Source organism: Melospiza melodia, chromosome 2 (genome assembly GCF_035770615.1).
Source record: "Melospiza melodia melodia isolate bMelMel2 chromosome 2, bMelMel2.pri, whole genome shotgun sequence".
NCBI classification, from domain to species: domain Eukaryota; kingdom Metazoa; phylum Chordata; class Aves; order Passeriformes; family Passerellidae; genus Melospiza; species Melospiza melodia.
Window position 1 is genome coordinate 122,044,158 of NC_086195.1, and position 288,358 is coordinate 122,332,515.

The 288,358-nt window shown below is 42.6% G+C and overlaps 3 protein-coding genes across 14 annotated transcripts in view; all 3 read left to right on the forward strand.

Moving 5' to 3' along the window:
- The first annotated feature begins 35,654 nt into the window (after window positions 1-35,654).
- Window positions 35,655-201,038, forward strand: MAP4K4 (mitogen-activated protein kinase kinase kinase kinase 4). Of its 9 annotated transcripts, none has more exons than XM_063149806.1 (32): window positions 35,655-36,146; window positions 36,504-36,569; window positions 114,465-114,521; window positions 142,202-142,327; window positions 143,123-143,233; window positions 146,023-146,113; window positions 147,643-147,773; window positions 150,035-150,089; window positions 152,412-152,490; window positions 154,604-154,779; window positions 155,446-155,518; window positions 155,966-156,176; window positions 163,509-163,670; window positions 165,761-165,847; window positions 166,506-166,724; window positions 169,983-170,144; window positions 172,153-172,383; window positions 173,310-173,416; window positions 174,324-174,475; window positions 175,159-175,256; window positions 176,065-176,240; window positions 176,633-176,753; window positions 177,916-178,107; window positions 180,486-180,603; window positions 180,876-181,043; window positions 185,205-185,348; window positions 190,469-190,603; window positions 192,948-193,048; window positions 193,773-193,922; window positions 194,814-194,973; window positions 196,968-197,107; window positions 197,809-201,038. In XM_063149806.1, the coding sequence occupies exons 1-32, from the start codon at window positions 36,090-36,092 to the stop codon at window positions 197,890-197,892; spliced, it is 4,140 nt and encodes a 1,379-aa protein (XP_063005876.1). In that variant the 5' UTR covers window positions 35,655-36,089; the 3' UTR covers window positions 197,893-201,038. The 9 variants fall into 9 exon arrangements, with proteins under 9 accessions (XP_063005876.1, XP_063005875.1, XP_063005877.1 ...); XM_063149805.1 differs by having other exon boundaries at window positions 35,656-36,146; window positions 180,873-181,043; XM_063149807.1 differs by having other exon boundaries at window positions 35,656-36,146; window positions 172,159-172,383; window positions 180,873-181,043.
- Window positions 201,039-220,554: 19,516 nt separating this feature from the next.
- On the forward strand, window positions 220,555-233,463 carry IL1R2 (interleukin 1 receptor type 2). The gene is made up of 9 exons (XM_063149819.1): window positions 220,555-220,745; window positions 222,290-222,420; window positions 222,517-222,775; window positions 224,902-225,076; window positions 226,442-226,616; window positions 227,906-227,971; window positions 228,691-228,826; window positions 230,787-230,932; window positions 232,219-233,463. Exons 1-9 carry the CDS (start codon window positions 220,714-220,716, stop codon window positions 232,344-232,346), a joined length of 1,248 nt encoding a protein of 415 aa, XP_063005889.1. The 5' UTR covers window positions 220,555-220,713; the 3' UTR covers window positions 232,347-233,463.
- Window positions 233,464-274,917: 41,454 nt separating this feature from the next.
- LOC134414761 (interleukin-1 receptor type 1-like) overlaps window positions 274,918-288,358 on the forward strand; it is a 21,633-nt gene continuing 8,192 nt past the window's right edge. For 2 of the 4 annotated variants that reach the window (XM_063149815.1, XM_063149814.1), the window contains exons 1-8: window positions 275,137-275,221; window positions 276,593-276,674; window positions 277,330-277,593; window positions 278,647-278,789; window positions 280,508-280,739; window positions 282,272-282,461; window positions 283,394-283,568; window positions 284,735-284,800. In XM_063149815.1, coding sequence (XP_063005885.1) covers window positions 278,699-278,789; window positions 280,508-280,739; window positions 282,272-282,461; window positions 283,394-283,568; window positions 284,735-284,800 — 754 coding nt within the window. In that variant the 5' untranslated portion in view covers window positions 275,137-275,221; window positions 276,593-276,674; window positions 277,330-277,593; window positions 278,647-278,698. Of the gene's footprint in view, window positions 274,955-275,136; window positions 275,222-276,592; window positions 276,675-277,329; window positions 277,594-278,646; window positions 278,790-280,507; window positions 280,740-282,271; window positions 282,462-283,393; window positions 283,569-284,734; window positions 284,801-288,358 lie in introns of those variants that run through there. The other 2 variants (XM_063149817.1, XM_063149818.1) reach the window with 2 other exon arrangements.

The window sequence follows — 288,358 nt, forward strand, 5'->3', positions numbered from 1 at the left end:
TTGATGTCGTTTTATCTTCTCAGCTTTTGAATATCTCAGGCCAAATAGTACATCAGAGAAACATTATATGCATGTAGTGTCAGGGGTGATATGATTAAAACTGCATACAGTTCTGTATTCCTATTATTCTTTTACAAATCTTGTTTTATCCTTCAGACTAGAAAACATAGTAGGAGATCGTGTGATTTATGCCTTGCTTATAGTTACATAACCGACATTTTCATATAATATTTTATCTCAGATTACCAATAGATTCAAGAGAGAGAAAAAACACCCTAACACACTTAATAAGCCTGACCACTGTGGGAACAGTGTCACCTGAAGTACCAAGACCCATCTGAACAGTTCAGATCCACCAGGACCCCTCTTTGATCAAGGAGGTGAATTACATGACCTCCAGACATCCTTGACCACCTCATTGATTCCATGATGGCTGCATGGTCTTTTTCTTAATTGCATCTGAAGCATTTGTGACTTGTCTATGCTTGGCTTTTGTTCAAATAAGTAGAAGGTTCATTTATGTTGCTGGCAGTAGTGTTGCTCTGGCTGCAGCAGACTCAGCCAAGGCAAACTTTATAAAGAGAAATCTTTCACTTGGGCCAGTTCATACAGCTAGTCTAGATACAGATACTGAATGCCCACACAGATTGTGCTGGATCTGAAGCTAGCAGCAAACACATGGCTGATAAACGTTGGAAACAATTGCTCTGGTAGAATGAGAGAGTGTTTCTTTTCCTCAATTTAGTTAATTAGATTAGACTGATATGGTTTAGGACGACAAGATGTCTGCTATACCAATTGATATTCTCTGTTTTCATTTGAATAAATTACAAAATCAACCTTTGTGAAAAACTGGATTTGAAATTCCCCTTTGAGGAACTTGTGAGCTCTGGCCCCACAGCTTTGCACTGACATGGAGGAGCTCTGGGATGATTGGATTGTGACCAGCCTTAGAGGGGCTCTGGACCCATCAACATCCTTCATTCATGGTCCTAATTTGTGATCCTCATCTTGAACTACTCCATCATTTCTCACCCTTACAAATACTTTCCTTACTGCTAAGGGCTTCTTAGACGGCTTACATAAAACATTTCCACCTCTGCAAGCTTCTTATTTCTACTGTGTGCTATTTGTAACAGGGCCCTCTGGTTGATAATGTTGGAGTTTTGCATGAGCAAAGACTAGAGCAGACTGAGCACATATCCTAAATATCCATTTGCATTCGAAAGGGAACTTCCATTGAACTGTGGCTGTAATCCTTTTATGTTTGTTTTCTATGAATATGCCATCATGTGAGCGTTACTAGCAGAATACTTCTCTGTGAGAATGCCCATGTGACTTACTCATGGGAGGCAGACATTTCATTCATATGTTGCACTTCCAAAAGGAGGTTCAGAATTTTCTATTGGCTCTGTTTTGATTACTTATTCAAACTAAATGTTACGATCCTTGAGGATAAAGCAAAGCACACCTAGGCAATATTATAGTCAGTGGGACAATAAGCATTCACACTCAACTTGTTAATTTTAAAAAATGGTATCAATATAGGCCAAAAGATATATGGGGCTTAAATTCACTTTTATTGATTTATTGTAGAATATACATTCCCAAATGAAAATATCAATGTGGATTACAGTATTCATAAATTGGATGATCTGCAGATCTCCAATTATTCTCTGAAGTATTTAATTCATGATTTTATAACAAGCACATTTCAGTCTTGAACTGCAGATCTACAATTGATTCAATGTAAACTTTGCCAAAGCAAATCCTCTGGTAAGATCAAAATGTGTGAGTTAGAGATGGAGGATGTGGTTGCTTAGTTACTAAGCAGGAGTCTACCTGAAAAGCACAGAGAGTATGGAGAGCACTTCAGAGTATGGAGAAGGGTTTTGCCCTTTACTTTTGACTGACATTTCTGCTGAATGTTAAACGTGGAACCAATTTTAATAAACAGTGACTCCAGTCTGGCAACCTCATTGCTACTGCAGCCAGTGGTAGTGCAAACATTAGGGAAGATAGAATCACTGGGGAAAATTTAGACCAAAATTTAGTTTCAAGAGGCATTTAAGAGGCATTTTAGAGAATGTACCTTGGATATTTTTCTCTCATATGCCATCCTAGTTGCTCTCAGAAATCACAAAGGTTTCTTATCTGTTTTAATATTTTCAATATATCCTTGGATTATTTTTAATAACATTTTTATAACTGTTTAAAATTAAAAAACCTAAAAATATCATTAACCTATAGTACTTTAAATTAGTTTTCCCTTTAATCTGATTCTTGACAGAAACAGTATTTAACAAGATTCTGTGATGTTTCTGCAATTTGCCAATTTTTTTTCAGATATTTATAATGTATTTTCACCATTGTCTTTAAAATAATCAAGAAGACAATGGATTATTCCCCTTTCAACTGTGCAACAATAAGTTAGAATCAGAAATGTTTTCCATAATTTGAAGCCTTAATGGCCACAGGGAAAAATATCTTTGAATCAAATCTTTAGTAGTTTTCATAATTGAAAGAAATGCTAACATATTGTTAGGAATGCACAAAGCTTTTGTTTAAGAAGATATACAGTTTTGACTATGAGTGAATCTTGGAAAACAGCATGATTTAATTTGCCATCACAGTCAAGTGATCTATATGAATATCAGACAATTTTATGACATACTTTTTTATGCTTCTGCAGCTGTCATCTTGTCTTTTTCCAATTTTCTTAGCTACAAAACAGATGTCAAACATTTTGTTTGTAGAAGTTACCCTGGAATTATTTTATCACTCACATCATTTATAGGCATTAGTGTACCTAAGGATGCAATTAGTTAAGAAATCTCTGCATAAATTGCAAAAATACAATAAGTATTGTGCAAAGCTGTGCACAATCATTTCTTTACAAGTTTTGGAAAGTACAGAACATTTTTCTAGAGCTTGCATCTTAATGGCAGGTTACTGTCACAGCTATAGCTACAGTCAGTGTAGAAATGTAGTGAGCAAGAAAAAAACCATAAATAGTATATAATGCCTCCCTTCCTGTGGCATTACTTGCCTGTGCAATATCTGTTTCTCATAACTAAGTGCTAAATGCTGTTTTCCATACAGTTACTCTTTACCCATGTGGAAATGCTCAATGGAAGGAGCTCCAGCCATGACCTGTCTCTCTGCTGGCATGAGAGCTGGAAGGGATGCATCTGCACCTCTTGTTTTTCCCTCTTTGGGTGGGGAGGCACAGAGGGCCAGGAGCCAGGAGCTGAACATCTCAGGGACCACTGAGGACCTTGCAGGTGAGCCCCTGCTTCTCTACTGGGGTCAATATTCACAAGTCTTTCTTCTCTGATCTTTGGCTCACTTTCATAGGTTCTTTCATTTCAATTTTAATTGGAGGCCTTGGTAAAGGGGCATATTCACCCTGCTTTTTCTGAAAGAATCTTCCTTCTCTGAAACCCTCAACACACCTTGCCATCCAAATTACTTCTTCCCCCTCTCTCTCCTATTTTATCTTGTGGCTTCCTTCAGCTGCTCTCCCTCATTAACAGTTCCTGGTTAGCTAAGCAGGTGAATGCAAGCAAATCATATCAAGATGAAACCTCCTTTCACGCTAGCTGCTGAAGACTGGCTGGGAATTAACAAGAACCTCCAGTAAGGGTTCTCCTGAGCAAATCCTATTAACAGCAGGCTACCCATGGTCAGTCAAAACATTGAAACACTGCATTTAAACACACCAGATGCCTTTGACAAAGTTTTATAGTGTTATTCCCTGTATATCACCTCCTTAAGTGGGTTAAAAGAGTACAAGCAATGGCCAGAGCAATGTCATATTTTAACAGGCAAAGCACAAAGCAGCATCTACAGTTCTTACTTCAGGTGAGCAATGAGTTTTAGAACTATACAAAAAAAAAAGTGGTTTCTTTTAAATGTTGTGATTAATTATTATTGAAATGCTAACTTTCTTTGGGCCAAATTCTACTTCAAAAATGAGGTTTATAAAGAGTTACAGTGCTTAATGTTACTCTGTGCAGGTTTGATTGATTCAGTTTTCTTCTTGCTGCTGCAAAAATGAATGCAATAAGACATGACTCTTAAATTAAAGAGTGGATTATCACCTTCAGGGAGGAGTCAAAGGATTTAGGAAGAACCTCAAATAAGGGATGGATGAACATATTAATGACAGTTAGCATTCACTGTCTGCTAGGTTGAAATAAATTAAGACAATTTGAGCGTGTGTATGGCAAAGTGTTTTCAGTTTCCTGAAACCAAGTGTGTTAACTATTAACACATGCTAAAAACCCTTAACCCTTTGATAAAAGGTTGGGAAGTAAGATGTGCATGTTAAACCCAAAGTAATTTTCATTATTAGTATTATTATTTAATGTGGTATTTTGTCCTGTTTGTTTTTGTTGGCTAGGTGGTTGCTCATGTTCTGCCAGTTAATCCTGTTCTTTTGCCTGTTTTAATTATAAAGCACCTAATAATGTAGTGACTGCTTCTAATAAATTAAAAATACCTGGGTAAATAGAGAGGTGATGTTGTCTATTAGGCACAATATCCAGGTTTGGTTAAAACCAGGAAAATCTGCTTGAGCTCTTAAAGTATCTTCTGCAGCTTGACACTGATCTAGAGGACTTGCCCTCAGCTCTAGCAGAAATGCCTGAAGCATAAGGACCTGGGAACTTCTGTTCAAGGACAGAAATAATCAGCACACACAACATCCTATTTTTTCTGTTCAGCCCTCATAAATATTGTTCCTAATTCTACATGTGACAGTGAAGCAGTGCATTTTGCAGCCTTGAGAGGTTTTTACATTTTCAGCTTAGTGTGGTTTAACCTCAAGCTGTGTAGCTTGGAGAAGAACAACCTACTTGTGCATTTCTCCAGAAGCAATGGCTCCAATGCCTGTGAAGCAGGGGGACACAGTGCCCAGGCTGTGCCAGTTTCAGTGTTTGCCACATTGGTGGTGCTGCCAGTCGCCCTGCAGAGCCAATGCAATGCAGCTTTTAGTCACAGGGCTTGCACTACCTTCTGATATTCTGAATCTACTGGGACTTGCCATGGGCTTTTCATCAGGCCCTTGTAGTTCTCCTTTCCTTGGTATACAGCAACTCTTAGAGGCTGGGTTTAGCCAGTGTTTCTGAGTAAGGTCTCAGCAAAATTTGGATTGTTCCATGTATGAGCCCATACAGAATCTGAGTTCTTTGAAAACCCTAGTCATCATTATCTAAGTGCAACTTTATTCATTCCACAGCAGTAACCTTTCTGGGGACCTCACCATGGGTGAAAATACTGAGCTGAGGAGAAAAAAGGGATCATGAGAAAATGTACCACAGTAACCCCTTATTAGTGAATGAATGCACACTCATGCATACTTCAGCTATCTGCTTTGATATCCAAATACAATAGAGCTATAGACTAGGCTCAGAATTTGACCTTCAGTATCTTTCTGCCAGGGCATTTATTCCTCAACTGGTTTCTTTAGTCTTAGGCTGTTTTTGTGTTAAGTAGAGGAGAAGTCTGGTAACCCCTGCTGTGCCAGAGGAGATTGGCCCTGTACAGCAATCATGGTGTAAGACTGACAGACTTGAGCCTGACATGTAATGACATCTCCTGCCAATCCTTCTTCATCCACAGAACCCAAGCTTTACTAAGCTGCTTAATGATGGCACAATGTTTACTTCCTTTTCAATGTAGGTGTGGAAGGGATCTGAATAAAATTTATCCCCTTTTGGTCATGAAACATTACATGTTGTGAAACACAGGTTGTACAGCTGAGAGCATAACAATTTGAGGACAGAACTACCTCTGGAAAAAAAACATTTCTGTTGCTCTTCTGCACATTCCTATCTGCCTTTTATATCACTGTTTATCTTTGTAATTATGAAGTTCATCTTTCTGCATGGTGGTCGTAGCTCAAATATTATTTGAAGGGAATGTCTCTTGACTGTCATTTTGCTTGCTCAAAGCAAAATGAAGTTCTTGAAATGTAAAGATTTATGGCTTTTTTTTGCTCTGCTTGTCCCTTACCTATGCATATATATATGCATATCTCTAGCTCAAACTGGCTGATTAAAGTAACTGGTGCAGAGGAATCCCCATCCTAGGAACAGTGTCTTCTGCTATATCTGTGACTCCAGTCAATGCTTGTCTTCTGAGACCTGGAGGAAAAATATACAGTACAAACACACAATCAAGGAGCAGGACATATTTCTTTTTTTTTTTTTAATAAAAAACTTTTTTGACCTACATTCCTTTGCTACAGTAATGAAAGCCCATCCACCTATAGAACATGATTCTACAGCTTTGAGCAGGGGAAATTAATTCAACAAACACAAGGCCCTGACGATTCTATGATCAATTATCAGAACTGCTCATTCCCCTTTAGTAATAGGTTTAATATGAAGATGTATTTTGTGAGTCTCCGTAGGACTGGGCCAGATGCCCAGAGCTTTAAAATAGAGATAAGAACACTTCCCTTTTAGGTAACAATCTAAAACTCTTTTAACATTCCTGAAAGGTTTATCCTTCCTGTGCTAAACAATTTTTAGAGTGTAAGTGGCAACCTTTGCTGGTGTCTTTTGGTTTTATGCATTGACATATGCAGGAACACATGGAAAAGGCTTTGTCACCACACCTTAGCGTTACAGGTAGTGTGTTTTATTGAGAGCCATGAAAAAAAAAAAAGTAGAAAAAAGTGAGGCTTAAAGCAGAGGTCTTGCATTTGGCACAAAAGAAGGAGGCTTGTAATGCTCATAGTTTCTAGGGGAGCTCATTGCCCCTAAGATGGGATATGCCATTATGGGAAGTTCTCTGCCAAGTGAAGAGCAAAGCTGGGCATCACACAGGAACTTCAGATGAGTTTGGGACCCAGGCTACTGAGTGCTTTGGAGACAACAGGCTTGGCTGGAGTCAGCACTGTAGGAAAACACTCAAAGGGTACTAGTCCTAGTCTGTGCAGGAGAGAAGAAATATTGCAGCCTTCTGCACTTGCTGGAATTTCCTGAGAGCTCATGACTTCTCACTCATGTGCCTGACGTTGCTTTGGTATAGACAAGAGCTGGCAAAAGCTTGTAAAATGGGGAACAGGCTGACTCCCACAACCATTAAATGGCATTGTTTTTCCAGGCAGTTATCATAAATAACATTTTCTGTTAGAACACATGACAAGAACTCTATTACATTTGCTCTGCTTTGAAAGAAATCCCCTTTTACAATTCCTGGTCAAATCTGGCTAAAAGATTCTGGAATGGGACTTTTGTGATCAGAATTTTCTGCTGTGAACTGAAAAAAAAAAAAAGTATATTCTTTGTCTTCTTTGTCAAGGGGGTTTAAAGTTGACACAATCCAAAGTAAAAACATCCACATAATCTAAAATGACCAAGAATATTTGTACAATGTAAAATTTGACAACAAAAAACCTTCAGAAAAGTCATATTACCAGACAAGAGTAATTCAAAAGTGACCACAGAATTTTTTTCTTTTATTCTAGATGTCAGCATCTCTCATAAATAAACAAATATGTAACTTGCCAGATAAATGATCCAAATCCTTCATGTTCTGATAACTGACAGTAACTAAATAAAGATTATTTTAGAGAAAAGTACAATATTTGACTGACCCTGTGAAATTTACCCCTCTGCTTCAGCCCTCACCTGCACCATCACACTTCAGGTCACTGCCCTTTTGGGTATGCTATCACATGTGCTCATTGTGATCAGTGCTCTCAGAGAAATGATCCAGTTTAGTCCTCAAATGGTGCAAGCAATTGAGCTGGTGCAGAGGAGAAGGCACTCACCTCTAAGGAAGGGATGAGTACAGGCCCTGAGCCCTGTATAACATGCTAGCCCCGTGCACAATTGAGACCAGTATTTAGTGGAATTTCCCCTCCTCCTGTATTAATTAATTAGTGACAGGGACTCTCCCAGCTGCTGGCCCCTGGTGATCAGCACACCTCATTTGCTGAGAAGTGCTGGCCCGAGGGTTTGGCCCATAGTGACTAATGCTATTCCAAGGGATTTAGCAGCTAGCACAATCAAGGCCCTCTTCCCAGTGCTTAAGAAGTTAAGATGGTTGAATACAACAGGCATGGACTAAAGTCCATCTCCTCTAGCCCAACAGGCTGAGAATGGTCCTGGATGGTGCTCCTTTGTGAGGATGTCTGCCTACAGACTTATTCATCATCTTGCCCATACCACATGATCTGTAAAGACAAAATTATTACCCACTGACCTCTGCAAACTGTCTTTGATCACTCTGGAGGGAACACAAAGGCCTCCAGGAATTGCAGAATCACAGAATAGTTTAAGATGGAAGAGACCTTTAAGGGTCTTCTAGTGTAACCCCCTGCAATGAGACAGGGCATCTTCAACTAGATCAGGTTGCCCAAAGCCCCATCCAACTTGACCTTGAATAATTCCAATGACAGGGCTTCTGCTTCCTTTCTGAATGACCTGTTCCAATTGAAGGTATTTCAGCACCTTAATTGTAAAAATTTTCTTCCTTAAATCTAGTCTTAATATATCCCATTTTAGTTTAAAGTCTTGACCTCTTGTCCTGTGCAACAAGCCTAAAAGGTTTGTCCCCATCTTTCTTGTAGCCCTCTTTAAGTACTGAAAGGCTGTAATAAGGTCTCACTGAAGCTTTCTCTTCTCCAGGCAGCAGAACCCCAACTCTCTCATAATTTCTTCATAACAGAGGTGCTCCAGCCCTCTGATCATCTTGGTGGCCCTCCTTTGGACCTATTCCTACAGGTCCACGTCCTCCCTGTGCTGGGCACCCCTGAGCTGGATGCAGCATTCCTGGTGGGGTCTCACCAGAGCAGGGCAGAGGGGCAGAATCCCCTCCCTGACCCTGCTGCCCACGCTGCTCTGGATGCAGCCCAGGACACGTTTGGCTCTCTGGGCTGTGGGTGCTCACTGGCAAATCAATTCCAGCCTCTCACCCAGCAGCACCCAGAGTCCTGCTCCGCAGGGTTGCTCTCAAGCCCCTCTCCCCCCAGGCTGTACTGATCCCAGGGGTTGCCATGGCCCAGGTGTGGGACTCTCTCAGAGCAGTGGGCTGAGCGCCCTTGCTAGCACTCTGTCCCTCTAACCTTGGTGTGTCATCCCACAGCTTGTCACAGGCAAGCCTGGCATAATCCCACTCTCCCTTCAAGTCTGGTTTAAAGCTCTGCCAACAAGCCCTGCTAACCTGTGAGCAGACCCCCCTCCTTAATTATGGGGGGAAAAAATTAAGGTTTAAATTTGGCCACTCCTCAACATCTCACTGAATTTGACCTACAGCCACCGAACACCATTGAAAGGAAAGCTGCAAAATAATCAGTTCTGGGGCTGGAAGAAAATTTCTGGGCAATGTTTCTGAATGCTTTTGCTGTAGTACTGTCATCTTTGTAAGCTAATACTTCTTTTAGCAATGAAACCACTTTGATTTGGGTAGAACTCAGAACTTCTCTGCTTTCTTAGAAAAACAAAATTATGCTGATTTGTATCTTTTCCTTGTACAGGCTGCATTTGTTTGCACACAAGATGTGAATAATGAAGGAGTCTACAAAATTCAGCTGGCGAAATTCTATCAGAGTTTGCAAGAAACAAAACAAACACAAAAACAGCCCATCAAGTAAAAATGGCTGATAGATGCAAAAGGCAACACAGATGGAGGTAATGGAGTTTCAAAAGAGGAATTAGAGAAGATCTGAATAGAAGCTCGTAAATCTGCAGCAATTCAGCTTTGCCAAGAATTGCAGTGGGAAATCCTCATTATGGGAGATATTTCCATTCTGTACTCACTGATGAGAACTTTGCTAGGGCAACCACAGGGAAAGCAGGAGAGCCAGCCATCAGCATTCCTGAGCCCTGCCAGCCTGCAGTGCTGACTCACAAGGCAGCCTTGAGTGAGTCACTCATTGCCAGATGCTTCCACCTGACCTTGTCAAGGTGCTGCAAACAAGGAAGCAAAACAGACTCACCTTTGGCAACTCTGGCAAACAAGTTTTATCATGTTGTATTCCAGCTTCCCCCACACCACCAGTAAGCAGTGTGCCCAAAGAAGAAGCTGTAGGCCAGCCCCAGCCATTTCTGGGACTGGGAGCCATTTTCCTGGTGTGGCAGACACATAAAGGAAGACTTGAGTGTTGCAAAGGAAACATGACTACTGGTAGAATGTTCTTTCTACACAGAAAGTGGAGAACCTGGCAGCAGAGAAGCCAGCGGCTCAGCAGATCCTGTGGGAAAGATCAGTGAACAAGGAGATGCAGAGTCCCAGGGAGGGAGCCACATAAACATCTGAAATAGCCTCCTAGCATGCAAGCTCAGCTGAAGGGCTTAGATAGAGCCTGGCCTTCAATCTTCCACCAAATGGGAAAAATATCACTGCTTCTAACAGTGGGCTGGTGAATCCTGGAAGGCTACAAAATCTGGAGATTTTTCTGTTTTATTCCACCAGTTTCTCACCAGAGGGCATGCCACATTGCTAGTCTGGGAAGGACAGTCCTTGGTGTGACACTGTCTCAAGGCAATTGCTGTGACATGATCTTTCTCTTCTATGGGATCAGATGTGGGCAGCCTGATCTATGTTAGAAAAACGTCATCAAAAGTTTCTGAAACAATTCCCTTGGGACTGAGATTTCCTGGGGGTTTTTCTCTGTAGTGCCTCTCTGTAATATCTCTTGTACCACCACGTCTGACCACAAACACTGGGCTGGACTAACATGACTTGCAAAGCCTAAAAAAAGACCTGGGACCTGAGTGGTGCGTGGTGAGATCTGCAAGCTCAGGGGAAAAGGAGCCATAATCACCCTTATCCTTGCCTAATCTTCATCTCCCCTTGCCTCCCAGCACTGGCTCTGGATCAAACTTCCCTGTTTCATGACAGGAGACAATGCCATTAATCACAGTGCTGCATCCAGTATTTATACGTAGAAAAATCAAGCTGTGTTCCAGGTTATTGAAAATCCCTCCTGAGTGCCAGCAGAGGGTTAGGTTTAGGCTGCAGCTGCCCAGATACCATTACTGGTAAGAAGCCTTACTATCAGCTATACGGGGAGATTGTTGGGGGGGGATGGGGTGGGAGGGGGAGATATGAGAGGCTGCCCTGCAGAGCTGTAATCTAGGGTTTACAGTTAGCCCACACCTCCTACAGAGTGATGTAAAAGTGCCATTAAAGTCAGTGCAGGAGCTCTCACTGCAGTGGGCAGCTTAGACACAAACACAGGCAACAAGCTGTGTCCTGAGTGCTCCTCTCCACTTTGCCCATCTTGCCCCAGGCTCTGTGAGGACTGTGCAATGCAGGAGGATTTGGAATGGCTCTCAGCTCTGTTGGGCTGGTGAATGTAAAGTGATGTGAGTTATATGGTTCCTGTTTTCTTTTACTATGACCCTTCTGTGACACCTGAAAGCTTCAGGAAGTGATTCATAAAAACTCATTTGCAGCAGGTTGGGTGCACTAAGGGAGCTGTAGGAAGAAAGCTGTGTCACGAAACCATCACAGGTATGGGTAAACCCAGCTGTGTACCACCAACAGCACAGAAAGGTGTCCTGAGCTGTTGGTACTGACCCAACAAGCCAGGCTGTGTTGTAGTAGCTGCACCAGGCTTAGATCCTGCCAGCACTCACCCAGGTAAGGGATGGATGTCCCTCTGTGTGAGGTCTCACCCTGACACCACAAAATACTCCTCAGAGAGCAAGCCTTTACTCAGAGAGGCAGGACCTCTATGCAATAAGTGCCTCTCTTATTTGTGCTCTGTGACTGTTAGAAAACGAGGCTAGTGAAATACTCTTACCAGTTTTAATCCCTGGATAGCACAGTGAAGCCTTATGTCCTTTGTGCTGCTTCCAGCTACAGCATATTAAGTGTTAGAATTTTTGTACTCTTTTGGAAGAAATAGAGAGAAATAATACTTATGCTGGACCTAACCCATTTGAACTAGTGAAATACTGAAAACTCCTAGTTTTCTTTGAATAGAAACATTTCAAAGTATTATCCAAATATTTTGAAACAATATTCAAAGTATGTTTTCTTTGTGAGATATTTTATTTGATGTTTGCAAAATATTTGATGTCTGCAAGCTATTGGATTTGACTCTCAGCTCATGTTGAGCAGTAAGCAACATGCTTTTTGGCTGCAGGACTAAAGCTTTCCTCCTGACAACTGGTGACTTGCACACCATTGTCTTTCTTTCTTTGCATTTCTGCAGGTAATTTGTGCTAAATTAATGAAGCATTTGCAGAATTGCTTCTAATCACCAATAGAAAAACCATTATGCTATCTAAGAAGTTGCAGTTAAAGAAATTATGTGGTTTTACTCGCAGTGCACCTAAATGTTTTATTTGCTCCTTGAAAAGAGCTACAAGCTCCTTTTCTGAAATTCCCTCTTTCTGAAATAAGCTCTTTTTCAAATTTTCTCTTTCTGAAATGATTAATGAACATATTTTCTGTCACAGCCAGGGCTGTGCATGTGACCAGCTGTCCTGTTAAATTCCTTTGAGCAAATCATCATTTAGTAGTGCAGGTGCAAATTCTTCTGCAGCCAGTGGGTGTAGCAAGTACCTATCTGAGATCTGCATTTTCCCTGCTGAATCAAACTGCCCAGATCTCAGAGAACCAAATGGGACAAGGGGAAAAATGGGAGCCATGAATTGTGGTACCACTAAAAGGCTGGGGTGCTGGAAGGATATAGACACACGTGCTTTTTGGACACATAACCACTTTCCAGTGATGAGAAAATCTGGGGAAAGTGGAGACATTTGAGAGGCTGGGAAAGAGATGTAGCAACTGGAGTGGGAGAGCATGACTGTACCCACTGTCAGAGTTTCAGTGCACCAAAGCCAGGGTGCCTCACCCCATAATGACACAGCTAAATGGAAAGATTTTGTTTCTTTTGTGTCTCCACCCAGTTAGATAAAGATATGGCTAATGAAAGCCAGGTCACACCTGTCTACTGGCACCTTTTCCACTCTCATTACGTGTGTTACCTTCACAGATAGATTTATCTCGGCGTAGAGATAAAGGGGGTTCTTTTTGTTTGTTTCCTGTTTTCTCTTTAATTTTAGAGGAAGTTTTTCATACCTGAAAAGTACAGATTACAGTTGCTTTTGCTTTCTCTAAACTTAACTTTGGTGGGAAAATGGGAGCTGCTGAATCTGTTGTGTTTGATCCACTAGAGAATAAATATGTAAATAAAAAGCTGGGGCTGCACAGATTATAGCCCTCTGACAATAGCTGATTAAAAGCCATGAAGTAAAACTGAGGATATCTTAAGCAATTTCATTAAATGAAAAATACTTATGTTTCTGGCTTTAATATTTTCACATATCTTTTTATCTTTTTGCTTATTATGATTTAAAGCAATTTTAATTTACCTCAAAATACGTGTTATTCAATAATAATAATTCAATAATACTTGTAATTCAATAAACACTTCACTGTCTAGTATAGCTGGTTCTAGACCTGCATCTTTTATCAATACCTTCTCTGAGGAATTCCTATTTATTTCTAACAGACAACCCAAATCAGGATTACAGAGTTTAACCTACAATGAATCAGGAATGCAGACATGGCTGAGCTGAGAAAGCACAGGTTTCAGTTAATCGTGGAATTATCTGTCCTGAAGCAAAAACCCTCCTTGAATGTACTGTTCAGATGAGAGAATATTTTTTTAACTTCAAGCCCACAGCAGAATAATAAAAGTCCCGGTGTTGAAACTGCAGGTGCTTCATGCAACACTGAGTAAATGACTCCAGAGTGAGTTTGGCTGGGGAGAAGTGACAGTCTTTTATTCATTGCACAAGCACCTCAGTCAGTCTGTCTGCTCAGGTTTCTGGGAACCTCTGTGGTCTGATTCACTATTTCCTTACTGTTTGTTTTGGGACTGGGAGTAACTATGCAAACATGACGTTGATGCAATGTTGTAGGGAGTATCTAGGCTAATCCCTGCATTCAACTTCTCAACATGTTTGTTGGGAGCAAGGGCTTGGATTCCTTACTGTCTTCTCTCCCATGCTGAACCTATGGAGATATAGGCACCCACAGTTTTTACACTTATTTTCTAACTAAATATGGTGATATGCAAGCCAGTGAAAGAGAGAACTTCTAGTGTACAGTGAAATGTTCTGACAGTTGGCATAAGCACATAGCTAGCACAAAAAAACGTATTTTCACACAAAACCTTTTTGCAAATTTGCAGCTTCTAAGAAATCAGCATTGTCTTCAAAATCATCTGAGGTAGTCAGGCTAACATCTTGGTTTTAGCACTGATGGCTTGGTGCTTTCAGGAAAGAATTAGAATTTGCTTCCCTCCAGATTGGTTTAACGATGTCCAAAGATATAATATTTCTAGCAGGGCCTGTCTGGTGATTCAGAGTTTAGTTGGAGGGCTGGTCTAGGGGCCAGAAACACTTCTGGAGACCTGTGCCACTTTTTAACATGCATTCCAGGCAGCATCCATCTCAACTAACAGCACCTGTGAGAAACATCTGACCTGTTTTAGAAGGCTGCCTTCTGAAGAAAGGTAGGAAAGCTGCTTCCACAGGTCAGCTCTGAAGGGATCCATTCAGCACCCTGCAGCCACTTTGGCCAGCAAACATCCTACCCTGTGCTGCTGAGGAAGAAGCAGGATTCAGTACAACAAGTATGTTATTTACAGTAGCAGAAAGTGTGAAGGAAGAAAAGAACAGCAAAGCTTTCAGACCTGCTTTCCAGTTCCTGATTCTCCAGGGAGTGTTGTGTTGGTTTTGGAGACATTTATGAGGAAGGATTTAAAGTTTCCTTTAAGGACTTCCTTTAAGAGTTTCTAAAGGTGGGGTGGATGGTGTTTGCAAGTCTTTTAGGAAAGAAAAGCTTGATTTGTATCTCTCTGCAGACAGTGCCACTTTCAGTTGAGAGGCAGCGGTATGGAGACCAGAAAGGTTTCCTGTTTAATCTCCCAGCCAAAACTACAAACACATGAATAGTTCTGTAGAAAAACACAGCTAAAAGATTGCACTTCCTGGCACTGGCTATGGAACATCAAATTATAGGTGGCTGTGCTTTGATACTGTAAAATGTACGTGGCCTACAGAAGTCCGTGGGACTCAGGATGCATCCGAGGGTGCTGAGAGAGACAGCAGTGGCTCCCTGCCATCTTTGGAAAGCTGTGGTCATTGGGAAAGGCCTCCAAGGAGGCCTTGCAAATGTCACCTCTGAAGTGTGAGAAAGGATCCAAGGAACTGCAGGCTGGTAGGCCTAACCATTACAAACACATCTCCTGGAAGCTGAGATTGGCCACACGAGGAACAGACAGGTAACTGGGAACAGCCAGCATGGGCTTAGCAAGGACAAGTCCTGCCTGCCCACCCTGCCTGCCCTCTGTGCTGCAGTGGCAGACTGCGAACAAGGGGAGAGCAATGCTCAGTAAAAAGATGTTAAGCAGTGCTGCCCCCAGCACTGACCTCTGAGGGAGGCCACTAGCAACCAGCTGCCCGTGGAACTTTGTGCCTCTGACCACAAGTGTTTAGGCTCAGCAATGCAGCCAGCTTTAATGCAGCCAGCTTTCCACCCACCATGCACTCTGCTCATTTGTTTCAGCAGTTTGGCTCCAAGGATACTGTGAGAAGCTACAATGAAGGTCAAGATCAAATCAAGAGGCCGCTAGCAGAGGTTGCAACAAAAGCAATCCCAATCAGATAAAAAGAAAACCAAACCTCATTGGGGGGTGGGGGGGTTGATTCTTGTTTGGGAACCCCTGTCCTTAGAGATGCTGATAACACAGCCATCCAAGGCCCTGAGCAACATGTTCTGAGAGAGCCATATTCCAGTGAAGGGGTGGCCCAGATGGATGGAAGGCATCCAGACAGGTCCTTTCCAAACTGAGTTATTCTATGATCTACACTGTATTATAGTATGTGTTTTTACGTAGGTGTGCAGAGACTTCCAGCACCATCTCCCTGGCCTTGTGTGGGAGGCTGTATTGTACCTTAATTCAAAACAGTTGTGTCTGGCTTTCTCCAAGAGAAGAGACAACCTTCTGGAAGCTCGTGTTTTTGTTTCCACTTCTGTTAGGGAGATGTCAGAATCATGAAAGTTACCACTGTGTGCAAAACTAATTACTGCCTATTTGAGCAAAGGAATATGGGGCTGTATTGCCTTCTTACAAGGTCAGGTGTGGAAGCTGTCTGGGCAATGGGAGGAGGTCTGTGCTCTCCTGCAGAGGAAGAGCTGAAGAACAAAGCTGCCAGCCTACTGCTTATCATCCCTAATACACATCTCGGTTTTGTGTGTGAATTGGTATTTGCTCCATGCCTGACCCTGCTCTAAAATTAAAGATAATAATATTTCAACATGTTATTGCCATGCAGAAATGGCTAAAGAGAATCAACAGCAAGGACAGACCCATGGGGAACAGCTGTGAGGAGTAGTATGTACTTCCTCTGTCCTCCAGACAGGAATCAGAATAACCTTTAAGGGCTCAGCCAACAAATATTTTTGTGACATCATCAGTGTTTAATCTAAACAACTAATGTTGATATTACCTCCAATATCATGATAGAGATAATGCCTGTGAATGGATAGGAAGGCTCCACATTGTGGGGCTACATCCGTGTACATTTTATCTCATCTCTGATGACATAAGCACTCCAATCTGTGCTCATTCTGAATCTTGGAGGTACATCTAGTAGGGTGCTTCTGACCCATTTTACAGCAGTCTCATCTGCACTGAGATTCCCCCTGTGGTCAGAGGAGAGATAGGTGTTTTCAGGGAGTTAGTTATAGGTGTTTTCTTTCTTTTGATAGCAGATCATCAGAATAGATTTTACAACTTCCTGTTTCTTCTCAGCTACTGAAAAGGAAGTGTGGGTGACAGGCTCAAATGCAGATATCTTCATTGTGACCATCCAAAGTGCAGATTCATCTCACCCTGATTTTAGGGTGTTAGAGTAATTGCCCTGGCTGGCCTCCCACAGGACCCCCAGAGAGGTACCCTGTGCCCCTGTGGCAGGGGCTCTGTGTGAGCTCAGGCCCTGGTGCCCAGCCCTTGTCCCAGCTATGCTGTGGTTGTCCCTGTGCCCTCTGCCCCATCCCTGCTGTTCCAGACTCGCTCTCTGGACTCCCCACATTGACTTCACACCCGACTCCTTGCCTGCTGCTACCTCTGAAGGGCTTGATCCAGTCACCTCAGCTCTAATGCCATTTGGTGCTGCTTATCTCGCTCGGTGGGGAGCTGATGCTCCACTAGTCTCACACAGGTCTGGCACCAGCCCCCAGGGATTTCACAAAAGCCCAGGGGAGTCTGAAAAGGTGTCAGACATCAATGGGCAGGCAGCTGGACTGCACCCCGGGTGTCCAAAGCCCAAGTGTCTGCCTGAGAGCAAGGTGTCTAAGCTCTTGGTACAGGCAGGAAGGATCATAAGACCATATAGTTAAGACCATATAGTTAGTGGGGTCTGGAGACCAATTTGGCAGACCAAATGTTGGGACCAACCTCAGGAAGAAAGTAGCTTGCTAGGCTCAACCAGCTGTATGGGCTTGGTCTTCCTTGTCTACCACTGGAGTTTAAGCTGTATCTCACATTCAGGCACTATAATTTAGGCAAGCTAAATCCCACCCATGGTGACTAAAAGGAGAAGAAATAAATACATTTATGAGAAAAATATCAAAATGATCACTCTTTGTGTTAAAAATTCTGATTTTCATCTGAAAGGTATAGAAAGGCAAATGCTCTGTGGATATTTAAAATTCAGTCACTGTGTCTTACATGCAGTCACACACTCCAATAGTATTACATGCACTCTCACAAAACACATTCTTTGTTTATAGTCATATGGATTTACAAACACTCCCTGGAAGAACAGGGACACACTCATTGTATACAATATATTTTTTACTTCTGTAAACTGTTAATGTAGAATTATAAATAATAATTTGGGATAGTTCCCATATGATTTTCTGCATTCTGTGATTCTATCTCTCTAAGTAAATGAAAATATTGGTAGTGTAAAATAATTATCTCTTTTTGCCCAGTCTCCTCTGCTCAGTTCTACAGCATTGTTATATCCTCCTCTGTTGCCATAGAAATGATTGATATGTCCAACCATTGCATTCTTGCCATACCCTTGCCTCTACATATTATTTATTTTGCCCTCTAAACCAGATTCTTAGTTGGCTTTTTGATATTTTGGGTTATGTTCTGCAGAGACAATAACAATGAAACACACAAAGGAAAGAAAAGAAAAAAGAAAACTTTGGCTTTGAGAAGACTGAAATTAATTCAAAAGACTGAAACTAATTCAAAAGTTACCTGTATTCACACTGTGAATATCCATGATTTTACTGTAAACCTCTGACATTTGTTGTTCTTATTAACTCTAGCTCTGGCAAACAATGACTCTGTGAAATTCTTAGCATCTTCTCGTGCAAAACAAGTATTTGCAGTGTTTAAAGCTTCCTAGCTATAGAACGTTAAACACAAAAGAAATTTAAAAATCTGCCTTTTGGGGGGCCAGCTGATTTTAGGGGGAATGAATTATGATTTTTGCAGGTTTGGGTTTCCCTCTCAAGAACGCAGGAGAAAAAAAGAACTAGCCTAGCATGATGACATGATGCAAAGAATAGCAGTCAGAATGATTAATTTAATTTTGCTTCACACGTTTCAGAACTTACTAATGCAAGCTGGCTACTTCCAGGCTCAGATGTCCATTCCGCAGCACTTCAGGAAATACCCTGAGGCTGCCTGGACTTCCTTTTCACTGACTTCCACTTCCCCCCCAGCAGTGCCCGCAGGGATATGGCACCAGACATGCTCCCCCTTCCCTAAAACCTTTCCTCCCGCCCCAGTCCTTGGCTCAGAGCCCCACGAAAGTCCCCACACATTTCCTGTACATCCTCTACACAGGAGAGATGTTCTGTTCATCCAAGGCACGGTTCTGTTCATCCTGCAGCAGGAGCGCTTTCCGCCCGGAGCAGAGGACCCACGGCAGGCCAGGGTTTGGGAGAGGGGCCTGCCTGGCTTTGCACCCCTGCTCCTCCCGCTGAGATTCCCAGCGCTTGCTCCGCGCCCCAAAGGATGGCACCGCCAGCCCCAAAAAGCGCTTTCGGGGCAACCGAAACAACTTCTCCATCTCCTGCCTTTTTCGGGGATTTCACATCCCGAAGCTGCCTGTAGCACCGATTTCTGTGAAGTGCCACTAGGTGGCCCGGGATTGAACCTCCGCAGGCAACAGCTTTCAGTGGGATGTGCGTGTGTGGGGGCAGGAATTTGGGAATTATCCTTGGGCGGTGCGCACCACCCTCAGCGCTTCTGGGATGTTTAGATCTTGGTTGCAGATGCTGGAGGAGGGAAAGGGGCATCCCAGCAAACCCTCTGAAATGGGAACCAGCTCATTCTTATTTCTCACGTGAAATGAAACACAAAGTTTTTCTCTTGAGAATTGGGACTGGGGATAGCCTGGAGCCTAGTAGTACTCCCCGGAATACCAGTCCTGCCGCCGCCCCAAATAAAAATTTGTATTGTTCTTCTCTTTTAAACTTTTTCAAAGGCAATTGTTACCAACATCAGGGGCTTATTTTGACACAGGTTAGCTTTGAGAACTCACCATGGATGAGACATACTGGAGGAGAAAAGGGCTTTCACATGCCCAGCAGATGACAAGGGTGATCCAGAGGCATCAGTTTTATGCCTGTCACCTTCCTAACCTCCTTCTCAGAGGTGTCCTGAAGTCATGGATTACTCCCCATTTCTCACTTCCCTCCATACCACACCTCTGTGTTTTCTGCCCATTCTTGCTCACTCTCATTCCGGGGTGCTCCGTGTCCCCCTGCCTCACTGATACCTGCCAAATGTTGAATCACAGTTTGGCAGACACCCCCTGAGGCGGTGGAGGGACATCTCCCACCCGGAGCTGCCCCAGACCCCTGGGGCCGTGTGAGAGGATGCTGCGGGCAGGAGCCGGGAGGAGCAGGGAAGGCGGGATGCACGGCCCAGAGCTGCCTGGAAAACCTCGCCCTGCTCCCTGGAGAGGCCAGGGCTGAGTTTGTCGCGGTGTCAACACCTCAAAGGCGAGGAGGAGGGGGAAAGAGGAGGTAGAGACATCGTTGAGCAAGAAGGGGCAAGTGGGTGCCATCAGCCGGTTGTTTGAGTTATAAACAACTGCAGAGATGCTGGGAGCTGTAGCTATGCCAAACAGTTGGCCCATCCACCTCCTGTGTTGTTCCCATTCCACCTTCTCTCATCCACAGTCAGCAGGGCTCTGGCCAGCAGTGCTTTCCCTGACATTTTGGATTTGACTGGAAAGCAACGCTAAACTATGACATGCAGGCAGGTGAGCAAGCAACACTGGCAAGTCAAGCATGTGGTCTCACAGACCCTGACAGCAAGTCAAATGTATCCCCCCACACCCTTATGGGCTGTAAAAATTCCTTTTAGCGCCAGAGACGGCAAAGGTGAGCAACACCAAAGTGTTCACCCAGCTCTTTGAGGGTACAGAGTGGGGAAGTTTCATCTGGTTTCTGCACAGCAGCTACCAGAGCTCCTGCCAGCCATTGACAAATTAGAGGCTTGTTTTAAAGTGTAAAAATACACTTATTCTCAAGTTTGCTTTTATTAAGAGAAAAGGGATAAAAACCTAATTCATAAGCCCCACCTAAAGCCTCTTCCCCAGTGTTGGCTCTGCCTCAGCCAGCCTCCCTCCCCACAAACATTACCCGCCTTCCCCCCAGAGGGCTCCTCCTGTCTTCCTCGTTTTTAGGGTGGAGGCTAATAAGCTCCCCAACCCTGGTAAGTCAGTATTAATTAACCTGCAGATCCCTGCAGGCTTCCAACACCTGCTAACAGAGAATGCAGCCAGGCTCTCATGGTGGTTTTTTGGTTTTTTTTTTTTTGGTTTTTTTTTTTTTCCACACAGCAGGCTTTAGCACCTGGAATAAGGGAGGGTTATAAGTTCTCACTTTGCCTGGGTGGCTTACAGTGAGGGAAAAAAAAAGGGGGGGGGGAATAATATTTTGTAGGGTCTGTTTTCTTCCCTTTTTTCTCTCTTCTTCTTTTTTTTTTTTTTTTTTTTTTTTTCCTTTTAATTTAGACCAGCAACCTCTTTTGCATGGGAGGGGCATCGGCAAGGAAGCAGCTCTGCTGCATGCCATTACCACCTTTCTGAGGCTGGGGGAGGCACTTTTAGCTGAGTTCTGCCTCTCTGGTGGCTGCCATCTGTGGCAAACGCTGCAGAGCACAGCACGTAGTCAGTCACTGCGGGATGCAGTTCTGCGGTGCAACAGCTCTCTAGGGACTGATTTAGGGCCACTACACTAAGGCCAGTTGGAGCTAATTGGATTTTTTCCCCCCCAGCCTGGGTCTCCAGATGTGACAGGGCAGCATAGCTTTATTAACCTAACTGTGATCATCCATGCTCCTTGTTACAGAGAAAGAGATTTCGGGGGTTTTTTTGCCTTGGTGTTGAATCACAGCATAGTGGGGGTTGTTTCCTGCCAGCTCCTGAACAAGAGCCAAGTGGCATTCCTTGCCTGCTGGAATTTTACAGCATGCACTGAGCCCGGGTGCCACCCTGCTGAATGCTAGCAATTTTTATTTCAGTGAGTACTTCTTGTTATCTCCACCAATACATGAGTAATTTTTCAGTGGACTAGGAAAACCAGGAAAAAGAAAAATCCCTGGCAACATTCTTCCATGACCCATTCAGGTGGCTAAAGCTTTTACAAATGTCCCCCCACAGCTAAGAGGACACACTGGCAAATAGCCAGTGTGCAGAAGAATGGAGATGGTGTTTTGCTGGTCGCTTCTGCAAGGGTGTGCAGGCCCCTGCCCTAGAACTGCCACCACCCAGCTCTTCCCTGCCCAGGCTCCATCTTGGTGCCAGCTTTGGTGCTCTCTGGGTCCTCCCCACAGCCACATCACCATTCCAACTGGATGGAAACACAGAGCTGTGTCCTGTTAGTGTTTTGCCCCATGACCAGCTGGGCTGTGAGGGAGGAGAAATGGGCCTATCTGGTTGGGAAGATGTTTGATCACTGCAGAGCAGCAGCCCCGTCCATCGGCCAGCACCACTCACCAGCCACATGTTCTGTATCACAGTGCCTTGCTGGAAGGGATGAGAAACAAAGGCCCAAGGAGAGCTTAGATAACCTGCTGGAAGTCATAATGTAACAAATCCAGCTTTTCTGACAAGTTTTGCTTGTGACTGTTGCATCAAACTATCAAAAAAATTACTTGTGTGCTATATTTGTTTGGATAATCCTGTGCTTTAGATAAGGGAAGCTTGGTCCCCTATGCACTGTGACCCACTTCTAGGGCAAAGGAACGTGTTTCAGAAAACAGAAATAATGTTCTGCTATGGCTGTTGATCCTTTACCTTCTGCACTTGTTCCCTGAGGAACTCCACAAGAATAGGAGTTCCATTTTTATCTGTCTTACAGATCTCTAAGAGAGGCTGAAGGTTCCCTAGTACTGTGTACAATGCAATACAACTCCAGAGCCAGAGTGGAGAACATCCTTCAGATCTGCATGGTAAATCTGCATTTTTCACAGTCCAGGCAAGGGTAGTAGTGGCTCCTTCCAATACAAGTAGCTCCAACAGGAGCTTTAAAAGAATGTTTAAAAGGACACTCCACTCACCTTCATGCATGGCAAAGACTTTAGGAAATGTGGCTCTGGAGAAAGAAAGACCACATGCAATTTCATCTGCATAAATGTCAGAGGCTTCACTCTCTTGGAGATCCTGGATATACTTGCTCATGTCTGGTCACTCCTTTCTCCTCACTTCACACTTAACCTCTCTCTTTTTTTTTTATTTTTTTTTTTTTTTTATTTTTACCCCATCTGCCAGCAACAGGGCAAAAATTCTTTTGTATGGAGAGCAGCTGCTGCTTTCCTACCACCAACCCATCACCCACAGTGATGGATCTTTTCCGTCCTAAACGATTCCATGATATTATACAGCTCTTCTTTCACTAGCAACAGAAGGAATAGTACTGGAATAGCAGCTCTCCCCACAAACTTCCACAAACATCCTACCTGCCCTCCCAGACAGTTTCCCTGTGAAGCATCATCCCTAGCATCCTGCACTTGGCTTGCCTAAAGGCTGCTGCTCTTTAACTGGAAGACAGGCTTCTGACATTCCTGGGCAGTGAATTACAGTCATGTTGGCAGCTGCCCTCTGCCCCTGTCTATTGCAATACCTCAAGATGATGCCAGCAGGCCCTGGGCTGCATTAGGAGGAGGGTCACCAGCAGATCGAGGAAGGTGATTATTCCCATTCAGTTCAGCACTGGTAGACAGACATGTGAGAGGTTCTGGGCCCAGTTCTTAGCTCCCCAGTACAACACAGACAGGAACTTACTGCAGCAAGTCAGTGAAGGAACATGAAGATGATGAAAGGATGAGATGTTGAGAGAGCTGGGATTGTTCAGCCTGGAAAAGAAAAAGCTCAGGGGGATCTTGTAGGGGGATAGAATATAAGGAAATAAAGGTGGTATAGCAAGTAATCTTACCCCAAGGAGTTGCAGCTGAGCCAATTACTAGTGATTAGGAACAGGCCTGACTTTAACAGGCCACAGCTGTAAGCAATGAGAAGAAGAGTGCTATAAAAGAGTGGGGTGGCTGGTTGAGAGGGGAACTGGAGTTAGCTGGCTGCTGTGAGAAGAAGGAAGAGTCAGTGCTCTGGGGAGATGCCTGTGAGAACCATCAAGGAGGTAGGGAACTCTTGCACTAAGGAGACAACAATATGGAACCTTTGCAATAGAATGACGACAGGATCTGACCCTTGTGCGTGAATACTCAGTGGGGTGACTAAAGAAGATGAAGCCAGACTCTAAGTGGTATCCAGTTAAAGGACAAGAGGCAATTGGCAGAAATGGAAATATAAGAAATACAATTTCAACATTAACTGCCCCTTGCCCCTCCTCCACTTCTCTACTAAAAGGGTGAGCACCCAGACAGGCTGTGGATCTCCATCCTTGGAAACAGTCAAAATCTGGCTGTACCCACTCCTGAGCAACCTGCACTAGCTGAGTCTGCTCTGACCAGGTGTCAGAGCAGACTAGACTAGGTGTCAGACTAGACAATCCTCTGAGGCACCCTCCTCCCAGCCTTAACTGTTCTGTGATCCTATTTGCTGATTCTCATGTCTTGCAGTCAATCCCACTATCCTTATCCTTAACCATCTTGATGAAGTGTTGTTTGGCATTCCTGGATGAAGGAGCAAATTAGCTCCTGTGCAGCAGATACTCAGAGACACCTGACCAGCAGTCAAAGGCATAGCTGATATGGGGAGTAGATGAGAAAAAAGGTCTTTCCAAAAAAGGTATGAACCCCAGACAATGGGGTTCATCCTATCTAACTCTGGACATTTGCAGTGTCACCATTTATGTCTGACTAGTGTAGCTAGACTCCCTTTGGAGTCAACACAGAGAAATAGGCATTTCTAGAGAGTGACTCATGTGACCTATTTCACATGAGATAAAACATGGCCAAGAGCTGCCCTTCTTTCTTTGCTGATTACTATGAGTACAGTGAGGAGTGAAGAGGTCAAGTTTGGACTTCTATACTGTAGATATCTTACAACATTTAGGATGATTCTCACCTCCGATACTTGTGCAGAAGTCTGTTGTTGCCTAGAGTAAATTTTTAGACACCATAAAATGCAGTCAAATTTGATGAATGTCTCTTTGCCTACAAACAACTGATAAAGACAGGCAAACCCCAGAGCACTGCAGATTAAAGGTTCATCCAGGTGATCCAGAGGCTGGATGGAATTCTATTGTTTTATTCCAAAACTGGGTATTTTAGGGATGCAGGTCAAGGGCACTTTGAGTAATGGGACTTCAACTAATACACTGGACCAAAGTCAAGGGCCCTAAACCCAACCCTACAGATTCCTTGTGTAGCTGGGCTCCTTCAAGTCCAGGGCAATCTAGAGAACTGTTTACTTGATCAGTCCATGCTATTGTTTCTGGGATGGACGGAAGAAGGCTGTGGACAAGGTGGCTTGGTAATATCTTAGATAATTCTTTGCAATTTTTGCAGATTTCTTTTTATACATCCATCAACAGGATCTTCCAGGGTAGATCTTCACCTCATCACACTGTTGGTTGAACTTTTGTAGTCATAAACTATCCTTGGCCTGCAATGACAAGCATCAAGGAGGTAATGTGTGTCCTTGGCAGTGACAGGCCCTAGGCTGGGTCAAAGGCTCGAAGGGCATGGCAAGAAGACACAACCTGTCTTTTCTTTTGAAATATGATGAGGCAACACAGCATAAAACTGTTTTCCCTTTTTGCACTGTCTGGCACACATCTGGAGAGCATCTAGACAGAAGACTGATCAGACTTGGCAGAGGTGGTTTGGCTGTGCAGCATGATGCCTCCATGCACTATAGGAAGCCAGATTGCATTAATGTGCTGGGGTGTAGTGTGGTCCTCAGTGCCTCACACAGCCAGTCTGGGAGCTTGACCCTAATGCTGCACCAAGGGCTCTGGGAAAAGGCAGTATAGCTCCAGATTTCATCAGGCAAGTGATCTTTGGGCAAGATGCTTAGCCCCAGGATTTTCCAAGGGAAGCCACAACTTCTAGAGAGCTGCATCATTTTGGAACGTTAACACTGTAGAAAAGTAACAGACAAAGTGTGAATGAAAATAGTTCATCTCAAATTAGGTACTTCAAATCCCAAATTAAATTCCTGGTATAAAAGAACTTGGGACCTTAAATTTCTCAGAACTTTGATAAAGACAATAATATGTTTTTGGTTTTTTTTCTCAAGTGCTTAGAGATGACAGACAACTATATAAGATTTAAGTGTTATTAAGTGTAGATATTAGCTGCTGTCCTGTAAAAGGCAGTATGCAAATGTGCTGGAAGCTGCTGTAGGATGCAGGGAAAAGCTTGATATTTAAATATAATTTTACACCTTGATAGTGTAAAATTTCATCATCAAAAAAGTCATAAAATGTTTCTGTCTTATGTTATTTTGGTGGTGAGAGGAAAGTGACTAACTATAACAAAATGCTTGAAATACCTGGTGCTAAGGTTAGTGGCCCTTATTTAAAACTCATTAATTTCCCTCATTTTGTTTTGCCTTTTCAATAGTATGAAAATACATTTTTTTTCTTCCAGCTGAGCCCAGTGAACAGCAAGACAGGATCTTTTTTTCTCTGCTGCACAGGTGTCCATCTCAGTGGAGATGCACGATCTCCACCTCTTCTTGCAGTGCTGCGATTCCATGTAGGTCAAGAACGGTCCAGCTCCAGAGGTTTTCACCCTCAGACTTGTCAAAATTCATGTGCAAGAGAAAACTATTTTGGTGAACTTACATTCATCCTCAGTGAGCTGACCTTCAGATCCCAACATCAGTGTACAGACAGCTTTTATTTCCTAGAGGAAATCAAGGACTTGATCAGGCAGGGTTTGAGTACATCTGGCCGTGTTCTGGGGAACTCTGCAAAGCCTCTTGCCAAGTAGTCAGGATCTGATCTGGGGGAATGCCCTTATTCAGAAGTGCACATTTGCATGCCACCCTACTACCTATAGTACTTGAGCTGTCTCCTGCATGGGAACTTCCTCCTGTGGAGTATGCCTTCATCTCATCATTTCTCATATGTATTTACACCTAGTTCAAATAACAGCTCCAGGATGGACTTGTGAGAGGAGGGAACAAAATGATCAAAGCAGCAGAAAAAGTTTTCAAAGTACTGTTGAGAAATCATGTAGTGTTTTTCTTTTCTTGATATAAATTTCCCTGCTTTTCCATTTCTTGGCTAATTGAGCCAAATCACCTATTCACCACAGCCTAACAACACCCTTGTTTCTGATGATGACTGTGTAAAAACAGCAGTCTTAAATGGGAGAAGTTGGTCATCAGAGCTTCCAGGAAGTTTCAGAAGAGCTACCCTAATTCACAGCAGTTAAATATCTGTCCCCCTGACTTCACTTTGCTACTTAAATGGGTAAATAGTTTCCAAAGCATGCATGACTGCATTGCAAATCTTAAAAACTGGCATTGCATGAAAAAGCATTGCCTAGCTACAAGGGATTCATCACACCAGCCTGAGATGTCTCCAGCACAGGCTTCATCCTCCAAACAAACCATGACTGCTAAGACCCCATTCCTCTGTGCCACTTCAATCTTTGTTTCATGATGAGAGGAACCTGAAGGTTCACCCTGGAGGTGCTCACTTCTTCAAATGGACAGGTGAAGCCCATGTGTTTTATCTGGAGATAGCACCTCTCTGTAGACCTTCTATATTCAGTGTTTCTGTTATGACCAAAAGACTCCTAAAATGTTCGCATTTCACATTGATTAGGAGTTCTTTACTAAGAGTTACACCAAGGAACTTTACCAAACTGCTGTGCCACAGAAGCCCTGATATTTGGCTTACTTAAAACTGGATCACAGAGGGTAAATGTATCATACAGAAGAGCCCCCTGTTAAATTAGCAAGATCTAGAAATAGACAGAAAATGCCTCTGAAAGCCAAACTGTATCTAAAATACTTTGCCATCTATCAACACCCAGCAATGCCCCATAACATTCAACATTTTATGTATTTTGATGACAACATTTTGTTTAAGAAACAACATCTGGAGGATTACCTTGTGTCAATCAGCAGCCCTCTCCATTTCAGCCATTGGTTATGACCAGTGGGTGTCTTTTTTCCCCAAATTATACCCTCTAAGGTGATATCAGCCTAGAGGCTTTGTCCCTTCCCTTGGACCTTTCTTTGGTATTTTTATTGACCTGTCAGCAGCAGCCTCATGAGATCTTGGCTTTGTTGTTGGAGGTAACCTGGGAAGTTGCCAATGCCATTTCACTTGTGCCTCTTTGCTGTCATTGCCTTCTTGGTGGTGTCACTGCCAGGCATCAGAACTGATTCACTCTTTCTGGGGAATGTTATTTTTCAGATGATATAGGCTTAGCCTGGAAAATCCTTGTTCTGGCAATAGTAATTGCCTATAGAGAGGTGTGAAACCAGGTACAGGGCACTAGGGAAGGGAGCAGAGGGAACATTTTAAGTTAGCTTCACTGACAAAGCCAGAGTTTCCTGAAATTATGGCCTCTGTGGACCTCATGCTGTATAAAATGAAAGGGAAACTTAAACCAATTAAGCCTGTGTATTAATTGTGGAAATTCTTACGTGGTTATAAATTTCCTTTAACAGCACTGGGGTTTTAATTTTTCATTTGAAAGGATAGTTAATTCTCACCTCAGCTTTTTTCTCCCTTTCTTTTGCATTTTCGTGCTAATTCACTCTTCATTTTAAAGTTACTTTCCAAACACAACTCTACTCATTGTAAAATATAACACAAAATGAAAATCCCTTCAAGATTCAAATAAAAGTGACTTGGAAACTGAAGAAGAAAGCTTTCAAAGGGCAGACTTCAGTAGCTTTAATGTTTGTTTAAAATACATGTGCTACACTTTAATTTCAACTTGTATAATTTACCTCACTAAGTCACAATTCTCAAAGGTGTATGAATTCACAGGGAGCTTGCACAAGGCATGAAGTTCAGCATGGGGATACATTTTCAGAATTAAAGATGGCTGTACTCAGACCAGGGGCACTGCAGGAATTTATGCTGTCACAGACTTCTTGCAGAAGCCCACTGTTTGTGGAAGTGCATTAGCTTCATTCTGGGGACACAGTGACTTCTGTACCAGCTCAGGCCATGTTAAAGGTTGGTTATTACCAGATATGTAAGCTTTTTTGGATCAGCTTGCTCTGCTGATCCAAAAAAGATCAGCATGCAGACACGTAACATCATCTTTCCACTCAGTTAGCCCAAGTATAGAGAAATATTTCTGTGCTAGCTTTACGCCTTTTTTATCAAGTTTAAGCTGACTTCAGTATCTTCTCTGTTAGATGTTCTGTGACAAAATGACTCCCTCAGAATTTTTTGAACACATTTGAATTGACAGAATAAGTTCATAAACGTTCAGTGATTTGTATCACGTCGTCATGGCATTTCTGACTCATTATATGGCACATCAAGACTATGTTCAGGGTGATGCCAAAACAAGGCCCAAGTTCTTGAAAAGTGATCCCCACTGATCTGCTCACGAGCCTGGCAGGCTTGCAGACTCAACCTGAACTCTGTTTATATAAGCAGAAGGGCTCTCAAAGAACAACACAACTACCTCCACACTCACTGCCTTTCTGCTTTCACCACACTGTGGACACAACAGAGCTGGATAAAAAACAAAATAAAATCTGAAAACAGGTGTTATTTCCAATAATTATCTGTTTGATGGCATGGCTCTTGTAAGGATGACGCAGTGACAGGAGCCAAAGAGCAGGAGGAAAAGCATAGGATACATGCCCATGTGCTTTGTGGGGAAGGCCTGGGAGATCCTTGCACAAGCACTGCCTGTAAATGCCTGCATAGCCACAGCCACCATCATGTTGGCAAAGTAGCTTTTCTTATTCCAGAACACAAATGTGGCATAAACAGGTTGTCTCACTCCTCAAGACAGATCCCAGAAACTCTGGGTGAGCATCCCCAGGTGCCCTTTTGTGAGATAAAGCGCATTGAAACAAATGTGAGGAGAGACAATACTCCCTGAGGAGTTCTGACTCAGATGTGGAGGAAAAGAGTTTGCTCACAGCTGCTACAGATATGGCTCAGGGCCTGTATAAGAGGTGAAATAAGTGTCACACTTGGGTCATGGGAAGATAGCTACAAGCCAGCTTAGCTACAAGCAGAGATAGCCTGTGACAGCCAGTCACACTCAGTAATTGCATGCTTTGTGTGACAGATAGCAGATCCAGAAAGAGAGGGCTTGTTAAAACCCCAGAGCATGGGCAGTGTACAAAAATATACATGGGATCTTCTCAATTAGCCCAAGCATGTAACAGTGTTTTTTATGGCAGGTTTTTGCATCATTGCCTGGTTTAAGTCTAGCTGCAGGACTGACAACTGTCTGATATGAAGTATAAGACTCTGGACTGTACTGTGAGTTCAGCCTGGGTAGATCAGTTAGGGATGTGGAGTCTGTGAAAGACTGTGGCAACATGAAATCACCCTTTCTTCTGTGCAGAAGCAGTTTCCTCGCAGAGGCTATGGCTCTATGGATGCAAATCCTGTGTGGGCATGTTCAGAGTCAGATTCAAAATGCTAGGTGATGCAAATTTCTGAAGTTCACTCTGCTGGTTTAGATTTGTTCACAGATTTCTCTGGAAGTATGTTGTCCTGGCAAACTTCATACCATTTCAGCCATCACCTTCTCATGTCCTGTGACTCTAGATGGACCAGGTACCATCTTTCTTCATCACAACCAGCATAAACAAATGACATAAAAATTGTATTGTGTTATTTTCATATGTTCATTTGTGATCTGGATTATTAGAACTTCTGGGTGCTCCAGTACTGCACAAGTGTGATATTAATTATTATAGCACTAAGGTTAACTTTTCCCCTTAGGCTGTACTGCAGTGCCATTTGAGGTAACTCTTCCCCCAAAATTACTTTCAGGACATGGTTTCATGGTACCTAGATCTCTGTGCAATAACTTGAGAAATTCCCATTCTCACATAACTGCCCACCACTCATTTAAAGCAGGGTGTTAATGGGAGGTAAAGCTGAACTTGCAAAAAAACAAAGATGGTGTATTCTTTTTTGCTAAGATCAGCCTAGCTACCAAACCACAATACAGGGAAGCCAAACCAGCACAGCTGAAAAAACAGCACAGATGTGGAGCCTGGCAGGGGATGGAGAAAGGTGGGCACCTCCAAAGTGCTGACTGTACTGTGCCTTCCCGCATGGTACCATGGAGCAGCTGTGGAGAGGGCTCTGACTCACTTTGCCACTCTTCCTGCACTAGCAGGACTGCTATATTTAGACAGTCCCCGTGTTTCAGGATCCTTTCAATCCAGTCCCCAAAATGCTAACAGACAAAGCCAGCCAGAGTGTGGGCAGCGATGGCCTCAAAGAGTACAGCTGGTGGAAAGCTGCTCCTTTTTGGCCCTTATGTCACCTACATCATCATCTACATGTGCGACCCCAAGCTTGGGTCCAGCTACGTTCCTGAGCCTTGGCTGCGTGCTGGAATGAGGGAAACCCATCATGTGGGAGGCAGTGCAGTATCCTGAGGAGCAGGAAGCAGCAGGAAGTCACCAGCAGCACTGTGTGCAACTGGGCAAGCAGAGCTGCAGGAACATGTCCAGCCCATATGACAGTATTAAGATGCAGCATGAGAAAACCTGGGTGTGCCGGCAGTGATCACACAGAGCAGCTCTCACATGGAGCTGAGAGATACGGCTGGTGGAAACAGCAGAGGAGGAGAGGAGCCTAAGCTGGAGGGAGGCTGATTGTGTGGCATCCTTTTGTAACTGATCTACTCCCAGTATGTGTTGTAATAAATAGCGTGAGGAGAACTGTCTCCAGCCTCCTTCTGCTCCGTTTGCAGCAGGAACGCTGGACAATGCAAAGCCTCACTCAGCCCCACTCACTAGCCTGTCCTCTGTTACTTATCACCCTAGCTTGAGCCTCCCTCAGGGATTTGATTTTTTCAGCCAAGGAGAGAACCATTTCCCCAGAGTATGATGGGGCACATGTCTAACACTTCACACTATAAAGGAGGTCAAAATCACTCCCATTTTCCACACAGAGAAGAGTGGAAGCAGGAAATGAGATGCCCCAAGGCTATGGGATGAATCAGGAGTAGAACAAAATGAAAATTCAGAACTTCCTGTCTCTTTACTCATCTCTTTGAATACTGTTGATGATTAAGCTCATAAAAAGTTAATGCAGTTGATGACCTCTGCATCTCTGGTCAGTGATTAGGGCCCTGGCATATTAAAAGTGGAAAATTATAGAACAAAGACAATTTCAAAGAAGTTAAAAAAACAGAAGGCAAGGAATTTCTTTTGTGGCTACAACATAAATGTTGGGTTCCCATCATTCCCACAGTGTCTCTTCCAGTAAGGAAGGAAGTTTCTGTAGTTTTACCCCTATGGGTCCACTGAGAGTTGAAATTGGCTTAAACCACAGCCACAACCAAGAGGCAATGCTATGGTTACACTTCCTGCCCTCCACTTAGTTTCTGACCCCTCTGTTTCCCTTTTGTTAACACAACAGCTCAAGGAGAACACATGATGAACCAGCCCAGGGAACTGATCAATAGTAACATTAGAAGTTATTTTCCTTTTGTGGGCTAGCTTTGCTATGAGTCCTGGCTCACTACACAGCTGTTGGAATGCTCATACCCACACAAGAGATGAGGTGCCATTCAATAGGAAAAAACGGCGAGAGAAAGGGAGGCTCAGCACCCCTCTTCCAGGGATGCTGAAACTGCTGGGGGAGCTACAACTCCTGTGTTCCCTTCACTACGAGCTATGAGCACTTTGAGCAGGAATAGGTGCAACTGTGTCTGAGGATGATGGAAAGAATCACATAGGCCCCAGCCTTCTCCTGCTTTGCTCCCCAATGGATGGAGTGGAGTCAGATTTTTTGATGCTTCTACTGAAGTTTGTCATTAGAAACACTGTGTGTGCTCTGTGGGGTGACAATCGACAGGGGTGAAAATGCCTTTCCTTGCATTTAGTGTTCATTATGATTGTTGATGGCTGTCTCACTCCGTCTCACTTCAGGATTGCTGGTTTCACGATGAGGAAGAGTTAAAACAGACTGCTCATCTTACCAGTGATTTTAGGTTTGGTCTTTCAACCTTTGGACTTTCAAACTGGGTAAGAACACTGAGGTGGTGAAGAGCATGATGAACATGTGAACCGAGTGGTTTTGGCCGCAGCTGAAGAGGCTTCTTGCTCAAAAAAGCAAGCCTTTAATCCCTCCACTTGAGTAGGAAAGAAAAGGAAAGTGAGGCGTCGTGGTGCTTCGCTCTGGGAACTAGCAGGAAGCTCTCTTGTGGCATTTACTGCTTTATGAAAACTATTTTTTCCCTAAAGTTAGTGGATGCCTTACTTTTCAAGAATTCACAATCTTGTTGCTAGCACTTTAGCAGTCTTTAGTATAATACTAAAATACACCAAAGAACTGAACTCACTGTAATAAAACAAAAACTTAAAGCGGAGAGGAGACACTGTGGTGGAGCCACATCAGAGGTCTGGTGAAATTATGTGTGTTGGTGAAAATATGAATGGTGAAAAGGTGTACATAGGCTCAGATCCTCATCTCTAAAATCCTAGGCTGTACTTTTCAGAGGCACAAGGAAGTTGTTTCATCCTGGGCTTGGAAAACTCACAGTTCAGAGTTTGGGCTTGAAAAATCTTTCAGCATTCAGAAATACACAGCAACAGTTTCTGAGGTAGTATTAACATTACAGAAGGGGATTCTGGAGTTATAATAGACATATGGCACAGGAATATCAAATTCATACTCAACAACAGTGAAGAAAGGAAGGATCGGGAGCAGATTAGAAATGAGGACATCACTATGATGCTGCATGGGGAACCCAGCATGAACATTAGATGGAAAGCAGAAATGGTTCAATGAAGGGTAAATATGGAATGAGTTCCATTCACAGTATCACTAAAAAGACGAAAACTTGCTAGCTGGCAAAAATCAAGGGGAAAAAACACCAGAAGTCTAAAAAATGAACATAATGAAGAAAATGAATAGAAAACGATTGGTGTCTCTTCCAAAACAAGAACCAGCAGGATTTTCTTTGTTCAGTCTAGCAAAAAGTGGTCTTCACACAACATGCTAGCTCAGCTTTGGAACTCCCTGCCAGAGGACACTGTAAAAGTCACAAGCATGTATGAATCCACAAAGTAAATAGCCAATCTAATGGAAGGAAAACATAATCAAAAAATATGAAATGCAGTGACACCAAATGCTGCTAAAGAACTCCCTGAGCTGTTGAGAGTTGGTTAGATAAGCCAGGGAAGTACTACTGGATGGTTAAAGTATCCCATTGATCTTCTCTCAGCGTTTACTGCTGGCTGCATCTGGAGAGGGATGCTGGGACAGACGGGCAATGGATCTGACCTACCAAGGCTTCCCTTACACATAAAAAGGCTGAATTAAATAAGCCATGTAATGCAAACCAGGCCAATGATAATAAATCTTTGTGGAAATTCACTTTTCAAAATCTACTGTGCCTCTAGACTTGACCTTATTCCTGTGCATGCACTCAGGCAGACACAGCACCAAATCCATTTGAAATTATTTGCCTTTTCCTGACTATAGGTTCCTGCACAGAGAACAAAGTTTCCTGGTCTAGGCTGGAGTTTCCTTTCTTTGTATCTACACTTAAAGTGAAAATGAAGCATGCCATTAAACTGTTATGGTAATTTATCCTTACACTTTCTGCTCAACAGGTTTGCTTTGTTTCAAAAGTATGTTTCTGTGATACTTATAGCTATGTATATGTAATTTTGTGGTTAAATTAGAAGAGAAAGGAAAACCCTGGTTCCCACAGGAAACATAACCCGACCTCTTGCAAGCAGGTAACATTTTTGCCGTATCAGTGTGATAAAGAACTTCAATGAGAAACAAATCCTGCCAAGGTTTACACCTGTGTGCAACTGCCTGATGTGTCTTGCTCAAGTGAGGTTAATGAGATTTTTCCACAATTCAAATTCTGCTAGAGGAGTATTCTGGGCGGGAATGGGGCCTGAGACAGCTCTGTCAGTAAACGATGTGTTAAAATAGGGGAGATGGGTCTGGTTCTGTGGCCCAGGATTTGGGTCTCTTTCTCCAGAAATCTCTTCATGAGACACAAATGTTTTTCCTATGGGCCTGGGGTCTCGGGGCAGTGGGAAACTGTGACATTTTGCTGGTCATCTCACCGGGGATGGGAAGAGAAAATATCTCCACCGCACGGTGAATACCGGCCGTGACAGACCCACAGTGACCGCGCTGCCCCGCAGAGGCGCGCCGGGGCTGCGGGCCCGTCCTTGCTCTGGGCGCGGGCAGCGGCAGCGTGGGCCGGTCACGGCAGCCGGCCGTGGGGCAGCGGCAGCGAGGGCCGGTCACGGCAGCCGGCCGTGGGGCAGCGGCAGCGTGGGCCGGTCACGGCAGCCGGCCGTGGGGCAGCGGCAGCGAGGGCCGGTCGCGGCAGCCTGCGGTGGGGCGGCCGCCCGACCCTGCCACGGACACGCGTGGGGCTCCGGCCGGCAGGGCCCAGCGCCGGGGGCGCCGGGGAAGGGCCGCCCTGGGCCGCCCCCGCCCCGCGGGGCTATTGTTGGGCGGCGGGGCGGGCAGGCTGCGCGGCCGGTTCTCTCCCCGCCCGCGCTCGCTGGCCCCCTCCCTCTCTCTTTCTCTCTCCCCGCGAGTTTACCCAGCAGTGCTCTGGTGCGGGCGCGTTTCCGCCGGTTTTTCCTGTTGGAGAAGGGAAGGGGGAGCTGTTCTCTCTCTCTCTCTCCTCTCGCAGTATATTTTTTCTCCTCCTCCTTCTCCTCCTCCTCCTCCTCCCCGGCTATCTTTGTCTGGCTCGCAGCAGCCCGCTCCAGCCCCGCGCCCCTGCCCCGCCACCGCCGGGACGCGCAGCCCCTGCCCGCCGGTGCCCGGCGCCGTTTGATGCGAGGGCAGCGCCGCGGGAAGGGCTCGGAGGCGGCGGGGGCTCCGCCGCGGCGCTGGGCGTGAGCCGCCCCCCCATGCGAGAGCGGGGCCGCGGCTGCCACTGCCGGCTCCCGGCGTGAGCGCCGCCGGCCGGGCCGAGCCGTGCCGTGCCATGCCCGGGTGCGGGGCGCATCGTGAGGCTGCCAGAGGCTGCCGGCACCGGCGCCGCTCCTGCCGCCGCCGCGGCGACATGGTGTGAGCCCGCTGCCGCCGGGGACGCGCGGGCAGCCACCGACTCACCCGCTCACCCACCGACCGGCCGGCCGGGATCCTCAGGGGGATCCAGCCCCGCACTGCAGCGCGGGGAGACGGACGGACGGACAAACTGCAGCACCCCTTCTCCTTCTTCCTTCCCTTCCTTCACCTCCCTTTCTCTCCTCCTCTTCCCACCATCCATCTATCTATCCATCATCCCCCCCCGCCAACCCCTCCCAATGCTGAAGAGTTTCAACCCGGCGGGGCTGGAGTGAAGAAGGGAAGGGCGGAAGGGAGGAGAGGAGCGGAGCTCCGCGCAATTCACAGCTGCTCCAGGGAGGGGGGAGCGGCCTCGCTATTATTTAACAGAGAAGAAAAAAATATTTAAAGGAAAAAAAAAAAGAAGATACGGGAAAATGGCGAACGATTCTCCTGCAAAAAGTCTGGTGGATATCGACCTTTCCTCCCTGCGGGTGAGTGCCGGGGGCCGGGGCGGGGGCCCCCCGGGGCCGGCGCGCCCCTTGCCGGGGCTGCGGGGCCGGTGGGGTGGGAGCGGCCGGGCCCGGGCCCGGTGCCGGGGCGCGGGGGGCCGCGGCCGCATGGGGGGAGCCCTCCCGGGGGCGGGCGGGGGGACCGCGGCCCTGGGCTGCTTTTCCTTTGTTTGCATGTATTGGCATGTGCGTGGAAAAACAGGGCGCAACAGCTGCACGCCGCCAGCAGCCGGGTTCGCTGGTTGGGCTCTGCCAGCAGCCATCGCCTGAACAAAAATGTAACCCCGCTTCTCTTCTCCCTTTTCCTCCCCCGCCCTTTCTGCCCCTTCCTCCCCCTAGGACCCCGCTGGGATTTTTGAACTGGTGGAAGTGGTTGGCAATGGCACGTACGGGCAAGTCTACAAGGTTTGTGTCAGAATTTCTTCTCCTTTTGTTGTTGCCGATTTTCCAGAGGGTGCCCGGTGCCTGCGCCGGGCTGAGCACACGGCTGAAGGCGAGCCACCCGCGCTGGCCACCGGAACAGTGAGGGGTGGTAGAAGTGTTGCCCTTGTCCTTGTTGCTGGCCTTGTCAAGTTTGTCAGCCCCTTGGCTTCTGCTTTTTCGGAATGGGTACAAATTACTTTCCCAAGTACCCATCCTGTAATGATGAAATACGCCTTTATTGTCCTTATTCCTCTCTGTGCTCCTTCCAGAGAAATGACCAAACCAAGTGGACGCTGTCAGAGTCTGGCTCGGTTATACAAACACGTCCACAGGCTTACTCAGCTTTGCTGCTGGAAATCCTTATGGAAGTTGCTGCTGCTGCAGTGACTTTAGACAAAGACATTGGCCTTAATTAAAATTGTCACCCGGTTTCCTTGTGAGTGTTGAAGCTGTGGAGTTGGGGGCGAGTGCATCTGGTGGGCTGTGCAGAGATGAGGGGTGCAGAGTGACAATAATAAGTGACCAAAGCAGAGAAACTTATTTTGTGGAAATCAGAATTCCCAGAATAACCTGTTTGACAAGTGTATGACTTTAAAAAATAGAAATCAGAGAGTGCTCATATGGGTGTGAAACTAGCCTACTTTTTCCTTTTTTTCTTCTTTTTACCCTTTTGTGTGCAGTCAGTGTAACAAACAAATCTTGAGCTTGCATGACTTTGTAGTGAGTGCTAGCTACCAGGATGACTAATTATTTGCACAGACAATACTTGGCTAAAGATTGAAAGCTCTAGCCTTAAACTATAGAAATGCAAGATGCATTTGGAGAGAGAAGGAGAGAGGTGAAGATGCTTAGCTGCTTGTTTGGGTTTTTGGTTGCTTTTTTGTTGTTTTGTTTTTCTTTTTGCTTATAAACAAGGGAGTATAATTGGTCTAAGTTTCCCTGATGGCAAGATACTGCTGCTTGCAGCTCCAGTAACTAAATAAAGCGCTTTGCTGCCTCTTCTGCAAATGAAACACATGTCAGTTTGTTTTGAGGGCGTGAACCTCAGCCTTCCTGATGGAGAATTAGTCTGCCTGCGCAGTGTATTCGTTGCTTTTTAAGACTTGAGCTGGAATAGCCAGGCTGCTGCTGTTGCTATAAAGCTGGAAAAAATAATGTGGCTCAGAGGGTCACAGGAGAGGGGGAAGATGAGTAAAAAGCTGCACGTTGACACAACCTCAGCTATTTAATTTTTTTCTGCCATTTCAAAGGACGCAGTTTTTTTCTGTAATCATTTGTTCCCAGAGCTTGCATCATCTTATGAAAAAAAATTAATAGGGTGTGAATGTGGGACTTGAAACTCTCCTGTTAATTATTGCAATTTAGTGCATTGTTTCTCAGTGTACTTGTTAATGCTTTTGAGTTAATGAGCAAAGTTCTCCTTAGTTTAACAGTCTTGACAACAGAAATGTTAAATTTAATTTTCTTTAAATAAGGTAGAGCTCTCCCAGAATAGTTAGCATTAGAAATGAAATATAAATGCATGGGCACATGTATTTATTGGCTTGGAAGAGTTGAACAAACACCTGATGTCTAAGGGCATTGGTGTCACTGTGATAGCAGGGAGCAACAGGCAGCCTCTTTTATTACTATTGGGCCTGCTAGACAGTAATGAATTGACAGGTGTTTCAGTTTGGGTTGGCGCTGCTTCTTCCTAGGTATTTGCCCACATTTGTGTACATGCACTGATAATGTGGACACCTAACAGGGCTGTATATAAACAAATAATACCAAACCAAAAAACTTCCTTGCTGCGATGAACATCTTTCTTTTTAAAGGAATGAAGTTATGTTAAAAAAAAAAAACACAAAAACAGCTGTTGCAAAAGTTGTTGCAAAAAAACCCCAACATTTCTTGGCCATTGTTTTTGGTAGGAGAAATGTTCCAGGGACACCCAAAGATGAGACTGTATGTGTGTGTTTTGAGGGCTTTCATAGGAACTACATAACCGAGGGAAAAACGTGTTTATGCCGTGTTTGCTCGTTGCCTTCCGCTTTCCTTCTACCCAGCAACCACTTCTTGAAATCCCTCTTCCTGGATGGTTTTATTTCCCTTGTAAGCGGTCTGTCATCCCGAGGGGCTGGGGGTGGCGTGCCGCTGCTTTTGAGGAGCCGAGCTGCGAGGTGCGGTTTGATGCACTTCCCCGTTCGTGTGCCGGCATCAGCGATGATGTCACCCGGGAGCGGGATTGGCTGGCTACCTGCCACTGCGGGAGGACACGGAGCGAGCCGAGGGGCCATGACGTTATCTCTTTGTCTAGCTCACGCCGCCGCCGATGATGCCGAAGGTCGTTTGCCCGGCTGGGCAGTCCGCTTTCCAGCGGCGCTGCGAAGGGGACGGCGCCAACCTGTTGAAAAGCAGAAAATAGCCCTGTTGTTTCTCCTCTTTGCCTTAGCTGAGCGAGCTGGAAATAGCTCATCTATCTGGCTGGAGATGTTTCTGTAGTTAGTTCTACCTTAGCGATTTATTTAGCTACATGTAGGTGTGTAGATGTTTGTACATGTATGAAATGTGAGGGCAGCCCTTAGGTGTTTGGCACCTAAATGCTGTGGAGTTAGTCCCGCATTTTATGCATTGAATGGGTTGGCTGAGGTGGAGTGTTACTGTGGGCCTGGGACCTCAGTGGTGAGGGTAAAAATACGAAGTTTTCTGTTGCTGTGCTTGAACTGGGGTAATGGCTTTAAACTGAAAGTAGATTTAGATTAGGTATTGGTAAGAAATCTTTTGCTGTGAGGGTAGCGGGGCACAGGAACAAGTTGCCCAGAGAACTTGCGAATACCCCATCCCTGCAAGTGTTCAAGGCTGGGTTGGATGGAGCTTTGTGCAGCCTTGTCTAGTGGAAGGTGTTTCTGCCTATGACAAAGGGGTTGGAGCTAGATCATCTTTGAGATCACTTCCAACCCAAACAGTTCTGTGATTTTGAAATCTATAGAGTTTTTATTATTTTCAGCTTCATAACCTTGCTTACACGTCTCCTGTGTGTAAGAAGAAGCCTTGTGTGTCAAGAGCAGCTTGTTATGCAGTGGTGAAGTAAGAAAGGAAGGGGTGTTTGGGGAAGCCTTTGCCCAGTACAGGGGAAGGGGCAGAGGGGCAGCGGGCCTTGGCTCATTCGTCCAGGGGCTAAGCAGAGCTCTACTGCTGCTTGGACATCCTGGGGAATGAGAGTTGTTTTCCCTTTTGTAGTTGGTTCTAAACCCGACAACCATGGCGTGGAAGTTGCACCACTTAGATTAGAGAGAAGGCAAAGGGTTAAACGCTGCCAAGTACGGTCAGCAGCGTTCCCTTGGAGCCGAGGCAGAGAGGACCCGCCGCCGCAGAACCCCCTGGCTCGCTCCTTCTCACACTTTTAAGGAGTCCCAGGCCGGTGCTGGAGTTGGGAGGGGGAGTTTTCCCTTGGGTAGGTCGGTATCAGCTGGCGGGAGCCGAGCGGCGTGTGCGGGCCGGCCCGGGCCGCGCCTGTGCCCGCGGCGGGCGGGGAGCCCCGGGCCGCCCTCCCGCTGCCCGCGCCGCTGGGCCCGCGGCGGGCAGGGCGGCGTCCCGGGCTCGGCACGGCCTGGCCCGGCCTGGCCCGTGGGGGTTCGGCCCGGCCGGACCCGCCGTGCTGCCGCTGGCGTGTGGTGCCCCTGGGATGGCGCACGGATGTGCTGCCCTCTCCTTCCCTCTTGAGTCAGCCCGGTCCCGCTGCCGTGTAACTGGGACTCGCAGCCAGCTCACCGAGGGATCGGCTGCCTTAAGGGCTTTTTTTGATCTTTTGCAAGTAGTGGGAGAAGCATTTTTAGCATTGCTGCGGTTAAATTTTAGTCCAGCAGTAAGCTTAATATGAAGTTTGGCTTGCACCAAATGAGAACACTCCTGAAATTTGTCTCAATATAAGGTCTGAACTGGGTGTTTGCTTCCATTCTGGTTTTTCGTATTTTGGGTTTTTAATGCTAAAATTACCTGTGACCTAAAGGCAATGGGTTAATACTTTTGAAATTTTAAAATCTCTATCATCTGATCATTCATAGAGGCATAAAACATTGTAATTTGCTATTGACACTGAACTATGTTAACTTGCTTAGTCACTTTCTCTTTTGTTGTGTATATGTCTGTTTTTAAAGACACCTAATGCTTTAACCATTGTGAGTGTGCTGTTACATCTCACAGACATCGTAATTCTCTTGTAGCAGCAATGACTGGGGTGGAAGGATGTATTTGTGGGAGTTCTGAGGCATAGCAGGAGTGCACCAGAAGGATGAGAATTAGGGGATGATACTCCTAATTGCCCTCAACGCAGGCTGGAGTGACTTTTTCCAAGAGTCTTGTAATAGTTAATTCATAGTGAAGGCTTCTTTTGTTGATCTATGTTGCAGCCTTCCAAAACTGCATGTAAATGATGTGTATTGTCTAACTGCTGGCTCGTAAAAGGAAGTGATGTAAGATGTGATCGTTTAAATGCTGATTTGAAAGTAAATTAAAACTTTGCTAAATGTTTTCCCATGCTAAGGATACCCTGTTTTTGTCTTAATGGACTTTCTGTCTTACAAGGTGACTGTGTTGGGGGGTTAGGAAGATAGGACAGTTCTTGGTATTCTCTAGAAACTCAGTTAAGGGTGTTTTTTCCGCTCTCTCTCCCCTTTGTTTCTCTCACTGCTAAAGGGACGTCATTGTGGATTCAAATGATTTTGTTAAACATGAATACAATTCCAGTCTTATCACTATAAAGACAAACTGTACTGGGGATCAGTGAGGTCACTGGCTTTCAGGAACTGGTCCAGACCAGCTCTCTTAAGTATGAATTGCACTTCTTCCCTTACTCCTCTGATTTTTTGTGGATTGTGTTGCAAAGTGAGACCTTGTTGTTTTAGAAGGACCAGGCAGCAGCTGGAATGTTGGCATTTTTTTGGATCCTTCAGCTAGATGTTTACTCTCCTGTCCTCCCCTAAACTGGCTGAACTTTTGACCAGTTCTCCATCACCCAAATCCTTCTTAATTAAATACACAAAAGCTAGGCAGGTGGCCAGTGGGGATTACTGATATTTATTTTTATTAAAAAAAAAAAAAAAAAAAGAAAAAGAGAAAAGAAAGCAATGTGCCAGTTGTGGGTAACCACATGTCCCTCTTGTTCTTCCTCCCCCAGTCCCATCTGTCTGTTTGCAAAATGTGGGGCTTTTGCAAACTCCTGGGGCAGGGACTCCTTACTCTTCTAATTAGAGGAGGACTCAGCGGTCTGAGACTTGGGTGTGTGCCGGCCTTCGAGGTGATGGATGTAACAAGATCCGGCCCAGAGTTTTGTGCTGACTCCTAGAAATATTTTTCGGCTTTCTATCAGAAGATATTTCAACTGGCATGGATAAAATTTCAGTTGAAATCATCTGGTACTCTCTCCTTGCTTTTTGCATGTGTGGGCTCTCTCCACGCCCTTGGTGGGGGTTTTGGCTTGTATGGGTGGATGGTTTTCCCTATCAAGGTCTCCTTGCACCAGGCATGAGGAAGGTGAGCTTTATCTGTATGGCCTGGGGCAGGGGCTTTTAGTCATTTTGGGATAGTGAAGAAAGGAGGACTGTACAGCTTCCATTCCTTACTTAATTTTTATTCTCTCCTAGCAGTGTCATGTAGTTTGGTGATGTGTTGTTGTCAACTTCCAAGCACCAGAGTCTTGGCTTGATAGTGTGCAGAAATCCTTCTTTTGGTCTCTGTGATGATGGCAGGTCTGCACCTCCCACCCAAGGGAATGATGTAGAGGAGCATCCCCAAAGGCAGTGCAGCATTATGAGAGGTGCTCACCCTTTGCATTTCCTTGCCTTCAGCATATACATTTTTTAGTATAAATTTTTTGGATGAGAATGCTAGCTGACTTTTCTCATGTGGTCTAGTATGTGTTTGTATGTACACATTATGTTCTAGTCATCTTTTCAAGTGGTACTTACCTTTGAAAGAGTGATTTTAGCCTGGTACGTTGTATGCCTACCCTCCTGAGACCTGTTTTCTGTGGAGGAAAGTGGTATTTTTGTTTTTTTCCATTTTACATTTTTGACTGTACACTCTGGCTCCACCAGGATTTGGGGAGGTTGATATTTAAGCTCAATAGCATTGAGTTGCACAATGTGAGCTTGACTGTAGTCAAAGTTACAGTAAGATCCTTATCTGCATCGTTATTTTAGGTCTCAGCCCACAGAAAGTGGTGGAAAGAATTCTGCTTGCTTGAATGAGAGGTGGATTTGGGAGGGGATCTCATAGCTTTGCACAAGAGTTCTCTTATCAAATACTTTATGTTTGTAATATTGTGGGTCCCTTATTATTTCTCAGGTTAGCACAGGCTCTAGAAAAGATGCTGTTGGCTCTAAAATCAGACAGCTGTGTGAAGGAGGAGGAAAAAGCCCACATTGGTGTATACCTCTTGGGAAACCTTGAGGCAGCTTTGATTGTAGAGGGCTAGGGGATTTTGACATTGCATATCAATATTATTTTTAAAGTGTGTTTTCTGCTTTGGATGTGTTGTTAAACACTTTCACAGAGGCACAAAAAATATGACACTAATTAGAAGCTGTGGAGTACTACTGAATAGCCAATATGATGCTGTGAAGCTCATGATACCTCCACCTAAGCCTCATTCCTGGTCCTTGACATATCTGAGCAAGGCTTGATGTGTCTCCTCCAAGGTGGCCATGGGGCCCTGTAGACCTAACTCATGTGGTATCTATTTCAGTATTAGAAAAAGGACAGGGCAGCTTTGTGAAAGAGGAGCAAATACTGACTAGAGACTTGATAGTATTGCTGGCAAAGCACTACCCTGCTCTCTCAGGCTTTGCTGTCCTGCAGCAGGGTGAAATCTGCTGTTCTGAGTGTAATTAATAATTACAATTTGACCTCAGTGGTGTTGGTTTTAATTTGCTGCTGATTGGGAAATCTGTGAAAAGTACCACTAAAGAAAGATGAAATCACAGACACTGGGGAGTGGAGATGCTCGCCCTTTCAGAGAATTTGCACTTTTGAGGCACATAAGGATCAGGTAGAGGTATGGATGGAGTAGGCTTCTCTCCACTTTACTTAGAAATCGGTGCAACTAAGTCCTTCTCTAATGTCCTGTGCAGCTCAACTGGGCATAAAGGTTGTTCACAATCTTCCAAAGGTTCTTCTATAGCCTCCTGCTTGATCTCGCATCATAGTTGCAAGTGAAAGGTCAAATCTATGGGAAGATTTGGAGTTAGGAAGAGATAGTAGGACAATTCAGAGAGAAGCAGGCTGCTGAAGGTGAATTTACAGAGGAAATCAGAAGATGAAGGAGAATATGGCTTAAATGTAGAGAATGAATTAAGGGACTGTTCATAGCTGTGGGCAAGAAAAAGTAGGGTGGAGTCAGGAAAGTGCTAAATATAAGAAAAAGTAAGGGACACTTTAGTTGTTAGTAGAAACATATTAGCTCATGTAATTTATATTAAAATACATATATTATGAAAGAGATTAGCTTTTAGCCATGGCAGCTGGCTAGTCAGCCAGGCTTTGGGCTTATGCACTCCAAGGGAATGTTCATGGATACTGGTTTTTGTGCTGATTTCAGCATGGCCCAGGCTGAGGAGACCTCCTTTGGCCCACCTAGCTGTGTTGTGTCCATGTGCCAGAATAAGGGATGTCTTTTGGGGGAGATTGTTTCACACTCCTGGCAGAATGCTTCTTTCCCACTGGAGCCGCACCTCCCCGGTTGCTCTGGCACTGTGGCTGTCGTTTTCACTGCACAAATAGGACACTGCAAGTGCCAACAGGTCTTGATCGGCCTGTCTAGCAATAAAACAGCTAAGGTGGTAAAACTCCCAACATGGATGCAGTTATACTGGTATTGTAGGGCTTATCTAGTAATGTCTCTGTCACCTCCCTTTGGAGCTGTCCCGTGGCGCACTGATAACAGCTGCACTCCGCGCAGGGATTGCAGTGACTCAAGGCTTTGTACCTGTGGCTGAAGGAGCCACATGAACTTAGCCACTCTCTTCTTGGAGCAAGGTAGTGCTACCCCTGGAGAAGGTCTGCTGTGGGCTGCAGTCAGGATGTGGCTGCTGGGGCTGTTGGTGGTGTACCACGCACGTTTGTGTGCTTCCTCCCCTGCCCCTCTGTTCCTTGAGCACCCCAGTAGCTCCCTGCTCTGGGGCTGCTGGTCAGGTCCACTTGCTTAGTGCTCTTCTCACCACCCTGGTTGAGAAGGTCCTAAAAAATCCCTCTGGGCACCGTAGGTTTGCAGCTTTGGAGGTGTGGTGCTGCTCCACTCTGTACCTGGCTTTCCTTCTAGTGTCACTCTGCACATGAAAATGCAGATCTACACATCGTCTGTGGCATCCCTCTCCTTCTTCTTTGATTACTTACTCTGTGATGTCTTATCCCCCAAAATGCCTTTTCCTTTGGTTTGTCTAATCATGGAGTTCCCCTTACTTCACTGGATATTTTAGGGCTCTGAAAGTTGTGCTGGTTTTATGTGTGAATATTTGGGTTACCATCTTCTGATGTTGTACCAGTCCATGGTATGGACTTGTTTGCTGTAGTTCCTGCACTTGGAAACTTCACCAGAGGATAGAGGTGAAATGGGAAAGTGTTGCTTAGATAGGTAAAAGAATGGCAGCCGCTCAAAAGAATCGGTTGAATTAAATCTGTTTTATTGACTCCCTGTGGACTACCAAGGCAATAGTTTATTCTTGCTGGTTTACCTCATAGCAGGCTCTGTTAAAAATTACTTGAAGTCCTAAAACTATGACAATTTCAGCTAAGTTCTGGCAGTTTCAAGAGTTTCTTCCCAGGATTGAGAGAGGGTAGCTGTAGAGAATGACAGTGGGCAAGAGTTCATTATTCTGATTTAAACTCTAAGCTCAAAACAAAATAAACCTGTCTTAAAACTTGCTCCCTAAACTTTGAGCAATCTAATGGTATTGAGTTGTTTTGTTTTCAAACGCGAAAAAGCTTAAGGTCTGTGAGTCTTAATGTGTTACCATAAAGTATTCTATGCCCTGCTTGGGTTTATGTATCTTAGAGTCAGGGACCCCCAATATTGTTTTGGTTCCTTAGTTTTGCAATTCCCAAAGAAAAATCAGTAGAAAACTTTAAAGGAAGTGCAGCTGTACCCATCTTACAAGGCTGTTTCCAAGAGGGAACACTTTTAACTGAGTTAAAAACCCTTACAGATAGGGGTGCAGAAGGAAAGCATGCTTTAATCCTTGCTATAATCCACACCATGAGCTACTGCAATAATCAAAATAATTCTTGGGGGAACTGGTGCAGCAGAAATAATGATGAGGTATTTGCTGACTGGAAGTCCTAATTAAGTTTGTTTTGTGCTTCCCAAAAAACTGATAGTGCTGTGTATCTCCAGTTATGTTACGGTGGCCTGATAGGTGAAAAATGCATTTTTCAGTGAGAGCTGCTTTTACACACAGATGCTCAGTAATTTATAGTTTGTTTCTGTGGAGTGGGCCTGGATGGTGCTTCTGAAGATGCTTAAGTAGGTGGGCTGCTTACTGTCCTTTTGCTGTCTGATGTGAGCTGTGCTCTTGGGCTCAGTGGAGAGAAATAGAACATGGAGTGGCCTCTGGAGATAACTACCCTAGGATGAGATAAATTGCTCTTTACCTGAGTTTTTGTCTATTCGTTAAAATGGGAACTTTTGATGAGTGTCTGTCTCAGTTTTATGTTGTTTGAATATCTAAGATTGGACAGGTTGACCCCACTCTGTACCATGCACGTAGCAGCTCTTGCAGTCCATGTTCTTTGTGGGGTATCTAGTAAGAATGAAGATGTCTTTGTAAGTGAATGTATGGAAGTGAGTGACATGTAAAACCCCACTTGCCCATCATGGAAGGGAAATGTTCTCAAAAAGCTTGTAAGTGACCTGTTTTTGCCTGTACCAAGAGGTGAATGTGCTAGCTCTCAGTTAGGATTCTCTGCACTCTTATATGAAGTATGGTAACTTATATGAGACAATTTTTCTCAATCAGATCCCTCAGAAGTTTTGCAGAAATAAATCTATCAATGTGAAAAGCAGTCAGTGCCTTGTGTCTCCTCTCTGTGCTTCAGCAGTAAGCATAGGGTCATTCCTGTACAGGTAGATTATACATCTACAGAGAACACATTTAATCTGGGTTACTGTTTGTCAGGTGAGAACTATACAGGTACTTTAGTTTTTTGATGATCTTGATAAGGGTTGTAATTAAGTGCCTGACGTTCAAACTGTTTTTTTCAAATGTGTGCTTCTCTGTAAGGTATCCTTTCCCATCAAACCTATTTATTTATTTATTTATTTATTTATTTATTTATTTATTTATTTATTTATTTATTTATTTATTTATTTATTTATTTTTCCCACCTGTGTTGTTGTAATTCTTCTTCCTGTCTGTAGGGTCAGCTAGTAGAGTTTAGTCTGGTTGGGAACCTTGTGTTTAAATCTCTCAACCTGTTGTAAATCCAAGTATCTTTTCTCTGATTAACACTTGAGTTTTCTAGAGACAATATCCTGGATATTCCTTCAGCAGCTACAGCAGACATTCCTGAAGTATTTGAAGTTTCAGATTCCACACCAGTTGTTAAACTGAACTTTCAGTTGCATGGTAATCTCCTGTATAAACACAGAAGGAAGTAGAACTCTCATGTGGTTCCCTGATACTCAAGTTATCCACTGTGCTTTACTACAGGGTGAGGAGGTGGGAAGGAAGTATGGTGGGGAACTGATGTAGTTTATTCCCAGCCATCCAGGAAATACGTGACAGAGGTACAATCTAAACCTCTGAACACAGAGTAGTTATGTGCTTTAATCAAAAGAGACCCCTTCTTTTGCCTTAGTACGGGCTGGGGTCAGTTTTTGTGCTTACCCATGCCAAAGAGAGGGAAGACTTTGCATGCTGACCCTATGGTGTCTTAAAAACTGCCCAGAGAAAGGGTCTGAATGTCCTGGGGTGCCTGAGTGGGTGGATCTCATAGAGCAAGTCTCATTGAACCCCTGCTTGTTTTACTTGTATTTGTGGTGTAATGATGTGCTGGCATGCAGTTGGTGAGGTTTGTGCTTAAGTGTCTTTTGCAGAAGGGCCTGAACTGTATTGCTCATGTGTAACTGTATTGCTGTCTGTAACGGAGGTGAGGAAGGTATTAGGTTATTTTACCATGACTAAACAGCAGCTTTAAGACCTTTAAAATTGGTATATTGACATTTATGAGCAGATATCCCATTACAGTGATAGCTTCAGGGGCCTTCTGCTGCATATGAGAGCTCTTGGTTGCTTTAGAAAGCAAATAAATAAGATTTTAAAGGTACCCTAACACAGCTAAGCATGTTAAATGGAAAATGCAAGGTGATGCTGTATCCTTAAGATTATCCTGTCAACCGCTGCCATTTCAGCAGATGAAGTTAATGATGTACTGTTGCAGGAGAAGGAACAAAAGGTGCATCATTGAGAACTATGGGGAGTCTGGGATGTGAGGGCTTGTCCTGGGGTCTCCTTGGAGTAGTCCCTGTGCTGCAGAGCTGGGATTTGGCAGAGCTGGCATCACTCCAGGCTCCCTTAACTTCTCGCCTTCGCCTGTGTTTCTGGTGTGGTCTTGTGGGGGAAGAAAGAATGTCAGCCTATTAATAGTGACAGCACAGGCTTTCTCATCTTCATCTCTTAAAAATCACTGGAATGCTTTGAATAACAAATAAATGAAAAATCTTTTTTTCTTTTTTTTCTTTTTGCTTTTGTTTTTAATCTGAGTGTTGTGAAAGGTGTACTTTGCTCTTCTTTGCTTTCCCCCATGTGGAACACTCTGAAATTCTCTGACCTGTCTTGTCCTTGAGGACTATGGAGAACACTCTGTACAGCTCCCCCTGTGCATTTTCACCAAGAGTTAAGTTCTGGGGTGATGACAAGTGAATATGGAGAAAATGTTTCAAGTCATGTGAAAGAAATGTTACTTGCTAAATAACTTGAGTGTTAAAAGAAGAAATGGGAAAAGCTTTTCTTAGCCTTTTTGCAATCTTATATGGCAAGGAATGAAAATCTTTAATATTGACCTAATTTTATTTGTATTTAAGATCAAAGAGCCTTTGTGAATGAGTTGCTTGTCTTGTCTGTCGGTGGCTTTATGGTCTTCTGAATGGCTTGAGGCACTAAATCAGTTCTGAGTAATGTTACCTCTCCTTAGGTTTCCTCTGAGGTAATGGAAGAGTGCTCTAGTTTCTTCTTCAGGAATAAAGATGTATTTGTTATTAAGACTTCCTTTGATTTTGGAGGTGCCTCCTCATGGACCAAGTGTTGTGGCAGTGCTTGTGCTGGGCTTTGGGAAAGGATGAGGGAAATGGGCAGTGAAACCACTGTTATTGACACTGCTGCTTTGTTCACAGATCAGGTCCTTGGCTTTGGGGTGTCCTCATCTGCTGCTGCTCTGCACCTCTGAGCTCTTTGCTAGCAGAGTGTGTAGTGAGCGCATGCTGGTGTTGTAAGAAAGCGTGTTTTGTATACATATGCTATGGCTGCACTGGGCTGTGTGGGAAAGGGGAAGGTTATATATATTTTGTACTCACCATCAGAAGGATTTCCTGTTGCAGAAAGGAGAAGGGAAGGTTAGGCAGACAGATGGAACACCTTGGGTGGTATCTGGTTGCTTTATTCCTGCAGGGAGAGGGACCCTGCTGGCTTACATGATTCAGAGCTGTGCTGAAAGCACTGGGTCTTAAGAGATACCTGGGGTTGCTGGAGAATCTCTTGACCCAGTAGCACCATGATGTGGATTTCAGTCTTTCTATGTAACTCAGGAGAAGATGGGAAAAAGAAATATAAGCAGCATTTCAAATCTATAAAGATGGTATCAAAGTTTATAGATCCTTGTGAGTTTGGAAACAAAGCCATTGGACTTGAGTATTAAAGTGTTTTGTTACTGCTAAAATCTGTTCACCCTCTAGGATTCCTATGCTTAGGAAAAGAGGAGATTGTTCTTAAGGGAAGAATCCCAAATCCTCTTCTTCTTTAAGAATTCTTTTTGTGGGTGCCATTGTCTCAGCTGTTGGCTGTTGTGAGATGGCTCCTGTGGCTGAAAACCCACTGAAGAGGGTGTGGGTGGTGCAGTACCTCTGGGGTGGTGGCTGTGTCTGCTGAGCCTTGACTGCTTGTGGGTCTTTGTCAGGGGTGGTGGATGCTGCTGACTTGGCAGTGCCTCTTCTCACCTCCTCTGCTCCGAGATGCTGCTCATTTGTGGGAGTGAGAGGTGCCCAAGAAACAGGGAATATCACAAAGCCACCTGTGTTGCTGAAATTTACCAAAATCTGTCTTTTTGTCAAGGTTAGCTGAAAAGTTCGGGTTGTGTTTTTCCTGCAAGAGCTCTTGGTTTAAAGCTCCATTAATTGTGTGTCAGTTTCTCTATGTGTTATGATAATAATCAAGAGTGCAAAAGACTAGATTTATTTCAGTAAACGTTTCACCTAGTAAAATTTTATAGCTTTGTCTTTAAAGGCCATTCCTTTTTCTGCTGTGCAGACTGTGCACCCAGCAGCAGTACAGAGTGTTTCCCTGAGAGATGTGTTTATAACCTGACCTTGAGATGCTGCTCTTTCCAAGATAAGGACAGGGTTGTTCCCAAGGTGCTCAGTCCTGAGTGTCTTTGCTAGGCAGAGATTGAGTTTGCCTCTGCTGTGCTGGATTTTGTGGGTTTCTTTTAATAGTGACTATGGACAGCTTTGAAAGATGATAAAAACAACATGCTGAAATGACTGGAGACTGAATCACAGCCGTCAGCAAAACCACCTCGTTTCGGGTGACGGCAGAAAGTCTTGTGAGCACTGAGCCAAACTTCTCTTCAACAAATCTGAGATTTCATGGTTTGGATGTTTTGAGAGAAATGTTCCGAACATCTTTGCTGTCTTATGCCAGCAGGAATGCACACCTTAACAGATTGACACCACCTGTATGCTCATGATTTAAGAGATGTAAATGTCATTTGAAAGATAAAGAAGTGTGGGGGAATAAGAGCATGATAGAAGCAAATCCCTGTGCAGAGTTGAGGTGTGTATTGGTTTAGCTTAGATTACTTTTGTAAAGCTAGAAGTGCTTTGACTCTCCAGGAACAGACCCTGTCTGCTGAAGTCAGAGGAACTAAAATGAGAGTCAGCCTGGCTCTGGAGCTTGTGGTTAGAGCTGTGTGGGCAAAGGCTGGCGCATTTTTGGTTTGAGACAATATTCACTTGTCAGACTTGTGAGAAAGAAGTATTCTTTCTAGAAATAACACTTTTCAAAAGTGTCTCAGGTCCTTAACTTCTGTGATTTATTCTTTAATATTTTCTAGTATAATAAATTTTGTAATTTTGCCCTTTTTCTTAGTGATGGCAGGCTTCTCTCTCTTTGTGTCGTTTGTTTTGTCCTTGCTGTCTTCCTTCATACTCATCTGATGTGGGTGAATTCCTCCTGCTAGTCTCCCTTCCTCTAAACTCTACACTCATCATCTTTTTCATTTCTTCCTCTAGGCTTGTCTGAGGCTTTTTATTTTTGTCTAAAAGTAATTAACAAATAGAAAGGGTATGGTTAAATCCACATAACCTCTGGTATATTTGCTGTAGTTCTGTCAAGATGAATGAAATATATTTGTTTTTACATTATTGTGTTGCTCCACATGCATTCTGTACCTTCTTTAATTTTTTTTTGTGGTCTCTTTTTACCCTGGGTTTCGGAAGGAATGAAGATTTGTCCACATCATTTTGTCCTCAACACTTTTTCAGCCTCAGGGTGGACTTCAGCTGAGTTTTGATTTGGGTTACGGGTCTGAAATCCTTACGAGTTTCATTAAAAAAATAGATGAGTAGGTAGATAGATGGGAGTGAGAGAGCCTGTTTGCTCTTCTCCTCCCCCCTGCTTCTCAGTTAAATCCCCTCATTTTTGGTCATTGGGTGGTGTGTACCCAAACGTCAGGTGACCCCTGCTTGCAGATCTGTCTTCTGCTCAAGTGGGTATTTTTTTTTACCCTGGTCTTTCAGAGGAAAAGGCTGGTGCCATTTTCTGAAGTTCGGTGTTCCATCCCCCATCAGTCAGAGGAGCTCTGATAGGGGGGGATGCTCTCTGCTCTCTCTCAGGGCTTCTGTCTCCACTGGGATTGAAGATGTGAGATCTGGATATGCTCACTAAAGTGCATTGAAAGTCTTTGTCTAGACAAGGCATGCTGCCCTTGACACATGCTGAGTTGGTGTGGTTTAAAGCCTCGGTACTTAGTGTGTGCTAACCTCGGGAGGTAAATCCTGGGCTAGACAAGCCCCCTAAGGAGGTGGTGGACAAGGTGGGGATTTCTCTGCATTTATTGTGACTTCAGCTGGTGCCTGAATGCACAGCTAGTAGTAAACAGTCATTAACCCTGGATGCTTTTTCTCTTGTCAGCTCCTGTCTGAATAGGGGCTTTTTCATGACACATGCTTGTTTGCTCATGTTTCTCTTTTAAGGAAAGCAGTTAAACTAGGCAATAACCACCAGTAATTCAGTGCTCTGTTAAGCATGTAATAAAGCAAGCCCCAGATCTCTCTCTGGAGCCATTAGAGACTGCCACCCTTTGTTTCTCTCTTGGTGGGGAGGAGGGAAGAAATGGGGCACGACCGGCTTTGGTGTGGGAAGGACAAAAGGGCGCCGAGCTGGGGAGAGCTGTGATGGGGCAGTGCCCCCAGGACAGGCACCACCTCCTGCCCCGAGAGTGCCGGGTCAGAGCCCAGCCCCTGCTCTCTGCCTCTGGTGGCAAAACGTTGTGAGTCTGCTTCAAATTTGTTCAAAGAGGAGTTGCAGCCCCTTGTGATTGGTGCCAGTTCGATGGGTTTCAGCTCATCCTTCTGATGCAGGCACCTCTCCTTGACTACAAGGCTTGCTATCAAATTGTGACCTTTGTTTAATCCAAGAGCAGCCCACCTGTGGGCTAGGCAGTAGCTGATTCTAGTCTGCTCTGCTTGCAGTCATTGCTAAAATACAGCCTTCTACAAAGTTATCAAGTGGACTTTCCTAGAATTTTTTTTTTTTTTTTTAATAAAACGAGTCCATGCCAGTGTTGGCACAGAGTAGAAACAAAGCAAAGGCTTTAACCAATATGTGGATACATACTTAGGACACGTGTATTACAGAGTTCTGGGAAACTCTTACTGTAAAAAACAAAATTGAAGTGCCATCTTATTTCTGAACTGCCCCTTTAAGCCTAAAACACAGCCTCTGAAAATCAGTTTGCTCTTTAACAAAGAGAATGGCTTCATACTCTTTCTCTCTATGATCCTGCAAAAAGCATTTCCAGAGGGTACCTTTCTTATACTTATGCAGAACAAATTTTAGCAAAGCATTTAACTTTCTTCTCTCTTCAGATTTATGAAAATGAGCTCCATCATGACTTTTCAAAGTGTGGGTTTAAGCAGAAAATCTCAAGGCATTTCAGTGCTGGTTCTGATGCAGCTGTTAGTTTAAGAAATCTCTTTTTAAACTGGGGGTGGCTGTTAATTTTATTCAGGAGAGGAAAATGCAGTGTTGAGCTGGATAAACCTTAGTTTAGCTGATACTTATTTTGAGATTGGGTGTGGCAGGTAAAAAGACGTTCTGTCAGAAACACAAAAGAAGAAAGACTGGTTTCAATTTTGTTACACCTTTTCTAAAATTTTCTAAAATTTTAACCACCTTTTCTAAAATTTTAACCACCTTTTAACCACCTTTTCTAAAATTTTCTAAAATTTTTAACCACCTTTTCTAAAATTTTCTCCTGCAAGATAAATTACCAGCACTGCCATTTGGAGAGCACTGTCACCCCCTGATATCCTGCTTTGACTTCTTTGTTGCAGCACTTCTGCCTTTTCAAAATGTATTGCACCATTCGCTGTAGGATGTTTGATATATATGAACTTTTGTTTCTTGCTCCTCCAGGTGTGAGGAGGTGCCAGGTGGCTCTGTAAATGCTGAATGGCAGTGTAAAAGACAATAGGTGCTAGGCAACTGTTAAAGAGGAAGTGGGGGAACCGAGGGAGGAAAGCAGGTTGTCTCTGTGGGTCTGCCTTCTTTAGCTTGGCTTGAAGCTTCCACGTGGACCATCACCACATCCTGGCTGGCTCTGTGGGTTAGCCCATGTGATTGTCCCCCTGGGACTGTGTGGGCATCATGGCCTTAAGAAATGGTCCATTTAATTTGTCTAGATGATAATAGCATTTGATGGGGGAAGCTTTGAGTGTGGAGTTACTGCCTTTGGAGCCTGGAGCTTAGTCACAGTATTCCTTGCTGATTGTTCTTCTCTTCCCCAGATGTGTTTGGGTGATCTGTTCCATGCACAGGAGTGATGCTCTCCCCTTGGGAGCCATTCACCCCTTTGCTTTGATTCAGACCCTGCTCCCCAGGAGCTGCTTTTCCTGTCCTTCCTGGGTGTGGAGTGGATGGGAGAGCAGGGACACACAGCAGGCTTATTATACTCAGTTTCCCAGCCTGCCAGGTTTACCAGATGAAGTGAAATTAGTTATCTATTCAGAGTTTTTTCACCTCATGGATGAATTGAGAAGGGTGTCAGGGTGTCTATGGCCTTGTGCCATACAGTGAGCAGTGGAGGATGAAGAAACTGCTGTAGGTCTTGTCTCCAGCCTTCCACATACTGATTGCTCCTGTATCCCCAATTCAGTCTTTCAGGTGCTGGATAGTAATGCAGTGGTCTCCCTGGTAGCAGCAGACAACAAATTATAAAGATCAAAACTCTGTCACTTGGATATCTGCAGTTTTGAATGTACTTACATAGCCTCTTTTCCCCAGGAAAAGCATAATTGCATCTATTTTTTAAGATTCCCTCCACTCTGCTTCCCCCCTCCCCATTCCCCCTTGATCTCCAAGGAGGTGACAATTGTGGAAGGATTGAGCCAAGTCTGGTTTTTTAGGTATTAGGAGGTACTTAGAGCAGTTTCTGCTGAGACTGCCATCTGGACAAAGATTGATTTACTGAGGAGCTGCAGTGGTTCCAGGGGAGGACTGGTTACATGGGGTGTGTGTGGTGCCAGCAGGCTGAAAAGGCAGAAAGGGAAGATACAGGCTGCTCTATGGTTACTTTAGGACACTGTGTTTCTTGAAGTTTTTACTGGATGAAAAAAGCAAGTAGTCGTTGCATTTGGGCTTGGTGCTGACCGAGTAATATACTGAGTAGGCAAAGGGCTCTAATCATTGTTAATTGCTCCTATATGGCAAATTCACTAATAATATTGGTGGTCAAGTACTTAAGAATCACTTTTTCCTTCCAGCGATCTGGTCCTGTACCTGTACCTGTCCTGTAGAGGAATTGCTGAAAACAGCTTAGGCTCTTGGGAGGAGTTTAAAATGCAGTGTATTTCCAACTTTACCCCTTGAAGTGTTTGGCTCTTGCCCTCGGACATGGATCTTGTTAGTCCTGCTCTGCTGAATTTAACTGGCTGTGTTTCATGCTCTCTGTGCTGGAATTGATGAAGATTAGAGCTGTGTGGACACACCACACATGTCCCACTCTGAGGGCATTGGACCAGTGGGGCTTCACATTAGGCACCAGAAGGATTAAAGGGCATGCTTTGGAAAGATACAACTTCATCGTGCTGATAAGAGGCGCTGAGCACACAGGAGGGAGAGGGGGTTAATGCCCTTTTTACCCAGAGTCTGTTTAAAGAAAGGCAGTAATTTAACTAAAATATACATCCACAGTTCCTTTCTGTTTAAACTGAAATTACTGAGTAAAGAAATGCATCCTGGGAGCAGATTAAGCTGTATGCTGGGAAAGGAGCACATTTCTCTCAAGCTCAGTTGACAGCAATACGCTTCAGGGTTTTCTGTATTAAATATTTGATAAATCTCTAGTAGACTTGAATTGTGTATGGTTTTAATTAAAAGTCTGCAGAATTCTGACATCTTTTTTTTCATTGTGATCCTTCATCATGAAATGACTACTTGGGTATAATTGTTCATAGCCACATCCTGGTGATGGACAAGAGTGATCCCTGTGGAGCTGGCCATAAGGCTACATTTTCAACTCTGGGAGGTTGAGAAAGCTCTGATATTGAAATTTGTTGCCTCAGAAATGTTAAGTTAAATTTGTTCTATTATCATAAGGTTGGTTTTATTGTATTTCCTATACTTTATTAAAAATCTATTATTAAAAGTGCAAACATATGTATTTCCTTGTAATGAACCCTTTCATTTTTCTGCTGTTATTTTTCTGCAGCAGTTTGCTATAGGATTGTTAGCAGCCAGTGCTTCCAGGCATGGTGGGATGGGGAGTGAGGAGTGGTGCTCCTCCTATCTATTTAAAAATATTTTATTTTACCAGAAAATATTTAGGTTTGTTTGGTTGGTTTTGGTTGCTTGTATTTTTTTTTTTTTTTTTTTTTTTTGAGCTGGAGAGAGGTCATTTCTCCCTGTGTATTCTAGAGCAGGAGTCTGGATTTTCCTCTCTTGTTGAATTATATTTTGGGCATATTTGCTCATCTGTGTGCTGTAAGTATGTAGGTGCCACTGGCCTCTGTGCCTGTTTGCCTTCTTCCCCCCACTCCCAGCTGGACACAGCCCAGCCCAGACTTTTCTCCTGCCCCTGCATTGCATTCCCAGCCTTTGGATGAACTTGTCTTGTCAGGGAGCCATGGGCACAGGTGATTTCTGCTGAGTAGGTGCACGTGCATTATGTCCCTGTGTAATTTCTATCAGCCAGTGCAGTGGTGTTCTCAAAACACTGAATGGAGAGGAGGGAGGTCAGGGGGAAAAGAACCGAACCAAACCAGCCTTGAGCAGTAGCTTGTAGCTGTTTCAGGCAGCCTTGCTGCTGCTTTATCACTCATGTGCTTGGGGCCTGCAGACTCTGGACTGCAGAGGATAAGGAAAAAAAAATAAATCCACTCCAGAAAGAACTTGATTTGCTTATTCACAGTACAGATATCTTTCCTAGTAAGAGCACAGATTTTTTTTTAAGGGAAAAGTGCTGATTCTGTGTGAGCAATTGGGATATTTTGTTATGAGTAATGATGAATACATTCCTTTGCAAAGCAGGACTGTTGAAAAACTCTTTTACACAGCTAGGGGTACAGGCTGGTGTTTGGTGGTCTTTCCCCATTTCTCCTTATTTTAACCAGGTCTGCAGCTATTTGTCTTTGAGAGACACTTTCTGGAGATGTTTTCTGTGACTTAATTTTCCCCCCTTCCCAATGGTATTTTCTTGGTTTCTCAGCTTGCATTTTCCATTCTTCAGAATATATAATACTTGAGACATTAGTCTTTCTTCAGTCTGTTTTCCATAAGGTTATAGGTATGTAAGAATTGCTGGAGACAGCTAAAACAAAAGACATTCCCAGACAAGAAATATAATACAAGCCACCTGAGTAGCCTGGTCTTGTCTAGCAACCCTCCTTTTTTCCCCTCACTCTCAGGGCCTCCATGAAGTCTCTCCCCATCCGATTTGCCAAGTGCTTGGTTGCCTGTTAATCACTGTAATAAAAAGCATGTTTAAGATCAGGTGGATGTCTCGGGATTCTTGTCAAGACTCTATGGCTCCTCAGTCTCTGCAGCTTTTTCCAGCAATGAGTGTGGATGGAGTGACTCAGACCCCCACAGTGCAGCTGAGCCAGCAGCTTGCCTGTGGGTACAGGCTCGGCCATTTCCCTCTTACCCCCTGCGTTGCACAGAGACAGGCATCAGGCAGATCCTCATTTTTCAGGAGACATCAGGGAGGTTGTGTTGTGTGTGGCTGGGTGGAGGATGTTTGGTGTGTGCACACAGCACTAGTGAAACTTCTGCTGAAGGGCTGCAGCTCACCCTGCTCCTTACTCTGAGACCAGATGTGTTTTAAGGGGTTCTACTACTATGGATGGACAGCCATGGAGAGCTGCTCTCAGCATGGATGTGGGTCATAGGGTCACGGGCACGTAGCTGATGAGGGTTGGTCTGCCAGGGCTGGTGTGAGCCAGGGATGACCCTCTGGCTGCCTGCAGGTTTCAAAGCTGAGCTCAGGTGGGAGTGCCTGTTGGTGGTGTCTGTGTCCACCACCTGCCTCAGCCAATGCCCGTCAGCACCTTGGTGTTGCCCAAGCTGGTTCAACTCCTTGTCAATTCATCTCTGTTATACAAGTCATTTGCTGACAAAACAAAGATCTGGGTCACTGCTCTTAAAATAGATTCAGCATTAGGCAAATTGCTCAAGCAAGCTCTCCTTTCCTCTGAGAAAGCAATGTCAACTCAACCTCATAAGGATACCCCTAAGAAGCACAGCATCCTGCCACAGAGGCCCTGTCAATTTAGCACACTTGCCTAATACACTTTCAAAATAGCCCAGCTATTTGCTCAACATTTGACTTGTGCCTTAGGGAGTAATGTTTTTTTTTGTTACATTAATGCAACTATATGCATCAATATGAATTGTTTTGGGATTTTTTGTTTGGTTCGGGTTTTTTTGGTTTTGCGTTTTTTGTGGTGGTCCTTGCAAATAATTTCTTTCTTTGTGCTTTCATGCTTGGAAGTGTGATCAGCACGTTTAACTTTCATCTGTAACAGCCATAATAAATGATAGCTGTATAAGGTGATTGTTGCCTTTGCTTACAGGCAGAGTCTGGTGGTGCCACTTTCATCTTGATAACAGCCATCCTGTAACTGCTTTGAGCATGCTGTGCCAAGTTCACGTGTGGGTGCACACCGGTCAAGGTTGAATTACTCATGAAATAAACTTTTAAGGTCACAGCCAGGCTTCTGTGGACTGTGATCCTGAGTTTATAGCACAATTTGCTGTACCACGTGCCCTGCTCCCCGAGTTCTGTGGGCTTCCTGGGCCTGGCTGCAGAACGTGCTGCCTGGCAGTCTCTTCTGCTTGTGCAGGGGATTTCTTCCACTTTGAAGAGGCCTGCTGTTCCTGGGAGTGGGACTGGAAAACACAGATCAGAAAAGGGGAACTGGAAAGCAGGATATTGGTTCTTCTTGCTAATCAGAGTTCACCTCTCTGCATCTATTGACGTTAATAGGAGCATGGAAATCGTAGTAGCCATTGGTTTGAGGAACTGTGAAGTCTAGATTGGAGTTTCCCAACTGAAGAGCAGTGGTGTGAGTGCTCACCACATACAGGGAATGCTAACAATTCTGTGGTTTCTTAGCAAGAGCATTTGGCAAGTAGGGAGTTGGGATGCAAGCTCTTCCTTAGGGATGTGATCTCTTGTCTTCTTTCCCCTACTCCAGCTGCTGTGATGTAGGAAAGTCTTGATAGATTTCATCCTGCTCTCTTTTTGAAGTTCTAATACTTGTGTGAATAAAGTCTGACTGGTTTGGGAAGGAGGTGATACAATGCATATGGCTTTGTGTGATACATCATCATGTGGCGTGTCTCCTAAAAAGTTCTGTGCCTGCGCACCCAACAAGACTGAAGTATTGTTCAGGTGAAGAGAGGATGGTGGGTTGGCTGTTACTGACACTTCTTCCACTTGGAAGAGGAGAGGTGGGGATGCTGTTATCTACTTCAGCCCCCTCCCAGCAGTGTGCTTTCAGGAAAAGCAGAGTGCCTCAGTGCTGCTGAGGGGTAGCAGGGGAGGGCAGGCTGACACGAGGAGTGGCTGTTGGTGGGTACCAGTTTTACCCTCAGTGATGGACTGAGGAACAGAGGGAGTCAAACACTTCTGTAGAAACTGTCCTTGATGGGAGCAGAAAGCTCCCTCCCTTATCAGGCCTGTGGGGCCCAGTGGTTTGTAAATCCAAACTGTCTTTGTTGTGTCAGCTAAGAGACAACATTTCTTCTCACAGACTGGGGGAAGAATCAGGGATCACCATGGTGACTATTAATTAAGTTTATCTACTTTCCTTGTGTTGAAATGTTACTTTTTTTCTTTTTTCCTTAATGAGGAAGCTGAAATACTAGTCAGTGATTTTAAACAGCCTGCTCCAAAGGACATTGCTACTTTAGAAACTAACTCCTTTATTTTGCAGTGTTGCATTGAGGTTAATCCTGACCTGGAGCCTAGCATTTGCTTTTTCATTTTGGATTCTTTCCACTCCCAAATCACAGATCTAATCAACTTAAACAGAAATGAAAGATGGCAAACTGGGAGAAGGCTTTGTAGCTTTGTTTTCAGGGAGAGGCTGGTGCTTGTCCTGGTGGAGCCTTTTTCAGTGATGCTTTGGGAGCAGAAAATACTTGTTTGCTCCAAATCATTAAGTCATGAAGATGGACTGAAGAAGGGTCAAAAATTGTTTCAGGGGTTGTCACTCTTTTTGTTTCGTCTGCTCTGAAGTTTTGCTGTACTCACCCCAGCCCTGAAGCTGACTGGCATTCAGCTACTGTTACATCTTCATTTGGGAGTTGAGATCTGGTCTTGGTTTTTTGCTTAAATGTTTTATTCAGAAAGGTGAGGACTGGGACAGAGAACTGTTTGCTGGCACATGGGTGTGCTTATGAGATTAGACCCAGAATCATTCATGTGGTAGTGCTAAAGTAGTGTGATGCACAGAGTGGAATTTTTCAGCAGAGTGATGCTGTGCTGCTGTACACATCAGATTCTTGCTGTATCTTTAAAAATAGTTACCTATCTCTCTATGTCTGTTCAGCATGTTTTTTTTTTACAAAATTACAGAAATGACCCCAGGAATGGTTGCGTTGTTTTTCATTTTCTTTTTTTTTTTTTTTTTTTCCTAGGGGTGGCAAATTCACATGGGCTAGAAAAATAGCAAAAAGCTGGAATGGTCTTGGGGCTTGTGTTCTGTTTTTAGGTATTATTCTCTTTGCTGAAAACGTTGAGCTAAATGTTAACCAGGATTTCAATGTTGAAATCACATGAGGTGCTAATTTTGGCTCGAGAGGTAAGACGACAAAAGGAAGATGAAGAGAAGCGTGGACGTAATGCAGAGATGTTGAATAAGTGTGTTAAAGCCACATGCAGAATATTCCTATTCAGGCATTTCAGGCAGCTTCTAAGAGCTCTCACTACCATGTTGTTGCTTGGTCTCCTCTGTGTCATTACCATGAATTTTTCAGTGTATGAGAGAGCTGTGTGTGTACTGCACATCAGAATAATATAAATCATGCATGTTAACATACAAAAGGGATAACACTAACTGCTCTGTCAGGCTGATAGTGTCTTTATAATCAGGACTTCTAAATCAATGTCCTCCCCTCAAAGTATGGAGCTATGACAGCTGTCCCTTGGACATTCTTCTCTGCGTGTTCATTTTTAGTTCCTGTATCAATCACTAGCTTTATGCAAGGCTTGATCAGGTTGATAAAAGACAAAAAAAGGACACATCTAACACAGCTTACAGTGAAATTGGCACAGTAAGTTCCTCCTGCATGAACAGCAGTCGCCTGATATATCAAGGAGACCTGATTATACAACAGGACTAATCAGCTCTGGATGCTGCCATGAATTATGGGTTGGCTTAAGTGCTGTGATACACATTTCTGCCTTAAATTATGTCAGAATCAAAACAGAAAACCAGAGTAGAAAGCCTAAATGTTGACAAGGCTTATCTTCTTTAGGTCTCTATCAGGGTTAAGGAAGAGGTTTCTTAATGTAATTATAACCTGTCTCTTCTATCCAGGCTAGCAAAAATAAACCAGGTTATACTGGAGCTTCACTACATAATGTTACACAACCATGCTTATTTAAACATAGCTGTTTTTGTAATATGCATTGTCCCTTCATGGGAGTCATGGATAAAGTGCATTGACCCACTGAAACAGCTTAATATAGAGGTACATTTTGGAAGCTATAGTGAGCCCAGTATATTTGTACTTAGGGCAGAAAAAAGGTGGAAAATAATGAATGTGTTTAAAAAAAAAATCTGCCTGGTGTAGCTATATGCTTTTTCATTCTGTGGAGAGCAAATGAGTTGTTCCTTTCCCCCCTTTTTTTGTCTGTTTTCCATTTTTATTTTGCTATTTACAGTGGTGTAATTTTGGCACCTTATGCACACAGCCTCCTCAGTTTTTCATTTCATACACCTCCAATTAATGTCTAAGGCTTACCTATTTACTCAGACTTAGTTGCATCTGTGGTTGAGAGATGAATAAGTGCTTGCAGGTGATTCATCTGACCTGTCTTAGACCCTGATGAAAAGGTGACTAGCTGAAACTAGAAGTTAGGTGCCCTGGATTGGGACAGATGTGTTCCCTCTCTCCACCTGCATGATATCTCCAGCTCAGGTCACACTGTGAAGAGGATGAGGAGAGTGGTGTTGGTCTATTCCTGGTAATTTCCAAACCAGGTCCACAGCTGTTAGGTGAGTTTTGGGGGTAAGTGTGCTTGGGAGGTGGTGATTCAGACCAAGGGGCTTTCAGAGATAGAGCATGATGCTGGCTGTGGAGCTCAGCTGTTTCTTAGTTATGCAAATCCACCCTCTGTGATTTGGCTGGGAGAACTGGGTGTCTGTGTCTCCTCATGATGAGATTGTTTGTTTATTTATCTGTATGGGATTTTCAACATTATAAATTCTGAGTATAATTATAATAATAGATGGCATGGTTATTTCACAAACATGTGCCCTCTTCTGTGATCAGCTACTGCATTCAGGAGGCTATGTGCCCATTTACAGCTTTGTACCCTCTTGCCATGTCTGTATTCTGGTTGTTCCAGGTTTCCCGTCCTTGAGAGCGGCAGCAGTTTCCAAGCTTTACGAAAAAAAAAAAAAAAATAAAGGAATGCTGTGAACATTTTTGGGGTTGTCCTGTCCAGAGACAGGAGTTGGACTCAGTGGTTCTTGTGGGTCTTTTCCAGCTCAGGATATTCTGTTTCTGTGATTTTTAACATGATTTAGGGAGGAGGAAATTACTAATGGTTAGGTAAGGAGCAGCACTCTGTTGCCTTATTTTTGTGCAGGCTGGGAGTAGCGAGGGACGCAGCCCCTGTGACGTGCAAGGTGTGTCTGTGGAAGAAAGCTGGCACCTACCTTGCAAATAATTACAGTCTAAGCAAGCTTGGAAAGGGGTGGAGCACAGGGCATAATTCAGTCTGTGAGAGATTTGTTGCACAATGGGGTCGGCTTCTCTTGGTTCTCATTCAGTTTTTCTTCTAGGGTTTTACTCCCTTGGAGGGTTCAAGGCACAGAGTGAGGGGATACTGTTAGTCACATGCTTCTCTTTGGAGGGGACTCTCAAAATTGGATTCCCTAAATTTAAACCTGGGTGTTTCTCCAGCATTTCTTTCAGCAGACTTGTCAGCTGGGAGAGCTCAGCCCTCCCCATCACCATCTCTTTGGCTGGGCTGGTACAGCCCTGGCAGCAGCTGAATTTCAGTCCCTGTCCAGCTGCCCAAAGTGGCTCCAGGTGCCGGAGCAGTGGGGAGGGAGGAGGAGGAGGAGGGATGCTGGGCTTGGCTGTGCTGTCGAAACAAGAGCTTGTGGTTGAAGGCTGTCAGTTTGTGTAAGCTGGTTTTAGGGCTTTTTAGTACTGGATCAGAAGCATTCTCACCAGATCTGAATCTTTGCTGCGCAAACTCAGCTGGTTCAAATCTGTTAGCATTTATTTTTTTATTCAGTTTAGACAGGTTAACTTCCCGCTGATGGGTCTTTGTGCTGGTTTGGGTGTCCTTCTCCTGCAGCCAGTGGAAAGCTGGCAGGGTGTCCAGGCTTTGGCTAGTGCAAGAGTCATGTGGCTGGCTGGCTGCTGGCATCTTGCTGGCATGTTGGGGTGGGGCTGCAGCCTTGCTTGCCCCACGGGTGCCTGCTGGCTGGCGCTGGCAGCTGCTGGGGACAGTCCGGACGGTCCCCAGCTGGCACTGGTGTGCTGGCAAAGCCGTGGCGCTTCATGCTCGGCTTGCCTGGCCCAGGGACAGCCACCATGGCATGTACCCAGCCAAAAGAGGTTCCACCTGCCTCTGTGGGTGTGTTGGGGGCACAGTGTGCTGGGCTGGATACCCTGGCAAGGTGTTCACTCTGCAGATGATGTCCCCACCACCCTTGCTGGGGTGCTGAGTCAGCTGGAAACTGTTAGCTTGGGAGCCAGAGCTCATGCAAAAACATAAAACAGATTGAAAATCTTGGGCTGGAGTGTTGACAGGAGATCCCTCAAGTTTCACCTGTGCTGTGAAGATAACCATCCAGGCTTCTTTCCCCAGAGTGCAGCACAGCCTGAGTAAATGGTTCTTAACAGTGCTGAGGAGGAACACCCCACAGCCTATCTCCATCAAAGGGGCCACAGGGCTTGCAGATGCTTTCAGCTTTGTCTTGAACAGTTTCCCCTGTATGCTGCTGAATTTGAGTGAGCAGCACATGGGGCCTGTTGAAATGAGGCAAAATCCTATTTAGTTGCTAGCTTCTCCTGCCCCAAAGAGAGGTAAGAAAACCTGTGCCTCTTCTCGTCCCTCCTCCTCCCAGTCCCTGTGGGGCAGAGGATGTACTGGCCAGTGCAATACCCAATCCATTCTTTTGGTTTGTTGTTGTTTCTTGGTGGGAGATTAAATCAAGATGGAAACACAACATCAGAAAATAGATTGTTAGAACACGTAGTTTTACCCAGAAATTGTAGTAAGAGTGTGCAACTTTCTTGCTAAATTTTTCCTTGAAATTGTATTTTGGCTGTGCGGCCCTTACATTTGTTTGAACCAAGGGTGCACCCTCCTTATGTTTACTGCTTTTTCCTTTTGCAAGTCAAACATCCCTCAGGTGTGCAGCTGAGCCAGATTGGGTGGGTGGGACTGAAGGCAAGAGGAGGACAAGCATATGCAGGAAGAGACATATTCTGGATTCCTGCTGTGGAGATGAGTAATCACTGGTGGTTAAGGCAAAACAGGCAAGTTACAAATAGAGTTTTGTCTATTCCTCGCATCTCTTTTTCCCACTGGAGAGCCTTTTTTCGTGATTAAGGTCTAAACATCTGAGCCTCAGGGTTGCACAAAAAGATAAGGCTATGTTTTTTGTTAGTATTGGAGAAAACTTGTGAATTACCTTACTATTTTTCTCTTCTTACTGTGAACTTTAAAAAGATGATCTATAGCCACATGCCAAATACTGGATAATCTGTGAAAGGGATTGTTACACAGGAGGTGCTTGTGTACTGTCTGGGTATGAGGATACAAACAAATCCTTGTTTGTGTTTTTAGGACTAAGTTTGACTATATAGTACATTGGGGAAGACAAGACAGAGCTGGAGCCTACTGCCATAGTTGCCCAGCCTGGCAGCTGTAAAGGTTTTGCGTATGAGGCCAGGAACAATGGCTTGGAATGTGATGCTATTGATTTTTTTTCCCTGCAGTGTTTCATAAACGCTGTGCAGTTTAACTCAGCTTTTAACCTTGTATGCAGTTTGGAGTGTGAGGCTTCTCACCCGGTGTCAGATGGCTCACTCAGTGGAAAAAAGGCAGCCGCCCTAGAGCTCAAATCCCATCAGAACGTGGAAACGTGCCCGTTCTGCTGTCCGATTGCAGCAAACACGCCTGGGTGGTGGCAGCCCTCCGGGGTGGTCCCTGGGAGGTCTTGCACAGCTCAGAGAAGCATGAGCACTGTAGGCTCCATACTGCCCAGAGCCTGGAGCCTCAGGCTTCAGTCTTAGATGCCTTTGTTTCCTGCCTGGATTACTATAGCATCTGTTTGGGCCTAACAGGTCTGTGTAGTACAGAGTAACTCTGCTTGCTGAGTTTTATACTGCATGTGGTACTGAGCACTCTCAAAAGAAATCGTACAGCTAACTGGGACTTGTTTATAACCAGTTACCATTTCACTGAATATTGCATTGCATATTCATTAAAAAATCCCCAAAACATAAAACACTCCAGTGGGGGAGGGAGCTTTATACTTTCTCCATGTTTTTATAACGTTCCCATTTTTCTGCATGTGCAGGTGTCTCATTTACATTCCTAGAAACACAGCCTTCATGTTTCCTTTAAAGTCAAGGTTTCTGATCTGTTGTACTTAGTTAGCTTAAGGCATCCTTGGCATCGCTCAGGAACACCTTTGAGAGGGGATTGTTTCACAACACAGTACCTGCAGGTGGTGATGTCATGGCAACACGAGCAAAAGAAAAACTATTAGAAGCATTGCAGTGTGAGTTGGGTTCCTCCTGTGCTGTGTCACCCAAGGATGTGTCTTCTTGTGTGCTGAGTTTCTGTCACAGCACTTGTGCCTGTGCATTGTGGTATGCCTCTCATACAGCCAACCCTTTGTACAGGTTAGTGTGCAGTTTCAGCTCCAAATTGCATAGATCTGGATTTAGGTAGCGTTACACTTGCCTATCTGACTTATTTATTGCTGTTTCACATGGTGGATCAGTAAATACTGCTGAAAGCCATGCTTGATATAGCAGTATTAGGAGAAAAGCCAAAGCTGATCTTGTCTGTAGGTGGAGTGACTGACTACCCCTCATAACTAAGATGATTAACACACATGCACACACCAGAAAAAACCCCAACCAACCAACTAACCAAAAAGAAAAAGGCCTTGAAATATTCACTTTTTCCTTTAGACATCACTCTTGACTTGCTCAGGGCGATGACCCTGTGTCGCGAGTCTCAGGCGGGTGATTCAGAGGGAGTGCTGCTGACAAAACATCTGCTTGGGGTTTCTGGTTATGAGAGGAGATCCCATTTCTGCTGCTCTGTGCCTTGCTTGCTTAGCCATGTGCCAGCTGGAGACATTGTGTGTGTCAATGCTCTGAAAATGAATTATATGCTGGACAAACACTGGAAATGCCAACATAGTTTTTATTTCCTGCAGTAGCCCTCTTCAAACATAGGTGAAACAGAAAAGGGACAGGAGGCTCTGACAGGCTTTGTACAGGGAAGGCTTTGCTGGTAGGATCAACTAAAGGTGAAAAGGTCTGACCTATAGCTGGTTGAAATAAATGTGTTGGCTAAAGTTAATGGCTGGAGGTTTCCTTTGCTGTTTTTGTTAACAAGTTCCCCCAGTGCAGCATTGGAAGTGTTCACACATTTCTTTGAAGAAAAGTTTTGGGTTGCTGAATCCTCAACAAATCTTCACTAGAGGTATCTCAGGATAGTACGAATCCAAGTGCTGTTTGTGCATGGAAAGTTGAGACATGGGATGTGTGTGCTCTGCCACTGGACCCCACATAAAACAAAACTAAAAAAAAACCTCACAATGTGCAATTTTGTATTTTTGTGTTTTACACCTTTAAGTTTATACCTCTGCTTAAACTCAAGTTGTCACTGAAAGTGTATAATTGCAAGTTTTGCTAAAAGATTTTGATAATGAATGCAGCTTTTAATATTGAACACCTTTGGAAACCAAATTCTGTTATTTTATCATGGAATAATTTTAAACAAGGGCAAATGCTAGGTATCTCTGTGTCACTTTTTTTTTTGGTGGAGGGGGTACTGTTGAAAAAAGAAATTGTACTGTGTTTAGTTGATTGCAGCTGTCAGGATCCTGGTATGTCGCTCCTGTGCTTCCAGACAGTGTAGCCATGATGTAGCCATTGCACTTGAATTCTTTTCATTCTGACAGCACTTGCAGTTTAGCTGTTGGGATCTGTTGGAGAGCAGAAATCCCCACGGTGGGAAGGCATGCACATGGGCTCTCTGCTGAGAAATCATTCGATTGACGCCCCCCTCCCCCCATGGAAAAGTACAAGCATGTGCATGTACTTTTGAAAGCTATTTATTTGCCTTGCAGAGGGTCAACTGTAAAACCCTTTCTGAAAATATGCTCCTTGAAAGCCTCCTAAAGAATGGTGGGCTCGAGCCAGAAAGGTCTTGTTTTACAGCCCCGCTGTCATGAAAGAAATCTAAGTGTAGAAAAAAATACAGCTTAAATACCTCAGATATTTATTTTGTCCTTCTCTCCCTCCCTGGGCTGGGAGGTCAGGGCATGTGTGTGTATGGCTGTGCTTTCAGGGGGAACCCTGCTGCACAGGCACTTGTGGGTGTGCTCTAGCCCCCTTATTGTTTTAACAACTAATCTTTCACCCATTTATAATTCAAAACACTAATAAATTCACCCTTCTCTCCCCAAATTCTCAGGAATTTCTGCAGTCTCCTGATTGATTGTGTATCTCCAAGCTTGCACAAATAAGTCCTTCAGTGTTATTCTGCCAAATGAAACCTTGAAGGGTTGTTTGACCTTGGTTTGTGCAGTGACTGTACCTTACTCACTTGTCCTGAAGACAGAAAAGAATGTTGACATTCACAGTGTGAAAGTAAATGTCTGAAGATAGGTTTTGGTCTCTCACCATGAAGAAAAATCCTTCTCTTGTTTGTGTGTTAAGGATCTGTATTGTAATCTTCACCATACTATGCTGTATAATCCAAAATCTCTTCATAGGAGGCATTTTTAATTGGAAGTTAAAACCAGAAAACAAACGAGAAGTGAAACTCCTGCACTCCTATGATTGCTTGTGTTCCTTTCTTCTTCTTAAATTCAGTATGGATTTTTTTCTTTTATGTTTTTGCATATTCTCACAGCAAATGGTATGTTTGCTACCCCACTAGGAAGCTCAAACTGCTGCCTAGCCCTTGCTTTCATAGGAGGCTTTAATTTGAAAGAAAATTTGAGCATTTCTATGGGCTGCCAAGAAAAATTGGAAGAACTCGTTTCACATTAGAGCTCCCACCTTGGTTCTTAGCTGTGGAAATAAATGAAAAACTTGTTTTGATGACCTGGCATATTCGCCTGAATGCCTTCCTTGTCACTGATGGATGGAGGGACAGGCTTGTAGTTCAGGGTGACAATGGGCCAGGGAACACTGCTTCCCAGAACAGGACATCTAATGAAGGATGGGAATGAAGGCCTAAATACCTGCTTTCAATTCTGCGTGTGTGCATCTGCTCCAGGAAACTTTGAGATGGAAACAGTGTAAGATTCAAGGATACCTGGTTGGAAGCTTGGTTCGTACATGATCCTATGTGTGGATCCTCTCCTTTCATCCCCTCTATTGTTGAAAAAGTGTAAGCCCTTATTTTAGGCTATTCCCTTTCCATTGGGACCTCCTAAAAAAGTAAGGAGTGACATGTTGAATTTGGAGTGGACCAGATTTGTTTGCCTGAGGCCAAACAGGAAACGGTGCAGTGGGCTCTAGACAAGTTATCTCTTGCAAAGAGAACGATTCTTCAAAGGGTGGTGGTGCTCATTTCCTAAAGTGGAGCTTGCATGCGACAAGGGTATCTGTACCACTGAGGTGGTGAGGTGGCTCTTTGGTGTCCTGAGAGAGATGTGCCTGTGGGAATGGGCTCCTACTGATGGAGATGTGACCGTGTGTCACAAAATTCTTCACCTACTACTGCAAAATTTCTCCTCGAGTTTTGCTGTGAAGGCTGATGGAAATCAGAAGCATTTGGCGTTGGGTCAAAATGCTGGGATTATTACTCTCCTACTTGCTGTGCTCTTATGTTTTTAAAGCCAAGGTGAGATTGGTAGCTGTCTCTAGTATGTGTTCACTTGATTTTGAGATACTTCCAGTGGTAGTGTGCTTGCTAAGACTGTTTCAGAGCATCAGGATTTTGTTAGTTCCCGAGAAATCTATAGAAGAACAATTGTTGACATCAATTTCTGCACTGAGAGTTCACTGACAGTCTGTGGTGCATGCAAGGACTAGATCTGGTTTTGATCTGATTAGCTTGTTTATAGCTTGAGGTAGAAGAGCTGAAAGTCACTTTGCCATCCTTTGTTTTCCCTGACTGTTGCTTTTTCTTGGAGTTTTTCTCCTCCTTGGGTAGTCTTTCCCACCCAATTTAAAAGGGACTGCTGTATTGAGTACAGTATTTGTAGAAAATCTAATGTTGACAGGCAGTAATATATTTAAACAACTTTCCTTGAAACCTTTTTGTCATGGTTGGGCTGTCTGGCAGGCTGATTGTATTGTGCAGAGCAAGGGCATGGAGTCAGGTTTCATGTTTTGGTTAATTTGCAGGTCATTTAGAGCTCAGGGTATTGCAGGGAGAAGGCAGCAGAGCTGTGTGAAAAACATGGGGTTTATCACTTACCTCTGTCTGTGTTGTTTTTTTTTTTTTTTTTAAATCTTGTTCAGAGGAATTAGTTTTCCTGCCTTTCCAGTTCATGCCCTAAGAATCTCTGAACTTTCAATGAAGAAGTAAGCTTGAAGTCAGCCTGTTGGCCTCCTTGTTTATGTTGATTTGAAGGAAAGTTTTTTAAAGCTTAGGAGGGGAAGTCTGACTAACCCTTGGTGGCAGTGGTGCTTGAGCTCTTCACTGGTGGCCTCTGCTTGGTGGTGTCCTCGTGGGACTGAGGCCTTGGCAGTGATTCTTGAGATGATGAAAACTTTGTGTAGGGCTACATCTGTCCTATACTTTCTGTAGTCTCTGCTTGAGCTCTGTTCTGCCAACAGTAAATGAGAAATAGGATTCTTGATGGTGTGGGAGGTCAAAGATGGCACCAGCTACTTTCTGTTGAGAATACAGATCACCCAGCTCTTGAGGCATGTACACCTTCAGTCACACCTTATGGTTTTGCTTCTTCTTCTTCTCACTGTGGAGAGGAAAGTAAGGCACAAAATGTAAAAACCATTTAAAATTAGAATCGTGAGGTAGGAGAGGTTCTGTATCCTTTCCCATGCAATATTAACCTTGTAATTGTTGTAGGGATAAACAAGTGCTGGTAACAGTTCATGAGTCTGAAGTCTGGTCACTTTGCTTTGGCCACTGTCTGGTGACAGATAAGAGGACAGAGCTGGGGCTTGCTAAGCTGCTTTGCTTTCCTAGACACCCGGTTAATCTGTCACTGCTGTGGGGTGCCTGGCTGTCCCCCAGTGGGACTGCAAGCAAGGTGCAATGAGTTGGGACCCAAAAGCAGGAAGGGACTGAGGCAAGAGAAGTCTCTGCTTGGTGCAGGCAGCTTCTGGGACAGTGACATCAGGGTGTCAGGGCCTGCTCAGAGCCATGTTGGCACCTTACTGTGCTACAGGCAGCTGTTAAGGAAAGGCTGACAAGTTTGATACAAATCTCCCAATATGGGAAAAAACCCCCTCTTTAACTAACAGAGAGAAGCAACTGCTTCTGAACTGTGTCCATGGTGTCGACCTTTTCTCAGGCACCATTCGCTTAGGCTGCTGGCACTGGGAGATTGCATCTTGCTTCCACACTGATGGGGTGCATCCTGTTTCCCTACTGCCCTCAGGGGTTTTCTCTATTGGTGTGACAGGCAGAACCTGGGAGAAGTTGAAGACCAGTTGTTGGCTGTGGTGGTTTGACCTTGGCTGGATGCCAGGTGCCCATCAAAGTCACTTTATCATTCCCCTCCCCAACTGGACAGGGCTGAGAAAATGTAACAAAAGGTTCGAGGGTCAAGGTGAGGACAGAAAGAGATAACTCACCAGCTACCATCACAGGCAAAACAGACTCAGCTTAGGGAAATTAATTGAATTTATTAACAATCAAATCAGAGTAGGATAATGGGTAGTAAAACAAATTCTAAGAACACCTTCCTGCCAGTGCTCTCTCCTTTCTAGGCTTAACTTTATTAGTTATTTTCTACCTCCTCAGCATGACAGTGTAGGGAGATGGACAATGGGAGCTGTGGTCAGTTCATCATTGGTTGGTTCTGCCACTGCTTCCTCCTCAGGGTGAGGAGGCAGTCCTCCACAAACTCCTCCAATGTGAGTTCTTCCCATGGAGCAATTACTCATGAACTGCTTCAGCATGAGTCCCTTCCATGGGCCCCAGTCCTTCAAGCTGGGTCCACCACGGGGTCACAGGTTCTGCCCTCAAACCCACTCCACCATGGGCTCCTCACTCCACAGGTCCTCCATGTTAGGAGCCTTCTCCAGTGTGGGCTTCCCCACAGGGTCACAGCCTCTTCTGGGCATCCATCTGCTCCAGTGTGGGGTCTGCAGGGGCTGCAGGTGGCTGTCTACTCCATCATGGACCTCCAAGGACTGCAGGGGCTCAGCTGCCTCACTGTGGTCTTCACCATGGTCTGCAGGGCCACACCTGGAGCACTTTCTCCCTTTCCTTCACTGACCTGTTGGTGTCTGGAGAGTTGCAATAATTTTTTCCCCGTAAATGCGTTATCCTGGAGTCATTACTAACATTTCTGCTGGCCTGAGCCCTGGCCAGCAGCAGTTCTGTTTTGGAGCTGACTGGTGTTGGCTCTGTCAGACAGGGGAAGCTTATGGCAGCTTCTGAGAGAAGAAACCCCTATAACCCCTGGCTATCAGCACCTTGCCACCCAAAGTTTGGCCTGTGAGTTCTTACTGGTGCCATTTGTGCTGGGAACTTTCATCTGCATGGGTTCTGGGTCTTGGGTTGGGCCTGGGAAAAACAAATTAGCCTGTGGATCATTTCAGGCACTTTTGTGTGTGCTTCTAATTTGCTTTACTGGAAGAATAAGCATTTGACTTTTTTTCCCCTGCTTTAAAATAGTGATGGCCTAAGTTTTCCAGAACTAGTCCACTGAGAGGAGGGGAAAAAAAAGTGTTTAGGCAAATGAAGGCTTCAGCAGCTTAGTGCTTGTCTACATGGGGAAGTTAGTGCGCAGTAAGCTAGGGTGTGAATTTACAGCACGCTAGCTGCTCTGCACTAACTCCCCCTGTGGATGCTGAGTGTGCACTAAGAGCGCCTGTTGGGCAGGTTAATTTAGTCTTCTGAAAGAAAGTGCGCTGAAAATTCACATTGCCACTTCCTTTGCCCTGACTTTCCCATGTAGACAAGCCCTTAGTAAGGCTAGAGTAAGTAAGTAAGTCCTTGTTCAGAGGTCTGGCTTAAATTCTTCCTGCTTTGTTATTTCTTCATTGTTCTTTCCTCTTTCTCTTCTCTCCAAATTCTCCCTCTGTTTTTTCTCCCTTGTCTCTCCTCTTCATTTTCTCTCCTTCTTTTCTCTTTTCAGTGAAGATTAAATGTAACTGGAGCTTTGTCATCCTGGTGAAGACTTCTGTACACATAAATTTGGGGACAATGAAAGGGACAATGACTTCAGAGGGAGGCCTGAAGGTGTATCATGTGCAAGTGTAAAATGCTGTTTTACCAGATGCACAAGGGGCCATGTCCTCCAAAGCATAGGTGTGCTTGTCTCAGCTTAAGCAGTATAACCAAAAAGCTAGGAGAGCAAAGTCATTTGGAGAAAAGTACTTCCCCTTGCTTAGAAGATGAGAAGCTATTTATGCTTGAAACTGTATGTTTTGTAGAAACAACATTAGGTTTGTTTAATTTGCAACAATTAGGGGTCCCATAAAAAGCCCCTCTTCTAACAAGTACAGACAGTAATTCTCTTACTGATTCCTGAGGTATCAGGGCAGATTAGTGTTGTGGAAATTATAGAAACAAATTAATTTTTTAATAAGTTATACTCACTGATGGTTATTACTCTCAGCACATTTCGCTGCCTATTATCTCCATTTATTTCCTCTTGGGAGGTAGGAAATGTGAGAAGGAATATTGTATATTCTGGTACAGAATGCAGAGCCATCAGTCCTTTTTGTTTTTGAGATGACTTAGCATACGAAATTTTGGCTATCTCATACTGATATTTTCTATCTAGATTTCTGAGAAATAGGTTGTTTTGGGGACTTCAATAACGGAAGGAAAATTTGTGTTTCTTCTTCTTAATTGGGAGGGTGAGAAGGTGTGGTTACATACATGTGTGAAAACAAACTCTTCTGCAGCTCATCTCGCTGTGCTAAAATAAGCCCAGTCAAATGGGTGAAATAGGTCAGGTACAATGTTGCCTCATTCTGGCTTTTCACTTATCCTGGTTTGTGGTGGAGTTTCTCAGAGAGCTTTTCCAACGTGCCTGCCCCAGCCCTGATGAGGAGGGAGATACAGGCTCTGCCCTCCTCCCTCTGTGCAGTGTGCATGTGTGTGTGGTTATGCTGGATGCAGTCCATTTCATCCAGTGTTTCCAAATGCAAAGGAGGGTGAGTGATTAGGAGGCAAAAGTGAAGTTCTAGGGCTGTCTTTGATACAGAGATCGTGTTTTAAGGATTTGCACTCAATGAAGTATGGAAAACAGGCTGTGTTCAGAGCTTCCTTTGGTTTTATAGATCCTCCCCATCTATACTGTCTTAATGGTCACACTTTTAATGACTTAAAGGTACTGCCACAGAGGTTGGAAGCAGTTTTATCATCCTCCTCTTTTCAACAGAATGTGTATTATGTTATGTATTTTGTGTATAAAGTACAGAGATGGTGGTGGCTTCTGCTTGGTGTCCTGGCTCATGTGGCAGTGAGTTAGTGAAGTGGACTTGGGCCTCCTGTACAAGAGATCGTGAGCAGTAAACACGGATACAGCAATGTGTTGGGATGTTTTGACTTAATTCTTCCTTACCACTGTTTCTTGTCTGCTGCAGTGTATCAGCTGGTACTTTGTCAGCCTGTAAACATATATTTATTTTATAGAGAGTTTATAAAACACAGGAATAAGTTCCTGTAGGGTTTGAGAAGAATAAATAAACCCCCAATGTATATCTATAAAGGAGCAGGAGTTGTTCCTTGTATTATAATTGTAACATATTGTTGATGGATGTCTTTTATATAAACAAGCCTGGAAAAAAAAAAAGTTATGTGGTTGGTGCTCTTGCTGCAGTTTCCCTTCCAAATGAAACTGATCTATGCCCTTTTTTTCTTGCCTCGTGTAACCTCGCATAAATTGCTTTGAGCAATTTTTTTTTTTTTTTTTTTTGTTTTAAATCTGTCTGGTCATTTCCTTTATTTTCTGGCATCCATGGTGGGAATATGTCTCTGTTTAGCTGCTCCTCCCCTCCTTTCCATTTTTGGGAGACCCTTCTCCTATAAATGCTCCCAGTGCCAGCTTCCCTGGGCCGCTGCTGTGGACCATGCCAAGCAGTGAACAAAGCTGAACTTTAGCAGTCTCTTGGCTTTCCAGGCGCCTGCCTGCTCTGAATAGCAGCTGGGGAGACTGATGAGGCACTGTTCCCCTCCTGCTTCACTGGGCTTAGGCAGGCGAGCCTGGCTGCTGGGACTGCGCCCTTGCAGGCTTATGAAGACATTACTCACCTTCTCTTTGCCCAAGTTCGGGTTTGAGTGACTCCCTTCATAGCTAGCAAGGCACAGAGGTGGGATTGTGCCTGAAAGCCTGGGCTCTGCTGAGGCTGGGGAGCTTGCACTGGAGTTCTTCATGGGTTCTATGGGAGTAATTCAGAGCATTACTTTTGCTGTTTGAGCGTCAGACTCCTGAACACAATTAAGCAGGGCAAGAAAGAGAAGGGAGAAGGGGCTCTCTACTTTCCCAGTTTTCCTCCCTGGAGCTGGGAGGTGCAGGGGACGCTGTGCTGCAGCAGGAGCCATGGCACAGCCTCATTGTGTGTGGGGCAGCTGGAGCTGCACACCGGCTGGCAGCCTGGGAGGGACTTGAAGGTGACAGAGATAAGGCTTGGATCCTAGTAACCCGACTAATAAAAGACTTATTCCAGCCTTAATAAGCTCCTTGGACAGATGGATTCTGTTGGACAGGTGGATTTAATCTGGGAAAATGATTACACGGCTTTTGTACTCATTAGTATTTTTGGTCTTGGCATTTATGCGTTAATATTCTTGTGGTAGGCTGGTGAAAATATGTCTGTGTAAACCTGCACTGCTCCTGCTCACAGCAGTGGGGCAAGATGCCTTCGTGCTTCCCTTCCCAGCCAGGTATGTGGTGTACATGTGTGCCTCTCTGTATTTTATAGACATTTGTCTACATGTGTACATACAGGTATGTAGATATATATATATATAAAGACATATGCCCATGTGTCTGTAACACACATGTAGACTATGTATTCCCACAATTCTTGCATGACTGAGTTGAAGACTTCCATTTTGATAGGCCTGTGCAGCCCTGTGTTCCCTGAAGGTGCAGCTCAAAGTGATTTTCTAAGCTGAAAGATTCTTTTCCCAGCTCGTGTGCAGCCACATTTTTGAAGGAGACTTGGCAGATCTTCAAGATAATGAGGGAGATCAAAGTTGAGACTTTATGTTGTGCTCATGTCCCCAATAACATATTAGACAGCAGGGTAACTAAGCAGATTGACAGTCTTCATATAACAGAGGAGAGCTCTTGCAGTGGAGTGGGTGCATACTTAGGTGATGGTTTGGGAATAATTAATGCTAGAGCAGAGGATGGTAATAAGCACCATCTCTCCCCAAGGTTCATTCAAAGCAAGAAGCTACAGAAACATAAGAAAATGTCAAACATTTTGTGATTGGACTTTATATTTTCATTGCCTTAAGTGAGAGGTACTTAATTTTAAGCACTTAATTTTCCCATTATGGATGGGTGTCATTTGCAGCTCTGGACTGGCTGGGGATTTTTGAAATAGCTGGAGCATGATGAAGTTTAAATGAAGTCAGAAACCGAAACTTACAGTGGAAACTTTCTTAATATTTAATTTACTACCTCCAGAGCTAGTGGAAAAGGGCTGGGGGCAGAGGGAAAGGGAAGAATGATATTCATGAATTGTTCCGTGAATATTTGAGTAGGTGTTTTAACGTAACAAAAAAAAAAACCCGACAAAGTTAATTTCATAAGATTTATGAACTTACTTTGCTATAAACAGCAGAGTTGTTTGCCAAATATTTTTCTTCCTTGGCACTTCATTTTCCTATAGGTGCTTTACCAGTGCTACCTGTCATGGAGGATTAGCTGGGTAGTTTCACAGGCTTTGGAGGAATGGCCGTTTGCTGTGGGGGCTGACAGGTTTTGCAGCCTGCCCTGGAAGCCTGGGCTACCTTGGTGGCACTGTGAGGGTGCAGGGTCAGGTGGCTCCCACCATGTCACCTCTCTTATGCTGGGTTACCCTGCAGGAAAGGCAGATCTCCATTCCTGGGACTGCCCACATGGAATCCTCTTTGAAACACCTTTTACTCTGTAGATGCCTGCACTTTGGGTTTTCATAGGGAGAGTACTAAGGTGAAAGTATTAGTGTTCAAAATGCTTCAGTGTTTTTCTCAGATACAGTGTGTGCATTATCTTCCCCCACAGGTAGGCATGAATAGGTTAGCTGTTTTCTGCTTCTTAGGGGTGTCAGAGATCCCTCATCGAGTGCTTTCCTTGTGCTCCCTGTAAGCCACAGGGTGCACGGATGGGGCCCTGGTAGTAGCAGGTGTGTGACCCAGCAGAGCCAGGTGCTCTGGAACTGAAGCACACAGTGCAGGTTGTGCTGTTGTTGTGACGCTTCTCTGCCCCTCTAATTGCCATACTAATGTGGATTAGTATTGAAATATTTGGGTGGAAAGTGTTCCACTTTTTTTTTTTTTTTAATTTTTTTCCATGTATGTGCGTCTGTAGTGACTTATTCAGTCCTTATGTGTCTAGAGTTCCTTGATTCCGGAAAGAAAGAACCCGAGTAAAAGACCCCAAAAATGGTGTGCTTGTGTTTCAGGGAGCTCAGTGCTGTTATGGTGAGGTGCTCAAGACCTGATGGCAGTGAAAGAGGGGTGAGGTTGTCAAGCAAAGAGCAATAAAAGAATTCTTCAGGGAACAGATTATCCTAGCTGTGTAATTAAAAATAGTGGTCTGCTGCTGTCATTGCTGTTTGGGTTTGCAGTTAGAAGCAGAGCCACGCAGGGCAGCAGGCAGCTGCCCCTCCCACAGTGTGGCTGCAGGATGCAAAGGCCTGTCTGCTCAATCATTCTTCCTCCTGGTACCTGCTTTCCCCCTGCTTTTCAAGCACACCCGCAGGAAGCCCCACCCCAGTGAAGGGAGAGAAGCCTGTGCATGCTCTGGGGTGGTTGTTACTGTGCAGCCTGCTTCAAAGCACCAGGCATCCCTGTACACAGAACAGCCTCTGTGTGCTCAACTAGATGTGCTTTCGTGGGTTTCTCTGAAAAAAGTGCTAGCACAAGTCTTTAGTTACAAACAAAAAACAAGAGTCTGAAGCAGCATCATTTATACTGGCTGGCAGTGATTCACAGAAATTGATTTTCCCCCAAGTTACAAAGTTTGCTGTTCTTTTTTGCCTTTTTTTTTGTTTTCCAGTTAGTTGTATCTGCACTATTTATTGTATGATAAAGCACCTTCTAGATGGATCCCTTTATTTAGGGGAATATCCCCTCAGCTTCTCTCCTTTATCTTTCTTAATGATGGCTTTGCTCTGCTTTCTGACTGGTGCCATGAATCATATGTGTGTTAATAGATCTCTGTTGAGGTCTGCTTGCTCACAGAATTCAGAAGGGGAGCAAATTATGGGGTGTCTTGTAGATGTAGAACTGCTGTAGCCATATTACAGATTAAAAAACAAAGAAACCTCAAACCTGCTAGTATGAGGTAGTTTTCTGTGAGGAAAGGTGATTGAAAAAACAGTGGAAAAGCAAGTCTGGCATAACTGTCACCCTCCAATTCTTTCAAGTCCTGTCCAGCTGTATAAAGGAGTGCAGATGGCACTGGATTTTTGGCCAACCTTTTCTTTGCTTGCTTGTTATGGTTCTTCAAAGATATTTGCCTGCTTTGCCTGCAGCAAACCAGAATTTGCTTTTATGGTGAGATTTGAGTGACTCAAGGGAATTTCTGCTGTAGTTTTATTTAAATTCAAAACATGCTTTGATTAATCACATGAAGAAGGGGTCATGTGGTCGGTATCCTCTGTTTTGCTTGGAAAATTATTATGCTTCCCATATTCAGCTTGCAAAGAGTACTTGCTAGTGTGTTCAGTTGCTAGTACTCAGCTGTGATGGATGATTCAGGGTTCTAGGATAAAGACCTTTGGACTTCTAACTAAATTCCTGCGCTCAGCTTTTTGGCAAAGCAGCTAACTGAGCTAGAATTTGTGGTTGCCTTTTCAATTCATTTATGGTACACGAGGAAACTGAACTATGGGGGGACAGCCAGGCACCTCCTTGAGTGCTTGCAGGTGAGCCATGGGGTGGGTGGTGTGCTGCTGGAAGTGTGTCCTTGGTGGCAGCCAGAAAGAGAGGAAGGAGTGCCTGCCCCAGAGTTTTCGTGTCGCACAGCCATGGACACAGGTAGCTGGAGCTCTGATTTAGAGCAGGCAAAAAGCATGTAGGTGGATTTCAGAAAGCATGTAGGTGGATTTCAGTGGGTGAATTTGGCTGCAGAGGCAGGGATTGGTGGTGGACACCTGGAACAAGGAGGACCTTCAGCAAGCAGTGTCTCGCCAGCCAGAGCTCTTCTGCCTTGAGTCTGTGAGTAAGTGTGCTTTGGTAACATTGATGGAAATGAGAAGTTATCTTCCACCCCACAAAAATACCCAAAACCCAAGTTAATATGTTGGATTTCTTTGCTCAGAAGTTGGGAATTAGTAGGTGTGCAGTTATTCTTGCAGCAGTTCTCATTTTGCATAGTAGCGTAAAACATGGGCAGGTGGAGTGTGGTGGCACTTTATTGTAATGTCAGCTTGTAGGAAAACTGAATGGAAGCTTGTGTGGATAAAAGAATAGTCCCAGCTGGTACAAAATTTGGATATGAGAATAGGATAACTTCAGCACAAAGAAAAAAGTTTTTGCTATAGGCTTAAGAATGGTGGCGGCTTTTCATTTTTCAGTGGTTGAAAAGTACTGTTTTTTGACAGCATAGCTGTCACACACTTTTTTTTTTTAATTTTTTTTTAATTTTTAATTTTTTTTTTTGGTCTTTTAGAAATAATGATTCCTTAGGCTAATCTTGCTCTGAAGGGTCATTATGCATTTGCTGTTCAACTCTGCTCAGGACCATGCTGGCCAAATCCCAAATAATCCCCAACATTTAGTGAGATGAGAATTCCAGCTCTGGCGTTGGGCAGAGTGTTACAGGTCGTGTGTCAATGTATATTTTAGGAGTGGGAAGCTGTTCTTTTGGAGATGCCTGTTCCTACATGGGTAGTCTTTGTCCCCTGAACCCTGTTCACAGTTCTTGGGATGGCTGTATGTTATCACTCTCCTTGGAGATTATTTACTCTGCTTTAAGATATGCTGATTGCCACGAGGTTGAGGCTGTCAGTATTACTTGGGTTGCCTTTGTAGTCTAAAAGTAAATATTTTTATTGCAGCCTGTATTCTTGGAAATTGCATGCACATGTTAACCGCTCCTTGGAAACACCTTACTGTGGAAACCACTACTGAGAAAATGCTGTAATTTTGTTAAAGTGGGAATTTTGGTCTCTTATTCCTTCTCACTTAAATTTCTCCTCCTGATGCTTGTTCACCTTGATTTCTTGGGAACATGCCTTTTTCTGGTGTATGTAGGAGGCTGCTGTATGAAGAATTATCTTTAGTTTTGGATGGATGTTCTAGGGCATGGATACTGAAGAAAATAGCGATGTACTCTCAGATTTACATTCACAAATAATTCCATTGATTAGGGGCCTAAAGGGCAAATTATTTAAATTTATTAATTACATTTTTGTAACCCTAGATTTGAAGACCTTCCTGTTTTAATTAGATGCATGGTAGAAGCCTGTATCTAGTTTATTCTGTGTACTGAAGAACGAGAAACAGTTGGGTTTGGATTAATTAGATCTAACAGTAATAAATTGTTTTACCCATAGCTCTCAGACTTTGTCTTGAAGAGCAAATTTGTCACTGCGATTGAAGGTGACATGAGGACTGAGTCATATACTCAGCCCCATCCAACACTTGCATTTAATAAGTTTTAATTTATTTTAAATTTGGAATGAAACCCCATCTCATGATGATCTTTATTTTTATGTGAAGAGCATGATTTGTGTTTTTATAGTAAGACTGCATTTTGAGTGATTGCTGCATGACATTTTAAGATAGCTTTTAGTGGGGATTTTTTTTCTGTAGAAGCTTTGCTTTGTGTTTTTATTTAAAAAATACTATGTTTAATGGAGGCATTAAGGAATATTGAGCGGAGAGATAATTTACTTTGTCTTTTTTATGCAATATTCTTGTGCCCTATCGTGATTTTGAACAATGATACCTTTGGGTACACGATGAAGGTGATGACAAGGTGGTGAAGTATGACAACAAAGTGAGGCTTAATTTTAGTATATTTTGTACTTGGAAAGTTCATTAAGTTCTTTTACAGTCTGATTTAAGTGCATCTGTTAGTTGTTTAACCCATGATTGAAGTGGAAGGACAAACTCCTGAGCGGGCAGAACGTGTAATCATGAAAACTGAATAACAGCTTGTGATTATGGAATTGAAACTACTGGTGAGAATTTTTATAGTGGCATGTAGTTTATATAACTAACCAAATTAAAATTTAACCATATGTGAATATCTTTCCTCTTACAGAATACGTTTACTGAAAAAAAAAAAGAAAACAAACCCCAAAGGAATTCAGCAATTACAGGGAGTGCATTGCATTTGATCTCTTAGCAGTCTTTTGCTAATAGTATTTTAAAGCATGAATTTAATTTTAATGCATACATAATTCTCTCCTATTTCCACTTGTTTGATTTGGACTGCGAGAACTGAGCAACATCTAATATCTGTGTTTATCAATATCTGCTTCCACATCACCACCTCCTTGGGGAAGTTCAGAGCAGTGTTTCAACAGCACTTTTCTAAGCTCAGAGTTGAGCTCTTCTCCCAGAATCTGGCAGGACAGCTGGTTCTGAGGGGCGTGGAGGGCTGTTTCAATTTACCTGCTGCTTCTTCATAAGGAAGAAAACGTCTGAAAAGAGGAGGGGAGGAGGGGGATAAAAAACCTTGCTTTTTCCATAGAGCTGTGCAACTCCTCCTCTTAGCCACTTAATATTAAATCCTGATAGAGAAAACAGGAACTTGCTCCTTTGCTTAGTTGCTTTATGTCAGTGTTACACCTTCTCAACTGCACTTAGGGCTGAGTCCTACTTTTAAAGATGCCAGTGATCTGCCATTCTTGATGTAAAAGCTTGTTTTCAAGAACTTAAGCTTTTTCTACACAAAAATCCAAGTGTACTTGGGAAAACCTGAGAGCTTCCATGTGGAATCAGCCTGCCTGCAGATCTGTACTGCCTAGGCTGCTGTCTTTAGTACCTGTCAGTGATTGAGAAAAGGATTAAAATTACATATACAGACAAAAAGAGAGATTTCCCATATTACCAGCCCTTGGCAGCTGATGCTGGGGGTTTGCTCTGGGTGCTTGGTTTTTTGTTGCCTTTTTTTTTTTTTTTTTTTTTTTTTTTTAACTGGGGTTGCATCCAGTTCATCCATACTTAATAATCCTTATGATGTAAAGCATGTTTCCACCTTTGGCTTCAGTGGCATCCAGTGGGAGGGAGTCTGGCTGTGTGAAAAAGGACTGGTTGAACTTGCTGCTCAGCAAACAGTGGTAGGAGCACCATGGTGTGACTCTTCAGGGCGGAGGAGCCCTCGAGAGCCGTCTGCAGCTGGCACAGCCTCATCTTTCCTGCCATTCTTCTCCCCTCACTTCGAGATAGCAAAGTTGCAGCTCAGCAGCTTGATGACCTGTGGGTTGTGTTGCATGGATTCGCAGCCCACTTCCATCTGCCGGACATAATTAATGGTCCGTGTGTGTCCATCTATTACAGTAACGGGCTAGTGTAAACAGTCATTTTTCCTTTGGAAGCATGGCTGCTCAAAAGCATGCTATCACCAAATTGGTATTTGTTTTAATCTACAAGTTGGAAAAATACGTTTTTCTGATTTATTAGGCTGTCATGAGGGCTCCCTAAGTCAGGCCTGAATCTTGCTGTCTCCTGCAATCCCGATTGGGACTGCCCTCTAAAGCTGATATGAATCCCATTTTTGCTGAAACAGTTTCATATGTTCTGCTGTTAGAAAAAGAACACTTGGGATGAAAATTAGTTTGTTAGCAGTAAATTTTGGTCTTAAGCCTAAAATTCCTTTTAGCCATGAAAGAGCTCTTATTCCTGAATTTCTGCAGTTCCTTTCATGTTTCTCAACAAAGTACAGGATGAGTTTTATAAAGAATCAAAGCAAGTCTTAGGTGTTGCTTGCCACATGGTGTTTGTTTGGTATAGTTTCTCAGCTGTAGGGTTATCTGATGTAATTTTCTATTTTGGCTCTCCATCCTGTATTCTAAGTGTATGGATTTCCTTGGTGCTTCAAACTGTTTTTACTTTTTGTGGAAGGAGGGAAGAAAAAAAGCAAAAAAGGCAGTTACAAATGTTTCATGATAAATTCTCGTGTATGCATGGTATATTCTCATGTGTGCATGGTATACTGTCATGTATGTTTGATATATTCCTGTGAACTCAGGTGTTCATCAGATCAGTAGGGAGGAGAGGTTTTTTCTAGAATTGGTGTCCACCAGGAAGTAGAAAATTTGAATATCCCAGGAAGACAGGAACAAAAGGATGTGATTCCTGCTGCTTATGTCTGTCAGAAAGACCAATGAAACTGAAGAAAGACTGAATTTTTGTATATGTTGTTTTTGGCATCTGGTTGGTGTGCAAAAGACTTCAATTTTTATTAGGAAGAATGCTTTTGGCTATTTGCTTCTATCTTCTGAACATTTTCAGCAGCTTCAGAAAACCAACATTTTGCAGAAATAAGGTTTGGATTATTACTTCTTTGCTCTTTGTTAGTAAAGAGTGAGAATTAAGATTTTCTCTAATAAATATTTCCAGGATATAGTTATCTGCAATGAAATACGGCATGCACTGAAGGTTTCCCAAGATATGGAATACATTTTTTGTATTTTTCAGAGACTGTGTAATCTTATTTTTTTCCAGGATGGAGTTGATTAAAAAAAGGTTTTGGTTTTTTTTTTTTTTCCACACCAGCAGTTGGTGACATAGTTTGCCGAGCATGCAGTATATAAACAGATGAAAGCTATTTTTGATGTGTCATTGTCTCAGCAAGATGGGAATTGGCAGCACCGATGAAATGACAAGTACTTGGCGCTGTCGACTTCACCACATGGCTGTCAGTCTAGCGATTAAAAAGAACTGGCAGGCGAGGATTGCTGTGGTTTTCAGCAGAGGAGCTGATTTTCTGCTGTGCAGCCTGATTCTGCACATTTTGACTCATTTTGAGGTGCTGAAATCAGGTGACTTGGCTCAAGTGAGGTAGGGGTTGCTGGAATATCAGGCAGGACTGAGTGCTCAGGAGCAGGTCTGGTGCTCTGCAGGCCCCCCTGTTGTGGCACAGGGCTTGCTAGCACACGGGCACACAGGGATGCCTGGACACACGGACACGCAGGGATGCAGGACACACGGACAGACATGCACACATGCACACTCAGGTTGCTGCCTTTTGAGCCAGAAGGATTTGAGCCTTGAACTGGTCCTTGGGCACAAATCCTCTGAGTCTCTGAAGTCTGGGCTGGAGTGGCATTTTTTTTATAGCATTGCTTCTAGTTGGAAATGAGGATAAGTTGTTTTATATGGCTTTCTCTGGAACCAGGGTCTAAAATAACTGTCCTCTTTAAGGTACTGTGCAGGAGTGATTTAATCTTTTAAATTAGAAAGTTGGATGAACATTAATGAAGAGCTTGATGGATACAAGGAGGGCAGAAAACATGCCTAAATTTAGGAATTTTCTCTCCCTGTGGATGGGGGATGTATATGCCCCAGCGAGTCCACTTTCTGTGGTGAAGGGGTAACATTGTTGCATAAAAGGGTTTTCTTTATTATTTTAGTGGCACAGTTTAAAGGCTAATTGGAAGGGTACTCTTGGGCTGTGTTGAAGTGCTTAAAGGGCTCCTTGTGGCCGGGTGAGCAAAGGGCCTTTGTTCCTTGTGCAGGCTCACGTGATGGCAGCGAGGGGATAAATAGCGACGAGACATGTGCACAGCCAAGCCTGACTTATCTCTGCAGCCCCTCTCCCTGCCAGCCCCACCCTCCCACCCTGCTGCAGGCCCTCGGAGGATTTTTCTTTTTTTTTTTTTGTTAAGTATGATCCATTTTTTTCTCCTGTAGTTAAATTGGGGGTGAGCGGAGGAAGGGGGGAGTGCAGAGGATAATCTCCATCCCGGTTACGAGGAACTTGCCAACGACTTTCTAATGCTGTAGGAAGGGCAATTCTCCAGGCGGCTTTAGGATTTTAATGAGTGTAGCTGATGGCTCGGTTAGGGCTTTTCTTTCCTTTTATGACAGATTGCTGACGCCCGTCCAGGAAACCTAAATGCAAAAATCATTTGTGGCTGCACCGTAGTTCTCCTTGTGGTCCGTCTCCCCAGGTCCATCCGTGGGTGGGGACGCTGCGAGCTGGATGTTGTGTCGTGGCAAGGCACTGCACATGGTCCTGGTCACAGCCCCTCTGGGTTGGCTGTGGGCATCTTCCTCTGCCTGCAGATGTGTAGCTGATGGGTGCTGGTGCCCAGGTTTGAGGAGCATGCTCCTACCAACCCTCCTAATGAACCATCTGTCTTTAGTGACCTTTCTGTCAGGAGTTGGGCAGTTTTGGGGGTTTTTAAAATATTTTTTTCCTCCTTCCCTCTCAGTCAGGAAATTTTTCAGTATTGTGCCTGACGGTTTCATGTTACAAATCCTCCCAGCTGGCTTCTCATTTTTTTGGCCATTTTTCTGACCACCTTGCACTGGCTGTAGGGAAAGGAGGGGAAGGCTACCCTTGGGATCTGAGGCTTGACTGCTGCCCCTGTATTTTTACTTTTTCCTGCTACTTTGGTTTTTCAGAAGGCTCAGTTTTAAGTCTCAGTTGCCAAATGTTTGAAATGAGATGACTAGGCCTATTCAACCCTGAACTCACTTCAACATTTTAAACTTACCATAAGTGTGTTAAGGGATTTAAAGTTGCATGGCCATTTCAGAAGTGCAGCAGGTATTATTTCCCTGAGCTCTGTCATTAATCTATATGGAGAGAGCTCGACCTTTGCACATTTTTTGCCTACATTTTTCTGATGAGAGGAAGAGGGCATGAAATACAAACCCTCAGTTGTTTAGTTCTGGTCTTTTTTTTTTTTTTTCCCTTTGTTTTGTGAGGACATCAAGAAAGAAATGTGGGGGGTGGGTGTCTCAGAGTTACCTGAAGCTTTTGAACTCTTGGAGGCCAGGAACAATACAAATACGAAGGGAGGGCGATTTCTTGCCATCACTGGTCTCAGGCTGGTGATCTGCAGAGCTTACAGCAGCTTCAAAAAGTAGTGAAAATACTTTCTTTAGGTTATGCATGGGCTTTTGGGTTTTGTTTTAAAGTCTTTTTGTAGGAGTTTAGGACACAACGTTTCTTTATTTTAAGGGAGAAGTGAGTAGCCATCAGTGATTAGCCTTTCCCCTGTTGCATACTTAACCAGATACTATGTAAAGCTCGTAGCTACTGTTTTTTTATTCAAACACAAGATCCAGCTCTGGCCCAGGAGTTTTCCACACCTTTGAAATGTAGCACTATTTCAGGTACAAATGACTGATGGCTCTGCTCCCTCGTGGAGTATTGGTGTTGTTTTGCTCAGCGCATCCATTTTCTCTGGTTGCCTGGGCTTCAGGGAGGTCCTGACTTTGCAGCACTGCACATTTGCACAACAGGTTAGGCCTGCCACGAGTTATGAAGATAACAGGCTCTTTTCACAGCTTTTAATACTAAGGTTTAGTCAGAACTTCTTGCAGCTTAGTCTTGCAGTGCTCTTGGTTCTTATGGGAACGTTTATGTTTGGGGGAAAAAGCCAGGCTATTGACCCTTGATATTTTCTAGAAGAGAAGAGAAAATTATCTGTTCATTAGCATTGGCATTGCCAGTTGTTACATATATAATATTACATGTCATTGTCCCTTGGTGACCTGTAGCTGTTACTGGAAGTGTCGCTGTACGGTTCATGGGAGGCTTGAAGTAGCTCCTGGTGATCATTTCTTCCCCCCACCCTCCATCTCTTGCCCTTGTGGAGCTGTTGGCATTTTCCCTGTGTCCAGAGCAGCCCTGGAGAGGGGTCTGTTTGGGGCTGCACCCTGATGGATAGGAGTAACCTGTGGCTTCTCTTGCATTCAGGAAGCCTTAGCCTTCATTATGAGTAAATGGCATTAAATGTGCTTGTTTGATTGCTGCCCTCGTGTTGTTAGAGTGTATTTATGCCAGATAAAATATACCTGGGTTTGGAGGGGTGTTGAGGACGCAGGCAGAGGGAATGGTTTTTATTTTGTGTAAGTGGCTTGGACAAGAAGTCTTTGAATCTCTCCTGCAGTTTCTAAATTAATTCACAGGGAGTGTGGGGCCTGCAGCTCAAACTCTTAGATGTGACAAGTGTGACTACTCATGTGCCTTCAGTTTTTGAGAAGGCTTAAAGAAACTTGTCTTTTTGGAATGCCTTCTGAAAATCACGGACTGCTTCTTTTTCCCCTTTTTTTTTTTTAATTACCTTTGAAGTAACATTGAGTGTTACCATTTAATCTGTCTTATGCTGCTGATGAAAAAATGCCATTGCTAGTGTGATAGCATTTCAGAGGCAGTGAGGTTTTGGGGACTGCCTGACTAAAGGCAGCAGGTGGTTTTTTTGGTTTGCCTCCCTTCCCGCTGTGCTCTTGCTGGGGAGCATGACTTGTTCCCTCCTGCCATAGAGAAGGCTCTTTGATCCAGGCCCTTGGGGATGAAGCTGGTGGAGATTTTGGGGGCAGGGCAGCAGAAGCCCAGGAGGGTGGTTAGCTCAAAGGAGGCAGGCGCAGTTTGTGTCTGGTTACCAACCTGGTAGTCCCTAGGCTCTTGTGTCCTGTGATGCACTGGTGTCACTGCTGACAAGGTTGCTGATGGTCCTGTCGTATCAACACATCTCCCATTGCTCTCCCAGTCACTGCTCTGGAAAATACCAGACTTCCTCTCCTGACTTGAGCAAATGTCAGGTCTTGTTATTAATCAGTTTTTTCCTTCTTCTCCCCACTCTTCTTCCTGTGAGAAGTCCCTGTGCTAGCCTTAAGAAATGAATCAGTGCTTGAATTTTCATCCCTGTAAACACAGTTCTCCCGTGTGCTGACTTACAAATCCCATTGAAACGTCTTATGCTGCTCTTTGGTTTTTGAAGTATTTCAGATAGGCTATCATTGTCTGTGTTTGCATGCTTGTTTATTTACTTTCTCATCCGAGTGCCCTTTGGTCGGCTGGAGGGCTTCAGTCCTTTTTGGCTGCACTTCGGTAGATCTTTTAAGTGTGGTTAGCAAGCATGCTTAAGCATGGTTTAAAATTCTTATGGCTGAGCAAAATTACAATACCCTTCTGCCAGCACTGTGGTGGGAGCAAATGGTGTTAGAACTGTCTGAAAAAACTCCCTTTGAAATGAGTTGCAGCAGTCAGGGACACTTGTCCAGGCTGACCTGTGTTACAGCCTGAGCTGGCCACAGCCACATCTGAGCGCTGCCTGCTCCAGCCTGCCCACCTTCTGTGCCATGGATAGCTGCCCTGCCTCCCTCTAGGGACAAGGAGGCTTTGGAGATGAGACAGGACTTGGGCAGGCTGATGGAGCAGAGGGGCTTTGGCATCGAAGATTGATTCACTAGCATTGGGTGTTAGTTGGGACAATCGTCTGTATTCATCTGTGTCATCGTGGGCTTTCAGTAGGCACTTTCCATAATTGTTTTTGTAATAGTAGGCTAACCTTTCTGAGGGGAAAAATTGCCAACAGGTTTAAGAATAAAAGTCTGGCTATTGTAAAGGAAAACATGTTCTTAGCAGAAATGGGTAATTATCTCCCAGAGCTTGTCTTCTCTATTCCCAAAGGGTCTGATGATACCATCTCGGTGGCATTTCCTCAGGAAAGTTTGTAGCTTAGATCCCCTACACCACCCTGGCCCTTCCTGAGCCACTGGGAAGTGGGGGTGTGAGGGGGGGAAGACCATATGGATGTGTTTTCTGAGGGAGACAGGAAGCAAAACAGGATTCATTGCCCCGTTCACCTCCACTTTTCTCCATTGAGTGCCCATTGAGAGCACGTTGGGCATGACAGGGTGTCAGCAGAGGTTTGCACACAGTCCCCCTTGACGCCTTTGCCTGGGCCATTGTGTTCATGTCTGCGGTGTGCTAATCTCCTGCATGTGATCGCTCTCCTTCCCGTGGCTGGCCTAAGTTACTTAACAACCAGCAGATTAACCTTAGGAAGATTTCCTCTGGTTTGAGGGGGAAGCCTGTTCTTTTCTTACTGAACGTGGGATTCGAACCTTATGTAAGGGACCAAAGATGTTGACTGCAGTCCCTGGATAGGAGATGCATGGAAATGTCTTGTGTTCCTGGGACTTCTTTGTAGTGTAGGTCATTTGAAGGGGGTTTGGACTTCTGTTCTCTTCGAAGCCCAGATTGGTGAACTGGAAACTGTATTAAGGAAATTATGTATGCCGTCTTTTCTTGCCCTGGAATAGATAATTTGTGTGAGTACGTGTTTGTGTATGTGTATATATGTGTGTGTGTGTGTGTACATGTATGCATTTACAGATAAACAGTCCATTCATGGAAGAGAATCTCAGGAGGTCATCCAGTTCCATGCCCTGAGACTGGAGAGCTTTGGTCTATTAGGCTGTTCCTCAGGGCTAATTTGTGTAGCCTCTGCTCTCATGGTACTGCATCCTCAGGCAGTCTGTTTCTGCAGGTAACCATCATTGATAAAGAGGACCCTGTAGTATGTAGTAGCATGCCCCCTGATTTCCAGCTGTTAAGTGAAAATAATCAGGAGTTTGTGTCTTATCCTCAAGAGGCATGCAGGTTTTAGTAGGAATGCTGCAACCTTCACCGCTCCTCCTATTCAGGAATCTTTGACCCTGTCTATTGTTTGCTGGCTGCAGGTGCTTAGTCTCCTAACTCAGCAGCACTGGTTTTGTGTCTGAGCTCTGGATGTTCGTTTTCCTTTTCTTCGCCCTCTCCTCGACAAAGTGATGGGAGTTTTCTGCCAGTCTGGCTCTGGCAGTGGCCGCTGCTGCTGTGCCTGAGGCCGGGGGCTGGAGGTGCAGGGAGGGGGCGAGAGCTGTCACAGGCCTGCTCCTGGTGGCAGTAGCTCACCCTTAGATGGGCTTTCAGCTGAATCCCCAAGTCACACCCACAGACATCTGCTCAGGTCTGGTCTGAGTGTGGCTGAACTGCTGGTGCCCTGGCGATGGGGCCAAATGTGGCTCTGAGCTGTGACTCACTGCACTACGGCCTGCTCAGGATAGACAGGCCTAATTTGACAGTGAGGGACTCAGGAGGAGTAGTTGCATATACATGGGCTTCCCATCCTGCTGCTTCAACACCCTGCTTTCTGCTTATGTTCTCAGATGCTTTCTTACCCTTGGCTTTTGCCCATTTTTTGCCTGTTTTGTCTTGCACATAGCAACTTTCCTGCTTTGCCTCCTTACCTGCAGAGAAGGACAGGAACTAACTTCTTGCAGTTTGGCTGAAGCTGAAAACAAAACAACTTTCTCTTAAACACCCACTTGATTTTGGTGAGCAAGGTGATAAATCTCTGTGAACAAACATTTGCACCACTCTTGCTTTCCTCTTTTGGGATCAATACTTCTTTTTTCAAATATCGTAAATAGTGAAAGTGATCAAATCACCCATGAACACAAGTGATCCTGTACTTTAAGAGAAGTAACTTTTGGCAAACCAAACCTTTTCATTTCCTCTGGCATCAAAAAAAAGGTGACTTACTCTACCCATAAACGCCACCAACCTTTCTGTTTCCCTGGCATTAGCTGAAAGAACGTCCTGAATAGTCCTGCATTCATCTGGCTGCTGTGAGAGAGCCTGCTTTCGTGGAGGCATGTTTTGAAAAGGCTTAAGTTACAGTTATGTTGTCCTCAAAAAACCAGAATTTATTTTCATAGCTGAGGACAGAATAAATGGATTTCTTTAAATTACAGTATTTGTAGTAAAATTGTGGGTAGTAGAGTAGTAATAAAATTGTCTACAGCTGAGATAACATTTTATTTTATTTACTTATCTGTTTTTTTTTTTCCCCTGGTTGAGAGCTAGCACAAGGCATTGTCATCGCATGAGCACAGCAGAAAGGTCCAGTGCTAATTTCTGTTCTTCAAGAAAGGGACAAGAGCTGGAGGAACTCCACTCAGCTGTTGAGCTCCTGGTCTTTATTAGCAGCCCGTGATCTAATCTGCTTGTTCTTCTTAATGTGGTTTTCTTCCTCTTCACTATGTTCCAAGTCAGCTGAGTGCACATCCATCCATCCATCCATCCATCCATCCATCCATCCATCCATCCATCCATCCATCCATCCATCCATCCATCCATCCCATACTTTCGGTAATAGCAGCTAAATACATGAGAGCAGGAGTCTGTCTTAGCCTTTCCAAATTACTTCTCAGTTCCTTGGCACCTCACTGAATGCCTGCCTGAAAAGGGGAGAAGTAGATATTTTTGTCTCCTGACAGGGTTCATCAGAGTTCCAGTCACACAGCACAGTGGTAGTTAATTGTGGAGACATGCTGAAAGTGATGTCCTTGGCAGCAGTAAGTTTTTCTTGTTGGAAATTTGGCATGGAAGTGGCTTTTAGCAACCCAGTACTCATGAACCTACTTCCTTAATTTATAAATACTAAATTAGTAGAATTAATTGTCTTCTGATTTTAGTCTTTAAGCCAATGAAAGTGAAGTAAATAATGGTTATGGATGAACTGCTATGTAAACTTGCTGCTGTAAAATACTCTGCCAAGTAGAATACTATAACAAAGTAAATCCTGTAAGCCTAAAGCTTAATTATTGATTTGATTTAGGCATATATACAAATGTGAAGAAAATACTATAACTTTGGGTTCTAGTGTGAGTTGTAATTCAAGCTGTAAAACAGTTTCCATTATGAGTCTCAGATTGGAGGCCCTTTTTTTATTATTCTGTTTATTTTTTCTTTCCTGTTTTGGCTGACAGTTTGCATCTGGCTTGTTCTCTCTAAAGGTTGCTTTGAGTGTTTGTGCTCTGTGGTTTTGTTCTGGCCTTGGATATCAGAAGGGTGATAGGAATTAGTTCCCTTCATCTGACTGAATTCTATCCTTTCTTTTATAGTGGGTTATAGGAAACATTCTGAACTAGATGAGAAATTTGCATTAGAGAGAACTTCATAGCTCTTTAGAGCTGGAAATATTTTGGTATTGATAAAGAAGTGGAAGAGAGCCCTGAGAAACCGTCTCCGTCAGAACTTGACATTATTTTCTTAGAACAAGGACTTTAAATAGTATCACAAACACTACAGGTTAGAGCTGTGGCAATTGTAACAAAATCATGTTTATGGGGAGACACAGTGTGTTTGATAAACATTGCCAAAATTTGGTGATGGAATACCTCCTCTGAGCCCTGCAACAGTAGGAGCAAGCTTCAAGAAGTGATGTTTTTTGTGTTTGCTGTATTTTTGGTGGTATATGTGGGTTTTTAAAATGGATTTTAATACTTTTCTTGTCTACATGGCATTCTTTCTGAATGCCACAGCTGTATTTTGATCACTTTAGAGAACATTTTACTAATCACCTAAGCATCCTAAGGTTTTTCCTTCCAAGCTACCAAGTGGCTGGGAACTTGCAGGACCTGAGTGTTGGACATAAGGCAGCCAGAGGAAAGAGCTGAATTTGCAGCAATGTTTGTTCAGGGCAGGCATTTCCAGCCGGGTATTTCTGCCCTAGCTGGGACAGGATTAAACTCTTGGAGTCTTTGCTGTCTGGGATAGCTGGAGTGCATGTGCTTTCCTGAGTGAGGGCACCAGGCCATGAGTGCTTTGGCCTGAGCAGTTTGCCTGTGTGGGTGGCTGCACAGTACCTAGCACAGAGCTGATTTGGGCATTTGGTGCCTAACACAGTGCTGATTTGGGCATTTGGTGCCTAACACAGTGCTGATTTGGGCATGATTTGGGGCCCCTTATTTACTGCCGTGTAAATAAGAAATAAATTGACGCTGAGCCGCACTGTCACGCTAAGCCTGTGTAAATCCATTCAGTCCCAACAGCCTGTTGTTCCAGCTTTAATTACTGTTCAGTGTGAGCTCTCCCCAGTACCCAGACCACATTGGTAGCTGGTGGAGAGGCTGCAGCCTTATCTTTTCCCTTCCTTTGCAGAGTTAGCTGTCCTGTTCCCTTGGGCTCCTAATTGAAGAATTCATGTTGAGTTCCCATTGGCCGCACACCAATTTGTGCCTCTCTGAGCTCTGGGGATGCCCCAAACTCCTCTAATCTGCCTGGAGTGCAATTCCATAGGGAAGGGCTGCTTTGGCTTCCTGTGCTTCATGCTGGGCTGGATCCTCAGGACGTGGCTGGTGGGGAAGTTGTGTGAGCTGCAGGCTTCCTGCTCACCCCGTGGGAGGCGTGTCTGCCTCACACTGTCCCTCTGTGGTTTCTTCAACTGTTTCCCCTTGGGAGCTGGTGACATCATTTATATTTTCAGTGATGCAGAAAAACTGCCTGGCAAATCCAGCCTTGTTCATTTGTTCCTATGGACATCTTGTACCTTGAAAAATAACCTGCAGAACATCTGCGTGCAGGGGTGTGTTTACTCATGCTATAGATATCCGCTATGAAGTTTCTCCCATCTGTGCTTCTGCCTAGATGGATTAATTTAATTTATAGCTTGCTGCAGCTGCAGAAGTGGGAGTCTGTCTGTTTTACCCACAGACCCAAGGCAGGCTCTTGCTCCACCTCTGCTCCTTTCTCTAGCATTTTTCTGAGGTTTAGGATCCTCTTTGATCCTTGGCTTGCATAGGAAGGAGTGAACTGTGTAAACCTGAAAGTAATTGGTTGTTCTACTCAATAAAACAGGCTCTCTGTCTTCTTTTTCCCACAGTAGCTTAATTTTTGCCATGATTTCCCCCCTTGCTTTGCTTTAACTGTCGGTGTTTGGGCATAGTAATATAAAACGGGTAACATTGGGGGTATAAAATAGTTCTTTATAAATACTGCACATGTAACTTCCACATCCTCCACGTCTTCTTGCCATAAGCCTGGTCTTCTTTTAAAATGCAGGAAACCTGATAGCTTAAGATAAATGAGATAAAGCAGATTGCTTGTATCAAACCCAACCCTGGAAGGAGACAGAGAAGGGGCTCAGGGAGGAACTGCACTTCACATCTGCATGTGATGTGAGGTCAGATATGGCATTTTTGCTGAGTGGTGCTTTGGTGACCTCTGTCATTCTGTTGAATGACTAATCAAATAGATAGTTAAATGCCTTCCAGTCCAAATTGTTAGTCCTCCTTTCTCAACAAAGAGAAGAATAACACAATTTTAGCCCACTGTGCTGTTCCCTACTGTGCTATAGTGTGGCCCTCACAGAGGGCTTTATGTGAAACTCAGCATAGGGAGAAGATAATTAGACTGTTGCTCTTTTTTCTTACTGTTCTGTTAAATTCATGATGCACTTTCCTCTAACCAATGCTCATTATAGGTAATCTTATAAACTGCCCTGCTAAGGTACCTTAGTAATATTCTAATGATTCAGAGACACAAAAGCACCAGGCAGAGGGTGATCTTAGGACCTGATTAATGATGTCTGCTGCTCCTAGGGGAGGAGGGTGACAAGTCCTTCCTGCTGGATGCGTGGTGCAGTTTCTTTAAATAGCTGTAACTCCTGCAGCTGAGCGAGGAAGGAGGATGAGGCTGTGTGCCCACTGAAGTGTCACGGGAGGAGTGGGCTACACCTAAGCTCTTGGTGGTCCTCTGTCACAGTGTTGAATGAATCATGACCTGGGAAGCTGAGGATCTTTTGCTTCAGTGCAGCTCCTCAGGGGTCCCAGCTTGCTCTGCAAAAATTGTCATTTGAGAGTCGGATGTAAACCTGCAGCAAATGCTAGGTGGGTTTTGGGGTGCAGAAGAGGGTCCCTGTGGGTGGAGGGTGCTGCACAACCCCAGGCTGCTCCTTTTTTCTGGAAACTTCTTTCTTGGATTTGCAGAATTTTAAAATAATTTGGCATAGAGTGAGCCATCAGTTGCGAAGTGTGGGAGGAGTTGGCCTGCATTAAAGGCAGTCTTTTCTCACCACCCCTAAAATACAGAGCCTTCAGAGGATCTAGTGACTTTTAATTTTAGAAACAAGAACACCTTAGATCTGAAAGTACACCAGCAGCTCCAGCTCCGAGCCAGGCAAGGTGTAGAAGTGACAGTGCTGAAGCAGTGGAGTTTTGTCTTGAAGGACAAAATGTCTCTGCAGAGAGGGAATTCAGAAATTCATTTCGTTTTGCTTTGCTTTCAGTCTTATGGATAAAGATCTGAATTTCCTCAACATCAGCAAATCTTGGATTTACAGCCTCTTGAAGATATCCACATGATGCTGTCAATATTTGTTAAACAGACCTTCCATTACTAAAAAAGCTACTTTTTTTTGAGACTGTCTTAACCTGCTCATTGCCTTTTTGCTGTGCTGATGGGAAATGCAAGAAGTAAGAATAATCCTTCCTGTAACCCCTTTCTTCCTTTCCGTATTTAATGTGGAAAATCAGAAGCTCAAAGTCAGAGTGCAAATACTCTTTGAAAAACCATACCACCTTTTCAAGAATAGGAGGGTTTTTTGTGTGTGTGTGTTTTTTTGGATTTTTGTTTTGCTTTGATTGGAGTTTTTTTGGTGTTTTTTTTTTTTAATATATGCGATCAAGAGTGATAAATTAAAAAGTGGCAAGATCACATCTCAGGTGAAGTAGCAGTAATCAGTAGTGCCTTTTTGAATAGGCACTCCTCTTCCTTTTCATCCTGTGTGCCAAACTGCAGCGCTGTTTGCAGCATGCCTTTCTATGAAGGCTGGGAAGCCACACCTGCTGTTAAGCTGCCCTTGGGTCCTTTGTTCCTGCCATGTTGAGGCACTTCCACCAAGTCAGAGGGATTGAGCCCACTTTCAGGGGTCACTGCAGCCCAGTTGCCTTCAAAACCAAGGTGCCCCCAGCTGGGACACTGCCTTTGAGCTGTTGTACCAGGGGTATTGCTGGTGATGCCATCGTACCTCAGGGGCAGTGGGATGGGACCATGTCCAACTCTCTTCCCCCCCACCCTCTCCCCTCTGCTTCTGTCCAGCAAGGAGAGGTATGCTGGAGCATCCCGTCCTGCCTGGCCCCCAGCATCTGCTCCAAAAGGACACAGACCTCTAACAGGACTTATGTTCTTTTCTGCTTGCCCTGGGATGTCCCAAAAGGCATCAATCACCTGTATTTAGGCTACAGAAATTGAACTGCAGGATGCTGGCAGTCTGGTCTCAGCCTCATGCTGGAGGAAGAGGAAATCTGACTCAGCTTCCTTGGTTTTCCCTCAGCACCCATGATTTTGTCTCTTTGCTTCTGTGGTGTCATCTGCTGTCCTCTGGATCTGGCATGGCATTGAATGTGCCTGATGCTTCTGATGGATGTGTCCGATGCTGTTTCCTGGTCTCAAAGGGCCACTCAGTACAGAGAAATTGCAAATACTCTTGTAAGGCCTTAGTCCTGGTAATATTCAGCTGTTCTTTAATATGTGATCTATTTGGAGCAGTTTTCACTCAAGAACATCAAAGCACTTTTAAACTAAACATTAATGAATTAAGTCTGACAGCATAACTATGGAGGTAGTATTTTTATGGATTAAAGGAAAACAACTGAAACAAAACAGAAATTTGAGTTGCATTTTCAAAACTGCACAGGAAACCTACAGCTGAAGTGGAAATGTGTCATCTCCTTCCAGACCTCTCTTCTTGACATGCATTGTCCCATCTCCCACTGTCTTGTGGTGACAGATACCCCAGATTTGTATGTGTGTTCATGTGTCTCTTTCAATGTGCCTCAAATTGCTCAAGACAGTAATCCCCTTCTGAATTTATGTTTTGAATGAAGTTTCTGCTAGTTTTCATGGCAAAGCTGGAAAACTAGAAATGGAGGAGGGGGGGTAGGGTGGGAGGATCAAGGTCTGGAGTTAATCCTGGGAACTCACTCTACTGGATCCTGGCAATGTGCACATCTCCATGTTGTCTTCCAACCCCAGGCCCATTGTTCACGGGAGGACCTTTCTGATGCTTCTGTGTTCTCCTGTAAGCCATGCTAGAGCTACCTGCTGGGTTTAACAGGAAAAAGAGATGGTTGGCATGTTTTTCTCTTTCAATGCAAAGGCAAGGTGCACATGTGTGCTCTTTATCTGCTGCATGCTTCACATCTGAGGTAGTGAAAGGTGATATAAGAAAATGATTTTTTAAGGTAGCAGATTTAGTAGGATAAGGCTTGAAAAGAGTAGAAATCAACATTTGCAAACTGAGAATTAGAGGAGTGGTCAGAAGGGTAGAAATGCAGATGCTGTGTGGGTCAGACTGTCACTGCATGCATGAACTGGATGAAAAATGGTAGCAATGCTAAGATCTTAATGTGTATAGAAGTTTCTCCTCAAAGTAATTTTATATGTGCAGAAGCCCTCTGGTACAGCTGTTGGTTTCAGAAGTAATTTGGCAGAGAGCTTATGGTCTGCTAGAGAGTTTTGTGAAAACATTTAATAGATATTTGTTACTTAAGTTTTAAAATTTTTGTTACTTGTGCTTTTTCACAGGCCTTAACTATCTCATTTTGTAGGCTTGAGAAGCAAGTTTTGGATATTGCAGCAGATAAACAACACAGAAATTTTTTGTCTTCCCATCTTTGATCATCAGGCCCTATTTTTTGCCTCACTGAATTTGAGGTACCTGTATTTTCATGAAGACCTTCCATCACAGCCAAAGTGATGGGAAGGACAAGTACAGTCCAGTCCTGGCAGTGTCTGTGTCTAGCTGTGGTATTGAGAATCATCGTTAACTCTCATTAATGGCATCATTAAATGGATAAGCCTTCTTTAAATCTAGCTTTGAGGAACCAAATTATCTTAACCTTATACTGGCAATAAGTCACCAACACTCTGGAGGCACTGTTTTGGTTTTTTTTCCTCCATTAGGAATGAAATTTGGCGTTCTAAAGGGAGACTCCCCCGTGCAAAAGGTACATAGGCAGGTTGTGATGGTAGATGGGATTACTAAATGCTGGCCTTTGCTCATCCTTATAATCTCTTGTGTGCACACTTTTTTCCTGGATATAAGGGCCTGCTGTCCTGTGTTGACTTCCTAGCAGTGACTAGGCAGGGACCTTTTGTGAGGATTAATGGTGTTGGAAGCAGTCCTCTTTTTCTTCCTCCCTCCTTGCATTTTCTTTGACCGTTCCTTCTACCATTATGGAAGGGATGCCGCCTCCTTTGTCACGGTATATCCATGAGAAAGATTGTTGTCCAAGTTTGGATGTTCAGAGAGAGCAGAGATGTGAAGAAAAAAGCTCCATTGGCTTGGAGAGTTTTGCCACCCTCCCCTCCCTCAGATAATTTTTAGATTGCTTGGAGTGAGTGTCACATGGGATCCAGTATCAGGTAATCTTGATTGAAGAAAGGAAGGCTTTGCTCATCATTCACGAGGTGATTCTAACTGGGGGAAATGAAATCCTAACAATACTTTATTTATTAGGTGTTCTCTCTTGAGATTCTGTTTTCTGAGATGAAGGGAGTCATCATGACTGGGAGTACTGAAGATCTGATGTGGAGGAAGAGATGGAAGATAAGGCTGTACTTGCACCTACATGCTATAAATTCAGCTCCCTTGCCATTGACCCATCCAGCAGTGAAAACAGAGTCTCTTTTTGTTTACAGCTGTTACCTCCTATCTCCCAGAGTTCTGCCAAAGCTGTAGCTGGCGTGGCTCCCTAGGGTAGCTGTGCCAAGCCAGACTTGCAGGCCTCCATCTTGGTTCCTCCCTGGGGCTCATCTGCCCTCTCTGCTGGTTTTGACCCACTCTTTCTCTCAGGTCTCCTCCATAGTGCAGCCTGGAGAAATGTAGCCCCAAGGCCTTCTTTTTAAGTGAATTTCCTTGAAGGAATCAGACTTCATGTAAGCGTATCATGTATCTCTCTAGTTTGTTTGCTTGGAAGATATTGGCGCAGGCTTGCCTATAATTTCTGTCCTGAGACAGCTAAAATTTGTCATTAGTAAGGGTGTGCATTTTGCTAAGTGTGTGACACATTCACAGGAATCATAAAAGTAAAACAAATGAATTTCTGTCTGCAATGAACATGAAAATGAAGACTGGAAAGCTGGAGTGATGTACTTCAAATACCCACTAGTTGGTTTTTTTGTTTTCAATTGCTTCTACTATAGATAAGGATGGTTCTTGAAGAGTTTAATGCAGCAGTCAACTAGACTTTGCTTTTTTTGCTCACCACCTCTTGTTGAATTTCACCCACTGATTCCAATGCTAGCTATAAATGCAAGTGGCAAACAGTAGAACTAGGTAGATTAAACCTCCCTTAGCTACAGACTTTTTCACATAGTGGAGAAGTGTTGGGTTTCTTCTATTTATTTCCTTTTGCTCTGGAATAGTGTCTCCTGAAATTCTTGGAACTAATGAGCAGTCTAAATGGAAGCCAAGCATTATCATTTTTAAGTTTGTGTAGAAGATAGTTTGTAAGCTACTGAAGTGATAGTAAAAATGAAAATAAAAAGCAGTCATCAAAATCCATTAAAGTAAAACCAAACACTGGCTGTTTTTTTTTTCTTAAATTGAGTGCTGATGTTTGCCAGTAACTTGTATCTGCTTATTTTCTTTGTCCCAGTCATTAGGTTTCACACTGAGGAACCCTTGCTCTGTGCTTCTTGCAGATATTTGGATGTTACAGCTCCTCAGTTTTAATTCTTTGCACCTTGGATGATTCTATCTCTGATCTCTTAGCTTTGCCTCTTTCTTGGCTGCACTTAGTGTTTGTGGCAAAAGTCAGAAAAGGAAGTCCTTTTACCTTTCTGCTGGTGGAAGGTACAAGCTCATTCCCTTCTTTCTGCCATATGGGCATCTTAAATGCTTCCAGCTTTGAATTCTCATGTTTATTTGAACTCAAGCCCAGCATAACATCCAGTTAAGCTTTGGGGGGTTTTCTTGATGTTTCAGACGGAAATTCATTGGCAGCTTTGAGCTTTGTTTTGTTTATTTTCTTTCCAGGCATCTCAGTTTGGGATGTGCTGTAGCTAGAAGATGAGAAAGTGCATAAAATTCCTGAGTTTTTTACTTGCCTCTTTTTTTTTTTTTTCCCCACTAAAACAGCATCTCAGGGCCTGATCTAGGTAAGAATAAGACCTTTGGGACAGACCTGTGTACCTATGGGGACCTGACTGTCCTTCAGATTGTACTATCCTTGGGAGGGTAAGAAAGCCCCTGGCTTTCCCTTGGAAAGAGCTGGCTGTGGGAACCTGCCTCCCTGCCACAGTCAGGCAGAGGTGAATGATGATGGAAAATGTGTTTTGGCATGTACATGTATGACTCTTTGTGTGCTTTTCACCTTCAGCATTCCAGCCAGAGTTTTACAGCTTTGCCAGCGACGGGTCTCCCAGGGCTGCGCTTTGCTGGCTGCGTCCAGTTCTCCTTTCCTTTGTGCCCTGTCGTTCCTGGGTGTCAGTAGTTTCCCTGTGTGGTGAAGCTGTCATTTAGCTCACCTACTGGCTGGTGGGTGGGGTGGGATTCTTTTATTGGGCTCTTCTCAGTCAGAGTAGGTGATGTGGATGGTGAAGTGGTCATTGATGCTCAGGGTCAGGTAATGGTACCATAGTCAGCCCTTGGCTTGTCTGTGTGTTTGGGGCTGCCCCACACTTGCATCAATATACATCATCCATGTGTGTGCCCATAACTGACAGCACTTTTTGTCTAAATTTTGTCTTGCATGTGCTTTGCCTGGTGATCCATGGTTCAGTGAAATTGCTTTAAGTGTTAACTATTGCTTGTGCTTGTGTTTTGCAAAACAAGTGCTTGGACTTGTTCTAAATTCTACTTTGACAGCAGTTGCAATAGCTGTGCATTGTATAATTGAGCAATCTATTCCAGCATTCCATCTTCATGTTTTCAGTGCAGACACATGATTATAATAAACTGTAACGCTTTTTCAGTAATTAGACAAGTGGCTGTAAACTTATAAGGCGACCTTTAAATACATTGGAACTTTTGTAAATCCAGTTTTATTACAAATTTAAAAATAGTTACTTTGTTTTAGCTGTCCTCATAGTGGTGTAATTTGGCGCAGGCACATCTGGGGTGTGTAGACCCCTCCCCAGCATCTTGGAAATCCAGTCCTGCTGGTGATACAACATTCAGAGTGGAGGAAAGGACTTTGTTTTCTTTCCCTGATGGGAGAAGGGAGTAGAAGTAGTAGGGCAGCATCACAGCTGATTTAATTTTGTTTTCAGTGCATGACACTTAATTGGAAGATTGCTTAATTCTAGGAACTGCTGTTCTGCACCGCCATACCACATAATGTAATTAGGTCATGGCTGCAGTGTTTGGTCAGAGTACCTGATTAACACAACTGTTTTCCAGATTCAAATGGTGATTTGTTTAAATGATGGGTAGCTTTTCAGGCAGTGTTGCTCAGACGTTGTAGGTAGGTTTCCATATGTCCTAGGAAAGTGACTGAGCAGAAACCTTAAAACAAATGGAAAGCTACTGCTCTTAAAAAAATATATTTATTTCCAGTCACCCCTCTTCAATCCTTTTTGTAAGGTTGGAAGTGGTGGAACAAATGGTAAAAGATTGTTTGGCTACAGCTTTGGCATTATGTATATCTGCGTTTTAAGGATTAAAATTTTTTAAGATTTAAATTCTGAGCGGGATTAAACAGTATTTGCACTTGTGACTTCTAACTGAAAACTTGCAGGAGGTTTCCAGGCTGTTCCCGTAGTCTCTGAGCTGCAGTAGCTGAGATGACTGGTTATTTTGCCAAGAGCCATGCAGCAGGAGGCAGTGTGCTGGCTCCAGCTGTGCTGCACTCCAGATGTGTCTGGGTGCATCCTTCACAGTCACCTGCATCTGCTCCTGGAGATACCAGTGTATCAGCAGAGCCATGGGATCTTTCATGGCTGCCTCTTTGGAAACCAGCCAGCTGGGGATGGAAACTTTGGGTGTGTAGGGTGCTCCTGAGTCAGGGCTGATTGATTGCTGGAGAAATATTTTTTTTTTGTTTGCAGGGGGCTGGGACTTTCCATCTGAACTGTTTATAGTTTCCCATTTCTGTGTTTAGGGGAGATGAGGTGATGGGCCCGGAGATGATCAGCCTGCTGCAGTCATCAGCAGGGCTGGTCCACTGTCTGCTTCCTTTATGTTGTGCCCTGCCCCCGCTGCCTCTCCTGTTTATGTGAGCATGGCTGCCAAGATGTTTGCAGGGCCAGAGGGGCAACTTTGTTTCCCATGTGGGTGGAAAGTTCTTCCTTTCTCTTTGCCACCTGAGAAGTGGTGCAGTATTACCTGGGGTTGGTGGTCAGAGACAGGGATGACACACTCTCAGAGATCCATGTGACAACTGCCAGTTTTATTGTTCAAACCCAGTTTAAATAGGGGCTTTGAAACACCTGGTTTAAACTGCTGATTGGTCTGCTTGAAACACTACCCAGCTCTTTGACCAGTGAGATGTCTGCAGCTTAGGATGGAACGTGATTGAGTGAAGTCTCTGTTTAGGTTTGAATCCAACCTATCCCTGCCTCATCTGAGGACTTGTTTTGAGAGTCTGATATGACTAAATTTATTTGGCAACTACAGGCTAGCTGCAACAGTGACAATGCAATATTACAGACATTTAATGGATAGTGATGCTGGGCTAAACTACCTGGCTATAGCTGGCTACAGAAGTATGAGTCATGCTCCTCAACTGAATTTTGATCCTTGCTCCTCTTTTGCAGTCTGGGACAAGAGTAAGTTATCTTATTTGTTCCAGTTTACCAAATGATTTTCAACCAAAAGCTTGGCCTTTCTGACTAGCAATTTTTATATTATACCTAATGGCAGTTGTGGTTCAGAGCAGTGACTTGTGGTTTGCAGGAATGGCTGATCATGAGCTGAATAACAGTTTTGTGTGTGTTGTGCTGTCATGAGAAAAGAGATTTTTATTTTTCCCAAAGTGCAATTGTTACTAGAAATACTAAAAAAACTCTTCAGTGTATATCCTACCTACAGCTACAGAAGGTGTGTGTGTTGGGGACTAAAATCATGGAATTGCTTAGGTTGAAAAAGATTTTTAAGACCAAGTCCAGTCATTAATCAAGCACTGCCAAGTCTACCACTAAATTAGGTCCCCAAGTGCCACATCTGCATTTCTTTTGAATACCTCCACAGATGGTGAATCCACCACTTCCCTGGGCATCCCGTTCCAATGCCTAACCACTCATTCTGTGAAGAAATTATCCCTAATATCCAATCTAAACCTCCATTGGCACAATTCGACTCCATTTCCTTTGGTTTTGTCGCTTTTTTGCTTAGGAGAAGGGACTGACCCCCACCTTGCTACAGCCTCTTCTCAGGTGGTTGTAGGGAGCAATAAGGTCTCCCCTGAGCCTTTTTCCCCAGGCAAAGACCCCCCAACTCTCCCAGCTGGTCCTCATGTGACCTGTGCTCCAGACCCTTCACCAGCTCTGTTGCCCTTCTCTGGGCACACTCCAGCACCTCAATGTCCTTCTTGTAGTGAGGGGCCCAGAACAGAATGCAGGATTTGAGGTGTGAACCACTCTATTGCTGATATGGGCCAGGGTGCTGTTGGCCTTCTTGGCACATTGCTGTGTTTCCTGCCCCTTCTTCCAAAGATCATGAACTCCTTTCTTCTCTGGGTTCCACCCAAAGTGCTTCATTCAGCCAGGCTGGCTCTTTTCCCTGCCAGCTTGTCTTGCATCACATGGGGATGGGCTGCTCCTGTGCTTTTGAGATTTCCTTCTTCTAGAATATCCAACCTTTCTGGACCCCTTTGCCCATCGGGGCTACCCTTGCAATGGACTTTGTCAGCCAGTCTCTCAGACAGGCCAAAGTGGCAGTTCTGCTGCCTTCCCCCTTACTTGTTCAAGAACTGAAAACTCGTTACCATTTTGCGATTGCTTTGCTCAGGAGTCCTCCAACCATCACATCACCCTCCAGTCCTTCTCTGTTCACAAACAGCAGTCCTGCCTGGGCAGCTTCCCTAGCTGCCCACTTTTGGCCAGCAGCACCGGGAAGTTACAATCTTCCACACTCTCTGAGACCCACCCAGACTATTTCTTCTCTGCTGTGTTGTATTTCCAGCGGATGTCTGCTAAATTAAAGTTCCCCATGAGAGTAAGAGCAGTGATAACAAGACGACTTCCAGCTGCTTGTAGAATATTTCATCCGTCTCTTCATCCTGGTTGGGTGGTCTATAACTCCTACCAGGATATCTGCCTAGGCCTTCCCTCTGATTCTTATCCATAAACACTCCACCCTGTCATCACCATCATTAAACTCTAGGCAGTCAAAACACTCCCTAACACACAGGGCTACCCCACCACCTCTCCTTCCTTGCCTGTCTCTTCTGAACAGTTTATAACCATCCATTGCAGCTCTCCAATTGTATGAGTTATTGCACCATGTTTCTGTGATGGCAACTCTATAATAGTTTTCCTGCTGTGTGACAATTTCCATTTACTCGTGTTTGTTGCCCATGCTGTGTGCATTGATGTAGATGTACTTCAGTTGGTCTGTTGATTCTGCTACCTTTTCATGGGAAAAAGCTCTGATTTTTGTGTGGCCATTCTCAAACACTTCTATGGTTTCCAAAATACCAGTAACCCATTCCATCTTTGCTGTCATGCGAACCTCCATCTGCTGCCTTCACTAGGACAGCAGACTGAAGGACCTTGGTAGCACACTGTCCCTCAAACATTGGCATGGTTCTCCCAGGCTTATCTCTAGTGACTCTGGTTTTATCCCTTTCCACTTTCAAACCTAGATCAAGGCTCTTTCAATGAGCCCTGTTAACTGCTGCCCAGACATCCTGTTTTCCCTTTGAGAAGGGTGTACCCTGTCCATTACTAGCAGGCCTGCTGTCATGTAGACTAATAGATGACCAAAACCCCCAAAATTCTGCTGGGGACACCAGGCTCAGAGCCAAGTATTGATCTGCTGACTCTTCTGTAGAAAGAAACCTAACAAAGCCTTTTGCACCAAAATAACTTTTGCTTAATCTGTGCTTTATTTGTACCCTGAGTTCACAGCAAGGCAGGTACGGCCCAGCTGCAGTGGCAGCAGTACTGCAGCCTTGCTGTGCAAGTTCTCCCAAGGAATTTCTTTCCCTTTCTGTTTGCCACAGCTTGGTCTGTGGAAGCCTGGAGTGTGTTATTTAAGAGTGGTGAACATGTTTTGACTAGTTTTTGTGAGGCACTTGGTGTGTTCTTGAGTACTTGGTAAAAAATCATTATTGGAGAACACAGAGCCTCCATTTCCTTAATGCTGTTCTTTTCAGTGGATTAACCTGTGAGCTGAATGTGTTGCATAATGGCTTTTCTGTCCTCTGGCCCTTTCACATAATAATCATGTTGGCCACAGACTTTGGGAATGCAACTTACATACTACCCAGGTAGCAACAGAGAGGAAATGGCATTTATTTTGGTCAGTCTTTTGCTAAATAAATAAATAAATAGAGAAATAAATAAATGGCTCTGTAATTGCTGAGACAGGGAAGATGTTGTTACTGACTCTGGTATAGAAAGGGTTGTTAGTACAGGCTTGAATTTCTGAGTCAAACTCCTGCTGACAAAGCAGAAATAGTTTGAGGTCTGAAAATACTGCCTATTTGAAAATAGTTGTGTGGACACAAAGCTGTTTACAGATCACTCACTGGCCACCAGCCAGTTTCTCAAGGACAAGGTGGTTTGGATTTTTTTTCCCCTTTAGGATCACAGATGTACTTGGCAGGTTATCAGAAGATAAAAATGCTGGAAATAGTCTCCTGGTGCGAATCCTTATTTAATTAAAACATAAAACTTTAGGCCAAATGTTGCTTGTAAGCATCTCGGTAAAATATTTCTGAATTTGTTCTTATATATGGGATTACAGTATAAGGCATGGTCCCCATTCTTTTCAAGAATGCTTCTTACTTTAGTCCTCCTGCAGCATACCTTGTGCTCTACAAGGTGTATTTTAGTTCCAGCAGTTTCTACCTGGCAAATTCTGGCTTCCTAATCCATAGTGGCAAGGAGATGTAATGAAAACTGGCACTGATGGTGTTTGTAATGGCTAAGGGAAAGAGAATTGGATAATAGAATATCCATCCTGAGTTGGAAGGGACCCACAACTCTTGATGGAGTGTCTCCCCTCAGTAGGAAAAGTGAAAACGTTAAAACCATGCAACTCCAGCCCTTTTTGTTGAGTGGGACAGCACTGGAGAAGTATTAACAGTTGAATTTACTATACATACATACATACATATATATGTATGTATAAAAGTACATTTAAGAGTTCATTAACTTTCCTTCTTTAATGCTAATGTTCTGGATTTTTTTTTAAGGCTGCCAATATGAAATCTCTCATTTCAACCATGCTGAGATAACATTCATTACACAGCCTGATTTCCTTGCTCTGCTCAGCTGTATTGTTCTGCTGGGATGGTCTACACGGAAATAGTTCCCCATCCCCTTGCCTCTCATTAATATGAAGCTAGCAGCTCCTGTCCATGTAGTGTGTTTGTTAGCATCTTGGATGCAACTAGACAAAAGGTGCCACTCTTGATGGGGACACCTGTACAGGACATTGTGTGTTGGGCTCCTCTGTGCAGCAGCAACCCCAAAAACATAGTAAAAAGTGAAATAAAAATCAGCAAAGGCAATAGTTCCCCCTTTTCCCTTCCCACTATCATTTGCATTTACAGTGAGGATTGTGCCTTCCAAAACAATTGCCCATCCATTTAGCACTCTTGAAATAAAAAAAAAAAAAGTTGATTTCCATTTATTACCCCTCCTTGCTGCTCTCCAGGAGGCTGCTGGGCATTTCAGGATGGTGCCTCAGGCAGCAGGACCTGGAGCAGCATAGCTGGACACTTGCTGTCTGTGACTGCTGGATGCTGCCCAGGGAGGGACACTGACCTCTCCCTGCCTGGCAATGGCTGTCACCCATTTCTTGCAGCGGGTCTCTTTTGGCAGTGGATGGAATGCAGCAAGGCTGGTAGGGTGTGTGTGGGCTTATTTCTCCTTGTGTCATGGTGTACGACCTCTGACAATGCCTCACCAGAGTGCAGGCTGCTTGCAACAGCAGTGGTGCTTGGAGGGGCAGGGACTAGCAAGGGTTTGATTATTAGTTTTTCTTTCTCCAAGGAAAAGTACATATTTTGTGCCACTTCTGTGTACTCAGTGCCTAAATATTTATAATTGTTGAGGACATCTCACCCTTTCTTTCTGAAGGGGTGTGCCCAGCAAAGAGGTGGTTTCTCTGCAGGTTGGTGAGTGTGCACAAAGTGAAATGGGCGCAGACTTGCCTGGGTATGCAGAGGGCCTTGGTCAAAAGGTGTCACTTGCTCCTTTCAGCTGGAAAGCTCTACTCATCCAGGGTGATGATTACATGTCAATATGAATTCATTTAAAAAGCAGTCAAACAAAGAGAGGCAGCCCCAGGCTTTCCTCATCCAGGCTTATTTTGATGTCACTCTGCAGAAGGGATGGAGAAACTCTGCCCTTTATCTGCCATCTCTCTCAGCTGCAGAAGCACCTGCATTGTTTTAAAGCTCCTGTCCACCCAAGTGGGGACCTTGGTAGGTCACTTTGGGCCCTGCTTGGTCTGGGGTAGGAACCCGGTGTGGTGCTGGATGCCTCTGAAGTGACACTGGGTGGTTCTGGTGCCATGTGGCAGGCACAGGGCTTGCTCTAGTCACTTGTGGTGGTTCCCTTCAACCTGAGTAACACAGTCCCTGTTGCAGGGACTTGCTGGCCATGCCACCAAACTGGGCCTGATGCTCCTTCAGGCAGTGGCCAAGACTCCATGGAGAGCGTTTTGTGGTGAAAGTGCCTGTCAAGGTGTAAGATGAGAAATCAGCAGCAGTCTGCATTAACAGACCATGTAATTTTGTATCTACAAGTACATGTTTTATAATTTTGATGTAAATTATTTTCTTGATGTTCTCCATCTGGCTCATTTTTAATTATAGTTGCCAGAAAGAAGTTGTTCTACGTAAAAGAGACCATTGCAGGGCATCCAGAGAAACAGATTGGTGTTAGGAGGGGTGTGTTTAGTGACTGATAAAGCCATTAAGGTAGGGTGAAGAACTGGTTTGAATGGGGGCCAGCTGATTTTAGCTGATGTTTCCAAAGGAAGCCAAATGTGCTCTAAGCCAACTGTGTCCACGTGGGAGGTATGCCTCTATTCTGATTTAATTATTTTCTTTTGTTTTAGTTAGTTGGGGATTTTTTTTGTGTTTTTCAGTAGTGTGCTAACTAAATCATCTAGGAAGGTTTAAAACCAGAAAAAAAAAAATACAAGGATTAATAAAATCCTCTTTTTGGGCAGCTGATGGTGCAGACTCTATTCTAAGAGAATATGAGTGGTGGTGGTTTCAATAAAGATCACTAAATCTGGACACAGCATGGTGGTGACTGGAAGAATGGGATGATGACTGCAAGGATGGCTCCTGAAGACCGTATCGTCCAGGGTGGGGTCTCAAGCCAGTTAGCTCAATGTCCCTTTAGAAGCAGCATCTGGTGTGGTGCAGGAAGCTGTGGTGGTCGCCTGCAGAGCAGCAGGGCTTGATGCAGTGCCCAGCTGATGACTGGGGTGTCTGGCAGAGGGGCAGCGCTCAGCACAGCCTATCTTCCAAAAAGTGTGTGAAGCTTTTGTGGCCTTGTGTGAAAACGCGTGGCGGCCTTGCTGCCAGTGTTGCCAGCAGGCCCCTGTTGGTCAGCCTTTCCTGCTTGATATTTGAGGAATGAAAAACAGGGAAGTCTGAAGCCTTCACTTGGTAAGGGAATGTTCTGTGCCATTTCTGTGTTCTAGCCAGGAAATGAGCAGTCTTGAAGGGATCCCACTTGGCTGAATGGACTGCAGTTGACATGACTGGATTAACAAAGGACCATCCATAGTCTTAAACTGCACAGCTGCACTCCTCTTACCCTCCCCTTTCCCCTGCAACATCCCCTCGCTTGCTATCTTTTTTTAATCTATTGCCAGGTGAAGTGTTTCAGTGGCTGTGAGCTGAAACCTGCATGAACGTCAGGCCTCAGGCAAATCTTTCAAAGCTCCTTGGGGAATCGGTGTTGTTTTCCAGGTGAATTGTCAAGAGAGCTGCCTGCCTTTGCAGTTCTCTTTCTGTCTTCTCCCATCAGACCAAAACATCTCCTGCTGGTGGGTGCGACGAGGGGGGTGGGCTGCAGGGCAGTGTGCTGGGAGCCAGCAGAGCAGCCTTCTGACTGAGCTCTGCAGTTGACCTGTTGTTATCCTGGGAAAGTTAGATTGTGGCTTTCTGCCATGCTTTTCCCACCATCCTTTCTCCCCCCTCCCCTTTCTTTTCTTCCTATTTAGGCAATGAGCTGTTTAGGAGAAGGAAATGCCTCTGATAATGTATATCCAGCATCTTTCACAGTGGGAAAGCTACCACAAAACTAGGAATCAAAGTAAAAAATCAGTGAATAGAACTCTCTTTTTTTCTTCCTAGTGGGAAACATCTTTTCACTCTCTACTCAGAAGAACAAAACCGATAATAACTGTGTATCTTTCTGTGCATTATTTCACAGAATGCAGTACTATGCACGAGTAAATTGTCATTATTATTTCTTCAATAGGCAGCCAGTGAGCCTGTGGATATCAAAAGCAGGATAGAGAGCATGTTATTTTCTGTTTTGCTTTCCAGGCATTTGATGTCAAGATTTAGACAGAAGGAAAACACAAGAGCTCTGTCCTGTCTTTGACTTTAACAGTGACAGTCTTTAACAGCTCTGGTTGGTTTGGGTTTAGAAATCATCTAACAGGATGACTTCTTGTGTATTTCTGCAGTGATTTTCCTTGTTTTTGCACTCAGTTTTTTTTTGCTCGATTTTATTCTGGAAGTACTTTTCATGCCAGATAAACATTATCCTTTTTGTTTACAAGTTCATCTCCTTTGCTGGAGCATATGATTATTAGAATGCTATATCAGTAGAAATAGCATAATTTTGGCTGCAAATGTAGTTAGGTAGATTTTTTGCTTAAGAACACTTCTTTATTTATTATTTAAGTTTTTGGTTTTGACCAGGGAGATTGTTTTCACTTTGTGCCATTCTGTCTTTTTGCCTGTCAAAAATATGTTCTGTTTCCTCCACAAGCACTACTCCCAATGCTTTTCACAGGATAGACCTGATCTTTTCAGGGGGTGGAAAAAAAATGCCATGTAGAGTCCAAGTTTTCACAATGCAAAGTTGATCAGTCTACAGCTTTATATGTTGCCAAGTGACAGAAAGAGCTGATGGTAAACATACCTTGGAATAATAAGTTATCATTTATTGCACTGGGGCGTGCAACCCAATAACAGAGTATTGCTTCATGGCCTGGGGCCTCAGGCTGGTAGGAGTTAAGAGTCAACTGAATGAGAAGTGAAATGGAAAGTTACGTTTGCCATCGGGGCATTGTACAGCCCTCAGTGCTAAGAGGTGGTGCTGTGGTATTTTCACTTGATGGCATGTCTAAATCTGCTGCTTCTGTGTGCAGTGTGGCAACTGAAATTGGATTAGTAGTTCGTTTGTTTTTTGCAGATCAATTCCTCTTCTTTCTGCAACTGTCAGCATAGAGTACTGGGAGCTGGGAGAAGTTTACCAAAGACTTAATTGTGTACAGGGCACAGGATAATCCAAACTTGCAAGTAATGAGTCACAAATGGTGCATTCCTTCCTTAATGTGTGATGTTGTCCCACATGCTGCTTCCATGCCATTTAGCTGGGGAGCAGGCTTCCAGGAACAGCCTCCCAGAGGCACATTAATCCACAGGTCTGAAACTGTGTTAGTAGGAGAATACGTTGCTGTGACATAAATATCTTGGGTAACTGGGGAAGGTAGGGTGGGGAAAAGAGGTAAATTAACTGATGGAATTTCTTTTGCACTTAATTTGCATAGTTCTTTGACAACATTAAGGCACAAGAGAAAAAGAGCACCATGAAAAACAGCACATAACACCACTTGCCTATGAACTTCTCTAAACTAAAAATTTTACAGTAATAACGTGTGCAAAGTAAGAAAGAGGCAAGAAGTAGGTGTATTAACTGACTTGGAGGGTGTGGGAAGACTTGAAATTTATTATGTTCTGCAGATTTTGGCAGTCTACCACGGATTCCCCTTGCCCCTCTGCTTTTCGACATGCATAAAGCCCACTGAGATGAGAAATAAACACCATATTGCTATCAGACATGACTAGGAATGTGCTTAAGTAGTGGATTCAGTTTAAGATCCAGTTAAATACTGCAGTATTGCTGTGTTGATGAGAAGAACTACAGCTCTATGTGTATGAACTTGCAGTCATCTGCATGAGAAGAAAGAGGACGAGATTTGAGGTTGGCAATCTCAATTCCATTGGCTTGATCATCCCAACAGGCCATTTAAAAATGCAGTGGTACAAGTAGCACTCTTAAAAATATTCTTAGGCTGCTTCCTTGGGAGGATAAACCAAGTGCTTTAATATGAATAGAGCCGTGAAATGAGGGAGAGAAAAGTGGGGAGAATGTGTAAGAAACAAGAAGTAGCTCGGAAATTTTGGTGAATAAAATCTTAATGTGGTCTAAATGAAGGGAATGTGCTGGCAGGCTCATTTCCATGGGGACAAGCTGACAGTGCTGATGTTTTCTTGTGGTTCCCATGCTGAAACCCAGTAAGAGGCAAACTCTCACTCCCAGGATGAGGGAGCCTTTTCTACCTGTTGCTGTGCCACTGCTTGAAGAAACCTCTGCACAGGTTTTGAGTTGGCTCTGGAGACTGTCACCTTATGCTTAGCAAGATCCTTCTAGGTTGCTGTTGTCTTCATTGCACGTTTCATATCCACACAGCATTCTGGCTGTGGGACAGTACCTTGTGATCCTCAGCCTCTGATATTTGGCACCTAGCAATATTTTAAGAACCTGCTGTTTTCAGTTAGCATGGGTTGCATTTTGCAATATTGCAGAGCTTTTCAGATATCTGAATGGTAATTGCTAACAATTTGCCTGGAGAAACAAAGCTGCAAGAAGCTCTGCCTTGCCATGGGGATGGGGATGCCTGGATGCCCTGAAGGGCCACGTGTCCACACTGCACTAAAGCAGAGGCCTCATTCTGCATGAAAAATGCTATCCCAGTGGAGAGGTGTTGCTGAGATGTTGTGTCTGGATGGAGCCTTGATGGTTACTGCATTTGTAAAGTGCCCTGTGAGCAGAATTTAAATAAATTTTAATCCCAGGAGATTGAGTTCAGAGGGTTTCTCCCATCTATGATTTCTGCAGTTCTTTCTTCACATTCAACCACATTGCAATTTTATTATTACTCTCTTTAACACTGACAAATTTTTCCAAAGCAAAAGCTGGCCGTGAAAATCTGACGATTGGTTTCCAAAATGGGAATGCTTAGCCATTTCATGTTGCAAGCAAAATTATACCAGCATGCTAATAGTTTGACAGGTCTGTTCTTGAGCAGAGCTGTTAAGCAAATAAACAAACAAACAAATACTCTGCTCATGCTTATATGCTGTGCTTGTGGTGTTTGTTTTTTCCCGCCCTCTGAAAATACTTTTAATGAAAAGAATGTGGCTTCAAATGTCTCTTTTACCTCTCTCATATAAATTAATGTCATGCAGGCCATCCCTCCTCCTCCCCATATGTTGCAGATTTTTAGAGTATGAGTGCTCCATACATTATGAAAAGGGTATTTGGAGTAATTTTAAACAATATTCTGAAGTGACCAGGGTTTAAATTTGGTCTGGGATACTGAGCAGACCACACTTCCCACACTCTGCAGTTCCCTTGCTTCCAGTCCCTTAGGAGGGTTATGTAGAAGCTTTTCCCCTCCCAGAAGCAGCAAAGTGAAACATGAGCAGTGGCTGTGTTCTGCTGTAGCTGGCCCCAGATTGCATAGGGACACTCGTGGAGGCACCAGCAGGATCCCGTAAAGCTGCAGGGGAAATGTGGCAGGGCTGGTGCACATTAGTCATCCTGAGTGGGCCAGTCTCACAGGGAGGAACACTGACTTCAGAAAAGCTGTGAAGTCGAGTACTGGGAAATTTTAGGTGTCTCTCTGGAAATAGCAAGCCCACCAGTAGTTAGTAGATTTAAAAAGACAAATAGAGTAAAAATTCCATGAACATGGCATCCTGTGCTGCTACTTTGCTCTTCTGTATGCCACATTTTCTGCTTGAGTGTATTCTGCCACCATTTTAGCACCTCCACTTTGCTGCACAGTGAATGGGGAACTGTATTTCACTACTTTTTAAAAAAAGTTTCTCTCTTCAGACCTCCTTAGTGTTGTGAGGGTTTTTTCTTCAGAGATGTCTTTGTTTCTGTTATCTTTAGCATATTCTTTTTGTACCTAAAACTGTACTTCCCATGTCCTTGGGCTTTCAAATTCCTTCCACAAAGCTGTGGAAAATGGGGGCAGAGCTGAGAGCAGGCATTTTTCCACCTCAGTGTAAGCCATTTTCCCCTCCTTCCTTGTGGGATGGTAAGTCTTGAGGAGAAGACCACAGGCTTTTGTCATTAGGCAGACATCCAGGGTGGGAAATTGGAGTTGGAAATCTCCTGGGCTTGCTGAAAGACTTTGGTTCAAGAAGTAGTAAGGTCAAGGTGAGGTCAGTGTTGGCTACTGCGCACGTTACGACCCCTAACTTTATTTCAAAATCAAAACCAGCTTGAGACCAAGCTGTAAAAAGAAATGCCTGTGGTAAAGCCAGTTTACAGAGCAAGCAAAGCCTGAGCACAGTAATGTATTTATAGAAAGCACGTGGATTGGTTAGTAAGGGGGAGAGTGAAGCACAAGAAGAGTTGTGGAAGAAGGCTGAGGCAGTGAATTCTGCAGCGTTTAGTCCTTTTGAATGCACCAACAATGCCTGGCCATTACCTCCATGGAGGGCATCATAAGGTGTGAAGGGATCAGGATTTCTCTAAAGAGACTAGTGGTTTGGGGTGCTTCAGTTCTGGGGTGCCAGTCTCAAAAGACCCTGTAAAGAGGTTAATGTTAGTCCAGGCAAAAAATACACTGTTCATGTCCATCATGTAGGTTTCTGCCTAGGAAACTCAGAAATTGGTGGGGAGAGAAATAAAGGAACTGTGACTTCAGTTAAATGTTCAATTGTGTTCTTATTGTTATTTGTGATTAAAGTGATGACATTTAATGGTCATACCTGTTGCTAGAGAGCTTGACTGATGCAGATAAGAGCATTTGGAGATGGTGCTTGGGAAAGTGGTTGGGAGCCTGGGCTGTTTGACTGGTTTAGGATAGACTGCTGGGTGTTAACGCTGCTGAGTGTAACAGTGGAGAGCTGGAAAATACCAATATTGGGACCATTTCTAAGTGCTTGTTTAGGGAAAAAAGTACACAACAGCTAATTGATGTCTCTACCTCATGTAAGCATACACTGGAGAGAAAAAGGCTTTTGTTAGAAGTCAGCTGAGGCAAGTTACAGCCCACCAGGGCTGGAGGGGCCTGCCATGCAGCTTGCCTCCCAGCCCTGTGATCTGCATCCTGCTGGCTCCAGCTCTGTTTTCACTGCAGAACAAACCAGTTTAATTTCCTGGACTGCAATCCCCTGCCCCACCCCACAGTTTGCTTTTTCTGTGTTAACTTTCTGCCATTTTAGTGATCTCAATCAGCTTATCACATGATACAATGAGTGCCAGAAGGAGCTCAGTGCTCCTGGGAGGAATATGTGACAGGAGGCTGGAAGGAGGCAGAGGAAGGAAGGGTAGGAGCTCCCTGCTGCAGGAGCTGGGATCTTTTAACTCAGCTCCAGCTGTACTGAGAAACTGTTCCTGTACCGTGGCGCAGCTGAAGGGAGATGACGTCTTGTTCTTGTCTGGCCTTTTTGAGACAGGCAGAGAGCTCTTGCAGGTCTGATGCATCCCTTGCAGAAACCCCACGTTTTTTACTTGGAAAGACCAAACCAGTGAGAAATGTCCTAAGCCCTAATCATGGGCTAACCATGCTTACTAGGTAAAGCATGTAATATATCACCGAGGTATTAGGTATTGGTTCATACCTAGTATGAACCTAAATAAAACATGCAACACATGGAATTTATTCTGGCATCATAATAAGCTATCATTACTGACAGTGAGCTTTGCTAAAGTAAACAGAAGGGAAGCTGTGAATATAACCCGTTTGTACTTGATAATCATTTTAATGTGGAGAAAAAAACATGGGTGCTAAAATTTGAAGAGGAACACTTTATATTTGTTATTGTTGTTTTAGCTATCTAGAGGTTTTGTGGTATTTCCTAGGAAGTATCAGAAGGGAAGTATCATTGCTGGGGAAAACCCAGTGACTGTAACTCTTGTCCAAGTGTTTTGCTCTGTGTAAGCTGAAGGGATGGGTGAGATGCTGGTGCTGACTGTTCTCTCTCTCTCTCCATTACCAGGGTCGCCATGTCAAAACGGGTCAGCTGGCGGCCATCAAGGTCATGGATGTTACTGAGGTGAGTAGAAGAACCTTCTGCTTCATTAACAACTGTGTAAAATTTAATCACGAGATGGTATAAGGCTTTCATCACATTTCTGTTAAAAGGCATGGTCCTTGCATGTGAATGTTTGCTCTCTGCTTGCAGGACCTGACCTCTCCAGTCCATCTGCCTGAGAGTTCTGTGTGCCTGTGTGCTGGGGCGTTTGCCTCCAAAAATTGCATTGTCCAGTCCCAGGGCATATTGGGTGCATGTAGCACTCTCTTTTCAGAAATTTCTTAGAAGAGGGGGAAAAGGTTCAGATTGCTTGCTTCCCACTTGTTTTCTCTGAAAAGCAACATCTTGCTTTTACCAAAGATGAAGGTGAGGTGTCTGCTTGTTGTAGAGGACAGTGTTCTTCCTGGTACATCTGCAGCCTACAAAGGGCATATGTTTATTCAAAGGAATGAGTCCCTTGTAGTTCCAAGAAGCCTAAAAGCAGAAACATCTGCAGGAATGATGAGCAGATTGCTAACAGAATTCAGCAATGTAAAGTAGTTATAGTAACTGACCCATGGGGATTTACTGTGGAGCTTTAGATGGGAAGGAGGGGAAATTAACCCAGTCAAAGAAATAAAAAATATATGCCTGTATTTGAATCCTTGGGCATCTTGCAGTTTATGCTGTTCAAAAAGCAATCAGTTTAAATTAAGTTTTCAAAACAGATGAAGAAAAGCATGGGCTCTCCCTGTTACTCTGTGGTATGTAGAGTTCCATTCACAAATTAACAGTTTCAAATTTAAAGTTGGATGAGATACTCCCATGTGATATCTGCAAAGCTTGACTGATACTGCTCTTCTGGAGAGAGGTTGTGCCTTTTCAAACTGTCATATTCTTCTGAGCTCCTCAGTCTTACCCAGGGGAAAGAATAACATTAATGTGTGTATATTGTACAGAGCAGGGGGTCTTTGGCCAGGATGGTTATAGCAAGCAAAACTTCTGCAAGGAGATTGCTGCAGAATATTTCATAGCTTAGTATGGGTATAGGTGCAGCAAGTAAAAATGGCCTTAGACACAAGGTCCTGGATGAGTGGTGAGGTGTAATGGGTAAACAGGCAGGAGAGGAGGAAAACGAGAGACAGGGTTAGGTCAACTGATAAGGCTTCAGTCTTGTCTCTGAATCTCTAGTGATCGATGCGCAGTGTGACTGTTGCTCTCTAACTTCAGCTGTTGTGTCTGCCAACAGCTAGATTCCTTTTTTGTCAGATGGCTTGATAAAGATCAATTTTCAGCTGAAGATTTTCAAAGGCTGCCTTCATGAGGAGGCAATGCTTTTTTTGCTGCTGTTAACAAGCAGAGAAAACAAAGAGGAATGAAGGTACATTGACACACAGTGAATGTTCTTTGCACAGCAAATGTTTTCATCTGTGCAGCAGTTTTAAACAGGGCAGCTTGCTGGACTGTGCATGACAATGGCTTCTTCCATAATACTGAGATTGGCTCTATTGCACACCCTCTGTTTTTAATAGCATGTATTAATCACAAACAGTTGTAATAGAGAGGTTGCACATAAAAAAGAAAACAGTTGAAAAATGCTGTCTTTAGTATGGCTAAGTTCATATTGGAGGAGTAAGTTTTGAAACTTACTGTAATTTTTGTCTGGTTTTGAAAAGCAAGTTATATATTGGCACTGTCTTTTACCTCATAAGTACAATGCTTTTTTAGGGGATGAAGGAGGGAGGAGTTTGGGGATTTAGCTAGCCCCATGCAGCTTAAAAGCATTGTCATTCCTACCAGGGGAGCTCATGTGTTTTTGCTTCAAAGAAAAGAGCTCACAGAGACAAAAAATGCATAAATTCTTCCAAGTTGTACTAACTCAGCTCCACCTTTTAACACCAGACATGGGTGATACCGTTGCATGTACCATTTTCTCAGTGGCAGATGTGGCTGCAGGATGTTCTTGTCCAGCCTTGCTCACTGATTCCTTGCCTGTTTCCCAACACTTGTGCAGGCACAGCTGCCTTGGGGTCAGGTCGTGACCTGGATCAGTGAACAGGCTCTAGTTCCAGTTTTAAAATACCCTTACTCCTCTCCTTCCCCTGGTTACTTATAGCCTGGATTGGTTCATTGATTGAGTTCAGCACATGATGTTGCAAACTTGGGTGTGGTTGCTATGAAGAAGGTGGCACGACACTGGAAAAGATCCAGTCTGGCCATCAGGGAGAAGGGGCAGTGTAGCTCAAATTGATATTTCTGCCAGAGAGCCATATATCCTTGAGCTCAAATTGATATTTCTGCCAGAGAGCCATATCCTCGAGCCATAGCTCCAGTTCCTCAAGGGTTTGTTTCATGAACACCTCCTTTGCTGGCAAACAATGTGGGTTCATCCTGGTCCTAGCTCACCACAACTTATGGGGACAGTGGGAGGAGTGAACATGGGGACAGAGAGGGCAGTGACTTCCACCATTAGCACTCTTCCAAAAGAAATGCTGAGGGAACCACAGCCAAAATTCACCTTCTCTGCCTGCTTTAAGATATACAGTTAGATGAACTGCTAATGGTAATACCGTATCCATGCCCATGGAGAAAGAGGCTTGAGTGGAAACTTTCACAAAACTGAAATTGTGGTTTTCTGATGAGTGGTTGCTTGAAGCTGTAGGTGATTTGTGCCTATGTGCATGTTTTATTGGCAGTGTTATGCCTTTCTGCTTAAATTCAAGCGGTGCCATGGGGGATATCTGATTATTCTGACTAACCTGAACTGAGAACAGACACAAAACTTCCTTTCTTCTGGGATACCTCTGATCCAGTGCTTGTTTTGCCAAATGCTTAACAAATTAGAAAACCTAATGTATTGGCATGCTCTGTGGGCACACCCCAGATTTTCAGTTTTCAAGGCCATGATTCTGCAATTCACACATTGCTCAGGATCAGTGAAGTTATGTCAGTTCTGGGCTGTAAAGCTTTGATCATCCACACAGGAGGGATGTCAAAGTCAGAGTAAAGGCTTTCTTTAAAATGTTTTGGTTGGCATGAAGAAAATGAGGTATTATAACCTCTGACTCGAGGCATTGGAAGAAATATTACAACTCTGGAGTGCACATGGCACTGTGGAAATGCTCTTCATCCTTCTTATCTTTTCTTGTGGTTTTCTCTTTAGATTTTGATTTTGAAAAGAATGGTGGCAAGGATGAGAGAAGAGGAGGTGGGCTGAAGCCTATCAGCTTGATCTTTGAATAAATTATGACTAGTTAGTTCTGCTGCCTGAAATGTTGGGGGATGTCAATGTGCATAAAACTCCCCTGCCTCTTCTAATTTCCTCCTTTCTAAACAAATAAGGAAAATACTTAGAAGACTGGATCTTTACTGATCTTGAGTTCTACAGCACTAAAGCAAACGCTAATGGAACTGTAAGACCTAAAGATCTATAGGTATCACTACAGAATGGTGCACAGGTATGCCTTCTTTTCACTTTTGAAGGGCAAAGCTGCAGTGCATGTAGGCTGAAAAAATTTCACTGGAGTGTAGAACAAATAAAACCAAAAACCTCACCAGTTTTCATCAATGGAAAGCTATTCTTATTCCTTGTTGGAATGAGCCCAATGACTGTAAAAGAGGAACAGTGCAAGCTATTGGCATATGTGTGCTTTAAAAATTGTTTTACAAAATCTGCATATGTAGGATGAATCTCACGCTGCATGCTTCTTGTGAGGGAGGCATTATATGTAGTCTGTTGTTAATCTTTCTATTGTAAGGTCTCAGTTCCTTTTATGACATTAGTTTGGAGAAGGTGGTGTGCAGTCCATGTTGATCCCTTCCACTCACTGACCACACTGTTAGGTTTCCATCATCGTCAGATTACCATGACTCCCAAGATTTAGCAGTCCCTGTCTACTTAGAAGAATCTGTTTTCTTGTGAAGCAAATAGCATTTAAAACCTTAGCAGAGCTTACTTGGCAAATCTGCCTGCATCCAAGCTGTTAACTTGCATTACACCCTAAAGCCTGACTCTGCTCTAACTGCTTTGGAGCCTTTCCTTGCAGCTGCACAGCTGTTTCCAGGGTTGCTCCTGTGTTCCACTTCCAGCAATGCTTTTCTCTTTGAAAAGTTTAGTAACTGATTTTGAGGGAAAAACACAATTGCTTCTCTTCTGTTTGTTATAACCCCTGACGCTGCTGCTTCTCCTTCCTACCTCTTCCCACACACACTCTTGGCATCCCTTGGGAAAGTTTTCAGCATGCCTTTTTTAATAGCAGCATTTCTCAGCTCTTGTGCCCAGTGTTTCATGACTTGTCCAATCTAGTCTGTGTAAAATTATGCTAAGTAAACAACTGGATGCTGTATCCTGCTGATTTATGAAAGAAGTTGGATTGCTTTTAGAGCTTGCCTGTCTTGCTTTTTCTGTGTGTCCTCTGCAGAAAAGTTAGCAACCTCAGACCAAAGCCTCCAGGCCTGCAGAGAAACATGGCACATCTCCCACACTAGACAGGAAAGGTTCCCTGAGTTACTCATTGCCATTTTCCTTGCTCTGCTGACTCCTTATTTCTGTTGCAATAGGAAAGTCACTTGGATTGTTGTGAGTCTGTATCTTACAGTCCACATGGCCATAAGATAAACTACATAAACTACAATCATGTGGATGATTTGTCCATTTTCCATAGGACATCTCAAAGCAGTCTGCAGAAAAACTGCTGTTAGATAAAAACATGGGTTCCCACATAAACTAGCAGACAAAATGAGGGGAAAAATGACATAATAAGCCAAACCAAAAGTTTGCAATATTATGTTCTTGTTTTCCCCATGCAAACTCAAAGACAATCAATGGATTTCAATCTATTTGAAGAAGGAAAAATAAAAAAAGTTGATGGCTCACTCTGGAAGATTGGGAAATACAGACCCTTGTGGCCCAGTGCAACAGAACTGGGTCAAGCCAGCCTAGAGAAGCTGAATAGGGGCCCTCCCTGTAGTGCAGAGATATGAATGCAGTGCTTTTACCTGGCTTTATCTGGCTTAGTGCAGCCTCCTGATAAAGCACTTATGTACCAGTCTGGGGCTGTACTTACTGTGAAGTTAGCCAAAGCAAACCTAAAGTTACCTGAGTTACCAAAAGTCTGTGGCCTTCCAGTGTTTCATAGGAGTCACTTCTTCTTAATGTGAATTGGGGGAAATTGGTAAGGGTCCTAAAAATCCAGATTGTTCCATGGAGAGTACTGGCACTCTGCTTGCTTGTCCCTGCAATGAAAGATTGCTTGCTACTAGTCTGTACAACATTTTGCAGTCTTTGGTTAAACAGTTACCTGGCAAAATAAAGAAGTGTTCTGTGGAAAAGAAAAAAAAAGGAAAGCTATTTACAATCTTGACAGCCCTGCTGTCCAGTTCTCCTGAAGCTGATTAACCTCTGATCTCTTCTAGGGATTAGGTTAAGGAAAAAAAAAAAAGTTGCTGGGAATTATATATTACAGTTCAGAGGAAAACAGAGCTGGACAGAGTGGTCCCTTGAGCTGTAACATCTGGTTTTGGGGGAGGTCAAAAAGAGCTACAATAGTCTTGCAGCCAGTAGGGCAGCCTTTGGTGAACTGCAGAGCATTTGTATAATTGACTATTTTTTTCTTTAACTGAGATCCCTCACCTACCTCTGCCCTTACCCAGCAGCTTGGCACAGTTCTTCCCCCTGCTTTTCCATGGACCTGATGCCAGGAGGTTCAGCCCTGGGTGCTGGTGTCTGTGTGGGACTGGGCTCTGCTGCAGCTCCATGCTGCTTTTTATTCTGCAAGGCTCCTGTTTGGGTCAGGCAGATGTGGTCCTGTCCATCTTCGGGGCAAGGGCAGGGCACAGAGCCTTGCAGGGGTGCCAGACATGTCACAACACTCCTGCCCTTGGGTGGCTGGGACATTTCTTGGATTGCCAGCTCATAGTTCTAACAGAGTAGAGTGACATTTAACTCCGAAACGCCTTTTGTCCTTACAAGGAACAGTGACTTTGTCTCCCAGCAAGGCAGACACATCTAACACCTGGTTTAAGTCAGAGCTTCAATTTCTGGACCCAAGAAATTTCCTGGAGCAGTGCTGGCACCAGTTGGGATAAAGGGCAAACTTCTGCTCTCTTCATCTGATTATTCAGGGGTTAGCAAGATTGTTAGGCTGGAGAAGCTTATTTGGAAAGGGGAGGATGTCTGGTTTGATGCAGTTGCAAGGAAACTGAAAAGGGAGCTTCACAGGCAGTTTGAGATCAGGGGAAAAAGTTGTGGCTCTTAACAAGCAGCTTGGGAAATTATACTGCTGGAGAGAGGTGATGTTGAGCACTAAGGCTCTGCATTACTGTGTCCCTGTGAACAGCAACTTTGCACTGATAGTGTGAGAGGGAAAAATTGACAAAGGACAGAGAAGAAAATGGATGTAAAACATTCACACATGCTTGTTTCTCTATGCTTATTTCAACCTATGTTTTCTCCTTATGCAAGATTGCCACCTGAGAGGAAGATGCTTTGCATGCACAGCTCATCTCAATTGTCTTTGTGGGCATACCTCTCTATGTATTTTAACAAGCTTCTTTTGTTTCAAGGCTGTTTCAAGGCTGAAAGAAATAGATATGTTCCTTTTGCCATGAAGATCCTCGAGGGCACCTTTGCAGCACCTCTCAACAGCCATAGGGCTTTGGCTGTAAAGGTTTCATGGTGCTCATTCAGTAGGATTCCTGTTGCATGGCTTTTTCAGTTGAGGCTGGGCAGTGGCTTCATGCTCAAAGTTGGTTGTGGAACACAATGTGAATAAAGTGTAAAGAAAGCAGTGTTGACTCTGCCTTCTCATCTGTATGCTTATGTCTGATGTGCAGGGTTCTTGTCCTGTCTAGCAGAAAATGTTTTACCAGTGCTCTGTAAATTGAAATGTAGTTTAGATGACACGACCTGAAGTTACAGTTACATAAAGGGCACTTTGCTGTAGTTTGCAGTGTAGAAGAATCTCCTTTGTTGTAGGCTTTAAAATTTTGCCTACCTGGCTTTAAGAGAATCATATAACATTCTGCTATAGCACGGCAGAGGATGCTCAGGATATGCTCCTCAGCTGTGGCACCAAGATCTGTTACTGCTCATCAGTATGTGAGAGCACATGTTTAATATTGGAGCATAATGCAAATGGCTGCAGCTGACTTCCATGGGCAGAAGAATAGGATTGCATATTAAGAAGATTTCTCTGCAAGTCTTGAGCTCTTTGGACAAGTCTGAACTTGTTAAAAAATTTCTTTCCTTTGGTCTGATGGTGCAGCTGCAGTGACGCACTGAGAAAGAGAGACTTTAAGTCATCCAGGTGAACTTGTTACCATCCTTGGGCACGGTTACTTGTCCAGGTGGGCAGTACTCATGCATTTAGGCTCTAATACTGTGCCTGTTTTCTTCAGTCATTAGACTAGATACCTGCAATCATCTGAAGTCCTACGATTAGCAATGACAAAGAGGTCACTAATGACACGTGGTTTCATATGTACAAGTGACTGCTGGCATCAGTCTGTGTCCTGGACTCTGAGCCTTCACCACTGTTAGTATTAATGTGGGTAGCATGCAGATGCTTTCACAGCTGAGATATTTTACCTACAGGTCATACCTGCTCTAACATGAATTTGAGCAATAATAACCTGTGCAAATTCTGGTGATGGAGCATTTCTTGTGAGCTGAGAGGAGCATTTGTGCAGGTGGCCTCAGTGCAGGTGATTTGCTGCTGCCTTCCCCAGTGCTGAGCTCTGATTGTCTCCGCTGTCTAACAGGGCTCGAGTTCTGATGGGAAACAAATGTTTTGTGTGCAGGTAATAGCAAAAAGTACGGGACTGCATTTTTTATCATTTCTATCAGACACAGCACGGCTCAATTTACCCCCAGTGAGTCAGACATACTGTCTACTCAAGGAGAACAAGGCAGCCCTGTCAATACAGTGTTAGAGCATGTGTGCTCTTGCCAGTTTGGGCAGAGTGAAACCAATAAGGATTGTGACACAGGGCATTGTGCTTTCATTTTAGCACATTTCTAGGCTGAACTTGGGTCTGCTGAGTATTCTTCCTGTCTGCATAGGCAACCAAAAGATCCCAGGTCCAGTATAAGCTGCTATCTTTCAGAGATACACTTTAAAATCTGGCTTGGGCATTAGGATCAAAGTCAGGGGAATTAATTCTCTGTTTATATTAAAGGGGATATATCTGCCTGAAATGTAATCTCTCTTGACTGTGTTTAATTGTATTCTTATAAACTGCACCTGCCTGTGGGCTCCTCCTGTTTTTGCTGCAGCATTCCATATTTTTATCTTGACTTCCTAAGGAAATGAGGCTTCTTGGTGATACTGAGCATGTCCTGCCTTCTTTTCCACCAAATACTATTTGGATCTGCTGGTCGACTTCAGCCAAGTTTAATGAGGAGGAGAAATTCCGGAGATACAAAGTCCTGACAAGTTATGTGAAAGCTGGCAAGCTGCATGGAGAAGGGAGGGGCTGAAATTTATAACCTCTGCTTTGAAAATGGTAGGCAGACCTTAGCCACTTTCCATTATCAGTCAGCTGGCCACTGTTTTGCAGTAAATCATGAGGAGAAAGTAGATCACTTCATTTTTATTTAAGGAAAAAGTTCTGTGCAGTGGAGCTCATGAAAATTACTTTCAAGCATTTTTAAATCTCCTCTGGTTCTTTCTTTAGTTTATGAGTCCACAAATCTAGTACTGTACATTTGAGATTATCCTGTGTGATCTCTCTCTCCTCTCCTTTCTTAACATGCCTATGTGTATATATAAAGATAAAATAGCAGTGTTATTCTCCAACATTTAATGAGTCAAAAATGTTTTTTCTAAGTCCCTTGACAGTGCTTCTTTTGCAAGGCACAGTTTGAATGATTTTCTATGGAATTTTTGGCTAAAATAGAGTCTTAAAGCCCAGCTCCTGAATCTAGAGATTATGGTAGCAAGTGCTAATGCTCGAGGACCTGGGAATTCATTGTACTCTAAGCTGGTTTGTAACCACAATAAACACTGCCCTAGTGCCTAAAGTGTTCTGCTTCCCCTGTGCCCAATCTCTTAAATATGCAGTGGAAAGCACACAGCTGAGCTGGTGTTTGAAGAGCCTTGAAGACGCTTTGCAATCTAGTTCTGTTGATCAGTGCAGGAGAAGATTCTGTTTGTCTCCAGAGCCCCTAGGTGTCTCAAATCCTTTCCAGCAAGGCTCCTGTGTACATACCTCTAGATAGAAAGTAGTTTCTTTGTCAGAAAGCATTAAATAACGTGTGGAGAACACTTTAGAGAGAAGTGCAAAGGTGTTGTCATTTATTGCAAAGATTGGTGCTTCATAATAAGCACATGGTTTAATTTTGCTCTCTTTTATTAAGACCCTGCTTCAAGCACGATTAGAGTGATGGGAATCTGGCCACAGAGGCATTTTTAAAATTTTTGTTGTGATGTTTACCTGTTGATTTTTTTTTAATGTCAGGCTTTGTTTCTTGAGCACTTCATCAGTGTTTTGTTCTGAAAGATGAATCTCTGAGAAGTGAACAAGCTAACTACCAGAAGTGCTACTGTTCCTGTGTGGACAGCAAGCACGTGGGTGTTGTGTTTTGCCTTCCATCCACCAAGTAAAATGGTAGTTTTGTACGTAGCACATCACTGGTCCAAAGTATGGAGGTGGGAGTTCCAATACTTGCTCTCTTTTGCACCTCATTCTGTAAGAGGATGGGTGCCTCCTCAAGTGTGTCCCTGTCTCTGCCTAGTGGAGGGGCCAGTTCCAGAAGTGAGCTCAGCTTTTGTATGTTGGTTTGTGTATGAGGTGTTTCTGCAGTGTTTCTCTTCAGCAGGAATATTTTCCACTGTAGCACCTTCTTCCTGAACCGAGTTTTAGTGTTTGATTCTAGATGTGGTGAGAACTAAGTGGAAATCCTAGTGTAGATGCAGCAGCCCACAGACCTTTGGAATAGCTCTTACTGTCCTGGCTAAGCACCATGGCTCTGCCTGCAAGAGTAAGAAAGGAGAGCATCCATGGTCCTTGAAAATAATTTTCTCATGTGGAATATTTTACTGAATGGAAATGTAATTGGGCAGGGAGAGAGAGCATCCTGGTGGCTGCTTGGCTCCCCCTGTGCTAACCTGTCCTGGCTGGGGCTGCAGGACAGGCAGCCCTGAGTCACTGCTGTGGAAACACTGATGCACAGGCAGCATTATCACAGAAGGTTTTAGTTGTCTCTTGCATATTTTACCTCAGCTCCCTTTTCACTAGCATTTATTGCAGTTGCCTCCCTTTGAGCCTGTGGGACAAAATGATTTTTACAAATGAGTTTGTTGATTTTCATTCTGAATTTGTATTTCTGCTTCTCTTACTACAGGCCTTTGCAGCAATTGTTAAAATGTGCAGCTTTGCATCGATTATAAAATAATAGTGTCGCACTGGTTTATAGATCAGAGGGGGCTGCATGGTCAAACAAGTTTGCACTCAAATTTGAGTCCCTGAGGGGAGATATCTGTTTCTATGTCAGAATTGCTGCTGCTCCCCAATTCTGATTTAAAAGTTTGGGAAATGTACCTAGCCCAGTCTTGATTTCCAACACAAATTTTAAGAGTTGGCACTGATCATGTAAAAGGGGATGGATTAGCATGTAAATGCAAACTCATCCTCTGTGTCTACAAATGTAAACAAAGTATGTGTAAACTCAGGAAAGGATTTCTCCCACTGGCAGGAAAAAAAGGAGGAATAGTTGCATTTTCTATTTGTAGATGTTCACATAGCATCCTGTTGTGTTAACAGTGCTTCCTCCTGACATAGGTGTCTCCCCTTTTCTAGGTACTTCTCCCTAGAGATAAGGTTTTACAATACAACAAAAACAATTGGGTGTCTGGATGCTATTGCAGGTACAGCCCTGCCTCTCTTCCCTTGCCTTCCAAGTTTCCCTTACACCAGAATCTATCAGGTCCCATCCTGTGCTTCACTGGCAAGGAAATATATATATTAAAAAGAAAAATATTAGCTTTCTACTGTTTTTGCCCTTGCTAAAGCTGGCCAGGGGATGGGTGAGAGGGGCCAGGCCAGACAGGGAGTGGAAGTGGCAGCTTCTGGGAGCTGGCCTGCAAGCAGCATCTGCACAGGGTTACAGCTGTGGGGCTGGATGAGGAACCCCGAGCTGTCCCTTTGCAGTGCAAATCCAGGAGGAAAGGCACCTGCAACCTTCCCAGCACCTTGGCTGCGTCTTTCTCAGCCACCTGCTGTAACTGCTGAGGGACTGTTTGTAGCCCTTCAACCTGCAGATTCAGGAATAAAGAATGGAGTGTAAAGGTCTTCTGCAGGGATTCCCCCACCCTCTGATTCTTTCCACTGTGTAACAGGCTATTTTTAGTCTGCTTGCTTGCCTTAGAAACTATTTCACTTTCTGCTTTAGATGATTTCCATAACATTGATTTGGATTCTGAATTCCAGTGTTCAGGATAATAGCAGAGCAAAGAATTGCTGTGTGGCAAGCTCAGTTCCAATGGTGGGGCTGGAGAAGCTGTGCTGAGGATGTGTGATGCCAGCTGCCTCTGACCTGGTGACCTGTGGGAGGCTGGCTTAGCTGAACTGCATTGTGGATCATGCCCCATGTTTGCAGGCAAAGAGCCTCGTTAACCCTGAGTTTAATGGTGTTTTGGTTAGTGAATGGCAAAGGAAAACAACCCTTTAGTGGACTAATCCAGGTAGCCAAAGTAGATCTACCTCTGAAAGACATCTGTTTGCTTTAAGTCAAGTCCACAGTCAAAAGCCCAGCCTGCCCTTGCTGTGTGTGCTTGGATGGTAGCATTGCTGATTTGCTGAATGTCACTCATTCTTCCTCCACATAGTAGTTAGTAGTAGTTATTAATTAAATTGGCATGAATTAAATTTTCTTTGTCAATAAAGTGCTCTTAAGCTATATAAGGTGTTAGAGCAGGCCTTGCTGTGGGAAACAGTGCTCATCTTAACATTTTTGCATATGATGCATCTAATTATTTGCCAATCTGACATATGAAAGATATCATGGAATCAAAGAATCACCAAGGTTGGGAGAGACTTGTCCAGTCCAGCTGCTCACCTGGCACTGTCACTGTAACCCCTAAACCACTAACTCACATCATCCAGCACCAGATCCTCATACCTGTTAGACACCTCTGGGGATGGCGACTCGACCACCTCCCTGGGCAGCCAATTCCAATGCTTGACCACCTGAACAGTGAAATTTTCTTTTTAATATCTAGTCTGAATCTCCCCTGTGTCAGCTTAAGGCTGTTTCCTCTGTTTCTCTCACTGAAGGCACAGCAGCAGGGATCAGCCCCCACCTCACTGCATCTCCTTGCAGGCAGTTGTAGGGAGCAATGAGGTCCCTCTGAGCCTCCTTATCCCCCTCCCTCAGCTGTGTCTCACAGAACATGATTTCTAGACCCTTCACAAGCCTTGCTGCCCTTCTCTGGACACACTTGAGCACCTCAATGTCCTTTTTATATATTTTATGTAGCTAGTTCTGTAATAAGTGAATTTCATACAGCTGATTGATAAAGCAGGAGAGTGCGTTTCAGTGGGTTTGGGCAGTGTGTTGCTGTTTCATAGGAAAAGCCTGCATACTTAGAATCCCTGAGGCAGTGCTGGATCCAGAGGGGGATGAAATCTGACTGGCAGTTAATAGGAGATTTTCTTAGATAAAAATGAAGATGTTTCTTCTGCTGGTTTTCTCTGCATCCCATGCAGATAATGCATGGGATGAATACATATAGTTGTGGAAATTCATATATTCAGGAGCTGTATATTCAGTGGAGAGCAGAAATTGAGCCTAATGCTACAGGTCTATATAGATAAAAAAGATTGAATTCAGTGTTTGAGATTGGGGGGAAAAAGACATTTAGTATCAAGCCTATATTCTTACGAATTTTCCAGTTTTTTTTTTCTTTTTTTCTTTCTTTCTTTCTTTCTTTTTTTTTTTTTTTTTTTTTTTTGGGTGAGTCTTGATTAAGAACCACTCTGGATAGATTGGTTCCTGTTTGGATTAGAGGTCTAATCCATGATTGTTTACAAAAATACCCATATATATTCATCAGCCTTTGGAGGACAAATGGCCACTCAGGGCATGGATAAACAGTCACAAACACTCTGCTTAGTGCGGTTCCATGAGCTGTTCTGTGCTCCTGTGGCATGGCAGAGGAGCAGGGATATCTTGTGCAGGTGTTTTTCTGCATTTTCCTCCTGATTACACTCAAAGCAAATAGATGTGTGACTGCTCTGCTTTTGGCCATCACTAGAGGGCTTCAGAGGGAGAATCCTGCTTGCCTCCTACCTGATGTCAGGAGCCGAATGTTTCTTCTGAAACCTAATACACAGCATCATAACAGAGATGTTCTGGTTATGCTGGCAGGAACCTACTGGTGTGCAGCAGGTTTTTTGCATCTTTTGTTCAGGGAACTTTTTCAATTTTTTTTTTGTTTGTTTTTAAGCTTCTCTTTTAATTATCTTTGCAAGATGAATGGAAAAACAGGTGTGAGGCGAGTAGGGCTGGTGGGCAGCTGACACCACTCTAAGGGTTTTGCAGAGCCCTGCACTTCCCTGAAGGGATGTGACTGCTGTGTGCAGGTTGTTGGTGTGCATGGGGTGTGCCCACTGTCCAGGCCAGCGCTGTGAGAGGTGGACAAAGCTGGCTGTGACTGTGGCATGGATGTGCACTCTGGGGTTCCTCAGGAGGAGTGTCTGCTCACGAACGAGAGGCATGAGGGAATAAGGGACGTATTGTATGAAAGAGACAACCTTTAGCTGGGTGTCTTGCTTTGAACAGTCTTGCCAGCAAGTTGGAGAGCTGCCCTCAGCCAAGCCTGCTTTCAGTCAGGAAGTTTTATAGGTCATGCAAACCAGCAATGTCCTTTCCTTTCCATCGTGCCTTGCTTTTATATGCAGCAGCACACGTGCTCTGCCCTCATCCTTCGTGCTTTGGAACAGTGGCTCAGCCTTAGCCCAGGAAGAGTTGTGAGTGCCTCCAGTTTCTGTGTGGTGTGGGAACACTGAAGCACATAATGGCTGTGATTCAGAGACAAATGCTAGCTCTTTGCTACTGATCACTTTGACAGAAAGCCCCAGATGCTCAGAGACTACAGATGGAGCTGTTTTGGGGAGAGTTTTTTTGTTAAAGAAAATAAAAAGGCACCCGAAACCTTAGAATTTTCTATTATTATTATTACCAGTGGTGGTAGTACTAATGTTATGTTTTTCTGTTTTTATAATAGCCTCCCTATTCTTCCTTTCCTTATTCTGCACCCCCTGAACCTCACTTTTCAATTCATGCCATCCAGAGGACAGCTATAAAAGCTTTTTGTAGATGTGCATCACTTTTTAGTAAACCAGCAAAGACAAGGTTAACACATTTAACCATCAGTTTCTGTGAGACTTTTCTTTTTGAGTGGGCTTTGGGATTTCTGCATGTGCCTTTTGAAGGGACTAGGCTGCAGGAAACTGCAGGAGCTTTCAGCCATGACAGGCTTTGTTCAGATACCTTAGTCTGGCAGAAGCTGACCTCTGCAACACATGGTCTTTCACTTAGCAGCCTCTCTCCAGCTATTGGAGAGGTCTGATTTGCTGTGTGTGGGATTTCTGCTGCTTCCATGCTGCTTGGTAATGTTTCCAAACCAACCAGCGGATCCTTGCCTTGGTCATGGAGCTGGAGCTGGCAGGATTGCCTCAGCTGTCCCTTTGTGCCTGACTTCATTGTCACACAGCTCTGCTCTGAGCAAATCCGGTGCCTTCAGCCTTTTCCTCCTGAATTTTGAAGCTCTCCAAACAATCTAGGTTTCGTCTTTTGGATGTAAATGCCTTCCCTGTCTCCCCCACGCATTTTGGCTGGGCTAATTGCTCTTAGTTTGGTTTCAAATCAAGTGTGATTAAGGGAAGATCTCTTCAGACTGCCTCTTAATCATGTTACCAGACTAGCATAGTAAAAAGTTGTAATATCTATTGGGGTGAATACCCTGAGCACAAAATTACAGGCCCTTTCCTGCTCATGAGTCATCTTCCCCTGAGACTCTGTAGTGATAGCATTGCTTTTATTTTAACAGAAAAATCCCTGGGAAGGCAACCAGTTATTTATCTGAACAAGAGAGACCATGTTTCTTGGTTTTTGCCAGATGTTTTTTTTTTTTTTACTCCAAACTTTTGTATATATCCTTAAGGAAGGCACTGCTTTGGGTATAGATCCCATGCAGGTGCTGGCTGGGCAGGCTGGGGCCCTGCTTGGCACAGGGGATGTGGTGGCTGCTGCAGGCTGGGGAAACCAAACCAAGGCTTTTTCTGAGGGAGATCAGATTATATTATGTATTGGGGGATTTCAGTAACACATATTATGCCTGCTTTTATTTTACAGTCAGGTTTCTGAGGTTCACTTTTTACAGGCACTTGTGCTACGGGAGTGGGCTGTGCCTGTCTGAACTGCCTGCTTGAGAAAAGAGCCTCCAGAGCAGCTCTCTGCAGGCTCATAACATGTACACACACACACAGGCACACACATACATCCCCCACACACAAACACACACACAGGCACACACAGAGAACCTTTCTGTGCCACTTTCCTCTCTGAACATGTGTGGTGCCCAGTGAGTAGAGTGACCAAAGCCAGCCCCTGACCACAAGCCTAGGAAGCGGTGTTGCCCATCGCTGCCCAGGGAGGGTTGCAGCAGCCTGGATGGGGTGGTGGATGTGCTTCCACCTCTTCCTGGACTATGGCAGGGCTTTTTCTTTCTGGGTGGGAAGGCCTGGCCTCTCCCGTTTGTCTTGCAGGCTTTGTGGTTGATGTAGGGCCTGCCACATGACGGTTTTGGACAGAGTAAACCTCATTTTCTTCTCATCAGCTTCCGAGTGTTGGTGCCTGACTCCCTTGCTCCTGTTTGGACTGCTTGCTGCCTGCTGTGCATGCACACCTGCAGTTTTGAGCAGCTGTCTGACCATTCAGTTTTTTGGTCCCTGCAGGTCCCCTCTGCTCGTTGTGGTGCAGTTGTGACAGACAAGGCAAGGTTGGCAGGTTAGGGTCTGGCAGGAGCCCCTGCTTTTTAGCATGGGGGCAGCAGGGCCAAGAGCAGCTGAGCCTCACTGGAAGCTGGTGCTGATGTTGGGAAGTGGACTTCTGTCCCCTGCTCTCAGCATTTCAGCTCAAGAGTGAGAGACTTGTGCTGGGATCTGAGCTGTTTGTTTTCAAACTGGAAATTGAGATGCCATAGCAGCTCTGATTTTTGAAGTGAAATACCTTTTAATAAATGCTTGCCTGTTCACAGCCCAGCAGCAAAAACAAACATGTACTGTAGCATTAGGACTGTTTTATATTTTTTCCAATCCTATTTTCTTGGCTGTTAATCAAGGTCTCTTTGTCGCCTTCCCAGCTAAGGGTAAATGCAGCTGGGGTATAATATTTGGAAGCATTTTTTACTTTTATTTATCCTGATGGAGGCAGAAAGGCTTTTCTTCTAGGACAGGTAAATAATTCGCTGGCCATCCACAGCTTCCTTGCTCAGAGAGCAGGAGTAAGGGAGAGAGGGGACTGTGACACCCCATTTAATAGATGGACATGAGCATCTTGTGGCTCTGTTCATTGTTAATTCATTCCTGCAGCACTGCTCAGCTGTGAGGTTTCCAGGCGTGCTTGGCAGCACCGACAACAAAAACATCTGGTCCAAGAATATAGCTCCCTTCTGCTGGCAGCTGCATGGAAATGATTTTGTACATCGTAGTGTAGTGCCAAATGCACTTAACTTGTACACTAAAGTGCACAGCCTTTATAGAGCTCTGGCAGTGCAGGGCGATTTTAAATGTGTGCATAAGTCAGCGTTAATCTACCAAAGAAAATCAAAACCTCAGCAGCCAATTTTATAAAGAACTCGCTTATCACACATGCCCAGACGTGGCTGTACCTTTGTACCTGTCTAACAGCTGTTCCTGTCTGAGCACAAAGGAAAAGCCTTTTGGTTGCAGCCCTGGTTGTCCTCTGTCCTCTGGGAGGGTTTGGCACAGACATGAAGGGAAATTTGCCCCTCTCAGACATCCCTGAATTCCACTCATCAGCAGCTGCATTTGTTACTGATAGAGGTTGTCTGTCTCCTCTCTTGTTTTAGAAAGGACCTGGCAATTGCTGAAGAAAAAATGTTAACTGTGAATCAAATAGTTTGTGTGTCTGCTGGTAAATTGTAATTTGAGTGATTGGATCTGATAATTACAGACATCATCATCTTGTCAGTCAGTTGTAAATCATTTGGTAATGGATTTCCCATTTTTAAAAGAGCTGGTTTTTTGAGCAGTAGTGTATTTTAGAAGTAAAATATAATATCCATATTCCTTCTTGCTTTGAAAACCCCTAGGGTTATAAACATGGATCTCATTCATACATGAACAAGCAAGTTGGAGAGGTCTGCTTCAAGAAAGCTACTCTCAGCATACATATTTCTAGTTATTTATTTTTTGTATATTCCTGCAGAGTAACTGAGCATGATGGTGTTTTTTCACCCTTAAAGCTGCTGTTATATTGTAGGTTTTGGGAATGAAGAAGGGCTGGGAGGAGCTAAAATCCCAGGTCTAGTCTGATATCCATCATGGGCCTGGGTTTACCCTTTGCAGAAGGAGCCCATTCCTTCCCAAGAAGCAGCAGGTGGTTTAAGGGTTTGGACAGGTTTCAGTAGGTCTGTGCAGGTCTGATGGTGTTACAGCTACTGACCTGGTACTGGTTTTCTGCTCTGTCACTGGTATGAGGAGCAGTTCTCACCAAAACAGAGAGGGAAGACTACGTGGAGATGGTGACAAAGGGAGTAGGAGTGAGCCTCCTCCTTCCAGCTTTTTCAGCAGTCCTTGCTTGCAGTGTTGGTGTAAGAAACCAAAGACATTTTGTGGAGTATTTTGAAAATTGATTTTGGCAAACCTGTAGGACTTGGTCCAGTCTCTTCCCATGGTCTCCACACACAGTGGTTTACTCAGCCTGTTTCTCAAACACACGATGGTGGGCTGGTGTCACAGCTGTTTTTGTGATCCCTTCTGTCCCTCATCAGGTGAGAGGAGTGGGTCCTCTGTGGGTCTTCAGTGGGTCCTTTGAACCTCTTGGGTCCTCCCTGCTGGCACCTGGCATTTTGGATTTGCAGTCCTTTCTCTGCGTAAGGCAGGGGAAGGCTGTGGATTACTGACAGAGGCTGAGCAGTGACTAATATTGGACCAGAGGAGCTAAAGTGTTTAACCTTCAGGCAAAGATTACCTGAAATTAAAACCTGTAAGGACTTGTGCCTCACACTGTCATCCAGTCGTGTTTGTAAGACACATGTACAGATCGGATGATTTCTTTTATTCCTGGGCAATTTACATATTTTGGCTGCTGCACAAAAGAAACCTTGTGTTGAATAAGTCAGATCATGATCTCACACCAATCCTTGCTTACAAGAAGATTTTTGGAAGCTGTAGCATAGTGCAGAATTTTGAATTTTCCTTTTGCTGGCTGCACTAAAAATGGGTATTAGACAAAGGTACATCACTTTAGAAAAGAAGTGTTAAATCTGTTTCTTCATAGCAGCAGGCTCAGTGAAGTGTATGTCACTTTATAGAAGTGGATTGATGGCCTGCAAAGAAAATGCAGTAATTTCAGGTTTGGGCCTTTTCTTAGTACTTATTTTCTGACAAAATACAGAGCTTTGTTAGTGTTGCAGACTGTTTTAAATGTTTGGAAGGAAAAATTGCTGCATTCGCAGCATTTTAATGAGGACGGTTCCCTTAATTAAAGCTTTAGAAAATTTAGGGAATGTGGACAGCTGAGGGATTAGCAATGTGTTACAAAGTTGTTCTTCCACCTACTAGTTGATTTTGGGTCAGAAGACCAAGACCATAATAAAACTTGTGGTCTTGCAGCAGTTGTTCGCTTGTGTTAACCATTGATGTTACCAGCGACCAAAGCCTGGATTCGTTCTGTCTGATTTTAGTCACGCAGTGTTGTGCTGAAGCCTGGAGTGTAAGTGACCTGGGGATCTGCAATTTAACATGGGGGACAGGTGAGGGACAGGTCTGTCCAGCTGAGGCGATACTTGTCCTGTTGAGGGGTAAAGGTCTCTGGTGGGACTGTGTCTCCTGGAATATAAGGCACTTGCTGCATGGCTACCAGCTGCTCACTGCTGGCAATTGTGGTGGTACTTGTTTGTGCTGCTCTGTATTTTGAGCTTATTTTTGGTTTGGGGGGGTTTGTTTGTTTTGTTTTGCGGATTTTGTTTGTTTTGGTTTGTGAAAATTTTGTTTGTTTTTATTTATATTTTAAATTTTATTTCTTAATATACGATTGATTTTGCCAGTCTTCCCCCTCTGCTTTGCAAATCTATCTGGTTTGCTTTTGGCCTAAATAACATAATGTATTGAGCAGTGCCAGGCCTTCAGGGAAATGGTAGCATAAACTCAGCATGCTGAGTTTCTCTTGAAAACTACTTCTCCAGCTCCATCTCATTTTGATAAAAGATCCTATGTGAAACAGCCCTGAGGAAAGTCCAAGTGGGGTTACTTTCCTGTCCTGTCATTTGTTCTGTTCCTGTTTGGGTGCGCATGGTTATATCTTTTGTGTTTGTTATCCCAAACTGTTGGGATATTTTATTTGTCTTGTAGCATTTGGGTTTCCTTCAATACATGAAATGAAAGAGGGGTTGTAAATAAATTCCTCTTCCCTGTTCATCTACAAGACTTGTTGGTCAGTGTGGGTGTGAGGCTGTATATTGAACAAATCTGTCCTTTAAGAAAATTAGTGTCTTTGTGTAATTATAGGTTTTCACTACTAGAAGAACATTAGTGTTATGCCAGAACTGCTATTTTTAATGTGTTTTACTTTCTCAGCTTACATTTCTGCTAATACAATGTCTGTGTGGCATTTGGTGCATAGGAAATCTGCTTTCAGTCATTTCAACCTTTTGTTTCCTCTCTTCTCTCAGATGTTCCCCTTCTGCCTCCCTCTAAGTTTAAAGCTTAGTCTCAAGCCAGAACTTCAGTTTCTTGTTGAACCTCTCCAGCTGCATGAAACCTGCAGGACTCGGGAGCCTTTTACATCTCCCAGGTCCAAACTGCAGCCTGGCAGCGTCTGGACTGCACATGTGGGGAGGGACTTGTGTTGATCCCTTTGGGAAGGAGATCTGCCCTCCAGGTGGGAATGGTGGAGCTTCATACTGCCCAGGGCAGAGCAGGGACCAGGCAGTGGGCAAATGCCTTCCTTGGCTCTGTCACCCACTGAGATGCTGCTTTCCTTGGCATCAAATGCATGCTGAGATTGGAAGCAGAAAAGCCATGCAACATTTTGGCATTGTACATTAGCCTGTTTTCTCTCCAGCATCTCCATCTCCTGTAATTATCTGAGCATGGAGCTTTGCATAAAGGAGATTTCTTTATTTTGCACACAGGCTTAATTTTAATATCTGCTAGGAAGGGCTTGTTCTGATCACAAGAAATCTGAGACTGAATGTAGAAATTATATAGCAACAGGCATTTTTAGAGTAAATAATAGTGATGGAAGTAGGGGACTAGTTCTTCCCTCTTTTATGAGAGCTCTGAAGATGTCAATATAAGGCTAGCTTGTTGTGTAACTTGTAAGTAATTTAGGCTTGATGAGGATGGACAGTTGAATTGTATAGCTTGGACAAACATGCAATCTGAGCAGGAAACTCTTCTAAGTAATCATGACTAGGATCAAGGAATTAGCCTTGGAAATAGTTGAAGTGATTTGCCTTTAGGAGGTTTCTCTCTTGGTTGTATTTGGAAAAGCCTGTGGCATCCCAGTGTTTTACTGAGGGAGGTCAGCGGTGCTGTGGTTTCTGTGCCTTCAGAGCAGCTCATTCAGTGACCAGTGAAGGCACCGGAGGCACATCAGGCAAGAAAGAAAATATTGTTGTCACAGTGACTGGCAGAGGAGGTGGTTCAGGGGGGAGACAACAGACAAGTATTGTCTTCACGTGGTTTTTGGCTGCTTCCTGCCTGCACGTGATTCCATCTCCTGCGCCTGCACAATGCTGCTACACAGGCTCCTTGGGGAGTGCTGGGACCCTGCTTAGGAGCTGCTCCTTCCTCATGCCTCTTTGTCCAGCTAATTTAACTGTTCCTTTATGGCTGCAGCCTCAGTGATGGCACTGTCCTGAACAACTTGGCTCATTTGCTTTCTTGTTTCAAACAGTGCCTTTAGCATGCAGTAGAGAGGGTGTTGTGCCAAGGCCAGACACAGCGGCTTCTGTTTTGTGTGTTTGGTGGAAGTGTTTCTCACCTGCTTGATGAAATGTTGCCACTGAAGGTAACTGAATGTGGTCATAAGGACAGCACTGTTGTGCCAGCCAGTCCCTGCAAAAGTGAGGTTTTTTTGACCCTTGAGAAAGCTCCCCAGCCGTCTTCTGCAATTACAGTGCCTGAGCAGCATTGCTGCTTTGCTGTTCCTGGCAGCGTGGCTCTGTGCTGGCAGCAGCGCACAGCCTGGTGGCAGCTCCCAGTGACAGGATGCCTGGTTTCCAGAAAGCTCACCAGTGGCAAAGCCCATGAAGGCCTTTCTCTGCGTGGGCTGTCATGTGGATGAGGGGCAGAGGCTGAGGCACCCTCCCAGCCATGGTGGGGGATGCTCAGCACCCGTGCCACTGCTTGCTGGATGGCTAGTGCTCCCTCACTGTCACTGAGTGTGTGGCATGATGGATGCCTTTCTTAAGGAGATGCAGTCTGAAGGCCTTAGTAAAGTCTTTGGGAAGGACCAAAAGGACAGTGCAGAGAAATTAGCCTGCTGGTGCCAAGGTGGGAAGAGTATGTGGGTAAGGTGTCCGTGAAAAAGAGACCTTGCATGTGAAATGAAACAGGCACAGAGAATGCTGGGAGTGAGAAGGTAACACAGGAGGGAGACAGATGGGAAATAAACTTACATGAGGTCTTTAGCTTGAGGGTGACAAAGCTCAAAGGCTTGTAAAAAGCTCTCAAGAAGGATGGGGTCTAATAAGAAATTTAAGATTTAGGAGGGATTGTATAAGGACTTGTTAAATATTTATTGCCCCTCTTGATTAAAGTCTTTTATTTAAAACAGTTTTGACTTTCCCTCCCAAGAAGCCTGCATTTGATATTTTTTCTTACCAACTATTTTATGTCGTATTCCCAATTCCAACACTTGGTTGTGGTGTTGGAGAGGACCACGTTTTTCCATGTTGCACTCTCTGCACTGCAAGCTGCTCTGCTTTATACAAACTTCCTACCTTGGCAGTCACTGGCAGGGACTTACCCACTTGGAGTGTCGTTTCTCTTGTGGTTTGGTTCCTCCTGAAATTACAACCTCTTTCCCAGCTTGGAGGCAGCGCCACAGCTCCCACTTCAAATGCTGTGCTGTGTGCAACACTGCCCCAGCTTTCCTTGCCAGAACATCTCCCTGGTGTGTGAGAACTTTATTAACGAGTGTATATATTGTGGATTCCTGCAGCTGAAAAGGTCACCTATTGTGCTAGGCTCTATTCAGACTTTCTCTGTCCTGGACAGATTCTGCTCCAAATGGATGCTGGCCATGTCTGGAGTGCAAAGAGGAGGGAGGTTGTGACACTCAAGCAGAATGGTGGTTTGCAAAAGTTGGTGTTGTGATTTGATTTGTCCAGGAAGATTTTTGTTTGTGGTTTTGGTGTCTTCTAGGACTTTTATTTTTAATGTGAGTGGAAGGCAGAAGTGAAACGTGAGAGGAAGCAGAAAGGAAAATAAACTGGGTTTCTTTTAGACTTCTGTTTTTCTTCAATTAGTGTGTCAGGGGCAGATGGTAAAAGAAAGGGAAAGTTGTTATCATTTTGATGCCTGTGAAGGCAGACTGGTTTCCTCTCCAGTGCTCTGGGAGTCCATGGGTTAGCAGTGCCTTTTCACTCCCAGTGCTGAGCTGAGGCTGCTGCCTGCTGCTCTACACAGATCCCAACTCTGCCCTGATCTCAAGATTCCAAAATGTCAGAAGCTGCCGCTGGAGCTTGTGATCCTCAGGAACACTGCTTAGTCTGAAGCCCCAGGCAGAGTATTGCCAGCTGCCATTCTCCAGGCAGGGCAGCTCCATGGGTGTAGGCAGGCAGAGCTTTGTGAGCAGTACTGGGAAAGCAGAGGAGAGGAGATGTGAAGGCTTCCCTCACTCCATCCTCTTTTGCTGGTGTTTGATTTTACACTGTTTGGTAGTGATACTAATTCTAAAAAACCCTTGGTTGTAGCATGAAATGATTGGATGTCATTTGTGAGGAGAGAGACGAGATTTGTCACTGTCTCATTTTTTAAATCAGAAAGCAAAGTTACTGAAAGGACCAATTTTTGTTCTGCTTCACACGATTTAGAGCAGTGTATAAATCATCTGGTAGGATAAGTAAACTTGCTCTCTCCTTTATCACAGAACACTGTATTGCTTTAGCCTTGCTGGACTGTGTTTCCTCATTCACATTTTTCATCGTCATAATAGTAGGGTAAATAAAACCTTTGGAAATAATACTGAGTTTCTTCTCCTTGGGTTGGCAGAATAAACTTCCAGCCAAGCGCAGTAGTCAGACAGATCTTCCAGGTGAGGGAGTTTGAATGGAAAGTCACGTCTTAGATGCCTTGAGACATGTCTTTGCTCTACCTTTGGGAGGTTTGGTTTTTTTTTTAATTTTAAAATTCAGCTCCTGAAATAACTTCGTTGTGCTACAGAGCTTGGGAAACAGTGTTATTTCCCCCTTACTCTTCTAAGTGTGTTTCTCAATTTCTCATAGGGGTCTCATACCAGTTTTAGTGCTGGAATAGGTTAGGACTGTTGTGCTTGGTCTCCTGAGGCATCTAGACAATGATGCTTAGGGACAGACTTGAAGTGACTTACCCTTTGATTATGTCCTCCCTGATTCTGACACTTCTAGAACCTACTTCTCTTCTTTTCCATCCCTCAAAAATGTCCAGCAAAGTGTTTCTGAATTCCTTGCCTTCTAGAAATTTGTGTAAATACGCAGTGTTTTCTTTCCATAATGTTGCAGGGAGTGGAGTGCTACCTTTGGAAAACAGCTGATAATCTTCCTTACAGGGATCTGCACTAGTAGCGTTTTTTGACTGCGAGTTTCTCCAGTGGCAACCACGGTCAAATACTTAAATCTTCAGCTACTTAAATCATCACAATTTTGTAAATGCTGAAGCAATAAAAACAAGTCATTGATTTGCCATCTGCATGCACAAAACCCCATGCTGATATTTAGTGTGCAGAGATGAATGGAAGAACAAGGGATGTTGAGCTTTGTGATGGAGCAGTAGGCAAGCTGATCAGGTGCTGCTGGGTGGTAGTCTCAGAGGTAACACACCTGGGTTTATTTTCAGTGTGCTGATTCAAATGGTTAGAAATTATCTGAATGTACATAGGTGGATTTCTCTGTGGGAGTCATATGCAGGTTTTAATCTTACAGGCAAGATTATTTTGGTAAAAGTGTTGCAGTTAGAAACCCCTAGGGATGCTGGCACGTCCATTTAGTCTCTGAAGGGAAACACATGAAAAGACAGAGGAAAGCTGCTCCAAGCTTGATTTAACCACGTGAGTCTTGCAAAAGTATAGCTTACTGCAAAAATTACTGGTAATCAGACGTGCTGTCACAAACAGACAGGGAATGTATAAGTATAAAACACTTCCACCAGCTCCATCAGAAGGAAGACAAAGAGGGTTTCAATGGGAGTTTGTATTCACAGATAATGGCTTAAAGTGGTAATTGATGCCAGCTGCATAAAATCACTAGGAAGGGCTCACCAGCTGCCTCTCTCCTTCAAGAAAAAAGGATGTACTTTTTTATTACTTCATGAGAATGACAGTCTCTTGCCTCAATCAGTTTTAATTTTCTGCTTTTGTGATCCCCTTGCCTCTGCAAATGGAGGCACTGTCAGTGGTGGTGGTGCATTGCATGTGTTGTCTGGAGGAGGTGACAGACCTTCCATCTCTGAGGCTGGCTCACGTGTCCAAATCCCAGGAGGGCTGCCAAAACACCTCGGTCTCCTCAGGAGGATCCCTGCTGCAGGCTGCAGTGTACCCTCCCCGAGGCACGTCTGTCCATAAGGGAATCTGTGTGGAAAGGGCCTTATCCTTTTGGGTGGGACTCATCTCACCCTGATGCAAGACATCTGCAAGTTTGGTGTCTGGATCTTGGTTAATGACCTCGCCCTCCTTTTGTAGTTAGTGGGGAGAAGTAAACACCGGTAGGGTGCACATTGTTTGGCCTCTTTCAGATGTCCACATTGGGATGAAATGACCTGTACCCTGGGAAATAAAAACTCCTGAATCTGGAACAGAGCAATTTTGATCTTGCCAACTTTTTGTTTTAATTTCCTTTTTTTAGTCTTCTACCAATTGCTTTACCACACTGGTGCTTCAGCCTTTTCTGTGCTGATTATTCCTCATAATAGTTCCTGTCGCCACAGAGTCTTCAGGACTCACTGCCAGGGGGTTATCGATCCACACTAACTCAGTGGATTCTTCCAAAGCCTGGCAAAAATGACTGAATCTATTTGTTATTGTAAACTGCATTTTGTACTGGATTGAACTGGAGGTGAGGAGCTATTTGTGTTGTAGACAAGTGCTCAAAGGCAGCTGAAATATGAATGTAGGACCATTGTTAGCTGTAGTTCAGGGAGGTGCTGGGGTAGATATTGCAGGGAAATTCTGCTGCAGGCCTTTGAGCAGGTGCTGTGACACAGACTCAGTGGAGAGCTGAAAGAGCACTCACTGTCTGCAGTCTGCTGGCTCTGTGTGTGCCTTTTTTGTTGTTTGTTCTTTTTTTTATTTTGGTGGGGGGAGGGGGGCTGGGATTTTTATTATTTCATTTTTCAGAAACAGATCCTGTTTAAGTATTGTCATTTTGGCTGCTATTACAATAAATAAACACAAACAACCTTTAGGACATCCTGTCCATTGTATTGCAAAAGCTATTGTGTTCATGTGCTGAGGGTAGGAAGTAATTTTTATCTAAAAAGTCAGTTCAAAATAGCAGATTAATCCAATTATACGTATTAACCTATCAGCAATTAAGTCCCAAAGCATCAAGTTTAACAATGCTCCTGTTTAATTTCTTTTTGCATAAATGCACAATTAGAGGTTTGGTGTAATATAACCCTGTCTTCCACCTCTCCTTTTTTTTCTTTTTGCATATAGTCTGAATAAATAAAAAAATCATTCAACAGCAAGGACAACAGAAGCAGCTGAGGAAGCACCAAGTTAGCTTTTGGCTCAAAAAGCTTTTCTGACATTGCTCTCTCCCAGGGCTGCTGTTCACTAGGAACTTTGATTTACAAGGTTTTCTTACTGTTTTGTTCAGTCTTCCAGAAATACTCAGTATTTTACTTCAAAGGCCCATCTTAAGAAGATAAGAATAGTTTATCCATGGTGCATTTTGGGAATTCTGTCATAATAATTTACGAGTAAGCGTTGCACCCTGCTATTAGTGTTTGAAATGGCTGTAGCATGTACTGATGGTTGTAGTTAGCTTTGTAGCAGAGAGTGGTGTCTGTTGTTCAAGGCGTGTGTACGGGTGTGTATAAGGAGTTAACACAAAGCTGCTATTAACATCTGCCTATGTCATGAATAGGATATTTGATTGCTAGCATGGTACAAATTGCAAGGAAGTTTAAGGCTTAAAATTTTATCATATAATCAGCTTTGGCATCACAGAATAATTAGCGTATGTGCTACCGTTCCCATCAGCCAGCAACCCTAGGGAGAAGTTTTGGCTTCTTCCTGGAATCATTTTAAGGTAGATGTTTTTCTGCTTGGATATAAAATTGTAGAGCAAAAAGGAACATCCACCTGCCTTTTAATTTGTTGCCTTGCTAGGTGCTTGAAGAAGACTCCTGCTGTCTAGGTGTGGGAAGAGAGAGTTGGGGGCGGGTTGGTGTCCTCTCCTTCTTTTGTATCTGCTGTCTGCCTGCTCACGCAGCACCTCAAAGCGTGTGGATCCTTCCATGCAGCTTGTCCTACTGTCACTTCAAAAGCAGGTTGTGGGTCTTTTAAGGAGTGGTTTCATTATGTTACCCATTTTAGCTCTTTGGAGGGATGACCTCCCTTCACCTGAGCTGCTCTTTGCTTGGCACCTTGCTGGAGCCAGGGGAAATCCTTCCTCCGCCTTTGTGTCTCAGCATCCTGTTTACTGCCTGGGCTCCTGGCCCATTCTTCCTGATGCACTTGCTCTTCCTCCACAGAGGCAGATGGAGGAGGAGAAGGAAGCTTGTGCACGAGGCAAATGCCTTGTTCTTGCAGTAAGGGGAATTCCTGATCTCCACCTCTGTTTTCCTGTGCCAGTCCAATGCTGGCACCAAGATGGGAACCTGCTTTGGCAGGTGGTTTATCAAAGCCACTGTCTGGCCTTTTAATAGAACTGGTTAAAATGAATAAAATTAAAGGAGAAAAATTGAGGAAGATGGAAATAATATTCCTCTGTCATAAATTCCCAGCCTGCTAGCTATGGATTTACTTAAGGTGCTACAAGCATTGGGTTTTTGAAACAGATTTTGTCATGTTCCATCACTGGGTCAAATCCATTGCATCTTTTGTTTGTTTCTTTGTGCTACTGAAAACTTGGGAAAGACTTGTTTTAGACCATTTCAATAGACAAGATTTTGATGGCATGAACATCAGAGGGGTTTACTGAACATGGTGCTGGTATAAATTGAAGTTCAGAAAAAATCTACTTTTGTGACAGTGAGGAATAAATCAATAATGCATGTGGTATATTAAACATATGGGCGTTTGTTTTATTTTTTTTCCAAAGGATGAAGAAGAAGAAATCAAACTGGAGATTAATATGCTAAAGAAATATTCTCATCATAGAAATATTGCAACTTATTATGGTGCTTTCATTAAGAAAAGTCCTCCAGGACATGATGACCAACTGTGGGTAAGCAGATGTTTTTCAAACATGTTCCTAAGTGTTTCCCTATTGGATATAGATTGATAATTACAGAAATACCACTTTATGGAAGGACAAACTAAAGGAGTTTGGTGCTTGCCTGAACTGCTAGATAAGTGAATCACAGAGGCTAATCACACATCCTTAAGGAGATGTCTGAACCAAGATTTGCTATAAGCAGTGGATTTGTTCTTTAAGTAACTTTTTTTCCCATTTCCCAGATGGATAGTAACATGTTTCATAGGAGCAAGACAGCTGAGGAGTTAGAATATGTGACTGTAAAAAGAAAGCTGCATTTGAGATTGTACCCATTACATTTTTCATCCCACCTCATCTACACCCTCTAGAGGACTGAAGTTTGGGGTTGAAATGGCAGGGAGCACGTTCTTCCATAAATACATGGAAGTTAAAGGATAAGAAGTGTTGCAGTGATGTGATGAGTAGAAGTGTTGCAGTGATGTGATGAGTTTGATTCCTTCAGCATTGGATGTGCTCTTACTGCTAATGTATTTTGCATAGCTGAGCAAATCCAGATTCCCAGCATTAAATTACAGTGATTAAATCAGTCCTTGAAAATGTGGTAACTAATGTGAGACATATTCCATATATGTCTGACACACATTGAAGACATTTGGTTGAATCCATTTTCCAGGCAGAGATATAAAATACATTCTCTACTTCACAAGAGCTTCCCAAATTAATGCTGTAACCTGATTATTTTGCTTTGCTGTACAGCTGAGATCTGTGTTTAATGTTGGTTGTGCACTGATATTTGTTTTGCAGCTTGTTATGGAGTTTTGTGGAGCTGGCTCCATCACAGACCTTGTGAAGAACACAAAAGGGAATACCCTGAAAGAAGACTGGATAGCCTATATCTCCAGAGAGATTCTCCGGGTAAGGAAAGCAGCCTGCCCCACACAGAAACAGGCTGACAGAGATGCAGCCTAGCTTGAGGTTCTGCAAGAAGCTGTTTCTGATCAATCCCATTAGCCATGTCATCACTTGGAGAGTGCGTAGGAGCAGATAGATGTCTGCTCCACATCATTTAACTTGGTGTGAGTTGTACTGTATTGTAGCAGAAGCCTTGCAGAAAATTGCAATTTCTAGTCATGAGAAGCCAGTAGAGGAGCCGGTGACCTTGCCTGCTGCAGAAGCTGTGAAACTGTGTCCCTGAGACCCGGGGCTGAAACAGGGTTGTAGCACGGTAGGGTACAGAATGGGCTTTTCTAAATATGCTTGCAGCTGCCTTTTTCTTTCCTAATCAAGTCCATGGAGGAAGAGCTGTTGGCTCAGGCCAGCAGTCAGGACTTGTGTGCTGTGCTGTGCTCTCATCCTGTGTTGTCCTGCAGCCTGTCTAGGGCCAGCAGCTCTGTCACGTGCGGCTCTGCCTGTGCTGTGCTTGCAGGCGGCGCTACAGAAGTTTTTCAGGAAGAGGTCTGCAGCTTACCAGTTGTTCTAAAATTGCAACTTAAGCTAATTACTCTTAATATTTAATTTCCAGTTGGTACAGTTTAAGTGCTTTTTTGAATTGGCATTTGTTTTGCTTCACTAAGTAAATCTGGGATGGTTTTCCTCGTGCTTCTTTGTAAAACAAATTGCCTCCTACCCATACCACTACACAGTGTGTTTGTTCAATTGCTTAATCATAAATGAAGTTCTGAAGGGCTTTATGTTAAAGGAAATGAGCACTGGCTCTTGCATAAATCAATGCTGCTGTTGTCTGCGTTACACATTTGCTCTGCCTTGGCAATTTTTAAGATGAGGACAGAGGGAGACACACAGTTCTGGTCTTTTGCTCTAATTTCAAATGCTAGAGGACAGTCCAGCTGCTGGTGTTTGACTGGCACATTTTAAGTTGTTTACAAAGGAGAAGTTGTATTTCAAAATAAATGGTTAGCATGCTTTAATATGAGGAAAGTTAATTTCTGCAGGAACATCTTACCCTTGATTTGAGAGACATGTGGGCTCAGAGGTATTCCATGATATGTTGCATTCATCCTAGATCCTCCTTAGATAAAGCAGTCAAATACTTGCTGAGAGGAGGAAAAACTATTTACCTCAAAAAAAAAGGAAAACCATTTTCTAATTTCAATGAGAGATTTGCAAAAGGAGTGTTAATTACTGACCATCGGGAGCTGGAATATCTGGAAAAAAGGAATGCTAAACTCACATTGCAACGAGATGTTTCAAACCCCGATTCAACAGAAAGTTTGTCAGAGGTGGAGGAGAGAGGTGGTGTAACACAAAGTTAAAGGGAGCTGAAGTCCCAAAGATTGGTGTAGGTGGAGACACAGGTGAAGTTTGGCCCAGTGAATCCTTGTGTGGTTGGAAAGGTCGGGAGACTGCAGGAAAGTGGAGATGTGTCCCTCTGTCTCCTGCCAGGCCTTTGCAACCCCAAATCTGTTTTTTCAGTAGGGTTAAATGGTACTCTGGAGAGAACAGATGATTATCTCTCTGGCTTGGTTGGAGTAGCAGAAGGCTTTAAAAAATAATCCTGTGTGAAGCTGTGGAAAAGCCTTCATTCCTGTAAAAAATAAGACCACACTTAGCATTAGCAGTCAGTGAAGGGTCTCAGGGACATCAGCCATTCACTTGATTTGCTTGTGACCTGTGGAAGGGAAGCTGAAGATAGTGGGTTTTTGTCACACTCATTAACTGTTTTAAAAAAAGGAAAACAGCCCAATGGTTATGTAGGAAAACTGGTAAATGATCAGTTAATGAAGAACATGTGTTAGGAAATACTTCTCTACAGCAACCACTGCTCTCTTAACCTCTTGCAGCTGTAAAGGTTCTATTCCTTTATTTTTCACAAAACATTAAAAGACTGTGAGGGCAACACGAACAGGCAAGATGATCCCACTGGAGACTACAATTTTCCGAGCAGAAAACTGAAGAGAACCCAAAATACAGGCAGTTGCTAAGAGGGTTGCCTGTTGTTCTCCCAATTACATTAGAGAGTAAAATGCAACATATGTCTTTCTCAGCCCTCCCTCCACATGGCTAATGCTTTGGGGCATGTATCCAGGTGCTGTCTCAACAAAAAGCACCGTATGCCAGGAGGTTTTGTTTCCTTTGGAAAGTATAACGCTTATGCTTTTTTTTTCCCTTCGCTTTTTTTTTTCCTGAGGTACAATTATCTGGTTTCATGTTTATGGAGGCTAGAGAAGAGGACTGCACTTTTGCAGTACAGCATGTCTTTGTCATCTGTCCTCCCTTGCCCTCAAACATGACTGCCAGTCCATCACCCCCCACCTCCTTCTGGGGGTGCATTATATACATGTGGGTGCTGCCTCCTTTCTCCTTCCACCTCCTTCCCAGCTGAATTCTCTGTGACCCTGTGCAAGTCAGAAGTCAGTGGCATACACTGACAGTGATGTCATTTAGAATGTAATTACTTGGAGACTTTGTGGGAGCTGAACTTTGTTCACAGGACAGCTGGGAGGTGTTTGCACAGTGCAGATGTTGGGCTGTATGTAGGTGCTGTGAGAGCCTGATCTGAGCCTGTGTCCCTGCTCCATCACCAAAGGCTGTGTGGGTGGTGTGCTGCAGGTCCCCCTGCACCAAGTGCAGGAGGTCAAGGCACAGTGCTGTGACCTTTGGGGCTGCTGGGGATGGGCAGTCTGTTGCTGAGCCAAGAGCCTAACTATGAACATTCTCTCCTTCCTCTCTTCTCCTTAATGCAGGGGTTGGCACATCTTCATGCCCATCATGTGATTCACAGGGATATCAAAGGGCAAAATGTGTTATTAACAGAGAATGCAGAAGTGAAACTTGGTAAGTGCACACATGTCCATTTCCTCATTTGTTCAGCCTTTGGTTTTATGATGTTCCCAAATTATTTCATCCTTTAAGAGCCCTGCAACATATTTTGTAGCATGAGTACTCTGTCAGTGGTTCCGTGTGGATTGACAGCCTGTATGTATTTCCTCCTGCTTGGAGAGGATGGAGCCTAGGTTGTTGTTGAATTTGGTTAGGAGATGTTGGTTTTCATGCCAGAATCAGTGCAGGGATCATTTTGTTTCCCCTACTGAGCTGTGTGTAACTTGAGTCTGTTCTGATTCACTTTATTCTGGACTCGGGAAGTGACAGGAGTCTCTCTTGTATTTAGCTTTAATTAAAATAGCACCTGCTGTTCAGGTTCTGGACACAAAAATATGATCTGGACAGCACTCTCAAGGGAACCGTGGCATTGAATTCAAAACACAGTTCCAGCTCTGGCATGCCTGCTGAAAATCGTGCTCATCCCTGGCCTCTTCTCTCCTGCCAAGTGGACATACTCTTTTTTTATTTCTTCTCTAATTTGTCTCTTTCAGTTAGTGCACATGTCAACCTTCTGTGTTTGTATCACGCTGCACTCGCCACCTTTTTTTGGTTAAATATAGAGGCATGCTGAAGCCCTCCCACCCAGCCCACATCCCTTCTGCTTTGCATTACACCTTCCTGCAGCATGAGGCATGGGAAGTTGTCGCGGCTGCTGGAGGAGGAAGCGCTTGGGAGAGCTTTCCTTCATTTGGTCCAAAATGGCACACAGTAGCTTCCAAACCGTTGCTTCCACTGAGCTGGTCTACACCAGTTCCTCAGATGTCACTCTGTGAGGCTGACACAGCCCTCTTAGGGCAGATGCAGTTACTGGTGTAGAGGGACATGTAGCACTGTGGTCTTGAGCAGGGCAAAATGAAAGGCAGAGAACACCTTTGTAATGTAATTGCTTTGTAATGAAATGGGCATCTCTTTCCCAGCCTGTGTGCATGTGTGCCCAAAGTTAGCACTTCCTGAATAATTCTGTCTTTTGCTCTCACTGATGTTTCTGCTCTGTGCATTAAAGCAGAGAGCAGCTCGCTGAACAGCAGGTTATTTTTGCTGTCCAGTTGTAGAGCAGAAAAAGTGGTGAGCTGGAAGGGGCTTGTTTATGCATGCCATTTTCCCACAGCATGAGAGGTACCTTTGGGAAGTGGCTGTTTTTTGTATAGGCAGAGGTACTTGGCTTCACCGTGTGGGAAGGGTCTAAACAGCCCTTTCTCAGCCTCCCAGGCAGCACTTCTGCAACTGTGCTCTCCCTCCTGTCCAGGCACACCAGTGAGGGGCACAGGAGAGGTGACTGTGTGCTGCTGTGTCCCTTGACTCTTGTGCCCAAGCACATTGTGTGTGAACCACGAGGGCTCACTTGCCTCAGGATTAATCATCTTGTTTCTCTTCGGCATGGTCCTCCCATCTACAGGCCTTTGTTTTCAAATCACTTTGCAAAAGTAATCATTGTGTTATTGTCCCCCTCTTATTTAATTTTGCTCTTTTCCCACCCACAGTGGATTTTGGTGTCAGTGCTCAGCTGGACAGGACAGTTGGCAGGAGAAACACTTTTATTGGGACTCCCTACTGGATGGCTCCAGAAGTTATTGCCTGTGATGAGAATCCAGATGCTACATATGATTACAGAGTAAGAGTCCTGTTCTAAGAAAAAACCCAAAACACTTGCAATATAAATGTCCATGGACTATGGCAGTTTTTGAGATTTCTTATGCTTTGTAGGAGTAATAACTGTTTTGTGTAGTTACATTCTTATTACCAAAGTACAAGGTAAGGATACTATCAAATTGTGACCTTTAACACTTTGTGCTGCTTGTTTTATTGTCGTTTTGAGATGTAAATACAGGACTTCAGGGTGCTGTAGGTGCTTAGAGAAGGCAAAAAAGAGTTTACCTGGAAATGCTTGTGTTCTCGATTTGCATAATGGTTGTACTTTAAATGTGTTACACTGTGTCCCAGTTATTGTGATAACCCAGAACAATACATTGTAGATGTTGCCTTAAATAGAACCACCGTCTGGAGAGCCACTGAAGTACAGAAGGAACTCTTAAAACTACTTCTGATTTCAGGATACATATACATGATTTTTTGGATAGAAATTTATCCATCACAACATTTCTTAACAAAGATAATTCTTTACGTAACTTGCTGCAAACCAAGGATTTAATTACTGCAAAACCATAATTGGCTTGATGGTATTTGCACTACCCTTAAGAATATTAGGTATATGTACTTAAAGTTAAATATATCTAGTGAAAGCATACTGTAATCTTGAAAGTTCCTCTCAGCTGACTTTAATGAGAGCACAAGGAAAGAAGCCTTTTTTGGTTTTTAAGAAACCTTTATTTGGACTAATGTATTGTTCCATCTTTAACCAAGGGCAACAAGGATATCAGAAAGCCAGAGATTAAGACCTTACAATGAATTATAGAGCTGAATATCAATTATATCACTTTGCTGAGACTGATGGTGTTAGCTATCAGTACATTTGTGTGTGTCTAAATCTTTATAAAAGACCCAGATTATTTGACATTTTGACTAAGATTGATCAGATTGATCCTGTTTCTCTTGATTTAATTCCTTTTTACATTCAGCATCTCATTGTACTAAAGCTAATGTTTTATATCTTTCCAGATAGAGTTGTTATTATTAGTAAGGAAGGTTCGCTATTAAATGATTTAATTAAGCAGAAAAACTCCCTGTGATATTTGTTAATGCAGTAGTGATGTGAAAAATAGCTCTTCTCTCCTCTGAAAACACCTGTTTATTGTTCGTGGTGGAGCCTGTAGGGTGGTTGTTCACAAAAATTTGTTTGAAAGGTTCTCTAAGATCATGGGGATGTGCACTTTAGCTTAGATGGCTGCATTTGACTAAGAGAGGAGTGCCTTGCTGGGTCTGAAAATATGATCTTTGGAATTGCTTCTTTGCTTGTAGTGCATGAAGAGCTTATTTGCTCATTAAAGTAATTTTTAAAAAAATCACAATTATGACCAGAAATGAAGACTGCTTTGCTCAAGAGCAGCTCTCTTTCACAGCAGTCTCCTCCAATACTTTGCCCATTAAGCTGTGTTACTCTCTGAAGTTGGTTCCTTGCTAGGACTCCTCCATCTCTTCCCTGTGTTTGATCTTCCTGGCTCTTGTTTGGTCTCTCCTGAGTCAGAGGTGCTGGCCAGAGGTGCTATCTTGAAAAGTTGCCACTGAAGGGCACTTTTTCTGCAGTGTTTTAAGCAAGGCTGAGTGTTAGGGGAGGAATGTTGGCTTTGGCTGTAAGTAATGCCTATGGTAAAGACAGAGGTGTAAATTTTGGGAGTCTGTGGTAAAGACAGAGGTGTAAGTTTTGGGAACCTCTGCTTTTTCAGTGGTGTTAGTGACTAATTCACCTCTCCTTTCAGTGGGCCTGTATTTTCCTTTTGTTCTTGTTTGTTTGTTTACGTACCTGAAGAACCTTTCCTTGCAGTTTTCAACAAGTCTGGCCACTCTAAATTTGAGCTGAGTTTTTGCTTTTATAACTGCATCTCTGCGCACCCTGGGAATGCCCTTGTTCAGTTCTTTGTTGACAAGGGAATATTGAAAATTCTGTTGTTTCATAGGCTTAGATTTCTGGCAAATGTATTTCCCATTGTCATAATGTGAATGTATTTTTACGTGCTCTTGGAAAGGTTTGTTTGCTCACTCAATAAGAATATGTGCGTGTGTTTCTGCATACACATATGTATTATGTGAAAAGTAGGATTTTATGATACAGTTACAAGATGAAAGAGGCTTATATTATTTAAATAGCCGTGGTATTTGGTTTCAGCCTCACCTACAGGGCCTCTCTAAATAGTGCTCTCTTAGTGTGTGAATGGGTAAATCCACCTACTAACATATGGTGTGTCTGTTTCTCTGCAGAGTGACCTTTGGTCCTGCGGCATTACGGCCATAGAGATGGCAGAAGGAGCTCCCCGTAAGTGATCCCTGTGCTTCTCCAGTGGGCTCGTTTTAGGGCTGAAACGTATACTTGGGTGATGCTGCTTGTAATCTAAGCCTAGTTTTGAGGTTTCTGAAAATATCCCCATGTTATTTCTGTTCTCTTTGGTTTTGCCTGCTCTATAAATATGAAATCCCATAAATAGCAATGCTTTTGATAAAGATAGGGTTGTGTTTAAACACTACAGTGCAGACTGCAGTAATTTAATTTCTATAGCAGGAATATTTGGAAGCTAATCGAGTGTCTGACTTCCTTCCTATTGGTAGTATATTGTGTTTTGGAGCTGTGTCCCACTTTGTCTATGGACTGGCCTGGAATACTGAAACCTCAGCTGGGGAGAGGGTCATTGGGGCCTTGGGGAAGCAGATCTTAATGAAAAAAGCATTTGTAGCAGCTATTTCTGTGTTGGCTCTCTGTTGGTCTGGATAATGCTAACATTGCTTCTCCTTTTGTTTCCGCTCATCAGTGGGTGGTGTTAATCTTCCTTAGCAGTGACATGGCTTAAACTGTAAATCCTTCTTCAGGACAAAGCACTGAACTTAGATATTCTCAAGCAGGGATCATTATCAGTTAGTTTGGATTTGAGAGGAAAACCTGGAAACCAAAAATGCTCAACTTTTTAATAGGCTCTTTTCCTTTCACGTAGTTCTTTCAGAATATAAAGGCAAACATCAGATGTTTGAGGAGGACAGAAACCTTTGAAAAGAAAAGAAGTTAGGCATGGTGTTATGACTTTTAATTATAATTTTTATGAAAGTCCTTATTGATCTTGCAAATATACTTACCCTCACCCTCAGCTGGAGCTCTGTATTTAAAAAATAAGAACCCAAGGTACCTAAGAGCAAGTTCATTTTTTTGCACATAAAAATCTATAACCACAACACAGCCCAGCTTGAAATGTCTTTGAAATAATCTTGTAGAAATAAAGTATTGATATTTCCCAGGTAAATATTGGTCATTTTGTTGTAGCTACTGCCTGATTTTCTTGTTGTTCTTACTGACTTTAATGCAAGATTTAAAAGTCAAATCACAATGGTCGTGTGTTGATTCATGTTTTAGGAGGCCTGATAGTTTGGGGTTGTTTTCTTTTTCCTTCCTAATTGCACGTTTGCATGAATGTCCAAGTGAGAGCTGCTCCCAGGACACTTTAGCCAGCACTGAATTAAGTGAACTACCTCCTTTTTGCCCCCTCTTTTTGTTCAGTGCATTGGGCTGCCTGTATGGCTTTGTAAGCCTGAAATTGGACAATATTTTGTTCATTTCTAAACCAGAGCTTGGCCCTTCTTTGTGTAAAAGCACAAATGTAGCATTTAAGAAGTTAGCAAAGATCCTCTGTAAGTGCAGAACAGCTCTTGTCCTCTGGTACATGGACTCTACCTCCTCCTCCTCCAGTGGCAGCTGAGAGTCCATCTCTGTGGATTCTTTGGTGGTCTGCAGGGATCCATAGGCATCCAAGGGGCTTCTTTGCCAAGACTGATGTTCTTATTTTTGAGCTAGAATTCTCTTCCCACTAGTCTGTTTCTCCTGAATATCAGTTGTGTGGTAAATGTCACTTCATCCTGCTGTGATCACTCAGGCTGAGACTGAGGGTGGAAGAGATCAGACATAGGAAGATGGTTAGAACATTGCTCCTAGAGGCCTTTCTTGGGCTGCTTCTCTCCCTGCTCCCTTGTTTCCCTGTGTTGGCTCTGCCATATTGCTTTACTATGGAACAGGAGGAAAAGCTGTCCAACATTGAACCTGGACTCCCACTGAAACAAACAGGACTTCTTTGGACAAAAGTTAGGAGTTTGCATTTCAGTTCTGCAGACAGTCCTTTTGAGTGATACAGACCCTTCCATGCTTCAAAACTGTCATGCCTTGAAGTACAAAAATATCCAGGTCTGGAGAGTAAAAATGAAGCACCCTCAATAATGGGAGAGAAGGGCAGGTAAAGGAAGATTGTATGGAACAGTAACTCTCATTGTTCCCTTCCACCATCATCATCTCCCAGTATTTTGTTGACCAGAAAGTAAGTCAGATGACTTGGGCTGGAGGAGGGCCGTGCTCAGATGTTCCCATCTTGGTCAGTTCTGGAGGCTGATCCGTGCTTTGACCTCTTGCTCTTTTTGGGCTGCCATTGGCCCATTGAGCTATGGAATTGTTGTCATTTTGGGCTAATTCCATTTAGCTGTGTTGCTGTCTACACCTACTGCATGGATGTTGGGGATGGTGGGAGTGGTTGTGGAAGCTCAAGTCATGGCATTGACAGAGAGCAGCTAAACCAGTGTCTCTATGTCTCTGTTTTCTTCCCTTCAGCACTTTGTGACATGCACCCCATGAGGGCACTCTTTCTGATACCCAGGAACCCTCCCCCACGGTTAAAATCCAAGAAATGGTATGTATTTATTATATCTTGTCTTGTCTAGCATGAAGTTTTCTCATATTGCATAGTTTTGTTACCCCTTCCACAGAATTGTAAAGCAATTTAAGTTAGCAAAATCTCTGTTATCTTTTGTGCCTCTGAATCAAAGGAAGAAATAAAATGTATGCATTATTTAGTTCTGTTTGTCCCAGAGAAATTCCATCTCAAATTGTGTGAAAATAAATACCAAAATTTTTGGTTTTTCTTTTTCAGTAGAGCAGCATCTGTATTAAGGTGACAAATGGATCCATGTTTTAAAATATAGACTCCTGTAGCACTCTTAATGTACAGTGTGTTTTCTCAGATGTACCATAACACAGAAACAGAACAGTGCTATGGTGTTCTAGTTGCTAAATAGAAAGGAGCTATTAAAACTAATGAAGGCTTTTACTATAATTATTGTAAACGGTTGGAATTGAGTGCCTGCTTCTTGCCAGCTGAGAAGAATCCATTAGTATCAGAGGATTTCCTCCCAGTTACTGGTTACAACTGGCACATATGAAACAAAAGTACTCTGTAGAAAGAGGTTTCTTATCGATAGAATGGGATCATGGGATGCTGTGATCCTGTCAAAATAATGAAGTGATTGGACTGCGTATTCAATATTGACATAGTATAAACATGTCTTACTTGCTGGGCTTGGTCTTTACCTGGATTGACTTATTTATGCACTTGTATACTGTCAAGGCATTGCTCTCTTACTTGCCTTCTGCATATATTAAGAGAATAGAGATGCATATGTGCCATTTGCATTAGCCATTCATTGACATTTTTATGTGAAATAATGACATTCAAGGTGTGAGGAATAAAAAAACTGAACATCCAAGTTATGTTGGATTCAGCCTTTTTTATTGCAGTAGGGAAGTGAACTGATGGTTGGAAATCATTGTTTTTCCTCTTAGGCATGTAGTGAGGATGTTTGCTCTCCAAGCACTGGAGCAGGTTGAGAGCACATACCAGTGAAAAAGCAGCTCTGCTCCAAGGCAGTGTTGCTGTAACTCAGCTGTTTTGATAGCTTGCTCAGGTGCAGGTTATGAGAAGAGAGGCCAAATGATGACAAAGTTGTACAATTGTCATAGAACAGCTTGGGTTGGGACCTTAGAGATCATCTAATTCCAAACCCTGCCATGGACAGGGATGCCATCCACTAGTTCAGGTAGCTCAGAAACCAATCCAACCTGGCATTGCATGCTTCCAGGGATCAGGGGGCATCCACAACTTCTCTGGGCAACTTGTTCAGTGCTTCATTGTGGTTTTGAGTATTTCCACTGTTGGATTTTGGCAGGTGGCTTGTTTAGTGACTTCTTTCTGCAGAGATCCCCCTTCATGAGTTCAAATGAAGTGCAGATTTTGGAAGGGTGGTGCTGCAGGTTATCTAACTCCCATGCCCTGTCAGTTTATTCTGTGTGCAGAGGGGGTTTAGTTTAGTTCATGCCCTTAAATTATGTCAGAGACTCAAAGTGCCTGTGTTGAACAGACAAACACTGACCAACACCCACCTCTAGTTCTGTAAAAATTTTTTTGTGTGTGAGTCTTAAGGTAAAAGATAAAATAATCTTAAATTCTGGCAGATCTAACTCTGTGAGCCCAGGTGCATGCAAAAGCAGTGTGGTGCTGCTTGTGTCGGGAGAGTGGCAGACATTCAGTTCTCCTGACTTTGGGAATGGCTGTCTGTAGCATGGATAAGCTGCCCTGCCTCTGCTCCAAGCAGGCTGGATTCTATCCAGCTCTGATCCAGAAGCATCTAGGCTGGGTTTACATGATTTACCTGACTCACAGATCCTGCCTTTCAGAGCAGTTATCCTTCTGAAAGAGGGCACATTACAAGGCACAAGTGAGGCTGTGCCTGGGTGCTCCAAGAATGTTCATGTCACCCTGTGTCCCTCCAGCCCTGTGTCACCCCAGCCCAGTGCTCAGCTGGAACACACTCAGATCTGTTCAGGAGGTACACTTGCAGGCAGCACTTGTACTGTTCTCTGGGACATGATGCTCTTGGAGGAAATTATTTTGAGGAAGGACAGGAAAAATGTTTCATCTGAGTTTTACTTCTCATCTTTTGCTTTTTTTCCCCTTCCTGCTTTCTCAGGTCGAAAAAGTTTTTCAGCTTTATAGAAGGTTGTCTAGTGAAGAATTACATGCAGAGACCTTCTACAGAACAGCTGTTGAAACATCCCTTTATACGTGACCAGCCAAATGAAAGGCAAGTCCGAATCCAGCTTAAGGACCATATAGACAGGACCAGGAAGAAGAGAGGAGAGAAAGGTATGCAGCTTCTAAAAATCAAGTCTTTGCCACTTGTCAAACATGCATGTTTTTGTCCTGTTTTGCATTCTAAATACCCACTCCAAGAGAAGCTCCTATAGCACAAATCCTTGAAAAGTTCTTTTTTAATTCATAGTTTGACTATCAGAAGGCTCCGTTTTGTTCTGTCCTTTACAGAGAAAGTATAAATTTCAAGTGCTGTATTTTCTGATAGATTAAATTTGCTCACTTGCTAGCCACTCTTCCATACAAGCATTAAACAGTATTTAAGAGGATATTGGCATGTATGCCTTTCCCTTCTTTAGTCTGTGGTAGATTAATTTCCTGGAATGATGCCATAAATCAGACTCACAGGAAATAACCCATCACAAGAGCTGTGAAGCAAATGTTTTGGGCAGCCTTTTCTCCTTATTCAGGTGGTGCTGAAGTTCTCCAGGTGTCTTGTCTTACATGTAAAACCTGGTGTTGTTCAGGGAGTGTGCTGGAAGTCTTCTCCAAACCACTGTGCCACTGGGAAGATGAGCTTATATATGTAGAATGAGTTCTAGGGTCTGTGATGGATCTTCTCACTGAAGGGGACAGGAGCTGGTTTACTGAGGTGCTGCTGCAATGCCCCACTGCCCTAAAATTAAAGTACTATCCAGGCCTTTATTTCTTTCCTGTTAGATGAGACGGAGTATGAATATAGTGGAAGTGAGGAAGAAGAGGAGGAAGTGCCTGAACAAGAAGGAGAGCCAAGGTAATAATTGCTTTTGGGATGGCTTTGGGCAGACCATGCTGAGTAAGTCTAAAGGTCTGTGATTATAAATCAGCATGCTAAATTTCTGTCTCTTATTAAGTGAATGCACAAACTACTCAAAGGGTTTGAATACCTATACTGTGACTGTTAAAGGTTTGAAAGCTCCCCCTCCTATGACTTAGAGCAAACAAGCTTTGGATTTATGGCAAATATGATTGATCAGGGTCTCCACAGTGTTAGCAATCGTCCTTACTTTGCTTGGCCTCATTTCACGCCTTCCACTGAGAGCGTGTATTTGACATACATCCAGTGTCTTTGCTCCAAAAGAAACGAGATTAAACTTTAACATCATGATATATTTTATTAATGTTCCCCTGCTTTGGCAAGAGTATTTAATGGTCCATCAGGCTTTATCATACAGAAGGCTTTAACTTCCTCTTGTTGCAGTTCCATTGTCAATGTGCCTGGAGAATCAACCCTCCGACGTGATTTCCTGAGACTGCAGCAGGAAAACAAGGAACGGTCCGAGGCCCTTCGGAGGCAGCAGCTGCTGCAGGAGCAGCAGCTCCGTGAGCAGGAGGAGTACAAGAGGCAGCTGCTGGCAGAGAGGCAGAAACGCATCGAGCAGCAGAAGGAGCAGAGGAGGCGGCTGGAAGAGGTAGAAACAGGAGACTGGAGTTTGGGGGGACAGAAGCCCCTCTCCCGCTCTTGTTTCCCATTCCCACACCCATTTCAAAATAATTCCTTGTAGCCCCCAGGATATCTCAGGAAAGAAAACATCAAGTGAATATCCACCTCTAAACGTAGAGCTAAGCACTTAAATCCATGATTGAATACTTGAATATAAGACGTCTTCCAAAGCATTTGAATATCCAGCAGCTCCTATGAAGACAACAGGAGCCAGAGCTGGGTTGTTTGAAGGCGTTTTTTGTGGAAGAGGCTCATTCTTGGTCTTTGTCTAGGCTTAGGTAGACAGAAGAGGAGACATAAATTATTCCCAGGTGGATTTTTCTCTCAAGAGTACTGTTTTGGGGGCCATAACATTTTTCAGATTTCCCTTTAAAGCTTTCTCAAACATGTGTTTGGCACTCATTCATGGTAGATGGAAGCCTGTTTTTTAATGTATTATTCTCTCATGAGCAGTAGCTTAGTGACTAAAAACCACCTAGATCATAAAATAATAGAATGATTTGGATTGGAAGGGGCCTTTAAAGGTAGATCTATAAATAATTTCGTAAATCAGTGTTAAAATTATAATTCTGCAGGAATTACAAATATGTAAATCATACTTTTGTGATACAGTAAGTATGCAATTTCTATACAGTACTGGAAGATAAAAGAATGTATGTGGACAATATTGTTCTGTCATACTTTTCACCTCCTAAGATCTCGTGTGCATTTATATATATATATGTGTAGATGGAATATGCAGCATGAGCTTCAGAAATAGGAGGATTTCAAAACAGCTCTTCAGGCCAGAGCTGGGTATGACACAGAGTTGAAGTGAAACCAATGCTCTGGCTCTTCAGGAAGTGCAGGGTCAAATTCCAGTTGTCCTTAAATGACCTCTTGCTTGAGTCTGTTTCAACCTTTCACTTAGCAGTGATGGAAAAACTACACCCAGTCTGGTTTTCCAAATCCTGGTAACGTTTAATGAGGATGCAACCAGGACCAAATGTTGATTTGCATCCCGTGACCTGTTTGCATAACAAGTTATACAAAGTTCCAAATACCTTTCCAGGTCACATTATGCTCCTTATCCCTCTTTTCCAAAGTGCAAATAGAGTTTAGTGCTGCTATAAGGAGGGATTGGTAGCTAAGATTCAGCCACACATGAATCCATAAGGAGGAATGAGGAGAAGGCATATAAAGCCCATTTCTCTTCTGTTTCTTTCCCACCCTTCAGAGAATGCCAAGATAAACCTCATAGCACTTCCAACTGTTTTTAGACTGTTTGTGGGGGGAGTAAGTAGTAAAAAAAGATACTAGAAAAATATGAAAATAAAAGATAGTTGTTGTCAAAGGTGGGCAAAAGTTGAGCTACTGTTTAACTGCTCAAATTTTTCTTAGTATGGGAGTCAATGATTTATTTTAAATGCCCCTTTAATCTCTAAGGTTCTGCAGGCAGTATTTTTTTTTGTTGAGGAAGAGGATTACAATTAAATTATCTAGGTCATTTAACTTTAGTAATCAGTGCAACTCTTAAAATCTGTATTTTCTTTTTAAAATAAAGGGGCTGCTGCTGCCAGTAAAGCAAAGCAATGCACCATTTTCTCTGTGTGGGTTGAACTTTTTGGGGATGTTACAGTTATAACAGAATGAGCAAGTAGAAAGAAAAGGCAGTTACCTGAAAGTTATGTTTAATAAGTTCTGCTTTTTAAAATCCAAAATAAAACTGACAGCTTCCACAACCACAAGACAGCATGTAATGTAGATTGTAATCCTGAACAAGGTTGCATGGTAAAACATGTAAAATTTGTAAGATCAAAGCTTTTTACCTTGTATGGGTCTGTAACCTCTGCCTGGTTCCTTGGAGGCATAAATAGGAATAAGTTACAAAATAGGTGAGTTAAAAAAGTTTCCTTTTGCAGGTGATGGTGTAGGCATATTGTTCATCAAGTGCATTAAAGAAAAGACTCACATTTAGCTTTCAAAAAAATCCCACTTAGTTAATTGGATCTTGTGTTGGAAAAATGTATGATCCCAAGTGGTTTTCAACAAAACAGCAGCCAAAACAAGCTCTTTCAGATGGGGGAAGGGTAGTAGACACAAATTTAGATAAACATCAGTGTTGTGACACAATTGAAGGCCAAAATATTTAAATGTTGTCACTTTGTCCTTAACTCACCCCCCCTGTTTTGATGAAGCCAGTAAACAATGAGGAGCTTGATAATGGGAGTCAAGATTAATGTCAGGCATTGAAGCTCAGGGCGTTCATAAATGAGTTGATATTTTTACCAGACTTGCTGTCTTATAATTTTTGCTTGTGTAAAGTATGTATGCATATACCTATTTAATATTCTTTGGTAGAATTTTATGCATTAGATAATCTTCCTGAACAAGTGGCATATACTTCCCCCCCTCCCCACTTCCTAAATTAAAATTGAGGGCTTGTTCTTACAATGCTGGCACAGAGCCCAGACAGTTTTGACCGAGACTGTAACAGGAACGGTGTTTAGGACATCTGCCAAAAACTCTAATTCTCAGCAGTATTAGAGAAAAGATTACTTTTTAAAAGGCATATAGGTGACTTCTAAAAGTTGTTGTTGCAGGAACCTTGTAGTTTGTGTCTTGCTGAGGAGGTGAAAATGACATGTGGTCAAACTACAGAAAATTACATGAGAATTTTGCGACTGGGATTTTGTCCCACCCTCAATCCTCGTTTAAAAGACATATAAAGACTGTCAACTATGTAGGTGTTTAGCTAGTTTAAACAAGAAATCTGACCTGCTCCTGGCTGTTTTAATGGGATTCTGTGATTCTATTCAGCAACGTGGAGACAACTGCTGAGTATGAGAAGGCATTTGGATTTGTACTTGCAAAACTGAGTCTGGCTCAGGAAGCTAAAAATTGGCTGTGCCGGAATCCCATTCTCTGTGGACCTCCACAGTTCAGGATAGCTGCATTAAATGGTGTCTCTGTCCCTGGTTATGGGAACCTAAGATGGATGTTTTTGAAGTGGTAGCTTATAGCTACACTGGCAAGTAGTCCAGTCCTGTAGAAGCAGATTGTGGAGCACAATAATTAAAGTGCTGAGGACCTGAAGACTTCATGTGTTTAAAGACAGGAGGAATTCCTTTGGACTGGCTGAGGTCTAGACTCTGTGCCTGCTTGTGGTTGGAGTGCATCAGCCTTTTTAATTTCATCCAAAAGGTGTGGTTGGCACTCCAAGACATCTTCAGAATACGAAACAAAACTGGATAAGTGGAGATGTTTGGATGATTCACTTCAAAAGAGCACTCCTGATCTGAACCAAGATGCTAATGTAGGTGTACCTGCAGGCAATTTTTGCCAGGGCTTTACATCTTTTACAGAAGGGGAGCTTATTCTTATCTACTTAATTTGAATTGCTTGCATCTTGGATTGGTACTGAGTAAGAAGTTCTACTTCTGGTTTATCTCTAGTGTGGACAAAGCAAAAATCTCTTTATTAATCTTGCCGATTCTCTTTCTAAGCTGATACCAGGCTACCTAATTCTTTGTGAAAGAAATAATTAATATAGGTATCATCAGTCTTCTTTTGAATATGAGACATAGTAATAATACTTTAGGAATTTAAAATTAAAGGATCTGTATCTATCTTGAGCATTTCACTGTAGGAAGAAGGGCCTGAATTCATTGGTGTAGATGAACTGCCTGTGTAGTTGCATTGCCCCCTCCTGGTAAATTGTGCTCTACTGCATAGACTTCCAGTTTGGAGATGTCAGGTTCCATTATAAGATCATTATTATTGCACCCTAAAACCAGATAAGGAGCTTGGGTATTGACACTGTATTTTCTTTGTGGGTTTTTTAAATGTTGTTTGCATAGTAAATGCCCATTTTGTGAAATGCAGTAATTTGAGGCAGTATGGGCTCTGCCAAAATTCTGTTTTGGCATGTCTGACATTTCTTTGAAGAGTTCTTGCCTTACTTTCTGGGTAACAGTTTGCTCCTTGGAAATAAGCTTTTCATCTGCAATGTGCAAGAAAGTTGGTAATACTGTACCAACTTGAGAAGATCTGCATATGCATCCCTAAGTTTGGGAATCTTGATCTATACCTGCTGTTTCTTGGACAGCAGTATTTTTTTTTTTTTGTAGTGCATGACCAAAAATTACAGTATCTGACAATTACACAAACTAAATTTAGAAGGCAAATTTTTATATGTAGAAATGTGACATTGATTTTAACGAATGGTTTTCCCTGTCCCATTCCTGTCCTGTGGGCAGGCCTAAGGCACACAGTGATCAGGTTTGGTGTCCTCATGGAAGAGTTGCTAGAGCCAGTCAGGAAGGCAACCATGTGCCAGCAGATGGATGCAAGAAAGTCAGTATAGGGCTGGCTCTGAAGCCAGATTGGGTCAACTCAACTTGCTACAAACCACTTTTGGCATTGCTTTGACAAGATGTGCACCAGGACCCAAGAGATGGTTGTCACTGTAAGTTTCCTCTCCGTGGGCATGTTAAAAGTAAATTCCACTTCACTTATGACCACTGGTTTGATGCTGAAGTTTCAAAGGCCACATGCAAAGGAAGTGAAACCTTTATTATACATTTGGGGCTGGGAATAAGAGGATCATGCAGTGTGTTTGTGCAGGCTCCTGCAGTGCTGGGTACTCCCTTCCCACTCACCTGGCAGGAGGCTGAGACAGTGTCTGATGGGAAGGTGGAATTGATGCTGAGAATCCTGATCTCCCTGCCTACTTTGGCACATAGACAGTAGCACATTTGTGAGATTTGTCTTAAATCCATTTTCCCCGTCTATTCCTTTGCTGGCTAATAAATATCTGCTATTGTGCTGAGTTAGATATCTGGATCAAGGTTTCATTAAAAATCTCATCTTTTGACAATTGACTTTGTTTTGTGCTGCCATGGGAAACTGGCTCTCTTAATCAGTTTGTAGCTCATTTTTCCTCATATTAAGTTCAGTTATTTATAATTATTGCTGAATACTTCTGAATTAATTCAAGAAGCGATGAATTTGCCCGTCTTCCTTGTGGTGAGAATGATGCCATCCTGAGATCTGCAATATCCACTTAACAATGTCAACACAATATTGTTTGAGTTGATAAATGTGCATATTATATTAACCAGTCAGCAGTGTGCTGTCTCTTGCATCCTCAAGGCAGCAGCATTATAGTACTTCACGTCTTAGTTTTTCTTAAACAAAAGCCTGTCAGACTTGATTAGCCAAGAAGGACCTGAATATATTGACTTAAATGTAGCAATTGCTTGACACTGAGGCATATATTCAGAAATAAAAGTGCCTACTTAATCCTTTTACAGTGCTTAAAAAATGAAGGAGGGGAAGCAGTGAAACCTATGAAATGCACCGCGTGCCGTAGCTGCCTTGCAGCGCTTTTGCTATTTTTATATCTACATTCATTGAGGAGAGTTGGCTTAAGCACGAGTGAAAAGGCTGGTAAATGGATTTAGTTAGAAGAGATGCAAGAGCAAGGAAGCTGTGTTTCTGAGAAGATCCAGTAAGAAAGTGTGGGGGATGAAAGAGTTTGTCTTGTGGCACAGGAAGGTGGTAGTGAACCCAGCGTGATGCTGTGGGCCAGGGAAGAGGGCATGATAGTTACAGCGTGGGTGTGTTTCAGCAGTGGTCTCCAGGAAAGTCACATCTTCCCCCAAACTGTAGTTAATGAAAGAGAATTGGAAAGCAGCCTGTATTATTTAAGTGCTACTAATTGGTGGAATCACAGAATGGTTTGTGTAGGAAGGACCTTTAAAAACCATCCTGCTCTAACTTCTGGCCATGGGCAGGGGACATCTTTCAGCGCTCAAAGCCCCATCCAGCCTAGCCTTGAACACTGCCAGGGATGGGACATCCACAATTTCTCTTGGCAGAAAAGCTCAGAAAACCCAAGAGCCATCTTTTTCCTCCCCCCTAGTATTTCTTCTCCACTGTCATGTCAGAACAGATTCCAGAAGATGGAAAGGCTGTTGATATTTCAGTTCCTTCATAGTAATGCAGGAAAATGTTCCAAGCAGAGAAAGCTCATCCCACGAAGTAACACAGCAAGTGTAGATCAGCCTTTGCTTTTTCAGTTGAGCAAACTATGAAACTCACACCAGTAATTGGATTTGTGAACCCAAAGTAAAGCTTTGAGTGCTCTTCCTTGCTGGACTATTTAAAGTATCTTAACACAGACAAATCTGTGGCAGCTTTGCTCCAACAGAAATTTGGGATAGTATTAACCTGAACATAAACGTGATGACAAATAACCAATGTAGGTTTTCATTTTTGTTCTTGGGATTAAATTTGTGTGTGCTATTTTTTGGTTTAATTTTCTTCCATATTTTTTTTTAGTATGTTGTAGAAACCTATAAAGAAAGTAAATGTAGTGATATTCCCAGTTGATGGTTGAACAGGAGACAGCTGGGTCTTTTGACACTTAGGCAGTTGTGGGAGGCTGCCTGGGATTTCGAGGTAGGTGGAGTAACTGGATGCTTATGCTGGAGTGCAGGAAGAATTGGTCACGACTACATGGGCATCTAAAATGTCTTCTCTGAAGTCATATATGGTGCTCTATAGACATAAATGAGTCAGTTCATGCTTTCTAGAGCTGTTTTCCAGGTTCTTTTCAGACTTGAGCACACCTAATCAGCACCTGTTTGTATTTGGGTCATGTGTGGAAGCTTATCTGTGTAAGTGTATATCTTATGTTGCTGCTTTTCCTCTTTTACATAAAGGTGCGTTTGATGTATTGGGAGGAGCTGAAGTGCTGTTGGCCAGCTTTCCTTCTCTCTTAGGCAAAGTTTTGGGCAGTGCATGAAATTAAGCTTGATTGTTGGGCCAACTCTACAAAATTCTTAGCAGACCAACTGTTTTAAGAGACAAGCTACTTAGGGAAAGTTCAGATAGTTGGCATTTGAGTTAGCTGATTTAGTAGGGCTGATCACTCCCTTTTGGCAACAAGTAGGCTGTTGATGTCAAGTTGTCATCTCTTGAGCTCAACAGTTGTTTGAGGATTGGGGTTTGTGTTAGCCTTTTTTGAAGAGAGGAGTAAGTTTCCACACCTTGATTGTCAGCAAGAATATGGTACATGACATTTTGTGTGTGCATGAAGAAACCAGAGTGTCTAAGTGAGGTTGCTTCTAGGGATAGATGTGTGCTGGGTATGAGTTTGGTTTCCTGGTGGAGCACTTGCATAAACTGTTTTGTCACTCAGTTGCAGAGCTTGCTAGTCCTGGTAAATCCCGCTCTTCACCATAGAAAACAACCCCACCTCTTTCTTTGATAACAGCAAAAGTAAAACTCTGTGGTTTCTTTTCCCTTTTTGTAGCAACAAAGAAGAGAAAGGGAAGCTCGAAGGCAACAAGAGCGTGAGCAGAGGCGGAGAGAACAGGAGGAAAAAAGACGTCTGGAAGAAATGGAGAGGAGGCGTAAGGAGGAGGAAGAGAGAAGAAGAGCAGAGGAGGAAAAGAGGAGGGTAGAAAGGGAGCAGGTGAGTCCATGATACAGATATATGTGCAATACGTTTGTTTCTTCTAAATTCTAATTTAATTTTTAAAAAAGTAGTAAGCCTGAATCAGCTTAGAGGCAATGTAACACTAACTCTTTCATCTTTGTTGTTTTTGACAGCAAGTGCACTAACATAGGATTGTAGGGCTTTATGGAAAATTCTGGCAGCCTCAATATTCTCTCAAAAAAAGAAGTCTTGTTGCAGTACTCATTCTAAATTCAGTTCATGCCCCTGGGCTGGACTAAAATCACCAGAATTGGCAAAATCATGACTGGGACTGAAAACTGTTTCTAGGCTTGTCTTGCTGGATCAGTGGTTCTTGCAGGACGTGCCCCTGATCAGAAGGCCTCCCAAGAGAAGGGTAGCTCTGTTGCGTGTCAACTTCTGGCACACAGAATTGGTCACTGGCATGAACTTTGTGTACTCTGAATTTGAGATGGAATCTTTGAGCTGCACAGGATTTTCCATCCTAAAACTTCAATATGCAATTTCCCTCTCTTATTCTGTTTAAAATCAGTAACGTATGCCCATTCAGGCAACAAATATATCTTAAGTTATGCCAGTGTGCCCTTAATACATTGAAAGTACAACTGAGAAACTTGTTAAACTGTGAAATTCAGCTGCTATATTTATGCATGAAATCTGCATGTTTTAAAATCCTTTAATAACAATCAGGGTGATAATCAGAGCAATACTTACTGTGCATGTACTGCAAAATGCTGATTGCAAATAAAGGGCCAAAATTTCTGTCCTAGAGGCTGATTGATTGTAAATTTCCCATTAACTTCAGGAATGCTGGGTTTGGCCTGACATACCTTAATTTTTTCTTACATAAATTCACTGTATTGAGATCACTGATGATTGTGTTACTGGGAAATTTTATTGTGTTTGTGTATGTTTCAAAGATTCTTGAGTCAAAAGGAGAGAAGACTAACCAATGGGAATAAATATATGGAAAATCTCTAATTACAGCATAGCAATTTGCTTTTGGGCAGACACCGGGTATTCCCCCAGCTGCTTTTTAAACTGTTGAAATGCTAATTACGCACAGTGCCAGTAAAGACAAATGGTTAATTGGTGTGGCCAAGCTGAACCACTCTGAATTTTTATTCTTTTTTTTAAAAAGACACATTCCCTCTTAGAATTTTTGTTAACTCAAACTGTGGCTCAGCCAATGTGCGTAACAGCAGTATGGTGTATCTCATCAGTCTGTCACAAGACTTTCTATAACTCCCATCACTGTATCACTGATCCATTGATTTCTTTATGCATACACTGTAAATGTGTGCGTGTGCTTGTGTGTGTGCGCATGCACATGTTACATACTTCCATTAATTGCATGATAGGATGTTACCAGCTTGGGTTTGGTGCTTCAGAGTTTGAGTTCTTCTAGGGGTAGGTGAAGCGAGGGTTAATGTCTTGACCTGTTGAGGCTGCAGGTGAAGAGGTGGCTAGATGGCAAGAGCAAGTGAGTTTGGTCTAATTTCTGTTTCCTGGTGGATGTTTGTTTGTGTCATAACCATCGCATAATTCAGCAAGGCTGGCAGTGTTTGCTCAGGAGAGGCTTCTGGTGAGGGCGGCAGGGGAGACTCGGCAGGGCAGGTCCCAACTGCACTTGGCAGAGCCCGTTTGGGGGAGCTTGCTCCAGCTCTGCCTACACTATGCCTGGCTCTAGCTGTTGCTAACAGTTCATCGCACCAGTGCAACACACTAATGTTTAATACAACTTGCATGTGACTTTGTATTGGCTGTGTTGAGTCAGACTTGCTGTGTTTTAACTTACCAAAACCTTCAAGTGCATTTTGCTGCTTCTTGAAACCACTTCCAAAATACATAAATGAGCACTGGCCCATGCCGGCAACATTTGCAGGAGTGCACATTTCAGAACAGGAGGGGCCAAAATGTAATGCTCAGGAGGCAGAGCTTCCTAAATTGTTCTGCAGGCACTAATCCATCCTGAAGTGAGTTTCTCATAAAGCTGAACTGGGGAAGTAGCGTGTGGTGTTCCACCCAGGGGGTTCTGATGCATTCCTTTTGAATAAATTTATTGCTGGGTAATTTCTATGTGACAGGAGTATATCAGGCGACAGCTAGAAGAGGAGCAGCGGCACTTGGAAATTCTACAGCAGCAGCTGCTCCAGGAGCAGGCCATGTTACTGGTAAAGCACTGTATCTGTTTTGTTCAGTAGCTATAGGATCCATTTATCCAGCCAGTCCTAGGCTTCCCTCAGTCGGGCACAGCTGCACTGACAGTATGACAACAAAGGAGCTTGATTAAAAGGCCATTTATGCTAGTGTTGTGGGCTGACAGGCACATATGAGAAGTGCTGTATGGTCACACTGCTTTCTGGGCAATAAGAGGAGGCTTTATGTTAAAGTGGAACGGTTCTGGTGTGGTGGTCGAGTTTCTGAACAGACCTTGGCATTCAGTGAAGAACTAGAGTGCTTGTGTTGCAGATCAAAAGCACACATGATATGTAAATCCACCCCAGGATACAATGGCCTAGTGTTGGTCTAAATCATTGTTTTATGAACTTAAGACTGGATTTAGTATAAACAACTCTTTTTTTCCCTTTAATAAAAATCAGTTTTGTCATAACTCTCCAATCATGTCAAGCTTAGCAGTACACTCATGACTTTCCCAACATAAGACACAAGTCATATGGGTCTAAATTAGCTCTCGGTTACACATTAACAATAAAACAAAGAAACAAACAAAACAGCAACCAGAAAGGTGCATTTTTAATGGGATTGGTAGGGACACATCCACCTTACAGTCAGTGTCATGTCTTGAATTCCTGCCCCGTTCTCTCAAAGGAATACAGATGGCGAGAGATGGAGGAGCACCGGCAGGCGGAGCGACTCCAGCGGCAGCTGCAGCAGGAGCAAGCCTACCTCCTGTCGCTGCAGCACGACCACAGGCGGCAGCAGCAACAGCAGCAACAGCAGCAGCAGCAGCAGCAAGAAAGAAATAAACAAAGCTATCATACCCCTGAGCCTAAATCCCACTATGAGCCTGCTGAAAGAGCACGTGAGGTAAGTCCTGCTAGTGAACAGGAGTCTGCTAACTGCTTCTCTGCCTGCTGCCATCAGCATGGCTGCAGTTCTGCTACACCAAAGCACCACTCATAAGGAGCAGGATATTTTAACTGTTGATTACTGGTTTTCAAGCCCTAGGGCAGCTTCTGAGTACTTCTGCTGCAATCACTGGAGTTCAGGCTTTTTGAGGTGTAAAAGTTGGAAAGAAGGTCTGGAAGTCTGCTGACTAAGGGGCCTGGTTTTGGAAGTATCATGTCAGGAAGTTGTGTCTGTGCTTCATCAGACATGTTTTCTTAGGAACTGTTGGTCCAGTGGTCTGTGTCTCTGGCAAGTACTGGTGATTTGAAATTGAGAGGCATTTGGAAAGCACAAACCTATGATGGATGTTAACACTCAGCACATGTGTACACATTTGGTGTTTTAACTTACACTTTTCAAAATTTCCTTCTCGCGAGCACAAACCTGAATTTCATTAGTTTCATTTCTGAAATGTTAAGTATTCTTTTCTGAGATCACTAGGACTCTTTTGAAACTCTATGGTGCTGCCTTCTTTGACTTCAGGCACTTACAAGTTGATCTGAAGTGCTCTGCCTTTCAGTGAGTCTTCACTGGTCCATGAGTAACATTGGTAAGCAAGTGAACACCTCTTTGATGTATATTTGGCTTTCTTTCAGTGATCTTATTCTTGTGTTTCCCTTGAGCACCATACTGCCCACAAACCACCAGACTGGGCAATGTTAGTCCAAGCTCTTAATGGCATTCATCACCTGCATGTGGGAACTAGGTAAATACATTTTGGAACAAGAACAGAAAATATATTTAGGCCTGCTAAACATGATAAAATAGCTTTTGGTTCAGCTTCATCCAGCAGGGCCTCTTAGTCTTTGAAGTACTATTGTTTGGGCTTGGTGGACGCAAACTCATTTTATTCTAGATGCTGTTGTCCAGGTTCTTAATAAACTATGTTTGTCCTATCTCATCCATTCTGTTTGATGGTTGAAGTATCTGATGTGTCTTTCTTACTTGGGAGAAGTTCAGACTTGTCTGGTATGTGATGGTGCAGACATGGAACCTGCACTCTTGTCCTTATTGCGTGCTCTTGGCCCACCTCAGTGAAGGCATAGCCAGTCTAGCACTTCTGTCCAGCCTGAATGCTGGTTGGAATTTAGAGGGATGCAGAACTGTATCTGCTTCATTTTCCTTTCAGAGCTGAAAAGGTGAGAAAAAGATTTAAGTGTTCCATCCTTTAGGAGAACCACTGACTCAGTTGTTTTTCCTGTTGTAGTCTTTCTTTTGTGATTGCTCTAGCCCAAAAGAGTAAAGACAGAAAAATTGATTGGTAGTCAGATCTTCCCAGAGATCATTGTATAATAGTCTTTTAAAAAATGTGATAGAAGTATAGCCATAAGGTCTTGATACCCGGCAGTGGGAATGGCACAATTTAATCCCAGCAGCAGGCATTAACTCTGACATCATTCCTTACAAAAAACAGTGAATTGGAATGAGTGTTCTGTGCCTCATACTTTCAGCCATACTGCTCTCCAGAAAAAGTGTCCACCTACAGAGATGCTGATATTGGGATGGTAAGGTGAAGTGGACTGACCTTCCTGCCTGGCAAAGTTTATTGGTGATTAGTTTTCTTTCCTCATTGCAGTAGCAGCGAGGAGATAAGGAAAAGGAATTCTAAGTTAAGATTGCATTGGGAAACAGCAGGAAGATTACAACTTAATGTCACTTCCAGGTACAGACAGTCAGATGACTGGAATAGGAACTGTTTCTGTCCAGGAATGTATTCTATCTCCTTGCCACTTGTCTGGTTTTGAGGACATGTTGCTCGTGCAGTTTATGTGCTTTGTAGAAGAAATTTCCTATAATCTACAGCTAGAGATGTGAAAACCTGTTGCTTCAGACAGAAAGACTTGAGGCTTTTCCTTATTCTATTCATAACAAGGAGTCTGGCCTGTTTTTTAGACTTTAAAGAATGCCTCTATGAAGTTGAACACGGTGGTGAAAATGATTGCATGGTGAAGATGCTTGCCTCCATTATTGTTGCACTCTTCCCAAGACATGGTGTGTTTTGTGTAGACCTTAACAGAAACTTGTCTGCTTGTCCCTATAGGCAACCTGGTACTATCCTCAAATTTCGGAATGCAGAGGCAGGTTGGGTTTGTAGAGGAGCCCACCTGAGGCGAGGAGTCTGGAAACTTGCCTGTCTTCTGGAGGCCAATCTCTCCAGACCATCACTCCTAGGGAACATTAGGAAATCATCCCAATACTGGTTTTGTGCTCTGGGCACAAGGGCTAAAGCAAATTAAATCATCCCAAGCTTCCAGTTTGATCTTTGGTGCTTTGATAAAATACTGTGAGTTTAGCATTCCTCAGAGGTAGCTTACCTGGCACATGCTGCCTTGGTTCTGGCAACAGACTTTCTTAGGAAATGAGAGGCTGTTTCCTTTCTGCCTGTAGCCTCCCTCCATCTCTTGTCCTTCATACCTCTCACTTTGTTGTCAGTGTTGTGGCCTTGATAGAGGTGACATTTCTGCATGGACACCTTGCTTCATGGTCTGCTGAGGACTGAGCACATTCTGATTTAGTCTTCCCCTCAGCAAGCTCTTGAGTCTAACATAAGATCAATTCTACACCTTCCTGAGAACAGGAAACAAACTGATGGCACTGTCCTCTACACCCTTTGAGTTTGTGCTGAGAGTATTTGATAAGAGAGATAAGATCTACACTTTTGAGCCTGAAGCTGAAGAGACTCCAGTGTTACCTGGTAGAGAAACATCTCCCGTCTCTTCTTCTGTTGCTGAAGAGAGAAGCACAGGAAAGCAGATAATCCAAAACCATTGCTTGCATAAGGTGGGCAGCTCAAGTAAAGGATAGCAGTGGGAAATACTTTTATATTGTAAAGTTGTTTCTGTTTAGGTATATCTTTTTTATTATCTGTGAGGAAAGTACTGATGGAAAATTAGTCTAGGCAGAAAGAAGGCCCATAATGGTCTTTCATCATATCTCACATCTTGCTACCTCCTGTGTCTCCTCTCTCCCTAGTATGGATTATCCATATTGGCCTACTTGGAACTTTGGTGGAGTTCACTCAGTGTACTTGCTGGCAAAAGTGGTAGGGATAAATCCTGCCAAACCCCAAATGTATTTGCTTTCTTTGTAGTAAAGAAAAGGTGGTACTCCCCTTTGTATTTCTACTGTAATTGGTTTTACTGACTCAAGGTTTAACCTCCATTTATTTTGGCTTAGGTGGAGGAGAGATTTAGAAAAACTAATCAGGGCTCCCCTGAAGCACAGTCTAAACAGATGGGCAAAGTGTTGGAGCCACCAGTGCCTTCAAGATCAGAGTCCTTTTCCAATGGAAACTCAGAACCTGCTCAGCCTGCCCTGCAGAGGCCAATGGAGCCCCAGGTAAGTGCCCAGGAAAATCTTGGTGAGCCTGCAGGGAATGCAGAAGTCCTAACGTGTTTCCTTCAGATTTGCAGATCTTTACACTTAAAAAGCCTTTTGTAAAGGGTAGTACTATTACACAAAACAGCTTATTGTGTAGATTTGCTCTTTGTCTATTTTTGCTTTTTTTGTTGATAAACGGATGGATTTGTGGGTTCGGTGTATTTTTTTGGTTTGGGTTTTTTCATGTTAGAGCTAGACTAGAACTGTTGTACCCCATTATTATCTGTGCAGCAGTGACACAGTGGGTTAAATGCTGGTGGCAGTTGCAGAGCATTTTGCAATTCAGAATTTGCTCTGTGCAAGGTTTTTACTACTAAAAAGGATGCTCAGGAAAAAAGTGCACTTGCTTGGTTTTTAAAATTCTTGCAAAAAAAAAGCTAACTAAACAAGTGGGTTTTAGCAGTGTGAGCACTGTTTCAAAGAGTTTGCAAAACATGTCTAAGAAAAGCAAGTTTGTTGTCAGTAGGCCTGCAGTTGCTAAATAAAGCTCTGTACCACCCCTGGAAAATCAAGAAGAGGTTGAAACTACTAAGCTGCATGGTAGCCATTGTTCTTTTGTTTTCTAACCAAGAGCCTTCAGATCTTGACACCTGATCCCATAGGAGTTATGGCATGAATTGAAAAAGTAACCTTTGTCTAAAAGTTAGTCATAGCCCATGAATTCTGAGCAGTTTAGGTATGCTAAATTAAACTGTAGAGTTCTGCATTTAGTTCCTCTGTTTCCATGCAGAATTTTCATAAAGTCTGTTGATGACAGTGCAAGCTAAAACCATCCCTGATTGTGACTAGGTATTGCCACTCTTTTGGACAACAGGAGAATTTGAACAGACGGAAGAGTGGGAGAAATCAGGACAGAACTTCATCTCTTGCTCATTATTTCCTGGCTTTTATTCAAACCTCTATGACTATTTCAAAATATTGAACTTGTATCTTCATACTCTGTGCCAGTTACTTTTAAAGTCTGTGTCTTTCACTCTTATTAAGGATAATCAGGCTCTTCAACAGCTGTGTGTATTAAAATTGAGGAAATAATAATAACATAAAAACAAATACATCCAGCCTACTGAAACTGGGATTGAAAGCAAAGTTTTGCTTAATCATTAGGAGTGAAAACAGCATGTTCCTCAGTTGTGACTTTTCCTCCTCCTTAGTTTCAGAAATTAACTCTGAAACACAGGCTTAAGCACAAAGAGGAAGTAGGCTGAAGGGAATATGGATTTCAGTGGAAATCCTAATGGAGTTTTAACTCCTTAGTCACTGTTATGCCTTCTTAGTGTGTGTAATTGAATATGTGTGCATGTAAATGTGTGTGTGTACTTTGTGTATAAATATGTATATATGTACAGTATATGGTACATATATGGTGTAAGTATAATATGCATTGTACATATGTATACTAAATACAATATATATTATGTTTTTTTTTATATATATTGCAATAACTGTAAAGGAATAAAGGCTTTGTGTCATGGTCTTTCTCCAAAAGTTTCAAGCTGTATCCAGTCCCTGAATTTGTTAGAAAAAGTAAATGTCCGTTGGTTTACCCAATTTACAGCATTCTTTAATTTGGTACATTGCTCCAATTGGATGTCCACTTCAAATTTCCCAGCCCACCATGAGACCTGGCCAAAGCCCACTGAAGACCAGGGAACAGAAGGTGACTTCTGTCTTGAGTGGCCTTTGAGCTCAGGCTCATGGTGCAGATATTGGATCCCCTTTCCCTCTGGGCACCAGTGTCCGTGTGTGTGGAGAGCGCATCACACAGAAATTGCATATGTGCTGTATTTTCAGTCTGTTACGTTCCTTGGGCGCTTGCCTTGCTTTTAAGTGCATCGATTCCACCCCACGCTTACCTAATGCCATAACCAATTTGTCTCTGCCTGCCCCACCTGCCTTTATTCTGTGTTGATTGGAAAGCCGGTTATACTGAGCGCATTGAATGTTTTATGTTTTGTTTTCTTGTAAGGTACAGTGGTCCCATCTGGCATCTCTCAAGAACAATGTTTCCCCTGTCTCGCGATCCCATTCCTTCAGTGACCCTTCTCCCAAATTTGCTCATCACCATCTTCGTTCCCAGGACCCATATCCACCTTCACGCAGTGAAGTGCTTAATCAGAGTTCTGACTCTAAGTCGGAGGTACCCGACCCCACCCAAAAGGCTTGGGCTAGATCAGACAGTGACGAGGTGCCTCCAAGGGTAAGGAGTAGAAAGACAGATGTGTGCTATTTTTTTATTATTAATTACAGTTTTCTTAAGGATGTGATGCCCTGGGCACTGGGAAGACCGTGCCCTTGTGCCAGCACTGGTAACAGTATTTTGGAAGGCAGTTCTTAATGTAGGTATTCAGTCAATGGGTTAATGATAAACAACCTGAAGTACAATATTGAAGCTTCAGATAAAATTGGTAATTATTTATAGAATGCAGCTATTTCAGAGAAACAATTTATTATGCAAAGTTAACAAATAATTACCACATTCAGGAAATAATTCAAAATATCCCTGAGGTTATTGCTCAGAGTTAATATTCCTCTTCATCGGTTTGTAACCCAAACTATGAATCATACACTTATTTAAAATTAAGATGGATCTGAACAAAAAGGAAACATTCAATATATTTCCTCCTCCTCTCCCCCTTCCATTCCCCCCTCCCATCCACTGGGATTTGCTTCTTCTGAGTATATTCTTGCTCCCCCCCACCAGTCTTTGCCTTCTGCTGATCCATTCCCGGGCATTTGTTTGGTTCCCTTGAGCTTATTCTCCTAATTCTCATGCTGTTTCAGCAAATTGCTTTGTGCCTCCCCTGCTTCAGTCAAAATGCCATATTCTTTTCAGATGTCTCAGTAGTTGGGAGAGTAGCGGGGTGTGTACATGTTCGTGTGATAACCATTAAACGCTATTTAATGTTAAGACTAAACATCAAGTTCTATTCAAATTCTGAACAGCATCACAGCTAAGGCTTTTGGCTTTGTGGGTGTTTGTTCACTGCTTTTGGTCATTGATGCTAGCTTGTACTTAAAACGTGTTGTTAAGATCTTAAGAATATATTTTGTGGCAGGAGAAGTTTTATCGTCCTGTCCTGTCTGTCCTCTTCATGGGTTTAACAGAACCTTTTTTCTCCCAAGGTACCTGTGAGAACAACGTCCCGATCACCAGTCCTGTCCCGCCGTGATTCCCCACTGCAGGGCACTGGGCAGCAAAATAACCAAGCAGGTCAAAGGAATTCCACGAGGTTTGTAAGCCTATGTGTCCTTGCTTTTCTTGAATTGGAAGGAAAAGGCATATGGGAAGCCAGGCATTTCCAGACAGCTTTTGGCAATGCTTGTAGGATGTGAAAGGAAGATGGTGTTGGATCCCTTTTCAGTAATGATTGATTTCTCTTGATGTGGCACATGTGTCAACAAATGCTAACAAAATTTCTTCTTTCCTCTTCTCATTTGAGTTGCCTACCCTGTAATTTTTGCAATAATTTCAAATACCCTTCAAATTTTGGAACAAATGTGGTTGTTTATGAATATCTTGCCTTTTGGTGCAACAGGGAATACCTTGGGGATTACTGGCAGCAGGAGGGCTTGTAACATCTAAAGTGAAGAGAGCTCAGAAATTTTCTGGCCTCTTAGCCAGAACCAGATTTTAAGAGGGGGGAAAAAGCTTCCCTGGGCTGTGACACAGAGCACCCAAGGTCAGGAAGGGGGAGGAGAGAGCTGGCTCCTGAGTTCAACAGGGCAACATGGGCAGGCCACCGTGGAATTAGCTCACTGGATAGGGGTGAGGGTATTCTGGTGTTCTTTTTGGTTTGTGTTTAGTGCCTAGGACACTTCTGATGCTGCATGCAGGCTGAGAGAATTGTCCACTTCAGGTTATATACATAAGAAAGGCAGGTAGATAATTCCAAATAAAAGGAGTAGCTTATACCCACCTAAACTTTTTTTTGACCATCATAAATACGGTAATAGTTATTTCGAAGGGAGCTGATGCCTGGGTTGTGAAGCGTTACTGATGGCCTGATCTCAGCATTAGAGTGTTCTTTCAGTTGAGTTACTAGCAAAACACTGAGAGAGAGTGATGCTTCAGTTTAGACCTGGGAATCTGGGGCTGAAGTGTGTGTGACAAAGAGTTTCTTTCCTCCCTTGATACAGCAATATAGAGCCTCGTCTGCTGTGGGAAAGGGTGGAGAAGCTTGTACCAAGGCCAGGCAGTGGCAGTTCTTCTGGCTCAAGCAACTCTGGCTCACAACCTGGCTCCCACCCTGGCTCTCAGAGTGGGTCTGGAGAGCGGTTCAGGATGAGATGTAAGTCCTTCTCCTACCCTCTGTAACACTGTGTTTCTAATTTTATGATGCTGTGAAACACTCATTAATAAAGACGATAACCCTCACAGGGAACTACCTTTGAGCATGCAATGTCAGAGTTGGGTTGGCTTTCTGTACCCTCTTGGCCATATATCCTTGCTTGGGAAAGGCAGCAGGCACAGAAATTGTTCTCAAACTGTTTGTTTCATTGTTCTTGAATTCACATCCAGGCACTGCTGCACTTTCCTATGTGCAAACAGCCCAGTCTCCATGCCCTCACAGCTCCCTCCCTTTCTTATGTGTGCAAGAGCACATTCTGATACTTGGTGGTTGTTGACAGCAACTGCCATGGATAGGTCTCAGCTGGGCTACACTGGATGATGATGGAGGTTTTCCAGCTTGTGGCCACACTTGGCTCTTTGATTTACAATTGTTGTGACCATTTATTTGGCTTCAGATATAGGTCAGTTGCACCTATACAAATCACAGCTTATGGTGTTTTTTGTATAGTCCTTCAGCGACAATGTAGTAGTGAACCAGTGAAAGTTAGGTCTTGTGGTCAGACACTCCTAATAGTCACCTCCCATGTGTTCCTCACTCCAGAGTGAAGTAAGAAAACATACTTTAGCTCCCTACTTAATCTGCTTTGTTCTGTGTTCCTTTTGGTGTCTTGGCACGTGCAGCATCATCCAAATCAGAGGGTTCACCATCACAGCGCCATGAAAGTGCACCTAAAAAGCCTGAAGAGAAAAAGGAAGTCTTCAGACCTATCAAGCCTGCTGTAAGTTGCATCCTCCTCCCCTGTCCTCCTTCTTTTTTAAGTAGATTCACAAAAAGTACACTGAGAGCTTCCTTCAGTGCCATTGGGGTGAACATCAGCTGTTGATGTTGATCAGCTGGGTCTGGCAAGCATGTTCTGGGCTGTGCAATTGCTTGTGCACATCAGTACTGCAAACATTATATTTTGCACTCTTTCTGTGATTTATTTCTGCTCTCTGGATTTCTTCCTTCCTAATCCATGCCTTTCTCTCTTTCAATCTTGTGCTTCCTTCCTGGGGCTGGACCAATGATCGTGCATTTGACCTGAATGTGCCAATGCTGGGCTGAATGGTGCAGGGAGAAGTGGTAAGACCTTACATTTTTCCTGCTTTCTGTGAAAGATTTCTGACATTTTCTACATCTGGCTGCTATTACAATTGATTACAGCTCTGTGTCCAGTTGTATCTTGGGAAACTCATTGGTTTTTCACAGTATTTCTATCTTTCCTTGAAACTTTCTTCAGTAGCTATATCTCTTATGATACTGCAGTTAGTCATAAATCAGGATGGTTGGGTTTCAAGAGTTTGCATATTTTTTTATGATATGGCAAGACCCCCTTAGGTTGGCTCTTCTGGTGTATGAATTTATGAGAAAGTGAGTTTTGGTAACTGTTAGGAATGAGTAAGTCAAAGGAAACAGTACTGCTGGGGCAGTGGAAACACAGAAGTGAACAAATTTGGACACTAATCCTGTGGGTTTGTCTTGCAAACTTTTCTTCTCTCTTACTTGCAACATCAGTTTTAACATTTTTTTCTTCCCTCTCCCAACAGGATTTAACTGCACTGGCGAAGGAGCTGCGAGCAGTGGAGGATGTGCGACCTCCACATAAAGTAACGGATTACTCGTCCTCGAGTGAGGAGTCAGGGACAACAGATGAGGAAGATGATGATATGGAACAAGAAGGAGCAGATGAATCTACTTCTGGACCTGATGATGTCCGAGCAGTGTTAGTCCCTCTATCAGTGTTTTGCATCTGTTTTGCCTTATGGGGGATTGAAGGAAATGGACGTTAGCATTTTGGCTTGTATGTTAGTTCTTTCAGATTGCTGCAATCCATGAGCAAGACATAGCAGCCTCATATGTTCATATATTCAAACACTAAGGATAGTCTTCTCAATGTCCTTTCCCTCTTCTCCCATCATTTGTTCCAAAACAAGAAACTGTTCAACAATATCTTGCCTTTTTTTTTTCTTAGAGAGGCTTTTCTAGGCAGCTCATGTAAATATTCCACTCTGGCTATAATACAAATTAGTTCTGAGTATGCTTTGATGCAGGCCAGTGACAGCCAGGGCACCAGTGCTGTTGTCTCACTCCAGTTATTTCTTGTCTAACAAATAGGTCAACGTTGAACTTGAGCAATGGTGAAACAGAGTCAGTAAAAACCATGATTGTCCATGATGATGTGGAGAGTGAACCTGCCTTGACTCCTTCTAAGGAGGGCACCTTAATTGTTCGACAGGTATTGCTTTTCCTTCCCTGCGCAGTGCTGCACCCTTTCTGTGCTCATTAACCCACTCGCTCATTCACCCATGCTGTTTCTACATTATATTTGTTGTTCGTATTATCAAGATGCAGCTGTAGAGAATTTCAGAGCAGCAAGATGTTTGATGCATGCAAAGAGGAGAGTAGCCCTTCACCCTTGCTTCTGTTCTGCATGCTTTCCAGTGACACTCATGGCAGCACCATGCAGATATCTCAAAGTCTGTGGGAGAGAAGGGTAGAAAAGCTGCAGATACGTGGAGCAAATACCTGGAGGAAAAACTTAGTTTTAGCACAGAACCAAATCTGTGTCTCAGGAGTGAGGCTGGGAGGGAGCTGGGGTGGGAGCACTCAAGGTTTTTTAAAATTGTTTTGAACCTGTAGTTTAGGGCATACAGACCACCCAGATGACATACACACACATGTACATGCAAATTCACACAACAGTTGGTGTGGGGAGAAGCAAAATAGGTGGTGAGGCAGAGAATGTGGACAGAGTAGAGTGCTGTGTTGTTGCCTTTGATTCTGAAAATATTGTATTCTTGTGCCTCTGAAACATAATGGTTCCCTGTTTTTAAATGAGCTTGTGTGTTAATGAGCGTGCTAGCTTATAGGAGTTTCCTCAGTAATCGCATTTCTGAGTTTCACAACTGAATGCCAATTTCTTAACTGAGTCCTCTTATTTGAAAATTAAAATTTCATGGTTATTGTTTTAAATAGTTAGCTGAAGGGATTCTCCAGAAAGTCCAAACTGCTATCTGCATAGCGTCTAAGTTAGTTTTAAACAAAACAATAGGGAAAAAAATCATCACCCCACCCCCAAAAAATGTGCTTGTCCCTGTTGCGGTGTTGGACTTGGCAGCACAGTTGCTGTTCTCTTAATTTGTGGAACTGGCTGTGCAAGTCAACCACATGAACCAGGCATTTGCCTGCTGGTGGGAATTTCATGAATTCTAGTAGCTCTGCCCACTTTCCCTTTCCATGCAGGCATCAAAGCGCAGATTAGAAGCTTTTTTAAAAAATAAAAAACTAAAAGAATAAGTGAAAAGGTAGGAAGTGAGGGAGAGAAGGAGAGAGGTTGTTAGGGATATAGACTTTTAAGCAGCACTTGAGCAAGACAAGTGTGCCTGTTTTTTCTACAGAGTACAGTTGACAAAAAGCGTGCCAGCCATCATGAGAGCAATGGCTTTGCCGGTCGCATTCACCTCTTGCCAGATCTCTTACAGCAAAGCCATTCCTCCTCCACTTCCTCCACCTCCTCCTCCCCATCCTCCAGCCAGCCGACACCCACCATGTCCCCACAGACACCCCAGGACAAGCTAACTACTAATGAGGTATGTCTTACACCACAGCTGGCTGCTTTCATAGGGTTATAGCAGCATTGCCTAGTAGCTAGTTTGCAAAGGAACTCCAGCCAATCTCCCCTGCTTTTTTTTTCTGTCACCTTTGTTCCCACCTCCCAAATAACACATTTCAGTTCTGTGTAAGAAGCCCTTAACTCTAGAGCAGTCCCACGCCAAACTTGCCAGTTTACTATTTTTGCTTCCTTTTAGTGAGTCATTAATTGCATGGCGTTCATTTTAAACTAAACTTGACTACTGCATTTTCAAGCCAATACTCTTTAATTCTGTTTTATTCCGGGAGCAGCCTAATTGCAAGCAATGTGCCTCTTCAGAATTAGCAGTTAATTTTGGCTTTGTCAGTAAAGGCTGGACTAGTTACTCCACACATACGAGGAGCTGCTTGTTGAAACTCACCCAATGGGAGAGGAAGTGGCTGTGGAGAGATTTTGCTCACTAAAGCTTGCCATGTGGGCTGGGTGAACAAATCAGGTGTTGCCTGGGAGGGTTGTAAAAGCCCGAGGTATTGTTATTTTGGAATAATGAATGGGGGAAAGTATTTGGGGTTTTTTCCAAGTATGTGTGTACTCTGAGAAACAGCTGTGTAAAGATGACTGTTACCCACCAGCACTGATTATGTCCACGTGGAGAAGGCTTTACCATGGGGGAAGCTCCCTCTTGCTGTCCTGGGCTGATCCCAGGAGGGTGCCTTCCTTTACTGAGTGCAGGTGGGAAATCCTGGTCCTTCAGATGTGCTAACCCCTTGCAGCAGAGGAGTTAACACATGTACAAATGAACAAAGTGCCGTTTGCCCCTTACCAGCCCCAGCAGTGAGCAGGGAGCCTTGTCTGGTGGCTCCACTCCTGGCTGCGTGGCCAGCCTGGCTTACAGGAGAGCCTCTGAAGCAGGGGGTGGTACAGGGCGAGCAAAACTTGGTGAAAAGAACCTGCTGCTTCTCAGGGTAGAGTCCTGCCATGGAGGTGTGCAAGTGTCGTGATCAGGAGAGGTTGCAGTGAGCTGGGGAGGTTTATGGCAATGCACATGCTTACCACGTAATCAAAAATGCTTCTTAACCACATAGCAGGTGGGTGGGAGGGAGAGTTTCCTCCTGGAAATTCATTTAGCTTTATACATCATCTCCAGCTGTGCTTCATTCTTCTTTGGTCTTTCTAAAGCACACTCTTGTAGGTTATAGAGATGACTTGATTGATCCAGAGATGCGCTTGCTCATTACTTTGGTCTAAGCAATACGTAAGCAGGGCTCAGTTAACTCAGCTTGGGAAGTGGGGGCTGTGGCAGTGCCTGGTGATGAAGGAGCCTTTTGGTGTTGGACTGTTCAGGGCAGGGATCAGTTCCAAAGACCCATTGCTATTTCTTTCTGTAGAGGCTTAGGAAGATTAGAGGTTGAAGATGAGTTGATGCTAAAGAAGTGTCTTGTAACAATATTTGCATAAAACTGAGCAAAAACCCAGTACTGCTCGGTATAACTTACCACATGCACACTCTTTATATATACACACTTTTTTTTTTTCCACTTGTCCCATTCTGCTTCAGTATGATATGTTGTCACTATAATACTAAACTGGCAAGGGTTTTTAAGTTGTTCCATTTCCACTTTTAACAGTTCATTGTTTCACTTGTCTTCTTTCTTTCTTTATGTTTTTTCATGTTTAGACCTCATAACTCAACAAGCACCAGTGATTTTATCCACTACATATTCATAGTGTCATGTCACTGTTTGCTACACCTTCCACACTAATGAGCCCCTTTGTTCGATACAGGTTTAATATGTTGCTTTGTCAAATAAAGGTGGAAGAATCTGCTGCAGCTTTCTGGCAAGAGGCTCAGGTTAAACAAAATAGGGAGAATGAACAGTAGTGAACATTGAAACATAGTCCATCATAGAAGTGAATGCTTGATCCCAGATGGTTCTGATTTTGTTGCACAAGCCAAGAGATCAAACTTCATAATTTAATTAACTACCTCAATTCAGAGATGCTTCATAAATTCAAAAATTGTAGGTAGTGGGCAGCTTGCAGATGAAACAGCATACACACATTTAAGCAGATTTTCAAAAGGAGAGACATTCCCTTGCTTTGTGCCTGATTGTAGTGGTCTGTACTAAAAAGCTTTGCTAGCAGCTGAGGTTCAGGGATGACAATTCAGCTAATTGCATTTTGCTGTAACATGTGCAGTGTGCATATGTATTTAGCTCAGGTGTGGTGCCTGCAGTGCTTTGTGTATCTGTAAAGGAAGTATAAAAGCTTGGGGAGGCTCTGTAGCATAATTCCATAGTGCTTTAAAATGTTGGTGTTTGTTATCCATGCTTTTTATTGTCATTAATATTAATAAAGTTGAAATTTACATTGCAGACTCAGTCCGCTAGTAACACACTCCAGAAACACAAATCTTCCTCCTCCTTTACACCTTTTATAGACCCCAGATTACTACAGATTTCTCCATCTAGTGGGACAACTGTGACTTCTGTGGGTAAGTAAAGTAGCTGAAGACAACAATTAAAAAAGGGTTCAGTGACTTCAGTGGCTCTTTAAAGTACTTAAGAATGTTACCATCATGCTTTTTATTTGTTTTGCAACGGATTGCATAATTTAATTTCTTTTTCCATTTACATTTCTTACAAAAATTAGGACTCTCTCACTGTTCTCAGTTACTGATTTGGTTTGTATGATATAAAAATTATATGTCCAGAATCCAGCACTTGAAGGGTATTACATGCACGTTATTTTTTTTTCTTTCAGTAGGATTTTCTAGTGAAGCAATGAGATCAGAGGCAATAAGGCAAGACCCTACACGGAAAGGATCAGTTGTCAATGTGAACCCCACAAACACTCGGCCACAGAGCGACACCCCAGAGATTCGCAAATACAAGAAGAGATTCAATTCTGAGATCCTGTGTGCGGCCTTATGGGGTAATGCAAACCTGTTATTGCCTTGCCATTCCTGAAATGTAACGTCCCAGTAGGAGCTTTCAGCCTCTGATAATGTATCTCCAAAACTGCAGCTGTTTCTCTGCATTTATTCAGTGCTTGTTTACATCTTTTTTGTTGCAAGACCTGATTATTATTATGTTTTTTATAATATGTTGCTTCTGCTTTGTTATGATTTCCTACTGGTACATATATGCTTCTGATGGCACAGTTTAGACTGAGAATCACAGAATTATTGAGGTTGGAAAAGACCTCTGGGATCATCAAGTCCAGCCTTTGACTAAACACCAGCAGATCAGCTAGACCATGGCACTGTGTGCCCCATCTGGTCATATCTTGAACTCTTGCAGGGATGATAGCTCTTATCACCTCTGTGGGCAGCCTGTTCCAATGCTTAACCCTACTTTCAGTGAAAAAGTTCTTCCTGGTATCCAACCTGAGCTTGCCCTATCGTAGCTTGAGGCTGTGTCCTCTTTTCCTGCCACAGGTTGTCTGGGAAAGGCTTCATACAGTTCATCAGGATGTTCTTTTCAGCCCTTTCCAAACCCTGCTGGTGCATCTCTTGCAGCTTTTGGCAGCTTGTAGTAGTCCTTGCACTGTACACCTGGTGCACACAGGGTATTATTTTGAAAAATTATCATCTTCTTGAGGCTCTTGCTAATGTATCATTGCAGGGCTTGATTAAAGTGTGTTGTGTAAGATGACTTGTTACCTCAGTCATCAGTTTATGTAGGAAGTAAGACAGAAAAGAAAAGGATAGAGAACAATTCCCATTCTGAGGCTTAGCTTTGTTAAGAGTGATTACCGCAGAGAGAAGCTGGGTATGAGATGTCAGCTGACCAAGTCTGTCTGGTTTTCTTGTCACTAGGGATAATTTGTGTTGGTGTCAGACAGTCAGGATCCCACACTGGATCAGGCTTTGAGCACTGCCTGTTGCCTGCTGCAGTGTAGAATCTCTGCTGCAACCCCTAGTGAAGGCTTTTCTGAGTTGTTTGTTTCCTGACCAGAATCTGTGAATTAGTTTTTTCATTATCTAAATGTTAATAGTTGATGCTTGTGTATGTTACATATATAGTTATCTAGTATCCCTAAAGTTGGCAGATTATAAATGCACATGCAGGTCATTTAAAAAACTTTGGAAGAAGAGAATTGGCCATTGCCCTAAGGTATATGATTATTGTAAAGGTAACACAGTCCCTTATCTTTTTTACTTTTTTTTATAGCTCTTTCCAAGGCTTTAGTTCTCTTTTGGGGTTATGTCCAGCATTTCCTGTTTCTCAGAACAGCACTTTTGTCCCAATCTTCTTTCCTGCATAGCTGTGTCAATGAAATAACTCTCCCAACACCTTGTCTTCCTATCTGCTGTTTTCTTTATTTCCAGAATTTGCTGCTAAGAATTTTTGCCTCAACACTATTTCTGCTTGAATTTCTGTGTAACATTCTCTGATAAAGTTAAGACTTGTGCAAATGTAAACTTTGAGGCTGTGAGAGGCCAAAGGCAGAGAGAAATCATATGGTGTCAGTAAAGATGACTCATAATTTCTCTGATCTGCCTTGTTTTGCCAGTAGCAATTTGTGTTAGTGGTTTTATATTTCTTTGATCTATATATCTGTCTGTTAGGGTGGTTTAAAGAATAGGTGTAAAATCCTAGAGGTGTTGTACAGCTGTAACACAGCCCTTCACTGAACATTTAGGGCCAAACTGATGGTGATACACGTTGGTACACATGCTTACTTCTTGATAAAGTTTAACTTCCTTCACCCTTAAGAAAATTAAACCATTTCATGGTGATGCTTTCTATTCAAAAAGAGAGGGACTTGCTTTGATTTGCCTTTACCAGTGGTAATGCCAGTAGTATCTGGCAAGCTGTCAATTGCATTAGGTCTCTGATGCTGCTTCTTATGGCTCTGAGTGGTGAAAGCCAATGTTAATTACATGGATGCAGTAACACAGATTCTTACACCCAGCCTCCACAGACAGCCTGTACTTTTTCAGGAAGCATTTCCATTTGTTTGAAAAAACCAGAGCTGCTTAATTGTAGGGTGGCAGTAGAAGAGCTCTGCTGTCTGTGAGTGAGGAGGGTGTCTGCACTGTAAAATACAAGCCCTGCTTGCCACCAGTGTAACACCTCATTAGTTTCATCTAAAGTGCACATAGCTGAGGGAAGGGGTTGGGCACAGGTGTGCATGAGAGCCCAAAGCAGGAACAGCTGCACCAGAAAGGCAGAGGCAGGAGAGGGGAGGGTGGAGGCAGGAGCAATGGAGTCCTGATGGAGGACAAGGAGGGGAAGGGACCCTGAGGGAGCAGTTTGCATGTGGCTTGCTTTGAATTGTGCCCACCCTGGAAAAGGTGCAGAAATGCATCTTGAAGCTTCAGCTTTGTTCAGTGTGTACTGGAGCTGCAGGAAGGAGAGCAGCTGCTGGGCACTTCCTTGGCTGGCTTGGTGCTGCTTCAGCCTGTGCTAAGCATGACTTGTGTGTGGCTCACTCTCCCTGCTTCCTTCTGCCTCTTCCCAGTCTGAGCATTGTCCCAGTAGGAGGGACAGGCAGTGTGAAATGCTCTTGGGTGAAGTGGCCATTGCCCATGGGGGCTGTGGGGTGGGATCCAGTGGGTGCAAACCAGTTGGGAGATGCAGAGGTGAGAGGTGGGCAGCACAGGGATGAAGGAAGTGTCAGCAGCTGAAGGAGAGCCTGGAAGGTGTCAGGGCTCCCAGGAGAAGTATTAGAACAGCAAATCTAAGCAAAGATGCCTTGGGGGCTGCTGGGACCTCTGAAGTTTTCTTACTGAAAAGGGTAGGGAGAGGATAACGGAGAGATGCATGATGATTTCTGAACTCACTATGGTCTACATCTGTTTTTCTCATCCCCCCAGAGGCTTCTAAGAGCCAGCACCAGCAGCTCAGCCCCCTCCCCATCATTACTGCTTCCCCCTAACGCCCTCTCCCATTTCAGAGGCACCTTGTGCCCCCTGGGTTAATGTGCCCTCCTTTTTGCAAGCCTCTCCCATGCCTGGTATCCAGGGGGTGTTTAGGTGAGCAATAATTCCCTTTTTCAGTACTCTGAGAAGGCACATCACTGCTGTAGGTGCACTGATACACACACACACCTGGGCCCTGGGCCCACCTGCTCCATCAGAAAAGAGCCCATTGGCCCCAGTGTAGTTGTATGTGGGAGTTAATTGTCTGACTAGGGATTAAGACCATTCAGCAGTGTAACTATGATCATCTTCTGTGAGTTTTGCTTTTCTTACTTCATTATTTTATTGTGCTAAAGCATGGCAAGTTTTATATTGGGATTGCCACATGGAAGTCTAATCAAGTGAGTCATACATTGATGTGATTTCCATTTTCTGTACTGTACTTGAACTATCTCTGCAAAATTTGTGAACTTCTGGACTTAAACACTATTGCAAAGAAATAGTTATTAAATTTAAGAGTGATAATATATTAATAGATATTTAAAACTTAGTCCCATATATATCTATTATATAAAAAATGTAATTAATTCTAAATAGTAAGGTTTTATGGACTCTTGGAGTGTTTCAGTGGATCTTTGGAACTTTGTATAAAGAAACTGGCCTATTGACTCTTCTCATCTGTATTTCCTTGATCTTTAGGAGAAGCCTTTGGGAACACAAGATTACTGTAGTTCCTCTAGTTTTAACATTCGGATGGAAAAGATTGTTGTGAAGCTGGGAACAAACCCAGTGCTTACCCTTTTGTGGAAGGGCTGCAACACAACCTGTTTCTCCCAGTGGGAACTGTTTTTGTTGCCATGTCCTTGTCAAGAGCATCCTGCTACCACCCTCCTAACAACAGCTGACACATCTTTGGAATGCACAGGCTTGCATGCCACTTTGTGCCTCATCCCTCCTTCCAACATTAGCATGCCTTTTTTTTTGGAAACTGGTGCTCTAGAAAGCTCTCTGTGGTCTACCAGTCTCTTACTCTCTTGAACACTGTTTGGTGTCAGTAGTCACTGTGGGCAGGCAGTGTAGAGAGCCTCTACAGCAGGAGATCTTTCAGGCTGCAGGCAATGGAGACCCCATCAGTGGTGGTTAGACCTGCTTGAAACAAGACAGTTCCTCAGGATATGTGAGAAAAAGTGCTTACTAACTTGGATCTCTGGTTTTGTTTTTTCTAGGAGTGAACTTGTTGGTGGGCACTGAAAGTGGTCTGATGCTGCTAGACAGAAGTGGGCAGGGGAAGGTTTATCCACTCATCAATCGAAGACGATTCCAGCAAATGGATGTACTTGAAGGGCTGAATGTCTTGGTGACAATTTCTGGTAAGGTTGACTGTTGAATGTCATATTTTACCTCCATGTGGCATAGTGTGACAGAAAGATTTTCTTGGCAGCCTGTGCTTTGAGGGGAAAGTCCTGACTGAAGTCAGTGGGTTTCCCATCATTTCATCTCTGAGTCTACAGTTTATTTCTGCAAGTTTTCCACACAACACCCATGCCTGCTTGCTCCCTATCCTTCCTTCTGTGGGGTGACCTTTAAAAATGCTGCCTGAGTTTGTGGGAAATGTCTGACTCTGTTTCCTTGTTCAGTATTTGAGAGCTGGAAGTTAATGTTTGTGAAGTTTGGGAAAATAGCATTCTTTCCCTCTGTCATGATTACTTTCTACCTGGCCTCTTTCTAACTAAAACACTATGGGCTCCTTGGGTTTAAGACTGTTTTTCTTGTGTGTTAAAATCTGTAGAATGGGGAAAGCTCTTGCAAAATAGGGAAGTAAGAGTGATGTGCAGTAAAAGTGTGAGAGTGAGTAGTACAGTGTGTAAATGGTGTGGAAATAACCAGAGTGAGAAGGCAGATTGGTGCCTGATCTCTCACTGGGTGCAACTTGGGAATGGCAAAGCAATGGGAGATGAAGGGTGGTGGTGATGCTTGTGTTTGTTTTGTGTGTGCTGATGAAAAATGTGTTTTATGAAGCTTGAGGTTCCAGACTCTTTGGCTCCAGAAAGTTATGGCATAAGTTTAACCTGCTGTTGAACAATCTGATGTGGTGCATTGTTGGTCTTTCTTCACAGGTGCTGTTCAGCCAGTTACCTTTTGTTTGGTTTGGTTTGGGAAATCACCCTTGGCTATGCTTTGTGTGTGTGTGACAGGGAGAGGATGTTACGTGACGTTTCTCACAGGATTCACTGCTGTTGTTCAAATCCACCTAAATTTTTTTGAGGCTCTGGAACCTCTAAGTGTGCTGGAGGATCTCTCTAGCTCTCCCAACACTTGTTCAAAAGGACACACATTAGACGATTTAGTGGAATTTAGAGCATTGGTGATGCTGTGTTACCACAGATCGAAAGAGCCATGCCCGTGCTGCTGTCATCAACACGGGATTTGTTTCTGTCTGGAACAACTGAATTCTATTGGCTTGTCACTTGCTACATGCTCAGATACAGCTATGCTGTGAAATCTATAAAAAGAAAAAGATGAATCAAGCAGCATTTAAAAATACACAACCTGCTGTGTGTCCTTTTGATGTCTAATGCAGTATGTTAAAATATAAGCTGTTTGAAAGGCACTATTTGATAGAGTTTATTTTATAGCAGACCTTGTCAACAAAAATACTGTATAATCCAACTTGTGTAAAATCTGTTGGTTTGAAACATATCCTACACAAATCACAAGTGTCTGTGATTCAGTCTTGTGTATAATTGTTTTAAGTTTATTTATTTTTGCATCAGTCACAATTGAAGTACCCTGACACATCCGTTTTCTTTGTTTCCTTCAAAACTATTGCTTCCTCTGTGGAGACACGCTACATTAACCCTTAAGAAATCAGCTGATCCTTGGTTGTTCTGTGCCTTTGTGTCTGTGCCATCTCCTGTATTTTATGGGAGGTTACCTGGAGTATGAGGCAGAAGAGCTATCCTAGCCCAGTGAAAGGCAGGGCTGGGGGAGCATATTCAGTGAACAGTTACGCCCAAACTTCCCCTTATATCCTCCTTTTGTCTTCTCTGCTGCACATCTCAGGTCTTTACCCTCATGCTGGACTTCCCTAAGTATCTTTTTATTTGTGATGTGTTGCTTCACCTCTCCAGGCAAAACTGGAATGCTGGAGTTGAGGGTATGTTTCTGCAAATGGTGTGTTTTGCAGATTAGTGATGGAACTGTGTCTGAGCTTTGTCCCAGCACTGCTACAGCCTTGCTGGAAGCATTGTTCAGCTCACTGTGGTGCACTCAGCCATTTGTTCCCCCCTGAGTTTTTTGGGAAGTGATGTGCTGATGGTGGTAGGGTTTGAAAGGTGTCACAGCATTGTGCAAAGAGGTTGCAGTGTGTTAGGATTTTGAGAGGATTGTCACCTAAACTTGCTTTGAATAGACAATAGAGTCTGAAAACATGAAATCTGTTCTTGACCCAATTTATGTTTGAAATACAGAACTTTCTGACAACAAAGCTTTTGATACTAAGATACTGAGCCTGCTAGAAATGGTACAAGAGAGCCTTGCAGATAAAGCAAGATTAGTTGATTGGTGCTTCAGTTCATGTTGTTGAGAGGCAAAAAGCAGTTTCATCTGCTCAGGTGATAGATACAGTACAGAGTCATAAAAATGCTGAAGGAGAGAGCAGCAATGTGCATGCAGAACACGCTCCAGTTGTGGCTCCCTGGGGTTTTGCCAGCCCAGCTGGCTGATGGTGGCACCAGGAAGGTGGGAAGAGATGACAGAGTGGAAGAACTGGTTGGAATCTGCCTGCTTAATAATTAAAAACCACAGTGACAATAAAAACAAAAAACTTAATATAGGAAAAAGGGCTTTGCATTTGAAACTATGCCTGTGGGAGGGTCCAAGCTGGGTGTTCTCACAGAATTCGCTGTCTGATTAGTTCATTTGATGGCTGGAGCAGAGTTTTCTTTCTTATTTCATGATCATAAAGATTAGATCCCTGCAAAAAATAAAAAATACCAGAATTCTGAGGGCTGTTTAAACTGACTGGTAGAGCTTTACAAGGAGAAGATGAACTCCAAAAGTGAACATTAAGAACAGCATAACTTGTTGAAATAAATGTAGAGCCATGTTTATATAACTAACCGGTTCTGCTCTTTTCGTGTCAGGCTGCAGAAAGGCAGAGGAATTTCCTGTCTTGTGACTTTTCCTTGTGGTCTAGACACCAGAACACAATGGGAACACACTTGAGATATTTCTCAGTTGTTTTGAAAAATGTTTCTGGTTGGAGAGAAGTACCCTGGTGCATATCATGTGAATCAAAAGGAAAAAAGTAGCCACATGCTGGGAAATTCCCATGTGCACTGTTTGTTCTGAGTCTTAAAGTTTGACTAAGCTACTGGGGAACCTACAACCATGGAAATATCTGAGGCAGAATTTGTCTCCTTGTGGGTAGGGACTCAGCATGGTTTTGAAAGCATTTGGTACATTGTAGAGACACTGAGCCTTCTGAACTCTTTCTTGCCCAGAACTGCAGTGGCTTCTGATCTGAACTATGTTTCCTATTTTTCAGTGTTTTTTGAAAAAGCCCTCGTGGCTATCATATGCATTGTTTTCATGGAAGGACCTTTTCTTGGTTAAATGTGGCACTTCTGGAAATACTGTTTCCTGCACTAGTCCTCCAGATCTTGAGAAAGCTACCAGAGTGGTAGGGCTTGACCCCTTTATGAAACATAGCTTTCCAAATATTAAGTCTGGAGATAAATCAGGGTACTAATTTACTGCCAAATCTATAATCCCATTTGTAATGGAGATAACCAAAAGATAGTGCAGTTACTTTACATTTCATTGCATGGCATCAGAACAGAAGGGCTTTTAAAATTGAGTAGCAGATCTTAGTGAACAGATTTTTTACTTTGAAATTGCCTCCTCTTTTCCTCCTGTCCTTTCCCATCCAAGTAATCATAAAAATATCCTTTAGAGCATGTGTCTTTTTAATGCAATGGCTTATGGTGCTGGAGTCCATGGAGAATCCTGTTTGCAAGCTGTGCTTCCCCACATTGTTGCCCCAGCCCCTGCAGATGCTTTTCCTGACAAGCCTGGCTCTGTTAGGGGATCCCTTACTATCAGGGCAGGGGGTTTGTTCCAGCTGCAGCCCCGCAGTGTGGAGCTGGCTGTGCACAGCAGGATGGGCTCAGGGCTCAGCCTCTTGTCCTGCTGCAGCCAGTATCCCCTGAGCAGCCACCTGTGAACTAATCTGTCAGTGTCCTGTCAAAATGTAAATGACAAATTCAAGACATTTAGCTGAATTCTATAGCTGGATCTGGCTGGCAGGCTGCCAGGTGTGGCATCTTGATAGGCAGTGGCTTTTGGCAGCACAGACCAGTAGGGTATTGCTTGGCCAGCCCAGCAGTGACTGCAGTACGGGTCACCTGTCCCCCTCTCACCTCCAGTGGCTGAAACACGGGAAAGACACATGGCTCCTCATTGTGGCTGGTGCAGCAGAGCATGGAGCTACTCTGCTGACAAGTAGGGTCCCTGAGGGCATCTCCTGTAGCCCTTCCTTTCCAAGAGACCTCATGGAGCCTTGTTAAATGGCTACTGGTCAAAGCAGGGGTGATCTCCCTTCCTCAACAGCTTAATCTGTAAAACTGTAATGGTTCCAAGCAGCAAAGCAGCTGGAGAAAAGAGGATGCAAGCTTTGAGTATATGCATTTAGGGCCATTTTCTCACTAGCTCAATAAATACTTTGTAGGCCATTAATTGTTAAAGAATCAGTGGTAAACTTTATCATGAACCTTGCTTTGCATTCTAAGAGGCCTTCTTGTATTGAGAGTTAAAAGTCTGAGCTGTATTTTGATGACATGGCAGCTGCTGTGTCAGTTGAAGATAGGGCAGCCTGGGCAGGTAGCTTCTTTCACCTGTGGAGAAGAAACACCTCTCTCAGTTTCTGTGTGCAGCCTGGTAAGTATTACACCCTTGCAGCTCAAGGGAAGGGCTGCTGACAAAGCAGGCATCAGCTTTGAGCAAGCAGATGAAGTTTCAGGTCTCACATTCCATCCTGCTGCTCTCCTGCAGTTTTGTGTCTAAAAGAGCCATTCTGATGGTGATATATATATATATATATATATATATATATATATATATATGTAAAATCTCAGTGCATGACTCTTTGGTGCTTTTGTTGTGGGAGTTCCCTGTTGTAGTGGAAGTTGTCTTGGTCCTAAGAACCGGATAGCTGAAGAGTTGTTCCCTTGAGTTTGTCATTTATGTCTGTATGGTATTACCATGTGTATCTATTATTGATTAACAGGAAAGGGCATGATGTCTGGGTGGAGTCTGGAGTGAAGCTGTTGTGGATGAAAAACTGAGGGAGATTTCTGTGGTTGCAGCATTTTCTCCTTCATTGTTGGTTTGTTTTGCCGAGCTTTCTGTTTGCCTGGGTAGGGCTTTTTGCAAGTATCTTCCTGTAGAGATAAACCTTTTTTTTTTTTTTTTTTCATTTTGTGTTCAGGTAAGAAGAACAAGTTGCGAGTTTACTATTTGTCGTGGTTAAGAAATAAAATCCTGCACAATGATCCTGAGGTAGAAAAGAAACAGGGCTGGACGACAGTGGGCGACTTGGAAGGCTGTGTGCACTATAAAGTTGGTGAGTAGCAAATGCAGTAATCAAATAGTTGGGATAAAGGATGGCTGAGAAAGGGAGCTGCAGTACATGTAGCTATTGGGTTTATGGTTTGGTTGGTTCTATTTCTAGCTGTCTTATCTGTTTCTCAGGGTGAACTTGCTGGCAAAGCACCAAAATGACAAGTTACAGGGTTAAATCAAAGATGAGAGGGGATTTTGTGGTGGGATGATGGGTTGGGAACTGGAGAGTATGTAAATCCCATCTATCTCCTTCCTGTAATGGATGCAGCTTCCAGAAGGGTGCTGATCTGGGCAGTGAGGGCTGGTAACATTTTACCCCTTCTTTAGGTAATAGAGGGATTCCAGCAACTGTTTCCTTTACTATCAAGTTTCCCATATTTTTTACCATGATGAATTTACATGCTGGAATAGATTGAAAAAGTCTCTCTTTAATGTAGATTTTAGAGACTGGGAGAAAGGAAAAAAAAAGTGTGAGGAGGAAGAAAGCCCAGGTAGCAGATGAGCTTTGGGGAAGAACCTGGGCACAGCAGCATGCCTGTAACTCCTGGGTGATTAACTGATTCCTCTTAGCTCATGAAATTCCCTAATGCCATCTCAGATCTGTGCAGTACAGTTACAGAATCAAATGTATTTTCACCAGGTAGGTGCCCTTTGAGTGGTTTTAAGTAATTTAAATGGATTTGGGCATAGAAACTTCCCCCAAAGCTGGTGCAAGGACATGTGGCATTCACAACCAGTGGAGTATATTCAGTGAGCCTGCTGCCCTGCAGGTGGGAATATGAACCAAGAGCTCCTTCTGCTGCTTCAGTTTCACGGTGCATCCTAATGGGCACTGGCTGTTGCCTCTGATTTGATTTTCTCCCCGGAGCCAGCTCAGTTCCTTTCCAGCTGTGTCAGTCAGTGTGGAGCAGCAGCAATCAAACTGTTCTCAGTCTCCCCCTGTCATGCGTGTGCTCTTGGAAAAACCTGCTAATGGGGCGTAATCAATAACAATGGCAGTAAGTGACTGCCGAGCCAGGAGCCTGACCCCGAAAACAATTAATAATGCACTCCTCTGGTATCGTACCCCAGGGTGTCAGCAGCATAATGAAGTGGCCTGTTAACAATACATCAGCTATTGAAAGGAGGCTTTCCAGCAGGGAAGCGTCTGAAACAAAGAGCATTCTCTTCCTGATGAAGAGGGGTTTGTCAGCCTGGGCTGCAGCCTGGCACTGAACTTGCCTCTGAGCCACGGAAATACAGTGGATGTTTTCAGGTAGTGCGAGGCTCTGACAGCTGCGCTTCAGTTCCCAAGGAGGAGAGCTCTGCCAGGAGCTGGGCTTGCGGTCTGGACGCTGTCACCGAGGCAGCTGGCACTGATCACTTCCTTGTCTCTTTGATGCAACAGGGGTCTCCGATGGCGGGCTGAAGTGGTATTTATGGATCTCAGTTGCTTCAGGCAACTTTTGGCTCCTCTAAATGAGAAATTGCTCTTTTGACACTTAAGATTTGGGTGAATTCCCAGATAGCACCCAGAGCAAGTAATAAGAATTATCAAATGTCCCCTTTCACAGATGAGGTGGTTTTGTTCAACACCCCCTTCTTCCCCGTGAAAAAATTCCAGGAAGTCTTGTAAGCTAGACAAGACCGAACAAAAGCTCTGTTTTTAGTCAGTACAGCTGTGGAGGTTGAGAGACTTTTTTTGTCTGTTGAAGAAGTGTCAAGTCCCTTAACACTTAGAGCTCAGTCTTGCTTTCCTGCAGAGTTCAAAGAGCAAGTAGTAGCATGGATCACTAATATAATGACACTTTATTTCTGATAAATCATGTAATTTTTGTTTTCTTTTTCTCAAATTAGTTATCTCAGAATTTAGGGACAAAGGAAAGTGCTCCACTATTAAGCTTGTCTTTTGCTCTTGAAATTGAGTTATGTTGTAATTTTCATTTCTTCCTCCTTTCCTCTGGGTAATTTTTCCATCAGCTCAAACTAGCACTGTTGTTACTGGAACTGCCAGTAATGGACTCTTCCACACTCACTGCCATCTTTTATTGGAATGTTCCTGAAAACAGCTTTTCTTGTCTTGATGACTAAGCACTGTCCAATATGGAAAAACATAACTGGAAATAAGTAGTGACTAGTTAATTCTAAAGATGGTAACATGGTCACTTGCTAGCAAGAGTAATGACTTCTGTAGCATAAATGTATCAAAGAGCTTAACTACTCAGAGGTACAATCTTAAATGCAATGCTACTAAACTCTCAAAATTACAGTGTTTCTTCATGCTTACATAACTTGTCTGCTTTCTTGATGTAACTGGAAAGACTTTGGCATTATGCTTAATTCTTTTTTGTTTTCTTTAATTTCAGTAAAATATGAAAGAATCAAGTTCTTGGTAATTGCATTGAAGAGTTCTGTGGAAGTCTATGCATGGGCACCAAAGCCATACCATAAATTTATGGCCTTTAAGGTAACAGTATATTTCAGCCATATATCGGATTTTCTCATAACCACCTGCAGTTAGTTATCCCTTTTACAAAAATGTTCTGACATTCTGTCATGGTCATATTCCAAGTTCTTTGATAAATCTCCACAAACTTGGTGTTACATTTTAATTTAGGAGGGTTTTTTTTAATTCTAGGAGTCAATACATTTAAAGGTCTAAATTGTAACTGAGCATAAACTAATAATGACACAACATCACAAGTTTTTGTTTGCTCTCTCTATTAATAAAACATGGAACAGACAGAAGTGAACTGAATCTAAGCTGCTTTGTCAGAGCAGAGCAAACAATGAAGTGATATTCAGCAATGCTATGGGACTGGTTTTGAATATTGCTAGAATGAAATCAGCTGGCTTGGTATAATTGCAGGCTGGTTTACAGACAGTTACTGTGGGTTGTGCAGATCAAAGTACTACAGGAGTGCCCAATTGCCCTGAACTTTGGGGAGAACAATTCTTAATAAAAAAGCAAATGGACCAAGTAAACCCTATAGAAAATAGCGTAGGTGATTGAAATGCAGCAGTTTGCAGAGTAGTCTGTCCATGAGAGATGTGTCAGCCTGATGGGTCTGGTGTGCAGGGACCAGAGGGATGTGGAGGAATAAATCCACAATGTGTGCATGTGAGCATGTTTTTATACACCCGTTGTTGTTCTAAGCAGTAAAGTAATCTCACTGATGGTTGTCTCACAGTCATTTGGAGAACTGGTACATAAGCCATTGCTGGTGGATCTCACTGTAGAAGAGGGTCAGAGACTAAAAGTGATCTATGGCTCCTGCGCTGGCTTCCATGCTGTGGATGTGGATTCAGGATCGGTCTACGATATTTATCTACCAACACATGTAAGAGCTGCTGTTGTGTCTGGCTTTTTCTCTTTCTTTCTGCTGGGTCACCCCCCACCTCCCAGCCCTTCCTTTCCCCACATGGCCAATGTGTCAGGCTGTCCCTGGGGATCACTGCCAGATGTTTGCAGTGGTATATTGGGTATATAAGGGGTCTCAGCAGATACGGCCACGTGTGCTGTGGAGTTTGTGTCACAGTCAGTCCTCACCTCATAGTCAGTGTGTCTCTGTGGTTTGGAGCTGCACTCAGATCTGGTGAGGACCAGTGTGACTGTGTCAGGGATGGCAGCTAAATGCCCGAGTACCCTGCAGATGTCTGTTGGAATCCATAAAGTTAGAGGGTTTTTAGGAAATGGTTAGAGGGTTTTTAGGAAATGTCCATCAGCCCAAATGACGCAGCAGCCCAAGGGTTGGTTTCTTGCCAACCCAAGAAAGGATTGGCAAAGACCAGGTGACCTTAGTTACCAAGTTTTCATGTTTATTGACACAGAGGCGTCAGATGGGCCACCCAAGCACTATTTAATGCAGTCCAGAGATTGAGATCTGCATCTGCTCTGCTTGCCCCAGCTCCCTTTCTGCATATGGAAAGAAATGGGGACCCCTACAGAGAAATTAATTTTTCCTCAGTTTAGATGTCTGCCTTAAGATAAGAGGATTTCTGCTCCAAGGGTTTACAGGTCTTGGTCACTGTGGTGTCTAGCTTGAGGGCAGCAGATACAGCACTTGTGAAGTGAGTGAATTTGGGACTCGATGCTCTTTAGGGTCCCTTCCATCCCAAGCCATCCTATGATTCTGTGAATCCCTGATGTGCCAGCCAAAACCAAAATCCCCCATCCCTTTCTTCTAGCACAGGCTCTGCAGCATTAAGCGCTTCCCCTTCTGTCTCCGTAGATCCAGAGCAGTATCCAACCTCACGCAATCATCATCCTCCCAAACACGGATGGGATGGAGCTGCTGGTCTGCTACGAGGATGAAGGAGTTTATGTCAACACATATGGAAGGATAACCAAGGATGTGGTTCTGCAGTGGGGAGAAATGCCAACTTCAGTTGGTAAGTGCCCCTGGTGAGCCATGTGCTCTTAGGGAGTGTGAGTCTGTGTGCACGTGGGCAGAAGGAGGGAACATCCAGTGTGCTGCTTCTGCATCTGAAGGCATGCTGTATTATTTCTGGAAAACAGCTGTGCAAAGTGAGGAGTAATCATATGGCCTGATTCTTTAGCTTTGTGCTGAAGTTTTTGTGAATAAAACCCAAACAATCAAGTTGAGGAGTTCATGATTGAGAAATTCACTATGACCTCTGTAGGTCCTCTGTACTTCTGTAGAAATTCACCATGGCCTGCTGCAGAATTTTTGCTAGACAGCTGCCAAGTTGTGGAAACCTTTCAGTATAAAGGCATATAAAGTGGCAGATGAGTAAAACACTATGGGTAAATCTGTGTAGATAACAAAAGGTGTACCTCATTTGATGTCTTTGATTCACCCTCAGATTGCTTGTCTCTCCTAGCACCATCCTCCCTCATCTCTCCAGCTCAAAATAAGGTTGAGAGTGAGAACAGTGAGTGTAGTACCCAGGTATGCACCAGAATCCCTCCTGCTTGTGCTGCTGTAATTCAGTGCAGAGCAAAGCAAGGGCTGTAGGCACACCCTCCTTTTGTTGGGCAAGCACATTGCATTTTATGGGCTGTGGGATGGCTGCACATATTGGGAGATGATGGCTGATAGCTGTTTGAGCAACAATGCAGGAGGAAATTGAAAGAAGTTAGATGCACAGCATGTTCCCTCCTGTGCTGATTAACTCTTGACTAGATCTAAGAGCAAGCAGAATATATCAGCTGGCAAATTCCAGAGCCTTTGGAGACTTGAATGCTTGTGAAGTAGTAAATGGCACTGAGGCCACCAACACCATCTGAACATCTCATCTGGCAATTTTTAGTAACTATTGGGCCCAGTTAGCACTAGTGGAGCATTTAAAAAGGAATAATTTTCCATTGGGATGGTATATGCGCTGTTGGTGTACATTATACTGGAGTAGATAATTTGATTTAATTTCACTGAAAACTAATATGAATATGTTATATAAAAGGAAAGTACTGTGATATTAAATGCTTTTTAATTTTGCTGGCTAGGAAGTCCTTTTCATTCTTCTGTTAAGTATGCATGCAAACCAGAGGCAACAGCTTAGTCTTCGTTAAGTTCCCTTATGTTATTTTTGACAGAATTCCTAAGACTGTCCGTCAGATTGCTTTGTGAATATACCTTTTTATAATGCTGGTGATTTTACTTTTTATTTAATTTGCTTACTGCTATCAAAAATAGATTTTTTTCCCCTCCACTACTAATCTGTGTTACCTGTGACACTCAAAGGAAAAAAATGTTTGATTTGTTGTTTTATTTGTGCACAAAGGGATGCAGTATGTCAAATAATAATATTTCTACTTTGAGAGCTTAATGTGAACCTCTTGTGAGATACACAGAATGATTTGCAGTTGGCTTTCTCAAGATCAGTTTCTCAATTATTACTCTATTAAGAGAGACTAGGTAATTTTTTCTAGTTTTACCTTTCCCTGTCATTCTTTGATTTTGCTGACAAACTCAATCAAGGAGGGAAAACAACACATAAGACATAGAGCTGGTGCTTGGGACACACTGTAGTGGATGGGCTTAGCCTATTTAAACCTTGGCTTCTGCTTTCTCCTAGTCAACACCTAATTAATATGTCTCTTTGTCTCAGACTTGGAAGAAAAAGCCTGTGTAAAAACTCAATGTTCCTTCCATTTAATTAAAGGTTATAAAGTTTCCTTTCTTATGAATGCTCAAGGAAGAAGTATATAACATAGAAAACACGCAAAAGAAATTTAAATTAAAAAGGGTGTTTTTTGGGGATCTTGAATGTTTTGAGGACAGAAATAGCCCTCTGAACATGTGTGTAGCTACAATAAGGCACATGCAGGTAATGTTTAGCTAGAGTGTGTCAGGATACTCTGTGCTTTTCCCATTTTGCCTGTTGCCCTCTGCCTGTCCTGATGTGCTGTTTTCTTTCCAAAGCATACATCCGATCTAACCAGATCATGGGCTGGGGAGAAAAAGCAATCGAAATACGGTCGGTGGAAACTGGACACTTGGATGGTGTGTTCATGCACAAAAGGGCACAGAGACTCAAATTCCTATGTGAACGCAACGACAAGGTACATTCCCTCCCACCAAGGTTTTTGCCAAGATGATAAACGTGTACTTCAGTTGGGTGCTCAGGGTGGGGTGACCCTGAGCAGCAGCCACACACTCAGCCAGCCTCAGGCTCTCTCCACTTACCCATGGAAGAGAAAGGAAATAGTCAGAAGGCAAAAAGACTCATGGATTGAGATATGGACAGTTTAATAAGACAGCTTTTACATGCAAGCCAGAGAAAATAAAGAGTTAATACATGGTCTCCCTTGGGCAGGTGGATGTCCAGATGTTTTCCACACACAATGCTTGCTTGAGAAGGCAGATGTCATTGCCACGGTGTCCCTCCTTTCCCTGAGCTTTTATTGGTGTACACGATGCTGTATGTTATGGGACATCCATTGGGTCAGTTTGGCTTAGTTGTCCCAGCATTGTCCCCTTCCAGTCTTTTGCCCATCCCAGCCCACTGGCCTTTTAGGTGTGAGGATGCTGGAGAGAAAGCCTTGATAACTGTGCCAGTGTTGTTCAGCAGTAGCCACAGTAGGGATGTGTTAACAACACTGTTTAACATAGGTGCAGAGCCCTGCACCCCACAGGCCGCTATGAGGAGCATCAGCTCCATCCCCACCAGCCCAGACTAGCACTGCAAATACTGGGAGAGTGAAGGCATATTGGAACCACTGCTGTCCTGCCTGTTGAATTTGCCAATATCTTCTCTTTGCAGGTTTTCTTTGCCTCCGTGCGGTCAGGTGGAAGCAGTCAAGTCTATTTCATGACCCTTGGCAGGACTTCACTTCTGAGCTGGTAGAAGCAGTGGGATTTGGAGAGGAATTGCTGACATCCAGAGTCTGAGATCTTCATAACTTGGAATTATTTTCAACTGGAGTACAGACCTGCACGAGTGCAGCACTCTGTGTAAATGTGTGTGCAGGCATCACTGGTGTTAGGTTTCTTTATGTTTTTCAACTGAGGCTGCGAGGCAGCTGGTGCTGTAAAGATATTGCCATCAGGTGCTACAATGTCTTGGAGATTTGGGATCACGCTAGAAAGCTACAGGTCTTCTTTTCCCTTCAGCTCCAGTGTTCCTAGGATTTGAAGGACTCTGTTTGTTAGTGTTAAAACAGAGGAGGGGTTGAGAAAAGGAAGAAAAACAAACCAGGCTTACCATGACCATGCTGTTTGTTGAGTGGACAGGAGGCAGGCAAGAGAAGGTGAGAAGTGGTGTAGAGAGTCAGACTGGCTGAAACAGAGGGCAGATCTAGTCTAGTGATGTTAACAATGTATTTAATTGACATTTCTTTTTTGTAATGTGACAATATGTGGACAAAGAGGAAGGTGCAGGTTTTAAGAAGTTAATATTTATAAAATGTGAAAGACACAGTGACTAGGATAACTTCTTTTTGGGGACAGGGAGGGTGGGAAGGGGCTTGGGGTGGAATTCTTAGGGGTTTTTTGTTTCTGCAGTTTTATTTTGGCCTGGCCAATAACTTTAGTCATTTTCTGTGTACCAGGTGTTGCCTGAAACATGTGCAGGTGATTAAAAAAAAAAAAAAAAAAAGGAAAAAAAATTTCATTTTCTATAATGATTCTGTGTTAGGCCAGAACTTGGTTATGTCACAGTATTAGCACTGCCTCAGTTAAAGGTTTAATTTTTGTTTAAACCTAGAAGTGCAACAACAGTTTTACCACAGTCTGCACTCGCAGAACTAAAAAAAAAAAAAGAAAAAAAAAGAAAAAAAAGAGAAATAAAATCCAAACTACGTATGTTTATTTTTTTGTGCCTACCTCATTGTTTTTAATGCATAAAATAAAAGAGGTGGTTTAGTTTATACGTTTTTAGAAGAAAACCATTAATGTCTAATTTAATCTTAATACCAAAACTACCAGATTGAAAGGTTTCTGACTGTTATTGCATAGCAAGTTTCAGCCGGAGGAGCGAGTAGTCCCTTGGGGCAATAGTCGTAGCGGTATGGCAGTGAGACACTGATTAATGTAATCTGCTTACAAAATTTGGCAAAGCAAGCATTTTTTAAACCAATTTCATCCTTAATAGAAGTATGAATTTAGCCTAAACCAGAGGTTTGACTCTTCTAACACATGGGCTTAGTAACAGGCAGGTAAAAGTAACTAGGCTAGTTCTATAAATTGTTAAATGTTGTAGGAAACATTTTGGGGCGGTGATGTTTTTCTTTTTTAAGAATGCAATGCACTAAAACTCTTTTAAGAATGTAGTTAATACTGCTTATTCATAAAAACAGCGTATACCTGTGTTTAGATGTAAGATCCCAGCTCTGGCTTTTCTCCTTTTTTTTTTTTTTTTTTTTTTCTTTTTTTTAAGTCAGTTTTATTTTATGAATAAGTTCTGACATTTTTAATAAATGTCTTGAGAGTAATAATTTGTTTAGTGGCTACATGTTCATTACTTGAGAAATCTTGAGTGTATAATAATCTGTTGGTGTTGTAATAATGCACAGTGTCACGATTCAGCCATTTTCCTTTTTGTTTTCTTTTTTTTTTTTCCCTAATTCCTTTGGTGGGGTACTTTGCTGACAGCTGCCTTAAGCTGTTCATTCAGTGAACAGGCTCTCAGTGTTTCATGGGCTTTGTCTTCTGCTGTGGTTAACTTTCCTTCATGGCATGACAGGTAGGGCTTTTTAAACACATGTTCTTCAGTTCAGTCAAGCTGATGGCTCGAGCGACTGGTCACACAATCAATTAAGAGCCAGGAGCACCAAGTGTGCAAAGCTCAGACTCAACAGACCCTTCTTTTGGTGTCCAATCTGACTGCTGTAAATCCTGATCAGCGCTGCTGCTGAGGACTCTCCTTCGAGCATCGCAGACGGCTGAAAGGCGGGCGGTAAATGCGTAACCTCCAGCGCATGCGTGTGCACACAGCAACCCCCACTCCCCCACCCCCAAAAAGAATCAAAACTCAAGAAAGCCTTACATTTGCTGGCGGAGGAATACCTAGAACTATTTTTTTTAATTTTATGACTTTTGGATAGTGTTGAAGGTGAAGGATGTGTTCTTTTCAGGCCCGGTGTGGTCAGCCAGAAGAACGATCGACCTTTTGTACTATAATGAACTAAAGGGGACTCGGAGACACAACGTGATGGTAGACATGGGTGTGATCACAGAGCTGCCCTGTAGTGTAGTTTGCCGAAGCTGATTTGATCGAATGTCAGTCTGCGTGATTTAAACCTTCCAGTGCTATGTGGTCAAAATTAATCTAGTCCTTGAAAGCTGATGCTGTTCACCTAGAGGAAGATGCTCCAGTGCTATAGGGATGCCCAGGTCATGGATATGTGCTGTTGAAGTTTTGAGGCTCCGGGGGAGGGTGGAAATCTCCTTCCTTCAGAGGGTCTGCCCATCTGGCGGCTTCTGCCTCCACAGAAGTGCCAACATGGCAAGGTAAAAACAGTATTACAAAACCACTTCGTACACCAACATCGAACTCTTCAAACAGTGCTTTTGTAAGCAAAGAAGAAAAGAAAAGCTCCTAGGTTTAGTTTTAAGCTTTAATAAGTAATAATTTTCTGTATCTTTAAGTCAAAGTAACCCTAACTTGTATGACTGCAGTGTTTTTATTTTTTATCTTATGCACATGTTATGTTGGAGAAAATGTTTACAAAAATGGTTTTGTTACACTAATGTGCATCACATATTTATGGTTTATTTGAAAGTGATTTTTGTGGGTTTTTTAGTTTTTCATAGTAGTAGTAGTACACTTTTTGTGATTTATAACCCCAAACTCTGCTGATTATAAAGATGCTAAACAATAATACAAAATGACAAACTGCATTAAAATTACTAATCGTAGAGCTGCAAAGCAGACTGGTGACAAGTAAAACACTCAGCCTTTTTTTTGCAGTGCTATCTAACTTGTCTTCTGTGTATTATGGAAATTACTGTTTTTTCCCCGTTTTTCCTTAAATAAAGTCAAATTGACACCTATTGTATGTGAAAAGTACTTTGAATATCTACTGGCTGCAGAAATCAAGCTGCATGTTGCCTAGTTGCATGTTATCATAAGAACAAAAGACTTATTGTCAAATCTCATAATTTTAGAGACTTTGACAATAAATGTGGGGTTTTGAGGGCCTTTTTTTTTTTGTTGTTATTCTGTTTTTTTGGGTTTTTTTGTTTTGTTTTTTTTTTTTTTTTCTTAAAGCTCAATCTCCTGGTGCAGTTGCTCTTTTGAGAATTGCAATTTTTGCTTTTACAGAGAAAGGAGAGTGAAAATCTTAGAAATGTGAGTGTGGGCCCAGAAAGAAGTTGCACAAGGAGAGCTTGGGTGCATTGTGAACGTGCCCTCCTGCCACGCTGCCTTCAGGCCTGTGGGTTTTGTAAGCTGGCATTGCTTTGTTGTCCAGAGTGCAATGAACTGCAGTCCTGAGCTGGACTCTTGCACGGCATTAAAGCATGGCTCCAAAAAACCCAGGCTTCTCCTAAGCCACAAATACTGAGGAGGTTTGATGCAGAGTTGCTGGTTTTGCCTCCAGGGTTTCCCTTGGGCTTTGCCTGTGTTTTTCCACCAGAGGCTGTGTCTGTTTTCTGCACTGGAGATAAGCAGTAGACGTTTCCTTCCAACTAGGCTGGTCTCTGTGAGAGGAGGAAGAGGAGGAGGAAGTCTGTGGTCCCAGACTTCTGCCTTTCCTTTCATCTGCAGAAGGCATGGGGATGTGGTGTAAGCTGAAAAATGTTTCAGGGTTTCATTTGCTTCCTATAGACAAAGGTATCTGAAATCCATAAGCCTCACAGCTTTTCCACTTCTGCAAGGATAGATACTGACTGAGCTTAAAAACCTCAGGACCAGCCAACTGCTGGTCAGGTTCCTGCTGGCTCCCCTCCAGTTGCTGCTTCAGAGCTGCTGGTTTTCCTCAGTCATCCTTGACCCATTGTTGAACATGCTGAGGTGCAGTTGGGTGAGCGCTGTCAGCTGGTAGTGAAGACAGGTGTGAGCTGACGCTTGTTCCAGTGTGCAGTAAGGGGCTGAAAGCAGCAACCCCAGATGAGACTTCTGGAGCAGGTGCTGGCAGAGGCAGTGGAGAACAGGGAGAACCTTTGTGCTTCACTGAAGAAAGGCACAATTATGGTGACTTACAGTAAGAAGGAAATTAAAAGAGATAAGAGCGCTGGAAACTGTGTAGCAGATTTCATTCCTCTATGAATGAAATCCCTAGCAGTGGTGTGAGAGACACAGATTTTTTACTTTGTAGGGAGGGAGGGGTGTCCATGGGGCAGTAGAGGACAAACAGTGCAGCAAAGGATGCACATGTAAATCTTTAAAATTAACAACTGAATTAGTGAAACCAGAGAAAGAAATCGTCAAATGTCAAAATTGAAACAATTTTTTTACAAAGCTTTAAAAAATGCAGATTAAATATTAGTGAAGTGCAGAACACTTACCTAGAAGATTTAAGCAACAAAAATCTAAATTAGAGAAGATAACAAGAGCCACCCCTTTTCAGCATGTTGCTCTACTGAAAGTCTTGTGCTAGAGCAACAGGATTAGTTGTAATGGGACTGCATTTCCACCTTAGGGTCTCAACTTGTGAGCTCCAGCTTCTCAGCCCAAAGCTGTTTCCCTTTTCTAAAATCACTAAAGGAATACTAGCTCTGGATTTTGCCACTTTGCCGAAGCAGCATTCAAGGAGGAGTTGTCACGGCCAGCCTGGGTCACTTGCTGCTGGCTGTCACTTTGCCAGGGAATCCCAACCAGTCCACAGGGAAACAATGCTGGGAACTTAACTGGGAGAAGACTTCTTTTGCCTACGAGCAATATGCTTTTTGGCTGGGATTCCAGCTGCACATGAAGGGTCCCTTGCCTGCTGGACTGTGTGTGAGTGTGTAAAGAGATGCAGGTTCAAAGAGCTGTGTGTGCTCAGCAGCTGTAACAATGTTCAGTTGTAGCTGTCTTCCACTAGGTCTTCCACAAATTCACTGCTGAGCTCCAGCACCCAGCTTTTGGCCTATTTCCAACCCATTAAAAGCAGGAAAGGTGGTAACAACTGTCTGCTTTTGACTTTTTAAAGTTTTTTTTAACACACTGCTGTGTTGGTGCTGCTTGGGGAGGTGTGAAAGGGACAGGCCAAAACCAGCACAGCCACTGTAGCCACTTGGACTGCTGTGAAGGTTACTGGTTGGGGGAATTAAAGATGAACATCTTTATTATTTTGTAGTCAAATTTCCACTCCATGATCATGTGGCTCCATGCAGCATATGCCTCTAAAGGGTGAAAACTCTGCCCCAGTAATACTGATAATCTTACTCTCCTTATCTCACTGATTTATCCCAGTCTCAATCTAAACAATAATAAACTTGGGAGAGAAGGAGGGAGGAAGGTGTTTTATTGTTTAAGAAAATAAATCCCTGACTCAATCAAAATATGCCCTTTCCAGCTGAGGAAATGACAGGGTACTTTCTTTGTTAAATTCTAGTAGGAAATTCACTTTAATGTTTCATTCACAGGCTCCTTTGATTCTGCGGCGTAAAAATGTGGCATGGGAAAATCAGATTAATTTGTTCCAATTGCTGCATGTGAGTCAGATTTTACTTGCCTTCTGGAAATTTATATTGCACAATCTTGTGTTTGTCATTCAGCTTAATTTGTCCATTAAAAGGCATTACTATACTTCCATTTTATTTTAATATTTGCATCTCCCAAGCAATCTTGCCCACGCCATGTTACCCATGGAAAAAAAAAAATGCATTTCTGTCTCTGAAACAGCTGTTGGAGTGAAGGGATTGTAAATATTGCTGCATTGGCTCTTGTCACGGGGAGGTTACAGGCAATTTCTGGTAGAATCCTGTCAGTATAGTTAGCAAGCCTCTAATCTTACAAACAGGCAAAGCTGAAAGAGTAAATGATGTGTTTGGCAGCTTTTATTGAGTCAGAGGGATAGTTAGAAAATTGTTTTTTAGTTTAAGATTCTTCAAGGCCACCATTAAATCACCTTTGCCCCTTTGGGTATGGGTGTCTCCCTGGTGTTTGGTGAAGGAAATAGAGTGTGACCCTCAAGGTCACATTTCTGGGCCAGATGCTGACTAACCCTTTGGCAATTGAGACAGGAAGGCATTTAGCAAGGTGAGATCTGTGAGAGAGGAAAGAGCACATTTTCTGCTTTATTGCAATGATTTTACCAAATTTTGTACCACCACTAAAGGATACATGTGCATGTAGCTTGGCATAGAGCATTCCTACTTGGAACCAGGAAAAATCCCCTGGCTTTTGGCAGGGCTGTGTCTCCTACTGGTGGTGCCACCAGGCAGAAATGAACCTGGGTCCTCCTGGAAGAGCCTTGTCAAGAGCTTTCTCAGCTTTATCTTCAAACACAACATAGACACAATCTAGCCTCTCTTCTTCCAAATACTTAGTTGTGTCCTAATGTACACCCAATGCCAAAATGTAATCCCAAACCTGAAGAGAGATTTCCTGCCATGATGATCCCACCATGGTGCAGCCAACACAGAGCACTTGGCACAGCCAGACTGGCGAGCACAGACAAAACTCTGTCCTAAACAGTCTCTCCAGGCTTCATTAACTGCTAGACCTACCACAAAACCTTCTGGAAATTTTCTTGGTGTTTTGGTAATGAAATTAGCTGAAAGATAAGAAGAGAGCACATACTGGCACGGAATGTTAAAATGCAAAATATGTAATTATAGACTCACAGTTGTAATGACTCTAATGGATATCAGAGACAAGTATAAAAGGAGAATAAATTATTTCAGGGCATAAAGAATCAGTTATGGGTAATTAAGCTGCAATTATCATTACTGTGCTGCTATGATAGGTTTTTTTAAACTAATTTTTCTAAAATGGTAAAATGCAAGTTAAGCATGAATTCATCTATTATTTGCCATTCAGATAAAAACATTTTTCTACTGCTTTTCAAAATGTGCCAGTGGGACAGATCTCAGTTTTACATTAGTGAAAACACCAGGGATTTTATGAAGTGATTTATTTCATGTCACACAGCTGTTCAGTGGCATCATTTAAACTCATGTTCAGTGAGGTGCATAAACCCATGCCCACTGCCAATCATGGAAGCCAGCAATCAGGTTCCAACAGAGTTCTTGACATGTTTAAGATCAAGGGATTTGGTAAGTCTAAAATCCAGGGTTCCAGTTCAGAGCAAGGACATTGCAGCTTAGAGTGGCCAGCATTGTTCTTGGTTCAGTCTGCAGTGCTGAGGTGGCTGAACCTGGAAATCAGCTCCTAAAAACGAGCTGATTTGGCCTCAGTTGGGACCAATACTCATTGGTGTCACCTTGCTTCAAAAGGGCCCTTGTAAAACATGTCAGGTTCAGGTATGTGCTCTGTGAGCAGGTGTGGTGTGGGAAGGATCAGTAATTCTGCTCATGAGATCAGAGGCCTGAGATGGCTGCGGCCTTACAAACTGAGCCAGGAGCGCAGTGGGACACCTTCTCTTCCTCTTCAAGCACTGAAGCCTTTGCAGCTGAGGAGCAGCTCCTTACTGGTACCAATGTACAAATTCAAGTGTTAGAAGTGACCACCCAAAATGTGGATAGAGGACAGCTTTGCCTCTACTGCATGGTAACCTGCACAAAGGAGCAAAGAAATGAATTCTAGGTTTGCTCCTCGCACCATCTCTCTATGGATGACCCAAGGTAGGAATATTTGCTGAAGCATTCCTAAAGCCTTCACGTCCTTTGGTATTCTGGCTGGCTTCCAGCTGCTGCAGCAGAAATTCTGGGGTCCCCAGGGAGGTGGGGGTGTCTCAGATACCATGGACTTCTGTAAGAGAACTGCATGCTTGGGTTTAGGTACCCACATCCCTTCAGGGGTTTTTTGTGTGATTGCCATGACACTGGACTCCTCAGTCCAGGGCTCATCAACTGCTGCATTTGTTTTTAAAAAATGAATTTTTAAAAAATGCTGAAATTTTGGAATATACCAGGGTCTAATATTCCTAACTTAATCCAGACACCTCTTTCTACTGCTCAGCAGACTAATCTTGAACAGCCATATTCACTCTACAACAGATGGTCTTCATAAGAGTATTCAAAAACTTCCTTTATCGTCATTATTAGCTGGAAGTCTTATGTATGCCTTGATAGCATCTGTAGTCCATATCTTCTTAGAAATTACATCAATTTAGTATGGTTCAAAAATACTAATGAACTTTTCTACACTTGTATTGAGTGAGAGTTAGAAGCATTTTTAAAATTTTCCTAACTTGAAATAAAGAACAAAGGATTAGATTTATTTTTTGCTTTACAGAAGAAAAAAGCATTTAAAAAGCATTTTGTTTCAGAAAATTCAAAGGAAGACATTGCAGTATTTGGCCAAAAATAATTTCTTAATTTCTAATGACTGTAATATTTTGCTTTCTGTAATAACCACTAGAATATCATTATGCCAACTGCAATTTAAATTCTTAAGGTATTTTCATGCTGCTGAATTCATTATCCCTATACAGTACATTTTGAATGGACAACTTTTCTCACAGCCCAACTCACAAAGTTTGTCTCCAAGGGAAATGTGTTGTATCAGGTTACATTTACATTTTTTGAGGGGTTGAGTGTACGTATGAAACCCCATGTGCTGGATGAAAGTGCTTTTAAAATTTTATGCCATTGATTAAATATTGCAGGGTGTATCAAACAAATATTGTGTCTTGGTCAAGCTGACCTCCTCTTGCCTTCTAGACCAGAGTATCTATTTCACAAGAGTAGCATTTTTTTGCCTTGAGAAGTATCAGTTAAATAGCAAATTAATTTTCTCATTAAAAAGGAAAAGGCTGGATGGAAAAGGCACAGCCTGTTGTGATTTTCATAAATGAAGCACTGCAGTGAAGTTCTATCCAGCTGGCCAGTTTTCAGTCCTGAGCTGCTCCATCTGCCCCTGGGGAGAAGACCCTCATTGCCAGGCCATGGCACCCACAGATCTCAGGTGCAGGCTTGTGGACAAACAAGTGCCAGTCACCATATTTTGGGCAGGTGCCTCAGAGTGTTGGTTTTTGTTACAGTAACTGAGACTTGGGGCAGAAGGGGGAAAGCATCAACAACTCAAAAGCATCAGCAACCCAAGCCCTTCCTCAGGTGCACTAAACACTAAACACAAGCTAAACCTTGGGGTTCAGCTATCTTTGTCTCCAGCTCACTGAGGGACAAGGGGGCTTGTGGCAAATATTTAATTAGAGAGGAGATATAAGCCGGTTGTTTTGTAGGGAAAAAAACAAGTAGAACAAAAAGAGGTTTAGGCTGAAAATGAGGAAAAAGGGTTGTAGTGCTATCCTGTAAAACCAGTACCTACAATGGGTCCCTGATCTCTGGTTATGTTTTTCATGCTTGTCTTTGGAAGAGCTTTTATTCACTGCTTTTAAACATGTGTCTTCTTCCTAAAGGTGCATGCCTTGATCTTTTGAAGACAGTACAAAAGAGATCTTCCCACAAATTTCATTTGGGGGCTTTTAAATAGCAGTTAATTGCATCACTGATGACATGGGAGGCGGGCATAACCCCTCATGCCACAGCGTGTGGGCAAAAGGAGCAGGTCCCTTGCCTTCCTGTGGCACATGCTCATGTGTCTAGGAATGAAACAGGGCTTTATTCAGCTGTCACTGATCACACTGTCATAGAGAATGTCTCACCATTTGGGTTCTTAAGTGAAATCAGTCCAATGCATTGGTCCCCTGGGATCAGTTTGCAGCTCAGATTCACTGCAGCAGTGAACAAAATGAAGCTGTTATCCTCTTTTTGCCCCACTTCTGTAAATAGAACCAACCCTATTAGCTTCAGTTTTGTTTCTAGTCATGCAGAACATGGTGTTCCCATTCCTGTAACCGAGATGACTTAAAGGGCTCTTACATCTGCTTCCTATTCCTTTGTGATAACAGCTCTGGAGAAAGAAAATGTGATTTCCTAGTATCTGTGAGATGCTTGCATGATGAGGCCAAATTTACAAGAACTCTCTGGAGACCTCTGGAAGAAGGAGTAGATATGCCGGTGACTGCATGGCAGCAGAGCTGGGGTTGCTGCCCACAGCTGTGCCCCACAGCTGGAGGTCACAGGGTCTGGGCGGGCTGGTGAGGCTCTGCACCTGCTGCTGCTCCTTGGGGCTTGCCAAGCTGGGGGAAACTCTCATCAGCAGATCCCAAGGCTGGGTGAGACCTTGTGTAGGATCTTCTCACACCTGGCTGCATCTGCAGCTTTCTTCCCTCTGCCAACAAAGCCTTGAGGCCCTGCAGGAGTCATTAACTTCTCAGAAGTTGGAGAGGCTTGTATTTTTGCTGCTGTTGTAAATTCAGACTTATTTGAAGAAGTGTTAATGTTTCTGTTCCCTTCTGCTTTATCAGCTCCTTTTTCCCCTGCTGTCTGTTCTTCCTTCTTTCATTCCTTCCTTAACTGGCTATCACACTTCTTTTGCCAAAAAGCAGTGTTTGTTTTGCAAAGTAATGGGTTGAAGTAACACACTAGAGGCTCTTTTAGAGGATGCAGCTATGGCTACTTTTAGCAAAGACACAGCTGTGTGGTACTGGGACTGTATTTCTGCCCTGCAGTGTGTAACTGTGCACATATCCTGCTGCAAACTGTCCCAAGGTGGGCAGACACTCCAGCTTTCAATCAAACAGCTTCAGCCTGCAAGCAAAGGAGTATTTTCACAAAGGGGTGAAGCTACAAAATGTTTCCCTCTTGTCTGTGGAAGTTTTGATACTCTGTGGATTTAATAACAGCCTGCAAGATCTGCAGTGAGGTTGGAGGGAATCTGCAAGAGACTGGGGACCAGAAAATGGCAGTGTTTGATTGTGTTTGATTTTATGTGGATGGCTGAGTTTTACATTGTGGTCGCTCTTCCAAATCCAGTTCCAAGACATGCCCTGGAGGCTGAATGTTTACATGCAGCATTGTCTTAGCAATTGCCTTGCAAATTGGTAAGTGCTGCAGAAACAGGAGGACCCCTCCTAGCAAACTGCAGCTGGGACATCTGCTCAGCATCACAAGTATAGATGTGATGATTAGAGACATGGTTTAATGGTGGACTTGGCAGTGTTAGGTTTATTGTGGGACTCAATGACCTTAAGAGTCTTGTCTGCCTAAATGATTCCGTGATTCTAAGAGGTTTTAAGCAGGCAAAATCTAAATCTTTTTTCTAAATTTGCCATCTGTTTGTAAAACATGTATCAGCAAATGCTATACTTTCACATTCACAACTGAACTTGGTATCAAGTTGAGTGTGGTAACTCTGAGGCTTGACTAATGAATTTTATAATAGCCACCTTCACTACTTTGGGAACTGTTGTCTGGTGCTCACACACCAAATGCAGAGGCATAGAAATTCCTTTTGGATTTGAAATATGGCGCAAGCTCATTTTCTAAGTTCTAATCTCACCCTAGGAAACATTCCTGTGAATATGTGGCCATCAAATTCTTGTGAGGATGTGGCCATCAGAAAAGTGCATGCAGTTTCTTTCCTGTAAGATCTGGGCTGAGTTCACATCTCTCAGGGCTTGCTGGCACACAGGATAGCTTCTTGTGAGAGTTTTGTGCAATGGAAGTAGATTGGGAGATGCTCAGAATTCTGAAGCTTGCAGAGGCAGTGGCAGTAAATATATTTTGGAAGCTGTCATGGTCAGAGATAAAAAATAAAGTGTGTCCTTTTTGGGTGAGTAACATTGATGCTATGCATGTAAATGCTTCTAATTTTGATGCCAAAAATCTGGTTCTTGCAATATCTTGACAACTCGGTATGGGACACACATTTCACTTTTTTTTTTTTTACTTGTTTGGATGAGCATGTGAAGATAACCTGCTTCAATCCATAATCTAAAGAGGTTCACAGGTGAAGAAGGCTTCATTGCTATTTTATAGTAAGAGGCTGTAAATCTCACCTTGGAAAGTTTTAATGATGACTGTATCCATTCTCAGATTCATTAAATTTTAACATATAAGCCTACTATGAAAAGGCCTCCAGGAAACCCAAAATTGCACCCATCTACAGTTAAAAAGCAGTTTGATTAATTCTAGCACTTGGAACTTCTGCCGTGGTTTTCCTAAAGTAGGGAGACTTTTCCTGGAACAACCTTCTGTGTCACTGCTATACTGCTGCTTCAATGATTATTTCAGGCAAACTCCTTGTAATGGACAGAAAGTAATAATCCTTTTGCAGTTGAAATATGGCACACTTTTAATGTACAGTCTTAGTTGATTGGTGGAATCATCTCCTTGCTACATGTTCTTAAGATGTGTTGTGGCAGGAAGTTTCAAGAGAGAAAGCTGGTAACCATGAAAATTCATTTGTGGCACCTTGATATTTTTCACTTCATACTTGTCTGAGACTGGTGAAACAACACTGCCTGCAGAAGCTGGTAAGGAACATCGTCTAAAAGAGACATTGAGTAAGACTGGAGAGATCCTCTCAACTTCTCCTTTAGATTCTTCTTTCTGTCCCTTCAAAAAAAAAAAAAAAAAAAAACCCAAAACCTAAACACCAAAACCTCCAAAGGTTTAAGGTTTTGTCTAAGTGCTATCATTTAGATGTGTTAGGAGCACATTTCAATGTCTTCATCTGTTAAGAGATTAAAATTCTCTTTTCACTACACATAAAAATTTCAGCCTGCTTCATCTGAGTATGATTTGAGTGGCAGATCCATCCATCTTGGAAAGGCATTGTGCCTAATTTTGCTCAAGAGAGCAGGAGATCTCACAGCGTTTTGACTTAATGTGCTGCTTGCAGCCTACTACAGCACCCAAACACTGGCAAGCCCTTTGTGCATTCAGCAGAGTGCATCAGCATTTGGATTTCTTCAAGGATTAAAATTATTTGTAGTCCATTTTGCTGCCATTTACCAAAGGAGTCCCTTTGAGGTACAATGATCTTATGTTTTGTTCTCTGTTAAGTCTCTGATTCTCCAGATCTAGGAACTGGCAGTCTGCTATTTCTTGAGTACTGTAGAACTGCAAGTATAATTTCACAAGTTAATCTTGAAATAGTGCAAGTGTAAATGTCAGTAGCTCTTCACATAGATACATTGCAATTTTTATATTGCTTTACTTATTACTGTTTTATATTGCTTTTTTATTACAGGAGAAATTATATTAAGCTTACTTATGATCTTTAAAGGGTTCTACAGGGAAATCAAAATGCTGTGGAAATAGACCCTGCTTAGAGACCTAGACTCTTCCTCATTGAGAGAATAGTCTGAATTCTTTGAGAACTGGACTTGGGCAGACAGGTCTGGCCATACTTGACTGAGTTACTCCCACTGTCACCTTTGGCTTGTGCAGTGATGAAAAGTGTAGTACTGGCACAGGGGCAGGTCTTTTCAGTGCCCAGATCTGAGGCTGTTTAGGCCAAATGTCTCAGTTTGGATCATCTCAAGTTAACCTTGTTGCATAATGTTGTATGAGTAAATTGATACATGAATGGACTTGTTTTCTCCCTCAAGTCTGTGATGGTGTGTTGGGACTTTAAGTGATAGGCTGACACTTATTTTACCACTGTTGGAAACTAATTTTAAGAGCTGATGCATTTGAGGCATATATAAAGAAAGTACGCATCCTTGAAGTGAACAATATGTGATATGTGAAAGAAGAGGAGAGAACAAGCAGCTAAAAAAGGTAAAGTTAGCAGTGTAAGTGTCATTGGGCACAGACAGATGGATACCAGCTGTCTTTTTGGTAGATACTAAGATATGCTGTATGAACTGAGAAAGAAGAATGTGCTTTAACTGAACACAGCCAACCCTGTAAAATAAAAAAGATGAAAACTGGATTTTTTTTTTTAATCAATAGGGCCACATTCTGTGTAAAGTATGTTTTTCTGTAATATTTAAATGGGAAGACATTTCAAGCTGTTTCAGTCTCTAGTGCTGCTGAAAAACCTCTGGATTCTTGATAAAATGAATATTTATTATGTGTCACAGATGGAAAGGAGAGCTGTTGTTTTTGGAGCCAGGAAAAAAAATTAGTTTGGAAGCATGCCATGATGTGAACAAATTCCTCATCATATCTCCTCGTTAGGAGAAAATGATGCAGGTAATGTTAGTTGCAATAGATGTCCTGCAAATGTCATAATTAGTGGTTTGAGCTACGATTCCCAAATTCCTACATCCTAGGGACTGCAGAAAAAATTGAAAATATACATCAGCAGGCCACATTAAACTTTAAGACATGAGTGATTATAATGGCCATTGGCTTGGTTTCTTCCAGGAAGGATTTCCAGGAGTGCATTCTACTTGTTCTCGGGTGCTCTCCTCTTATCTCATTCCACAGCATTGCTGACTTGCTCTAGTTGAAAACTGGATCATTTCAGCCAGAGTGAGCTTTTAGTTGTCAAACAACCAGCAACCATATCAAAATCAATTTTGTAAAGAGGAAGCAAGTTGAAGCCCTTAATGTGTGGCAATCCTTCCGGAACAGGGCAGGTGACGCGCAATCTTGGACAGCCCCCAGGGACGGCAGATCAATGAACACTTGCAGGGAGATGTTGCCTAAGTAACCACAGTCATGGGGTCGTATTTCACAAGTGTGTTTTCCTATTACTTGAGTAGTAATTGGGATGCTCTTGGTACAGTGACCTCTGGTACCTCATGGCTACTTCCCTCACCTAGAAAACCTAAGGCCTGCAACTTCATAAGCCAGAGTGCAAAGCATGAGGTTTGGCATGGGCTGAATTGGTGGTGCAAGGGCTGAACTCTTTTCAAACATGATGTTGCCAACTACACTTTCAGCTGCACACTTGTGCTGGAGCAGTGTAAGGTTGTGAGGAGTGCATGTACAGTACATTCTGTTCTGCAATCGGTGTCCAGACATTCTGTTTCTATCTCCCACGTGAGCACAGATTGCCAGTAAGTGCTGGGTGTTCTCATCAGCTGTCAAGTGTCACTCCCATAAGTTTTTGGGAAACGTGCACGTTCTACACAGTGCCCTACAAAGCACAGGACATCCTGGGCCCACTGGCATTATTCCTGCAACTCCAGTGTTCCTGCAAATGGGTCCTGTTGGATTCCCTGTGACAGATTATAGGGTCTTAAGAAGACCTGGAAGTGCTTTCCACTACTTTGTTTATTAGGGAGTTTTCACCCATACATATATGTGTTACTTTTTCTCCTGATGTCCAAAAAGTCCAAAACACCTTTTGTTCTTGTCTTACAAAGCCTTTTGCTGGCAAAAGAGTTAGCTGTTTCCTGGGTTAACTGCAGCTTGTACATAGGTGTATCTATGCATGCATTTTCAGGGCAGAACAGTAGAGATCCTTGTGATCCTTGCTGAACACAGCTGAGAAACATCTCCATATCACAGGAGCTGCTGGCTGCAATGTGGGCAGCCTTCATGGATGAACCAGGTTCATGGCTGAGAGGCTTCTCTACAGTGGTGCAAAGGTGGAGAGAGAATGATGCAGTAAAACTCCTCATGTGAATGACAGCCTCTACTGCATTTGTACCACTCTGTGCCTTGTCTGTCTCCTGCATCCTGGCCCATTTCCTCATGACCTACCTTTTATAGTGGCTGTGTCAGTAGGTAATTTACCTCTGTACAAAATCCCCACTGAAATATGTGATCTGGTTATAGCAGCCTGGGCATGACTGACAAGGGCATGGGGAGAACAGGTCTGCAGAGAGGTGAAGGCTGTGGATTAGAGCAGTTTAAGAGATGGACAAGAACACGTATCAGAGGCACATCAGAAGTTGGCTCAGGGTGTAGATGAATTTGCATCCGCTTGCTGCAGGTGAACTTGTTCATATCTAGAAAGGTTTGTTTCTGAAAGGGGCTTGATAATGCACAGAAATACTACAGAGTTTGCAAACTCTGGATTTTGTTTTTTGAACATGGAACATCTGAACCCAAAGCCACATGACCTTACCCATGGCAGATCCTAAATGAGACATGAGTTGTGTTGAAAACCTCTTCAGTTCATTATTTCTCCTGTGCACCAGCTTCCAATGAAAAGCTCTCTTACACAAACATTGAGTTTGGCACATTAACAGAATCCTCTCCTCAAGGTTATATTTCTTCATCTTCTCAGAAAGTACAGCCTTAAGGCAGAGCTCTGCCATGCACTTTTCTTTATTACAACATTACAAGGTTTTGAAAGGGTCAATTAAATAGAATGTTAAAACTAATGGCTGCATACATTACTAAGAAAACAGAGAATCTCCCTTTGGCAGATGCAGTGCCAGAAAGGTTCAGACCTTTCCGCTGTTCCACAAAGCCTTCAGAAATAAGAGTGATTTCATGAGGCTATATTAGAAAAATCATACTCTTCTTTCATCGTAGTTATTTGAAAAAATGAAGAACTAAATTTACCCTAAGGCAAAGAGACAAGTGGGTTTAGCAAGGTCTGGAGGGTGCCATTCTAATTCTGATGGTTCTGTGAATGCTGAGCTGCAGGGGCCCTGCCAGATACTGTCAGCCACTAATATCATCAGCAAACTCATTAATGGATTTTGATCTAAAATGACTCAGCACTGCTGCTACTGAAATTTTTAATGATGCCCTACTATATAAAGTAAATACTTATTATAGCCCTTGGATTCTCCCTACACATGTAAACATCACTGCAATGCTATTAGCTGTGTTAGTAATAAGCAAACTTTTTCTGGCTGGAGTTTTGTAGTAAAACAGCTTTGAGTTATCACAAACATTAACATCCAGTTTACATGGAGAAGTTTTGGCCAGATTACTGTGGTGTCCATACAGGGCACAGCCAGCATTCTGTAGTTGTTCCCCTCTGCATGGGGCAATGGAAAAAGAGATTGCAGAGCAGGAACAGAAATCCTGCATGGCTTTCTTGTCTATACTCTACACTTCTTCTGGGGACTTTTGCAATTTGAATACAACTCTTTCCTCTCAGCACATGGCAGCCTCTAAATTTCTCTACGTATGATGCATATATGTCTCTAATATATTTTTTCTTTCTATTTGTCTCAATCTATGCATGGAGAGAGTTTTCAAGAAGTATGTGACTTCTTACTGACCTGTTATCTTCAGTATTTCACTTGGCTATTTAAAAGTTCAGCAAAAGGTCCTGTGACTTTTGCATGGGATGTGTAACTTTAAGCCTCTCATCTGAGGCCAGTATCATAAACACATCATGAAACAGGCAGCAGCTCTGAACCACTGGGTGCCATGTCCTTGCTGTGCAGAGCTGCCATTAGCAACTTCAAGGCAGCCAGCGTTGGTTAAGGTTCCAAACACTGCTGCCATATCATTATGATATAAAATGGCTAAATTTAGTTCCCTTTTTTTTTGGTCTTTTGTTCCCATAGCTATGGTATTGAGCCAAGAGCTATATCCATTATTCACATACCCTGCTGAAACCCCTCTCCCTGGGAAGTCTGTTCACAAAACTTGTGCATTAATCACAACAGTAACTTGTAAAGGTTCTGGGATCTTTCAGCTTTCTGCAGAGACAAGGGGAATGGCTCGGCACTCATGAACTGGCCTTAAAGTAAGTGCAGGGCTCTACAGGTCTCCAGTGAAATAAATGCCTCTGAGATAAATGTCTCAGAAGCTACAGCCAGAAGGACCAGCAGGGATCTGAGTTTTATTCAGAAGGAAGGTCTCAATCCAGAATGTTTTGAAGGGAAACCCACCCACCAGTTTCTTGCAAACTTTAATGAAAGTTACCCAAATATTCCTGCAAATGGTAAAGCCTTCCGATCAACTAAGTATGAATGAAAACTCTTCCAGCTTGTAATTAAGGAAAATTTGCATAGCAAAGCACTACTATTGTTAAAATATCTTCTTTTTCTTTTCAAAATGTGATTGATAGAAATGATTTAAACAAATAACATTCAATATTGTTTTGTTGTACAATCCTCACAAAGGTTTGTTGTAAAATCCTCACAAAATCAGTTGCTGAAATGATAAGTTCCCTTTCAACCTGGTACAGAACATTGTGTGCTGGAGAAGGGCATAAGTAAGGACATTTGAGGGCTGAAATCCTCCCAAGATCAGTTTTGTTACCCCATGTGTATTTGTACTCTTGTTACGTAGTCAGCTGTTGTAACAGAACACTCCAAGCTTGGCTGATGATAACTCTTTTTATTAAAACAAATGTGTTCATTAACCTGAATAATGATACAAAATCTGATCTTCTTCAGTGCTTCAAGGTGTGTGTCCACCAACTGAACAGATAAAAGATAAAAAGATAGACTGGGCCTACCTGCTCTTTATTGCAAGCACGTATAGTCTTGCAGCATAACTTGGTTGCTTTTGTATTTCTTTTTTAGAACAATGGTGCTGGGATTGGTTCTATTTCTTCTGAACTGATCTGATTTCTCCTAATTCCTGCTGTTGTATACACTGGTTCTTCCCCTGCCTCTTTATTTAGAAGCAGTATATGTTGCATCTAATTATTTGCTATTCATTTATTTGTAAACCTCTCCTCTATTATTTCACAGATCCAGATCAAGTCTTGCTCAATTCTCTCTTAAGCAACTCTTGATGCCAGTCAGAATTGCTGGTCATTGTGACACTACACACAAGACAAGCACAAAGAGAGAATGCCAAGCATGACTGCAAATTTGTTGTCTCTGTTTCTATACCATATCCACTTTCATGTGTTGTCTCCCGCCCCAGCCCCCTCCAAGTCCTGTGATTGTGAATTACACATTAATGTAGTGGAGTCGAGAACAAATACCTTGGGTAATTGGATCTCCTATGTGTGTTTTATATGACTGCTTCTTAAAACAAGTGTGTGAAATATACTTGTGTGTCAGAAGGAGAGTAAATCCAAGACAAATGGAAGATTTACTGCCAGCATTACATAAATGACCTCGTCTTCTTGGTGATACAAATACTTGATTCAGGAACATGTAATAAAAAAGTAATGTTTAATATTACCCTCCTGGTACACCCACAGTAATGTATAATCCTTTTCCTCAATTTTTCCTTTATCACAGACCATATGTTTGTCACTGTTTTTCATAGCCATGAAGTTACTTTTTACCTACTAAATTTAAGTTCAATCAACAAAAAGGCAATTATGAACAAAAATCTTTGTCATCTGTTTTTCTCTTTGCTTCTGAATTCCCTGTTTGCTGGGTTGGCTGCTTAAGCCAAGCACCATAAGTGGTTTAGAAATTTTCTTTTGTCCATGTCCTTCTGGCTCATGTAACCCTATATGATTCCATGATCCTCAACTGGACATAGTTCCTCCTCTGTCTGCTGTTGCTGTGGGCTTTTTGTAATGACTGCTGTGTTTTTAAATCCCTCAACACTTCTCACATGAAGGACCACAGAGCACATTATGTTTTTTCATATATAAAAAAGACTGATCATGATTGCAAGCAAACACTATGATTTTGGAACTGGTGGAAAAGAAAAAGCTAGTCAGCAATCTTAGGTTAGTTTTTTTCCTAGCATGTCCCTAGTGCCCCTGCTGACTCACTGCCTACGGTGTGAGAAGACAGCAAAGCTGTGGGAAATGTCTGCCTGCTGTTCTCCTTGGCATTTCTGGCTCCCAGCTAGCCCCATCTGCCAGCCCTGGCGTGAGAGTGACCGTGGGTGCTGCAGCCATGTCTGGAGCCCTGCACTATGGCATGGGAGGTGTTGTGTGCTGTGGGCTTGCTCCATCCCAGCACGGGGGATGGCTGTAGCATGGGAAAGAAGCAGGAACCTCAAAGTAGCAAGTTGGGGATTTGTCTTTTCTCCCAGATAACAAGTGACAGCATGAGAGGAAATTACCTCAAGTTGCAGCAGGGAAGGTTTAGATTAGACATCATGAAAAATCTCTTCACTGAATGGATGGACAGGCTTTGGAATATGCTGCCCAGGGAAGTGGTGAAATCACCATCCCTGGAAGGATTTAAAAGGCATCCACATGTGGCACTTGGGGATGTGGTTTAGTGATGGTGGTGCTGTGTTAATGGTTGGACTTGATAATCCCAGAGCTTTTTCCAAACTGAACGGTTCTGTGGATGGCCCAGATGAGAAAGATATAGGGGCAGCAATGTTGAGACCTTCTATGGTCCTTTTGGCATGCCTTTTTCATTCCCAGTGTCCCTGGAGCCCTAGGCTCTTTTACTCTCTGATCCCTAACCTGAGCCATATCCCTGATCAACATTTAGTGTATCTATGCACCGTTTTATCCATAAGAGAAGGAAGAGCAGTAAGAGATATTTTTTACTTTTATTGTCATTTGAGAGATACACTAGTATGCATTGATGTTTAGACTGTCTCTATTTAGTAGTTTAGATTATCCTCCTCAGTTCAGGGAGAGCAATATCACTTTACTGCTTTCAACAAACTCAGCTTTGCAACAGTACCCCATCACTGCTTTTCCACATTGCATCATATATCAAGTAGGCTGTGCTCAGGGATGGTTTTCTACTTTAAATAAAAGTAAAATAAAATCCAGCAAACCCCACTTTTTCAGAAATAATTTCTTTATTTCACCAAATTATGGCTGTGTGCCTGTGCACAGATACTCTGGGCCTCTCTAGATGTTACTTTGTCCCTTGTACCCTGTTGATTTCTACACTGTGGACTCTCCTCCTCCCTGACCCTTCCAGCTCTTGAGAGTATAATTATTTTTCAAGTGTGCCTGCTTTCTATTGCAGTGAAAGGGTCTTTGGAAATCCCAGGAACCTGTAGTGGTGAGACAATCTGTAACCCAGCCGTGGCTGCTCTGGCCAAACTAGCACTCCCTCATGACAAAGTGGATCCCTTGGCGCATTGCCTTCTGTTTCTCCCACTTTGTCATACACAACTGGGGTATGTCAGCACTTATTCCTCTGGCTAAGCATGCAAATTTTTGTATTCTTGGAGTCTGTTGTGCATTGTGCTAATCCTTCTGTTTAGTTTTTCTCTTTTTGTCCCAGTTATTTGGTGATTCTCAGAGTTGAAGAGTTCCATTTCTTTCCTATTCTCTGTTCTTCAAGACCTCATCGTGGAACTGTGCACAAGGGTATTATAAATTATTAAAACCAGGTTTGCTCATATCCATAACCCAAGAACATGTGTTGGTGCAATAGTTGTGGTTTACTTTGCATCTGCTTGCCAGTCAGCTTTCAACATTCAGTATTTCTTAATACCTTGTCACCTTATTCTTATGTGAACCAGAGAAATTTACTTCAGTTTTTAATTGCACAAAATTTGCTTAGCCAAACTGGATAACAGAATAAATTATGAAGCCCAAGAGATTGCAGTTCTTGGATGCCAAACATTATCATCCACAGAGCCACTATAACAGGGTAAATTCCTCCAGGAGAAGCAGCAAAATCTGGGAGTTGCTACAAGAAGCAGGCACATTAACTGCCCCTTGTAGAAATGGTGTAATCCCCATTCCATGATACCTGAATTTCCATTTCTCCTTCCATTGACTAGGGATAATGGACAGACACACCTTGCTTGTGGAGGCCTTTTGAAAGTTTCTGTTGCAAGGAACTTCCAGAAGACTAGATATTTCTTTATATTTTGATTTTTTTATTGGCATGTCCAAGAACAGCAAAATCCACCCAGCTGTGGCAAGGAACTGCATGTAGCCCTGGTGTGGGAAATATCTATCTAGTGAGATGAGCAACGAGTGAGACGTATGGGGAATAGTCTGGTCTTCAAGTCAGGAATTTCACAGCTACGCTCCAGCATCTTGAGCTGTATCAATGAATCATCAGCAGAGCGAAACCACAGAATGACACCAGCTTCCCTAAGAGAGTTTCTCTATATATATAGCTGCTAGACTTGCACATTTCTGTTTATAAATACTCAGTGATAGCTAACCACAAAACAATGTGGCCTTCTCAGCAGACATCTACTAAAAAAATATAAATTTCTTGCTCTCTTTCCTTTCTTCCTGAGTTATTCTAAACCAAACTTTTGCACCTCCAGATAAACAACTGAAACTTGAAGGACAACTGAAACCTGAGCAGTCCTCACACTGCTGCATGAGATCAAGATATTTTATGGATAAAAAGAAAGCTAGGGCAGAAACCTTCTGAAGAAAGCTGTTGAAAATTGCTGATCCTTCTTAGATGTATCCGAGGATATTAGTCTATCTGGGAACTGCAGTCCCTCAATTGATTACCCTCTTCTAAAAGGCCAAAATTGCCAGAATTCATAGTGGTTTTCTTACTCGTCCCCATGAGCCTGGAAACCATAATTTGCTTTTGCTGTTCCTTCTTTATACCGCATTGCAAGAGAGCCTTAATGCAGGCTGTCACACTAAAATGGATGTTATGAGAAGAAAGGGGAATCGGCACATTTGTGATTCACCAGGGATCTGGGAAATCACAGAAGATTTATGAACAGCTTGATAAACCACAAAATGTGAAGACTGCAATTATTTAGCTGCTGACTATGCTGCAGTGCACCTTTTATTACCCATGAAATTTTTTACTTGAGGTAGTGTGCGAAATAGTCATGTGAAGACATGAGTGTATGCAAGCTACCATTCGTCAGAAAAGGGGGAAATTAGTCATATATTTAGCAGTCATTTCCCCTTTGTTTGGGAAATCCAAACACATATTTTCTCTCTGCCTGTGCCTCTGTTTCTCTTATCCTCACTCTACGGAAGGAAAGAAAGTTGGATCTAAAACGTTACTTGGTTTTGACACAAATCTGATTGGGCAATGAGAGACAAATTTCCGCTGTGTGTTGAGCTCAACCCTATATAAGGTCCTCACCAGGAATTTTCAGTTTGACAGTTTCTTTTTGTGAGATGCTTATGGCTGAAAGACTACAGAAACACAGGTAAGTGAATCTGATTGAAATCTGGGAATGAAAACCTTCCCTAAACCCTCAAATGGCTTATGGAAATTGTTAGTTACTAAACCAAAGGGACCAGAAGGCTCTGAACAGAATAACCAAGTATTTTTGTCAGGATCTGAAGAGAGAAAGTCATCCGCTACAGGGTATCGATATGAACTGTGGGGCTTGTTAATGCCTCTAGCACCTGGTTCAGGTGTAGCTGAGAGAGGCTAGAGCTCCATACCAATTCCCTGGAAACCCAGGCAGACCTAAGAGTATGACCCATGGTTATGAAAGAGTGCTATTGAGCAAGAGGTTGGTTTTGTGGTGTTGTACAGATGACAATAATCTGGAAATAGTTTATTGTAGTCAAACAATCAGATGTCAGGTAAGTACACCTACTAGAACAGGAAGAAATTTGGATTAAAACTATGGAAGTATGAGCATGAAGGGATACAAAAAGATGTCCAAAGGTGTATACCTATGAATATGGCTTTGTTATATTGGTAGAAATATTTCTTTTGGTCTTGATTTGAAATAGTTGTACAGTCATTTAATATTCATCATAGTTTTAAGGTAATGTTAAATGCATGCAATTTCCATTTCTTTATATAAAATGGAAATAGTATAACGTATCATGTGGATATGTGTACTGTATTTCTTATAAATTCCTTATACAGAACATAAACTAGTGCCTCTATCCAGCATGTTTTATAAATTTTTGCCCATGGCACACCAAGGTAAAGCATAATCAATCAAGAGAGCAGCAGGAGCTGTGGCCTTGTGGCAGAGCAGAAGCATTCAGTGATGTACACAGACACTGCCATGCCCATGTCAGGTCCATACAGATGACACTTGATGAATGACTGGCAGAGGAGAATTTTGTTTTCCCTTAGTAGCCACCCTGTCTGATTTTCAGGACAGCTTGTTCAGGGTTTTCCTTATCTTTTTTTTAGAACAGATGGTAATAGTGTCCATGCTGAAAGCTTGTGCACCACCAGCAAGATGGGTATACATGCCATAGTAGTCAATGTTTTCTCAGAAATCAGAGTTTTCTCAGAGTCTCAACAGAAATATATGTCGGAGACAAGAAAGCTTGGCTCTGCTTGTAGCAGAAAGTCTTCCTGCAGCCTGATTCACACTAGCTGGCCTACTTTGCCCCTGTGTCCACCCAAGCTACTACACTGCAGCTCACTCAAAGCAGCTGACCTCTGCCTCAGTCACATCTTACTGCAAAATAAGCAGAGCTGAATTTTTCCACCCATAGTTGTCACTCTGAAAAGCTGTGGGGACAGCAGCATCTTGTGGTATGCTCTGTTCATCTTCTGGAGTGAAAGGGAAGGACCAAAAGTGATATGTGTGTGCCAAGCCAGATGGTTCTGGTTCCACAGTTCAGCCTCCATAAACTAGGGATGGAGACACCTCTCTGCTCACTGAGGATGGACCAAAGCTCCCCAGGTCTGCAGTGAGAAAAATAGCAGATAATTCTTTAAATAATGTTGAGTATTTTGATTATATAATCTGTCTTGTAATAAACTTCCTTGTAGATTTCAAAACATTTTCCTTCCATCCTCTTCTTCTGACTTCTTGTGGAAAAAAATGCATGGGCTCTTCTTTGTCCTGGTGATGTGCACAGTAGGTGCATCTGCTTTCAGACTCCAGCAAGTCAAGAACACAGGTAAGTGTACATTTGTCTTTTTCCTTCTGTTTCCCTCACCATTCTTTTAAATGTTCCTCTCTGACAGTAATGCAAAAATATCTCTGGTTTGTATAGAAAACTGCCCAGATCACACCGTGTTTTTCAAACACTACTATGAACTGCATGGAGAACCTGTGGTTCTGAAATGCCCTTCCCCCAGATACAAACATTTGGATTTCTCTGCCTTGACCCCTAATATCACATGGTATAAAAATGGTTCGAACACCATGATATCAGAAAGAGATGAAGATTCAAGAATCTGGGCAAAAGGAAATGCACTCTGGTTTTTACCAGTGAGGCTAGAAGACTCAGGAGTATATATCTGCACAAGAAGGTAGGTATTTAAAAGATAATCTAGTTCACTAAAAAATGGCTATGTCTTCTAAATGCATTACCTTGATTGTAAACTCCAGCTATATAAAGAGCATTTCTGGATAATTTCCTTGCTGACCTTATTAGAGAGAACAAATATGGGAAGTCAGGACCCTTAGAGTGCGTTGTATCTCCTATAGTTACCAGTACTGAAATCTGGTAAAATGTTGACACGGGCTTGCCACTTTGACTACAATCTCATAGGAGAATATTGTATAGAGAGTTTTTCCTAGTTACCTCTGAGCCAGTCAGTGCTATGACAAGTGGGACATGCTGTAGGCAGCGGGTTTGCTGAGCACAAATACTCTTGTTGCACCTCAGATTGCCTTATGAAGCGTATATAAGGCATCGTAGCTCTGCAGCGGCTTTCCTCTTCCCACTTCCATATCCCTGGTCTTCACTTTTTTTCCGAGTCATGTTTTAAACCAGAATTTGAATGACTTGATATTGTTGCAAGAATTTTCATGAGACCCAGTGTGTATTTACTAGGCTAGTACCAGACTTGTGGAATTGCAGTGAGTTGAGATTTTAGCCATTTCTCTTTTCAGCCCTACTGGTAATTTTTTTTCTGACTGCTTTCAATCTGACAGCACACTGTACTATGTCAAAAGAGGTGCCAGGGTCTGGATTTGTTGAGGATCAAGGAAGGCAAAAAATCCCATCACCCTTAGAGCCTGAACTTCTGAAGATGTTCCAGGTCCCTGTCTCCTGCCATCTCCTGCTGCCAGCCAGCATCTCAGTAAACCTCTGGCACTTGGCTCTGGGGTTTATACTGGAGAACAAAGCTCTACATTCCTGGAGCTGCTTGTGGTTAGCATGGTCTCCTTGCTTGCACAGCACACCTTGTGAGGGATGCAAGTCAGCAGTAGAAGAGATGGACAAGTTGAGAAATCATGCTCAGCATGTGGGGTTGCCCTTTCCCAAGTCTCAGCAGCAATTTCAGCTGTGGAGCACAAAAAAAGACACTGACAGTGAAGCCCAAACAGTAAAAGGTTGCAAATACTGTTCTAGAACAGAGTAGTTGCCTGAGATGTTCAAGAGTGCTTTTAAATCCCCTTTTTGGGCAATTCTACCCCACTTTGTCAATATATAACACTATAGCAGTGTTACTGAGGGATCTAGCAAAATGCTGTGAAATTTGTTTAAAAAGAGATGCAAGAGCCAAGTAGGTAACTTCATTCCTAACATTATTACAGGATTAATAAAGCACAAGCAAGTTACATTTCCTTTACAAATTACCCTGCAGGGAAGCCAGCAGATCTTTTTATCTTTAAAGGTAGCAGCAAACTATCACAGATCTCTGCTTCTGTGTTCTGTGGAGCAAATATTTTGGATTTGGGCATCTGGCCTGTATATGACAGATGGCCACAGTGCCCTGGCAATACTGTCATTCTGTCTGCTTGCAGCCCACAGCTGCTCTCCTGGAGGTGGCAGCCCAGTCTCCCTGGCTTCGCTGGCCCCTTCCAGGATCATGCACTGCCCTGAGTAAAGGCATCTCTGAAGCAGGCTTCCAGAGGTTGTAAAGGGTGGAATTTAAGCATCTGTCTGTCCCAGTGTGGTCTTCCTTAGGACTGGAAGTGATTGTCACTTGGGGCCAGAAAGAAAAGTTGAATTTTGTGAACCTTTCAAAGCCAGAACACCTTATTTGCTACAGAAAATTATATGTACTTGCAGAAATGTCTATGGTTGTGCAATAGTAACTGCAGATGTATTGTAGTACATGCTTTAAGGTTTTTATTTAATCATTAGGGTTTTTACAGTCAAAACCTCTTCCAAGGAAATGGGGGAGGGTTCATGACAAACCTCCTGCTGTTCAGGTTAACATGTTCCTCCTCCTCACACAGTTAAAATTCTGCTGCAGCCTAAAGGTGCACGGGAAACTTGTACTAAAAAGAAAAGACTGAAGGTCTGAGGCAGATATGTGTCAGCAACACGTTTTGATTGTGCCAAAAGAACAGTACCAGTGATTTTCCAACATCCAGCCTGGTGTGATCTCAGTCTTGGCCTCTGTTAAGGAGGGAAATGGAGGAAACTAAGGGCGTCATTTGATTTCTCTTGGGGGCTCACCTCTCCCTGCTCTGTCACCAGGAACAACTCCTACTGTGCTGAGGTCTCCATCCACCTCACAGTTGTGGAGAAAACAGCTGCTTGGGAGATTGCCTATCCCCAGGTCCTCTTCACTTTCACTGCTGGAAAGATTGTTTGTCCTGACCTGTGGGATTTTACACCAAATAGGACAAGCCTGGAGCTCAAGTGGTACAAGGTAGAACATTTACTTCCTCTTTGTGCATAGCCTCATCTCAGCTTGGCACATAAATATTGGCTTTACATTTCTCCTGAATTAAGTCACTAGTATAGTGTAACATACTGGGAATTTTGGGGCAGATGTATACATTTTAAGAAAAGTTTTCTGGGGCACACTCAGCACAGGGTGAAGCGTTTCACTTGTTTCATGCTCTCACAGGCAATGCAACTGTTTATAAGGCTAGATTATTTGCCCAACTCCAGGGTTTGCCATCTGATATCAGGCCCTTCTCTTTGGCACTGTCCATCTTTTCACGGCCCCTCTAGTGAATCCCATAAAGTAGGACCTCCCAGGGATACTGCCTCCGTGTTCAGGTGGGGTAGCTTTCATTAATCAACTGGAATACACCATTTGGAAATACTGGATGAATGAAATAATGCTTGGAGTGTTCTCTTGACTAACTGCCCAGTTTGCTGCTTTTCAAGTAGGCAAGCCTGGTTTTGCCTCTAAGATCAAATACAACATCCTTGGCTGTTCAATTTCACACTGGAGAGCAGGAGATTCTTCTTGCATTTCCATAATACCTCAGTTTAGCTTTTATTTACACTCCCACTGCGATCACATGCTCTGCCTTGTGCAGATGTAGCCTTACCATAGGATGCAATATACAGGCTGCTTGCAGTGCCTAGGTTATGATCTGCACTATACCAGCAAAATGTTGGTGCTCAGGACTTCCTTCAGAAGTGGGAACATAACCCACTTTATCTAAGTGAGAGGCTGCCCCCCTCAATATGGTTCTTGTTACAAATGTAAGAAAGAGCTACCCTGCCTTCATGAGGGAGAACATAATTTCTCCTAGCAGGTCTCCAGACCGTATATGAACAGAGCTTTAGGGATACACAGCAGGAATTTCTAATATAGGGTAAGTAACAGTTATGTATTTGTCTTCAAAGAAGGCCTTAGAATATTAGTCTTCTGTGGTCATGTATGGAAAGTATGGATACATACACATGGATGTGCATGGACAACATTGTGAAAACCTCCACGGGTACTAAAATCTTGTGTGATTGCTCTTAAGATGACTCAAGGAAGAGCCTATTATATGTTTTTCATCTTAAAATGTGCACTAAGGAAGAGTTATGCACACACATTATAGATTAAAATAGCAATTCTTCACACTTCACACATATAGTGCCACAAGGCATTTTAGAGATGGATACACATTAAAAGAACTTGTGCTTTGGTGGGAAAGAAGAACTGCTCAGATTTCCCAGCAATAAGTGAACTTCTAATAACAGAGAGACAGAGATAATTTGTCTCTCTCAATAGATAATTGGGGTGTAGTTATCTGAGTCATAACACCAGTTACTGTCCTTTCTCCAGGATGCTCAGCTTTTGGAAGAGGACAATGAAAGATTCATCATTCTGAATGGTTCAGCATCTCTGATCATGACATCTGTGCTACCAACAGACGCAGGGTATTACACCTGCAAGATGTCATTTCCATTTGAAGGTGTGGAGTATGAAATCACCAGGACAATTCAACTGGAGACTGTTGGTAAGTATAGTATCAGATGATCAGAGGGATGGAGCACCTCTCCTACAAGGAAAGACTGAGAGAATTTGATTTATTCAGCCTGGAAAAGAGAAGGCTTCAGTATGACTGAATTGTGGCCTACCAGTACCTGAAGGGGACTTGTAAGAAAAATGGAGAGCATGAAGTGACAGGACAAGGACAAATGGCTCCAAACTGAAAGAGGGCAGGTTGAGATTAGCTATTAGGAGGAAGTTTTTACTGTGAGGGTAGTGAGGCACTGGCACATGATGCCCAGAGAAATTGTGGATGCCTCTACCCCCCACCCTGGAAGTGTTCAAGGCCAGGTTTGATGGGGATTTGAGCAACCTGGCCTAGTGGAAAGTGTCCATGCCCACGGCAGGAGGGTTGGAACTAGCAGTCCTAGGAAACTTTTAGGAAAGGTTTTAGGGACATTTAAGATTCCTTCTAACCTAAAAGATTCTGTGGTTCTATGATTCAATGATGGACATACTGAAACATTACAGCATATAAGAAAACGTCTTCTTTGCTAATTAAACTTTTGAGAGGAGCTCATGCTCAGCCTTCATCCATGCCAAGGCAGGGCTTTGTCCTGGCCCTGAAGGGGCTCCCACAGCACCCCTGGCAGGGCGGGAATCTCTCCTGCAAGTACCCGTGTTTGTTAAACGGAATAATTGATGTCTTGGGGCAGGAGGGGGTTATCACTGCCGAGGCCTTCGGGGAAGCTCGGAGATCAGCCATTTGGCGGCGTCCCAGGGCGGGGACAGGTCACTGTGCCACAGCGAGGGGACAGGCCGTGTGTCACAGACGGGGACAGGCCGCTGTGCCACAGCGAGGCGACAGGCCGTGTGTCACAGACCGGGACAGGCCGTGTGTCACAGACGGGGACAGGCCCCTGTGTCACAGAGCGGGGACAGGCCGTGTGTCACAGACCGGGACAGGCCGTGTGTCACAGACGGGGATAGGCCGTGTGTCACAGACCGGGACAGGCCGTGTGTCACAGCGCGGGGACGGCGGCGGTCCCGGGGCGCTGCTGCGCAGAGCGGGCGGCAGGGGGCGCCCGTGCCCCACACGCCTCCCGCCGTCCCTGAGGCTCGGGGCACCCTGCCCGGGCCCGCAGCCGCGGGGCTCTGGCTCGGAGCGGCAATGTCGCTGCTTACCAGCGGCTTTAGCAATCAAATCCTTTCCTGAGAGACGACAAATATTGGGTGAAGCGGCATGTTTCTGGTTCTGGGGCCATGCCCGCATTTTCTCTTGTCTTAGCACTGACTCTGCTCTCTTTTTCTGCCAAGAACAAGAGAAGAGAATTACCCCGATAATTGTGTATCCATCCCAAAAGACAACATCAGCTGCTCTTGGTAAGGCCCAACATCATATTTGGAAACGTTTAGTCAGAGAAAAACTAGAGCAGGTCGTCTTATGGTGTAATTTGTTGGCATAAATTTCTGTAGGTTTTTGATTTCAGTTATATTAGTTGAGGGTTGGTTCTAGAGTACTTTTTGCTTTTTAACATCTACAACCAGATGCTGTCTTCTGGGTATATAGCTATACTTATGTATAATATAGATACACATCAGTCTGAAATCTCTTTATCCTTGAGTTACAGTAATTGTAGCAATTAAAAATTTCAGAACTCCTGCAAAATCACTTTATCCCTGGAGGTCCAACCTTCACAGCAACCTCCTCACCCACAGCATCTGTGAGTGAAGCTGTGCTGCTGGTTAATGCAGCTGCTCCAGAGGGGTAAATCACACAGTGCCCTTAGGGCTGCACTGTGGCAGAAAGGGCAAGGCCACAGGGACACAGCCTTGCCTCTGGGGAATGTGTTTAGTGCAGGAATTGGTAAGTGTTGCAATAGGGAAATTATTTGGTTAGCAGCAGGAAGGACTGCCACACTGAAGGGTCTTGCTGCCAAGGAGTACAGGATCAAAAGCAATCTGGAGATTAACTTCAGTTTTGAAAGTAGTGGTTCTTGACGTGTGTGGGATCTCCCCCTGGAGTTGGTGGTTTTCACCAAAAGAAAGAGTAGTTCTTCATATGTGTCTAAACTGTTTTTCAATCTTTTTTTTTTTGACAGGCTCCAAGATGACTCTCCCATGCAAAGTGTTTGTTGGGCTGAGCAGCCATTTCCAAACTGATGTGGAATGGCTGGCAAATGACAGCAGCGTTGACGTGGTTTATAAACAAAGCAGAGTTACAGAGGGGGAACGACAGTAAGTCTGGCTGACAGTGCTTCCTTGTGCTTATTGTTCTAACCTGCTGTGCTGCAGGGGCTCTCAGTGCACCTGAACACCAGGTAATGAAATGGGAAATGGACAGATCTGAAGTGAAGGTGAGAGATGAGGAAAAAAATGGGCAGGCAAGCAAAAAGCCCCCAAGCCCAACCCAGTCAGTGAAATAAATGCTTTATCTCTGTTTTTTGTGACAAGGTATTTTGCAAATGAGGCAACTTTGAGACAAACTAAGCACATTTTCATGAGCAACTGAGCTGTTGTAAGTAAGGGCTGACTGCAGTGGAAAGCAAGGAGACTTGATCCTTTCCAGTGCTTCTTTTACCTCTCTCCTTACCCCGTGCCAGCAAAGTGGCAACATTCTCTCCCTCACATTCATGAGGTTCTCAGAATACACTAAGACAACAGAAAATTACCTAGTGGTTTGATGGCTTTTGTTTTGTTTTCTAAATAGCACTGTATTTCTCCCTCAGCTTGTTCTTTTCCACATTAGTGAGTTAAACTGACTCACACAGACACCCGCTGAGTGCTAGAACAGATGCTAGGCTAGCACTGAAGGGAATACTGGTGGGAGGGAGAAACAGGATGTTCCACATCCTCTTGCCCTGATTCATTGTGTCTCCCAGTCTTGAGGAGCTGTCTTTCAGCTGCCTCATACCTCAAGGCTTTTACCACTAGGAAAGGGAAGGATACCTGCTTTCTGTGATGTGTTACCTGAGTAACTCACTACATCCAGGCACACCTCTAGTGGTTTTGTAAGTGTGAGCTGAACTTTCTGACTGAAATCTCTTCATTAAGAACCAAGTCAGCTTGTCTTGTTTCTTGTTTCATGTAGCTCAGAGTGTCCAAAACAGATCATTACCCTTGTCTGGTGGCTCTGCCTGTACTGGGGGACAGAGCCCAGAAGGTTCCTTGGGCTGTATGCCCAAGCCTTTAGGTGTTCTCCCATTCCCCACAGCATGACTGGGGAAATTAATCTATAATCTTGTTTGTATGTATAAGTGAAAATGCCGGGAACCATAAAAATGTGCTGCAGCTATAGTCTCTGCAGGCTTTAGAATAGAGCAGAACTTTCTCACTTGGACTTTAAAAAATATTTTTGTTATGCTTACCACTATCATTATTGCTGTTGTACATTATCATGCAATTGCACAAGGACACTGACAGATGAGGTTCCTGCAGGACCCACAGTGTGTGAGACACCCCAGTTCTGCTGGAAGCCCTCATTATGGCAGCATGACAAAACAGCTCAAATGTCCCTGGGAAAACAAATTCCCTGCAGAAATCTCTGGCAAAGAGCTCCTGGGAGGAGTGCCCAGGGAATTCCATTGCTGCTGTGCATTGCAGGCTTATAATGGACAACTGCTCTGGTAACAGCTAAAAGGTGTCAAGGGACAATGTTTGTCTCCAGCTAAAAAACCACTTTCAAATAGTGGGACTCCTAAAATAATCATGTTGAAACTAGCTGGAAACTTCTTGGGCAGTTTCTTGTATTGAGCTATTGGCTTTGAGCACATGATAGACAAGAATGGTGGTTCAGTTTTCTCAGAGAACATTTGTAGTGTTATATTCTCCTGATTGTAAGAATTAACCTTAGGTGGTCAGAGAGAAAGAATTAGGTCTTTGCCCAATGCTAATATATCAAAGATACACAGAATTCCACTTGCCTTTTCCCCCTCCCCTTTCTTTGTTTTTGCAAGACAAATCCAGGTATGTTTTTCCCTCTGGACTCCAAAAGCTGCAAGACAGGCACTGCCCACTGGGTCTCAAATAGCACAACTGGGCTGAAGACAACAGGCATCCTTGAATGCTGAGAGGCTGGTTGAGAAATGAAGCAATATCCAATGCATTTTCTTGCAATGTGCTGTTAGAATGAACAGATCAAATACAGAAAAACCATCTTATTAAAATAATTAACACTTAATTTTTATTATTCTTCCAGAGAAATTGTAGAAAATGGTGAAAACTTCATTGAAGTACCACTGATTTTTGATTCTGTTGAAGAAGTGGACTTTTACACAGACTTTACCTGTCTGGCCCAGAACAGATATGGATACCAAGAACTGCCAACAAGGGTCAAGCAGGAAGGTAGTTATTTTTTTACTGCTTATTTTTGATAGTTTTTAATATTATTCTAATGCTGAATTAGGATCTGATCTGTTTATACTGTAAGAGCCAGTGTTGGGATAAGTTACTGCCTGGGGAAAATCTGGTTGCCTCTTTCACCTGTAGCCTTTGATACAGCCTGTTCACAAAATGCACCTTCTGTAGGTCATGTACTGACATTTTATGCATGGATAAGGATCTGTCTGTGCTGTCTTATTCTTTATTGAATAAGACTCCAATTTAGATACACTTTGTGAAATAAGTGTTCCAGTGAGACTACTGGCAAACTCTGTTTGCAGCAGAGCCAAATCTCCTCCAGTTCCTCAACAAGTAGGGGAAAAAAAAGGACAATAACAGAATAAATGATTAGAGTGTTACTTTTCCTCATGCACAGACTGCTGCCAAAATAACAAGAAGTGTAAATTATGATGGGCGTTGTTACTTTGGCTCCCAGTGATGGGAAGAGAAGAACTAAACTCAGCGCAATTAATGTTGCAGTGTGATAAACCATTGGCCAAGAGCCAGCTGTACAAACAATGTGAAGCAATGCTAATTGTTTCTTTGCCTGACGTTGGTGAATCACCAAAGCTTGCTCACACTCTCTTAGAAAGGCACATGAACTCCTTCAGACTTCATTATCAGTCATGACTCACTCCAGCACCCTATGATGAGGGATTTGTACTCATTTTGCTGGATCACGTGCTGCCCTTTTCTTCCATGAGCTGTACCAGGAGGCAACATGCATTGGAATAATCCAGAATGGCCTGGACAGACACTTGCCTTGGAAATTAGGTGGATTTAGGAAGCAATTCTGAGTCTTGGGTTGATTGTTACTAATTTATAAGCTGCTCTGTATGAAAAAATAATTCACACAACTTGAGGGTGGACTAATTGTTAAGTATTCATGCTCCATGAGGTGCTTGGATTTCCTGTTTGGAATGTCTCTTCTTTAAATAAACCAAGATACAAAGCACACAGCTGTTCCTGATCAGAGTTTAAGAAAATGGGGTATGCAAAAGATTGAACTTTAAATTCTCACTTTCTGTTGTTTTCCAATCCTTCCTCCTATCTTCATGAACACATTTCCCAGAGTGCTCAATCAATAGATCTCTTCCTTTCAAAGGTGATAAGCCCCGCTGGAAGGTTAACTTGCAGACATCCTTTTTATTGTCATTTCTCCTCTTCCAACTTGAGCTTAGAGAAATATGTTCCTGGGAGTTCATTGTTTCTTCCTGGTTTTCTAATATTTAATTTGTTTACTTTTCCAGCTGCTGGTTTGTCCTGGTACATTGCAATGATTCCTGTTGCTCTGGCCTGTTTGATCGTGGGAGGGATATGCATGCACAAGTGCTGGAAGAGTAGAGCTGATAAAGGTTATACAATACCGAAGGTTTAAAATCCACTTGAGGTCTCCAACTACCAACAGAAAAAAAAAAACATCCTGGCTATCTTTCACATCAGACACAGCGAGCATTTCAGACCTGATATACTGTATTCCCAACAGACCCAATAATAACAGCTCTTTCCCACTTTTCCCAATCTTCTGTGATCTGATGAAGTTAAGAATATAAGTTTGCATTTTTATGCTGCTTAGATGCAGGAAATCTGGTTCTATTATTTTGTAACTAGGGTGCAATCTGTAGAATTTTGGAACACAAAATCTTGTTGCGGATATGGGAAGGGTAGGGAAAGGGAGGTGCTCTCACCCTTTGTAATTCCAACAGATGTACTGGTTTTTTTTTTGTTTTTAAAAGGAAAAGAAACCCCTAAAATCTAAAAAGGGAAGCTAAGGAAGCTTGCTACAGAAGGACTATTTGACACTAGAGGGGAAAAGCAATTTTTCTATGCAACCAGACTAAATTTATTTCACTTGAGTCTAAAAAGAGACATTTGTTTTCCCTTTTCAGAGCCAAATGCAGTTGTCATGGCAACTGTATATCTATGAACTTCTCCACAGAAAAACTAAATTTGTTCACCATTTGGATTACACATGGCTTAAATAGACTGTCAGAATATCCCTCCCCCAGAGATAACTCCATCTATATAAAAGATAACTGTACACAGAAGAATTCAGTTCTGTTTTATCTACCAATATGTTTTAGCTAGAGATTCATAAGTGGCTGTAACATGTTGGCATCTTTGCCAAGGAAAGAATTGGAGGGATGTTTAAGTGTTTTGAGAGTGATTTGGCTATAAAAAGTTTTATTCCTGGAAGTGACTGGACAGATTGTCAGTAATAATGAACAGTCTCACACTTTTGTTCCTCCAGCCCTTTTGTGACCAGTCTGGTGTAGCTTCAGATTGTGTCCTTTAAATTGTAGTATGCAAATTGGTTACACAGGATGCAAAACACTGTCTGTTGGGTTAACCTAGCTGGATTCTAGTCTTGACATAAGTCATAAGGGAGCAATAAATAATCAGTGACCATGTTGTACTTTGAGGGTCAGAATGAGTAAAATTATTTGGTTACTTCCTCTCTTCCTTTTCAAAGAGATACCACTCATGACAGCTGAGAAATCATTACATGATGTATAATGTGTATTATCTTCATCTGTATAGGAGGGAAGAGAACCTGCATTAAGGCTTAGGTTAGTACAGATATACAACTGCACCAACACCTCTCCCTCTACCAATATTAAAATAATACCATCATCTCTCACAGGCACCAAAGATAAAGCTTTTTGTTCATGTAAATCATCCCAGAGGATTTTCAAACTCTGTAGGAAAAAAAAAATCAGGAAAAACTTTGACTCCAAAAACCAAATTTTAACACACTCGAGAAATGAATGGCTCACATCCATCTGGGACAGACCATGACCTTATACAGACCATGGCCTGCTTTCCATCACCACTTCTAGTTGGCTCTGAGTTTGGCCCAATAAATATCTGGAAGGATTTTGAAGAGTAGGATGTGGCTTGAGTTAAGAAATCTTCACTCTATTAGCAAGAACATTCATATGTAATGAGATTCCAACCAAAGCCTCCCTTTAAATACTCTAAATGCTTGTTGTGAAGATACAGGCACAGAGATTAGAGTTCTGACGCCGTCTAGGTCAAGGGCATCCAGAGAACACCACAGGACTCACTGCTTCCAAGTGTAGAATATGAAAGATGATAAGGACCACAAGTGTTTTATGGGCAGATGGAAAAAGGTGGATGCAAGTGTGGAGAAGAATCAGTCCCCTTGGATATCTGTTCTTTGAAGGGAGAAAGTTGTGGATGAACAGATCAATGTAGGAGAGAACATTGAAAATTTTCAATTATTTTCAAGCAATTGCTAGTCTGTACCTAGAGAACAAATTAGGTTTGTCAATAAGTGTAATGTTTAAACATGTGATTTGCTCTTCCTTTCCATCTGTATCCTCCAAGAGTAGTATGATCACACACCTGGCTGTAGGTGCAGGGCTGGATTTCACAGAGTACTGGAAAAACCCAGAACTTTTGGTATACAGAGCACTGATGCCATAAGAAAGTTAAATACCTCAGATCCTTCTTCAAAACCAGAGGAGGAGAGAAAATATGGATATAAGAAAAAAATTAGGTATTTAGAGAATTGCTGTTACATACTCAGAGGCATCTTGAATACAAAAGGAAAGTAAAGAAACAAAGGCTTTTCTTTTATGAAGTGATATTTGCTTCTCTGACTACTAGTATAATATTCTGAAGGCTTTCCTCTTAAGTAGATGTCTTCAGGTGAACTACACAATGTAAATATTTTACAGATAGATTTGAACAAGTGACCTACATAATGTAAATGCTTTACACTGATTTGCATCATTATACACAAGGGCAACATGGTTTATCTGGGTTTTGAAAATTTTATGTGTAAAACTGGTAAACAAATAAACCAAAATGCTGGTGTGTGAGTTGAGTGGGAAGAGAGAAGTGAGATATCAGATGTCTCTTTGAGGATGGCAGCACTTTCTCAAACCTGAAAAGAAGTACAGTATTAGGGAACAAGGATTCAGGGCTCTGCACACCAGAGTTTCTCTTTGGAAAAATTATGGATGTAATGAGGACAAGGTCACCTTGTTCCTGGGACTGTGTGGGTTTATAGCATTTTCCAGAGAGCTAGTCTGTCTGCAACAACTTCAGAGGCACACCTACAGAGAGGAAAAAATGGATGTACCACGGTCTTGGCGTGAATTTGCATCCAGTATAGAGGCTTCTTGTGCAAAAGTTATTTTCAGGAAACACGAATTCAGTTAACAACTATTTTCTAGTTTTCGGTGTGTGTGATCTTGATGTCATTTATCCATCTAAATAGGTGGCATAACTGATGTTTGACCATAGTAGCACCCAGACTGAACCTAAATATAATGTGAAGAGCACCAAGTAATTTCATCTGCTGGTTCCCAAACAAAACCCTTAAATAAATGTGGGAGCAAGTGACAACAAGGGCTGACCTGCATACAGAATTGATCTTCACTGATCAAGACAAGAAAGTTACATTTTTAATTCTAGTATCTAGGGAGGGAAGGCATGCATGCAGGAGGACGAGGATGTCCTTGTTGAAATATGCCAGGAATAGTGGTTTAGGTATGAACAGCTAATTAAAGTGTTTACGATTATTCTGCCTCAAGTCTGTAAAGCAACAGGTCCAGCAGGGCAAAAAAGGGTAAAAAATAGTTGTTATGTTTTGGAACTGAGAACTTCCTATCCATAACTTTGCAGCTGCTAAGGATAGCCTAGGGTGGGGTACCTCTCATCCAGCCTTTACAAAGCCTAAAGGAATAGAGGTAATCCAAGATAGCCACTGATGTTTCCTCTCAACTCAGTGGAGAAAGACTTCTCTCTGGTGCCTAAAATAAATGGATGAGTTGCATCTCAGAGGTGTCTGTCTTTTTCCACCAGTTTAAGACAAAGTGAGATGAATCCATTCTGCATGGATTCATGGATAAAGGAATGACTGGTAGTGGATCACTGGATTTCGGGTTATCAGAGAGGTTACAAAAAGAATCAGTCCAAAGACCAGAGACACCTTGTCATGTAGTCAAAGCTGCTGGGCTTTCTTGGGGAATGACTTTAATGCTGGCAGCTCTGTGCAGAGCAATCACAGGCTTGCACTAAATGAAAATAACTGTAAGGCTGGGAGACAGGCCCAAAGGTATATATTGTGGAATCCAACATAAGAGGGAGGCTGAAAATATCTAGCTGGTGCCTTGGAGAAACACTTATGGCTCACAGATTGTGTGGTCATGAAGTGCCACAGCTATTAGAGGAAGAAAAGAATAAGCTGTCCTGTGTGCATGGCTGAAGTACAGAGAGCCCTGCTGAGTGACTGCAGGTGAGCTGGGGCCTGTCACCCTTTCCACAGCACTCAGCCAGCTCAGCTCCCATGGCATACAGTGTCTGCCTGCTCCTTCCTGGCTCTGCTGGGCTACAGCAGAAAACTGGAAAAAACAGTTACATGGGAAAGGAAATATCATAAACTAGCTTGCTTCCAGTGGACAAACTCACGTCATTGATAAGAAACCCACTTACATACATATATGTGTATATATATTCTGCTTTAGTGTGCTCATTGCACTGGAAACTACAGTCTCTATCAGCCTATAGATTACCTAGCATACACAATGTAAAGAACTTAATAAAGCATCTGAAATATAACTCCAGTCAGTTTTCAAGAAAAGCATATTATCTTCCTGAAATTCTTCAGCCAGGCAGTCTCAAGCTGCACCAAGGGAGTTACAGGCTAGAATTAAGGAGGAAGTTTTTCACAGAAAGAGTGGTCAAATACTGGAATCATCTACCCAGGGAGGTGGTGGACTCACTATCCCTTGATGTGTTTAAAAAAAGACTGGATGTGGCACTTGGTGCCATGATCTAGTTGAAGTGTTAGAACATGAATTGTACTTGATGATCTTGAAGGTCTCTTCCAACCTAGAAATTCTGTGATTCCATGATTCTGTAGTAGTAGTAATAATAATAATAATAATAATAATGAGGAAACTTCTGAAAACTCATGCAGAACCAAGCTCACTTGTTAGAGCTTGGGAAATTCATCCATTTCTGAATCTTTAACTGCAAAGTGTAGTTTGGCTCTTATAGTTGTGTGTCCCTTCTACCCATTTTAAGTTTTTGCCCCAGTCTAAATTGTCCCAGGACCTGACAATGACTTCAGGTGTAAAAAGCAAACTCCTTTGTAACATGTTGAAAAGGTCAGTATCTCAGTCCTGATAAGAAATGAAGGTTCTCTCTCACTGTTTTTACTAGTTTGTCATCTTTTGAGTTGTGCTCCAGGAACTTCACTTATATGTATGTAAATTTCATGGAAATGCACATCTTGATTCCTTTGTGGATAATGAGGCATTGCCAGTGCTTCTGTGTCATGAGGCTTAAATGGTGCTATTCATTTAAAGCTGTAGAGGTCCTGTTCTGCCTTGGTTATAAAGGTTTTATTTATCCATCTGCTAAGCTGTGGGATAAATGAATCATAATGTTTGCTTGCTTTGGCTCCCAAATGTCCTTCGTCATAAGTGCTGAGGGGGCTAGGCTATGACTGGAAGTAGTTGATGCTGTTTGTTTACTTGCAAAAAAGACTCTCAAGTGACTTGTGGCTTTCAAGTTGGACACACTGCTGAACAAAATAATTAAAGGGTGTGATTATATGTCCCCTCAGTATGTTGCTACCACTATTTTTGCTTTGACTGGGCCTTACCATGGCTGATCTTTCAACTGGTTTGAGAACATTCCAGAGGAGAGTGTGGGCAAGACACAGTGGTTTCTTTGGTCTCACCATCATTATTCTGCTAGCCTGTGAATGCTGGAGACTTGGTCCTCCTTCTTATCATTAAATTGTAGAATGATTTATGTTGGACGGGACCTCAACGGTCATCTAGTTCCAATCCTCCTGCCATGGGCAGGGACACTTTCCACTAGGAGATTACTCAAAGCCCCATCCAACCTGGCTTTGAACACTTTCAGGGATGGGGCACCCACAGCTTCTCTGGGCAACCTGTTACAGTGCCTCACAACCCTCACAGAGACAAATTTCTTCCTGCTATCTAATCTAACCCTACACTCTTTCTGTTTAAAGCCATTCTCCCTTGTCCTATCACTACATAGTCTTGTAAACAGTCCCTCTCCAGCTTTCTTACAGGTCCCCTTCTTGTGAGTAGACAAGACCTATCAGCTCAGAGAAGAAAGAAGCGCCCTTTCTTTGATCACAGTTGATAGGTAGTTTTTCAGATGAATCTAAGCCAGTAAAATGCAGGAAGAAGTACGGTAGAGAAAGAACTGAGATTCATTTCTCCACCTAGGAGTGGCAGAACTCTATGACTGATTGCTTTTTAATAGGAAAGAACATATAAGATGATGATGATTGATGATGATGATGATGATTACTACTGTCTCATTGATGATGATTATTACTACTACCATATTGAGTGGTGCCATTTAGGAAATATGGATTGCATAGGAGAACATAACCTGGGTGGGAGAGTGTGGGAGAATGGAGAACTTGTGAGAATAAGCAATACAAGCTCATCTTCTGCCTGGAAGGGCAGTGACAGGCCATGATAACTGCCCATAAGTTCATCCAAAGGGAGAGTAAAAAAGTAAGGACGTGTAATTACTTCCACTAATGAAGGAGACTGGCATAATAAAACTGGAATAAGAAATGCATAACCAAAATTTAGATACCTCTAGTCACTGCAGCAGTGAGGTCCCCAAAAAAGCCTCTCAGCAGGAGTAAAGGGAGGAAAAGAAATTACTTCAAACCTAGAGCTGGGTACAGCTATGAATAGGATTTGATGTGTGTGGCAGCAGGGGGTCTTCCTGCAAGGCTGAATCATGTCCTCTGGCTTTGTGTTCTTTACCTCCATTGGAAAATGCTGGACTGCTGAAGATAAAAAAATGCCATCTAAGAGTTTAATTACTGTGTTATTATTATTTCCTCAGTTAAATCTGCCTTGCTCATATTTACAGACCTCACTAGCTTGTAAGGGCTGGAAGATAAAAGAATTAAACACTAAACACAATTGCTGGATATGTCTTTGTATAGACGTCCAAAAGTTCTAGTCTTTTAAAATCTGCCAGGAGATGCCAGTTGCCTGTGGAAAACAGCCCTTAACGAGAGTTTGCTTTAATGATGGAATGATCCAGTGTCTAAACAAAATCATGATGTAAGAGATAATTTAGCTCTTCATATGGCCCAAATGCCTCTGTTATGCACAGAGGAGAAGGAAGTCCTTAAATGCTACTATGTTTCTTTCCACTTATTCTCTTAAATGTCATTTTCAGTTTGTTTATTTTATTTTACTATTTAATGGCTGCTTCTGTGGCATTCACTCTTGGCCATGCAGTGACAACCAAGATGGAGCACTGGCACACCTGTGAGGGTCCCAGGAGCTTCCTGGCTCAGGCCAGCAGATCTCACGGACTGCAAGCCAGCAGAAGGAGTGATGTCTCTGTTGTGGATGTCAGGTCACTTGAGGCAGGGAGAAAAGAGTGCAGTAATGATACATGGCAGTGGCATCCAAATCCATCCCTGGAATAGTGCTTTAGAGCACAGAAACCAGATGTCAAATCATGACTGCTGGAGGCTTGACAGAGGTATTGTATAGTTTATGGGATTACATGTCAGGATTTTTGCCTGTTCCTGCACAATGTTTTTTTAAAACCTCCATTATAAAAGCAGAATATTGGTTTACCCAAACGAAATCCCCTAATCTCTCTTAAATCACTAACTCAAGTTTTTCATTGTCTACCCAGTATGGGACACAGTGATTGTGCAAAGGCAGTCTGAGACTGTATGTGCCAATCACCAACTTTGTCTTTTAGATTTAGTGCTTGTGATATTTAGCATTTGCTTTCATTCTTTTTTTTTTTCATTAAGAAAACTAACTAAATCCTCCTTTTACAATGGCTTTTAAAAGTGGATCATGACTTAAATCTTACTATTCTTGAAAACAAATTATTATGATGCAATACTTTGAGGAGGTCTGAGTATGCCACAGCTTGTTTGCACAAGCAGAAGTTAATTTTCAGAGAATATCCTTGTTCCTAGATTTCTCTAGGTTCAGTTTCAGCATTTCCTTTTTTACCAGCTCTCTTTCATTTATTATGTTTGTAGCATATCTTTGAGCAAAGTAGGTGCAAGAGGGCCAACTGTACCGTGAGCCCCCTCAGGATGGTGGGGTGGGAGGGAAAGAGATGACTCTCAGGGCAGCTCACCTGTGAGCAGTAGTCCTTCTGCTTCCTCTCTTCCTCAGGGCACCGTGCCTGCCCTCCAGACCCTGTCTCAGTTATACCAGTGGCACATCTCTACCTCTGTGGCACTGTACTCAATTTCAGGCTATTTTCTTTGGCCAACAAAGTCCCAGGTGATGTCCAGCCTAGTGCCTGGTTGCTCTTCTTCCTGTGTGAGTGTTTAGGTGCAGCTGCTTTGAGTTTAGTTCCTGGCATGTTTTCCTTGGAGCTGGACCAGTTCAGATTAGCTCATGAGATGGGAGCCTTGGGTTTCTTGCTATATATCTAACTTAAAACTGGACATATAATTTTTTTTTTGACAACAACAGAAATATGTCACCCCCCAGCCCATGGATGCTTGTGGTCTTATGCTGTCATTTAGCCCTTCCATGTGAGCTGAGTAAAGTTCTAATGGATAAGATCAGAGTTCAAAAAGTATTTGTATATTACAAAAATATAATGTGAGCCAAGGCATTTGTAATGGATTAATTTTAAATGCAGATGTTGATAAAAATGTATTTTCAATCTCCTACATTTCTCATGTCATTAAACCCCTGTAAGAGTGATGACTACAGATTTATGTAAGACTTAGCTGAATTTAGATCATGAAAATAAATGGCAGACTCCTAATGACACACAGTAGGTTGGTAAGTAGTGACTAACATGGCTGCAGCTTTTTTTCAATTGGTCTGAGACTGTGCTTTTAGGACAACTAGTTAACGTGTGTATATTTTGTTTGAAGAAATGGGCAATTTTGAAGTTAGTACAATTAATTTTTGTTGCATGTGATTTGTTTGCTCACCTGTTGACCTCTTGCATTCAAAAGTTGTTGACTTTGCCTACATTTTTATTCATGGACATAGCAAAATTAGATTAAACCCGACAGAAGAGCTTGGCATGCTATGGATATTTTAGCTTGCCATGCCATTAGCCTGAGGGACATATGCGTGACTCTGAAGTATTATAGACTTTTGCAGCTTATTATTAAATAGCTTAACGCATTCTTGAAAATAAAATTATAATGAACCTGAGCTATTTGTTGCTCTCTCACAAGCCCCAGAGAGCATTTCAGAACACCACAAAGCTCAGGTCTCCTGTATCCACTGCCTGGAACTTGAGGCTCTCCACAGTTTAAAGGCAGGTTCTCAAATGCTGTATGTTTGCTCTATGGGCTCTGTGCTCCTATACCTCGCCGTGAATATACACACAAGCAAGATGGAAGGAAAGAAACAAGATGTCCAACAGTTCTCCTAATTTTGACAAAACGTAGATGAAATTTATGAAAATTTTTTATGTTTTGAGTTTTTTGTCAACAGGATGACTCTGATTAGTACTACTGTAGAAGAAGAAAGAAAAAGCCCTTAAGAAAGCTTTCTTAAGGTATTCTAAACTATTGCTTCTCTGCACTGTCTTTGAGTTTATCAGGGACATTAACAACCATTAATAACTCACTAGTACATGCAGCTAATCTTGTTTGACCAGTAAATTCTAACTTGCTGTAACATTTGTAGTAAATAATTTAAATAATTTAATGATCCAGCTGGTTGTCAAAGGATGGACTAATCACCTAAGTATGGTTTAAGTGACTTCTTGTCATTCCACAGGACCTTTGTGGCAGAGCTAAAGATGAAATCTTATTCTCAAAGGAAACGTTCACATACTTAAAAAAATCCTTCTCTTTTACTTCAAACCCTGCTGCATCCCTTACTAGCTTCCAGCTTTTACAGTGAAGAAGAAAGGAATCCTCCCATGAACAACCTCCTGTATGGTACAGGCCTGATTATTTTCCATGGTTTGGGGCATCCTGTGCTCTCCAAGGTGGAAAAAACCAATTATCTTGTATGTCAAAGGGATGGAGGATGTGAGTTAGAGAAATAGTACTGTAGTGTATGACATGTTTGTTGTGCGTGGACACAGAAAAATATTCAAAACTAGGGATTATAATGTTATTTCTACTGTTTGTCTCTTGAGTGACTACTTCTTCCACTGATCCTGACCCTTCAACCACTTGCCTTGGTCCACTTCTGACTGCATTGAGTCTCAGCCTCCATCCTGATATTCTTTGCATCTCTCCTTCCTGTCTTTGGGCACCCTGTCTTTTGCAATTCAGCTATGAGAAGATAGACTCTGAAATTGTGTCATATGTTCTTACTCAGTAACTCTGTACTGCTTTCCTGGCTCCAGTTGCGAAGGAAAGCTTTTCCACAAACATCTGCCAGCTGACGACTGCTTAAACTGGAAGTTAGCTCCTTGGTTCCCAGAGAGAAGTACTTTCATGTCTGGGAACAAATCTACACTTTTCCTGGAAAGACATAAGCTAATGCTGAAGGCCAATGGGCTCTTGAGCTGTTTCTTTTTCAGAAACTATTGGGCACTACAGCATGTCTCTGCACATACTAAGTGGAGAGATTGTGTTCTGCTTTGAAATATGTTTTCTCATGCACCTCTCAAGACAGAGATCATCTGCCCATCTCCATTCTGACTTGAACTAGGTCAACCAGACCTACGGGCTGAAGCACCATAATTTTCTTTAAATGTAAACATTGTCTCCCTGATCTTGCAGCATGTCTAAATTCTGCACATACTGCACCTTGGTCTATAGATGTAAGACAATGACAATAACTCCACCTCCTAATTTCTAGCATTTCTAACCCTCTAAGTCTAATTCAATATGGCCTGAAAATTTCCTAAGTATCTAGAGTTGGATGCTGATACGTACGCAGAAGCACCTGTTACAGAAAGATTTGCTGTTAAAGCTGCGCCAGTTGTCTGTGACTTCTACAGAGACACATCTGGCATTGAGGTCAGCCTGAAAATCTGGGCATTGACGCAGCCATAGGTCCCCTGGGAAAGGGAAAGACCAGATCTAACATGTCATTTTAGAGTGAGAAAGCTGAAGTTCTGTCCCAGAAAAGGGGTGCCATGTGCCAGGCTGCTCCTGCCTGAAACAGCCAGGGGAAAAGACAGGGTGTGAGTGTCTGCTCCAGTGACTGGCACAGTTTGCTGCTTTTGATGAATGGCAATTGTAGGAGACAGGTTCATCCCAGCAAGCAGGGAGCGCAGCTCTCCAGCCTTGCTTGTCTCCTTTTCCCCTGGCCCATTTTTGTCTATTTCCTGGAATGCATTGAGGCAGAGAGGCTCTGCCTCTCTGGAAGTGGGAGGATTTGGGAAGGACGAAGAAGGGTTAGCCCTTCCTTCTTACGTCTCCTTCCACAGTCCTTCACATGAAGAAATAAACTAGTTGTACCTAGTTCTGTCTGCTAGTGTTTTGTGTTTTATGAATTCAGAGACCTATTCATTTATAGCCATGGCTGTTGATCCACTTGGATTGTTGGTCCAATTCCTTTTGTATTTGAAACTCTTTAGAGAGCACCTTATGCAAATCTGTTGGTCCTTGCTTACGGTAAGAACTTCCTTTGCACTGAGACTGGTGGTTTTGGCAGTTCTGACTGCAGCTGCTGGCTCTTCCATATTCCTTTTTATTCCATAGCAAACCCTCAGATTTCCTTCCAAATGGGTAGTAGCCTAATTGCATTATTTTGGATCAAAGATTTTTCTGGTCTCATGAACTTGTGGTACAGATTTACTTACGTCATTCCTGATACTAATAACACCGTTAGAGAAAATGGAAGAAATGTGAAAAATACTTTGTGTTAGCTAATTTCCTGCTCACAGGTTTTGTCAGAGAGATAAATATGTTCCACATGAGAAAAGTCTTTCAACATAAGCATAAAAAAAGTTTGTAGTAGTTAATATCCCCTTTAAAACAAAGATTTGATGTTCCATTACTTCAAATAAAATATATTTTCTCTGAATTTATTATAATATATATATTTATGCATGCTATAAATCCACAACAAATATTCTGAAGTTTCTTATAATCCTTTATGTTATTTATTTTTCACAATATAGTGTGAGATATTTTATTGCAATCTGGCCAGTTAATATCATAAGCATGCTGATTTATAAGGGTGTGGGAGAGGCATATGAGAGGTTTTTGGCTGCACAATTTGATTGTATATGAATCTTCTGAAGTCCAGAAAAAGATGGTAGACAGACTACTTTGATGCTTTCAGGTAAAAAATGGTATATAATCAGTCTCATGGTCAAGACAGAGTTAAGGATTTGCCAGAACTGGAGACCTGAACTATTCAAATATCTGTTGGGAAAGAAAGAGAGGAGGACATGGGTGATTCAGCAAGTTCTGGGAATGTGTTAGTGGCAACTTCTTATTGCAGAGGCAAAGGAAGTTAATAGATAAGTGACAGTAATTGTATCTCTTTGAAATTAAATTCAGACAGAACTCTCATAGTAATGTGAATTACAGGCGACTACAAAACAATAGTGTTCCAAATAAAGGAAGGAAGTGCTGAATCAAATTAAAGCAGAGATGTAGGAGGATATCTTTGGAAGGCATTTCAAAGAGTATCTATGGAACAAGAACACAAGTAGGAGACAAAAAGCTGATTAAAAACAAGGTGCATTTGCAAGAGCATAACATGCCTTTTCAGTTCTGTTTCCTCTTTTGCAGGATAACAGCTTAAAGAGGAGGCAGTAGTTGATTATCTCAGCTTTAGTAAGGGTTTTGAGGAATGCCATAACTAAGCTTGAAAAACATGATGGTGATGATGGGAATGTAAATGCTGATGCTCAGACAGCAAATTCTGCTCATGGAGGAGTCAACAATGGATTTCTGTGAAATGAGGGATATTTCAAGGCAATGTTGCAAATTTGGTTCCTGTAAATGGCTTTACTTTACCAAATCCAGTAATTTAGGTTAACAATGTACGTGATGGACTAAGGAACTGATTAATAAATTTATACTTCAAATTGTATTAGAAAAGGGTGGAAGCACTGGAGACAAACCACAAAGGTCAAAGCGGGTTTGGTATGTTGGGGTGATGGTATGTGACTATAAATCCAAGAAAGAAAATACCAGGAAAAAAATTAGTGTAGATCAGGGAATTGATTGGGCAATAGCAGCTCTGCCAGGCATATGGAAAACAAAATCACCCAGAAATGGAGTTGGCAAATAATGCAAAGCAGTTGCAACTAAGGCAATTTGCATTGCATATAGTAACAGGGTTCTTGTTCATTTAATATGACAGGTACTTATTCAACTGTATCTTTATTGGGAAGACCTTATATGACGCTGAAAATTCATTGAGTTTCAAAATCACATTTTGAGAAAGTTGCACATAAATTGGAGACAATCCAGAACAGATATCCAGGAAGAAGATTTTTGGAAAATATTATTTGTTTGGAACAAATTTAAACAACTGAGTTTGTTTATATAAGAAAATACTAAGAGACTAAGAGACATTTTGCCTTCCAAAATGGCAAGAAGGTAGCAAACAGTAAATTTCTATGTTAACTGGATTAAGACAAGGAGTAATCTCTCCAGTTTTGCATAGGAAAATAAATATTTATATTCTGTATTAGGGAAACTCTACAGGAAGTTTTTCTAGTTTAAGGGTGGAAGTAGACTATGATGGGGGGGATTGTGCACTGTTTTGGCTGGGGTGGAGTTAATTTTCTTCATAGTAGCTAGTATGGGGCTGTGCTTTGGATTTGTGAGCACAACAGTGCCGTGAATACAGGGATGTTTTAGCTATTGCTTACTCAGCATCAAGGCCTTTTCTGCCCCTCATCACACCCCAAGAGGGGGGAGACTGGAGATAAGGAGGTGGGAGCCAGGACAGCTGATCCCTGCTGTCCAGAGAGATATCCCATACCATATGGCATCATACTCAACATGTAAAAGCTGGTGAAAAAAGAAGGAAGTGGTGGACGTGTTTGGGATGATGGCATTTGTCTTCCCAAGTCACCACTACCTGTGAAGTAGCCTGGTTTTCCCGCAGATTGCTGGGCACCTCTCTGCCAGTGGAAGTGGGGAATGAATTTCTTGTTCTGCTTTGCTAGCATATTTTACCTGTTTAACTGTCTTTATCTCAGCCCACAGGTTTTCTCACTTTGACTCTTCCAATTTTCTTCTGCTTCTCAATGGGCCTGGGGAAGTAAGTGAGTGGCTGTGTGGGGCTGAGTTGCCAGGTGGTATTTAAACCATGACAAGGGCACTAAGAATTCTTTATGAGTATGTTAAATATCTATTTGAATATTATGATCTACCAGCTGTACTTCATGACAAAAGCACAGATTAGATGCCCTTGTGACATCCTTCCAAGCTACACCCCAGCTTTTACCTTCAGGGTCCTGTGCAAGGGTTTATGGAGTGCCCCTTCATGCAAGCAGAATGTACACATGCACCAGTTTAGCGTATCAGGCTTCTCTCTGTAGTTCAAACAGCTTTATCAGAGTCTTATGGACTACTTCAGAGTCAACCTTTTCTTTGTGTGCCCTGAAGCAGAGAAAATTTTGTTTGTTTTTTTCCCCTCAGTAATCCATCAGACCTTTTCCTGGAGCAGGCTGCAAACATTCCTTAATCAGAAAAATTTAAGTGAGCAGAAACCAGACTCAATCTGCAAGTGAGAGCTGAGTCCCTTCCAGTAGACCAAATTTTCTCTTTGCTTCTCTTGAGGAAGAGATGTAGTTTAACCTCTTGACAGAAATACCAGGTCTGCTTTTTATTCTCTGAGGCTGAGCTTCATTGTTGAATGTTTGAGCTCAGTATGCCATAAAATCCAGGAGGTTTTCTCTGGAAGCTTCAAATGACTTTCATGAATAGGAGGATGCAAAATTCACCTTAACACCTCTTCCTCATGCTGCCTTTCTAAGTCTGTGGACACAAATACACATTTTGCATAAACATACATTTCAATTTTAGCTCAGATCCACAGATCAAATAACAATATAGCTCTATAACAAAATTTGTGATTTTGCATTTCCAAAAGAACCTAAGGACCTTTATTCAGCATTTTCTTTCTTTCTTTCTATGCTTCTGGCCTACATTATTTGTTTTAACTGGGGAAACACTGCAGTTTCTTTGCTTCACTGTTTGATTTCTGGGTGATTTACAAGCAGCTATTTTGGCTGCAGGAATTTGGACGTCAGCAGCTGGTTAACAAACAGGTCGGGTTATTCACATTGACATCCATATTGATCATGCAGCCTGTGAGAGTTGCTCAAGGCTTTTCTATTGAATCAGTGTTCTGATTGTCCTCTGGTAGTTTTGTAACCAGTCTCAAATAATCAAATTTGCATTTTCAGTAGCAGGTACTGTAAAACACTGATACACCTTGGAAGAAATTAAAAAGGAAATAAAAATGTCTTCCAAAAAGTAGATCTGAAATTTATAGTTCAAAACTACAAGGTCATAGCCCCTGTGCAGCTTTCTAATGGTTATTCACCATAAAAATATAATTGCTAGTCAGATTGTTGCCGAATAAAATTAATTGTAAAGCAAATTCCTTTAACAAAATTATTCCACTCACTCTTTTTTCTTCCACATTTGGTTGGTTTATGGGATTATCACATGCCAAAGTTGAAGATCAGGTGGAATCAACTCAAGCTATATTCTAGGGATAAAATCAATCAATTCAAGCTATATTCTAGGGATAAAATCAATTATAATATGATAAGGAAGAAGGTTTTTTCCTTGCCTTGCCTGCACACTTCCAAGAGGGTCAAATGGCAGAGGTTGGCCTGTGGTTTTAAAGCTGCAGATGGTACAAACCATGAGCTCCTGCCTGCATGTGGCAATTGGCCCATTGGATTGAGACGCTGCAAGAAGCCTCTGCAAGGCTGCAAGGAGATGGAACCTCCACAAAGAGCAAAGCCTGCTCCCATTCCACACACATTTTGCCTGCACGTCCTTGCTGAACGTACCATAACTGTGCCAGCTTGGTACGTGGATTGGCACCCAGCCAAAGCTGGCAGCCATCCATGTTGTGTTACTCTGGGCTGAAATTCCTGAAAGGATTAGTCAAAGGCTGGGTGAAATTTGCAGTTATTGGCAAGTGTGTTGTGATGATGTCCTCACCAGCAGCCATGGAAAAAACAAGGTCTGAGAGCACAGAGCAGCTTTTAATTCAGCAATGCAGATGGCAGTGAAGTGTGCTGGGGAAGATCCTACAGCTTTCATCAAGTTTTCTCTTTGAAAAATATAACTGTGACATAAGATATCACTCAGAGAGATTGTTCAGTAATAATTTGGCTAAAAACTAAGTGTTAGGCCTGAGATTATTTGGCTCTTTCTTCATTTTGTACAGCTTGCCTGTATTCCTAATTACACACAGCTGTCCTTTCAGTTCATACCTAGTCTGCCAGTTGCTGGTGACCAAAATGTGCCTATCATTCAAGCACATATCCTTTACCAGCACATCTCAGAAGTGGAATGCTGCTCACATCTTGGGATGCTGCTTTGAAGAAGTTGCATGATTTTTGAAGGTGCTGAGAGAGAGACATCTCACCCTAACAGCTTTGGTAGTACTATCTAATTAAGTACTTGTGAGAGCAAACTGTGCTAGATGTGGTCAAGCAGGCAGAACAAAACCAGCCCTGTGAAAAAGCAAAAGAGAATTTTGTGTCCACGTGCTTAGTTCTATGATTTAGGTTAAGATAATCCTGGAAGAAGCAAGGAGTTGACTCAGTGATCCTTATGGCTTCCTGCCAACTTGAGACAGTTTATGATTCTGAAAGTTTAGATTCAAAGCTGTGATTCTGGAAAGAGGTAATACCTGGAGAAAAGGCGGACGGGTTGGCAGCAGTGTGATCAGAGTACAGGTACTCATATTTGTTTGATTAACCCTTAGCATTTTTTTTCTTGGTACTGTCCTAGCTTCATTGCTGCTCCTCTTCACTGGTGCTCTCTGGAAAAACAGTGCAGTCATCTCTGACAATCTCAAAATTAACTACAGAATACTTCATCCATCACCAAACAAGATCTAGCATATAAAAAGTTAATTGGCACTGATACTGTGCATTTAAGTCTTCAGGTACAAGTAATGCAGGTTTAGATCTTAAGCAACAACTTCCTCCAAAAAAAGAAATTAAAAAATAGTAACAATAATCTAAAAAAACCCTAAAAACCCCAGAAACAAACAAACAAACTTGAACCCAAAAGTGAAATGGCCTTTTAAAAGTTAGGTCAGGAAAAACATTCAGTGTAAGGAGTGAGAGCTGCAGCTTCCTGAAAATTAGTGGAAACATTTTTAGCAGAAACTGGGCACACATTTCCAGCTGAGACTGAGATTCCCAAGGGCAGTTGTGGATTGTTATTGTGGGCTGCAGTTTGCACAAAATACAATACATCAGTAATTGCAGTCAAGCAGTCTAGTCTGGTAGTTCCTAATTATTTCTGCTATATTAGTATACCAAGCAGAACCAGGGCTGTCTTCTGTACTACATATTCTGTACTTCAGAATATGAAGCAAAAGAGAAACTGATTTGCCTTTATACAGATATGCATATATCTGTGTCTCTTCAAACTTATTTAAAACTCCATTTTTTTCTCCAGTTTTCCATTAACATCACCCTGTAAGTAACCAATCCTCTCCAATAAGTTTAGTCAGAAGCAGATCAGGTCTGTAAGCAGAGGAAGCTGCATGAAAGGCATGCATGCTTCACTGGGATACATAGCACTTTCCTGTGCAAAGAGAAGATGTGCAATGAGGCTGGCTTTCAAAAGTGAAGTAAAAAAGCAAGTAACACTTTGGGGGACAGGGGGGGAGATCTTCCTTAAGAGCATTTGGTTGTGACATGTGACAGCTCTTCCTTTAAATGACTGTTTAAGAGAGATAAGGGAGCCTTGCAGATGCCTTTTCCAGTTAATACATTTGCCCAAAACTCTTGCACAAAGGGCTCAGAACAAACAGGACTCGTGCTGGAAACAGCATGCTGATGCAGTTCTTGCATAGTAGGGGTTTAAAGGTTTGTTTCAATAATTAGCACACACAGTTGGCTACCAGAGAGCACAGCTTGCTCCCAGTCACTGGCATGACACAGGAGTGGATGCTGCAATGAACCTGAATGGAGCATGTGGTTTACAGGGATGAGTGATACTTGAGGCATACAGTGGGGTACAATTCTCTTCTCACTCAGATTTAGGGCAGGGCTTCCACAAACGTCAAAGCTCCTGTTCTGCATGCACAGTGAGAATTGCCCTGTTGGCACATTTTGAGTATGAGTGAGATATGTGACAATATGATTGCAGAAAAGCAAGATTTCACTAGACTTGTACTCCTATAAACGTAGGCTTAGAAGCTTCCCACTTTTCCTTACCAATCCTTGAAATATTTAACTGTTAAGTCCCCACTACATGAAGACTGAAGCTAAGCAAGAGAATAAAAGCTTTTTTCCTTGAAGAGATGTGATTACTGCTCCACGTAGGCTTTACTTGCCATAACATGGGTTTATGTACTGCCAACCAGAGCTTTGGTTTTGTTGTGGCTCATTTAAGGCCCCAGTAATCCAAATAACATTGGAAGAAGTGGTTTTATCTTTTGTATATCACTGTCAAATGAAATAAATTATAAAAAGACAGAGGGGGCTTTTTGGTTTTAACATGCTCTGCAAAAGACACAAGCAGCTGGTCTCAGTGCTTAAGCAGTTAGGATACTTTTTGGCTGTGTAATGCAATAAGTAAATTGGTATAGTTGGGCTCAAATTAAAATTGTTCTTACTGAAAGTGTTTTAAAAATAAAAAAGAAACAGGAATTTACTTTATCAGACAACCTCATAAAACAAGATAGAAAGTTTTCCTTCACTGAGAACAGAGTTTTCTTGATTAAAACTTTAGTTACTGGAAAATACTGATTTATTAAAACCTAAACTTATCTTAAAAATTAGTTAATTTTGGCCAATGTAATTTCTGTGAAGAATCTTTTTTTTTTTTTCCTGGGAAATGAGAGAGCCAGGCTGAATGGCTGAATTCTTTGTCCCAAAGTGAGTGAAGCATGAGATTGAATCTTTCTCACCCTTGAAATTTTGGCTTTTCTTCAGGTACTAGGATGTTATTTAGGTTTCTAGTAAAAAACTTAGAAAGAATTGTTCTTCAAACCAATGTGTTAAGAAAAAAAATATCCATTGCTTTGATCTCTTCACCAAAAGGATTTTTTTGTTTCCTCATAAATCCTTTAGATTTTGGAGTGAGATTCCACAGGCTTTTTGAACTAATTTACGTAATACTCTGGTAGTTACACTTCCCATTCATATCCAAATTCAAGATATTATTGGAGCGTGTGGCTTGTCATAGATCTTTTTGGATTTCCTCTCAATCTGTACTGATAAGACAAGAAGAAAGAACAATATTTTCACAACTCGATTGGCCTCCTCATTCATAGACTGCAATATTTTGATCATCACTGGCACAGACCAGGAACAGCTTCAGAGTGGCACTGTGAGAAACTGGAGCTTCTGCAACATCAAACCCAGCTCGTTTATATGAGTCAGCTGCAGGACAAATGAAATTCACACGAGAAGGCATCAGTCCTTCTCCCCTTTCCTCCTTCTCCTCCTTCCCTTTCCTCCTTCCTTCTCCTTCTCCTTCTCCTTCTCCTTCTCCTTCTCCTTCTCCTTCTCCTTCTCCTTCTCCTTCTCCTTCTCCTTCTCCTTCTCCTTCTCCTTCTCCTTCTCCTTCTCCATCTACAAGGGAGAGAAGGGAGCAACATCTGCTTTCTCACTCACTGTTAGGGATATTTTAGTCTGCAATTTTATTTGAGTGCTATTAAGTAAAAAATGATGATATTTCATACTGCCTTATGCAGATTCAGGTCACTGATGCTGCTGACCTACGAGGAGAGGTCTCAGAGGGATCTGACCTCTGTGCTGGTACTTGAGGTTTGTTTTTCTCAAAAAGGCAAGGTGACAGACTTTGCATGTATTCCAGAATTGCTTAGGCAACTCAAATACATTAAAACATACTGTAAAGGCTGTGAAAGGATCTTATTAAATCTTGCAGAACCATCTGATAAAATGAGAGGTTTAAATTTAGTGTAGAAAAATAGAAATCCTTTGAAGAACCAGTATTAGCTGTACTGGAAAGACAGTGATCACTGTCCAAACAGCTGGATCTTCATTAGCTATGTTCTCACATGGATGTCACTGTGACTAGTTCTCTGAAAGCAACAGCTCAGAGATGAGCAGCAGTCTGTCAGATGGGCTCTCTGGTGTTGTTAGGAAAGCAGTGGAGAATGGCACTGAAAGGGTCCAGACTCAGTGTAGGTTTAGGTACATAGAACAAGTGGCTGCACCAAAGCAAGCACACCAGTGCCTTGGCAAGAGCACAGAATCCTAATGCTCCAAACACTAACAGAAGACAGCACAGAGGAGAGTCACAGATGATGGGTGGTGTGGGATGGCTTTGCCAGAAGGCTCTTAGCTTGGAAATGCAAAGAGGATCCTCTGAGTCACAAATGGTGGTGGAGAAAGTGAGCAAGAGAAGAGGTGTTCATGTTTTCTCACATAATTGGAGTGAAGGCTGCCCAGCTATTACTGAGGGGCAGATGAAGAAAAAGCAGCAGTGTTCCTTTTTAATCATAGTGTGTGTCTAGCGTTGAATGATTAATGTGCAAGTCATTTCCATGGGATGTGAGGGCAAGAAAGATAAGAAGGTTAAATAGAGACTAGAGAGAGCTATGAAGGGAAAGTTAATTTGTAGCTACTGAACAGGGACATGACCTTTTGCTGACGGGATGCCTGAAATTTTATTACTGGAAAACAGGAGAGTATAGCAAACACAGACAAAACCCTCATTAGCCTTGTTCAACTGCTGTTTTTACAAGCACCTGCAGCTGGCCATAGTGTGAGACAAGAGATTGTTTCAAGGGTTGTATGGCCTCCAAATTTGGCCTTATATGTCTGTTCTTCTGCCACATTGCCTCTAACAAGTGGCAAATTTGAAATGCTTTTATCTTGTGAGCCCACAAGTTACTATGTTGACCAAATGTAGGGACTGTATTTTCTTTTCCAGTGGCTTCTGGAAAATAAAAATTATTTTTAATATAAACTGATTAAAATAAAAAATATTTTTAATATAAGCAGATAATGCTCTATTTGTACATATGAACAATAAGAAAAGTGGGAAGGCAGTGCAGTGGAGGTGAACATGAAAATTCAAATGGACATGAATTATTAATGACATAAGTCTGTGCCTAAACCAGGCTCTGAGTTATTTAGTGGAAAAATAAGAGAATGGGATTTAGACAACACAATGTGCAGCTTCCTGGTCATCAAAACATTATGTTCTGACACCTTCTGGGGCTCCTTGGGGATGCTGCTTACTTAGTTTCCTGTCTGGACTCTCTAAAAGACACAAGCAGTAAATTATTAATCATAATGAAGGGATTATCATCCAGACAGTACTTTTCTTCTTTTTTGGTTCCTCCTGAAACACAGCAATAATTTTTAGGAGCCACAAAAGTGGGATATCATGCTGCCCATGTGCTTCAATATCTAAGTGCACAAGTTTGTGCACAGGATATTTTAATGAAAGGACTTTTGACATGAATTCTGCCATTAATTATTTTAAAGGACTGGCCAGAGATCATGATTATTTGCGAGAAGTTAACACCTTTCATGCAAGAAAGAAACAATGAAGCAAAGATGTGGATCCTGCTCTGCTTGTGACAAACCAATCTTTGGATCAGGTAATGTTAGTCAGACATTTGACATTTTTGAAAGTGTTTTTAAGCTGACAGGATGTCCTCTGGATCTTGGCTAGGAGCTAAACCAGAGTGGGAGTTTTTAATGGGGTTTTTGTACATCTGGCCAGTGAAAATCAAATGACATGACTCAACTCATCTTTCTAAGATGGTGGAAGACAGCAGATTTCTCCTCCACACCACAAATTTAGGATGAGATCTGCAAGGTGTAAATATAGAAACACAGTTGAATTTATATTTTCCAGTGATTTCTCATCACTGAAGGCATTATAACAGGAATATACAGCTAGTTGGGCTATATTAATTTTGTTACCTGTGGATGGGAAAGGCAGATTAACAATAGTTCAGCATACTGAGGTATGAAAAACTGATAAATACAAGAACAGTGAGAATCATACCAGATATATCCATAATATCTTCTGGGTGAAAGGGTGAAACTGTCTCCTCCAAGTAATGACAGCTGCTGACCAGGTCCTTTGCTTGGATCATTGCTCCAAACACATGGAAGCTGTTAATGGGATTTTTGTACATCCGGCCAGTGAAAACCAAATGACATGACTCAACTCATCTTTCTAAAATTAGAAGCAGCACCCTAGTGAGTAAAGGATGCAGGAGATTTACAGTTTTTCAGAGATGCTGGATATGCCCACGCAAGGGTGTTGCACAAACCATGTAATTGGAAAAATCTAACATTAATTGCATAATTTTAAATCCCAAGTTGTGCACCACATAGTCCAGACCTGTAGATCTGCATGGCTCACACATAGGTCACCTCCTGTTAGCTCAGATTTACTCTCTGCTTTCCTTTTATTATACACTCCTTACGATGTTTAAGTTGTCAACATAGCATAACCTTGCAGCTGTGTTATTAAAATGCACAGAACAATCCCTTGATATTGCCAACATGAGTTCAATCTCACAAGCAATTAAAACTTTTTATATTGGTGCTCAGTCTCCATCAAGTTATTCAGTCTAAGGGTGAAAGTGTGAACTACTTCATACAGTATAATAATCACAGTTTGGCCAACTACTTGAACTTTAAATTAGCTAACATTTTCAGCCTCTAGACTCAAAGGAGGCTTGTGCTTGTGTCATCCCCTATAATTCTGAGTTTCTACATATTTATACTGTGAATTTGAATAAAGGAAGATTATCACTTCAGCCCTCAAAGTGAGGTTTATTTTGCATAGCAAACAAGGGATGAGGGGTCCTTACCATGTACTGAGGTGCCTCCCCAAAGAGGTTGTTAGCATGGCTGAGGCCTGTAGCTGCAGCTAGTTCTAGGATACTGAGGCCTCAGCACTAGAGGCAAGTTAAGCTATGGGTGTCTTCGTAAAACCAATGTGAAATGATAACGGGAAGCAGGGGGAAGACAAATGTGGTTAGAATGTAGGTTTAAACTAATTTTCAGAAATTGTGGTTTTCTCCAAAAGAATCAGCCCACATTGCTCAGAAAACTTCAGATGCTTAGGGCTATAATGTGCTCTCAGTTGCCATGTTACACGAAAGAGTTTTTGTTTCAACAAAACTTTTTTTCCCTGTGGCTTATGTGGTCTCATTTCTGTAATATGGTTACCTTATAGAATGACACCTTACAAAAGCTATTTGCAGGAGGAAAAGCATCCCATCCCCTTGGGAATAGACAGCACAGAGCGATGGTAGTGTCTGAGCCACCTCATGGGGTTACTGTTTCCATTTCCCTTTTCAGTTTGAAAGGACATAAGATTTCTTTATCTCTTGAAACTCCAAATGTTCTGTAATATCTCCCACTTGTGTTGCTTTTCTGACCTACTTGGTTAACCAAAATTCAGCATCCTGTGGGTTGTCTCTATCTCGAGGAGAGGTTGATGATGGACTCAGATATCTTTGATGCACTTCTTGTTTTGCAAATAAAGTCTTATTTCTTCACCACAGAGTGCTTTGTGTAGGAAACTGTTTTTACTCACAGCTCCAAATACTCTTTATGTGAGTTTTATTTGATAGTTTATGAGATTTATTCTTGAACTATAGATTAGTTGTAACTATGCATTCTTGTTTTAGTTTAATTATATGCTGCATATCTGCTATATAACTTAACAAGCTCCAGTTTCATGGCTGCTGTGTTTGAACAGTTTGTAGAAAAGCAGAGCTACAAACTGGTTACTACTGGTCATTATTTTGATCCAGCTGGCTCACAGAAAATTGTTTCAAAACAGGAAAGCATCTTTTGCAAGGCTGTGGAGTGAGACTGCTATACAATGTTGTGTTGTGGAACAACATGAACAAAAGCACAAGTGATCATCTAGCAGTATTTTGCTTAGCAAAAATCAGAAAAGTAGAATGCCTGCAGTACTGAAAGTGTTGCTAGAGTGACCAGCAATTGGCTGCAAAACAAAGAAAAGGCAGAACAACCCAGTATGACAAATCTTGCTTTACCCAGAATGACTTGGCATCCCAAGAGCTCTAGGTGTTTCCTGCAAGTGATGGAGAGGGTATCGATTGCAGGAGCTGATGGCTTCAGGCAGCAGTGTTGACCTGACTTCCTATTTTCTGTTTTTATAGAGCTGATACTAGCAGGGAGATAGAGAAGGGATACTTATTATATCTGTTTGTCTAAGAGAATCTGTGCATTGTCCTGAAGACATAAATTCCTCCTAAGGCTGATGACTGACTTTCCAAAGAGTCATTGTCACTACCTTGTTACCTGCAGGGCTTTTGTGATTCCTTCTGGATAGTTTGAACTCCACTAATTCCATGCCTTGTGGCTTATGTGACAGTTTCTACATAGTGTGTGGCATATAACCATAGAATTGAAAGTCATCATTGTCCTGCAAAGCTCTGCTAAGGGCTCTGCTAAAGCTCTCTGCTCCAACTCTCTCTTCTGATGAAGGACACAGAACTGTGGGACAGCAGAAAGTAAAATACAACAGCTACAAAAAGGGTCAAGGTTGAGTTCCAGAGTGCTCTTTTCAGTTGGGCTTCCAGGTGGACAGCTGGCAGGGATCAGAGACATTCTGACCTCCAGGTCAGTCAGCAGGCATGGATTTGAGAGCATGGGGTGTTAACAGAACAAGGGATGGTCCTGATGGAACTGGAGTCAGAATGGATGAGAGCTTTTATGGACTCCTTAAGGACCAAGCTCTCCTCGCCATATGGACTAGGAATGTATTTTTCTGTGTGGTTCATACACTGCAGAACCAGGACTGTGAAAGAGGATGGAAGAGCTCCAAGGATGAATAATCAGAGAACCTTAAGCACATGCTGTCCAGCAGGAAATATCCTGTCTGCATCCTGCACAAGGCCTGGGGAAGAGAGAGACTAAAACCAGGAGTTTTTTAGCTAGAAGAATAGAAAAACATGTTCAAAGGTCAAATATAAAAGGGCAAAAAAAGCTGAATATAGCATTTAAGCAGTCCTTCACCCTCTTCTTCAGTGGGGGCTTCTGTGAGCAAAACCCGCATGTACAGGCTCTGGAGAATCAATGGCAAGCCAGAGCAGCAAGGGCTTCTTTTTGCTGAATGATGTTTTCAGAAGGAAAACCACGAATGTTTGGATAAAATCAGAATAGATCAGATAAAGCACTAAGGGCACTTAAGATAGGAAAGCAGAGAAATTAAATGGAATGCTGCAAAATGAAAAGTGAAGTGCCCCATGGAATGCTCTGCTAATTTTCAATGATGTTTCAACAGAGTTTTGTGAGTTCTTCAGTTCATGTGGATTCACAGAAGATACACACCCTGCAAATCTTGAAGTGACTGCATGCTTGAGATTTCTCTTTGAGATAACTGAGTGTCAGAATGCTGCCTGCTTGTCCACACTCTCTCCCTCTCTCCCCTGTGTAATCAAAGGGAGTCATCACTTTGAGTTATTTTTAACATTTAGCAAGAAAACTCCTAAATAAGTTGAAGCATGGTGTAACAGGAAATGGAATAAATGGGTGCTGTGGTTTAACCCCAGTCTGCAACTGAGTGCCAAGCAGCCAATTGCTGGCTCCTCCACTCTGCCCCCAGCAGGATGTGGAGGAGAATTGGAAAAAAGAAAATCTTGTGGTTTGATACAACAGCAGTTTAATAATTTAAAAAAATGATGATGATGATGAAGATAGCAGTGCTGAAAAGGAGAGATATACTACTACTACTAATATAATAATACTAATATAAATCTAATCCTTTTAATGATAGTGATAAAAACAATAGTACTGGAAAGGGGAGAGGAATAGACCCCAAGATGCACAAGTGATGCACAATACAATTGTTCATTGCTTGCTGACCAATGTCCAGCCCATTCCTAAGCAGCTGTCAGCCCCTCCAAGCGAACTCCCCCCAGTTTATGTACTGGAAATGGTGTTCTGTGGAAGGGAAATCCCTTTGGTCAGTTTGGGGCAGCTTTCCTGGCCATAGGCTCCCCCAGCTTTTGGTGCATCTGCTCACTGGCAGAGCAGGAGACACTGAAAAGTCCTTGACTCGCTGTAAGCTCAGCAACAACTGAGACATCAGGGACTTATCAATGCTGTTCTCACACTGAATCAAAGCACTGTACCAGCTAGTAAGAAGAAGATTGACTCTGTCCCAGCCAAAACCAGGATAATAGAGCAGATATTTTTTTAAAAAGTGCTTAAAATTTAACTAAGGGTTCATGGGTTAAGGACTGGGAGAGATCGGTCATCAAATACCATCACAGGCAAAATAGGCACAACTTAGAGCTATGAAGTGAATATATTACTAAAAAAATCAGAGCAGGATAAATGAGAAGTGAAATAAGCCCTTAAAAACACCTTTCCCCCTACTCCCTCCTTCCAGCTCTGCCTCCTACCCCAGCAGCACAAGGAGACTGGGAATGGGCGTTTCAGTTCATCACCCGAGCCTTCTCCTGCTGCTCAGGGAGAGGAGTCGTTCTCCTGCTGCACTGTGGGGTCCCTTCCACAGGAGACAGTTCTCCATGAACTTCTAGATGGGGCTCCATCTCACAAGCAGCAGTTCTCTGCAAACTGCTGCAATGTGAGTCCGTCCCATGGGCAACAGTCCTCCCAAAACTGCTGCAGCATAGTCACTGTTCCATGGGGTGGAAGTCCTCCAAGGATAGGCTTCTCCAACATGGGAGTAAGGGCTTCCTCTCTCCCCTGGGACTCCCACAGGATCACAGCCTGCTCCACATGGGCACCTCCCCCACAGGCTGCAGGTGGGTCTCTGCATTCCCTGTGGATCCCCATGGGCTGCAGGGACACAGCTGCTTCACCATGGTCTCACCACAACTTGCAGAGGAATCTCAGTTCCAGCACTTGGAACACTTCCTGCCCCTCCTTCTCCACTGACCTTGGTGTCTGCAGGGTTGTTCTTCTCACATGTCCTCATGCCACTCTTCTTAAAATTGCATCACAATGTTTGTTTTTTCTTAAATATGTTATCACAAAGGCATTGCCACCATTTCTAACTGGCCCAGCCTTGGCCAGCGGCGTGTCCATCTTTGCTAGGGACTGGCTTTGCTGGACATGGTGGAAGCTCCCAGCAGCTTCTCACAGAAGCCTCTGTGTGCATTCCCACTCCCAAAAACAGACCATGTAAACCAAACACATTCCACCCCTAGCCAGTCTAGGTATAGTCAGTTCTGTCAGGATTGGGCACAGCAGAGTTTTTCACTCAGCTTTGTAAAGTGTGTGTACATATAGCTGCTAGGAGGTGCAAATATTCTGCCCAGTTCGAGGCAGAATTTCTTAGGAAGCCCCTGTTTCCCTCACAGGGCTGAAGCAGGTTATAGGGCAGAGTGAGATGATGCACACTGGGAAGAAGCATCAGCCTGCGAGTGCCACTCACTTGGCAGCTTGGGGACACCTCCAGGGCCCGTGCATTAGGGCAGACATGCACAGTGCGAGAAGACAAGGAGCACTGAGTCACTTTTCCAATTCTGAAGCTGTAAGAGAACTAAAAAATTACCTGCAAAGGATGTAAATATTGTGAGAATTAGGGAAATATTTAGGCACACTGGCAATTTTTTTTGGCAGCTAGAGAATTGCTCTGAAGTTGAATGCTATTGTTCTAATCTAAAAATATGCAGAACTTGACAATGGAGGAAGATGGTTTGGCAGCATCTTCTCCTCTTCCCAGCCATACACAGAAGAAGATAAAACAGGAATCTTCAGCACATCCCTTCATTGTTACATATTTTTCCAATTGCTGGAAATGAGGGAGAGAAATGTGAAGGGGTAAAGCCAACGCTCTCTCCAGAAACATTAAAACAACTTTAGGGGCTCATAATTTGACACATTCACACAGTGAAAATGACAGTTTCCAACTTCTAATGGATTTATAAGTATTTCTAAGTTATGCATGGGTTTATAACACATAAGGCATGAAAGAGAGAGAAAAAGGATTAGGTGGGAAAAGAAAAGGTTATATAAGGGTTGGGATGATGGCAATCATTTCAGGCACAGGTCTCAAGGTTTAGCCAAAACTAGTTTGAATACTGGCAATGTCACAGCATGATTTAAGTAGTGCCTATTATGACCTGGACTAAATCCCTCCCTGTTGAATAGATGCATTTTATATTATACAAAAATGATCTCATTTCTTTGCCAAAAATTATTGTCTAATGTGATTTTGTGTAATTCTGGAAAGAAATTCTAGATTAAGATGACAGCCTGGTTTCTGTTTTAATTATGGAACTTTGACCTTATGCTCATTCGTAAACAAAGGAAGAACTTTTTGATCCTTTGAGCAGACCTTGGCTGTCCTCTTGAGTTCAGACTAAATGATGCCATAATGCACCACATTTTCTTGTAAAATTAAGGTAAGAAACCATTTGCATTTGAAGACGGCTCAGCTGTTTATTCAGTACTGACCTGCTCAAAATGAACAATGAATCTGTTCTGTAAGACTTCACAAATCATTTCACCTAGTGAAATCAGTTTATTATTTTTAGTAAAGCTGTTGTAAAGTGAGCACTTATATAAAAATACTGGCTTGCTTGGCACTGTGTATGAGAAAAATGAAGCCCCAACAAGTCGTCTTCAACAGAAAGGACAACCAAGCATCAAAGAATAACAACTCTGATGTTAAAATGGGTAAACTGCTGATTATATTTAAGACAGTGATTTATAAAGGTATATACCCTGCTTACTAAATCAGGAAAATTTCCATCACTAATTGGGTCAGCTAACCACAAAGGCACATGCCTCACTTCCTCCTCAAGCATGTCCTTTGGTGGCTTCTCAGAAAGTTGCAGCTTTCTGGCAATACTTTGAAACACTTCAGAAACATCATCAATGTTCCTTTTGCAGTTATTACTTTCCCTCTTTTCTGGTTTTTTCTACTTTACCCCCCTTTTATTTTTATAATTGTAAAATAAAATTCCACTTTTTCATCTTTAATATGTTCAGCTATGAAATTTGGAACATTTTGGGGTTTTTTGTCTTATAATAGCAACTTTTTCTGTAACTTTTTTAAACAACTTTTTGGTTTTATCAATTCTTATTTCCCTGTGTTTTATATTGCTTCTCTGATAAAACCAGGCACACATGGCAATTTCTCCACTTCTATCCTCAGTTATTTACAAGTTCAAATACTTATTTTCTCCTCTTCTTTTCTACCTCAGGTTTGCCTTCCCATTCTTCTCTGATTTGTTTAATCTTGATTTCATCCATATGAGAAATTAGGAACTTTGAACCTACAAAACCACAACATATCAGTGTGGTTAGCTCAAGTATGAAATGTATTTGAGAAATAGGGTGAGATGATGTCAGATGTTAAATGTCAAATTTCTGCTTTTATACAAAATGGAAAATTGCCCAATATGGTTTTCAAGAGAGTTCTGAGGTTTAGCAACCTACAGTTCTGAAGATTTCAGCCTTAATGAACATGCACCATTGCTTTGTGACTCTTAGTGCTGAGAGGCAGAACAAGTCTGCAAAGCAATAGGACTCTCCAGTCTAAGAAGAAATGTGGACATCTCCTTGTATTTACAACATGACAATCAAGCTGAAAACTACTACTGAGAGAAGTAGACATGGTCTCTCCTCAGATAATGGTGCTAATCCCACAGCTGGAAAGTGGGCAGCGGGAATTAATCTCTCTGAGTGCACAGGGGCCTACACCTGGGCTAGAGGGAAAGGAGTGAAAGAAAGAAATACATGATGAATCTCAAAAAAGAGGTTGAGGGGTGTGCCTGCACAGTAGGAGACCTGGGGAAAACTGAATATGGAGCCTAAGACTGAGTAGAGAACTAACTCCCATTAAAGTTGGATTAAGAGCAAGCGGTTCATATTCTGGTGAGCAGTTTGAAGGAACAAAAGAAAAAAAGGCAGGTAGGAAAGAGAACCTGATAAAGAGAATGAAGTTTTGAAACAAGTGAAGATTGTCTAGACAGGGAGACTGGTATTAGTCACTTTTGTGGGTAGATAGAAACAACATGGAGAGAATTTGACAGGAGACAAGTGTACAGGGATTGGGAGACAAATAAGTGTGTGTAGGAACTAGAGAAGAGGAAACTGTGAACTGGTGAGAATACAGGCAGGGTGTGGTTGAGTTATTGTTTGAAGGACAAGGTGTGTAAGTACATTTGGAATGATAGTCACTGGGGAGGAAGGAGCTCATGAACAGCTGTACTGTGGGAGCATCCAGAAACAGGGAGACTGGAGACACCTGCTTTGGTGGAGGAGAGAATTAGACTGCACATGAAAGATTATGATTGGGGTTAGAAATCAAAGAAAACAGACTGTGATAATAAACTCTATCTCCTAAGACTGAGAAAGTAGGCAAAAAAAGGTCAGATAAATGTCATGTAGATAGATGTAACATAATGCATACAGATAAAAATAATCTAGCCTATATCTACACAATTTTGAACGTAGAACTGGCACTTACAATTCAATAAAGAAATTGTGGTCTAATGTGCTGAATGCATCTTTATAACTACTGACAACACTGACAAAAAAAAGGAAGGGCACACCATAAACCTGCCAGTAAAACTTACCTATCTCATATATCTTAGCATCAAGAAACTTAATATCAACTAAACAATAAAAATTATGAAAGGCCAAGCAAAGGTGAGATACATGAAACTCACCGAGTACAAGTGGCTCCCATCTCTTCAGAATGGGGGATGCTCGAGAAATATGACTTTAGGAATGAAAAGCAGCATCTGCCCATGGGTCCCAGCTGCTAGTCTGCACATGGGTCACATTCATATTGCATATGTGGGCCCAGAGTTGAGCATGGCTGTGAACTAACTTGCATCTACTGTAAACAACCAGGAAATTAGCATCCTGTTTGACTCAGATTGACAAATATTATAAAATATCTGAAAATACTGAACTGGAAAAAAATGGATAGTGTTAAAGCACTTTAACAAAAATCAAATTTGCAACATGTGCAAGTGTTGATGATACTTTTACTGTTTATGACCATGACAGTTCTTCCTTTACTGAGTGTTACAGGGAGAGGCAGGAAGCATGGCAAACCACAGAGGACCAAGCACAGTGCGCTGGCACCTTTTGACAAACTTTCCAGTTGCAGTCTAAACTGCCTTAGTGCTGCACTGATTGCTATTGTGCCCTATATTTGATGTGATAGACATGATTGCCTTTGTGTAACCCTCTGAAAGCTTCCCCAAACAGTAGCTCCTTCACAGCAGCCTGTCAATGCCACCATACAACTCTGCCTTGCTTACACTGGTAATTTCCCTTCTCTGCTGTGTCTTTCCTAATGATTAGATCTCTGAGGTTAACAGCTGGGACAGATAGCAAAGGTCATGGGGAGGTCCAGGGAGGAATGTACTGGGCACAGAATCTTCTGGAAGGCTGGAGACCTCCTCTGACTGGGACACAGCCTGCTAATCATGCTCCTTCCCTTCCCCACTGGATGCATTTGAATGTCAGATAAACAACTTCACCTGGTCGGCACAGAAGTATGTCAGATTTATAATGTTTTCAGCAAACTGAAACACGTCCTTGAAAAGCTGCTCTTGAACAGAGCAAAAAAAGCTTTGAGAAGCTTCTGCTAAGTAAAAGAACAAGGGAAAACACAAGTTTTGTAACTTGTTGAATCTGTGCGCTTAACTTTCTAAAAATGGAGATAAAGTCTGTTCTACAATAAGAGCTATGTTGGAAACAGCTTATCTAAAGCACAGATTTGGCTTCTCTCCTTTAGCTCTGTTCTTTCCCTCGCAGTTCTTTTTATCCTTTGCCTTTTTTATTCCTCCACCCAAGTATACCATCATCCTACAACTGCTCCCTGCAATGCTTCTGAGCAGCACAGCACAACAACGCACAGACAAAGGCTGGGGAATAAAGAGAGCACTTACAGTTGAATCATGTGAACAAAAATTACTGTTTCCAGTTTGCCTGCATGTAATGTGAAATTACACCCTTGGTGTGTCCCTGTTTAAGAAAAAAACCCCAACCATGTGCTGTGGTCTGACTCCTCTTCCACTTCAGGCTGAAGCTCAGGAAACTGAAATCAGGAGGATGCGAAGTTCAGTCATCACCTGGTGGCATAAGGGAGGCCATAAGGAGGCTGGGAGCATTCAGAGCTCAGAACTGCTGCTCCTGTTTGCTCCAAGGATGGAAGAGATGCTTGCTCGCATGGCATCACCTTCCCAGCTCTGCAAAGAGTGGCCACTCTTTTACCTGGAGAGGCCACTCTAGGTGTGTGGACAGAACTGGTCATTACAGGAAATCAAACATTTTAATAAATTTTAAAGAAACATTGAAAAAGCACAGCTGCTTTGTCCATTTGAATTCACTTTCAAGCTCTATGTTTAGTACTCATAAGAGATTTATATTACCAGCTTAATAGCTTACACTACCATCAGCTCAAACTACAAGTGTGACTCCAGTTAAATGCTAGACCCTGGTCCAGGTTTTTGTCTCTTCTTGCATCATACTCTGGTCAAGTTAACAGCCTCTCAGACAGTTTAGTACCAGTTTTAGGGGATGCCCCAAAGGAGGAATCTTTGATGTGACCAGAATGTTCTCTTAAACTGATTATATTGCTCAGTCTCACAGGCATCGACCTTCACCATTTCAGTGTGCTTACTTTGAGCAGGACAAACATCCAGGCTGCTGTGAACAGTGGTGAATGAGGTGGGTCTGAATTCATTACATTGAATTAATTCCATTCAGAATTGCAAAAATAAAAAAAAATCAGCAAAAGTGGATTTCATAAAAACAGTAAAAGAAAGCAATTACATGGCATGAAAGAAAGCAGCTAGTTGACTGGAGGTTATGAAGTTACTGTCACAAGATTTCTTTGCAAAAGGATAGACAAGAATCCCCCCAAAAATCCACATCACTGATGATCTCTTTTTGATTGCTTTGAATCCTATAAATAAGGTCAGGACTCCTCAAACAATATTCACTCCCACTTGGTCCTCGTGATTATTTAACAACTTTTTGATACTTCATGTAGACATATAATAACATCCTGGCCCCCAAATCCAGAGAGTTCAGTTGAAATGAATGAAAATGGAAAGAGTGACACATTTCTCTCTCCAGCTGCACTGGTAAAACAGTGGTTAACCTCTGAGTCAAAGCTGTGGCTGCTGTTCATGCTGCTCCACCTCCTCACCACAGCAGCATGATGAACACTGAATGATGGATTTGAACAAGGATTCCAGTTCAAATATTTGTCTCAAACACGTTCTCTAAACTCTTGATTGCTCTTTTGCAGGAAATCTCTTTGCAGGATTTCTCTTTGCAGGAAATCATGAAGAAACCTTTCTCTACTTGCAAGCAAGCATTGCCATACTTTGTAATAATATTTCACTTCACTTTTTTAAATCTTGTTTTTAGATGTGGTATCAGAAATCTGACTCACCCTCCTTTCTTCCAAGTAATACAAACTCTCTTGCTATTCACTCAGCATGATAACACTAAAATTTTGAGAAGGCTGTGTCTGGCAGTCTGTATAGGTCCTGCTCAACTTTTTCTCTTCTTTATATAAGTCTGGCTGGTCTGATAAGCATTGAAGGTCTAAGACAAAGGTTGAGACAGTAATACTTCCTATGAAACTAAAATTATCAAAATATAAGGAGATTTATCTCAGATCAGGGGTTTGGAATACACTGCATTGTCTCCCTTGGGAGACTATAGCAAGAGTCCCCATTTATTGTTATTACCAAGGCTGTCCTCCCATATAAATCTCTCGGTAATATAATTTAATTTTACATGTATTCCATGCTCTTTAGGGCAAAAGTGTACATCACAGATGTTTGTGCCCTGCTTTGCATAAAGGGACAAGACATGACTGAGATGCAATATTATAAAAAGGATGATTATAAGTAATACATATAATGGTTTTGCTCAGTTAAAAAGGCAAGAGACACTAGAATCAGAACGGTCTATAATTAAGGGATTCCAGCACTTGAATTTCTGGTGCTTTCTACAGTATTAATTTAAGTGCTGCACTTTGCAGCAAAAAGGTCTGGGTGTTTCAGAGGAAGCTGTTTCTTTGGTAGGATGCTGGGAGGCAGGAAGATTTCAGCCTTCCTATACTATTACCCTCTGTTTTGCCTTGACATCTCAAGAAAGAAAGAGTTCAGCTCCTGTGGAGACAAGTCAAATTATTTAAAAGATTTTCACTATGAAATATTTGAATGCAGGCTGCATATGGGAGGTATGTTCACTTTTGTTTCTAAAACTTGTACAATATTGGAACCCTGTACTTTACTTGGGGCATGAAGTAACTTGATACACCGGGAAGAAGTGTAGAAAATAGTTGAATATAAAATATGTTTTTAAGTTTAATCTTAATTAAACATTACACTAGTTAGTTGTTTTAGTTTTGTCTAGACCCAGCTCAGGCTGGTATGTTAATTCCTGATAAGACACGGCCTAGACTCCTCCGTCTTTGAGAAGACACGGCTTTGCACAGTTCTCCTGGCTTGCAGAGCAAGGCTGATTTCAGCCAGGCCCGCCTGTTGGTGAACCAAAGTAGTTTTTGCCCCGTGAGAGTGGGGTGTCATTCTCACACACACCTTGCACCTTTTGCCTTTGTGAGCTCCTCTCTTTCCTCCACTTCACCACCCAGCAGAATGGAAGTTCTGACCATTGAGGCACCTGAGTGCAGGCCCCACAAAGACAACCCAGCAAACACACCAACAAAGAAAGGTTACCGAGAGCTCCAAGACATCCCTGATAAGCTCAGACCCTGACAAACTCAGTCCAAATTTCCTTGATGGGGAGCAGTCAGCAGAACAAAGAATGGGTGCAGAACAAAGAAACTGACCTTCCATGAAAATAGGAGTTAGTAACAACTGTTGTAGGAACTGACATCCTAAAAAAGTAACTTGCTGCCTACCAAAAATGAACTTCTTTGCAAGTCTTATTCTGCATTTGATTTCCCAGACTGGGGATGCACATGGATGATCTTTGAAGTAAAACAACTTCTCTCTTGTCAATTAAAACCAATCTTCACAGTGGTTTGGTGACCATCATACTGGTAGCAACTTGCATAATATATTTACAGGCATGAACACAGGTAAAAGTTTGTGAGTATGTACTTCTTTTACTCATTGGAATTCTGCAATAGCTTCTAATATAATTATATTTGCTTTACTCTTGTAATATAAATACTTGTTTTCATAGTAATTTTGTAGTGACTTCTAGCATATATTTATATTTGTTTTTACACTATTGGTAAAAGTTTTGTTGTGATTTGTAACCAAGAAATTCACAGAACCCCTGACTTCTGTGCCCTTGTTTACTGCTGAATCCTGAGAATGCCACAGTCACCATCTTTACACACTCATGAGTCAGGTAACCCCCATAGGCAGGAATTGTTGCAATGCCCATCTCTGCAGGTACTCACACTGAATCTAGAGAAAAGATAGAGGACAAAAAGAGTACATGGAAATCCAGAGAAGAAATTATTCAAATTCAAAGAATTTCAAATTGAACTTCATGTATTTTGGAATGTAGCAGCTTACTGTACCATCTGCAGCTGTATTGTGAGTGGAGACCTAACTTTGATTACCAAAATCCAGGCAAAATATTATCCATGCCAAATAACTCAATAAACAGAGCATCAGTATTTTACTGTAACTTTAATATCACAAGTCAGTTGCTAACACAATTAATCAAGAATCACATGTAAAAATGTGACTAGCTGGACAAAAGCATACACACAAGGTTCTTTACTCCCATAGCAAGACAGTCCCTGAGTGACTGCCAACAGGAAAAATGAAGAAATTTTAATGAAAGTGAGCAGAAAAGCTCCTGAGGGTCTTGAAAGTAACAGTATTGGAGTTTGTTTGAACATTCTTTAATTTTTCCTTTTTCTTGCCCCCCCCCCTTTCAAAAGCCAATTTATAACTGTGATCCATTTGTGTTTTATAGCAATGAAAACACGCATAGTGAATGTCTCCAAAGGAGAAAACATAGTATTAGTGGCAGCTGAGATTGCTTAATACCACTGTCAGCATTTGCCAACTCATTTTTAAAGGTTGCACTCACAGAAAACCAGCTCATGAATTGCTTCTGTATTCCACATTACTGTTTGCTTTCTTTTGTCTGAGGAGAACTGCCAGGTCTTCAGGCAATGGAAATTTTCCTAGGCGAACAAAAAAGGCTCTCACAAGTTCTTCTGGAAGCAACAAAAAATTACTATCTCAAACCATAATGCAACACACAAGGGAAATTGTTTTCCTTCTCTTCTGTAACCTGACCCAATAAAATGAATTATCATAAAACAAATTATTAAAATAAATCCATAGAATTTGAGTTCCTGTGGGCTGTTCAGGAAAGTCTGAGGTCTGTGTTCATCTTCCCCAGCATACAGATTCAGAGTACAGATGCGTTTCTATGGCTGAGATAATTTTGAAGCAGACAGAGAGGAGCAGTTCAGAGAACTGCTCCTCACAATTCTTGCTGGCCACAGATGGATTGTCTGATGAGATGAACTCAAAGTGCTTAAGTCAGGCTTTGTCAAAGTCTGAGAGACCTGGGAGCTGCGAGGTCTGAGGAGCTTGCCCTGAAAAGAAGGGAGGAATGTGACATGTGCATCTGGGGAATTGGAAGAAGGAAGATCTTAGGATAAGTGTGGCAGGGAGCACTCCTGACAGAAAGAAAGCTGGAGACTGTTTTATTCCCTGCTAAGGCCTGTAGGACAAGAGAAGGATGTAGGAGAAGCTGTTGTGCTGAAAGGAGTTGATCTCCTTTGGGTAAGACGAGAGAATTGCAAATTACTCTTATGAAGTTTAGTCATTAATGTTAGTGTTTGAAGGATATGTAAGGAAAAGGGAAGAAGCAAAACCATCTGGTAGTGTTTTGTGTTGTGAATGCTGCTGATCATTAAAAGACTACTGAGAAAACAGTTGTTTCTGATCAATATCTTACAATTAATTACAGGGATGCCACAGGTAAGGTTTCTTGGTTTAAATGCAGGAATGGAAATTAAAATCTGCTTCATAGGCTTTAAATATTTCCATTTTAAAGCCTGATCAATCTTAATTAGGTCCAATATAGTGGCACTGAGAAAAAAACTATGTCATGACACAGCCACAACAGTTTTCAGTTTAAAGTTATTTGATTTTGCTCATCTTCTTCCACATGTACTGCTAATTAGATCACTGCAAACCAATTTCTACTTATTTCTGATCAGACTCTTTCTATTGTCCTTCCCGTTTGTCTGTGGCTCCTATTTTTGCACCCTAGGTTTGTGGTAGTTTTCGTACAGAGTGGTTGCTAAGACAAATTGCTGCACCAAGAAAGGCATTTTAAACTTTACAACATATAGTCAGAGAATCCTAGAATGTTTTGAGTTGGAAGGGACCTTAAAGATCATGTACTAAAGAATAGTGGATAAGTGTTATTAATAGAGAAATAAAAAACTAGGAAGCATAACTTATTATTGAGTGAATGAGCATGTTGTAGTTCCAGCTGTGTTTAGCATTCCAAATTGCTTAGGCTTTTGCTAAGACCTCCTGGCAATTAGTTTAACATCAGAGGCCTATTTAGCTTGTGCACAAAGCTTCTGATGACTATTCAATTAAAAATGACTAACAATGGCCATGGTATTTATTTGTTACAACACTTTAGCAAAAACAAGGCATCTGCAAGAGCACAGTGGCAATGCCAGCACAAACTCCGAAACACATATCCAGTAGACAAAAAAACTGACTTCTTAAAAAATATTAATCAAACTATTTTGCCTGGTCTCTGGAAACATTTGAGGCAGCACTTAGCACAGTGATTCATGTTCAGCCTTAGAAAGACAGCAGATTACTCTCCAAGGGCAAAGGGTTTATGCTCCAGTCATGGGAAATCAATTGATACAGATAATGAATTCTTTTATCACAAGCATTATCTTCCAAACAGCTGCTACTTTGATTTTCTTGCCTTTTAGCTGAAAGGAATGTGAAAGCTCGGGAAAAAGTAGCTTTGAATTTGGTTTCATTTGTCTTATACAGTTCAGAGCTTTTGCAATGGTAGAAAAAAGCAGCAGTACAATAATTTCTACATACTTCTAAGGAAGTAACCCTTCCTAGTGAAATCACAAACACACCCTAGTGTCTGCTGAGATAAGAGTTTTATTTTTCAAAGCTCAAAAGTTACTGCTTTTAAATATTCTTTCTGTTTCAGCTACCATATTTCAGGGTCTTCTGTAATTGTGGATGTCTTTTTTGCGCTCTTCTAATAATATAAAGATGAACAGTCTTGTATGGCTTTCCTTGGGCCATTTTGTTACTCCAGTTTACTTGTTGCTTTTGTTCATGTAATGACAGGACAAGGGGGAATGGACTCAAACTGAAAAGAAAGTAGGTTTAGGAATTAGGAAAAATTCTTTACTGTTGCTCAGGGAATCTGAGGATGTTCCATCCCTTGAAGTGCTCAAGGCCAGGCTGGATGGAGCTATGAGGAACCTCGTCTAGTGGAATGTGTCCCTGCCGATGGCACTGATGTTGAAACTACATGATCTTTAAGATTCCTTTCAGTCCTCACCATTGCTTCACTCAACCATGATTTTATGAATTTTAGTGGTACTCTAGCAAGATACTGGGTAATCTGATGAGAGACATGCAGCCACTGTACAGTTTGTCCAGAGTTTATTGTGTGCTGTACCTTTCTGGCTGGGTGAGAAGGCTAAATCTTGAAGTCCTCTGCTCACAGTTCTGGGTTTCTTTTCTGCATGTTGGCTCTTACCATACAATATTTAAGAGTAATTTCTGAGCACACATGGTACAAACTAATGAGCAAATTGTGAAAGCAGAAGTTAGAGAGCTGCTCCATGATAACACCAGACAGACTTAGACAGACTTGGTTGTTAACAGATGCGGACATTTTAAACTCACTATGTGTGTGTATATATACACTTATACACGAGGGATAAACCACAGCATTCATCTTACAGACCTCACTGTAGATTAATTACAGCCTGTTTAGCTGCACTTCTGCTGACTCCAAGAGCTCTAACCCACAAAACAGGATAAGATCTTGAGGTGGATGTGTTGGGCAGAGATACGAACTTGTGAAACTTGATTTTCATTTCAATGACTCAACTACTGGCTAGTGAAGGCATTACTTGCTTTGGCTCTGATGAGTTTTGTTAGTGCCAAAAACTGCCTCCACCTCAAGGAAGTTTTAAGGAGAATCTTGAAGCCATTCCAGGATCTGCCTTGAGAACAGAATAGTTCAAACCAGAACTATTCAGGTAATGTCAGTAATACAAGGATGGCTGATTTACTGAAGCAGTATTGTGGTAAAACTTTGGGCCTATTAAGTCACAGTGGAAATGAACAAAGCTATAGAGCTTCTGTGTGCTGAAGGCAAAAACTAAAATTTTCCCACAATTTTCTCAGAAGTCATGGAAAAGAATCATAGAATGGATAGAAGAGGAACATTCTGCAAAGAAATCCTCAGTGAGCTTGGGTGGCGCAGAAGGAGAAAGGAGCTGCTAGCCTGCATTCCTGCCTAGGTGTGGCAGTGACAGTCACATAACTGCCAAGACCTCCCCTGCAACTGCTTAAGCAGCAGTTGCACTTGAAAGGATGTTAAAAAGTTATTATGATGTGGAACTGGTAGAAGATTTTCTAGCTTTTTTAAAAAAGAAAAATTAACCTTGATTATTTTTATTTTAAACCAGATTCCAATTGCAAAAGCTGTCTCTTGAGAGAACTGGTATGTTCATGCTTTTCACTTAAAATGTCAGTTTAAGACCTATTGCTCTATCCAGTATGAATTTGCTACAAGTGCAGATGGATGCACCTGATCAAATATGAACTCTCTCTTTTGTGTGGAAATGCTAAACAAACAAATCTCAATACATGAGAATCTGTTTTAGGTTACTGCCATGTGTCCAAAAATAGGTCTGATGTGTCCTTGCAGGAGTAATGCTAAAAGCACTGTTATGAGTGTCTCTCCTTATGCTTCTGTTGCTACCTTGCCCTCTCTAAGAAGACAGAGCTTTGTACAAGAGGGCATTAATGGATTTACTGGGATATGTAGCCAGTTTTGATTTGGACTTTAAACTTGGATAATAAGCAAATCAACCACCCCCAGATTTAAGATTTTCCAGAATGAGGACCTTGGTGGCCACGACTTCTGTTGTTGTGGTAAAGTAGGTGTGTTCAGACTGTAGGAGACTCAGAACTGGTCTGTGTTTCCAATGATTTGTAGCTTTTGGTGTTACAGCAAATTGTAGCAAGATTTAACTAAGTATAAATAGTCTTTCTGACATAAATTTGTGTTTCTTACTTGCTTTCCACATTAACTAGAAGTCAAAAGAGCCCCATGGAGGACTTTGGTGGAATTACCAAAGAGTCTTTGAATTAACTCCTGCGACAGAGTTACTGCTTACAACATCAGTGATTGATGCGATGGGAGAGGAGCTGCACCTTTCAGGGCCAGCTGGAACATCTTACTGTGTTGTTCTGAAGTTCACCCTGGACAGTTTCTCCTGAACATTGAGTGGCACAAACCTCTGTCAGGCCTCTTGGTGCTGACTGATTTCTCAGCAATGAGGTCTTGATAGAAGCACAGGCATTGAGACGTCAGACGCCTGCAGCTGGATGCAATGACACATTTTTTCCAATTATATGTGAACATGTACACATGTTCAGTACACAGTACACTCAGACAACTGATGCAGCACTTGAGGCAACAGGTTGGGTTGTAAAACTACTGAGGAAAACAGCTCTACAGTGGAAGAAGAGCTGTTTTTGCAAAATTACTGCTTTCTGACTGGAATCTTACTAATGTTTCACGATTGATTCATTCACATGATTTTTAAAAAAAGTCTAGGAAAGATCCTCTGCTCTGTGAAAAATGCATACTTTGCTCCTGAATCACAATTTGGCAGTACTGATTGTTACGGGTGTTCTTTCAGAAGTGTACTTTCAGTTCGTAGTGATTAGTTTCTCTAAAATGAATGCCAGAGAGTACTTTGGGGAGTTACTTTAGAAGTGTGGTCATGACACATATCAGAATATGGATATAGTGATATGTGCCACATTCTACAAATAACCATTTTATCTAGTATTTATCAAATATTCCAGATACCCACTATATAAGTTGTTACATTTCCTTGAGACTGATGGGTTTCTGGCATGCTCCCTATTGTCTTGCTACATGGTGGAGAGCTTTCCTGCAGCTTAATTTGAAGCACTGCTGTTATCCTCTAGTTAGATATTGTGAGGAAACATATTGGGCAGATAAACACTTAGAAAAATATTTGTTTTTAAATTTCTATGGCCTATGAACTTTCCCTGATAGAGTCAGTCACCTTAACATCCAAACCAGTGAAGGCAAAAGCAGATTAAAAAGTATTTTGTGCAGCTAAAATAGAGTTTGCAAAGGCTTACAAACACACAGTAATATGAACAGAAGTTTACTCCTTTAGGTCATAAAAGATTTTCTCCCCATTTATATCATCAGATGAGCTGGTAAATATTTCACAGCTTTCCTCCCTGAGAGCTCCATTGCTTAAGCCAGCCCTGATACTGAAAACAGGGAAGAAGCAGTATGAGAATCCTTTCTTTCCTCAAATTAGTGTTGAAACCAAGAGGGAAGAAAGCTAACCCATCTACTGCAAAAAAGTCCAAGCTTTCCACTTGGAAAAGAGTTATGGTTCTGTGAGTCTGGATCACAGCTCTTGTTTACCATTTAAGAAGTCAAAACATGCCTTCCCACATTTTTTCAAACTCACAATCAAGTGGACAGTCCTTTCACACTCATTTGGAAATTGTTCAAACTTCAAGTTGAAGTTTCTTGTTACATTGCATTTTTATTATTCCTATTAAATGTATGTTTACTTAAACTAGAATGTAAATAAAGTTAATGAATGTGGATCTTGAACAAAAGCAGATATGGGATAAGCAATCACTGAATACCCTACTGTATTGAGGAGTGAATAAAAGCAAGCTTGTGGGAACCAAAATGTAGGAGATGAAGGCAAGCACAGGGGAAAAAGGTTCTGAAAACTATGGACAAGGAAACAATTCCAGGGAAACTTCACCCTGGAAAATTAAATTTCTGCTTGAATAAGTTTAGCTTTAACACCAGACTAAACAGTAAGAACTGTATAGAGCTTCTACACAAACCTGAAGGAAGATACTATTGTTTGAACCAAAAAAATGATATCCTGGCACAGTGGAAGGGATAGCTGATCAGACCAGAAAAAAAGTAAACACTTAGAATCATAGAATCAAAGAATGGTTTGGCTTGGAAGGAATCTTAAAGATCATCTGTTTCCAGGTTCAGCTTACATGGTGAAGTGCAAATAGAGCTCTGCTCTAAAAAGAGAAGGTGAGAAACTTCAGGTGGTGGAACAAAGGAATGGTGGCAGCAGACACTCACACTGCCTGTTCTGGTGAGTACCAGACAGATGTGACAGTGCCTGGACTCACTTCACGAGTGAGGTGATGGATTGCCAGGGACTGGTATCTCTTGTGTGACAGTTTCCCAGAGCAGGCATGATAGAGCCTGGCATGCCCTGGGTGCAATGGGGTGCACAGGTACAATCTGTTTCATTGAATGCATGAAATGCCTCCGTTTCCACCAGGCTGCCGAACGGGCATCAGTTCTGCTCTGCAGCAAAGCCGGGCGCTTTCTTTCCAAGGTCAGCCCAGGTAAGGCTTGCCATGAGCCCCGAGGGCAGCCTGGGCGAAAACAACGCTGAAGTCAGCTCGCCAGCCCAGGGGATCACAGCCGGAACGGGAGCTAAACCCAGGAGTGACGGCCACACTCCGGGCTGATGCCCGAGAAAACGGGCTTAGCCAAGCTGCGGGGAGATGCCTCGCAGGGGGTCACACAGGAGGCTGCCGTGACGACCAGCTCACCCTGTGCCAGGTGCCGCACACCCTCGGGGCTCCGCAGGACTCCGCAGGGCTGCCCGGCTCCCGGCTGCCATTCACCGCCCGCGACCCTTTCCGCCGAGCCCGGCCGGGCCGGGCCGGGAATTGTCGGGGGCGTTCCAGGGGCGGGCCGGGGGCGGTCTGGGGCCGGTCCCGGGGCGGTCCGGGGGCGGTGGCCGTGGCTCCCGGGCGAGGTGGGGAGTGCTGCCCGCCCGCCCTGGTATTGGAGCGGGCAGGGGCAGCCGGCGGAGAGCGCAGGGAGGTGAGGAAGGGCGGTGGGCGCTGTGGGGACAGTCCCTGAGCTGGGCTGGGCTCGGCTTCCAGTGCCGCCTGCGTGGCGGGGAGGAGAAGGGAGGAGAGGGGAGGGAGGCTGGGTGGGCTGAGGGGTGCAGGCTGGGGCCGGCCGGGCTTTTCCTTCCCGCGTGTCTCCTGCCGCACCGGGGCCTGTTTGCCTTCCTTGGTTGTGTGGGGAGCGGGACTGGGGGTTCCCCCGGGCCGGCGCCCCCAGGGCGGTCGGGGTGCCCTGGCCAGGTGAGGTGCCCTGGCCGGGTGAGGTGCAGTGCTGATGGCTTCCAGAAAACCAGCTCCAAGCCCCTGGGTTTGTTGCTTTCAGCTGTGTTTTGAGGCCGTGTATATTTCTGCGGGGTGTGTTGCTGCAGTCTCCCAATCTCTGCTGGTTTCTCAGCTTTTATGGCCCCAAATAGCTTCCGTGGAAGTAATTTTTTCTTTTGCTGTTGTGTCTGCTTCCTCGTTGTGTGTCACATTGTACGAGCTCAGGTAGGAAGTGCGATGGACAAGTGAAGGCTGTAGGAGTGCTAACGCTGCCACATTTTTTAAAGTACTTGTAACAGGAAGCGGGATAATGCTTGCCGCAAATCCTCTTGACCTGCTAAAACACCACAAAAACTATTTCTGTATTTATTTATTGCAAAATGATGATCAGACGGGGGCTCTGTATTAACTGCTTGTGTGACAAGAGCAAGATTTTGGGTGAGAGAGATGGCTGTGTCCAAGCCAGGAAGGAGCTGCTGCTCTGGCAGTCCCGGAGCTGTGCTGGTCACAGCCTCGATGGTGCCTGACAGCAGCTTGGGGAGCCACAGCTTGGCAGGAGAGATCCACTAAAAGTTACCGGGCTGAATCAGGGCTCTGGTGTGCTTCCAGCAGCAGCAGCTCTTAGGTTTATACGATTTTCTTCAGGGACCCGAGAAAGCTGCAGGATGTGTTTGTTTTTATTTTTCAGAAATGCAGCACCATCCGCTTAATTGAATTGGACCATTTGTACATGTTTAGATCCTTAAAAAAACAGGCTAAAAGGTCTTGCACAAAAGTTGCAGAAAAGTATTTTAGAATGCAGAATCCTTAATTCAGATATTTTAATTCACATATTTTATGAGAAATGAGACGCCTATTGCTTATTTCTTGGTATTATAGGTTTCCCCCTCTCCTCCTGAGATTAAGACATTATTTTTTTAATACTTTGCATCACTGTTTTTGATAAATATAATTTTGTCTGTATGAGCTATTCAGGTTCTTTTAAATGCCTCCTAACAGTGTTACTGGATACTTAATTACTTAATTTTGATTTACATAAAAAATGTGTCACATTAAAATTCTCATTGCTTCATATTGACAGGTATCAGGAGTTAAAATGACATAGAAAAGTGTTCAAGGTATGGACTATGAAATTAACTCCTTCCACTTGATACTGAAAGAAGGTACTGTTTTCAATTTATTTGAATATTGATAAGGCTGCCTTTTTCTCTGGGCTTTGGATACACTCGTTGTCTCCAGTTTGAAGAACTACACTTTCTTCAAGTTCAGGTTTAGAACAATTAATGCTGTCTCAAAGTTGAAGTGGAATTTAGCTTGCAAAGACCTAACTCTTGCAGGCTTCTTTGACTGCATTTTGATGTAGCTTCACCAGAATGCCTTGAATAATGGGATTGTCTTAAAGATACAAGTTTTCTGCAGTTTGCAAGATTGTCTGCAAAGGAGACGCAAGAACTAAAGTTTGTGGTCATTGTGTCAATGTCCCAATACCCTTATTATAATGCTAATTATTATCTTGCCCTAAATTTAAGTATTTGTTTCCTTTTAGTTGTTGAACCTATCTTACATGATTGCTTGACAGATGTGTAACATTGTGTTGTTTTTGGCAGAAGCTTCTTCTCTGGAAGATACTTGCTAGAATTCTTGGTCAGTCTCTACTGCAAGTTTTGTTGCTCTTTTAAGTCATCACTCTAATGTACAGAGGCATGCTCTTGCTTTTACATTTAGGATGTCTGTAGAAAATTTAGTTTTGTATGTGTATGCTGCTGTCTAAATGACATGTTTTGTAAAATGTTTTTTCCCTTTCTCTGCTTTTTACAGGTAAACTGAAACTCCAAAAGTGATGACCTGCTCATTGGCAAGTTACAGGAAAAGCAAGGCAACTAAATAAGCACTGTGGTATGAGGATTTAGTCAGATAAACTGTCCAAAAGGGCTATTTACCTGGAGGCTGTTATATTAAATTATTGAGTTCTGCACTGTGTGACCCTCACTAATACCCCATCACTTCTGCATATGAAATGCTTCAAAAGAAGGAACTGCTGTGGCTTATTTGTGACTGAAGTGAATTACATTGGATATAAAAGTAAGTCACAGCTTACTTTTTCATGGAATAACTTATCTGCTTCCTGCCATTTGTGGCTGGGTAGAAGGCAAATATTAACTAGGACCTGTGCAATAAATGTTTTGCAATGGACTGCTACATGTGAAACCATCTTGCTTTAGAGTGAGAGGCAGCAGCATGCAAAACAATCAAAAGCTGAGGAAAGGCAAGGCCACTGAATGTAGATCTTAGCTTACAATGACTGCCAGAAGGGGAAGGATTTAATTGTTTGTCACCTGGTTGACAGTAGAAAGCTTGGGGAGTTCTCTGATGACACCTTACCAAAAAAATACTGGTGCATCTCAGAGGGAAGCAGGGCTTGATTAAGGTTCGGAGTTTCATAGAAGCCACTTGTGGGCTATGAGGGCAGTGGTTGTGTGTCCAGTCATGTCTTTGTTGGAGAAAACTGAAAAAAAGACCTGAGGTGTGAATTGAAACTACAATTTAAGGACACTTTTTTTTTGTGTCTGACCGCAGCAATTCATATTAGCTGTGGTTTCCACAGACATTTGGCTTTAGATGCCAGTTTTGAGTGGCAGATGACAATGAAGTTAGAGTATGCTTGTCCTTCTGCAAAGAACTGCAAGTCACTGTTCTTAAAAGCTACCTCAGCTGTATAAGAGCAGTTCAAAGAAGGAAACCTTGTACATCTCTGTGATTGTGACTCCTGAAAGCATTTGGAAATAAGAGTAAATTAATCAAGCTTGTTTTTAAGTTATGCAGTATAGTTTAAATCACTATGCCAGCATAATTTTTCTTTGCTTGAGGTTTTTTTTTTGTTGTTTTTTTTTGGTTTTTTTTTTTTTGTTTAACTATGCTGGTAAAAGACTATTACACTTATGCAAGAGTTATTCTATTGGGATAGTTCTAGTTCCAGGAAAAGTTCTAGTAGAAAGCTGAAAACTGAGCAGCTGTTTTTGAAGGCCAAGAGTTGCTGTAGTTGAAATCTTCAGTAACTGGGGCTAAATTACCAAATCCATGTTTTCCCTCCCCAAGATGACTAATGCTTCTTCTGATTTTTTTTTTTTTCTTAAGGAGTAATGCAGGGTGCAGAGGGCAGGGCAGCTTGAGCACTCTTACCACACCAATGGAAAAAACGTCTGGTTTGCAGCAAAATATGACATCAATATTTTTGCTCATTGGTCATCTCATTGTACTGGTACCTCTCTTCAGTGCTGGTAGGTTAAATGCGTTGTTGAAATTGCCATTTTAAAAAAGAAAATCTGCATGAGATGAGTTGTGTGTATTTAGTAGGAAAGAGTTACTGAGAGCAAGTAGTGAGTTTGGGGTTTGTTTTTGCTTTAGCATACTGACAATAGCTGGATGCCTCTGCTGGGTTCACATTTCACTGGGGATGTCATGGACAAATGGAGATAATTTTTTTTTTTACTTTAGAGCTCCGAGGCTTTGATTAGCCTCTCCATGTTTCTTATGAGGAAATCCCAAAGTGATTAACTTCCTTGACCTAAGGTTAACTATAGAGTGCCTTCTTCATGAGACATTCTGTGTGTCCAGTCCTGAAAGCAGTAAGACTGAGTTTTCTTTACAATTAAATTAGTAATATTTATAATGATAGGTATAGTATTTCAGTAAAGTTTAAAACTACATAAGTTAATTATGCTTGTCTTGCTACTCTTGGTATAAGCAGTCTAATACTAATGTGTCTGAATTAGATTGAACTATAAGGAGACCTACTTGGAAGTCTTTAAATGGGAAGGCAGTGATATTTGAAAGATTAGTGAAGATTTTATTTATTTTGAAATTGAATATGTTAACTTTGTATCTGTACAGCCATTGAGCAAGATTTGTAAAATCAGTTCAACCAGATGTTTTGCAGTTGCATAAAAATTCAGTGTTGGACATAAAATCACAGAATGCTTTGGGTTGGAAGGGTCCTTAAAGATGATCAGTCACCAGTCCAACCCCCCTGCCATGAGCAGGGACACCTTTCACTAGACCAGGTTGCTCAAAGTCCCATTCAGCCTGGCCTTGAACATTTCCAGGGATGGGGCATCCACAGCTTCTCTAGACAAATGCATGAAGAAGCTTGAAAGTTTTACAGTCTGCTTTGTAGCCAAATGGTTAGCTCAGTTTGTGTTACAGTAATATTCTCCATTAAGTTTTTGTTTGCATGTTTGGCCTCTTGATAACTTCTTGTAATATCTGTCCTTTTTCTCTGATTTTTTTTTGGCTGGTGTTAAAAGAAATGCTTGCTAAGCTGCATGATTGTGTCCTACCAACTTGTTACACAGGCATAGTTATAAAATCTATGTTTACATTGGCCTTTTCTGTGATGTTTTGAATAATGGGCCTTTTGGTTAAAAGTGAAAATGTAGGAAGGAAATAATACATTATAGTCAAGACTTACTAATCTAAATACTTTTTCTCTCCAAATTTTTTTCCCTGCTTTGTTTTGGCCCCACAGTCCTAGTGGCAGAACACTCTCATGAGCTCTGCACTGCTGCTGTTTGCATTGTGCTTTACATAGGTAGTATTTACTTTAAGAATCTGGCAATTCTGCAAAAGTACTAGCATGGTAAAATACAAGGACATGACAGGTAAGTTGGGAAGCTTGGAGTTGCCTGATGAATCCCATGGATCTTCTTACACTCTGTTTTGCAATGAGGCTGTTTGACTTGCATGTGCCTGTTGCTGGCTACTACAAAGAGGGAAGTTGTGCCTTAAGCTTGTAAAAAATGTGATCATGTTCTCAACCAGAAGGTGGTAAACAAACAAAAAATAGCCTTGTGATGTTTTAATGGTAAATTGTTACAGAAAGTTTTTCTATTTCTGTGTAACTTGGAATGGGTATTAATACTTCCTAAATATAAAAGAATAGAAATTAAAAGTACTGATCTTTTTAAATTTTTTTCTTTTTTTTTTTTTTTTTTAACAGAAGGGTGCGTTATTTGTGATTACTTTGTGCTTGTTGGAGAGCCTATAGCTATTACTTGTCCAATAATTACATTGCCAGTGCTTCGCTCTGATTACAATTTGACATGGTATAAAAATGGGAGTGCTACAGCAGTGACCACAGAGAGAGATGCCAGGATCCACCAGCGAGAGGGCTTGCTTTGGTTTATTCCTGCTGTGCTGGAAGATTCTGGACTTTATGAATGCAATATAAGGTAAGGAAGGAAACAAGTGGATTGCTAGTGTTTGCAAGTGTGATAATTAATTTGTGAAACTTGAATGTACAAAACTTCTTGTTTTAGGTAAAATGCTTGGATCAGTTGAAAGCGCTGTTTTCACCATGCCTTTAGTTTCTGCATGCTGCCTGTGTTTCTCTGCTATTCCATGCATTTAGTACTACAAAAGTGGTTCATACAGAAGACTCTCTTTATCTTAAAGCATGACAGTACTAAAAATGGTCTGTGGGGGTGGTTGGTTGCTTTGTTTGTTTTGGATGAAGTGTAAGGTCACAGGAAAATGCCTTAACCTCTTTGGCTTTTCCTGTGTTCAAATTGCTGTTTATACTGACAGAACAGAAGAACGCTGGTTTCTTTGTAGGACAAGGCTAAATGTAGGAATGTTCTAAGAGGAGCAAACAGTGCATTTTATCACCACACAGACTTTCTGGAGAGCCTAGCAACTTTTTGGAAGTCTTACTAGAAACCCACAAGTTAAAAGGCTGAAAACAGTTTTTATGATTTATTTTAAAATATTGCAATTACTAGTCAAAAATGAGAATACATTAAAAGAGCAAAGCAGTGTGTTAGACAGCTTTAGAGACTGAAAATAATGTGTCTCTAGTACTACTCAAATAATCTGAGTGAATAGAGAACTAAAAAGGAATAGATTCTTTGAAAAGTATCTATATCTAGCTTTTTTAGTACTTTAAAGCTCTGGGTAGATCAATCTAGCCAAGCACTGGACTTCACTACTGAATTAGGTCATCAAATCTTTTTTGCAATGGCTGAAATTCAATGTGTGCTGAACAGGAAATTAAGTTTGGGAAGACATACATGAAATGTTCCTTTCCTCACAGTGTTGCCACAACACACTGAGAATAGCCAATACAGACTTTTCAGGTGGCCTTAAATTTGATTTAGGAGTGTGTAGTTACGTGTACTGGTGTGCATAGAGTTGTGCTGGAGGAGTTTGGGTTGTGAATGATCAGCAAAAACTTCCAATGTCGCAGGCACGTTCCTTCACTGGAGTTTACCGGGAAAACCAAAATTGGAAGTCAGAAGACATGTAATTCATTCAAAGCTACTCAGCTGCATAATTTTAATTTAGCCTTTCCTGCTATAGTTTTAGTTACTTGAGGTATGAGATCTGTTCCTGTGGGCACCTCATGTCTTTGGCTTACGTAATATCAGTAAAACAAAAAACTTGCGAAGGTTCAGTCATATTAACTGTAAGCAACATTTTGTGCATCAGACATTTAAGCCTTAACTGCAGCTCTGAGAAGTCCTGAGGTCCCCTCTCATGCGTCCAGAGCAAATTCCATTTCTGCTCACAACACAAACTCAGAGCTTATTCCTATCTTTTCACCTGGAACAGAGGCTGAGAGGCTGAGGATGGTGTTTACAAACTAAGGGAATATAGCAGTAGTGTTATAGAGGAAAGGCTGGTAGAGATGCTGAAGTTCCTCTCCCTGACTTGCTAGAAATAATACACTGTTAATTACATCACTTGTCTGTTGTTCTAATTACAGGAGCCTTAACCACTCTAACAAAAAAACTATAAACTTAACAGTTTTTAAGAACGATAATGGATTGTGTTTTAATGGAAAAATGAAGTTTGAACAAAAAGTGACGAGCACGAATATTGGAAAGATTATATGCCCTGATCTAGAACAATTTAAAAATGAAGAGAATAATCAGCCTGAAGTACATTGGTATAAGGTAACTGAGCATGTATATTTCATATATAAAGATACAAAATGTATTATTTAAAATGTCTTATGAAATTACTGTCAAAAGCAGCTTTTGGAAGGGAGGGTTTATTTTCTCTACAGTTTGAGTACGGCATAAGTGTGAATAAGATTTGTGCAATTCTGGTTTATCCTTTGTTTATTTTATGTAGATAATAAGTTTTAAAACTTGTATGTTTCTGTAAATAAAAGGCTTTGCATAATTATTTCAGTTTCTCAGAATATTAGGCATTGTTGACCATGCTGTGGTATTCTTATGCTGCTTACTTTGGTTCTGTGAAAATGCTCTGTAGACTGTGCAAGCTTGAAAACATGTATTTTATCTGTTTTAAGGTAAAAATCTAAACAGTTCAACTCCTAATTTGATGCTGGTATTAAAACAGCTACATGGGCCTATACAGGTTGAATAACCTATGTGGAGCACCTATATATCTTTTGAGGTGAAGAGATTCTCCACTGCTTGCAGGTCAAGGAGGAGAAGAAAGCTTTTTTTCCCAGAGTTTGCATTGCCACAGAAATGGGGATATACCCAAACAGCACGAGGCACTGCTACAGCAGCTCTTTCATCACAGAGAAGTAGGGGTGGAGGCATGTGTTCTCATAAACTCTGCTGCATGTGTAATAACTTCTACTGCACCTGAGATAGAAAACTGTCAAGCTGTGAACTAAAGCACAGAGTTTTAAAACTTAAAGGGTTGGCTGCTGTGATTTTTTTGAAAGTGCAAATGAGCAAGGTGTTATCAGACTTTGTTAGACTGGAATAATGCTTGGAAAAGAATCCACATTATGGCTTTCAAAGAACTCAGTGTTTGCCAAATATTTTAATGATCAGTAGAGTACAGTAAATGCTTTGTCAGATTTTTTTAGTTCCCTTTAAGTCACAGGTACCTTTGGTGTGTTTAGGAGTGTAAACCTGGATTTCTTGAAGACAAGCGACTTCTTTTGGCAGAGGGTGAAAATGCTGTCTTGATTCGTAATGTGACTGTGCAAGACAGAGGAAACTACACATGCCAGATGGTGTACACATATATGGGAAAACAATTTAATGTTTCAAGAACCATAAGTCTGGAGGTTAAAGGTGAGTGCATGAGGTTATTCTCTTTTTGGCTCTGCTGTAAACATCTGTATGCAGGCATAAGATATTTGGCAAGCTACTTTTCAGCTCTGTGAAATTAGAGTTGCAAGTCTTCTTTAATTTATTCCTGAACATAAAATTGAAAGGCAGTGTGGCATGTTGCTACCCTTGAGCTTTGCTTTTGAGGAAGAATTGTCATGGGGAAATGAGTAATGCAGGGTTAGGAATGAGAATTAGAAGAAAGCAGTGGTTCCTGGGGTGGAGGTATTGCTTTTGCCAAAACAAATACTGCACCATTAAAGTAAATAAACTTAAAAATAGAAGATTTTTTTCCTGAGACTATCACAGCAAATGACCTGCTTGAAGCCCTGTTGGTAAACTTGCTTCTCCGTTGATGGGAAAGGAGATGTGATAAGCTGTATAAATAATAAAAAAGTTAATAAATATTCCTCTGGAAGGGGTTGGCTTACAGTTGGCACTTGGTTGAGCTTTTCTGCTGTCACTCTGTCAGTGGTGTAATTTATTGCACTTACCATTGTGATTATGTCTTTGTGGGCAATGCTGCTGGTGACCTGACTTGTAACATGATAAAAGTCCTATCAGAATAGTTGTCTGGAGAGACAGGTCCATCTTTTTAGGTTAAACCAAAATTCTGACTTTATATAGGAGATATAAGAACTGTGAGTTGTTTGCAACAAATCTGTACATCTGCAGAATGATACAATTCCAGCCCAGTTTAAGTATGTGTTTTTTTAAAACTTTTATTTAAAAAAATATTCATCTTATCCAGGAAGTAATTGATACAACCCTTTTCCTCTTCCTTATCCATCTCTGAAGAAGTTAACTGCGTTTTTTTGTTTTGTCTTTGTTTGTTGGTTTTGTGCTACTTTCATGTCTGCTGCCAGTAAATTTGAGATTTTTTTTAAAGCATTTTAAAGTTGGATTTTTTTTCTGTTACCTTGGAAGCTAAAATAGAGTAACTTGGAGAGAGTAGAGCAAATATCTTATAAGACATTTGTGTTGTAAATTTGAAACTTGTAGTAAGTATGGCACTACAATAATACCAAATAATAAAACCAAACCCAGTGTAAAACCAAAACTATTGTCAGTTGAACTAAGTTGTGGATCTTTTCCTGCCTGAAGTTTTTATTTTTCTTTATTTTGGTTAGAAAAACCACTGCAGATGCAACCAGAGTTTATTTATCCAAGGAACAATACAATTGCAGTAGAACTTGGTAAGTAGTGACTATTTAAGAGATCATTAACTTTAATGAAACAAATAAACTCCTGATCTTTTTGAAAAGATATGTGAACAGTTCCACAGACTTGAGCAAGACTGGGAGATAAGTATGTGGATTGAGAATATCTGGAAGATAGAGGATAGATAATAGAACGTGCTTCCCACAAATAATTTGTGGGGGGAGGTAACTGTGCCTAAGATTGGAGTCTCTTGACTCCAATCTTAGGAGTTGTGCAGGATGCATTTATTTATTTTCTGTTATTTCCATCTATCCTTTTTACCATTTCTCAGTGTTTGTGTCTTGATGTATCCTCAGTATCTGTGGAAAAATGGCTTATGTCCATGTAGCACGTTAGGATGGTTAGCAGTTGACCCATTCAGTAGCTCATTTTCTTCCTGTATGTTTACTGTCTCCCTTCCCTCTCCACAAACTGGATTTTATTCCTTGTTTTAGGGTAATACAGATTTTGGATACTGATGTTTTGTCAAACAGTGAGCTGCTAGTTGATGCATATCCCAGGTACTGTTTATCTTGGAAATTTATTAAATAAGATATTCTGGGTATAAAGAATAACTTCCTCACAGAGAGGACAGCTGGGCAGTGCAGCAGGCTGCCCAGAAAAAGTTGTGATGTCTGTATTTAGAGGTTTTAGAGCCTGATTGAATAAGTCTCTGAGCAGCCTGATCTGACCTCAGAATCAGACCATACTTTGAGCAGGAAATTGGATTCCTGCTCAAAGTTCCTCGCTTTCAACCTCAATTGTTCTGTAATTCTCTGGGCCAAATATATGGTGTTGCAGTCTTTTCCCAAGCAAAGTTGCATGTGTTTAAAGTGCACCACATATCAGACAGTTGTGTTCCACTGACAAAGTCCAGAAGAATGAGATGGGAGCTGCTTAAACTGTATTTTTAAAATCATTTGTACCAAAGGGGGCAGTTTCAAACAAAGTATTTTATTTAAAAGGGCATTAACTGATTTTGGAGAAGTGTGATTGGCTATTTACTAGAATTTTTTAGCACAGGAAACAGTTTTGTAATCATTTGAGGAATTAGATCTTTAGAGAAGCTCTGAGCAAAGGTTGCATTTGGACTCTAACACCACATGGGAGGTCAGGCCAGAGCATTGTGGTATATTTATATTTTTATGTGCATCACCCTCACATAACACATCTACTTTTGCTGTTGCTTTTTCTGACATTGAGCCTGTAAATTGTGTGCAGCAATTGTTGTTTTCTCTTATTAAAGCTTCATGTTTCTTTTTGTGTCATGTGAAACATTTTTGTTTATCCCAAATTCTAACTTTCAGTATATATGGTGTTAAATTGGACTGCACTGAAACACTAGTGGGTTTTGTGTGTGTGTGTTTAAGGTTGTTTGGGAGTTTTAGTGGTTTTTTTGTTCTGTTCTTTTCTTTTTGGCCTCAATAGCTTATGAAAAATAAAGACTTATTCTGAAGTGCCAGGTTTTGGTGAGGATTGGTATATTTTGATCAGAACTGTGATTGTGCTTTAACAGAAATTATGTTCTTGCAAAGTCCAGAAGGCTTTGTTTTAAACAGTGAGAATATTCAGGATCTGATACCATAAGTATTGCTTTAAAAGCTTACAGTCCTGTGGTTTTCAGATGGTTATTTAATTCTGTTGAAATAATCTAGAATCACTCAGCAGCTCTTTCTTTTCTGATAATTGTATCTTCTCTGTCTTCGTTACAAAAAATACATGCCTGAAAAACTTTCAGTTCTTTCACTGTTAAGGGGATTTGTTCACCAGATTTTTGATGAAACAGGGAGACTTTCCATAGTAATTATTTTACCTCACACAACCCTGATTTTTGTGTGAAAACTTGACTTTTTCTTTGTAACTGTAACTATGGAAAAAATGAAGTAATGTTACAGTCAGACTTCCCTGTACTGTATCTCCCACTCATGAAAGTATCATGTAAGTCTTATCCCCAGTTTTGGCTGGTAGTTATCTCATTTAATTCAGAAAATTTCTTAGTGATGCAGCCTCTACTCAGGAGGAGTGTGATCTGCAGGCTCTTAAATTTACTGAAGGCAGTGTTAGGGGTTTTTTTCAATGCTTGATAGCATTTCCTGAGCAATTTATTAGTCCAGGGGCTGGCTGTGACACTCAGCCTGAGTCATTAAGACTGTGTTATAGGACAACTTGTTTAGACTCCCTATTGTAGACTTTGGTCCATATTTGTTACAGCTTGGACACAGCATTAATTAAAAGTTGTGCCGGTGTATTGTTAGGTGCTTTGGACCACCTAGGATGAGCAAACCTTGATTGCTTTACAGACATTAGAGTAATAGCCATAGATGAGACTAAAAGGAGACTCCAGTCACAAAGTGGGTTTATTTGGATTACTGAGATCTACAAACAATTCCCTGTTACACGAACACATCAGGGGGACACTTCTTAAAGGAATTTGAGATTTGGTTTTGTTTGTTTTAAAATGACATTGCCATTCAAATATTCAGTATTGTCTGTCCAGTACCTTCAATGAGGTACTGAGGGAAAAAATAAAACCACCTATTGCATGTCTGGCTGTGGGGCAGAATCTCTAAGCAGCTGCATGAGCACTTGTATGGAAACAGCTATATGATTTTTGAATGAGAAGTGGCAGAAGGTGGTGTAGAAACTTAACTACATTCATGAATGTGTGAACATGGAATGCTTGAGGGGATTTTTTTGAATAATTTTGCAGGGCACTAAACGACATCTTAAAAAAATTAATTGTTGTAGAAGGACATGAGGGAAGAGATCAGGGAGAATCTCTGATTTCTGTGTGAACTCTTGTTCCAGTAACTGCTTTCCATGTGAGCTAAAGGTTTATTCCATACTTTTGTTAGAGACCATCCCTTGGTGGAAGCATCTAGATCTGATGCGGTTCTAGGAAATGAAAGACTAAGATCTTTACATAGGCCAGCTGAGAGAGCCCACCTTCTGCTATCAAATCCTAACTTCCATGAGTAAAATACAGAAGGAAAGGAATCCAAGAAAGCTGCTTGCCTTCCTGTACATGGAGCTCGCTGAGGTACATTGGCAATAAATACATTTTGCAAATTGGCTTGCTTAATACTGAGGTGTTCTGTAAGATCTGGACTCTTGGTGGCAAAGGAGCTGAGTGACAGGTGAGCTTGCTCTGGAGGTAAAGTGTGATAATATTCAGAAACCATCCCAGTGGACAGTGCTGGGCAAAAGATCCTGATTCGATGTGAAGATATGCAAGGTCACTAAGAATGGGATTCAGCTCCCAGATTATTGAAGTGAAGGGGAGACGACCATCCTTTAATGCATCGAACTCCGATTTATTGATCGATCAGTCACTTTAAATAACAGTGCTAATTAACTTCATGCATATTCCAAAATCCAGGTTCACAATAGGCTAACAGAGAAAACTCTAACCACTCTTTCTGTTTTACGATACCTACAACTGTTTATTAAAAACAGAACCAGTGTTCCCACTGTGATATGAAAGGTTCCCAAAACTTCCATATCTGTTCCCAGGGTGCCATCTTTTCCCAGAGAGGGTGTTTTGCTTGTTATGG

Bases quoted from the DNA above. Each gene is read 5' to 3' on its own strand.
- MAP4K4 (XM_063149805.1), top strand. From the start codon at position 36,090: ATGGCGAACGATTCTCCTGCAAAAAGTCTGGTGGATATCGACCTTTCC. The intron at 172,384-173,309 runs GTAAGGAGTAGA...TTTTCTCCCAAG, and splicing joins GTGACGAGGTGCCTCCAAGG to GTACCTGTGAGAACAACGTC. The intron at 180,604-180,872 runs GTAAGTAAAGTA...TTTTTCTTTCAG, and splicing joins GACAACTGTGACTTCTGTGG to TAGGATTTTCTAGTGAAGCA.
- IL1R2 (XM_063149819.1), top strand. From the start codon at position 220,714: ATGCTTATGGCTGAAAGACTACAGAAACACAG. The intron at 225,077-226,441 runs GTAGAACATTTA...TCCTTTCTCCAG, and splicing joins TGGAGCTCAAGTGGTACAAG to GATGCTCAGCTTTTGGAAGA. The intron at 226,617-227,905 runs GTAAGTATAGTA...TTTTCTGCCAAG, and splicing joins AATTCAACTGGAGACTGTTG to AACAAGAGAAGAGAATTACC.